This window comes from Akebia trifoliata, chromosome 12, assembly GCF_017979445.1.
Source record: "Akebia trifoliata isolate Shusen 1 chromosome 12, ASM1797944v1, whole genome shotgun sequence".
NCBI lineage: Eukaryota > Viridiplantae > Streptophyta > Magnoliopsida > Ranunculales > Lardizabalaceae > Akebia > Akebia trifoliata.
The window spans coordinates 216,316-498,103 of NC_141386.1; the positions used below are offsets into that span (position 1 = coordinate 216,316).

The 281,788-nt window shown below is 34.2% G+C and overlaps 28 protein-coding genes, 1 non-coding gene and 3 pseudogenes across 36 annotated transcripts in view; 17 read left to right on the forward strand and 15 right to left on the reverse strand.

Moving 5' to 3' along the window:
- Positions 1 to 6,566, forward strand: part of LOC147388404 (P-loop containing nucleoside triphosphate hydrolases superfamily protein) — a 6,791-nt gene extending 225 nt beyond the window's left edge. Inside the window, exons 2-10 of the mRNA XM_086418724.1 lie at positions 300 to 372; positions 460 to 569; positions 2,229 to 2,372; positions 2,763 to 2,871; positions 3,009 to 3,376; positions 3,445 to 3,518; positions 3,603 to 3,907; positions 4,307 to 4,553; positions 5,716 to 6,566. Coding sequence (XP_086274850.1) covers positions 300 to 372; positions 460 to 569; positions 2,229 to 2,372; positions 2,763 to 2,871; positions 3,009 to 3,376; positions 3,445 to 3,518; positions 3,603 to 3,907; positions 4,307 to 4,553; positions 5,716 to 5,964 — 1,679 coding nt within the window. The 3' untranslated portion in view covers positions 5,965 to 6,566. The remainder of the gene's footprint in view (positions 1 to 299; positions 373 to 459; positions 570 to 2,228; positions 2,373 to 2,762; positions 2,872 to 3,008; positions 3,377 to 3,444; positions 3,519 to 3,602; positions 3,908 to 4,306; positions 4,554 to 5,715) is intronic.
- A 3,719-nt stretch (positions 6,567 to 10,285) lies between these two features.
- Positions 10,286 to 19,427, forward strand: LOC147388405 (auxin response factor 19-like). Its single transcript, XM_086418474.1, has 13 exons — positions 10,286 to 10,981; positions 12,169 to 12,278; positions 12,372 to 12,467; positions 12,909 to 12,965; positions 13,059 to 13,214; positions 13,313 to 13,397; positions 14,667 to 14,757; positions 14,849 to 15,013; positions 15,119 to 15,314; positions 15,873 to 16,011; positions 16,544 to 18,069; positions 18,642 to 18,832; positions 18,912 to 19,427. Exons 1-13 carry the CDS (start codon positions 10,939 to 10,941, stop codon positions 19,090 to 19,092), a joined length of 3,036 nt encoding a protein of 1,011 aa, XP_086274600.1. The 5' UTR covers positions 10,286 to 10,938; the 3' UTR covers positions 19,093 to 19,427.
- Positions 19,428 to 19,938: 511 nt separating this feature from the next.
- Positions 19,939 to 22,931, reverse strand: LOC147388406 (20 kDa chaperonin, chloroplastic-like). Of its 2 annotated transcripts, none has more exons than XM_086418476.1 (6): positions 22,772 to 22,931; positions 22,500 to 22,682; positions 20,990 to 21,169; positions 20,742 to 20,897; positions 20,412 to 20,489; positions 19,939 to 20,245 (listed from the first exon to the last, which is right to left on the reverse strand). In XM_086418476.1, the coding sequence occupies exons 2-6, from the start codon at positions 22,674 to 22,676 to the stop codon at positions 20,072 to 20,074; spliced, it is 765 nt and encodes a 254-aa protein (XP_086274602.1). In that variant the 5' UTR covers positions 22,677 to 22,682; positions 22,772 to 22,931; the 3' UTR covers positions 19,939 to 20,071. The 2 variants fall into 2 exon arrangements, with proteins under 2 accessions (XP_086274602.1, XP_086274603.1); XM_086418477.1 differs by having other exon boundaries at positions 22,500 to 22,690; positions 22,772 to 22,919.
- A 2,726-nt stretch (positions 22,932 to 25,657) lies between these two features.
- Positions 25,658 to 31,979, forward strand: LOC147388407 (Ubiquitin carboxyl-terminal hydrolase family protein). The gene is made up of 2 exons (XM_086418475.1): positions 25,658 to 27,522; positions 31,612 to 31,979. The coding sequence occupies exon 1, from the start codon at positions 26,121 to 26,123 to the stop codon at positions 27,519 to 27,521; it is 1,401 nt and encodes a 466-aa protein (XP_086274601.1). The 5' UTR covers positions 25,658 to 26,120; the 3' UTR covers position 27,522; positions 31,612 to 31,979.
- A 1,992-nt stretch (positions 31,980 to 33,971) lies between these two features.
- Positions 33,972 to 39,335, reverse strand: LOC147388408 (beta-galactosidase 15-like; annotated as a pseudogene). Its single transcript, XR_015170583.1, has 18 exons — positions 39,174 to 39,335; positions 38,060 to 38,150; positions 37,741 to 37,852; positions 37,588 to 37,653; positions 37,395 to 37,500; positions 37,157 to 37,300; positions 36,937 to 37,025; positions 36,746 to 36,851; positions 36,506 to 36,593; positions 36,282 to 36,400; positions 36,019 to 36,180; positions 35,704 to 35,900; positions 35,510 to 35,605; positions 35,311 to 35,419; positions 35,009 to 35,221; positions 34,684 to 34,895; positions 34,312 to 34,585; positions 33,972 to 34,209 (listed from the first exon to the last, which is right to left on the reverse strand). The product of XR_015170583.1 is annotated as a beta-galactosidase 15-like (transcript).
- A 2,408-nt stretch (positions 39,336 to 41,743) lies between these two features.
- LOC147388409 (beta-galactosidase 15-like) lies at positions 41,744 to 46,262 on the reverse strand. The gene is made up of 18 exons (XM_086417570.1): positions 46,066 to 46,262; positions 45,883 to 45,978; positions 45,540 to 45,652; positions 45,377 to 45,443; positions 45,195 to 45,287; positions 44,941 to 45,084; positions 44,759 to 44,847; positions 44,569 to 44,674; positions 44,394 to 44,481; positions 44,158 to 44,276; positions 43,909 to 44,070; positions 43,574 to 43,770; positions 43,371 to 43,474; positions 43,179 to 43,288; positions 42,852 to 43,076; positions 42,553 to 42,764; positions 42,141 to 42,432; positions 41,744 to 42,038 (listed from the first exon to the last, which is right to left on the reverse strand). Exons 1-18 carry the CDS (start codon positions 46,225 to 46,227, stop codon positions 41,931 to 41,933), a joined length of 2,487 nt encoding a protein of 828 aa, XP_086273696.1. The 5' UTR covers positions 46,228 to 46,262; the 3' UTR covers positions 41,744 to 41,930.
- A 9,750-nt stretch (positions 46,263 to 56,012) lies between these two features.
- On the forward strand, positions 56,013 to 57,254 carry LOC147388410 (FCS-Like Zinc finger 13-like). Its single transcript, XM_086417486.1, has 2 exons — positions 56,013 to 56,647; positions 56,914 to 57,254. The coding sequence occupies exons 1-2, from the start codon at positions 56,115 to 56,117 to the stop codon at positions 57,077 to 57,079; spliced, it is 699 nt and encodes a 232-aa protein (XP_086273612.1). The 5' UTR covers positions 56,013 to 56,114; the 3' UTR covers positions 57,080 to 57,254.
- Positions 57,255 to 58,673: 1,419 nt separating this feature from the next.
- On the reverse strand, positions 58,674 to 74,065 carry LOC147388411 (oligouridylate-binding protein 1-like). Its single transcript, XM_086417484.1, has 12 exons — positions 73,797 to 74,065; positions 69,853 to 69,914; positions 69,395 to 69,497; positions 69,031 to 69,107; positions 68,829 to 68,890; positions 68,648 to 68,735; positions 68,397 to 68,472; positions 68,261 to 68,291; positions 65,897 to 66,016; positions 65,204 to 65,289; positions 64,678 to 64,851; positions 58,674 to 59,189 (listed from the first exon to the last, which is right to left on the reverse strand). Exons 1-12 carry the CDS (start codon positions 73,902 to 73,904, stop codon positions 58,899 to 58,901), a joined length of 1,278 nt encoding a protein of 425 aa, XP_086273610.1. The 5' UTR covers positions 73,905 to 74,065; the 3' UTR covers positions 58,674 to 58,898.
- Positions 74,066 to 80,161: 6,096 nt separating this feature from the next.
- On the reverse strand, positions 80,162 to 88,405 carry LOC147388412 (sterile alpha motif (SAM) domain-containing protein). Its single transcript, XM_086419406.1, has 10 exons — positions 87,266 to 88,405; positions 86,953 to 87,114; positions 86,290 to 86,643; positions 85,311 to 85,374; positions 84,078 to 84,295; positions 83,861 to 83,974; positions 82,753 to 82,858; positions 82,304 to 82,515; positions 81,970 to 82,073; positions 80,162 to 80,546 (listed from the first exon to the last, which is right to left on the reverse strand). The coding sequence occupies exons 1-10, from the start codon at positions 88,277 to 88,279 to the stop codon at positions 80,402 to 80,404; spliced, it is 2,493 nt and encodes an 830-aa protein (XP_086275532.1). The 5' UTR covers positions 88,280 to 88,405; the 3' UTR covers positions 80,162 to 80,401.
- Positions 88,406 to 103,596: 15,191 nt separating this feature from the next.
- Positions 103,597 to 106,933, forward strand: LOC147388413 (protein TIFY 10B-like). The gene is made up of 5 exons (XM_086419480.1): positions 103,597 to 103,968; positions 104,484 to 104,643; positions 104,781 to 105,040; positions 105,138 to 105,195; positions 106,521 to 106,933. The coding sequence occupies exons 1-5, from the start codon at positions 103,794 to 103,796 to the stop codon at positions 106,636 to 106,638; spliced, it is 771 nt and encodes a 256-aa protein (XP_086275606.1). The 5' UTR covers positions 103,597 to 103,793; the 3' UTR covers positions 106,639 to 106,933.
- Positions 106,934 to 109,371: 2,438 nt separating this feature from the next.
- On the reverse strand, positions 109,372 to 114,683 carry LOC147388414 (putative polygalacturonase). The gene is made up of 5 exons (XM_086418075.1): positions 114,015 to 114,683; positions 112,142 to 112,262; positions 111,172 to 111,420; positions 110,432 to 110,585; positions 109,372 to 110,089 (listed from the first exon to the last, which is right to left on the reverse strand). The coding sequence occupies exons 1-5, from the start codon at positions 114,435 to 114,437 to the stop codon at positions 109,564 to 109,566; spliced, it is 1,473 nt and encodes a 490-aa protein (XP_086274201.1). The 5' UTR covers positions 114,438 to 114,683; the 3' UTR covers positions 109,372 to 109,563.
- A 3,408-nt stretch (positions 114,684 to 118,091) lies between these two features.
- Positions 118,092 to 120,862, forward strand: LOC147388415 (actin-like). Its single transcript, XM_086418076.1, has 4 exons — positions 118,092 to 118,229; positions 118,657 to 119,050; positions 119,798 to 120,411; positions 120,717 to 120,862. The coding sequence occupies exons 1-4, from the start codon at positions 118,170 to 118,172 to the stop codon at positions 120,780 to 120,782; spliced, it is 1,134 nt and encodes a 377-aa protein (XP_086274202.1). The 5' UTR covers positions 118,092 to 118,169; the 3' UTR covers positions 120,783 to 120,862.
- A 600-nt stretch (positions 120,863 to 121,462) lies between these two features.
- On the reverse strand, positions 121,463 to 126,465 carry LOC147388416 (uncharacterized). The gene is made up of 5 exons (XM_086419138.1): positions 126,132 to 126,465; positions 123,364 to 124,282; positions 122,659 to 122,754; positions 122,332 to 122,468; positions 121,463 to 121,856 (listed from the first exon to the last, which is right to left on the reverse strand). Exons 1-5 carry the CDS (start codon positions 126,368 to 126,370, stop codon positions 121,682 to 121,684), a joined length of 1,566 nt encoding a protein of 521 aa, XP_086275264.1. The 5' UTR covers positions 126,371 to 126,465; the 3' UTR covers positions 121,463 to 121,681.
- A 3,640-nt stretch (positions 126,466 to 130,105) lies between these two features.
- LOC147388417 (organic solute transporter ostalpha protein (DUF300)) lies at positions 130,106 to 137,331 on the forward strand. The gene is given in 10 exon segments (XM_086417513.1): positions 130,106 to 130,209; positions 132,629 to 132,832; positions 133,281 to 133,337; positions 133,995 to 134,103; positions 134,470 to 134,654; positions 134,732 to 134,820; positions 135,189 to 135,438; positions 136,301 to 136,531; positions 136,608 to 136,808; positions 136,810 to 137,331. Coding segments are annotated over 9 exon segments (1,323 nt in total). The 5' UTR covers positions 130,106 to 130,209; positions 132,629 to 132,661; the 3' UTR covers positions 136,840 to 137,331.
- Positions 137,332 to 138,202: 871 nt separating this feature from the next.
- LOC147388418 (protein trichome birefringence-like 14) lies at positions 138,203 to 145,074 on the reverse strand. 2 transcript variants are annotated; one of them, XM_086417509.1, is made up of 7 exons: positions 144,917 to 145,044; positions 144,271 to 144,387; positions 142,473 to 142,712; positions 141,976 to 142,194; positions 141,464 to 141,643; positions 140,533 to 140,728; positions 138,203 to 139,680 (listed from the first exon to the last, which is right to left on the reverse strand). In XM_086417509.1, exons 3-7 carry the CDS (start codon positions 142,624 to 142,626, stop codon positions 138,852 to 138,854), a joined length of 1,578 nt encoding a protein of 525 aa, XP_086273635.1. In that variant the 5' UTR covers positions 142,627 to 142,712; positions 144,271 to 144,387; positions 144,917 to 145,044; the 3' UTR covers positions 138,203 to 138,851. The 2 variants fall into 2 exon arrangements, with proteins under 2 accessions (XP_086273635.1, XP_086273634.1); XM_086417508.1 differs by lacking the exon at positions 144,271 to 144,387 and having other exon boundaries at positions 144,917 to 145,074.
- Positions 145,075 to 147,659: 2,585 nt separating this feature from the next.
- LOC147388419 (uncharacterized) lies at positions 147,660 to 153,084 on the reverse strand. Its single transcript, XM_086417512.1, has 5 exons — positions 152,782 to 153,084; positions 152,003 to 152,113; positions 151,403 to 151,898; positions 148,726 to 149,072; positions 147,660 to 148,630 (listed from the first exon to the last, which is right to left on the reverse strand). The coding sequence occupies exons 1-5, from the start codon at positions 152,791 to 152,793 to the stop codon at positions 148,079 to 148,081; spliced, it is 1,518 nt and encodes a 505-aa protein (XP_086273638.1). The 5' UTR covers positions 152,794 to 153,084; the 3' UTR covers positions 147,660 to 148,078.
- Positions 153,085 to 155,911: 2,827 nt separating this feature from the next.
- LOC147388420 (small ribosomal subunit protein uS14z/uS14y/uS14x-like) lies at positions 155,912 to 158,487 on the reverse strand. The gene is made up of 3 exons (XM_086417514.1): positions 158,326 to 158,487; positions 156,940 to 157,039; positions 155,912 to 156,118 (listed from the first exon to the last, which is right to left on the reverse strand). Exons 1-3 carry the CDS (start codon positions 158,481 to 158,483, stop codon positions 156,110 to 156,112), a joined length of 267 nt encoding a protein of 88 aa, XP_086273640.1. The 5' UTR covers positions 158,484 to 158,487; the 3' UTR covers positions 155,912 to 156,109.
- Positions 158,488 to 161,623: 3,136 nt separating this feature from the next.
- On the reverse strand, positions 161,624 to 171,914 carry ALDH7B4 (aldehyde dehydrogenase 7B4). Of its 2 annotated transcripts, none has more exons than XM_086417511.1 (15): positions 171,592 to 171,914; positions 170,478 to 170,564; positions 168,725 to 168,856; positions 167,970 to 168,042; positions 167,693 to 167,715; positions 167,523 to 167,586; positions 166,666 to 166,711; positions 165,069 to 165,249; positions 163,771 to 163,947; positions 163,510 to 163,678; positions 162,919 to 163,055; positions 162,694 to 162,791; positions 162,278 to 162,427; positions 161,993 to 162,061; positions 161,624 to 161,883 (listed from the first exon to the last, which is right to left on the reverse strand). In XM_086417511.1, exons 1-14 carry the CDS (start codon positions 171,724 to 171,726, stop codon positions 162,007 to 162,009), a joined length of 1,527 nt encoding a protein of 508 aa, XP_086273637.1. In that variant the 5' UTR covers positions 171,727 to 171,914; the 3' UTR covers positions 161,624 to 161,883; positions 161,993 to 162,006. The 2 variants fall into 2 exon arrangements, with proteins under 2 accessions (XP_086273637.1, XP_086273636.1); XM_086417510.1 differs by having other exon boundaries at positions 162,919 to 163,059; positions 163,514 to 163,678; positions 171,592 to 171,913.
- A 3,321-nt stretch (positions 171,915 to 175,235) lies between these two features.
- LOC147388422 (cation/calcium exchanger 4 pseudogene) lies at positions 175,236 to 177,732 on the reverse strand (annotated as a pseudogene).
- An 839-nt stretch (positions 177,733 to 178,571) lies between these two features.
- GCR1 (G-protein-coupled receptor 1) lies at positions 178,572 to 189,332 on the reverse strand. Of its 3 annotated transcripts, XM_086418498.1 has the most exons (10): positions 189,093 to 189,217; positions 184,665 to 184,757; positions 181,580 to 181,611; positions 181,217 to 181,386; positions 180,797 to 180,891; positions 179,974 to 180,075; positions 179,762 to 179,818; positions 179,519 to 179,662; positions 179,323 to 179,393; positions 178,572 to 179,091 (listed from the first exon to the last, which is right to left on the reverse strand). In XM_086418498.1, exons 3-10 carry the CDS (start codon positions 181,606 to 181,608, stop codon positions 178,986 to 178,988), a joined length of 774 nt encoding a protein of 257 aa, XP_086274624.1. In that variant the 5' UTR covers positions 181,609 to 181,611; positions 184,665 to 184,757; positions 189,093 to 189,217; the 3' UTR covers positions 178,572 to 178,985. The 3 variants fall into 3 exon arrangements, with proteins under 3 accessions (XP_086274624.1, XP_086274622.1, XP_086274623.1); XM_086418496.1 differs by lacking the exon at positions 184,665 to 184,757 and having other exon boundaries at positions 189,093 to 189,332; XM_086418497.1 differs by lacking the exons at positions 184,665 to 184,757; positions 189,093 to 189,217 and having other exon boundaries at positions 181,546 to 181,592.
- Positions 189,333 to 189,417: 85 nt separating this feature from the next.
- Positions 189,418 to 189,499, forward strand: TRNAS-GCU (transfer RNA serine (anticodon GCU)). The gene has a single exon. It is a non-coding gene; the product is annotated as a tRNA-Ser (tRNA).
- A 955-nt stretch (positions 189,500 to 190,454) lies between these two features.
- On the reverse strand, positions 190,455 to 195,564 carry LOC147388425 (RING-box protein 1a-like; annotated as a pseudogene). The gene is made up of 5 exons (XR_015170811.1): positions 195,312 to 195,564; positions 195,151 to 195,240; positions 195,007 to 195,066; positions 190,860 to 190,931; positions 190,455 to 190,760 (listed from the first exon to the last, which is right to left on the reverse strand). The product of XR_015170811.1 is annotated as an RING-box protein 1a-like (transcript).
- Positions 195,565 to 200,753: 5,189 nt separating this feature from the next.
- LOC147388426 (putative GTP diphosphokinase RSH2, chloroplastic) lies at positions 200,754 to 206,391 on the forward strand. The gene is made up of 6 exons (XM_086417868.1): positions 200,754 to 201,978; positions 202,073 to 202,258; positions 203,576 to 204,036; positions 205,008 to 205,166; positions 205,248 to 205,602; positions 205,768 to 206,391. Exons 1-6 carry the CDS (start codon positions 201,244 to 201,246, stop codon positions 206,077 to 206,079), a joined length of 2,208 nt encoding a protein of 735 aa, XP_086273994.1. The 5' UTR covers positions 200,754 to 201,243; the 3' UTR covers positions 206,080 to 206,391.
- A 4,748-nt stretch (positions 206,392 to 211,139) lies between these two features.
- Positions 211,140 to 215,289, forward strand: LOC147388427 (alpha/beta-Hydrolases superfamily protein). The gene is made up of 4 exons (XM_086419405.1): positions 211,140 to 211,890; positions 214,195 to 214,290; positions 214,445 to 214,512; positions 214,930 to 215,289. Exons 1-4 carry the CDS (start codon positions 211,261 to 211,263, stop codon positions 215,045 to 215,047), a joined length of 912 nt encoding a protein of 303 aa, XP_086275531.1. The 5' UTR covers positions 211,140 to 211,260; the 3' UTR covers positions 215,048 to 215,289.
- Positions 215,290 to 220,395: 5,106 nt separating this feature from the next.
- On the forward strand, positions 220,396 to 228,215 carry FAP2 (Chalcone-flavanone isomerase family protein). Its single transcript, XM_086419124.1, has 11 exons — positions 220,396 to 220,620; positions 221,993 to 222,592; positions 223,418 to 223,640; positions 223,918 to 223,993; positions 224,111 to 224,213; positions 225,719 to 225,787; positions 226,888 to 226,924; positions 227,017 to 227,091; positions 227,192 to 227,243; positions 227,650 to 227,694; positions 227,908 to 228,215. Exons 2-11 carry the CDS (start codon positions 222,090 to 222,092, stop codon positions 228,003 to 228,005), a joined length of 1,281 nt encoding a protein of 426 aa, XP_086275250.1. The 5' UTR covers positions 220,396 to 220,620; positions 221,993 to 222,089; the 3' UTR covers positions 228,006 to 228,215.
- An 815-nt stretch (positions 228,216 to 229,030) lies between these two features.
- Positions 229,031 to 232,028, forward strand: LOC147388429 (protein OXIDATIVE STRESS 3 LIKE 1-like). The gene is made up of 2 exons (XM_086418631.1): positions 229,031 to 229,490; positions 231,271 to 232,028. Exons 1-2 carry the CDS (start codon positions 229,222 to 229,224, stop codon positions 231,782 to 231,784), a joined length of 783 nt encoding a protein of 260 aa, XP_086274757.1. The 5' UTR covers positions 229,031 to 229,221; the 3' UTR covers positions 231,785 to 232,028.
- A 186-nt stretch (positions 232,029 to 232,214) lies between these two features.
- Positions 232,215 to 234,096, reverse strand: LOC147388430 (GRAS family transcription factor). The gene has a single exon (XM_086418630.1). It carries the CDS (start codon positions 233,922 to 233,924, stop codon positions 232,335 to 232,337), a length of 1,590 nt encoding a protein of 529 aa, XP_086274756.1. The 5' UTR covers positions 233,925 to 234,096; the 3' UTR covers positions 232,215 to 232,334.
- Positions 234,097 to 235,540: 1,444 nt separating this feature from the next.
- On the forward strand, positions 235,541 to 240,921 carry LOC147388431 (agamous-like MADS-box protein AGL30). Its single transcript, XM_086419548.1, has 10 exons — positions 235,541 to 235,735; positions 236,492 to 236,551; positions 236,665 to 236,683; positions 236,813 to 236,877; positions 238,232 to 238,247; positions 238,334 to 238,395; positions 238,906 to 239,002; positions 239,384 to 239,431; positions 240,445 to 240,515; positions 240,635 to 240,921. The coding sequence occupies exons 1-10, from the start codon at positions 235,551 to 235,553 to the stop codon at positions 240,762 to 240,764; spliced, it is 753 nt and encodes a 250-aa protein (XP_086275674.1). The 5' UTR covers positions 235,541 to 235,550; the 3' UTR covers positions 240,765 to 240,921.
- A 10,282-nt stretch (positions 240,922 to 251,203) lies between these two features.
- On the forward strand, positions 251,204 to 252,618 carry LOC147388432 (agamous-like MADS-box protein AGL30). The gene is made up of 4 exons (XM_086418235.1): positions 251,204 to 251,394; positions 252,273 to 252,332; positions 252,427 to 252,445; positions 252,550 to 252,618. The coding sequence occupies exons 1-4, from the start codon at positions 251,204 to 251,206 to the stop codon at positions 252,616 to 252,618; spliced, it is 339 nt and encodes a 112-aa protein (XP_086274361.1).
- An 843-nt stretch (positions 252,619 to 253,461) lies between these two features.
- LOC147388433 (uncharacterized) lies at positions 253,462 to 257,015 on the forward strand. Its single transcript, XM_086417574.1, has 6 exons — positions 253,462 to 253,472; positions 253,567 to 253,628; positions 254,742 to 254,838; positions 255,546 to 255,593; positions 256,602 to 256,672; positions 256,753 to 257,015. Exons 1-6 carry the CDS (start codon positions 253,467 to 253,469, stop codon positions 256,880 to 256,882), a joined length of 414 nt encoding a protein of 137 aa, XP_086273700.1. The 5' UTR covers positions 253,462 to 253,466; the 3' UTR covers positions 256,883 to 257,015.
- Positions 257,016 to 264,619: 7,604 nt separating this feature from the next.
- Positions 264,620 to 265,793, forward strand: LOC147388434 (agamous-like MADS-box protein AGL30). The gene is made up of 4 exons (XM_086418236.1): positions 264,620 to 264,804; positions 265,422 to 265,481; positions 265,595 to 265,613; positions 265,725 to 265,793. Exons 1-4 carry the CDS (start codon positions 264,620 to 264,622, stop codon positions 265,791 to 265,793), a joined length of 333 nt encoding a protein of 110 aa, XP_086274362.1.
- Positions 265,794 to 277,386: 11,593 nt separating this feature from the next.
- The window catches only part of LOC147388435 (agamous-like MADS-box protein AGL30), a 6,229-nt gene continuing 1,827 nt past the window's right edge, over positions 277,387 to 281,788 (forward strand). The window contains exons 1-6 of the mRNA XM_086418237.1: positions 277,387 to 277,577; positions 279,652 to 279,711; positions 279,826 to 279,844; positions 279,949 to 280,013; positions 280,823 to 280,838; positions 280,929 to 280,990. Coding sequence (XP_086274363.1) covers positions 277,387 to 277,577; positions 279,652 to 279,711; positions 279,826 to 279,844; positions 279,949 to 280,013; positions 280,823 to 280,838; positions 280,929 to 280,990 — 413 coding nt within the window. The remainder of the gene's footprint in view (positions 277,578 to 279,651; positions 279,712 to 279,825; positions 279,845 to 279,948; positions 280,014 to 280,822; positions 280,839 to 280,928; positions 280,991 to 281,788) is intronic.

Here is a 281,788-nt window from a genome sequence, read left to right on the forward strand (position 1 = left end):
TTTTCTAGGGTTTTGGACTGATTGTATATTCTAATTGAATTGGAACAGAGTTGGGAAAAAAAATCCAAGCGCCTGCTTGGATTTCTAGTTTTGTGCTTAATTGTGTGTGTGTGTGTGTGTGTGTTTGAGGAAAATATAGTGTTTTATGGCAATCCAAACAAGCTAAAAGGGAAATTCTTGCACAAAAAAAAAAAAAAAAAAAAAAAACTTTTTGAGTTAATTTTATATTTGTAATCTTCCACAGAAGCTGATATAGTTTTTTTTTTATTTTTTATAATGTACCGTAAAACTCTCGATAGAGAGATTGGGTTTCGAAGTTCCGACTCTGGTACAGGCTCAAGCAATTCCTGTAGTTATATCTGGACAACATGTGTATCCTTTTTCTCAAATGTTGAGTTGCATTTGTTTTGGGTTATATCCTGGAGAGTATGTGTTGGTTTCTTAATGCCAAATTTGTAGACTTGTTAATGCGGCTACTGGTACTGGAAAGACTATAGCATATCTTGCTCCAATCATTCATCACCTGCAGATGTATGAACCTCGAATTGATCGATCAGGCGGAACTTTTGGTATGTGTAGTTTAAAAAAATATGTTGTTTCTTTGTCTTGTGTAAAATTCACTTATTAGCATATATGATCTTCACTTGGGCTTATATCGGTTAATGTGATGGCAAGGCTTCTAATTAGCTTTGTTACTCTTTTATCCCCCTTTTGTTGGTTATAATTGTCTCATAGATTGACCATTTGTCCTAATTTCTGTTTTGGGCACATTTAACTATAGTGGCAAAGTTTGGATTCGGTAATTATTTGGTGGGGGTATCTTTTCAGGATTTTGCATTCTGATGGGATTCTCTTTGTGATACGTAGTCTTTTTTTATTGTATTGTAATTTTTTTAGTTTCTCTTGTACTGGCTTTCTTTTCATTTCTTCCCTTGTATGGGGGCTATCTCAGCCACCTTTTATTAATAAAATTTTACACTTATAGAAAATATTATTTGGTGGGGGTTTAATTTGGTCAATTCCGAAAAAAATCATACAATAATCGGGGAAATTTCAGGGAGCATACAAATGATGTTTTGGATTTCTTATTGGAACCCATCATCTTCAACATTCCTAAAATTCCCATCTTGTTTTTCACATTTGAATGTTGTAGACAATAAAACTTTGAGGGTGAAGGATAAAAATGTTACCATACTTCACAATCTATATCATAAAACACAACGGTTGTCTTCTTTCGCTGTTTGTTGTCCCCCAATGTTTTCAATTTTGCATGCATCTCGGGGAAAAATTTCAACTTTATTCCCTTTACGTTCCTCCCCTTTCCAAGAATACCCTTTCAATTTTATTGTCTTTTCTCTTCTACCCATTTCCAATAATACCCCTTCAACTTTATTTTTTTTCCCTCTTCAACTTTTTTTTTTTCAATAGTGCCACTCTAACTTTATTGCCTTCATTCTTCTACTCCTTTTCAAATAATACCCCTACAACTTCAGTGTCTCCCCTCTTTTACCCTCTTAACCCCAAAGAGGATGACTGTGCCCTAGGCACAGGCAAACTCTAGTTAACCGATAGATCACCAATTAATTTGTTGATTCACCAATTTAAACTGCTAGTTCCTTACTTGGAGAATTATGTGACTGTATTTAACTTCACTACCCATGGTATTGAATATCCTTTTCATCGTGTGTTTTGTTGGTGCCAAAATAAGATGCATGTTGGTAGAAGGTTGGGCTAGTAATGCTTTCTCTTCCAAAAAGAGATTCCTTTGGGCTATTCTTCCCTCGGCTATTGCTTGGGGGGTGTGGAATGAACGGAACAATAGGGTCTTCAACAATAAGACGAGAAGCGCTCATGGCAGTTTCTTAGAGATTTTGGGCTTGATGTACTTTTGGTCGAAACAGAAATTAGAGTTTAAAGGAACTACTTTTGATGATTTCGTTTTTAGATGGAACTCTTTATGTAATCATTGATGCTTTAATTTTTCTTTGTTTTGTAGCTCTTTGAGAGGCTTCCTCGGCCTCATTGTACTTTGTTTTCTTTTATCAATACATTACACTTATCAAAAAAAATGTATTGACAGTATCATAAGAAAAATTACAATATAAATGCTCCATATGTACATGTAAGGTATATCTTGAAAGCACTTCATTGGATATGATTTTATTTTCTTTATTGCCACAGTACTTACTTGATGATCTAGTGGGCTTAAATTAACAATTTGGTAATAGCGTTGGTGCTTGTACCAACGCATGAGTTATGTATGCAGGTTTATGAAATCCTGCAAAAGTTGCTACATCGTTTCCATTGGATAGTCCCAGGTTATGTAATGGGTGGTGAGAACAGGTCAAAGGAGAAGGCCAGGTTACGCAAAGGTATGTGCTAGTGTACCATTTCAGTTTCAGGTTTTTCTGTTGTATATCTATTTCGTGGGTGCTTTCTAGTTTTCTTTTTTTCTTAAAGCATGTAGGCTACACCTCTACTAATGGATCTGTTAGATCAGTTGTATGTGACATAAGTTCTGGCACTTTTTACCTAGGTAGCATGGAATAGCCTACATTTATATGTGATATCTTTTTACCGCAAAACTTTGTTCATCCAAATTTTGAAAGCAACATGATTTTATATTTGCAAGTTTCTTATATTTATGGTGAGTCATGTTTCAGTACATTCTGGCAAAGGAAGCTGCACACTTATTTGTTATGGAAGCACTCTTGTTTCTGTGTAATTTGAATTTTTTTTACCTCACATTGGTTCATTTCTAGGAATATCTATTCTTGTTGCAACTCCTGGACGTCTTTTGGATCACTTAAAGAATACAGCATCATTCTTGCACACAAACCTGCGCTGGATAATCTTTGATGAAGCAGATAGGTATGACCTAGTGTCCATTGATGCAATTAGTGTTTCACCACTTCATCTGTTGCACAAGATTGCATTATGATGTCATAAAATAACTAGGGTGCATTCACTCTTCTTATTTATGCTTCTTACATCTTTGAATTCCCCAGGATTCTGGAGTTGGGGTTTGGTAAAGAAATAGAGGAGATACTTGATTTTCTGGGTTCAAGGCGAAATGGGTCTGTTAGCAAAGAGAGCGCAGCCTTGAGTCATTCTCAGACCAAAAGGCAGAACTTACTATTATCGGCAACTTTAAATGAAAAAGTAAATCATCTAGCTAAAATCAGTCTAGAAAATCCAGTTATGATTGGTATTGATGAGAAGAAGATATCTGCTGAGCTGCCAAAACCATCAAGTAAACATGTTAGGCTTTCAGGATCAGATGTAAATGATGAACCAGAATACCCCCCCACACTATTAAGCTGTGCAAATGCAGATTATAACCTTCCTGCTCAATTAGTTCAGAGATATGCCAAAGGTACTTCTTTTTTGCTGAATGATTGGTAGCATGGTATAATAATTTTGGCTAATAATTATCTTCTACAGTTCCGTGTGGTTCGCGGCTAGTGGTACTTCTTTCCATTCTTAAAAATCTCTTTGAAAGAGGAACTTCCCAAAAGGTAATTCTGACTTCTCAATTTCTTGAGTAGTTTTTCCTTGATGTTCTATGGGGTATAATTATATGTTTTATATTCTGGAAACAGATTGTCGTGTTCTTCTCAACATGCGATGCGGTGGATTTCCATTATTCGCTCTTAAGTGAATTTAAGTGGTCATCTGATTCGCAAATAGAAATTTACAGGAAGCAGGCCTTGATCAAGTGTCGAACTTTCCGCTTACATGGAAATATGGAACACGAGGGTCGTAGAACCACATTTCAAAGTTTTAAAAAAGAGAAATCAGCTCTTCTTTTGTGCACAGATGTTGCTGCAAGAGGCTTAGATTTTCCGGAAGTTACATGTATTATTCAGTACGATTCACCAGGGGATGCTAGCGAATATGTGCATAGGTATCTATATACTTGTTCTATTTGGATTTTTTTTTATTATTCAAGTATATTTGCTCAATATTCACCCTGCCCCCTGGAAGAGCTCGACGCTCTAACTAATCTTTTTAATGAGTTATGATGCAGTATTTGACCCTCCCTCCCCCAACTTGCATGCCACATCATTTGTGTGGCACTCAAGTGAGGAAGGTTCAATTCATTCAGGTCAACCACCTTTTGGATTAACCTTAACTTGGAAGTCATCCCAATCAAATGATCCTCACTATTAAACAAATGAATTTCTTTTGTGAACCATATGGATGGACGTTCCAGAAAATGATCATTTATGGTGCAACCTCTAAATTTCTTTTTCATGGTGACTTGCTGGTGCAACCTCTAAATTACTGCCACTATATGTTGCAGGGTTGGAAGAACTGCTCGATTAGGAGAAGAAGGAGATGCCTTGTTATTCCTACAGCCAGTTGAAATGGATTATTTGCAAGACCTACAGAAGCATGGTGTCTCACTGAAGGAGTACCCCCTTCTCAAGGTCTTGGACAGTTTTCCCTTATATGGTCTGAAGCATCATATCAAAAAGTTTGTTTCAATAGAGATGCATCCATGGGTGTTATTTCTGCAGAGGGCTCTCGAATCCTTCATCACCGTAGAGGTATGATGAACCTTTTATGTTATTCTTGTTTACTGTGTTGTTGAAGGCACACTTAATCACAAGGTCGATTTAGCATAATTCAAGCTTATTAAAAATGCCACTTTTTCATGGGTAAGCTGGACTTGACCCCATGACTGCAAAGTTGTTTTGCAATGTGTCAAACCGACTGAGCTATGTGTCTAAAAGCCCATACAGGCATGGTCATCAGGTGAGAGCCTAGTCTACCATACAGGTTCAATTCCGGGGCTCTTCTGCGTGTTTTGAGAACGTTGCTTCTTTAATATTATAGTTTGATCTCTTATTGTCTTCTTTTAGGTTGCCATTTATTTGCACAGATATTTGACCTTATTTTCCCAGCTTCCAATTTGATTTAGTCGGTGACAGATCATAAACTGGCTCCTATCATGAATGCAAGTTTTATATTCTTAAGATTTGCCCAAGCTGTGAACCAGTCTTGAGTTGGCTCAACGGATTTAGAGTTCTTTATTTGGTTGACGAACTTTTTGGCAAGTCTTAAATGTTCAAAAATCTAGTTTAAATTTCAAATTCTGCGTCGGATTTCTGAAGTTATAGACTGAATATTTTCAGCTTATGACCAATTTGAGTCAAAGCCTACTTTCAGTGGAAAAGGTTTGACCCAGAGTCAATTACATGGAGTTTCCACTTGTTTCATTTTATTCCTTCTCTATCATAAACTAAAGGGCGTAATTTGGTGCACCCTGTTTCTGATAAATTAATTGCTATTGATATTTTCCACTAAAGGTGAGAAGGGGGATGGCACCCGGTTATGAGTAACACGGGGTGCCCTGACGACTCCCCTATCCAATACTTATACATTGTGTTTAGAAAATAGTGATTTTTTTCCCTCCCCTTTCTGGGGTAAACTTTCTTATTTTATAATAGAAACAAAGAATGAGTTCTGGGTAAAAATTTCACTGAAACCCTTGGTTATCATTTACATTAGAAACAGAGAATGAGTTCTGGGGTAAAATGTTCACTCAACTCTCAAAGGTGAGACCACATTTTGTGATAACTCTTTTATAGATTGTATTATTGTCTAGACAACTCGCCCTCCAGATTCTTCCACTTTCAAAACTTCAACTGTTTCATGTCTTCATTCTATTTTTCAATGTTGACCTGGCTCCTATTCTTGTCGTTTCAGCCAAAATTGAGGAAGCTAGCAAAGGATGCATTTTGTTCTTGGGTCCGAGCTTACACAGCACACCGTGGTGAGTTAAAGAGGATTTTCATGGTGAAGAAACTTCACCTAGGACATGTAGCAAGGAGTTTTGGGCTAAAAGAACAACCCTCTTTGGTTGGGAGATCATTCCAAATGCAAAACAAAAAGAGGAAGAGGGAGCAGAAATCAAAAGGGTTGTCGAAAAGAAGAAAGGTCCCAAGTAAGACATGACTACAGATTATGTGCAGGCAGGTATTATCCATCAGTTTTGTAAAGTAGGCTGGAATCAACTCAAGATTCGATAACATCTGATTGAGCACACTTTGAAGCATAGGCAATTTGTTTGCCTTAGTTGATTGAAATGAAAATGGAAATTGGATCTGAACCACTGAAGTGCTGGCCTGCTTTGGTGTCTCTAGTTGGGCTTTTTTGCGAGGTAACTGGCCTGGAGCGTTATTGTGCCTTGTTTTAGAATTATACAATTATAATTTATCCATTTTTCTCTCTCCCTTTCTTGTTTCAAAGGCTTGTAATGAATTAAGAAAGAGTAGTTTTAAGTTTTTACTACTGTTTTTTTTTTTGGATGGGTAAGCTGGTCTTGAACCCACGACCTCAAGGTTGCCTTGCAATGTGTCAAACCAACCGAGCTATGGTCTATAAGCCCAGTTTTATCTACTGTTATTTTCACTAAAATACACAAACATAGATCGAAGGATTTGTTACCCATACCCTTGGTACACTATGCCCTGAATTTTCTATTTATTGATCCTCTACTTGGGTCAGATTGTTGTAAGAACATTTGGTTTAGTTATGTAATAGTTTTTTTAACGCCAGTTCTTTTGTTGGGCACATGTTTTCTTTTAATATAGTTCCTAGCATTAGAGGTTTGTTGAAATTAGTGTCAAGTCCTCACCTTTGAAGTGATCTCTATCATGTTCAATGGAAGCATAGCTGGGCTTGTCTAGTCTTCTCTAATGGTAAACAAAGACTGCACTGATCACCATCAAAGTACTTTTGTCGCGCTTATGGAAAAATGTTGTTCATATACATTAAACATAAAGTATAGATGTACATTGCATACTTAAATAAAATATTAAAACTATAGCTTATATGCTCCCTTACAATTGTCAGTTCATGTCCCTATTTAGATCACAACATGGTAGATCTAGAACTGACCTGATAAGACATTGGATACATATAAAATATTATCTTATCTCAAAGTTTTGGCCTCATTGATGAGTGATTTATAGCCATTGGAAAGCACCTAATCAAACAGTCGAATATATGAGAGGACGGGAAACCGCATGCCAGCACTTACTCTTGAGTGTCAGCTCGACAAGAGAGACTAATTTATGTATGAATCACTATAATAGTCTCCTTTCCACGTTAGTGCAATAAAATAGGTCCTAAAGAAAAACTGAGAATTATTTTTATATTGCCGACTTCAGGAATGGAGGATGGTGCAAGCTTGGTGGGAGACAAGCAATCATCCTCAGATTCCTTAACAGAGACATATTTAAAAGATGGTTCCCTAGATGCTTCAATAACCTTTCTCTGCTCATGATCATTTGTGAGACCATAACTTTTGTAGTTGAATTAGGTTAATGTACTAGATTCTTCCAGGGTTTTGAATGAATGATCTGGGGTTTTATAAATCATGAATGCAGACAGGCAAGTATGTCACCTCAACTCAATGCTAGTTGCATTAGGGCAGGCATGGTTTGCCCATATTTGTGGTCGGAATATTGTTGCTAAATCTCAAGATACTATTCTTACATGAACAAGATATTAAATCTTCAAAATTTGTGTTATCAAGATACTCATAAATCTCAACCATTGGAGTCAACGGATCCCGATCCAAATGTATATAGTTTTTATTTTTATTTCATGGATAGGCTGAAATTGAAGCTACGACCTTACAGTTGCATTGTATCCTGTCATCGATCATTATTCCGTAAATTCTATTCCTCCATTCTCTCTCTCTCTCTTTGATATTACAGGGTTTTCTCACACCTAAATTCTCCTTCTGTTGTTAATAGGTTAATCATTTTTATCTCTTACTCTCAAATGCAATGACACTATTTACTCTCAAATGCAATGACACTATGGCCATCCACTATTGCAAGATAATGATGATGATGGAACATGTATGAATGAGCCCATCAACCCTTTAAAGATGTGTTCTTTTCTCTCTCTCTCTCTCTCTATATATATATATTTATTACCTCATATTTTGCCTTACGTGTTTTGTCCTACATGGGTTAGAAATTTTGAAATGTGCTGATTTTTGGTGAGGAGGATCTCAATGGTGAGAAGATCATTTACAAAAATCAGCCCATTCCAAAACTTTCATAAAAAATTATTTACAAAAAATGGACGATCCACAATTCTTCAACTTGTAAACATAGGATTAGAAGTTTCGGAATGGACTGATTTTTTGTGAGGATGATTTTCTCATCATAGAGATTATCCTCACAAAAAATTCAGTACATTTCAAAACTTTTAACCCATGTAGGATAAAACACGTAGGATGCCGAACATTTTCCATATATATATATATATATATATATCAAGTGACCTCACACACATTTTTCACTGAGTAAACAAAAATTTTTGGCAAGCAAGCCATGGTGGAGGAGGCATTAGTGCCTTTCTAATATCAAATCTTATAAAGAGAAATAAAACAAGAAATATCTAAAGTTATGCTTGCCACCATTTCTCTGTCACATCTCAATCGTGGGGAATACCAGGGTGGTGGTAGGCATCTCATACATTAATTGTCATAAACATCCCAAGGAAAGTCAACTTTTAGTTGACAACTTTTAGTTGACAACTTTCCTGGCTCCAACAATCAACGGTAGAGATGAGAAGAGACAAAATTTCTAAGCATCAGTAGTGAAATTTCCTAAGGACTACCTTCCCATCTCAGTCATTGGTTGGACATTGGGATACTAACTAACCAATCTTCCTTTTAAAACTTTTATTTTACATTTATAGTGTAATATAAGTACTTCTTAAAAACATGCTTACCGATCAAAAATAAATAAAAAATGTAAGGGTTCTTCGAACTTTCCCTCCATGGAAGATCTCATCTAGACCTTCGGACTACAAATGGATCTTAATCTCTTATATATATTTTGACGATCAAGTTAGTAGGATTTAAATCTTAGATCACAAAGATTTTTTTCTTTGTTGATTAAAGGGTGTGTTCAATTTATAGGATTTTAGACGTCCTTGGACGTCTGTATGACCATATGTTGTGGTTTGTGGAACCTGATAGTACTAATCAACAAAGAGGTACTATAAATCAAACCATGACCATATGTTGTGGTTTGTGGAACCTGATAGTACTAGTCAACAAAGAGGTACTATAAATCAAACCACGCTTTCACACTGATAATAGTTCCAAGGGTATTTTCATAATTTCACTATTATTATGTAAAACCTTAGTCAGATTTCTTGGGATTTTATATTTGAATCTATTTGTGAATTGTTGATTGCAACTCAAGATATTGATCAATATTCTCAGGCTCTGCTCTTATTTGGAACTACTGAAAAACAATATTTTTCAAACCGATAATTTGAAAATAGAGCTGCTATTGCCAAACTTTCACTTATTACACTCCAATTTCTTAAATTATTTATCACACCCCAAAATTAAATATTAAAATACACTATTCAAACATTATAGAGGTTTGACTCAAGCTCTATTCTCAACATTACAAGACATTTAACGCTCGTTCAAAGAATTTCAATAGTTGTTTACACTTATAATTAGGCTCATATAAAATCCTAAGCTCAAAGAAAAATGAGTGAATTTCTATTAGCACCCCAATTTTTACTCATTGTCAATCATTCCCTTATTTTCTTTAGGATGAATCTCCATTTCATGTGTTGAATACGACAGAATTCCGATTTCGGTACACTGTTCATTTTAATTATCAAAACATGTTTTTATAGTGAATTCATCACTTTTATAATTTACGAATTCATTGATAAAATACAAACGATTTTGCCTTATCAACAAATTCGTTGATTATAAAAGTGAAAAATTCACTTTTAAAAAAGAGAGAGCATGTTTTGAGAATTAAAATCATAGTGTGCAGAAACCAGAATTTGGATATAAGTTGCACACGTTTTGGGAAAAATCTATTATCTTTATTTTTAATTAGGGTGTAATAAGCAAAAGTTAGGGTGCCAATAGCAGCATATATCTTTGAAAATGGTATGCAAGAAAACGGTATTGTAAATTAAGTGGGACGTTTGGTGAACTCTAAAGGGGTGACCGTTATTTAGAAGCTTATATAATAACCAATTTTTAAATCAAATGCACCTTAGTGAAGCTTATATAATAACCAATTTTTAAACCAAATGCACCTTAGTCAAGCAAGACTAGAGTACAGTACACTACAGTCCGTCCACATAACATGATCTATAATGTACAGTAATTATAGACAAAAAAAAGTAGAATTTGTGGAATTTTTTTTTTTTTTTTGTCTGTGAGATGCTAAGCAAAGTTTGCTTTTTTAATCAATGAGCTTCGAGTAAGTCTCTTTCATGTCCGCTGTTAAACTAAAAAAAGCTGACTTTTTTTTTTTTTCGTTTTGCGTCGGATTTCTCGTCTACTGTCTCAAATCACACTCGAATTATTGTTTGAAACCAGTCGAGATACTATCGTAGATAGAAATCGATTGTTCTTCTTTCTGTGAAATTGATGATTTCTAGAGGCATTATTCTTCAGAAGTTGAAACGTTTTGGTTTCAGGGTTTGATTTGTTTACTTTGGAAGCTTTTGCGTAAATTGGGATCTGTTTCTTTGCTGCGCTTGACGACAGTTCCGAAGCTTCCGCGAGGCATACAAGAAATTGTCTGAATTTCTTTAGGTTGTTAGAGATTCTGATGAAAATTTGTTTTGAAATTCACGAAATTAAGAGAGATTTTGTCAGAAATCTATCAATTTTCTGATATTTATTGTTTTAATAGCGGATTGAAGTGCTGCAACTAATGGTGAAAGGTTTGAATCTTTTTCTGAGGGTCTGGATTGCATCTGTAGTGGAAAGGAGATGACTTTCTACTTTCTAGATGCAGAAGAAGTTGGTGGAGCCGAACAAATTTTGATTTTTTTTTTCTTTTGGGAACTCCCTCTTTTCAGGAAACAAACATTGATTGATTGATTGGCTTAGATTAGTCCAGAGGATCTAACACCATGAAAGATCCATCAAACATGTTTTCAGCAAATCCAGGGGAAGGTATTGCTTTCTTATTAATGTTTTTCCCCCTTTGTACTTTTATTTTACTTGAAACATGAGTTTTACTACAATTTGTTAAATCAGAAAGTTTTAATAGTTTTTGCTTATCTTAGAATTTTTTTTTTTTTTTGTTGAAAAAAAGCTGAGTAATAGGGTTATTCTCACGTACAAAGAAAATTACATGTAGTTTACAATTGAGTAGTAGAAATTATAAACATGGGTTTTTTATGTGTTCATGTCTTTTTTACTGAATTTTTTGTTCTCGGTCTTAATTTGAAAGTTCTGAAGTGATGACCTAACGGGAAAAGGGTAATCAGATATCGATTGGATGATGAACAATGATCACATAAGAAACAGGTTGTTTTATGTTCCAGTCGCCATCTCACATGTAAAGTATGGTTATTTTTGAAGTTTCAGGGATTTGGAGTTCTTTTACCAATTACCATAGTAATCTTTAAATGACTAATTTAGGCAACTAATCATCTAATTAGTACTTGCAGAACTTCCTTATCATTTTCACTAGGAGCTTGCAGAACTACGAACCATTTAGGATAATATTAAGTAAGGGTATTTTTTAAGTTTTAGGGATTTGGGCTGATTTTTTGTGAGAATGATTTCCTTACCATAGAGATCTCCTCACAAAAAATATCTGCTCCTTTCAAAACTTCTAACCCCATCAAAATTAGTTTACAAGATTATGGTAAAATTGACAGTACATTATTATTCAACTTGTAAACCACTTTTGATGGGGTAAGAATTTTCAGAATTAGCTGATTTTTTGTGAGGATGATCTCCTCACCATACAGAACCTCACAAAAAAATCAACCCATTCCGGAACTTCTAACCCATATAGGACAAATAAGGTTGTCTCCTGATCCAAGCCTATATATATACATGCTGATTTTGGGAACTAGTCTGGAAATAAAGGAATATAAGAGGAACCCATCTGTTTTGTAACTCTGTAATCCCCTTGGAAACACCTGTATACCATCTCCTCAAAATTATGGAAACATGCAAGTCATGTCCATTCTGTTCTCGTTTGGCCAGGTAATTTATCTGAAGTGTAGAGATTCTCAATATTGTTGTTTCTATTTTTATTTATTTTTTGATAAGCATTGCTTCTATTTCATCTTGCATGACCGTATAGGTTTTTTAGCATTAAGGATTTTCACTTGGCACTGAAACAGGAGAAAGGAGCATCCATTCAGAATTATGGCATGCTTGTGCTGGACCACTGGTGTTCTTGCCTCCAGTGGGGAGTCTTGTGGTTTACTTCCCTCAAGGGCACAGCGAACAAGTATGTGTCCTACCTTTCTTTTCAGTTCAATAAGAGTATCTATCTTCAAAATACTGGTTTGTAAAGTACTTTCTTTTACCATGACAATCTCAGGTTGCAGCTTCAATGCAAAGGAATACCGATGGTATACCAAGCTATCCCAACCTGCCTACGAAGTTAATTTGCATGCTTCATCATGCCACTTTACATGTATGACAGCTTCTGCACAACATTTTTTGCAAATTTGATTTTGTATAAAGAAGTGGTTTGAAGGGAAATAAATTTATGACCCTGGACGTGGTCCGCCTTCAAACCTTTCTGTGCTACTCAGTTGGTAGGCCACTTCATGGGTTGACAATATCAGGAAGCCGTGCAATCTGGACAATCCTATAGTTACAGCCTGTTTTAATCTTCTAGAATGTCAAATCACATTTTAAATATCTGACCAAGTTATTACTCAGTTTTCCCAAGAATAGACTGGAAAATAGGTCTGTTGCTCACCCTGGGGAAGCTTATAACTGAACTATCTGGCATGATGCTTAGGCAGGCCACACCTGTCGTATAGCTTGAAAGGAAAATAATGCTTGCGGTGATCAGTGAAAAACAAAATCTAACGCTTTACGGATTGCTCAAATTTTGGTGATCAAACAGGCTGACACTGAAACTGATGAGGTTTATGCACAAATGACTCTTCAACCTGTAAATAAAGTAAGTCCAATGATTTCATTTTTTAATATGTGTTCTGGCTTTTCTTTTCTGTTTTGTATTTATCAAAGAAAACTCAAGACATCTTTCCTATAGTGTGATAAGGAAGCATTACTGGCATCTGATATGGACCTCAAGCAAAGCAAGCAACCATCTGAGTTCTTCTGCAAAACACTAACAGCTAGTGACACTAGTACTCATGGTGGATTTTCTGTACCCCGTCGAGCCGCAGAGAAGATCTTTCCACCTCTAGTGTGTACAATTTCTTCTAATTTATTTTCAGTGTCCCTTCTAAAATTTTAGCATCATAACAAACAATTCCAGTGCTTACTGGGAAAGATGTTTGATAGGATTTTTCAATGCAACCCCCATGTCGGGAGCTAGTAGCAAGAGACTTTCATGATGTTGCATGGACATTCAGACATGTCTATCGTGGTATGTTCCTTTCTTGGACCTTTTTTTTTCGGTTTCTTTCTTTGGTAATGTAGATGATGCTTCCTTTGAGATCCTCCATAACAACTTGGAGTCCTGCATCAGTGATGGTACATCTTGTTTCAATGAATTTTCTTTAGTGAAATTTCATTCTTGTCTTTCGATTTCTTACAACGTTAAATACTTGTTGATCATTTGGATTGTATAAATTTGACATTAGGATGGGATGTTTTTATTTGTTATTTTGCCTGTTTGGTTTTTGTTTTGAGAGAACGCAGAGATTTTTTTTTATATAGGCAAATATAATCTTTATTAATTTGGGGGGGGGGGGGGGTGGGGGGGGGGGATGTACGCTAGGGAGGATGAGCTATCCAACCCGAGGAAAGAAGAAAAAAAGAAAATAAAAGAAACAGCCCTTGCACAAAACAAAGAACAAAAAAATTACTCCTCCTCCAAGTTGCAGACTCTATCCCATCTTACAAGTAAGTCGTCGAAGAACACCCCTTCAAACACCTTGAAAACCTTGCCCAAGTAGAACAAAAGAGTTAAAACTGAGAACACAATGCTTCTGACATCAGTCTCTTTCCCAACAAAGATCCTGCTATTGCGCTCCTTCCAAATTGCTCAACAAATGGTGAACGGAGTGATGCTCTAAAGAATCCTCTTTGCCTTATCAAAAGAGAAACCCCTTTGCATAAGCTACAAAAGTTTGGCATCACCCATCCTCTCCTGGTGAGTAGATCCAAAGTCAGAAGGTGCTCCACAGCTGCAAGCCAGATGAAAGTAGAGATTTTGGCCGGGACATTCGGTCCCCAAATACCTGTGGCTGGAAAGACCTCCTCGGTGGATTGTGTAATAAGCTTATACAAAGACTGTACCGAGAAAGACCCATCCTCCGAAGCTGCCCACAACCTCTTGTCCTCAGAATTTGGATGAGAATGATGATATTCGTCCAAACAAAGAGGTGTCTCCTTATCTGCTTGCTTACACACACTGTAGGAATCATCACACAACTTGGATTTAACATGGGTACAGGGACTTCTCTTACACAATCCCATTCTTCGAGTTGGAAAAAGCTAAAATACAACATTGAGTCAGGGAAGTGGTTTTCGATGATTTTGTGGCTAGAGGGGACTTGGTCTGTAGTATTTCTTATTCTTAGTTTGTTGTCGTATATTTAGTTGGTCTTCTCGACCACTTGTTCAATAAATTTTGTTATCTATAAAAAAAATACAACATTAAATTTAAAACTGCATTTTCTCTTTGATTCAGGTCAACCAAAAAGGCATTTGCTTACGACAGGTTGGAGTGTGTTTGTTAACACAAAAAGACTGTGTGCTGGTGATTCAGTTCTTTTTATAAGGTATGCAAAAGAAAATTGAGACTTAAGGTTTCCATGTTAACATTATATTCTTCCTTGCTTAATAAATTCAGGACAATCTGGTCATGTGTAGAGATGAGAAGGCACAGCTTCTCTTGGGTATAAAGCGTGCAAATAGACAAATATCTGCACTTTCTTCATCAGTCATATCCAGTGATAGCATGCATATTGGAATTCTTGCTGCCGCTGCTCATGCCGCTGCAAACAACAGCCCATTTACTATATTTTACAACCCAAGGTACTAGGACAGGCTCTTTAAATTATCATTCTTATTACTTGTGATCATCGTAATAGTATAGCATTTGGGTTTTACACAAGTAATGAAATTCGTTTGATTTAACAGGACCAGCCCTTCAGAATTTGTGGTTCCTTTAGCCAAGTATTATAAAGCAATGTACAACCAAGTTTCCCTTGGCATGCGATTTAGGATGATGTTCGAGACTGAGGAGTCAGGGGTACGCAGATACATGGGCACGATCACAGGTATCAGTGACCTGGATTCAGTGCGATGGAAAAATTCACAATGGCGAAAACTTCAGGTTGGATTTTATCACTCAAAAAAGGTCATGTAAAAAAATCTAAATTTTGTTAGTTTAAATTGTTTATGTGTGAATGACACTTCTATTTTTCCTGAGGGATTCAAGAAGCTCTGCACATGCATTGCATGTGATGCTCAAGTAATGAACTTTCCTTTTGTCTGTTTGAGATCCACGTTCTACACCCTTTGTTTTTTTTTTACATCAAACAAATATATTTGAATCAAAAAATTATGTTGTTCAATTATGTGTAGGTGAGGTAGTAAGAACAAATATGAAAGGAGATGCCTTGACTGATGGTATAGTTCGTGATTGAGTTAAATGGTGAAATAGGATCCATATTGCCAACCCTGATAATTGGGGAAAGGTGTAGACAATGATGATGATTTAGATTCTACTTTTTTTGGACCAAGTCATCCATGACTTGTGTGATTACCCAATTTGAGATGCTAAAATAGTTGATACTTGACGTGTATTTAAAACTTAAAATAATTGTTATTTCTGAATGGCATTGAGTTTTTATTTTATCTGAGCCATTCTATTAATTTTTATACTTCATAGGTTGGGTGGGATGAGTCAACAGCCGGTGTAAGGCCAAGCCGAGTTTCAATTTGGGAGATTGAGCCCGTCACAACTCCTTTCTATATATGTCCACCTTCATTTTTCAGATCCAATTTCCCCAAACAACCAGGGATGCAAGGTATGGTATGGTTATTGGAATTTGAACACTCTCTGAGCTATTTTTTGGTCACTTGGTAAGGTAACACATCTAAGGTGCCTTTCAAAAAATTGTTCGTGGAAGGCACAATAGTATCCTTCATGTGGTGCTTTATTCACGACCCATTATGATTAGATTTCAACCATTCATTCTGTGGGCCTCCTCTTGAACAGGCGGTATAGAAATCATACAAATTGGAGAATCTGAACTTATTTACTTCCTTTTTTGTTTTATCCTCCAAAGAGGTGACCTATCATTGCCCATCCGAGTTTTGCTTTATACGGTGAGGTCAAGAAAGCTATTTAAGTGGTTTGCAGAATACTTATTGGTCCCATCCAAGAGGTGGCCCATCGACTAAAAAATCATTGATGCACGGGTCAACCATGTTTACAATCCAGGGGCACAACTTTTTGTTCCCGTCACAAACACACGAGTCTCACATTTGCACATATTAGATTCCGCTCTCTCCAATTCTACGATTTCTTACCAGTGGTCTGTAGGAGTTCCTTTGCAGATGAGGAATTGAACATAGACAACACTTTCAAGAGGGCAATGCCCTGGCTTGGAGACGACCTTAGCATCAAAGATGGTCAAAGCCCAATCTTTCCGGGCTTGAGCCTGGTCCAGTGGATGAGCATGCAGCAGAATCCTCAGTTCTCAGCTGCTCAGCCTGGATTCTTCCCTTCCATGGTTTCTTCGGCTGCCGAGCATAATAACCGTAGCACCGATGGCCAGTCTAAGATACTCAACTTCCAATCCCATGCCCTGCCTGCATCTAATTTCCAGTTTGACGTATCCAAAACTAATCAACAAAACCAACAAGAATTCCAGTTTCAACAATCACCCATTGCATGGCCCCAGCAGCACCGCCCGACTCTTATTTATCCACAACAGCAGCAACAACACCCCCAACAGCAACAACAGCAGCAACGACAACAGCTAAGGAAGTCAGCATATAATAATAATGGAGTCGCTCCAACCCAGATCCCAAACCAAAATTTGCAGCAACCAATTGTCTACTCTCAGCTTCATCAAAAGCAATTACTCACACACAACACCCAATTCCAACAAGACCTCCATCTCCCCAACCAGGATTCCCTCCAGCCGGCTTCTTTATCACAAGACTTGCAGTTCCAGCGACAAATAGATCATCAACAGAACCTCACACATCATCAATTTCAACTACAGACGCTGCAGAAGTTGCAGCAACAGTTACTCCCTCAAGTTAGCCCTCAAGTGCAGTCTCAGCTGCCACAGCAACAGCAGGCCCGTCAACAAAATGAGCAATTACAACAGCAGCCTTTGCAGCACCAATTTAGCACCACCACCAACTCTTCTCCACCTCCTCTAAACCAACGACAACAGTTTCCCTCGAATCATATCCTTAACCAACACAAACCACCCATACCAATCAGAGCTAACTCTGGTCCCACTGACAGAGACGCTCCATCATGTTCGACCTCACCTTCTGCTAATAATTGCCAGGTTTCTCCCTCAAGCTTCTTGAACAGAAACCATCAGGGACTGGCACATAATCTGGTTCAAGAGCTTCAAAGTGAACCTGATTTTCAGATAAAACACAAAGTCCCCAAATCAAAAGAACCAGACCAACTTTTATACAGATGTGCCTTTACTGATCCACTGGAAGCATCCCTATCCAACACCTCATACTCTTTGGATGGTGGCAGCCTCCAGAAAAATCTCTTGATACCCAACTTTTGTTTTGATGGGGAGGTTCGAGCAGATCCTCACAATGATCTTCTCATTGGAATTAACATGGATGGTTTGGCAACGGATACAGTTTTGTCAAGGGGGTTCAGTTCTGAGAAGGATCAACAAAACTTGCTTTCGAGTTATGGTGGTACTCAGAAAGACCTTGAAACAGAGTTATCCACTGCAGAAATAGGCTCTCAGTCGTTTGAATTGCCGTATATGTCGTTTAAACCTGGTTTGACAGATGCTGCCATCAATGAAAGTGGGCTTTCGAAAACTGGGTTGTGGGCTAACCAGCCTCCTCAGCACATGCGGACATTCACGAAGGTTTGCTACTTCTTGACTCACTGTATTAGCTGTACAAATTCTGAACTCTATTGAAAAGGACAGATTAATTTTAATCCCAGTAACTTTGCAATGATGATGTATGTTAATAATGTCAAAAATGGATCTGAGGTACAGGACATCTGACCAGGGAACCCAATAGTTCATCACATTTGTAGAATTAATCCATTGATAGTATAATCTACATTCTTAGGAGGATGCCTAGGTTTAGATGCACATCAGACTTTGATATGAGCCATCTTTGAAGAGGACGTGCAGATGGGCAATAACTTCTTTTAGGAGAGCATTTATTGTTACCCGATCCATCATCTTTTAGTTCTTTCTAGCATAGAAAGGACAAGCAAATCCTGAATAACCTACTTGTCTGCTACTATTTAGGAAGATAATTACATAATGCAGAAAGATATATTAATGGTACAAGTGTACAACATTAGTTTATATATCCCAATTTTTATGTTCGTACCGTAATTACGGATAGTTTGATTTGGTGTACTAATACAGCTATGTCGTTCTCTGGCATTGTTGAATGCTTACCTCATGTTCAAACTTTGAAGGTTCAAAAGCGAGGTTCTGTGGGAAGATCTATAGACGTCACACGTTACAAAGGGTATGACGACCTCAGACATGATCTGGCACACATGTTTGGGATTCAAGGGCAGCTCGAAGATCCACATAGTACCGAGTGGAAACTGGTTTATTTGGATCCTGAAAATGACATTCTCCTTGTGGGAGACGACCCTTGGGAGTAAGTTGGATTGCATAATAGTTACAATAAACTTGTTTTTAGTTGGTTTTCACTCAAATCTGTAAATTTCCAAATGCAGGGTGTTTGTAAGTTGCGTCCAGAGCATCAAGATTCTGTCCTCAACTGAAGTTCAGCAGATGAGCTTGAATGGGGATCTAAGGCATGTGCATGCACAAATTCATGTTAACAGTGGGTCCGATGATGGAAATGGGTGGAGAGGACACAATGATGTCAATATAGCTGCCTTATTTGATCAATGAGTTCAGCTGCAGTCAAGTAACTGCTTTGGGCATAACCATTATGACAATGAATTATTTTTTGGTAAAGGTAAATAAAAGATATAGTATAGTTGTGATGGTTCGATATTTTGGTTTCCCACTATCTTCATGACCAACAGACGGAATGTCAAGATCTTTGTAAAATTTGTAAGAATGAGTTGTCAGGGATGACCGACAGATGTAGTGCCAAGATTTTTGTAACATTATAAGAATAGGGGTTATCAGGCATGGATGTCAAATAGAGATGTCTGAGGTCTTAATCTTGGCTCTTTTGACATTTTATTTATATGAATAAATAGCTATTTTGTTCGTTCTAATTCTAAGGTTTTGTAGCATAATTTAATAAATACAACCATTCCTTTAAGTGGGAAGATAGGAAATCCACCATAGTAAATCGCCACCTGGACCATTGGGAGTTTGGCCCCCCATTTTCAGATGGTCCAAGACTTAAATCTTTTAAGTAATATAAGATTAAGAAATAAGAGTTGGAAAATCAATCCAGCATTATTTAGCCACCCGTAATCAATCTATTTTCCTACAATGTGTTACTTGACAAAAAGTCAAAGTAATAAAAACCCAATGTTGTATTTTTCATATTTACAATGGCCGTTATTTAGAGTTCTTAGAATACCATGGTTAATCACTCAATCAACTGTGGTGTATCTTCATGTTATGAGACTCCATAATCTCTCCCCCCACCCCAATTGTCATGAAAGGGCCGGCCCTCAAACTATGAAACTTATACCACAATCAAACGAGAGGTCTATCTGTTGGTTTGCTTAAGATACATCAATTCCATTGTTTGAATTGATTTATAGATTTCCCCAATCAAAAAGTCCGGAATAAATATATCTAATAAAGCCTGTGTTATTTCACTTGAACATCACTTACCTCGGAAAAAAAAAAACCCCTTAAAGCTAACAAATGTAATAAGCTCTTGTTGAGTACAATATTGTTTCTACTAAGACAAAACTGCCATCACATCAGATGCTTTAAGAACTATGTAATCAGAATCATCACTGCCCTTGAACTCATTTCCAGCATATTTGGAATACAAGACCGTGTTCTCCGGGGCGACTGTCAGTGGTTTCCTCTTGCCTTCTTCGTCCAAAGGACCAGGCCCAACAGCAATCACCTGGTACAATACAAAGTGAGAAAAAAACCGTGCATTATTCCCATTTGCCTACGTGACGTAATTACTTGATGCGAAAGCCCAAACACAGACATATTTCTCAATAGCCAAATTTGCAAAACTACTTAAAAACTCTTAACATATATTATATTAAGAAAAACAATCTTACAATTCCAACAGACGGTTTCTCCTTGGAAGCAGCTGTCAGCAACAAGCCCCCAGCAGTTTTTTCCTCAACTTGGGCAACCTGGAATCAAAGAGTAGTCAATTCTGAGGTAAAATATGTTCAAGAACAAGGTAAAGTAGTCATCTAGAATTGCCCCAAAAGGTATAGGCAATCTAAGAAATGCATGCTACAGATTATCCATACATATATAAAAAAAGTATGATTCCAACAAGCGTTCCAGGTTCTAAACCAGAATCAGAGAATAAATGGTAATCCAAAAATCTGGTATCCCTACTTTTAGGGAAAATCAAATGGCTTAAGAAAGAATCAGACCTTGATTAAAATACGATCGTTCAGAGGCTTGAGATCTTTGATATCATCAGTCTCAAGTACACCCACAATGTCATCTTCCTTCAATAAAAGATGATTTGATCCATTAAACTCAACCTCAGTCCCAGCATACTTTGAGTACACTACTTGGGCACCAGTCTACCCCACAAAGAAAAAGAATGCATTAGTCAGACCTAATTAATAAATAATAAGAAACATGGATAGGATAACAATGATGCCTAAAAATTCACCTTAACACTGGGATCCACTTTGTTTTTCCCGACAGTCTTACCCTCTCCAATAGCTACCACCTCACCTCCTTGTGGCTTGGTTTGGGCTGTTGTAGGAAGCAAAATTCCACCTCCAGTTTTCTCCTCTGTAGTCTTAATCTTCACGAGTACCCTGTCACCCAAGGGCTTAATGGAAGTGTACTGCAGAATAGAAGGCAATGGAAATGAACAGGGGAAAAGGAAACTATTGGGTGAACATATCAATCTTCTTCAGGATACATAAAACAGAAGCAGGAGTGTACTACAAAGAACACAATTGTTTTGCATACCAGTTGTTGTAAAATGCAAAAAATGGCAATTTCACAGCTGCAAAGGCTGGAATAGAAAGTATTTAACAATCATCCTTTGTAAGGAGTATAATCTCAAGTATTTTTTGACCTCTAAACATAAGCACTTTAACAAAAATTTGAACAATAAAAAATATTTTCTTGATAGTTATCAAATTGAGTAATTAGTTTCTAAACTCCCCCCTTTTTCCAAATTTAAATACAATACCATTTTTTTTTGATAAGTATAAACTTTTATTAATGAAACAAAGAGAAGGAGGCTGAGGTAGCCCCCAACAAAACAACAAGCGAAACAACAAAAGATCAAATAAATACAATACCATTTTGAAAAAAGAACAAAAGAATGCCTATGAAGCTAATTGTTTTGTGGGCACAAGTGAAGTGTGAAGGTGCTTATGGAGTGCCATGTGATTGACACATCATAATCAAATTAAAAAGAAAATTTATAAGACAACAATAAGACTGAATATGTGGAGCTAAATGTCCAAGATGTTGAATGTTGCTTGTGCAAGTAATAGGCTTGCCTTACAGGTCTGAAACCCAGACAAAAGAGGGGTTGTAACAAACTGTTGTAAAAACCTTAAATGGATCAAACCCGTTGATTTCAACTCCTCTTAAAGCATTTTCTCCAAAAGTATGTGTTACATCATATCCTTGGTGCAATGTTAAGTGACTAAGGGTTGTCTAGAGAGAGGATAGAGCATCCTGTTGAAAGAATGTGCCACGAAGAAGCCGGTTACAACCTCAATTCAAAGTATGTTATAAGTTAAGGATTCTAAAATTGCGTGAAGAAGACATAAAAGAACATGGATTGAGGTGATGTGAACACACTAGAATTAACAGAAGACATGGATTTAGACCAAATTGAATGGTGAAAAAGATTGACTCAACGAAACCCATATTTTTGGAATAGAGCACAATTAGTAAACCACTTCATTTCCAGATTCATAATTTTTAACGGTTTCTCCTAGAGGCCTTCAAACTCAACCCATTAACACAATAATGTCAAGATTTGAACTTTTTAGTTTAAATTCAAATACAGTACATAAAACCAAAGAATCCAGAATTCTTTGATACAAAACAAACTAAATTTTCACTTTTTTAATGTATTATCGAGTATGAAAGAAAACAGAATTCTTCGAACCAAATAAAACCCAGTATTAATTAAAAAATAAAAATGATACCTTTGGCGCAACAGTAGTGGCAGCTTTAACAACGAGCCCTCGGAATGACCTCTGACTCAGCTCTACACGAGAAGATCCGACCAACGAAAACCTAACGTTCGACCGATGAAGTCCTTCGAAAGAGGTAAAACTTCTTGTACCAACAATAGAAGAACTAGTGATCTGTACTGACGCCATGGATTCCTAAAAAGCTACACCAGATAAGAAATCGAATGTTGAAAAAATCGAAAACTTCGGAATTTAAGAGGAAATCTAATAAATAAAAATCAAACCTTTGAATCTGTTTTTCCCGAATGTTCTTGCGATGCAAGCTGTTTAGAGGAACGAAGAAGAGAATAGAACTAGAAAACCCTAGAAAAGAGTGTACACTGTAGAGAGATAATGAGGTTTTGTGGTAGTTTAGTAGTTTCTAGAACGTTGTAGTGTACTATTGTTGTCCGAAACAGTCAAATTAGTCCAAACCAGCGAGAGAAACCTTGGGTTGGTCCAATTTATCTTTTTTTTTCTTCTTAAAATATATATATATATATATATATATATATATATATATATATATATATTTGCAAACGTACAACTCACGATAATATGTTTAAATTTACTTCTTCTTTGATCTCAAACAATTTTATTAATAAGACCTACACAAATGATAATAGACATTGCCAGGTGTGTGTAAGGGGTGGGACTACTAATGATCTGATTGTTATTCGATCCCAAAAAATAGGATTTGGATCAACATTTTTCACTTTCATATTCGACTCTGATTCAGATTATAGATCGGATAAATTTTTTTGGATCCAATCCAATCAAATAAAAATCTAACCCAAACCCTTTCTTATATAGACAACTTGTTTTTATCTCAATAATTACAGTCGTCCCCTATAAGAGCTTTGTTTTGGGGAGCCAAATCTTAGGACTGCAACAAATGCTAACAAGCAATTTGTGAATGTGTTGATAAGAAATATTGTGAAGAACAACCAAAGATAGCTCTTCAATATTTAAAAAAAAAAAAAAAAAAAATTCACAAATAATTAAGTTATGTTATATAATATTGTCTATTTTGTTCAAATTTTAGTATGTGAAAATTTTTCATAATCTTTCAAAGAAGCTTTTCAATGAAGTGATCTACATCGTATTAAATATTTTATTAAGTGATCTGCTTCGGTGATTACCAGAAAATGGTTCATGCAAAAACATATGCTCTGAATAATGTAAACCATAATTGGGGGCTATCTCAGCCTCCTCTTCTCGTTTTCTTCAGTAATATAATTTATATTTATCAAAAAAATAATAATGTAAACCATAACCCACCCCCCTAAAAAAAAATTAAATAAAAAAATAAAAAAAGATGATCGAGATTTATCCTTGGGATAAATATCCTCGAGATACATATGATTAGGATATGCATAAATTCTTACCATTAGATGTTATATTTAGGATCATGTATTTTCTCACAAGTCATGAGAATCCATGCCTTCCTTACTTTTAATTTGATTTTTTTTTTATAGTGATGTAGATTAGGCTTTGAATGATCAAAGATGGAGAAATAATTAATGAGTTGGGCTAGAGTGATTGTGTAGAACACTAAGTTAGACATTGTGTTTATGTGAAGATGTGCATATAACCAAATATGTTTTTCACTCCTATCTCAAGGAAACATATCTTTGGTTTCGTGCATACCTCCACGTCGGTGCAATGTCCAACGCAGTGTCATGCACAATCACTTCAACATTTTGCAAATGATTTGTAATAAATTGACTCAAAAACTACATACTCAACTGATATTAAACCAACATCAAACTGCTAAAAACCCATAAAATTGAAGCCCCTCCTCTCGGACCCGCTTCTTTCTATATAAGTTGAAAACAAAGTAACTTTTTTATTGTGATAAATAATTTTTTTTAAAACTAGTCGGTATCAATGTAGACATCGGACTGGGCTTTGCCTGATCCATAGACCATGATCTTTTTTGAGGACTATTCTCGAGGGCACGTGCAACACCCACACTTCACATGCAATTTTTTTTATATAAAAAATGTGTTGTAATAGAACTGAACCGAAACCGAAGAAAACCAAAATTTCTGGGTTTAATTTGATTTGATTTTATATTTCAAGTAACCGAACATGAAAAAAAAGATTCAATTCGATTCCAAGTTTTCTCGAAGGATAATTATAAAAGCACCCCACAAATTAATAAGGGCAATCGACACATAGTTGAATTATTTTACCTTATTTGTGTTAAAAGTTTCAGAATGAACTACAAGGAGCTTGCCATCTCTCCGATGAGTTCTCTCTCTCTCTCTCTCTCTCTCTCACACACACATACACACAACCTACAAGAGAAGTCATAATGGTATTCAAATATGATTTTTCTTTCAAAAACCCTTGTGAACCCTTGATTTTTCTCATCTTCAAGTTCGATTTTTCTTGGTAAAAACTCCTTTGTGAACCCTTGATTATTTTTAGAAAGAAAGCCTCAATTTTTTTCTTTCATTTATCGCTTGCAAAACCCTTGATTTCTTTGCAAGAAATCTATCATGCTTTTTATAATCTGTAGCTTGTAGATGAACCATTGATTTCTAAGTGGTATTTGAATCTGATTTGCTTTGATTTGAATTGGACATTGTCAGGTATCCGATAAGATAATCGGATTCGAATATAAATATTATTTTAGAATACCAGTCGGATTCGAATTCAAGTTCAGATATTGAATTTTTTTAAAGAGAGATTTACAAAAATTCTTTTATTACAAAAATTCCCTTGGAGTGGATGCTGACCATATTATTTTGTGGCATCCAAAAACACGATCTGATGCACAGGATTTATGAAGGAAAAAGTTATAAAAAATTTCAAAAAAGAATTAAAAAAGAAGAGTTAATTTTCACCGTTGAATTTTGTTTTTAAATCTGGGAATGCAATGGCCATTAATTTCAACATCTACGATCAAGCTCAAAAATATATTTTTCTAAATTCTTTTTTTTTAGAATCTGAGTTTATCCATGAAATTTAGAAGTCTCTGTCGTTGGATTTCTAATTTGACCATCTATGTGGAACCAGAGACCCTTAGTATGATTTGAAATCTTATCAAGTTAGTCATTATAGCAGCCTTCATAAGTAACAAAGAGATAGGTCTGCCAGGAAAATCTCTTTTTTTTATATACCCTTATAAGAACTTTTTTTTTTGAGAAGGTTTATATACCCTTATAAGAACTTACCATCCGCCCTAACGCCATAATCCAGACGCCTGAATCCCTTCAAAATTCTTTATGTCACAAAATTAAATTAAATCTTTGAGTTCGTTTCAGTTTTTTATTTTTAAAGAGCTAAAAGTTCAGTAGTGTGTGAACTATCGGTATTTGATCACTTTGCTTCCTCTGAACCAAACGCAGCCCAACTGTTTGTTGATATTCCCCAATGAAGAGAGAACAGCTAGATGATCTAAACAGAACTTAAGCTTGCGACTTCGAGCCCGAAACCAATCTGGGTAAAGTTTTTTGATTGCTTTCAACTATCTAGGAATGCAATTACAACTTCTTAGTGGCTTTGGATGATCTGGGTTCTTCTAAATGGTTGTAGCATATGGTAATTCGGCGGGATTTTAAGTACCTTATCGAATAACTCACAATGGCAATTAATCGGGTTATCAGAATATCAGATTTTATCCACAAATGTAGTATAAGTAAACACTTCTTCTCTATTTTGATCAATGAATTACCACACAATTCTATTCAAAATGGGTACAAAGAATCGTGTTTTGGGTGGGTTGTCGGCCCCTCGACGAAGCGTTTAATGACCACAAGTAAACGGGTTCAAGACCGGAGTAAGAAGAAGAGGGTGCATGATTTGGAAATAGCAACAGAGAAGTGGAAGATATTGTCGAAGGTGTTGTTTTTGATGGAGGTTTTGAAGAGAGAACCCGAGCAGATTACGCCTCTAAGATCACTTGAGCAGTATAGAAGGCAACTTAACCTGCCGAAACCTCATAAGATCTCAGACTTCATCCGCAAATCACCTAAACTATTTGAATTGTACAAGGACCGAAGGGGAGTAATTTGGTGTGGGATGACCAAGGAAGCTGAGGACTTGATCGAAGAGGAGGCGAGAATCTTGGAGGAGCATGAGGAGACAGCAGTCGAGCATGTTACGAGGTTCTTGATGATGTCAGTGGACAAGCGGCTTCAAATCGATAAAATTGCTCATTTCCGAAGAGACTTTGGCCTACCATATGATTTCCGGACCAATTGGGCCCACAAGTACCCTGAACACTTCAGGGTAGTTAAGTCCGAGGATGATGTCAAGTTCTTGGAACTAGTCTCTTGGAATCCAGCTTGGGCTGTGACCGAGTTAGAGAAGAATGTGATGGGGTTGACTGAGTCAGAACCTCCTACCCCGGGAGTGTTGTCCCTCCCTTTCCCCATGAAGTTCCCTTCAAACTACAAAAAGATTTTTCGATATGGTGGAAAAATTGAACACTTTCAGAAACGGTCTTATCTCTCTCCATATGCCGATGCTCGAGGGCTCAAAGCTGGGTCACAAGAATTTGATAAGAGAGCGATTGCTGTCATGCATGAGCTACTTAGCTTTACTATTGAGAAGAAGCTCGTCACTGACCACCTCACCCACTTTAGACAAGAACTAGTGATGCCTCAGAAGCTGATGAGACTTCTTTTGAAGCATTTTGGAATTTTCTATGTCTCTGAGAGAGGTAAGAGACTCAATGTGTTCTTAACAGAAGCTTATGAAGGTTCTGAGCTGATCATGAAATACCCTTTGGTGCTTTGGAAGGAAAAGGTTCAGAGGCTTATTGGTTATAGGGGAAGAAAACAGAGAATTGAAACCTTTGATGAGTTTTCGGACATAGAGGGAGACAACCTATTTGAGGGGGAGGTCAAAGGTGGAAATGCTTTCAATGAGCTTGAGGATAAGGAGACCATAGGTGGTCTAGGGGATGTCTCCATCACAGATGATTCTGAGATGGAGATCGGAGAAGTCTTCACCGCATACAAGAATACTGAAATTTCTTGAGGTTAGAATTCTTGTCTCAATTACAAATTTGTTTTTCTGAGTTGCATTATCTAGCTTCAAAGGTTATGTTTGCTATGCTCATGGATTTAGAATAAATAAAGGCCACATTATTATAAAAATAATAATAATTGAGATCCATGCACCACTAACATTTGAAGTCACTTCTTACTACGAAGCTCCATATCTGGGTTGCTTATGAATTTTTTTTTTGTGGAATGATAAGAATGGAGGTAGAAAGTATCACTTGGTTAATTGGAAGCTAATTTGTTCCCTTAAGAGAAATGGGGGGTTGGGGATTAGAGGCCTAAGGTTAACTAATAGAGTTCTTTTGAGTAAGTGGTTATGGAGGTTTGACAAATAGAGGGAAAGCTTGTGGAGGAGGGTGGTACATACGAAATATGGTGAAAAAAGGTTTGGTTGGTATAGTGGGGAGGCAAAAGGAACTTATGATTTTTTTTAATAAGTATAAAATATATTGAAGAAATGAGAAGAATAAAATACAAGAAGAGAAGGCTGAGGTAGCCCCCTAAAAAAAAAGCAGAAACGAACAAAAATATTCCAAAACATCAATGATTAAATAAGGAATTCAATCTAAAAACAACATCATCGAAAGTAGTTCCCACAAACTCTATATTTAGATTTGACCAAATGTACAGAAAGCCCAAGATCTCCAACAAAACGTCACGAGAGCTTCCCGTCTTACTTTTGAACACCTTGTTATTTCTCTCGTTCCACAACCCCAAGCAATAGTCGAGGGAAGCATAGTCCAAAGGTATCTTTTTCTGGAGGACATTATTGGCCCACTCTATTAACAACAAAAAAAACTTCCGAGGTAACACTCAATTAATACGAAAAAGCCCAAGGAAAAATGACCAAATATTATGTAAAAAAGAGCAGTGAATTAAAATATGGTCAACCAATTCCCCATCCCTCAAACAAAGGGGACAACAATCTAACCTTGTGCAATCAAATTGTCCATCATAAGAATCCTCCCTAAGGAAGCCAACCAAACAAAAAAAAAGAGATTTTAGAAGGAACTAACTTGGACTAAATGATGGACTCCGAGAAGGATTGTTTAGCGAAAGGGATTAGTCACTTATGGAAAGAGCGGACAAAGAATCTCAGATCCTTCGCCTTCGTCCATTCCCATCTATCCTGAACGTTTTTGTTGAGATGAAAAGAATACAAGAGATTAAGGAAAGATGTCACCTCTGTTTGCTCCCAATCATTTAAGTTTCTCCTAAATCCCAAATCCCAAGTAGAAGTGGAGTCGTTGAGAATCAAATACTGCTGGATCGAGAAGTTTTTCTTCAAAGAACATGCGTACAAGGACGGAAATTGAGTTGCTAGAGATGATGTGTCACACTAAAGAGACTTATGGTTATAGTGTGTGGAGGGGGATTTTGAAGGAGGTTAGAGACTTTGAGAAAGAGATAAGTTTTAAGTGGGTTCAAGGAATAGGATTCGGTTTTGGGAAGATAGGTGGTGTGGGAACTGGACTCTGTTTTCTCAATACCCATCTTTGTATGCTTGTTCACTAAGGAAAAATTGTTCGATTGATCAGTGTCTGATTTGCAATGATAATACTTATTCTTTTGACTTGGATTTTAAGAGGAATTTCAATGATTGAGAGATAACTGAGGAGACATCTCTTCTCAGCCGTCTTAATGAAATCCAACTCAGGGAGAACTATCAAGACAAGAGGGAGTGGATCAAGGCCAAAGACAAGAGATTTACTGTTAGATCTCATTATAAAGTCCTTCTTCCAAGGTCAACTAATTCATACCCAACCTATGTCATTTGGTCATCCTTTTTTTTGACCAAAGTATCATTCTTCATTTGGCTCGCCTCTTTAGGGAGGATTCTCACTTTAGACAATTTGATATCTCGTGGGTGGATCACCCCCAATTTTTGTCTTATGTGTATGAAAGGTGGAAAAACGTAGATCATATTCTTATTCATTGCTCTTTTTCACAAGGTATTTGGTGTTCATTTCTTTCCTTATTTCATATGAATTGGGTTATTCTCAATAGCTTCTTTTCTTTGCTAAAAGGGTGGGGCTATAAAATCTTCTCTTATAAAAAGAGGCATTTGTGATCCATTCTTCTTTCAACCATAGTGTGGGGTTTTTGGAAGGAGAGAAACAACAGGGTGTTCAGAGGCAAAGAGAAAAATGTTCACATGAAATACATGAAGATTCTTGAGCTAATGTTCTTTTGGGCTAAGCTAAACAAGGAGTATGCCGGGGTTTTCTTTGAAGATTTTGTGTTTAGATGGGAAAGCTTGTGTAGCTCTTAGCATTGCTCTTTGCTTGTTGTTGTCATTTGGTTTATGTTTGTGTTTGTGTTTGTGTTTGGATCTTGTTTGTTTTGTCCTTGTTATTTGTTTTTCTGTTTTGGGGGTATCTTGACTTCCCTTGTAATTTTTCTCATTATCCTTATTTATAAAATCCTTATACTTACATATAAACTGGCAGAAAAGAAAGTTGTTTGGGATTGGTGATGTGCCTGATCTTCTTGTGCTAGCAGCCACGTTGGGGTGTCGTAGTGATAGTCTCCCTTCATCTTATTTGGATTTGCCATTAGGGGCTTCTTTTTGCAACTAGAATATTTGGGAAGGGGTTATTGAGAGATTGGAAAAGAAATTGAGTACTTGGAAGGCTAGATATCTTTCCAATGGGGGGAAGGTGACTTTCTTTTCACTTCTAGAACGGTGGACCTTCAATATACTCTCTCTTAAAAAAAGACATCTTTTCACTTCTAGAACAGTGGACCTTCAATATACTCTCTCTTAAAAAAAGACATCTTTTGGTTGTTATTCCTTCGGCCATTTCTCGAGGGCTTTGGAAGGAGAGAAACAACACTCCAAAGTAAGGAAAGTACAACTCAAGAATTGGTATTGGAAAATTTGGGCTTTTTGTACCTTGGTCGAAGTTGAGCAAGGATTTTGAGAGTTTATTTTCAAGATTTTGTTTTTAGATGGGATTCTCTTTGTTGCACTTAGTCTTTTGGGTTTTTGCCGGTGTTTTGACTTGTTCGTTTTTGTTTGTTTTCCTTCTTTTATATTTTGGGGGCTATCTTAGTCTCCTTTTAGTTTTTTCATCGATAATATTTATTACACTTATCAAAAAAAATATCAGTTGGGTCTATATAGATTCAAAATAAACATGAATATGGAAATTTGGGGCGGTTCAAGGGACATAATCGAAAATAGAACCGTGACAAAACATCCTGAACGGTTTTTACTGATAAACCCTTAAAATATTACAACCACCTCCTTCTCCCTTTTAAAATAGAAAATAAATGTGGATTCTCTCTCTCTCTCTCTCTCTCTCTCTTGTCCTGAACCCTTGTCGTCTGAAACCTAGTTCTCTTCACCGAATTGAATCGAATCGAAGAACCCTAAAAAATTGACAAATCAAAGAACCCTAAAGTTCCTTCTCCATTGAGGTTTGTGCTTTCTACCATACTATTTAACCAGAAAGAGTGGATGGAAAGTTATTTATTTATTTTTTTTCTAATTCCACAAGTTTTAAGGAACTACCTAAAGCCGAAGGATGGACCAAAAACATTTCTGCAATGTTTAAGAGACAATATACAGATCCATTAACAATCATCTGGTTGCTCCTAGAGCAGGTGTTCTCTATGCATCGTTTTTAGTAAATTGTATAGTTTTCCCTTGTGGGAAGTTCTAAGCCAACCATTTTATAGACTTTACCACAAGGACTAGTAATGTACTGATTTAATTAACACTGAAACAAAATGAGAAGTATTATGCTTCAAAAATCCATTTCTAATATGCCCATATAGTTTCCTCGGTCATATTATTTAAAGTTTTCACTACACTTGTAGTCATTTTTTCCCCACCAGAAGAGTGAACTTGGTCAGAATTTCATGACCTTTCTAATGGTCAGGACAAGAGCATCTGATTGTGTCATTTTGGTTTGGAAATACTTAGGGGAACACATTGAACAATTATTCTTGACGTAAGACTGATAAGTAATGAAAATGTTAATTTTAGAGTGATTTAATATCGTTCAATTTTAATGTTTTTGTTAATTAATATCTCGTGTTAATGTTGATTTTTTCAGGTGTACTTTTAGAATAGTTAAATCCTGTGTAGTGTTCGTAGGGCGAACGGCGAGAATATTCAAAACGAAAGCCATAAATACAGTCATGATATAGGAGAGCATGTCACAGATCATTTGGTTCGTACAAGGAAGTAGAAAGATATTTTATCCAAGATCAACGTAAATGATATGGAGTTGAACATCACCCCTTGATAATAAAATGAATGGATGCAAGACGCTGCATACCTATGTTTTAAATGTTTCAGTTGTTTTAATCTTCTCTCTATTCTTGAGTAAATATGTATTGTTGACAATAGAAGCAAAATCAAACTTGTGTGTTTTCTTTAGGCTTAAGTGATTAATCTTAATATGTTAGAATTCCCGGTGCATTTGGTGGCTACAGTCACATTTTTTTTTGGTCCCAGTGGCATTAGAAACCATTTTCATGGTAAATATGTTTGTCTTGTTATTGGTGATGCAACACAACGTTCACGTCGTGTGGTAGGTTTGTGAGTTGCAGCACATGGCCTGTCTATCTCTCTATGTATAAATTAATAGAGAGGAGACATCAGTTTAGTGAAGGGCAGACCACATATGGGTGTTTGTTGGAGATTGATGTCATGGAGCAGATACTTTTCAGGCCACATGGTTATCAGATGGGGAGAGAGGTTTAAAAAATAAATTCTTTAAACACTTTGTGTTCCATAAGTTAGAATTAGACAGCAATTTTGATGTGAATATAGTGCGCATCTAGTTTATTCATTTGGATTCCACACACATACATGTTTTGATTGTTAGCTATTGGAATAAATCAAACCCTTGGTTATTATGGCTAATGACATTCTTGTTGAAAAGCCCGTGGTAAAACATATTTTTAGACTGAAATTATTGAAAATGGTTATAATCTGTGAATTTGATTGCGCAAGCTAATATAAGAAACCTGTGGAATTGAATCTGTTTCAATGCATATAATTTTCTCTCAAAGCCATCGAAGGTTGCAGAACCTGAAAGACCAAGTCCTTTAGGGCTTGTGTTATGTTTATGCAAGTCTTATTTAGCAGGTCATCGCCAAATCAGAACCGAACCATTCATCCATGCAATAACTAATACCTAAAGAGTTGGAATCTATAAGAAAATGGTAAGCTATCAATAACTTACAAAAAAAAAAAAAAAATAGTTCAATTCAAGCGGAGACAAAATAATGAGGCCATCCAACATTCATCCCATTGATGTCCCCCTGATAAGTTTTTGATGATAACTAGTAAACCAAATTTGTTACAAACAAAATCAAAAGACTCATCATGTCTCTACTTTTTCTGCCATAGCTGATCAACCACACTGTCAGCGTCTCCCTGCAATACAATCCACATAATCATAACTTTAATAAAATAATAAAATTTTCCTTGAACAAAAATCCAAGCTCTAGCATATTCTTCACCTAGACTGAACAGTTAGTAGCAAACCCAAACATATATAAAAAGCCAATAGAAATTGTAGAAAACACATACCTCTTCAAGCTTTAGGGTTCTTCGATGCAATTCGGTTAAACAATACGTAGTTTCGATTCAGTTCGGTTCTTCGATTCGATTCAGTGAAGAGAACTAGGTTTCAGACGACAAGGGTTTAGATCTATTTTAAAAGGGAGAAGGAGGTGGTTATACTATTTTAAGGGTATATTAGTAAAAACCCGATTTTTTGCTTTTAAGTCGTGTGTCAAGATTGTACAATTGTAAATGTTAGATCTTGATCATCCAATCTTGTAAAATCCAACATTCAAGATGTTGTGTCACGGTTTCTGTTTTTGATCCTGTCCCTCGAACCACCTCCTATGGAAAGATATGCTTCGGGAGAGATTATGATAGACTCAAGAATGAGCAGGATGTAACATATTGGTCTTCATAGACAAGCAATGACCATTATCAAGCATGATCTGACACTTGCGACTATCCATTAGCTTCTTCATGAGATCAAGAGGTAATTTTTAATATAATCAATTGCATAGTGCTTCTCTAATGGACAATGCAATTGTTTGAGGGTCATAGAGATGAGGTGTTTGTATTATAATAATGTACATGAGATACACTATGTCAATGCTATGGTGTATCTTAAGGTAAGGTGTACTCTTACGTATCATTGCAAGGAGTATGGGTTTCAAATTAGAATCCATTGGTGAAAACTGAAAACCCAATACAAAAGTTAATATTGGAACCCTGTAAATTTGATTCTGTCCTGAATTGAATTCTTTGAAGATAACCATAGGGAATCCTCTAAAAGAAACAACAGCATACATACATACATACATATGGAGAGAAAGAGAGAGAGAGAGAGAGATTTATTATTAAATGAAAAAGAAAACTTTCATTAAGCTCAAATCTCTGCCATAGTTCACAAATAATTAAATTCATAGATACTATTTTATTAATTAAGATAAGAATTTTGAAATGGGAACTCTACCAAAATAAATGCCTACATTATTTTATTTTTTATTTTAATAAAGGGGGAAAAAACTTCCTAACAGGCAACCTCCACTGCTAGCCTCCTAGTGATATTGCTGCAATTGGTCGATCCAAGAGTTTTCTCTGAGACATCGATCGAACAACTCGCTTTACCAATACAAGCCTGCAAAATTGGAAATAAATTTATTTGTAGTATTGCACTCTAGTCCTATGATAATAATCATTAAGGATAAAATAATTGAAAATAATTAAGAAGAGAAATTACTTGTTGGATGACCGATAAACTATCGGCAGACTCACAACTGCCTTTCACCATAGATCCACATGAGCCCTGTGGTTCTCCAAAGCTAGCGAATTTAACAGCTGAAATGGTTGAATCCTCACATGAAAACTCCAAGGTGTTACCCTCATAAGCAAGCCCGCACGCCGAGCCAACTGAAATGGTCTGGAAATTCACTAGTGAAGGGTTTCCACCAATCTCCTCGAACAAAACCAATGTGTTCATGTCATCACGAAGAAAAGAGCGTGGCACATGGTACCTAATAATATTTGCATCAATCTTACTTGGTAAATGATTTTTCCAAAGATATTTAAAAAAATCGAAATCAGAAAATAATTGAAAGAAAATATATCATACCATCTTTGAGAAGGCTGACCACAATTGGAAACACATTTGTTATCATAGTATGGACCACGATAATCACACGTTGCATTGCAACCATTCTCATCAGCAAGGAAGGATGGCCAATATCGACCAATGCTCTTCCCATTCACCCAAGCTTTCCCCTTACCCAGACCCAACAAGTCTACCACAACAGGTTCTCGGCCTAGAGGAGCCTTGAATGTCCTCTATAAGCAAAAAAGCATAATGAAATTAAGAATGTCTCAAGTAATTAAACACCGAATGTTGTTTAGGAAATCGATTTAAATTATTAGTTGCACATTTGGAGAATATAGGATACCTTGTACCAAACCATCATCCTCTTAATAGGGACGTTCTCGTCATACCATCTAGTCGTGTGAGGTGATTCAACATTGTAAAGTTGCTTCTCCCCGCCATGCAGACCGACCTTATATGTCCATTTGTACGATGATAAGTCCTTAATACCCTTCTTTCCAATCAACTAAACAGAAGCTAAACCAGCTTTGGCCAAATCAAAAAGTGCACCAGCATTCTGCCCAAACAAAGAACATAGAAAAGGAAAATAGTTAATCTTTTAAATTCAAAAAAAAAAAAAATGTAATTGAAAATTTGAAAGTATACCTGTAGTCCAACGGTGACGCTGAGCAAAGTTATTTGATTACTTCCAAGATTCAATTGAACATTTTGCTCAAAATTATAGTCTCCATTTTGTGCCATTTGAGACCCTACAATAAAATCAAAATGAGAATGAGAATGAATAAAAGAAGAACAAATGAAGTTCAGTATTATTTTCTAAAAATATTTCACAAATTACCTATATGTTTTGCTATTAACAAACGCATGGAGTACATGACCACTGGTATTCACTTGTAGAGTCACATTCTCGCCCAAAATAGGATCATTCTTGGCAAGATCACTCTATAAGAACAACATGAAATTAGTAAAAATAAAATGGAAAACAAGTAATGAAGGAATTGTTGATTTAAGAAACAAAAAATTTAACAAGATAATTACCTTGTCATGTACTACAAGTAATCGCTGGTGTCGTTAGTTACAGCCTTTTGTTCAATAATTTGTTCTGCAGAAAATGGACCCTTACCATTAATTACAGTGTCCTTAACATACTCAGGCTTCCATACCCAATTTAATGCCGATAGTTCGTCTTCTGCTCTACTTGGCTTCTTTACCATCACAGAGGTCTGAGTATTAACCTTTGAAGAATAACAACATAATAAAATGAATTAGTCAAATTAAAATTCCACAAAAAAAGAAGAAGAAGTGAGTTTCATATGAAATTCAACATCTTATTACAATGTGAAAGATCTTTACCTTAGCAGTATTGTAGACTTCATTCTTGCAATCAAGAAGAATACTAACAGACCAAACAGGTACAGTATATTGGTTGCCTAGGAAGGAGATGGTGAAATCCTCAGTCTTGTTTGCATTGCCAGTAAAACAGCTACGAGTTTCATTCGTAGAGTACATCGTCGCCTAATGGTAATAATAAAATCAATTATTATATGTTAAAATTTTGTACTTCAAATATATATGATACAAAAAAAAAAAAAAAATCATAATTTATCAATACTCACAGTTACTGAATTACCAAATTCTGTGGTTGAAATATGGCCGTAGGTGAGCGCCTTCTCCATTGATTTCAGAAGGAGATGAAGTTGCTTAAGATGTCCCCATTTTGGCTGATTTAAGTTGCCTATATGATTCATTATTGGCTAATTAAGTATATAATTTATAAAATATTTTTTTTATTTCATTTTATATAATTAATAACAAAATTTTAAATTAACAGTTTGATTACCATATTCATCAAGAGGTGCATCAAAGTCATAACTTGTAGTGATATAAGGACCTCCCGCTGTTCGGCCGAAATTGGTCCCACCATGGTACTAAAATAATAGCAAATTATCAATAAATCATAATTATCAAAATTTATTAAATACAAAAAACATATATATATATATATATTATATATATATATATATATAATATATATATATATATATAATATATATATATATATAATTTGTTGAATATTAACCATGTAATAATTTTGGAAAGTGCCTCCAAACTGAAAGAAACGAGCAACGGCAAATGCAAGATCTTCAGCAGTTCTGTGTGGATCTTTACCTCCCCATTGCTTAGACCTGAAAAAAAAAACCCATTTTAAAATACCAATTTATTTATGGTAATAATATAACTAAAAATAAATCAAAATAATAATAAACTCACAAGCCAGTCCAATTCTCAGTCCACATCTTTGGACTATTTGGATTATTAGGCTCAAAACCATCACAGTAAAATCCATTGCAAGTGTTGATCTGTTTAGAAATATTAACATAATTTATACAACCTCTATGAGTAAATATAAATATAATTAATTGTGAAAATATGCAAAGAAATGGTAATTAGTGATTATTTAGACTAAAACAAAAATAATAATAATAAGTACAATTGGCTGAGGGGCATCTTCCTGTTGGCACATAATCCATGGGACACCGATGTTGAGGGATTCTGCCATAGTAGCACACCAATCAATGTATAATTTCCCACGATCTCCATAAGCTGGCATTACGTTACCATATTCATTCTCAATCTGTTATATATCAATCCCAAAAAAAAAAAAAAAAATTAATAACTAATCATTTAAAAAATATTGCCATAATAAATATTAGAAAAACATAAAATACCTGAGCAATGATTATAGGACCTCCTTGTGAGGCAAAGAGCTTCTCCTTTTTAGCCATGTCCACTATCAAGGTTGTGAAATTTTGCATCTCATTCTAGATAATCAAACTAAAATAAAAATCAGGAATTTGAAATAAAAAATACTTAAATATTAATTCATTAATTTAATAAATAAAATTGTATAATAATAATAACCTTAAAACGTCATTATCTGTCCTCATTTCAACCCCTGGCAAGTTATGTAACCACACAGGGAATCCCCTAATAGAAAGAGAAAATAAATTAGCAAAGTAATTGATGATATATATATATATATATTCTTAATTACATGTATGAGAAGAAAATTACCCATAATTCCATTCGGCACAAACATAAGGTCCAATACGAAGAACAACATATAATCCAGCATCTTGGATTGTTTTGATAAACCTCACGAGGTTTAAAAAAAAAAAAATTAATGCTGGAATGACCTCAGTGGGGGACACTCAAAGGACATCTTGACATGGTGGCGCATGCCCATAGATGCATTTTCTACAAGATACGAGTAAAACGCATCTATGGACATACGCACGCCACCACATCAAGGTGTCCCCTGCTGAAGTCACAATCAAGAGAAAACAAAAGTATTAAATCTACAATTTATTAATATAATCTAAATATACCTGACGCCGCACAGGCTCGTGGGCATTCCAAAAGACGTATGTCTCGATTGCATCAAGTCCACCTTTCTTTGCTTTTTGTATCAAATCTGGCCACATCTGAAACAAAGTATATAATAAATCAACTTTTATTATTTATATTCATCATACAAATAATAATAATAATAATTGTTTGCAAATAGGGATTTTAGAAACAATAAATAAAATTTGTTTATTGGAAGACAATCTTATTTCATATTTTAAAAGTCTTCTTTTCATAGTGAGTAAAAAACGAGTCAAGCTTATATAGAAATCTGAATTTTATTGAGAATTCTTGGATGAGGATTACATGAATCTTATTAGGGTATTTATAGAGCTTACATCAACCAAGTTATTATAAATTAACCTAATATAGAAATATTAATTATCTAAAATTCCTAATTTAGAATATCTTAATAATATTACTAAATATTTTATTCTCAACCTTCATTTTATTATGAGATACATTGACAATGATACAATGTATCTCATGCATCATAATATGATCATCTCTTATAGTTTACATGTTGAGTCACAAGATTATAATCAAACCAATGGCTGAAATTTGTTTGTGTTAAGCCCTACGAGTCAAATTAGGGTATAGTCACAAGTACAACCAAACAGATTTTAAACAAAGTAAAAATAATCTTAAACTACTAGACCCATTTTTATTACCAAACAGTAACTAATGAATCGATGTATAACATGCTAATAAAAATAAACACACCAACTAGACTTTAACAGTTTTTCAATCATAGAGAAATCAGACTGAGAGAGTACAAAATAATAATAAGAAGAAGAAGAAGAAGAAAGTTATCCACAACCCTTTGAAACCCATTTAATATATGATCGATGTATTATAATATAAGGTATGTGTGGCAATATCGAACATAAACTCAAACTAATAAATCACAGTTAAGTCCTTCATGACATATAAACTTAGAACATATCTCCAAAGTCCAAGCTAAAACTTAGAACATATGTGCAAAGTCTAAACTAATTTATATTTATGTGTAAACTTGAAATCTGAATCTTTAAAATAAAAAAAAAAAAAAAAAAATCAAATCACAAGAAGAAAAAAAAAACTGTAAATAATATTTTTACCTCAGTAGCACTACGAGGATAGTGAATCGAACCAGACAATAGAAGTCGACGTTCCCCATCAATCTTGATGGCTCTCCCATCATAAGAAACATGTATTGCAGAAGAAAAATAACAAGAACACCCAAGAATAACCAAACCCAAAGCAAAGAAAACTAAACCCATTTTTGTTTTCACTTCTAAACTATATTTATAGATAAAGGAGATAATATTAAATTCTCTGCACCCCGGAAGTCCAAAAACTATCGCATGAGATATTCTCACTTTAGCCCCTCTATCTTAATTTCTTTTAAGAACCCTTATAATACTTTTTAACTAAAATAAATGCAACAATTGAGATTTCCCATTAAATCTGATAAGAAAATTATTTTTCATCCAAATTTTTATTTTGAATTTTTTTTATCTTACCTTTTCTAGGAAATCATATTCATTCAAAATAAGTAATCATTCGAATTATTTATTATGTATCTGAGTTTTTCCATAAAATTAGAAGGTTGGGGTGTTGATTGCCAATTGAATCGTGATTTTCTGATGCCCCTTTGACACACCCCATGATGTGGCATGGGCTAGAACCATAGATTTTTTTTCCTTGGGATACACAATTGCACATCTCCATAAATATGTGCAGTTGTAAATCCCAAGGAAAAGAATCTATGATTCTAGCTCAAATCATGTCATGTGGCCTATGTGGGTGTATGTCAGAGGGGGGAATCGAAAAATCATTATTCTTTCGAATTTAGTAATCTATTTGAGTTAAGCAACCCCTGGTAAGATTTGAAATCTTATTAAATTAGTAATGAAAGTGTTTTTCAAAAAATGTGATGTTCAGAAATGACAATGAATTTTTCCATGAAATCATAAAGTTGTGTCGGTGGATTATTAATTTGGGTCAATTACCATTTTGAATTGAAAATGAATTATATACGATTCTGGTTAATTGTTCATTTTAATTATCAAAACATGAATGATCACGTTTTTGTTAAAATCTTTTCAACAGTTTTATAGTCACTTTAAACCTGTGAAATTTGTTATGATTCACGTTTTAGTAATTAAAATGAACAATGAGCAGGAATCGTAAATTTGTCAAAAGTTGATCACTTTATCGTAAATATCACTAGTAATTTGGTACGCCATTTTAACTAACAACCCTCAGTCAGTAAGGTTTGAAATCTTTGTAAACAAACGTTTCTCTAAAGTGTACTGTTCAAGAAAATCACCATGATTGGACTTTCTTTTAATTAGTTAAAAATGTAGGGTATTAAAAATATTGAAAAAAAAGAGGAGTAGTTAAAGTAAAATATCATTGTGTGGCCTCCGTGCGTCAAGAAAATCGTACTATTAAGGAAGTTGACTCGTTGCATTACTTATTTTGACCAAAAACAAAACCTTTGCGTGGTCTGTGCGTCAAAAAATTTATTGGTTTTTGACGAGGACTCCGACTTGTGCGTCGTCTATGCATCAAAGACTTTAGAAGCTGGGGTGACTCGGGATTTACTTTGATTCTCACAATTCTGACGTGGATATGCATACATAACCATAGATGATTTTTACTCATATCGCGAGGAAACACATGCACACATCCCACGTCAGACTCTGGAATCACAGTAAAATCTTTTTGTCATTCCAGCAATTTTCAAGACTTTATTAGTTCTTGTTGGTTGTTGGTGGTGGTCCAAATTGATGGAAAAATGACGCGTTTGTACTCTGTGGTTGGGTGCTCTAAGACGCTCAAATAACTCGGTTCCCAATAATAATAATAAAAGCCTTATTACTAAGACATTTTGCACTGTTCGCATATGAAATTTCGTGGGAAATAGTGAAAACTCTCTTTCAAAAAACTTACCCTTTTAAAAAATCACAAATTTTACCAACATAAAATTTTTGTTAACTAGTTTGGATGATTTACTTGCCTTTGGGTCTGTTTAACCACTACAAAAATAAGTTAATATATTTTGAAGAACAATGATTTTTTGACACCCTCTGATGTGGCATGTATTGGAACTATAATTCTTTTTCTCGGGATACACAATTGCATATATAATTCTAAGAACTTTGAAAAAATCATTTTAGACAAAGTTATTTTTCATTGTTGAATTTTAATTTTAAATTTTGAGAGTTCGGTAGTCATCCATTTTCAACATTCAAAAAAGATGTGATTCAAAACACAGTTTGGATATGATGATCTATTTCGATATGAATAATGATGAATGCACCTAATTGGGTATGCAGTTGACGTGTTTTTTCCTGTGTAACCCAATGAAAATTATCTATGGCTCTGTGTCCTTACCATGTCAGCAAGGACCGCGTGCATTTATCACGACTCATTATATACCACAAACACTTACACACCGGGATAACGTTCTTAATAGATTTGAGTAAAACTGATGGATCATTTCACAAGGAAGGTATACTCTATGGGGTTCAGTCCCATCCCAATACTAAAAATTACAATCCATTGGATTGACGTTGAAACCCTTGTAAACCCGATTCTGTCCTCAATTGGATTCATAGAAGATAAATGTAGGGAACCCTCTAATAGAAAGAAAAACAAACACACATACATATAGAGAGAATTAAATGAAAAAGAAAATTTCTATTCAAACCAAATCTATATTATAGTTGACAAATGGTTAAATTCATGAATATTGTTTCTCTTCCCATATCATTTTCCTAATTAAGATAAACTTCTAGAAATGGTAACTCTACCAAAATAAATGCCTACTTTATTTTATTATTATTTTTTTTAAGCAAACAAGCTTCCTAACAAGTAACCTCCACTGCTAGCCTCCTAGTGATATTGCTGCAATTGGTCGATCCAAGAGTTTTCTCTGAGACATCGATCGAACAACTCTCATTACCAATACAAGCCTGCAAAATTGTAAATAAATATGTCAATAGTGTTCCACTCTAATCCTACTACAATTCATTAAGGACAAAAGAATTGAAGACTCAATTAAGAAGAGAAATTACTTGTTGGATGATCGATAAACTATCGGCAGACTCACAACTTCCTTTCACAAAAGATCCGCCTTTCACAAAAGTTCCACATGAGCCTTGAGGGTCTCCAAAGCTAGCGAATTTAACATCTGAAATGGTTGAACCCTCACATGACAACTCCAAGGTGTTACCCTCATAAGCAAAGCCGCATGCTGAACCAACTGAAATGGTCTGGAAGTTCACTAGTGAAGGGTTTCCACCAATCTCCTCGAACAAAATCAATGTGTTCATGTCATCACGAAGAAAAGAGCGTGGCACATGGTACCTAATAATAATCCCACCAATACCAGTCTTAATTAGTAAATTGTTATTTTACATAGATCATGTTTTATAGCATAAACAAAACAACTAAATCAAAGCATAATTGAATTTTTTTTTATCATACCATCTTTGAGAGGGCTGACCACAATTGTAAACACATTTGTTATTGGTGTATGGACCCCGATAATCACATGTTGCATTACAACCATCCTCATTAGCAATGAAGGATGGCCAATATCGCCCAATGCTCTTCCCATTCACCCAAGCTTCCCCTTTACCCAAACCCAACAAGTCCACCACAACGGCTTCTCGGCCCAAAGGAGCCTTGAATGTCGTCTGTAAGCACACAAAAAAAATGAAAAAAATGATGTTTAGGAAATCGAATTAAAGTATTAGTTGCACATTAGGAGATTAGAGATATACCTTGTACCAAACCATCATCCTCTTAGTGGGAAGGTTCTCTTCATACCATTTAGCAGCATGAGGTGATTCAACGTCGTAAAGGTGCTTCTCCTCGCCATGCAAACCAACCTTATATGTCCATTTGTACGATGAGAAGTCCTTAATAATATACTCATCCCCCTTCTTTGCAACCAATTGAACAGAAGCTAAACCAGCTTCGACCAAATCAAAATATGAACCATAGTTCTGCCCAAACAAAGAACAGAAGAAAAAAATGGTTAATCTTTTAAATTTAAGTGAAAAATGGTTAGGGAAGTTAAAAAAAAAATTTAATTAATTAATGTATACTGCGAGTCCGACGGTGACGCTGAGCAAAGTTATTTGATTGCTTCCTAGTTTCAATTGAACATTTTGCTCAAATACAAAATGATAGACTCCATCTGTGGCCCATTGGGATCCTACAATTCAATCAAAGTGGGGATGAGTAAGATAAGAATAAGTGAAGCTTAATATTAGTTCTAAAAATATTTCACAAATTACCTATATGTTGGCCATTAACAAAGGCATGGAGTACATGACCGCTAGTATTCACTCGTAGAGTCATGTTCTCACCCCAAATAGGATCATTCTCGTCAAGATTGACACTATAAAAACAACATAAAATTAGTGTAAAAAAAAATTGGAAAAACAAGTAATGAAGGAATTGTTGATTTAAGAAACAAAAAATTAAAGAATATTATTACCTAGTCATGTACCACAAGTAATCGGTGGTGTCGTTACTTGCCGCCTTTTGTTCAAGAATTTGTTCAGCAGAAATCGGACCATTACCATGAATTTCAGTGTCCTTAACATACTCAGGCCTCCATACCCAATTTAATGCAGATGGTTCATCTTCAGCTCTACTTGGCTTCTTTACCATCACAGAAGTCTGAGTGTTAACCTGACAAGAAAAAAACAAAATTAAATGAATTTGTCAACCAAAAAACAAAAATGTGAGTTTCATATCAAATTCAAATTCAAAATCTTAAAGTATAAGAAAAGCATAAAACAAAACCAAAACAATGTGAAAGATCTTTACTTTGGCAGTATTGTAGGCTTCCTTCTTGCAGTCGGGAAGAATGCTAACAGACCAAGCAGGAACAGTATATTGGTTGCCTTGGAATGAGATGGTGAAATCGGTAGTCTCGTTAGCATTACCGATAAAACAGCTAGAAGTTCCATTTGCCGAGTACATCGTCGCCTAGAGATAATAATTAAAACAATTATATGTTTGAATTTTGTACATCAAATATATATGATTCAAAAAATCAATATAATCGATACTCACAACTACTGAATTATTAAAATCAGTGGTTGAAATATCGCCATAGGTGAGCGATTTCTCCATTGATTTAAGGAGGAGATGAAGTTGCTTGAGATGTCCCCATTTTGGTTGATTCAAGTTACCTATAAAATTATTTTATGAGCTAAGAATATATAATTTGCAAAATTTAAAAAATAAAATATACATTTTATATAATTAGTAATATTCTTTTTTTTTTTTTTAATTAAAAGGTTGATTACCATATTCATCAAGAGGTGCATCATAGTCATAAGATGTAGAGATATATGGACCGCCCGATGATCGACCGAAGTTGGTCCCACCATGGTACTGAAAAGAATAGCAAATTATCAATAAATCATAATTATAAAAATTTATTAAATAAAAAAACATGTAAAATTTTTATTGATTATTAACCATGTAATAATTCTGGAAAGTCCCTCCAAACTGAAAGAAACGAGCAACAGCATATGCAAGATCTTCAGCAGTTCTATATGGATCTTTGCCACCCCAATTCTTAAACCTGAAAAAATAAAAAATAAACCCATTTTAAAATACCAATTATTTATGGTAATAAAATAAATCAAAATAATAATAATAAACTCACCAGCCAGTCCAATTCTCAGTCCACATTTTAGGACTATTTGGATTGTTAGGTACAAAAGCATCACAGTACCATCCATTGCAGGTATTGATCTGTTTAAAAATAAAAAAAATTAACTACGAAAATATGCAAAGAAATGGTAATTAGTGATTATTTAGACTAAAATAATTAAAATAAATAATTACCATTGGTTGAGGTGCATCTTCTTGTTGGCACATAATCCATGGGACACCAATGTCAAGTGATTCCGCCATTGTAGCACACCAATCAATGTACGATTTCCCAAGATCTCCATAAGGAGACATAACGTTACCATATTCATTCTCAATCTATTATGTATCAACAAATAAATAAAAAATATAAATAACTAAATATTTTAAAAAATTAATAATAATAATAAACTATTTCCATAATAAATATTATGGAAAGTTTAACATACCTGAGCAATGATAATAGGACCACCTTGTGAGGCAAAGAGCTTCTCCTTTTTCGCCATGTCGACTATCAAGGTTGTGAAAATTTGCATCTCATTCTAAGTAATTAAATGAAAATAGTCAGGAATTTGAACTATAAAAAACATTCAAAAATAATAAAAAATAAAAATTGTATAACAATAATAACCTTAAAAACGTCATTATCTGTCCTGATTTCAACACCTGGCATATTGTGTAACCACACTGGAAATCCCCTAATAGAAATAGAAAGAAAATAAAATAATAAATTAGCAAAGTAATCGATGATATAAATATATAGTTATAAATTAATTGTATAAAAACAAAATTACCCATAATTCCATTCAGCACAAACATAAGGTCCAATGCGAAGAACAACATATAATCCAGCATCTTGGATTGTCTTGATAAACCTAATAAGGTCTAGGTTGCCAGTAAAATCATACTGAACAAAGAAATCAAGAGTATTAAAATCTATCTACAATTTATTAATATAATATAATCAAATAAAATAAGACTTTGTTAAGAGATTAAAAAATGAATAATGCTCAAGTAACATTGTGAGGGACATTGGTGTGCATAGAACTATAAATGCTTTCATTGAGATCTCACTCATCTCTCTCTCTCTCTCGATGAAAAATATTTATAGTTCTAACACATCAATGAAAAATATACCTGACGCCGCACAGGTTCGTGGGCATTCCAAAAGACGTAAGTCTCAATTGTATCAAGTCCACCTTCCTTTGCTTTCTGTATCAAATCTGGCCACATCTGGAACCAAAGTACAATAATGAATCAAACATTTGCTTTGAAACAAAAAATATATATATATATATTAACTAGATTTAGATTTTTTACCTCACTTGTACTTCGGGGATAATGGATGGAGCCCGACATTAAAACTCGACGCTCCCCATCAATTTTGATGGCCCTCCCATCATAAGAAACCTCAATTGCCGAAGCAAAATTACAATAATAAGATGAAAGAATCAAACCTATAGCAAAGAAAACTAAGCCCATCTTTCTTTGCTACCCACACAAACACTCCTCCCTATATTTCAAGTAAAGGACTCATATTTATAGATAAATATTTGAAAACTAAATTTTGGCTAAGATAATAGTTTGGATAAGTTCAAATTAATAATCTTTAATGAAATCTCTATCCTCTATCGTATTTTACGGTTTTTAAAATAAAATAAAATAATATTTTTAATTAATTTTTAAATAAAAAATTAGTTCAAAAAATACACGTCTCTCCTTTTTTGTTTTTTTTATTTATATGAGAATCGTATTTGATCATCTTTTTAGTGTTTCTTTTCTGTACTCCTGACAACGTGAAGGCACGTGCAATTTAATTACTAGTTTTGGATAAATGCGAATTAATTTTAATTGGAATTAATATTTTGGATAAGTTTGAATTAATCTTTTTAATGGATCCAAAAAATTTAGAACTACAGAAGCCACGTAGAAATTTAATAGGCTAAATAAATTAGCTGCAATCCCTATTATTACGTAACGTATTCTCAAGATACATCTTTATCCCTACTGTTGAATTTCATAAATACACGGATCCCAACACTTGTTTAATAATCCCGTTTTCTTCGATTTTGTTGACTCATATATTGTTGGCGAACAACAATATTGGAGGATTGCGTGAGATTTTTAATTTTTTTGCTGGAGTCCTCCATCTTAATTTCTTTTACAATCCTTATATTCATTCTTAATTAAATATAAATCCAATTCAATTGAAATAGTGAAACACTTATCTAGTAAGATTTTAAGATATTAAGTGTGGTTTACTCAAATGGATAACCACATCACATTCCTCTAAGTTTCATCGAAAAACTCATATTAAAATGATAAAAATAAAATAAAATTCAAGAAATGATTTGTTTTGAACTTGATCGACCCAATTCAGGACTGAAAATTCTTTTTCAAAGTTCATAAAACTTTTGTCGTTAGCATCAGATCATTTTTTATTTATATTCTTTTATTTTGAGTTTAGGATTTTATATGAATTTTTTTTTAATCATAAAATAAATTATTAAAATTATTTGAAATGAGTGCTATAATGTTATTTAGTAATATTTAAAGAGTGTGTTTTAATCTTTAATTAGGGAGTGTGGCAACTAATTGGGAGGTAATAATTGGAAATCAGGGTTGTTGGATATTTGTTTAATTAAGAAATTATATAATAATAAGAATTTTAAAAGAAATTAAGATAGAAGACTGCCGTAAAAAATGGCACACAATCCTGATGGAGGATTGCGTTGAAACCATTCGTCAACAAAACTTCCCGCGAATTTGCTGTTAAAGAATTATGTGATAAAAGCAAAGCTTATTGGTTGGTGGAAACAAAATTTCTTAGCTGTTAGCAATCGAGAAAATTTCTGAGCGAGTTTGGATTTTTAGTAATTTTAGTTTTTGTAGAGACCGAGTCTCCCTTCCTTCAAATGATTTGATTTCAATAACAAATAGGTCAAAATTCTGTGTTCCCATACAGAGTGCGATTATTGGTGCTCAATCATTAATACTAATTTAAGTTCAACCAATTCAATTAAAAAATCTAATCAATTATTATTTTACAAAAAAATAATATGTGTGTGTGTGTGCATATATATATATATATATATAGAAGAATGGATGCTTCCATCTAGATCTCATTCGTATCTCGATGAAAACATCTATGGTTCTCGCACACATCCACTAAGTTAATAAAAATACATCTAGTGGTATGAGTACAATTTTTTTTTTGAGTATTAAAGTAGCTTGACTGGTTGAGATTTCAGATGAAGGGTTTTAAATTGATTTTCCATTGGTCTATGTAGGAAATGAACTGTGCTCTACATCGCATAGTGTTTAAAATTTTGTAAATCGAGATGTTTGCAATCAATTTATATAATTATTATAGCTAGCACCAAGCCTCCACGGTATACTTATTGTCGAGGTTTGATGATGTGGACATTTTTCATTTACAACAACTTTAATTAGAAAATTTGATTGAGGTTCTACCATAGGTATCATTGAGCCTCGACGCTATCACTAAGTAAATTTTGTGAAGAAAATCGTGAAATTTTCAGGAAATTAATCTTATTTTTGCTACCATTTTTCATTTATATAATTATGGATGAGTAATGTATCAAGATTATAAGAATATGTATCAAGATTATAAGAATACATAAATGATTTTTAAAAAATGAAAGAAATAGTGGAGAAATTGATAATCTTGATGGAAATCTTCAATAGATCTTGGACCGAACACTAGAGTGAGTAGATCTAAAAGGTTCACCATTATTCCTCTAATTTAGAGCCTCTTTAGTGAACTCTAATGACTTTTTGGTAGAGAAATATGATGAATAGATACTACGCTGGCTAACCCTTTCAAATGAATAGTACTCAATTGGTGATCCGTCCAAATGTACCGTAGGAATTGAAAGATGATAGCTCCATCTTTAAAACAGGCACTTTCACCTCTTCTCCCTAGGTATAGTCCAACTTCAATTTACCACATTCCCATCCAGACATTTGAATTGATAACATTCTCTAGGTGCCCCTTATCTTGCTTGTTCCGTGGCTAGAATCGTAAGATTGATTCTTCATAGTGCTATCGTCCTTCCGTATGACTAGCCACGTATGTGTATATATATATATATGGAATAAATGTCGGAATGGAGGAAGTTACAATTTAGAAGATTATTTTTCAAAGGTTTATTAGAGAAATATAGGTGAGGGTATTTCTGTTAAAAAACATAAGTTACTGTAGCAAATAACCCTATTTTGAGTATTAAAAAATGAATTTTTTTTTACCATTACCATGAACCTATGAAATTTTATGCTAAAAATACTCACTTAAATTTCTAGCTTTTTATATTTTTTAATTAGAACTACCAAATTAAATTTTATTTGAAATCTTACTAATTAGGTTAGATTTACTCATAAACTTAAGCAACATGAAGTTGATAACAATCCTCGGATGCATAACGGAGGGAATTGTCAAGACAATCTAAGGTGTTGTCCATATCAAATAAAAGAGTTGTTGCTCACTCGAAAGAAGCCAATGAAGAAAACTAAAAGATGAGAGTGATCAGGATGATAATATGTACAGTTGTGTAACCTGAGGAAGAAATCTATACTTCTATTCACAATGACGCCAAGAGAGTTTGAGGGGAGTTAGAAAATCACAAATCTTAATTTTAAATTAAGAATAATGATTTTCTTATTCTCCCCCACATGCCATACTCTCCCCATGTGACTCCACAGAATCATAGATTTTTCCTCGAGATACATTTTCGAGGTAGGGGGGTTAGAAAATCACGACTATTATATTTAAGGTGCGATAGATACGCTTTGGAAATTGGAATCCAAAGGTAGTTTGGTAAAAATTTATTTTTTAACGGCATTATTTATACAAAATCAAATTTTCAAAGTTTATGACCATTTTATTTAGAATGAATTTTTATTGGAGTCTCATTCATAGTTGATTTACAACGCATTTTGTATTGTATTATAAGTTTCATTGTAATGTTCTCATATATATTTAAGTCATATAGATTCTACTCTTTGTTTCAAAGTCGGTCAAGATGAGTTTCAACAAAAATCTCAAATTTCTTCGATAAATTCTTCTCGTGGGCTCCTTTCTTATCTGTGGCATGTGGACTGAGATGATAATGAATGGAACCCGACAATAGAACTCAACTTTGCCCAACAACCTTGCTGGTGACTTCTAAGTTCTATTGTCTGGGTCGATTTATTATCCTCTATGGCATGTTATAATGTAGTAAACAAATTGATGGCACAACACTCCTATCGGCAAATATCTCTTGTAATAGAAAAATTGATGCCCACCTCTCTCATTAGATGGCCCGACTCTCCCATTAGCCCTCCTATTAAGAAATATCTATTTTAGAAGAAAAATAACATGAAGACAAAAATTGCAAATAAAGTTAAATCTTTTTTTTTTTTTAAGATTTGAATTGAAATATTTTTAAACAAAATGAGCCTCCTATAAAAAAAAAAATAAATAATAATAACATGAAGACAAATGCACAAATAAAACTAAACCCAATTTTTTGAAGATTTGAAAGAAATATGGCAAAGTCACCACGTCTTACCAACTCGCCAAGTGCTAATTTGTACTAAAACTAATAAAAATAAACCTATTATCATTAATTGGTTTTTGGTTCGGATTTCGGTCCTTAGAACGGATTCAGTTCAGTTTTGGAGGGGTAAATATTTATCGATTTCAGATCGGTCTTAACCTGAACTGATTTGGTTCGAGTTTTGGATTCCGGGTAAAATGTACATCTCTATCCCAAGATGTTGAAATCCTGTTCCCTAAATGTTGAAAACCAACTCTTCATAAAAATTCTCATTATTCTCATTATATTAAGTGTTTTTTTTTTCTTTTACATAATTATTAGATTCCTGATAATCTGACTCACTTTTCTATACTTGTTGTATATCCCCAAGCAAAGAATCATTTATTGCCTCAAAAATAAATATCACAAATATTGGTGAATCTTGCAATTAGAAGCCGAAAATGGTGAAACAATGGAAAATTTTAAAATATTACAATAATTAAAGACTCAATCTAAAACCTTCCAAGTAAAAGAAACTTCAATTATCAAAACATATATTCATTACTGAATTACTAATAAATAATAATATTAATTATTAGTGTGCGGTTATAAATAACTAGGGTGGGGAATAGCTATAGCATGATAACACTGATGATACTAATTGAGTTAACTAAAAAGAATGAAAAATAAATAAATAAAATAGTCCGTGAAAATGTACGAGTGAAAATATAATAGCAATGGACAAAAGTGGACTCAATTGTATTTTTCAATACAAAATTTATTGAATAAAATATATTTATTTTCTTAAAATTTATTATTTCTAAATTATTTTTTGCAACAAAGAGTAAGTGGTGATGGAACAAGTACAATGCATATAAAAATAAAATTGATATTTGAGTATATTATTTATATAATGCTCTCGAAATACACTCAACGCCCTAAGATATTTTTGAACTTGACGCTCACTCATTCTTGCTCCTGCACTTCACAACCGTTCAACATACAAAAATAAAATTGATATTTGAGTATATTATTTATATTATGCTCTCAGAGCGTTCTACACTAAGATATTTTTGAACAATCATATATGCACCCTCTCCATGCTCTGGTCACTAAGATTGGGATCCACATGGATTATCAAATTGGCAATCCAACATCACAACTTTGTCGATTTCATGGAAAAACTCTTTTTAAAAATGAAAAATAAAAAAATTCAAAAATAAAAAATAAATAAAAACCCTTTTGAGATGGATCAACGATTTTAAAATTGGATTGCTACCAAACTCCCAAATTTAAAATTAACTAAAATTCAACAGTGAATTTTTTTTTAAAATATTCAAGACTCTTAAAATTTTGTCCTTTATAATCTCATGGCATCGGATCATGTTTTTGGATGCTAAAAGTTGATAAGGTAGTCAGTATCCCATCTAAGGTATGTTAATTAAGAAATTAGCGGGTAACAAACTTGATAAAGTAAGGTTTGGTGTGTAACAAACTTCATTCAATATGGTTCAGTAAAGGGCATTGGTACCAATGCCCAATGGATTAGTCTAGTCTGTCGGATAAGACCCAATGGTGTATGGACTGGGCACAAGCCCAGATTCGATAGTAAGGCCCGGTGTCTTTTAGAATACCATTGTATTAAAATAAAAACAAAAACAAAAGAAAAGTTTCATTGAATATAGTCGCAATGAAAACTTTGGGTGATTTCTACCAAATGAAAATTTTACTTATTAGGGTCTGTAAAAAATTAATAAATTGATCCAAAGAGAAAATCTTTGAGGGATACCTTTTGGAGAGGAATAATATTAGAAATCAGAGCGGCCTAGCATTAACACCCACTTATTGTAAAAAATTAATAGATTCAGATCTGCTATTTTGAAAGTTTTGTGCTGAGTTGGTGAAACCAATGGCACGACCGGCTATGCTTATTGAAAAGTTTCTAAAAATTAAGCACTTAAACTGCTTCAGAATTTTCTCTCCATGACCAATCACTTCTGCTCATTTAACACACATGGTGTTGTCGTGCCATTGGTTCATCATAGCACATAACTTTCGAAACAGCAAATCCCAGTTCTAAAAGAAGTATATTATGATAATTTCAAAAGTTAAGCAACATGATTATAGCGTCATATGTAGCAATTTTTTTATTTTATTTTTACCGAAATGATCCTGATTATGTTAAATTTAAAGGTCTTGTTAATATGTATCGTAAGGGCATATGCCTCAAAAAAAAAAAAAAAATACTCAAGATCCAATATGGTGTCCCGTTCTGATAAAATAGGAACCGTTCAGACTCAAAAAAAATTTACAATATAAAATGGCCTAAAAAATAGTAAAAATTCTTTCAAATTCTTATTTCCAAAGTGTATTTAATGCATCTTAACATGCACCCTCAAGACACACATTAACAAAACTCTAAATTTAAATATAAAAGTAAGTGCCACTCAAATTTTGGGGTTCAACCACTTCCTTCCGCTTTTCTCATTAGGACACGTTAAGATGTATTAAGTACACCATGGAAATAAGCATTTGAGAGTATTTTTTATAGAAACTTATTTGAGGGCATTTTTTATAGGAAAATAAAGTTTAGAGGTGTATTTGACACATCTTAACATAGTTAACAAAACCCCTCTCATTATAATAGTAAAGATAAATCAGATTTATGTCTAGTAAAAAATAATGTCATTATTAATATAGCAAATTTAGCATTGGTATAACCAAAATTTCTAATTCTTTATTTTCTAATTAAAATAATGAAAACATTTTGTAAAAAAAATTGGTGTGACAATAGAAGTTTTTATTAAATTTAGAGAGATTTATCGAGTAGACTTATCTATTGTAATTTTATTTTAAAAAATAGGAAAATAACTTAATGGGTCATGGCGCTAACTTTTTTTTTTGTTAGTACTTGACTTTTAGAGGTGAGTTAAATAGTCCATTTAGTAAATCTCTCTTTTCTAATCACTTTGAACTCCACTCTTGACATTTTTCTCGTTTGAAATGTCAAAATTGCCTTAACCATTCAAAGAGATTTTCACCTAAAAATAAAGTAAAAGAATTGAAAAACTCTAATTTTTTACATACATCTTCAAAATACTTTAAAATAACTTCTTCTTATTTCTTAAATTTCTTTCATCGGAATGAAATCTTCAAAAATCGATATGCTGAAAATTCAAATTTTTATTTGACAGAAATGATGAACTTAAATGATTGGAAAATGTTCAGCACCCTAAGTTTAATTTTACCCTACATTTTAACAAACGTGTTTTGTCCTACATGGGTTAGAAGTTTTGGAATGAGCTGATTTTAGTCCCATGTTTACAAGTTGAAAAATCGTGGACCGTCCATTTTTTGTAAATCATTTTTGATGGGGTTAGAAGTTTTGAAATGGGCTGATTTTTGGTGAGGAGGATCTCTAGAGATCCTCCTCACCAAAAATCAGCCCATTTCAAAACTTCTAACCCATGTAGGACAAAACGCGTTTGTTAAATTGTAGGGTAAAGCTTAGGGTGGGGAACGGGACCCTAAATGATTAGGACAATTTTGATTTTTCAAATGTAAGAAATGTCTAGAGTGAGGTTCAACTTCTGATTAAAAAAAATTACTAAATGAATTATTTAGCTAACCTTCAAAAGTCAATGATTAAATAAATAAATAAAAATTCGTCAGCAATTACATTAAGTAATTTTTCTTAAAAAAATTCTCTCACTATCAAGTTTGTCACTCAACAAGCCTTACTTTATAAAAAAAACAGACTAGTATGACATACTTAGTAAGATTTGAAATCTTACTAAGTGCAGTTGTATCCACATGAATTATCAAATTAGCAATCAAACACCACACAGCCTTCTAAAACTTCAAAGTTAGGTCTCTGCGTCTGCCGAGTAAATAAATCTATCTTAAATTTAAGCAACTTGAAAATAATAATAATCCTCGGGATGCGTAAGAAAAATTGTGAAGACAATCTAACGGTGCCGTCCGCATCACATCAGATGAAAGGAAACGTTGCTCCCTAAAAAGAAACCACAAAAAGACGAGAACGATCGAGACGAAAACGATGGCGTGTCAACTGGTTCTCGTTCGAGCCTCAAAAATTAATTTTATATTATTATATTAAATAGAAAGGTCTTTGACGTCTTGTGACGCAATCGTCATAAACTAGAAAATACACAATTAGTCATAATTTGACACGTGTACCTTCATCTTCAGTATGAAGTATTCGTGTACCTGTGGGCGCTCTGATATTCCGGTTTAGGGGATCCATTGGATATCTTAATTTATATGACAAAAATACCCTTAATCTAATTACAGAAAGACACACTTCTTCCATTTTGATCCAAACTGTACGAATTTACATAGCATCGATCAATTATGTGGGACCCACCAATTTATATGTCCAGATTCAATTCACTGCATTGACATTGAGTGCTTTCATGCACACAAAATTGGGGACCATCAACAAGTGGATTCGATTCGGGCCAGGTTTGATTGAACCCTAATCATGTAATTCATGTAGGCAACAAAACATGGGCCCGTATCTGAGCTTTGTCCAATCCATATGGGTATTGAACTCACGAATTTGATCTTTATTTTTTTTATTTATTGATAAATCTATTTTTAATGAGAGTTTAATCATTTATAAAAAAAATTTAAATTAGGAGGTATTTGTATCATCACCCAAAGACTTTACCAATTAAGTTTGTTCTCAGATTTTTTAATTAAATAAAATGATTAGAATTCAATATTTTAATATAAAAAAATTTTGATTAAAAAATTATCCAATTAAATTTGAAATTAATCTTTTATTTAATTTCTAATTATGATTATAGATAAGAGAAATTTTTCATTTGAAAAACATTCATCTAAACATGTATTACTATCTTGGATATTATTAACAGTCCAAGTAGTCTTACTAAGATAGTAAGGATTCCACCCTTACAAAGGGTCCTTGGAGTTCATCGTGTGGCATTTAAAGAGATGATATGATGTTTTAAAAATTTCTTTTTCATCGATAATTTTAAATTTAAATTAAAGAGTTCCAAGAAAATTCAGTAGTCGTCTCATTTTCAAAATTTTGGATGAAATCTAAGAGAAAAAAAAATTCTTTTAAACATTTTTTTTTTTCGATCCAAGTTTTTTCATAAAATCTTTCTAATGTAATAAGAAAAGTATTTTTCTTTTATTAAACCCTAATCTCAATTGGGTTGATGAGATGAGCATTTTGGGCATAGGTAACACCACCATGTTCACCCATAAAAGTTATTGGATTCCAAGTCATCTTTAATAATCATGTAAGGGGTATTATCGTCATTTAAAGTCAATGATACATCTTTGTTTGTGAGAAATTATAAATGTGAAGGGTAATAAAGTCATTCAGTCATTCACAACCCACGACTAGTCAGATACCTTCGACCGCAGCGCTTTCAGATATTATTATATGGTCCCACGCCAATCAAATCGCACTACTACTTACCGCCACGCGTCACTCGTTGTTACGTCTTAAGTTGCCCGGAATCTTTTTTGTGCGTCAGATACAGGTGAGCGTTCGTCAGATTCCGAGTAAAAGTCTCAATCATTTTTAGTTGGACGTCAGAATCTAATTTTTTGACTGATAGATGACGTTTTATAGAAATCGTCTTGGACTCCGTTTTTAACTATTTTTGTTTTACATTTTTGGTAGTTTTCGTTTATATTTAAAAAAACGCCTCTGATTCCACCAAAATCAATCTGTGGGCTAACAGAATAATCGAATCCTTAATAAATTCAAGAGATTGGAAAACTCACTCACATTTCTATTTTTCTTCAGTTTTTAGATCAAAATCAGTCATGTTGGACAACAAAACCGGACATGTTGTCGGCAAGCTGCCGGACTCGATAATTTCCGGCAGTCGAGTTGGGCCTCCAGATGAAACCACTAGCCCGAAAAGCCCATTAGAGTTGAGGATCTTATCGCCGAGATGTTTGAAGAATTGGGATATCGGGGGAATTGGATTGGGCTTCGTCGCTGCACTTGAAAACTTTGGTAGCGATATCCCGGTGATGGGTGGATTAAATGTGACTAGATCTGCTAAAATTTCTACTAAATGTAAAGGAGATTCTGCTAATTGTGGAGGAGGTTTGGGTTGTTGGGAGAGTTGTACTAGTGTGACTTCTCATGGACCAAACAAGTCCTTCACTAGAGTGTATTTTGATGGGAATGCTGGTTGTGATAGAAGAGATTTTAATAAGAAATTGAGCAACTTAGGTGAATCATCTGCAAGATTCATCAAAGCGAATCGGAATTTTCCAATATCCGATTTTCTAAGTTCATGTTACAAGTGTGGAAAATTGCTACATGGGAGAGATATATACATGTATAGGTACATTTCCTACTTGTCTATTTCTAATGTTCTTAATTAGTATAAAATTTATACAAATCAAATGTTTGAAGAAACCATCTAATATCAATTTAATCTTTGGATTTTGGGGTTGGCTAAATAAATCAATGTTTCTCCATTCAATTTTGTGCAGAGTCACGTCTTCTTTTTATGGAAAGTGTGTTCATATTGACTTTCACTTAAACAACGATACTTCTTTTCCCATGTTTTACTTCTAAAACTAACAATTTATGTTATTTTATCTGTAGAGGAGATAAGGCATTTTGTAGCGTGGAGTGTCGGAGCACACAAATAGTTATAGATGAGCAGCACAAGAACAAATGTGGATCTGATGTTTCAAGATCTGCAGAGGTCTCAGGCAGCTCGCCGTACTCCAGGGACCAGCTCTTTTCTATTGATATTATTGTGTCTTAAGAGTAAATAAAGAAGTGAGATACAAATTCATCCATCTTATCCCAAGGCAATGTAGAGGCATGTTTGGAAAGTATCCAATTGGGTGGGTATTTGAATTTAAAAAATAGGCAGTTCGATGTATTTTTGTACTTGCATAAATCACAAATTAGGCGATGCCCGCTGCTTGTTTTCTGTATTTATTCTTTCTATTAGTGTTTTTAGTAGTATTTACACTAGATTATTGCTTTAACAGTTGAAGTGTTGTGGGTGATTTAGGTCTCAATTCTAAGTTCATACCGAATTACATTCGTGCTACATGATTATGGGAGCTTGGTTGTGAGTGTGACCATTATGATGATAATCATATATTAATGAAAATTTTGATTATATATGTGAGCTTAAAAGCTTTTTGTTGTAATGATAGATACGGATTTTGATTCAATGAACATAATGAGAATCACAATTATTTCTTCAAAAGATTCATCTATCGATTGGAAATCCATTTGTTTGCTGAGGGACGAGTTGCACAGAAGTTGCTAGCCATCACCTGCCTATCAAAGCACCACTTCTATAAATGGATAAAAACTCTTGAGTGACTTGAAGCATCTCAAGAGTATAAATTTGTAGAACACAATTGATCGAAGAGTTTCTCGTAACACTCCTCACTTTCTTGTAACACTCCTCAGAGTGGAAGTTTTTTTTTTTGCCACACAGATCATCCACCGAGGTGAACACAGGTTCTGTTAGTTTTTAAATCTTTTTTTGGAAATACATGAAGTGAAAGCAAATTATATATTTGTCTAATGGCAGAACATTGATCTGATTTTATGCAACATCAATGGTGAACACTTGACATGGAAGATGGAGGGGGGCCAAACACTTGACATGGATGAGTGATTGGTGTTGAGAAACACTCCTCAATAATGAATGAGGTGTTACAAGACCTCTGAACAATAAGGAACCAATTCTAAAAGGTCCTACAGATAATTATAGTTCATAAATTTGAAAGTAGCTGTCCTTTGTTTTCTTTATGATTTCCATCCACCCTTCCAATTCTTCTCATTATCAGCAAAATTTACTACAAGAAGATAGATACCCAACCTAGGTGCCAAGTTGAGGCTTTCAATCACCATAATCGCCAAGCAGACTAAAAAGCACCACAGCCCAATCACAGGTACTCAGGAACCCCCATAAATTTTCTGCCAACGCCACCACCACTCCCAAACCCAGTCTGAATTTCTGCAGGGAAGGCGGTGGGGGTGGGGGGTGGGGGGGCATGGTAACTTCAACAAAATAAGTTCACTTTGGATGATCCCTCAATCTCTCCACAATTTCTCATTTTCTTCCCCTAAATTACAATCTGCATTAAAGAAAGAAAAATAAAAAGAAATAAACATACACAAGTCTGCATTTAAGCCTGAAATCCCACCTTCCACGCCATGTCCAAATAGCTCTTGCCACCGTATTATAAACGAACAAAAGGGACTAACTATTTTTTTTTTTTTGATAGATAGATAGAGAGACTAACTAATATAAGAGAAGCCGCCAAGAGCAAGCACTGGAAGATGATGGGGTTGGAGAGAGAGATAACACAGTACAAACAAATTGTTCACAATTACTATCCCAAGTTTCCCTAATAATCACTCATCCCAATAAATAACATAGAAACTACTACACACAACACATCCATACAAATGGCAAGCACATCACGAGTACAAGTGACAAACTAACCAGTCAAGAAAAAGTGAACCATCAGAAAGCTCTCAAAATACAATAAAACTTCACCCTATAACACAAGGAAAATCAAGGTTTAAGGTATAATGGGACTCAAAACTCATTATCACTGGTAGTACATGACCTGCTGGGCTGCAGCAACATTCTGGAAACCACCATCATAGATAGCCTGACTAGCTCCAGCTGATCCCATTCCCATTCCCATGGGTGTCTGCTTGAGATGGTGTTGACCTTGGTGGCTCATGAGGGCATGGGCCCCTCCCATCTTGGTCATTGCCAGCTGTCGCTCATACGCTGAAAGGTTGGTGGCTGAAAGACCTGGGAATGGTACAGCAGCCGGTGGGGGGAGAGGGGTGGAGGTTGTCCCTGGGGGAGTGGGTTTGCTACCCCATGAACACTGCAACGAACAAACACCAACAAAAAATTCAAATTCAAATTCAAAATCATGAATGTACCAAATTCAAATTCACATAAGTTCTAATGGAATAAACACGGGACCATTACAAATAAAAGAAACCAAGCCTATAAATGATGGATGTAACGGTCCCACCTTGAAAATCAGATAACCTACACAAAATGAGACTATTTTACTCAAGGTAACAATTGGATTTGGACTTCCTTAAGGTACTTAAAAAGGGTATTTCTCATGACCATCCACTAGAATGTCACATTTAGGTGATTTATCTCTCTTTTAATCAGTGTTAGATTTTTTTTTAACCAAGAGATATCCTTGGAAGGGCCTAAGACTGCATGGATACGCCAAGGATTAAATGTGTATAATGTCATCTCCATTATCATCAAAGCCTTATGCCAAATATCTGGGGCCAACTAAACGAATCTTGTTCCTCTAGTTCTATTAAAAACCAAGTGTTTAGTTGATTGAAATGTCTTTGTATCTGCTCTCACCATCCTAGTCTATGCCCATCCCATATATCTGGGATCAGCTAAATGAATCTTGTACCTCCAATTCTTATCTAAAGCGCAGTCTTATGTTAATTTAAGTCTCCATATTGGATTCTACCACCTTAATCCATGCTCTCTAGGGGCTCTTCCACATTACATTCCCTATCATTCATCCATTTTCACCACAAGCAGTTAATGCCACCTCACAATCTCTCTCTTTTTTTTTTTTTGGTAGGTAATCAAGGTGGTCAGTAGTCATCATGAAAGTGGGTTCAAAAGGATCTGAACCTAGGCCATGGGATCAACACTCCACACGTCTTTACCAACTTAGCTAACTTGGCGCCTTCAATGCCACCTCACATTCATAACCTACATCAATATTGGTGTAGGATACTGCTTGGATATTTCTCTGATCCGTTATTTTTAAATTTCAAATTACATAATTGTCTATTTTCTCAACTCTTTATGGTTTCCTTGTTTTGTCAATAAGGAGGTATAAATAGTGTATTCTAACACAATGTAATTCATTTAGTAAACTGTAAAAGCTACACACTAATTTTGCTTGATAAAATATTAAAATATTAAACATAATACTCAGAAAATACTATAATAAAAGATGGTATCAAGATGTTGTCATCTGAGCCCTGGAATTCAGTAAAAAGGACGGTTGTATTCCTGTTTCCCATACCAGCTTCCATATCAATATTTGGATTTGAAGTCTACAACAGGCAATAAAAAACCCTATCCAACAATCATTTTCGATGATTGGGTCATGGGAAAAAAAGATTAATAATAACAAATGAGAGCACTTTGATACAAGATGAAAGTTCTAAAGACACAAAAGGAAGAGCAAAAAATGACATGAATGAAAGAAATGATATGAACATGCCTTGGCTAAAGATATAGATTAGATTTTGGGAGGATAGATGGTGCAGAATTTCATCTCTGTCAACTCAATATCCCTCTTTGTACGCTTGTTCACTATAGGAAATGCTCAGTGAAGCGTTGTCTGATTCGAAATAGTAGCACTCACTCTTGGAATCTGGGATTTAGGAGGAATTTCAATTATTGGAAAATAGCCAAGGTAACATCTCTTCTTGATCTCCTAAATTCGATCCAATTTTCAAAGAATGAGCAAGATAGGTGGGATGGTTCAAGGCGAAAGATATGAGATTTTCAGTTCGTTCTTTTTATAAATGCTTTCTCCCATCTTTTTAAGTCGCTCTCTCGGCTTCCATCATTTGGTCCACCCTTGTTCCTTCCAAATGCCTTTTTTGTGTGGCTTGCCTCCTTAGGGAGGATCCTCACCTTGGACAACTTGATAATCCGGGGATGGACTACCCCTAATTTCTTATTCTTGTGTTTGAGGAATGGGGAATCTACTAACCATAAACATGAGATGTTCATTATTGAACCTCAATACTACGTTGTTTGGAGTTGCCACCATTTTTTTTTTTGGAAATGTATGAATGGGAATCTGAATTAATTTTTTAGGAAAATCATTTTCATGACATTGTAGTGACTCTCATTTATAAAAAAAGTATGGTCTACCTAAGATCTAGATAAGGGGATTCGGTTAGAGAATGGGGAAGGTGTTAGGCACCCCATTCTCTCCACCTAGGGTGGTTACCTTTTTAAACTTACCATTTTGAATAGTTAACAAAACAACAAAAATGCATGAGATGCATGAAGCGGGTGTGTGCACATCGTGGGTATATACCTCTTTGAAAAAGAATTTAATGTTAATGTTGACATGGGGAATATCCTATGGAAGAGGATATCCCATGGAATCATCACCTTTTACATGAGTTGGAATATTGGTTTATGATTTTAGAGAGATTCCATGGATGGAATTCCCTTAGATCCACAAACTTGATGCATGCATGCATGCTTAGCTAAGCTAGAAACTTAGTGTTTCAACCCTACCAAGAGAGTTACACATTTATTCATCATGATCAAGCATGTAGCGTGTGTGTATAGTGTTCATTATGATGCATAAGAGATAAGTCGGTTAAAAAGGACTTCAACATCTATCCTTTCGACCAAACCACCTCAAGCATTCCATGCCCAAGGTTGAAGTTCAACCTACTCGGGATAGAGAGTTCTCCGTTACATCCTGAGGGTTTTCTAAAAAGAAAAACAAAGAGGGATAGAAGAAGAAAATGCAAATGCTTGAAATAAAACTAGTCCTAACCCAACTTGTCCCTCGATAGTCTTGAATTAGATTTTCTTGAGTAGAAGAACTTGAAGTTGAAAGCTTTAGCTAAGAGTTAAAGATAAGAGATGAGTGATGATTTTTGTTTGGGAGCTTGGAGGTTGAACGAAGGTTGGGAGATGGTTTAAGGAGTTGAATAGAGATCTCGGTAGAGTTTAAGGAAATGGGGCTATTTAGAGTTTTGAGAGAACTTTTAGGATAAAGTGGTCCAACCCTAAAAATAAAGAGAATAGACATAAGATTTTGATTGTTTCTTTTAGGATTTTCTATCTTTATGAGGGTAAAGGTGGAATTTGTGAGATGAAACCCTAAAAACATTTTTGGTCTTTGGTTTTTTGGTAAATAGAAGTGAAAGAACAAAAATACTTTTAAGAGAGTGGGTAGAGGAATGACAAGTGTAAAGGTGAAGTGGTAGGTAAAAACAAAACCTTGGTTTAATTGTAAATAACTCATAAAGCAAGGGGTGGATATATATTTTTGAAATAAACTAATGGGAGAGCTCTGTGTATATACTTGAAGATTCCTACATTTTTTAGGGTAGGATTGGAATTTCTCTCATCTTTAGTTTGACCTCACTTTTTGATGAGGGCATTTTTGGGTTTTCTCAAGAGAGTTGACTCTCCAATTAGATTGGAGCATTAGGCATTGGTCATTGGGACTTATAAGAGACCACCATGTGTCCTCTTTTAGGGGGAAGTGTAAGAGAATGGGCTTGGCATTGAATTTTGGTTTTGGACTTAGAATGGACTTGGCTTTGGATTTTGGTTTTGGGCTTGGGTTATAGGTTTAGGATGGTTTAGGTTTGGGTATTTGGACTAGGCCTGAATGTGGACTTGATATTGGGTTAGGATATGGATAATGAATAGATTAATAAATAGTGGGTTTGAATTAGAGAGCGGGTATGAAATTGGATCGGTTCATGGGTTTGGAGTGGGTTAGGGACATGGGTAAGGAATTGGATTGAATTGAGGATAAAATTTGGGCATGCAAAACAATATGAGATGATGCATGTATGCATGGATGCATGAAGAAATGTGCCAAGTAGCAATTATTATGCAACATGGGTCCGTTGAAGGATTTTAGGCCTTTAATCGAATTCAACTTGAGATTTTTGGCAATTCCTAATGGGTTCGTGCAAATTGGGGTGTCTACACTAACCACATTTTAATTCATTGTTCTTTAACTTGGAAAATTTGGTTGTTTTTTCTGACTCGTTTTAAGGTTGAGTGGGTCTTCCCTCATTTTTTTTTCTCTCCTGGAAAGGTGGAATTTTAATATCTTCTCTCTTAGAAAGAGACATCTTTGGACTATCATTCCTTTAGGCATTGCTTGGGGTTTTTGGGAAGAGAAAGAGAAACAACAAGGTATTCCAAAGCAAAGAAAATACGTCCCAATCGATGATTATGGAGATTTTGGGCCTTCTGTATTTTTAGTCGAAGCTGAACAAGGACTTTGTGGGAGTTTCATTCCAGGACTTCGTTGTCAGATGGGATTCCTTGTGTTATAATTAGTTTTTGTGGGAGGTCATTCCGCTTTTTGTTTATTTGTTTTTTATTTTCTTATTTTCCTTGTATAGGGGCCTCCTTAGCCACCTTTTCTTTCAATTAATAAAAAATTTATACTTATCAAAAATAAACATAGATCATGATCGAGTTAAATGCTGAAATAGGATTCATATTTTCAATCCCAATAATTGGGATAAGATTTAAATGATTATGATGATAATGGACTTTTTTCCGACCATAAGATTTTGTTCAACTATCAAATTTATAAATCACACCAATAATGTGGCTCTTCAAACAAAACCCATGTCCGAGGGATATCTATATTTCGTATGAAAACATGTAACAAGGACATGTCACTATTGGGACTTTTGCCATGTCAGACATGTACCAACACATGGACACACTAACACGTCCTAATACTATTGAAAAAAAAAAAGTGTAATCCATCCTATACATATACTAATTAATTCAGTAGCTAAACACAACTATGGCTTGTAGGATAGGGTGTGTACCTAAAACACTGAAACAATCATCCGTTTTTTCAATTAGCTTCCCTCTTATTTTTTTTTAAGCATGTTAATTGTACCACCTGTATGCCTCAACCATATTACCCTAATATGTATTACAACATCAGCATATATGTTAAGAGTACAACCACCAGGTCAACCATACTAATTAAAAAGAAAAGACCATTGCCACCGGGACCCGACTATAACATATAATCATTGGATCTCCTTATTTTAGTTGGATGGTGAAGATTAGATTTAGGGTTTAGAAAACATTATAAATACTTACTTCTTGCTGTAATTTTCTTCAATGATGAATAAAATTGAGATTGAAGCTTTGATATTCTCGTTGATGGTGTGGTGTGAGTCCATTTTGGAGGGAGTCCAATATAACATTATTTTCTTCTAATCTTAATTTTTCTGTTTTCTGTTTTTATTCTTTTATTTTTCTTGATTTTCTTTTAGTTCCTTGTTCTTGATTTCTTGATTCTTGATCCTTGAATCCTTTATTTTTTTTCTCTTGACCTTTAACTATTCTTTAACCCTTTTCTCTATCCTACAATAATAGAAATAAAATTTTCATCTTACCTTTGGGATTTACCCTATCCTAACCCAATCCCCAACCAATTTCCTTAAATCCCCTATTTTGCCTAAATCAAATTTCATTTTCTTATCTCCCCTCATCATCATGCATCAATAACTTCTTTAAAAATAAATCTGTGACACATTGAAGCTACGGATGTTTATGAAGCTTACCTTAATTGGCTTGCCACAGAGAATACGAGCATTGCCCAACCGAATAGCCATAGCTGCTTCTGCATGGGTACTGTACCTCACAAAACCAAAGCCTTTATCTCGTTGCACCCGAACTTCTTCAAGTACTCCAGTGTTAAGGACGTGGAAAAGCCGATGGAGCTCAAGCTGGGTAACCTGTAAATTATTTATTCATCAGAAGACACAAAATCAAAAACAAAACTTAAAATATAGAACTCTGGAACATATAAAATTTCAAAAATTAGGTGCTACCCATGAATGCTTATTTGTGGATAAAACAATAGGAAGGATTAAAAACTACCATCACTTGCATAAAAGATATTCTCCTTCAATTAAAAAGGGAGTTCAAATCACCATCCACAATGTGTCTTTTGCATGTGATGGGAGATCCGACTGCCCTTTTTTCCATGAAGGTGGTTCTAGTATTATTTCAGGTATGAAGCATCAAATACCGCCTTGATAATCATGATTAAAACAAGAAAAGTGGAATAAGGAGATGGTTTCTTGCCTCAGGAGCAAGGTTTCCCACGTAAACAGTAGTACATTGAGGGTTATTCTCTGGAGCATCATCATTCGTCGTCTCATGACCATCTTCTGCACAAGTAGGGAAAGAGTTGGTCAAAACTTGATGTTAGTTCACACACGCACTTGTGTCCACACAGAATATGTGTGCATGTGTATAGTTGCATATGAAGACAAGAAAAAGAAAGGATCCAAGACCACATAATACAAAACCATGCCGATCACAAAGTTCAAAATATGCTGAAACATTGAATACATAACCATTAATGGTTTCGAATGAAACCAGGCTCAAGTTAGGACTAGGAGATCGCATATTTTACACCCCCTGCAATCTAATGTAATGCTATTCTGGTTGGGACTGGCAATGAAGTACCAAGGATTTTTTAAAAAAAAGTTTAGAATTATATAAGAAAGCAAACTGTTGAAAATGAATGATCAAGGAAGGCTACCGAGTTTTTTTGAAGCTAACATGAAATGACCAATACTTCTTGCATCCAGTCCAACAACATAGCCAAACCGTGATTTACCTAATTCAGAGTTTCTATTCTCTAAACTTAGGAACTTTGAATAACTTGGTTTCAGAGAACAAAAAAGGTAACCATGCAATGTTCTCTGGACATCAACCACTGATTGTTCAGCTACCACACCACTTGCACTTCCATTTATAAATTATAGATACCTGATGTTCCGCTCGTCAGCTCCACCACACTTTTGGCATCTGTGTTTTGCTTATCTTCGTTTGCAGCAGCTCCTTTTGTTGCCCAGTTACATCGTATCTGTCTACTCCCAAGCCACTTTCCTGCACAACAAAATCAAATCAAATCAGCACAACTGTCAAACAATAATCAAATAAGATAAACTTGAAAGGAAAAAAAGATAAAGAAAAGGACCACCCCCATGACATTAGTAGATTAGTACAGGGCTAATGATAAATTACATGAACCTATTAACACTAAAAAAGGCAGTGAATTTCGGTATTAAGAATCAAACCAAACACCTCCGCTCTGCTCTGCAACAGCTTTCTTGGGAACAAGTATTCAACAATGTGAGAAAATTGTGTAAAAATCAGTAGCTCGTCAAACCTATACGAACTCACGTTAACCGAGCTCTACCCCATAACTCAATATCAGACTAGGCTATTCTAGATGGCACAGACCAATATATACCTAAACAATTAGATTGACCATTCCAAATAGAAGCATTCTGATTGCATCTCTCCATGGATGATCGGTTATTCTAAATCAAATTGTCAGATTGCTTACTTAAATATAGACACAACTACTCCCAATGGAATGTCTGAGTACCTACCCGGATACCAAGTTAAATGTAGTTGTATAACCATAAGCTAGCACTCTTCATCAGTCTTATAAGTTTAGACAACAAATGTAGTATACAATGAATAAAAAACAATTAATGCGAACATACCAACCGAGTTAGATTTGTCACATAAACTTGGTCTTGGACTATGCCAAACCAACTTATATACAATTGGAATAACCTGAAGAGATGAAGCAAACTCCAGTTATGGCCAATCACAACTGTACATAATAGCAACCATGTTATCCAATAGAGAGGTGGTAACAAGGATTAATATAAACTGACCAAGTCCTAAGGAATAACTGTAAGTAAAGGCCTGTATGTAAAGCGGTTATTCCACATCCCAGGATGTGCACAAACTACAACTGGCAAAAGCAGTTCCCACCCATGTTCTCAGAACACGCACGTGACAGATCCATTGGAAACAGTTAAGCGGGAAAATCTAAAAATGTCATCAACCTCAAAGTAATGATCTTTTTTCTCCAACTCAAAATTATGGAACTAGCAAGAGATTCAACTCGGCTGAATTCAGCATTAGTGTTTTATTCAGGACCAACCACTTGAGAACAAAAAAGTCGAAGGAGAATGAAAGATTTTGATTGGTTCAAGTGTGAGGCTGGAATCTATCCACTGAAGATTTTTGCTTCACAACATATCTCCAAAGAGGTGATGAGTCAAGTTTACTTTAGGCAATCACAATGCAAATAGAAATATGCAAGTTAAAAGCCATGTGGGGTCCGAAGGTTCCTTCAAAGGTATCATTCTTCATGTGGTCAGCATCATTGAATAAAATGATATTGATCAGGTCATGGCTAGGGGAATTACTTTTGTCAACTTTGGCATCCTTGCAAGTCAATGAGTCAACCGATCACCTATTTCATCATCATAGTTTAACAAATGAAAGTTTGGTGGCTCACTTCCTTTCACTTTTTCATGTATCCTGTTGTTTCCCAAACTCAGTATTGTTCCTATTTCATAGCTCAAAAATCAATTCCTGCTGTCAGTACGATACAAGAGATGAACAAGTTGCTTACCACCAGACTACTCTCAGTATTGAATAACTACTAGCATTAATTAGTTTCCTCTATAATCACAACTCGAACTCTGGTTGGTTCTATCTTTCTTGTGAGACGTAAGGATTTGGTGGTCTATCCTCTCATTTGCTATTTGTTGGGGAATCTGGAAGAAAGAAACACTGGAATTTGTTAAGGGAAGGAGCACTTCTTGCAAAGAGATCATAATTCATAACTAGCATTGGAGCCTTAATGTTTTTTTAGCACGTGTTCCTAGACCATAAGGGAGTGTTTTTTCAGGATTTTCTCTTTAGATGGGAGTCTCTATGTTTGCAATAGCATATTCCCTTTTAGTTTATTTTCTGCTTGTAGGTAGGTCTCTCAACCTCCTCTTTTGTTCACTTTTTAATTATCCATAAATAATTCTCTATCTATCCTTCAACAAAAAATAGGGATGAAAAAATAGTGCATCCCTATTTTTTGTACCCCAAAATCAATCTGCATATATGACACTACGGTCACAATAAAAGAGTATGACTGATTGTGTGATTAGATCAATCCAACGAAAATATTCAAGATCAGACCAAATATAAAACCAATGCTCACTTCTTATTCAAGGCAATATATTATAATAGCTGAAATTAAAAAAATAAAATAAAATAGGTACATGAGCTATAATGGAATTGTGTATGTGGACCGTGTCATTTTCTTACCAGTTAAATCATTTATCGCACTTTGGGCTTCCTGGAAAAAATACCAAAATTGCATGATCAAGATAAGAAACAGAACTAGCACACAAAAAATGCCAAGTGCCATCAGAGGAAATAAAAGAAAGGGCATTTCAACCACCTGTGGATTCCTAAAAGAAACAAACCCGAACCCTCTTGAACGCCCAGTTTTTTGATCCCACATAACCCTTGCATCTCTGCAACAACCACAAAGGTCAACCACAGCAGCTTGCTATCAAGTAATAAATGAACATTGTGACAAACTTCACACAATAATAGATTCATCATTGAGTACTTGCAAATCCTGTATTCCAAAGCAAATAAGAGAAATCCAAAAACTGGGAAAAAATTTAAAGGGTTAAAAGAGCTTACGAACAACTTGGATAAACTGAGAAGCATGCAAACAAGGTAGCATCTGTAACCTCTGGGCTGAGATCACCCACAAATATGTTGTGATGAGCTGCATAGCAACATAACAATATCAGAGTCTCGTATCACAAACACAGCACCAAGTAATCAATTTGGGGCGTTTGAATACAAATATATATATAACCTGATGTGTCCTCCCTCTGACTACTGGCATACGCCCAATTAACTTTAATAGGCTGCCCAAACCTGCAAATTACGGAGTAAGATACAAGTTAAACAGTAAATTATAGAATAAGATAAAGTGTATAAAGGGAAAATTACAGAACAAGATACATGATAAAGGGGCAAAACACAAATAGTTGAAAACAAAGACAGATTAAACTTACAGGTGCCTCCCATTAAGACTCAAAATAGCAAGTGCAGCTGATCTGCGATCAAAGTAGTCAACAAAACCATACGAAGACTGCAGAGAGAAGAGTATTGACATCAATAACACAATAAGGGAACCTGGTTTAATGAAGTAAACAAAACTAGAAATTGAGGAATGAAAGTAGCAGTGCACACACCAAAGTCATTTGCTTGATACGAATATTTTTACCTTTTTTTTTTTTTTTTTTTAAACCACATGAGGAAGAATCAGGTCGAATTTCTTATATCATTCAGTAAACGATGCACACAACATCCTGATATATCCAGAAGGTAGATGGCATTTAATAAGTAATACAAGTATCTGGACATTGAAAAACTGACCTTCTCTTTCTTAATGAGCTTGCACCCTTCAAGGGGGCCAGTACTCGAGAAAACCTCTTGAAGAAGTGGTTCTGTAACCTGAGTATGAATATTCCCCACATACCTGATTTTTACATAGGAAAAAGATAAAAAGTTAAAATTAAAATTAAAGATAAAAAAAGCATATTACCCAAATTAGAAAATGAAACACAGTTGTATAAAGACACACCGCATGGATCCTTTTCAAATAAAAAAACATCGATACAAATAAAGGGATGGCTTAGAAATTTTAAAAAATATATATGGAAGAACTAACAAAACACAATAAGCTTAAAGGGTTTGATCAAGAAAGCTGCAAGCATTTCCCCACGTGTGTAGAACGAATGTTTTATGCCGGATGCATGAGCTTCTATGGATGAAAGCATAAACAAAGGGAAAAAAAAATAAGAAGAGAAAAAAAAATGCCCAAAAAAACTCACACACTGCGGCATGCACTCGAATCAAACCCAGGAGGCAGATTTCCGCTTGGGATCGGCTCTATCTGCAAAATGGAAATGTGGAGAAAAATGAAGAAAAAAAAAACACTCTAAAATAAAGAAAATCTACCCCACCCACCCACGTACAAAGGGGATAATTTAAAAATTAAAATACTAATTAAAAGTAAGACCCAGTTCTATTTAACATTAGATAAAAAAGGGGAAAAAATTCTCACTCCCAACCCCCCCCCCCCCCAAAAAAAAAAAAAAAACAAAAAACAAAAATACTATTGGTCCTCCCATTTTTTTATAGATTGAGAGATTTTTACATGAAAGAAAAATTGAAGAAAAGGAGATCAACTGACCTACCTACAAGAATAAACAAAAGATAAACCAAGAGGTACACATTACATCCCAACTAAAGAAGAAATCATCAAAGAAAAAACCCCTCAATTGTGGGAACACCTTGGCCCTAAAAAAGAGGCCCACAATGCTATTGTGTGGGGCCCTAAGGTGCCATCTAAAGTGGCCTTCTTTGTTTGGACAGCAGTGTATGAAAAGATCCTTAAGCTTGATCAGTTGAAGAAAAGAGGCTTTTGTGGTTCAAATTACCGTTGTATGTGCTTCTCGCAAGAGGAATCAGTTAATCATCTTTTAGTGCATTGTGGGGTGGCAAAAGAGTTGTGGGACCATTTCTTACCATTGTTTGGTGTAGTTTGTTGTGCTCTGACATCAGTTAGGAGTTATAGAAAATTGGACACATCTAGGGTTGAGCTTTAGGTTATCGAAGAGGTAGACTAGGAGTCTTACACCGTTTGCAATTAGCTGGGAAATTTGGAAGGAAAGGAGAATTCTAGCCAGGAAATATTCATTTCGGTTCGAGGCCTTTTCTTTTTTTTTGTGCAAAATCTACAAAGAGTTCAAAGGGGTTTTCTTTGAGGACTTCCTAGTCCGTTGGGATAGAGTTTGTAACTTATCGAAGTCTTAGCTCTGCATCTTTGTTGCTTTTTGGGGGGGTTTTTTTTTTTCTCTTTTTCTCTAGTTCCTCCTAGGTTGGTCACCTAAACCTTCCCTTCTTGTTTTTTAGTATTTCCCCTTTATCACTCAAAAAAAATCCCCAACAAACAGAAAATGGGGTAATAGACCAAAGTAACCTTTCCTAATGACTTGAGGATTTAATGAAAGAGAGACAAGATGAAATTAGGAAAGCATCACAACACACGAAAGAGGGATAGAAAGAAAGACAAAATCTCAGTGGCAATATGACAATGGATAAAAGGACGATTTACTAATTTCCTACTACCTTTTACTTCAATCAAGATAATTTCCAACAAATTTTATTAGTTCTAATAAAACTAGAGGAAACTATGGTGCACTATCATACAAGAGGAAGACATTCCTATCAATCATATGGGTGTCTACAAGTGGGCTCCATCTAGAAGATTTACTCCAAAAAAAATCAGCTCAATCTCATGGTCCAACATACAAGAATTCTTAGGGAAGATCATAAATATAGAGTGGCAGCGCAAAGGAGCTCCCTATGGGACTATTTATTGGACATTGAAATCAACTAAGCTTTTTTTAAGGGCAAATAGGCTTGTACAGGTGATCCACTGATTGACAGTCCAAACTCCAAAGTCATAATGATATGGATCATTTGTAAAATAAAGATTAGGTACTAAGGTATTAATGGGATTACATAATGTTTTTTTTTTTCTTGCATCATTTGTAAAATATAAATTTGGTACTAAGGTATTATTGGGATTACATAATTTTTTTCTTTTTAACGTAATCTATTGAGTTTAACTAAATTTACAAAACCATGCAGATGGGATAAAAAAACAGAGCATGAAATCTGTAGAAAACTTAAACGGTGAGTTGCAAGAGGGAGATTGGAACAGTCAAAGAAGGAAAATTGCAGGTACCAAAAATATATATTCTCACAACCGTCCAACCAGAGTATACTGTGCATCGCTTTACAAACTAGGAAAGTTGGCTTTCATTTAAAGCCATTCATGTAGCTATAAAAAAAAATACATTGATTTAAGACTGGTGAGGGATTGATAAAAGGGACATATTGACCATATAGAGGCTCTCTGAAATTGGGGTGGGGTTTGTGGAAGGGGGGGTCTTAAAGAAAGAGGAAACATAGTGGATTTTCTTTGCTGAGTATATTCGACGTAGTCACAAGAAACTCCTCAAGTTTAAGCATGCACAGAAATTATTAAAATATTTTCTAGATTTATTGTGACATTTGGACATTTTCTTTTGCAGATATAATTGGTACCGATATTTCAAAACAGGATGGACAAAAAGAAAAGAACGAACTCTATTTTGATCAGCAGATGTAACCTGTTACATAAGAGGAGCACATGGATTTCTCCGGGGATTGCTACGACTAGATTTCTAATCCTCCCAGTCAAGTAGGAAAAGATAGGTCGGTTTCTTCGGAAAAAAATTTATTTAAAAAATAACCAAAAAAGCTATTTAATTGGCTAAACATCAACCATACCCTCTCTCTCTCTCTCTCTCTCTCTCTCTCTCTCTCTCTCTCTCTCAAAAAGGGTACTGACAATTGTGAGAAGGAATGGGTGCTCACTTCAAAAAAAATTAGGCTTTCTCTACAGAAGGCAGTGAATAGAAGTACCATTAGATGTAGACCTTTTTCCGCAGAATGAGAGGATGAGGAACAATCAATTGAAAATAGAAAGCTCCACAAATTTTTAAGTAAAGTAAATGTTCAGAATAATTTCCAAACCAAGAAACAGCATTAATATCTAGAATATGTACAACACTAGGCATTTCAAAAGTAGGAGACATTAACAATACAAATAAATAAAAATAACGGATCTATATCTCCTAAAAAGGTTCAGCAAAATATTAGCCCAATAGAATCAAGAAACAAAAAATACTGAAGACTCAAAAAACAAGAATGGGTTTCTTTTCAAGAAGAATCTACACAATTCCCAACACTTCAGTCTCATGTTAAGATGTGCAAACAAATGTATCTCCCAAACATCATGCATAATGCAGCGAGTGGGTTTTCATCCCCCACAACATTTTTCGAAGTCACCACCATTCACTGTTATTAAAGGGTGTGAATGGTCATTTGGAAGAAAAAAATCCTGTTTGAGAGTGATTATTTCTACTAAAAGTGATTGGAAAAGGGGGTAGGGGAGGTGTTAGGAACCCCCTCTTCCCTCCTTTCGCCAGTGACCTTAAAGGCTTAAACTTTACTGTCTGTAATTTCTTTCTATAAATTACAACTTGAAAAAACTCAAGAGAGCACTCAGTCCCCTATGACAGCCATGAGGGAATCTGGTTCAAGCTCAATTCCAAGTTCCATAGACTCACACAAGATTCTACTTTCTGGTCCAAAATTTTCAGTCCACTAAAAGTTCTGTATACGAATCTATGAGACCTGAAAACACTAACTGTCGATGTGGAACAGCACGGCCACAGAAACAGCTTTCGGACTCCATCACTCCCACTCAAAGGCATCTGAATCGCTTGATTGCAATTAGCAAGTACTCCTAGTAGAGTTTAGTTCCCCTCGTAAAATTTTCAGCCCAATTCGAATAGCTTACCAAGGGATTCAAACCAGATTCCCCCATGGCTTTCATAGGGGACAGTTGTCAGATCAAAACCCCAACTTTACTTCTTCCCCAGTTCCATCCCAATAACATGTTTTTAGTAGAAATAATCACTCTCAAAAAGAAAACACTTTGGCAATCATTTCACACCCTTTTCAATCCAATAAATGGTGAAGAATCCAAAAATTGGATAAATAAAACAAAATAAAGTCTTTTTTTTATTTTTAAAGAAGAAAACACGAAGAACAAAAGATGGGGAAAAAACCATATCCGTACAACAAACAAACAGAGAAATATGTCCAATAAGAACCAAATGAATCTGAGAAAACGAAGAAGAAATTAAAATTTTAGTACCTGAGGAGGAGCTAACAAGCCAGGATGATAGAGAGGTTGCTGCTGTTGCTGCTGAAGGAGAGCTTGTTGCATCAAGGCCTGTTGTTGCTTCAGCCTCTGTTGCTGCATTTTGAGCAAAATCTCTTCGAAATCGAGAGTAATCGAAGAAGAATAAGTTGCAGAGATTTGGATTAGGGTTCAGAATCGAAGAAAGAAAAAAAAATTAAAAAAAAAATAAAGATAAACCCTCGAAGAGGAGGGAAGTAAAAAATCGAAAGAGAGACAATGCGTGAGAAAGGAGAAGAATGCCTCGGAAAGAGAGAGCTAAACGCCTGAGATTTAGATGTACCCCTCCAGATTTTGGTGAACACTTGGGATACCCCTCATATTTTATAAACTGATGAGACATCCTTGACTTTGGTATTTCTAAGAAAACTAAAGGAAAATTACCTAATTTACAACCTGTAGTCAAAAATCGTTTATTTGTCTCTTAAAATAATCCATTTTTCCCTAAATCCCCAAAAATCCTATGACAATCCCAACACGTCAGATTGTGGTTTAGTATCTTAAAGTGACATGTGTTATCATTTGATGAATGTCAAATCATCCTCGCATAATACTATTAAAATAATCAATTTTAAAGAGAGTTATTATTTATTTATTTTTTGGACAGGGTATTTTTAAGTCTAACGGGTTAATCATAGTTTATTGGGCTTTACCCAACTCCTATGGCAACTTTATTCAGAAGAACTAATCTTTAAGTGCCACTCCCCATCCAACACCCTGTCACGTGATACTATTTAAATAATCACATTGTTGTGGACGGGCATATAAAGACTTAAAGTCAAGACCTGAGGAACATACCCTGTCTCTCCTTACCATCTCAACTATTTGAGTATATTAAAGGAGTACCGTGATTAAATATTATAGAGTTAGAATTTGAGAAAATACGTTGAGAAAAGGTTTTCTCTCAAATAATTGTTTAAAAGATTTCTTCATACATGAATCGAGAGAGATTGAGTGGTTCACAACAATCTTGAAGATAGTGCAAAAATTTGTCCAATTTAAACATGTCCAAGATACTTTTAGATTTTGATTCTTATAATCTCTTTGTTTGCTGGTATAATCCTTAGTGGTGAATCGTATATATCTTATGTGATTGTGTAGACTATGTTTATTTATGTATCTTCTTTATTTTATTGCCTTAATCGTAAATATTTCCATCGATCATTCAAAGAGTACTTTGTGTTTTCAGTTTTGGTGGCTGAGTTTTGGTTATAAGTTGAAGGAAAGGGCATTAAGTCAATTTTTATCAGTCCCTCAGAAAAGATTGAGGTCAAGACATAGGTCATCAATTTGAAAACATAGAGTGGTATCTCAAATATTTAACAAAACTTGGAAGGATACCTCTAAGTAATAATAATAATAATTGATGAAAAGGAAACCTAGGCCATATAATATACCACGTGTCACACCATTATGATCCGCTGACCCATTAACGTTTGGCCCTTGGTTCAGTGGACCTCCACATCAAAAACTGAAAGCTCTTTCACACATTATTTTTTGTTTTTTTCTTAAGCAAAAATTACATAAATAGACTCCAATATAAGATTATAACTTAATAATTGTTTTTTTAATTAAATACCCTCTCACCAACTTTTATATATATATATATATATATTAAGTACCTAATATTATGGGTCGAATCCAGTCAAGAAGCCAATGGGTAACCATTTAATCGAAACCGAACTAGATATAATGATAATGGTTCTACGTTCTTTAAGAATCGAACTGGAAGTGACCCATGGACAACCCTAGATTCCAGTTTGATTCCTAAGAGGTTTAGAATCAAAACCATTATATTTTTTCGATTCCAATTTTAAAATCAGTTGAATTATAATTGTCAAAAACAATGGATATCCATCTGTTCCAATTATCATTAAATGGATACGACCAAAAGTATCTCGAGCTATTTTCATTAAATGTAAATGTTTTTTTAATTATAAAATACAAAAGAATGTCATTTACAAATTATTGAAAAGAAAAAAAAAACTAGGACAATGACAACAAAGACTTATTTTTTGAAAATATATATCAAAAAGTCCCTTTTGAAAAATACTACTCTTTGATACTCTTTTTATCAAATATTAATAGGATTTTTTAAGCAAAAATATTGACACTAAGTTACTCTTTTCAACAATTTTTGAGGTTTAAAGAAATTTATTTATTTGACAATATTTTAGATACTCCTATGTTTTTAAATTAATGACAAGCCCTTTGATTATGGTCATCTCTTACAAAACAATAAATAAATAAAAAAGATATAAATAATAATAAAAATCGTTGTTTTCTCTTCTCAATATTAGTAATCTTTAACTCACATAGATGATGATGATTACAACAAAGATGAACAAAGATGACGATGAAAATGAGTATGGTCATCATCAACATAAAACTAATTTAATATATGTATGTTAGATTTATTACAATATATAAATATTTTTCAATAATTAAAATATAATTTGAAAACTCGACTTGAATGTTCATCGATTTGATTCAACTCAAAAGCTAGCAAATCAACTTAAATGCGTCAAATAAAATTTTATTGAATTTATGAATAGCCTTTAATAAATAAAAATATTTATCTTTTAGTTTTCACAGAAATATTAATAACAAAATAAATTGGTCAAACCACATTGTAAAATTGTTAAAAGGGTATTTCAGATATTTTTCTTAAAAGAATCTTCAACAGATTCTGAATAGGCTAATAAGTGGGACTTAAATGGTCCGTATTGTTTATTAGAGGACTATTCAGTACATATTCTCAATAAAGAGTCATTCGCAGGCATTGTACAAAACAAAATATTTTATCAAGAATACAATACATCATTTGTAAAACATTAATAACATAATTATAAATTTTCATAACAAATTTATGACTTAACATTTTTTCAAAAATTAAAATTCATTTTCTTAACTACTAATAAACTAAATATTTTAAATTAGAATACATAATTTATATGAAAATATTTACATAAATCTATTAACTTTAAAAGGTACAAAAGTATTCAACTATTTCTAATATGAAAAAAAAAAATCGATAAAATAAATCAATTCCGGGTAGAACCAATCTTGTTCTAGTTCTTGTTTAGTTTGGTTCCTTTTGCACCCGACTCTAATCGAGTATTGAAAATAAAGATTCAAAAGTAGGATTTTTGGTTATGGTTACGATTAAATGGGTACTCATTGACACTCCTACCCAAAATTCTTCATCACACGCAAAGGCGTAGCCAGGATTTTTTCTGTAGTGGGGGCAAACTATGGTTAGTTGTATAGTGAAAATGAATGGTTTTAGGGAGAAATTAAGAGGTTTTTAGTTAGAAGATGAAGAAAATGATATTTAAGTCATTTCCAATTAATATTTGAGAAGTCTCGATCAAGAAATAATGTCATCAACAAGAAATCGAAGAGGTGAGGGAGTGGGGATAAATGTCATCAACAAAATCAAATCGAATTAAGATTGGTTCGGTTTGGTTAAATTTGGTTCTATGAATTGCCAATATTCTACAAACTTGCTTCAAAGCAACATATTTTATTTAATAAATAAATAATGAACATGGAATTTTATATAGGGTCACGATCCCTTGAATAACCATATGCATATGATTATAATAAATTATCCAAACTAGGGTTTCTCTATATATGCCCTCAAGAGGATGAGATTATTTCATCATTCCAGGGTTTGGAGTCAAAATCATTAGTCTTTAAGAATTTATTGACAAAATAATACATAAATCTCTTGTTCCTACTTGATAGATGACACATACTATGAATAGGTATATGTGGGAACTACAATCATTAAGACTTATATTACCATAACAACATTTTTTTTATTTATAAACAACTCATTGTATGGTGGCGAAACACAAAAGAATTTTTATCATAGCCGAGTCAACTCAACCAATTGGTTCAAATGTGTATTAATACCAAATTGAACTCCAAATTCAATCCAAGTCTGTCTACTTGAATTTTGTGTCAACTAAACGAGTTATAAATCGTAAATTGAAATAGGAGCAGAGCCAGGATTTTCCTGTAGTGGGGGCAAACTATGGTTAGTTGTATAGTAAAGATGAATTGTTTTTAAGAGAAATTAAGAGGTTTTTAGTTAGAAGTTGAAGAAAATGATATTTAAGTCATTTCCAATTAATATTTGAGACGTCCCGATCAAGGGGCAATGTCCTCAACAAAAAAATAAAGAGGTGAGCGAGTGGGAACAAATAGGGCATGTAATTAGTTGAAAATGTAAGAGTGTCTCAAAGTTCTTTGGGGGCAAAAATTGGAGGGAGGTGAGGGTGTGGGGGCAAATGGGGAGGGAGGTGAGGGAATGGGGACAAATGGGGCATGGAATCATGGTTTTAAAACTCGGTATTTGGTCTCGTCTCGTTCACCTCTGATACCGAGTTGACTCGGACGATACGTCTCGTCTCGTCGAGTCGTCTCGTTCAACATTAAAACAATGGTTTTTAACCATTTAAAAAATCTGAAAAATTCTGAAAAATTCAGGAAAAATTCAGAATTGATTCCTATTAAAAAAATGAACCCCTCAAAAAATATAAAATTAAAAAAAAATTATAATATACCTATCAATCAAATTCAAGGTAATTAAATAAGGGTCCCGTTCAATGGCTAACTTTTTGGCAAAACATTTTTCAAAACATGAGTTAGAAGATTTGGAATGGGCTGATTTTTGGTGAAGATGATCTCTACGGTGAGGAGATTATCATCACCAAAAATCAGCCCAATCCAAAACTTCTAACCCCATAAAAAATAGTTTACAAAAAATGGACGGTCCACGATTTTTCAACTTGTAAACATAGGTTAGAAGTTTTGGAATGGGCTGATTTTTTGTGAGGATGATCTCCTCACCATAGAGATCATCCTCACCAAAAATCAGCCCATTCCAAAATTTCTAACTCATGTTTTGAAAAATGTTTTGCCAAAAAGTTAGTCATTGAATGCTACCCATTAAATAAAACACATGTTTCCTAGAGATTAGTATAAATTTCTAATGAAATTTTCATCAAAAAACTTCTAAAGAAAAAATAAAACAAATTATCAAAAATACATTTAAGTATTTATCACAAGAAAGTAATAATATCACTCAATAGTTATTACTTGTAAAAATAAAATAGAAAATTTCATTTTTAACTTTTTTTTCACAAAACTCGGTTGTCTCGGTTAACTCGGACGAGATTTTGAAAATCTCGTCCGATACAACTCGTTTGTCTCGCGAGTTAATGTAAAATCTGTAATATCTCGGATATCTCGTTTGTCTCGGACGAGTTTTGCGAAAATATCGTCCGAGACGACTCGCATAACTCACGAGACGCGTTCGTCTCATAACTCATTGTGAGTTGGTCTCGTTCACCGCTGATACCGAGTTAACTCGGGTGATACGTCTCGGTCTCGGACGAGTTTTAAAACCATGCATGGAATTAGTTGAAAATATAGGGGTGTCTCAAAGTTCTGTGGGGGCAAAATTTGGAGGGATGAGAGGGCAAATGGAGAGAGAGGTAAGGGAGTGGGGACACATGGGACATGTAATTAGTTGAAAATATAGAGGTGTCTCAAAGTTCTGTTGGGGGCAATTTACTAGGGGGCAATTTACTAGCTCCGCCCGTGATCACACGACCATCTCTTTAGATCAGGTAGTTTTATTTACACGCCTCAAAACTCAAAAAATAAATAAAATAAATTTTTGTTTCTAAGGCATCACAAACTTAACACCCTCTACAAATGTATATGTTGTCTTCTACGGTGAACCAATACGCCAGAAAGTTAAGCATGACATCGAAAAGCTCTTTCTTTCTCTCTCTGTTTTTCTTTTTCTTCTTCTCTTACTCCTCCTCCTACTGGTCGGAATCGTTGGAGAATGAGAGGGGCACCCTTTGACATGGAGTGCCCACAACAATTTTTCAATTTTTAGGGACAGGTTCCCCTAAGAATTGGAAGGTCCTTAGAGTTTTATGACGTGTCAATAAAATTTCCCCTTTAGATTTTCAGAGAGGAACAAATGGTAGACGACAAACAATGGATGATAGTGAAATTTGAAGATAATCGAAAATGTAAGTTATTTATCAAATCTCTTATTAATCATGAATCACTAGCACTGATTTCATTATTAAAAGTGGTGTACTCACACTTTCAGAAATCCAAGTTTTAATTTCGCATTTTCCTGCCAGTTTTCCGATATCTGAAATTGCTATTTTTCATCAATGTTACAGGTTTGAATTTGAACGATTGCTGAAAAACATCGAGATCAAATGCCACAGCAAGTAAAACTAGTAAACAAATCAAATCATATGGATCTCCAAAGCAGCAGATTGGGTCTGATAACAAAAAATAAAAATGAAGACCAGTCTATAATCCATACAAAGTACAACACAACAAATTACAGTTTCTGAATCTCAAGAGAAGGGAAAAAGAGAGAAGATAATTACAGGTTTCAATTCCACTTTTGTGACTTGGAAAGAAACTTCTATTTTTCAGAAGCCAAAAAATACAGATCTTCAGAACATGGAGAGTACTTGAGTTAGTTGTGAAATTCAAGTCCTGCGGTCTATAAATCAAGACATGAGGAGAGCAATCATTGCGTCGGCCGACTCTGGACCATTATTATTCACACTTGGTATAATATTCTCTGGAGATATAAATTGAACAAACTCTTTTAGTTCTGTAAAGCTGCAATGCTCACTGTATGGAACTTCATATCTGGAAGGAAAAAAAAAAATTTTAAGTAGTCAGAATCGCTTGGATGCAGTAACCGGTCATGGAATTCTATTTATTCATTTTAATGTTATTATGGTTGTGTGCAGATTCACAACTAAATTGCATAAATAACAGCTTGTCAATTTTCTTTACCAAAGCCGTTGAACATACATGGATTCACCATGTCTGAAGTGATTACACTGCAAATACCTAGACACTACCACACCCACAACCCAACTCTAGAACTCAATCACATAAATTTTAAACTGATTAATATAAATGGGTGATGCATAAATCTCCTGTTCTAGTGAAATGTGACACCATAGAATTGGTGCCAGGTGGATAAAATAGAAAAGCCCTAAATGGGTGATGTACCAATGTCCTACTTTAGTCAAGATAATCGCCTCAATTTTGGTTTGGAAGTGCTTCCAGATTCCTGTGGGATCTGGGAGCCGAACCAGATGGGTACTATGTGACCGACTTGTACCTAACTAAACTATATTGAAATTCTTACACAAAGAACTGAACCAGAATGTTGGGCAATCATCAATATGTTTATAGAATAAAGTGTAGAGAGATGAGAATTGAGATAGATGAGTTACTAAGAGTAGAAAGTACAAAGTAAGGAATGGTGCATTTAAGGAATTTAGGTAGAACTCCAATATGAGATAAAACAAAGAAAAGTCAATGGTGATGGTTTGGCATGTACAACAAAGACCACTAACAGCACCAGTGAAAAGGAGTATAATGGTGCAACCAGGGGCGGAGCCAGGATTTTGCCCATGTGGGGGTAACCAAGAGTTTAATTTTTTTTTGTGGGGACAACTAGGAGCGGAAAAAAAATATGGTTGTGGGGGCAACTAAGAGTGTAAAAAAAATTGTGGGGGTAATAGTGGCAGATTTTTTTATCTGCCACTAAAATTCGCAATAGCTCACAAATTCATAGACTTCGAAAATTCTTGTGGGGGCAAGTAAACTGCAAATCCGCCCGAGTGCAACTACACGGCCCTAAAAACGAGAGGAAGATCAAAATTGATGGAGATAGAAGTTGAAAGAAATGGTGTGAAAACACATGCCTAGATTGAAGAAATGGCTCGAGACAGTTAGTGAGTGGCGAAAAAGGTACATGTTGCTCACCCAAATATTTGGCATAAGGAACAAATGATTTTTTGTGTAATATAAGGCCATCAATACATGAGAGAAGTTAACATTTAAAATAGAATTCAATATTCACCTCAAGCAGCTTGTGTTTCAATGGATAGAAACATAGTATATATAGGCATTCTATAGAAAAATACTAGATTAGTAGGAGACTTAAAAAACCAAGATTATTTAACAGTTTCAACTTTTGGGCTGGCTCACCATCAAAGCCTTACCCAAATATTAAGGCCAGCTGACAGAAATAATACTAGCTAAGAAACATCACCTGATGATGGTACCCTGCTGCCATCTTCTCCCTGGAGACTTCTTCTTTCCTTTACCAAAAGTCCACCCGGTAGGTGAAAATGCAACAATTAGATTGAATCGACCCTGATCCCACAGGCATACATGTTGCCACCATATCAACCAAGGATACACAGTAAAATAAATAAAGGCATAGGAGAACATTGCGATTCAAGAAAAATGTTGAAACAAAAATTCCTAAGTATTTGGTGGTGTAGAATCTTTAAATTCCATAGAAAGTATTAATATTATCTTTTGCTTAATTAAATTCATGTACAAAAAATGTTGAAATGAAGTAAATATTTTGCATGCCTCACCGAGTATTGATTAGATAGTTGTTTCATTCGTTTGAAGCTCGCAATTGTCCACATGGGCACAACATGAATGTGACTCTCCTGCTCATTCAATGTAAACCACTGCATGTCTTCCTGGGAAATCCCTAAGCATTCTAGAAGACGTAGTTTTGCTGCACCAACATATACCTTTTTACGCAGACATCGAGCAACCTCCAAAAACAGCCTCTCCTTCCCTACATTAGAAAAAGAACAATAAACTTGAATAATGCTTGATTTGCCCATAAAATCATTGAAATAGAAAATTTTGACTAATATCCTTTAAGAGTAGTACAATTAATAGAAAGTCCTTGGATAAAAACAAATAAAGAAGAAATACAGGGCTAACAAATAAATGATAAAATGTCCCGTCATATCTCTACCAGGGAGGGAGGGAGAAGAAAAGACAAGGGTGAGAGAGCATAGAATTTTACCGATTGTGTAGCTACCAATCAGAAAGAGAGTTTTTGGGTTGAAAGCTTCAGCTTGGATGGCCTCAATGACAAACTGTATTACAGCCTCCTGCTTTGGAAAGTCATACTGCATAGCAAGGTAGTTAGAAGTAAGGTGGGGTTTGGGTGGGGCTTAAGCAGTAAGAAAACTAATGTTTCAATTTTTTATATGTAATAAAGGTCATGCAAAAAACATAATATAAATATACCATTACCAAGATAATACCAACTACCAAGAGAGCTGCTAAGATTACACAACTAACACATAAGCAAAATAAAAATCATGTGACTGCCAATATTTAAGTGGTTTAATAATCCCTTCTCAAATGTCTTTTAATTTTAGACGTGCCCCTTCAAGTTTCAGTGAATATTTGAGACACCTCTTGTATTTTAAATTTGATTAAATACCCTTTAGACCGCGGTCTTCCACAAAATATTACATAAAATTATCGTTTTAACCACTTTTTGAAAAGGCTTAAATAGTGCCTGGGTGGTCTAGGCAGCCAAAGTGGGGCCTAGGCGCAATTTTTGTCTACACTGTTGTGTAGAATCATGAATTCAGATCGAACTTTAATAGTGTTTTAACCTTTACATGAAAAGGTCAAGAAGTAATTTAGTAATTTCCAAACCTATGTAGCAAGGACAAACTATTTGGAAAAACCAAATATATATATATATATATATATACGTGCCGAAAATGTCAAACAAAGTCCAATAATCTTGGAAGGGCAAAGCATGATCATTCTTATTTACAAGTATCAATCATGTACCAAATATCTATAGCTTGAATCAAGCAACAGAACAGAATTCATGTTGCTGAAACCAAACATGTGGAAAAACACCTAAACAAATACCAACCGATCTTTATATAAGAATATATCTCCTAATATAAGCCAATATTTCAAAAGGGGGGATTATTAAAAAGCTTGAGGACATGCCATTTACACTTTTTTAATGTCTCGTGACTTGCACCTCATATTCACATTCCAATTTTGTTGTTTATGCTTTTCCCTACCCAACCTTAATTAAACAAACTTTCAAGTCAATTAGGAAAGTGGGTCATTGTGATGAGACAGTTGATTTCACATACCTGAGGATTACAGTAAGTGGTATCAAGGATTAGTGTCTGTATCGAACACGATTGCAAAATAGAAATATTTGTCATTTCCTCACTAAATCGGAAATCCCCTGTGTGTAGAACAGCCTAAATGCAAAAAAAGTAAGCCAGGATCAATATCACAAATGATGATAAAACAGCAATAGAATAGTGGCAACAACTTATCGTATGGAGTCAAGTGGGACCACACCTTACCGTTGGGTGGTTCAAAGAGAATAATTATTGAACCTGGGCAGTGATTTGCATCGAAACATGTAAGATCAACCCCTGCAATGCTGATCTTCTGGTTGAGGGGCAAGACTTGCAATCTCTCCCATGGAATCCCAATCTTCATATTTACAAGCTGTGCTGTGATTGAGGAGCAATAAACCTTTCCTTGACTGAAGGTCCTTGTAAGGCCCTGATAATCTGCATGGGTAATCATTCCATAAGTAGAGAAGATTCTTGGAGTAAAATGTAGTACATAAGGGGAGCGACTAGGCTGCCATCCAAGACCAATGTCTGGGATCATTCTGACAACCTTGGTGGGATCCATCAAATGGTGCCCTAGACCTAGTTACCAGGTCACTTAAATATATCCATTCTATATTCTGAAGGCTTCATGCATCTAACAATGATAACTTAATAATCATTTTTAGGGTTTCAGATTGCCAAAAACAGGCCTGACCGTCCAGCCAACCCTAGATTCCAGAACAGGATCTTCCGTTCCTGTTTTCACAGAGAACAGCAACAAGCAGGCATGGCCATCTGCCCCAGCCCACTGGCTGTCTGACCAAACCTGTCTCCCTGGACAGCAAACAGATGCCCCTATTTAATCTTTTAAAATCCCAAAAACCTAATTTTGGCTTTCCTATGTTCTGATGCTCTCGCACGATATAGTACATAAATGTAATCCATATACCATGTTTGCCATGCTAAACAATTGAAATGCCATACATGTGTGTAGCTCAAACCAATTGGATTGATCCAAAACCAATTAACGAATCTTACTAAATATTGACATTAGTCAGGTGGGACTGGTGCCTAACACCTTCTGGGTCCCATAACCTGACCCCTAGACATAGATCTAGGTTCAAACCTAACTCTAATTCTAAATCCGAAATCAAATATGGTTCCTAAACCGTAAAATTAGGTGCTGAGTCTAGTCTTACCCATAAACCCAAAAAAAGGAGAAAAACAACACCAAAACCACACTCGATGGGGAAAGACCAATCCAACCCAATACGGGCCTGATCCACAAGGCAAGATTCGATCTTGACTGACTCACCCATGGGTAGTTTTCTTATCTAGATGGCAGATGCCATAAAAAAAAATAGCAAAAATTGAAGAAAAGTTTGTTGTAACTGTCCATATATCCTTTCATTAAATTATCAAACCACCAATAAGCTAAATCCTTAATAATAGCAGGGTGTAACGTACTTACGATCAGTATGAAAGTGAGTTAGAAACCAATGGGAACAATCTCCTCTTAAATAGCGGAAAGCATCCTGCAAATGTAGCACTGATATCAATATTGAACTAACAATTAGGTCAATAAATTTTATAGAGAAACCCCAAAGTTGAAGTATTTTCACTCTATGGCATTGATTAAGCATCCAGATAAAAAAAATAGTTAGATAAGTAATTAGATCCATCCATTACTCCTAATATGATGATCATACAATGATATCGTGCAGTAAAAAGTACATAAATTTGTTCTAAGATCAACAGATTTTCCATTGAGTTGAGAATTACAAAAAGGCAGTCAAGTGTGCGCACCTAACAGGAAATGTGTTCATGGAATGAGCATATAGCATGGATGAGGATGTAGAATTGGATGAGAGGTGAAAGACAAAGAAAGGTAAAATCAAGAACAAGAGGAAGTGCAAAAAGGTTGTGGATTGGGGTAAAGATAAGAAGACGGTTGAACTAAAAAAAATCATATATTTAGATAGATTTAATGGAGAAAGATTCAGCTAACCACCAATAGTTGGAAAAGGCTTTGATGATGATGTTAGACAAGTCTAGTCACTTGGAAAATTGTTTCACCAAGGATTCACGTTAATAACCTAGGATTTCTTTCTTCATCTTTTTTTGTTTCCTCCAAAACAAGAAATTAATAGAATATAATAGTAATAGAATATAATCAGGCTAAATCATTATCCTTAAGACGAACTATTGGACATGATTGCCTGGTTCAATTCAAATATAGCTAACCTATTATTATCCTGACCATATGTCCATATTCACAAGTGAAAATGCATTCTTGCACCTCACATATGTGAGAATTGGACACTAATCCAAACATACCAAAAGAAAAGTAAACATTTCATCCAAGCAAATAGAAAATTAAATAAATTTATTTAAGTCTAAAGATATAACAATGAGGGGGAAAAGGTTATTTGAATGAAAGAACATTATACCACTCGAAATGGTGTTCCTGGTATACAACACCATGAAGGAATGTCTCTGACTTTTCTGCTCTTGGCAGGATTTCTCACCATAACCCTTTTACGAGTGGACTTTGTGTTACTCCTTTCTATCCCACACTGTGCTCTTGAGGATGAGCAATCTCGGTTCCCATCAACAACAGGAAAACCCGGAAAATATTCTGTAATCAACTTATTCCCAGCTAACTTCTTGGACTCATCAATACTAACTTTAGAAGCATCTGAATTTCTGCCATCCACAAGCTTGTTGCCTTTCCTAAGCTCATTAAGCACGTGCACAATCTTCTTCCTAGGACCTAGTGCGGTAACTCCAATGCTGAATAGATCCTGCATACACACACATACAATTTCTACCTCCTTTATTTTAAGATAAGTTTTATAGACTAATGGTGTTTATCTATAGATTTCAAAAAAATTAAAAAATTAAAAAAAGATGTTTATCTAAGTTCTCGATCGCATCGTATGCTCTACAAACTGAAGTTTTGTATAATAAAAAATATTTAAATTGAATGTGTATATTTTGTATTATTAAGTTGTTAAATTAGCATGTTCAATACCCCATTTCTGTTTGTGAAACTGGTACACACATCAAAACCATATAGACAAATACAGATCATGGAATGCCATAAAGCAAACCTCTTCTGTGAGCCATTGCAGTGTGTCCCAATCAATCTCTTCTCTAACAAAAGCTTCTTCATATCTTGATAGACCAAGATTTCGTAGCCACTCGAGAACAGGGGAGACATCAACAATCTTCTTAGGAGATCCATGTCTTGCATTCTCAGTTGGAGGAACAACCTGCAAAAAAAAAAAAAGTACCCACCAACTCAATTTTTACCGTCAAAATCTTGACCTGCAGAACTTCCATTGGAGAGTTTGAATAGACAATGCTTATGAAGAAGAAAACAAATAAAACTAACAAAAGTCGAGAGATATAGGCAACTGTGACCTTTTGAATCTCCTCTTTGTCTAGACAGTTGTTGGTATGGATCAGTCGAAGTTCCTCATTCAAATCTGAAATATCAATCTCACATAAAGGACACTTCACCAAACCATAACTTGAAACATTTTCTTCTTGAAAATCAACCCCACTTGAATCTTCTTCATAACCCATCTCCGAACACAATTCCATCAAAACATTAAGCTGGGTACCCGGCTCAAAATCCACAATACTGTCGTGATCAAAGCTACCATCATGACCGCCAGAGCTGTAACTCGTTCTTGACGCTAATAACCTAGATTCAATCGAGTTCGATAAACAACCTGTCTCCAATTTAAATTCCTTTCTCTTCTCATCCTCAACCAAATCATGTTCACTCAAGCAATCATCATCATCTTTAGAAATGCAACTCATGTTCGACTCAAGTAATCGAGATTCAATTGAAGCCAAAGAGTAACTTTTACCTGACTTAAATCCCTTATCCTCACCTTTCTCAGCAGAAACTCCTTCATCAAAACCAAGTTCATTGGAATAACCATTATGAACCCTAGAAAAGCAATCTGTGCTCGAATCTGGTAAACTGGATTCAATCCAATTCGACAAACAGCGTGTCTCTGATTTACATCCGTTTCCCAAATCAAAATCAGTACAAACATCATCCTTAAAACAATCCTTTTCAACCCTAGAACTGCAATTCGTGCTCTCTTGCAATAATGTGGACTCGACTGAAGTCGAAATGTGATCCCTTTTAGAATCAAGGACTGGAGGAACTCTGAAATTCTCCTTCCCCCTACCAATGGAGTGCTTGGGTTTCTTCGATGATCGGACGCCATTAGAAGGTTTCAGAGGTTGTGAGCTAGGGTTTCTATTGGGTTTATCGAAAGATGAAAGAATAAGGTTTTGGGTGAGGGAAACAGCCTGGACAGGGTTCTGAAAATCGTCATCGTCGTCTGACATTGCTAGGGTTAGGGCATCAAATTGGGATGCCCTAGATTTTAAGGTTAAATTCTGCTTTGGAGGCATGTTTTGGGATGAGTTCGTTCCCTAGAAATCTAGGACATGAGAGCTCCTTCGCTGTGTCTACGAAGTTCTTCGGTTTGAATCTTTCAAAAAATCAGAAATGGAGGGAGAGAAGTAAGAGATGGCACTTGCATGGATATCTGGGGGTATTTGTGTCTTTCTATATAGAAATATAAGTGATTTGTTTGGCAATAGCTACAAGTTTATTCTAAATTGGTACAAGGAGATTATTCTTGCCTAATTAGCTTGGGGACAGTAAAAAAAAACATTCGTAAAATTCTCCAAATAACGACCAATCGATTAAATAGGGGAATTGAAGAACTAATCGATGATTAATTTTTTTATTATGACAGGGGTGTCCAAACATACGTCTCACCAGGGGGACCGGAAGAGCCAAAAACGGAGCAAAGATATATGGGACCCTCCCTCGGGCACGTGTAACACCCACATCACGTGCACTGGGTAAGTGAGAGTGTGCCCTTGTGGGTGGCCTCGAGAAAATATTGCTCGTAATGGGTATCGAACTCACAACCTACAGACTCTCACCGTTTATTGGATCTGAAATTGTTATTGAGCCACCCCTTGATTTATCAATTAATCACCATATAGGACAACAATTTTACCCTTCAAGTTCAAAATGTCGTATTCTTCAACATTTAAATCCTAAGAACAACATATGTATTCTGAGGATGTGGAAGACAATGGGTTTTGGGAGGAAACTCAAAAGCATCATTTTATTATCCTGAATTTTTCATGAAACATCTTAGCTGAATTAAACCCCACTCCCTCCTTCGCTCCCTAAATGATTAATTGAATCCAAACTTGTTTGCCATGCACTTGGGTTTATAAGTTTGGTTCCCTTAAACGTATAATTCAAGCATGTAAGGAAGTTGTACGGATAATTATCATGTTAAAAAAATTATAATAATTTATTCATAAATAAATTATATAAAATGGACTAAATTCTTAATTTATATATATATATATATATATATATATATATATATAGGTCCCGTTCGGCACCCTAAGTTTTACCACACACTTTAACAAACGTGTTTTGTCTTACATGGGTTAGAAGTTTCGGAATGAGCTGATTTTTGGTGAGGATGATCTCTATGGTGAGGAGATCATCCTCACCAAAAATCAGCTCATTCCAAAACTTCTAACCCCATCAAAATTGATTTACAAAAAATGGACGGTCCACGATTTTTCAACGTGTAAACATGGGGCTAAACATTTCGGAATGGGCTGATTTTTGGGGAGGATGATCTTCTAATCATAGAGATCATCCTCACCAAAAATCAGCTCATTCCAAAACTTCTAACCCATGTAGGACAAAAAACGTTTGTTAAAATGTGTGGTAAAACTTAGGGTGCTGAACATTTCCCATATATATATATATATATATAATTTCTAACCATTAAGGTCAGCTTAATAATTGGCAAAAAGAAAAAGAGGCCAGCTTAATAGATATGGGTTAGGCTAATGGATTTGGGTTCACCTTAGTCTTAGTTCGATTCCCATAATGAGCATTAATTCCTCAGGGGCCACCCATGAGGGGGCACCCTAAGTGTGGGCATTGCATGTGCTCAAGGACTAGTCCTTGGACAAGACCATGGTTTATGGAGGGGGAAAACCCCAGAAACAAGTCCAGTCCACTGTTTACAGGACATCCTGTTATCCAAAATAAATAAATAAACAAAAAAAAAATAAAAAGTTGGGTTTCGTAGTAGCAACTAGGGTCACGGAAAAAAAAATAAAAAACGAATGGGCTGTAAGTATTATGGAATTGTTGCGTAGTGGACTCATGATGTCTAGGTTCAATTTGGGTAACTGGATTGGGTTTTATTGTCCTCCTCGGGTGGGTGACACCATGAACCTTAGTATTTATGACCCCCACTCATGGAAAGAGGAGCACGATATGGGTGATATTTTCAAAAGCAGTTTCTTTGAGTGGTCATAATATCACTCCCCCACATAGCATACTCAATCGATTCACCTGACATGGGGTAGCATAAACTTTATGCCTCGGGATACACAATTGCACATCCTCATAAATGTGCAATTAAGTATCCCGATAAAAGGAAATCTATGATTCTGGCACCCCCACATCAGGGGAGTGGATTAAGTATGCCGCGTGGGGATGTGGGATTATCACAACTCCTTCTATTTTTCCCAAAAAGATGTCTTCTTCCACGTCAACTGTGATTTTAAAACTAGTCACAATTTGAGATGACTCGAGCAAGTCATTAGATTGTGTGAGATATCAATGGGAATGGTCCATCAAATTGACTTGTCCAATTTCTGAGAGGACTCATCCAATATTTTATAAAATATCGGTTACGTTAATAAAACTCAACATAATTTTTTTTTTTTTTATTATAAGTAAACTCAACATAACCAACTAGATTTTTGTAATTTTTGGATATGAAACAATTAATTTTTTATGATTAAATTGTTTGATATCTTTGTAAAAATGAGATTTTGTGACTAAGTTGTTGAATTTAAATGGAGGAAAAATTAAGAAGATTAGAAGAATGAGAAAATGCTATGAGACACGTAGTTTTCTACGTTGTCTAATAGGCAACAGACGCCCTCCACTTGGTTTTAAATGAATATGTAATTAGATTTTTGGCGAACTCGTCTTCAGGATACAATAGAACTCACTTTAATCACAAATTGTATGTTCTCTCAAAATTTTCACTAACTTTGAAAGAACTTGCCTCTATCGAAGAAAACAAAAATTAGTTTAAAGAAACATAAGAAAACTCAGAAAAAAGGGATTTAATATTCTAATGTTTTTCTTAACAGAATTGATATCTATATATAGAGATCAATCTCAAAAAATCACATCCATTTAAAAATAGACAAAGGAACCCAATGGGATACGTAACACATTGGAAGTATTCTTCAAGTGAAAATCCGTTGGAATGACTTGTGGAAATCACTTTTTACACTGAAATCCAATAGGCACTTTTTGGAACCATTAAGCACTTGTTCGGGTTCAAGAACTTGTTAGGCATCTCATGGGCCCATTCAACATCAGTTGGGCCGGTTTGGAGCCTATTCAAATTTGAAAGTGTTTCTCTCTTTCTTTCTATTTTATATTTAGTATATATTGACGTAACGTAAGTGTATGAATCAATAGATTTGAAGCAATTAAGATTGTGCTCAAGGGAACACACAAAATCAATTTGAATCAATTGATAAACAAACAAATAGTTTTAAGAAGAAAAACAAATTACTAGAAAGTAACTGAAAGATAATTGTATTTATAAAATAAAAAAAATTAAAAAAAAAAAACTACTTTAGATTAGCAAGTAGAATCGTTCTACTGATGATTAGGGGATTAATATTCAAGATTTTAGAAAATCAAAGGAAAAAATTGTGTGATTTTGAAGAAAAAATAAATTATATTGAAAATTATTAAAACTAATAAAAATTTTCAATTTAATAAAATTTTAGTGAGAATGAATCCATCAAAATAACTTAATTACATATAATCCTAATATTCAAATTCTTGACAGATAACTCAAATCAAGAATCTAACGAAGGATCTTAACTCGTAATATTTTTCATTAAAAACCCTTGTAACATAGATCTAATTAATTAGTCAAAATTTTATTTTCTTAAAATATTTTACTGCATAATGATCTTCTATCATGACGAGCATCTGATATAATGATTTTTTTCTAATAGTAACAGATAACACCAAGTATGACGGATAAGGAAAAATAATTGAAAAATACTAAGGATCCAATGTTGTTGAAAAGAAATTTATTAAAATCCTTTAAAAATACATACAAGAACAAAAATACTAAAATTAAACCTAACTAGTTTAATATGACTTCATCAATCTCTTTCGAATGGGAAATTAATCGAGCATAGCCATAGGAATACAATAACAAAAATAAACAAAACACTTGTCTTTTTTATTGATGAACTTCTTGAAATCCTTTTATAAAATCTTCATTGTCTCTCAAAATTACAATAAAAATAAAAATAAAACCTAAAGCTACATGATGATAAGAGAGAGGGATCGAAAAGATAGTCCCCAAAACTAGTAAGTTAAAATATTTTTATAAAGAAAAATTATAATTCATTTGACAATAAATTTGCATCCCCAAAATGTTTAAATTGGCTCTCCTTTGTGAAATAGAAATATTTTTTCCTCTTAATTAGAGTTCCTACACCATTAACCTAATCTTGTTTTAGTAATCAAGTCAAAAGTTACGTTCTAAATGATAAAATATAACAGATTTGAAGTCTATGACTTTTTACGCACTTTTTATCAGTCAAATGTTCAAATTAGTTTTTTTCGTGAATACAAATTTGTTTTCCGCTGAATCAATTTTCTAATCTCATTGACCTTGTATTAATTCAATAAGTAACTTAATTCTGTCAGATTTAGAGTGAATGAAAATTTGATTTTGTCAATCCGGTTTCATTAAATATATTGGACTATATTTTGACTTTGGTAATTTTTCCATTATTGACTTTTCAACTTCATCTGATTTATCTATAAAAAATATAACGCATAATCAGGGTCCGTAAATTTTATGAAATACATGATTTTAATATTAATATCAACGATATAAGTTATAAAACTTATTAAGTGCCTTAGGAAATGATAGAAAAATATAAAATTTTAGGCATTTAACTGATAACTTCATCATAACAACTTAAAACCTTCTAAAATACTGAAAAATAACTTTATAATCTATATATAATATAACATTAACTTTCTAAATACATTATAACTCATTTTGGACACTTCTAATAATTGCCTAAGGAATAAAAATAAAATTAGAAAAAAATAAAAACCTACAAATAAATTAGAGATTAGATAATTAGAGATTAAACAAAACATAAACTTCCTAAATTTGAAATAGAAACTAACTAATCAACTTCTAAAGAACTTAAAACTGGAATAACCTAAAGTCATATGACTAAAATAAAATTTGGGTTGATATGGATCCAATCGGATCAACCCGAACCAGGTTGGTCAAATTAAGTTGACTTTATCAAACTAAGCTGACATTGTTAGATTGAGTCAACTCGACCAGATATGGATAGGTTGATTCGACCATGAAAATTCTATTATCTAGAACAACTTGTTTTACATCATATATATAATACAAAAAAAAATTATTTATTTTTCCCATATAACTAAATATTCACTAGGGGCTCTCAAGAAGAATGTCTTGGATTGAAGGGAGAAGATCATCCTATTTATAGGTTTCAAATCTCTTCCAAAAAGATTTACAAAACCATGAGGGATTTTACAACGTATTTGCAAAAAAAAAAGAGTTAAAACAATTTTTACTATAAAACAAACTCCAACCCATGTGAAACGACAACAACCAATAAAATTGCTCTATTCCACATCACCTACCTTTCACTTTAACAAAAAACATAATGAACTTCATGTAATTTTTAAATTGTCATTCAAAATAAATTAATTTCATTTCATTTTAATTAACACTAAATAGTATAAAACATTCATTGTTACGTGATACAAAGTCTCCATCATTCATTGAGTTAATTAGTATGAATGGACACCTAATTTGATATTATTTTTAAAATTATTTATTTTTTATAGTAAGATGACTCCAGGAGAAGATTCATGAATCTAAGATTCGCACTCGGAAGTTCAGTCGTGATTCAGGAAAGGTGTTAGGCACCCTGACTTACTTGTTCACACAATTATCTATTAAATAACATTTGATTTTTGACTCACATTTATTTTTTATTCATTTTACAATTTAAAACTTATGCATATTATCAAATTCAAATGAATCATACGTAATTGAATTTGGCTCCACTAAATATGTGTGCAAGTGTTGATTTTAAAGTTTATTGAGATTTGGATTTCTCACAATTTTTATAATTTTGAGGGGTGTTATTAGGAGTTTCAAGATTTTTGAATTCTCAAGAAATTTAGCCATTAAAAATAGTTTAGAATTAGAAACATCTTTCAACCCTCAAAACTAATTTGACAATTGGTGATGTGGCACCTAATATTTCCAAAAAAAAACTTTTCTTCACTAATGAGTCACCTCAATAATCAAATAACCATGCAAGTACATTTTTCTCCAAACCGCGAATGAACGAATCAAATGTGGTCATGATGAAATTGACGAGGCAACCCATTGACAAGACACGTGAAATTAAGCTTGACATGACTGAATGAATCAATGTAATAACTTGGTTAGAAATAATGTCAAACATTAGATCAAATTGGTAAATCATATCAAGCAATGTTCACATAATCAATGAGTCAACTCACTATTTTATGATTATGAAAGTATAATTTTCTTCAATGAATTTTCACCACATTAGTGATTTGACTCACTATTTTGATGCTCATGTAGACATAATTTTCTTCATAGAATTTTCAACCCAACAAACATGCAATAATTACTCCATCATGACAATTGATTCAACTCACAATTGAAAGAAACCCTACATTTTTTCCTTATTAAGAAAAAAGACTTAAGAATCTCATCATCAACTTATTGGGGGAAAAATAGGTAATTTATACCCTTGTTTGAATCTCTTGTTTAAAAAAATTGGTGATTTAACCTCGACATTTTGATCGATATTAGAAATACCCCTGTGTTTTCAAACTGGCAGCATGAACTCATTGAGCTCGATCTTCCCAGACTAATGAAAAATGACTTAAGGGCCCTCACCATCACAAAGTCCATATTTTTTTTTAATTATTTGAATGAGATTCAATTCAGATATAAAAAAAAAATATTGTAAAAAAATTGAGAAAATTTTGAGAAATATAAATGAGGCTTTTGAGTTTCTTGTCAAAATCCACCATCTTGAATTCCATAAAAGTCTTATTCTTGTGATTTTAATGTTGAAGAAAATAAAATTTTGAGATGTCAAACTTACTTCAACTTTTTTACAAGTCGTAACATCTATGATTTTAATTAGAATTTTCTATCACTCTTATTGAGATTATTGGCCAACTATTGTTTGTTGTGAAGGGTGTAACATTTGCACAAAAGGAAATCAAGATTATCAATTGACCATCGTTACCACTTAGCCCTCATTGACTAACAATCCTAACTCTGCCCATGGTTTTGATTTGTTCAAGTTGTTTGCCTATGGAATACATGCACAAAAACAATGTTATGAAATGGATTAGGGGTGGGCGTGCTCCGTCGATGGTGGGGATGGAAGAATTCAATAGCAACCTTCATGGTGAGACAATGATAGTGGTAAAGTAGATTGAAAAGGACTGAATTAGGTCATATTTGAGGTATTGAAGGATTTCGTCTTCTTCTGGAGATTGGAGTCAAGTATAAAAAACGATGTGTATACATCTTGAAAAAGTGAAGGGTTAATGAGGTTTGTGCGTGCTTGGCGGACAAAGACAATGCTACCCATCAAAAAGTCAATCACAATAATTAGAATTTGATCAGATGATCAACGGCTTTGATATGATAAAAACATATTCCTATCGACTCTCTTTGTCGATTGATTGCAAGAAACCTACGATGATTTAAATAAAAAACATTAAAAGGGAATCCTTAGATTGAAATTAAATTTATCTAAATTGATTTTGAGTCGTTCCAAATTGAATTTCTTCGACATTACACTCAACACTATGCTGACATGTCATTAAGTAAAGAATCATATATTTTCTCAAGATAAAAGACACAAAATCTATGATTCTTTGCATACTGCCATGTCAATATCGAAAGAGAAATTCCAAATGGCTTCCTTGCATGAATATCAAATGAATCAATTTAAATCAAAGGGAAATACCAAATGAATTTCTTGGACACTGCTCTCAACGGAAAGTTAGGTTTGTACCTTTATGGTTTATGGATTTTGTTAACGTGTACCCTAGGGTACAAGAGGAATAAACACACTTTGAAAATTGGAATCTGAGGATATTTTAATAAAAAGGTCTAAATTTCAATTTTAAAGTGTATTTATTACCCTTTAACGTGTGTCTTACGGCACACGTTGATATTGCTACAGAATCTCTGTGTTATGATCATAATTGATCATTTATTATCGACAGAATACGGTCATCACGCGACAAGATAACTTGACAGTCGAATTTTCAAACGTCAATGGTTCATTTTGTAATTTCCTTACAATTTGAACCTGTTTGAGTAGTAGAGCATCAGAATTGAAGGCGCCAATCAAGTGGTGATGAGGGTAAAACATTTTCAATCACTTGAAGTCAACCACTCGGCAAATTTAAAATCAATTCCTAACCGCCCAACTCACGCTCGCGGAAATAGGTCTCCAGAGGATCTCGGCTGATCTAGATGTACCCTCCCACGTTTAAGTGAATATTTTAGTTCTCCGTTTGTGTTTTAAAACTGATGATATATCCCTTGACTTTGGTCTTTAATCTTAAATGACTTACATACCTTCACCTTAAACATTACGTTTAAAATCACTTAAATTCCATCATCTTCAACCTTATAAGTTCTATTGTAATTTATTTTTAGATATATTCAACCTTAACTCTTTATAAAAAAAATACTTACTTTTTTCTAATAATTTTTTATAATTTTCTACTTTTTCAAAGATTCTATCATGGCATGAGATTTGATGGTTGAAGTAAATAGAATCTTTCAGTCAAAGATAAAAGATTAGGGGTTGAAGATGATTAATTTTGAGAGGAAAAAAAAAGTATTTTTTTGACTATAGGTTCATGAGGGTATCCAGGTCATTTTTACTAGTCTTTGACAAAACATTGAGTTCAAGGGTTATTTCATGAAAATGAAAATATAAAAGAGTATCTCAAATATTCTTCTAAATGTGAGGGGAGGGGGGGTGAATGTTTAAAACACCAAAAGATCTCAACCAGACAAGCACTAAGCAAGTCTAACAATGCGGTACTGGCGGAACGCGTATTCAATCACGTGGTGGAATCTAGTTGTCACATTTTTCTTCTTCTTCTTTACGTGAAACATGAGACGTGAGACGTGAGACTTGGGAGTTTGGGGGACTTGGGAGAACACGTTGTCATTTGTCGCTGTATTGCGCGTGGGGTCCATGAGTCATTCTTTCTTATATGTATACGTGGGCACGTAAAGTACCCAACCTTGACTTACGATAATGCCATTTGCTTGCTTGGTATAATTTTAGACTTTCCCTTTCGGCACACTTAATATTCTATTTTAACTTCTATTATTTATTTCACACACCCAAAGTTCCTAAATCATTTATTTTCTTCCTCTTTTCTTCTAAGAAAGTCCTTCCAATATTATAAATCAAAATAAAATCTCTAAATGTCATAAGTGGATCCACGTGTACAAATTGAGCCCACTGGTTGGTATAAGTCTCTTTAAAGATTGGGTTTTGAATTTTCGCATATAAAACTTGTGGTTCAATTAAATTTGAATGATCTACATTAAATATTGGACTTTACATTCAAATAAATGAGTTTGACCCATCAAAATTTCATAGAATCCTTGAAATTGGAATTTGATGAAATTAACCTTTAAACCAACTAATCAAATCTTTTAAGTTAAGTGTATAGTTGAAAAGTTAATTTAACACAAGTCTATAAATACCAAAGCATTCCTTATTGATCCTGGGATTTTTTTCAGTGCACATAAGTTATTTTTCCAAAGAAGAAAAAGCTGTTAAGGTCTCTGTAGACACCCGAATTTGAGCGGGCCCTCGACGTAAGATGCCCCGAAAATCGAAAAATTGGGATGGGCCCCAAAGTCCAAACCTACAAAACCCATTGCATTTTCCGTCAATAAATGTCTAAGGCTACTCACGTAGCCCATGGACCCAAAAACACGTCACCACTCTCATCCTTAAATCCCACTCAATATAAGTCCGAATCCACCTTTACTCTATACTACCCAACCCAACCTAAATCCATCACCCTAATCCGAATCAACTCAACCCAACACTATTCTATCCAAGCCCACACCCAAACCCAACCTAAGCTAAGCCCATCACATAAAACCCAAACTATTCTCCTAAACCCAATTCAATCCAAAACCCAATCCAACATAAACCCAATTCAATCCAAAACCCAATCCATCATAAACCCAATTCAATCTAAACCCAAGCCCATCACATAAAACCCAAACTACTTTCCTAAACCCAACCCAACCAAAGCCCAACTCACTACCCAAACCCAATCCAAACCATCATCATCACATCAAACCAATCACCAAGAGATGACACATGTCATCATCTCCTCCCACCTCCCTCATCTAATCAACTCAACCCATAACCCTACCCTAACCTAACCTATTCCCCATCCTCTCATCATCAACCACCAACATCATAACCCATAACCCTACCCTAACCTAACCTATTCCTCATCCTCTCATCATCAACCACCAACATCATAACCCATACCCTACCCTAACCTAACCTATTTCCCATCCTCTCATCATCAACCACCAACATCATAACCCATACCCTACATACCCTAACCTATTCCCCATTCTCTAACACTATCAACCACCCACATCACAACCCATATCTATCCATCACTTTCCCTTAAAACACTCCCACAAAATCACCTCAACCCATACCTCCCATACTCTTCTCTCTAATCATCCAACCACCATCACCAATCAACTAATCTCTTCATCCCTACATTTGCCACATGTCATCATCCCTTCAATCCTCTCAAAATCAAACCAATCACTACTCATCTCTCCAAATCAAACATCATACCTCTTCAACCATCTCAACACTCATTCTCCAAACAACTCCCTTACACCACCATTCCTCCCATCAACCATCACTCATCTCACCCCACCAAACACTCTACCCAAATGGATTTGGATAAGATTCAAACCATTTGGATTAAAACACAACCTATTTCCCTCATTACAAAACTACCCTTATTTCTCCCTCAAATTTCATACCCTTCTTCTCACAAACCCATGCCATTATCCATTATTCTCATCCTTCACCCTATTATACCCTTAAAATACCTCCCAACCTCTATAAAAATCCCTCCATTCTCCTCTTACAACAACTAATGAAAATTTAAAAAATAATCCTACAAAAAAAAACTACAACTCTCTACTCTACTCTACTCTCAACACCACTCTCAAATCTCAACCTTCTCTCAAGCAAATCAAAGAAGCAAGTCCAAGTCCACTCAAAAGAAGAACATCAAGAAAAGTCTTGAAGATCAAGATTGAGACAAGGTGGGTTTGAAAAAGGACCATCCCCTCTAACCCCCACTTCTACTCTCCCATCTCTCTACACCTTGCACACACCACAATAATTTGAGTCCTTCAAGGGCCCCTTTTTCAATAAGGGTGCCCTCAATGGACTAAATCAATATCAAAGCCCCTCACACTTGAGGACACACATCAAATTATTTTTCATTTATTTTCTTTTATTTTAAAAATGATCGAATCCGAGGTTACCACATTACGTGGATGGAGTAGGGTGCCTGACACCTTCCCTACTCCATAAATGGACCCCCTTACCTTTGAATCAAGGTTGGACCAAACATGCATTATCCAACGAAAGTCATCAAAAATGTCAAAATGACGTGTTTTTCAAAAGATACGACTTCGGGTGACCATGCACACCCATTTTCGAATTTGAATGGTGGCGACTCCAAAACACCCCAAAGTGGAGGGATGTTTCAAAAATGTTGAAAATCTCATGTCCACAGTCTCATCCAAAGATGAAACAAGGTTCTTCAAGAGAGACTCTGACTTCAATTAAAAATAAAATCAAGTGTAAAAGCCCTTCTCCGAAAGTTAATAAAATTTTCTCAGTTGATCAAATACAAAATTTGGAGAGAAAAAAATCTACAACAAGCTCAAGAGAATATCAAGCTTAAAAATCCTTATTTAGAAGTCAAAAAATCTTTCTCAATTGATCAAACGCAAAGTTTAGAGAGAAAAAAAAATTATAAAAAATCTCAATAGAAGATCAAACACTAAGCTGGTATCTACAAATCAAAAATCACTTTTAAAGTTAATAGATCGTGAAATTCGAAGAGAAGAAAGTCACTATAGAAGATCAAGTTTTTCAAGCAACCGTCCACAAATCCGAATATTGTTGTTAGTCGATCAAGCGTGAAGCCCAGAGAGAATAAATCTATACACTAACATTTTTTTTTCACTATTAATCATAGGATAATACTGAGATCTATATCTACCATTTTTATCAAAACTATTAAAAAATATATATCATTTGTGATCTTATTTCACTGTCTTTAGGTAGGTCTTAAATTTTTTTGTTGGCATCTCTTTCTTTCTCTCACATACATTTCTTCTTTGTATTTTTAAAGATTTCAATGAGAATTTTAAGCTTTAATCTTACTTGTTTTCCTTACCCTAACACTTCCAATCAAGTTGAAGTCGTTCAATAGGTACTTACTGAATTGATTTTGTAATGTTTGGTATAAAGTTTTGTTTAGCAGGAACATATCGAATCTGTTTAGTAATATTCGATAAATACCGAACAAAACTATCAAAAAAATAAAATAAATATTTATAATAATAAAAATTGAGTTGGGACACTTGTGTGAGACACAAACATCCAATCAACTAATCCTCTCATTATCTACAGTTTTGTGGGTTAAACTTTCCATCAAGCTATAATGTCATGGGACCTACTTGATTATTTTTCATCTTTTACCCCTTTAATCTCAATTTTTTTAATACCCCTCCAATTCTATTTTTTTCACTTTTACCCCCTTATCCTGAAAAAGAATGCCCCATCCTCTAACTTTACTATTTTTCTCTTTTACCCTTTTAATTTTAATTTTAATTTTTTAAATAATATCTCTTCTACCAAGCTATAGTTTATTTTGACCCACTTTATTTCATTTTTTCTTCACCTCACCTAACTTTACTATATTTTCCCTTTTACCCATTTAATCTACTCTATTGTCTTTCATCTTTTACCCTTTAATCTCAAATTTTTTATAATAATATCCCTTTAATATTTTTTTTTTCATTTTTACCCCCTTAACTTGAGAGAGGATGCCTATGCCACATGCACGATTGAACTCTAATATACTAATATACTAAAACAAGTTTGATCTGAACATATCGAACAAAAGTGTAAAAAAATCACCAAGTTATTCAATTTATAATCGTCATTTTAAGGTTTTAATGATGATTTTTCATATTTATTGATGATTAAATGTAAAAAAATAAAAATATAAAAAAACAAAAACTTAATCTTTATATTCAACCTCTCACAAAACTTAGAAAGAGATGAATACGAAGAAAACAAAAATGAAAAAGAAGATGAGGGGGAGGAAGGAAGGAAGGAAGAAGAAGAAAATGAGTTTTAGATTTTTGTTCGGTAGGTAGGACTGGCAATGGGTCGGATAATATCCGCTTACCTAACTCATCTTATCTAAGATATTCAGGTATGGGTACAACTTTTTATCCGATTAAGAATTCGGCTATTTTTATCTGAACATTTTTAGGGTCATATATGGATATACATCATATCCAACCGAATAGTTACTTATCCGAGTTTAGTATGGTAAATTCACAACAAAATATATGTTTAACTTAACATTAATTCCATTATCTTTACAGTCGGGTATATATATATATATATCCAACTTGGATATTTGCTTGAACTTTGCGTAATAGTTGGATACGGATATCTTTTTTAAAAAGTGGATATATAATCAGATATGGATATCCTTCGAATAAGTGGGTAAAAAATCGTATATGGATAACCGGATATAAAACTGGATAAGGATATGGAAATAACTTCATTCGACCCACACCCGACCTATTGCCAACCCTATCGATTTGTGATGGTGTATGTAATAAGCCAAAATGAATGGGCGAAATGACAATATTTTTTCTTCACAAATGTCACTTAAGTGGGTGATTTGAGCCATTTCAATGTGTGCAAATAGACCCACCCTTATGATCATAGTCATAAAGTCGGAGTTCGAATTTAAAATGACAAGGGAAAACTTTATAAAAAAAATGTAGAAAACAAAAAAAAATAGAGAGAAAGAAACAGAAAAAATATGAAACATAAAGTATTAAAAATTATGTAAACTGTATATATCTATTAACATTTTGGATTCCGGTAAATAATATATTAGAAAGTATATAAATTATTTTATATATATGTTGAGATATATAAAGTTTACTTAGATTTTATATATAAAATTGGGTTTGAACCAATCCGCTTGTTAATGGATTAGATCTAGATCTTAATATTGAGATATGATAGAAAACGATATGATAAGGGTTCAATACCTATCAAATCAATCCCAAATCCGATCCTTATTGAATCGGTACCAAATCAACCTTAATCTAATCCAAACTTGATCCATTGATAACCCTACTATTTGCAAACTTGTGACATACCCAATTTTTTGACCTTGGTCTACTATGAAATTACAAAATTATACCTTTTTATTGTTTCATCTACAAAATCACCTTAAATTACAAAAACAAAATTCGTATAATATAGTAAACAATAAAATATGATATAAAATTAGATTTTCTTTTAAATTTTTTTAATATAATTATAGAAATTTAAATCATACATAAATCCTAATTTTTGTAATTCATGTGCATTTGCACATGCCACCTACTAATTTTATTTAAAAAATCAAAATAAGATCAGCTTATAAGAATATTTATATGAAAAAAATGGTATTAGAAGTAACACCCAACCCAAGAGAAACTACTGTTATTATAATTACAATTTTATTGCATCAAAAACTGATAAGTGTAATATGCCCTCCCCTCCCTTGATATTGTGATCTCATGTTTTGGAACATACAAACAGTATTTTCATCCGTACAACTAGGGCTGTTAATGGATCGGATTTTGATTAGATCTGGATCGATTAAATGATAAGAAATGGATCAGACCCAAAATTGATCCATCAGCGAATTCTCAACACTAAGATCCAAATCGGATCCAATAAAAATTTGGTCTGGAACGGGATAAATTTGATTTAATATACAAAATCTGAATAAATTCTATATACTTAAAAAATAGGATATATTATACAACATACCTAATTCTTAGCTGTCCGATCCTTATTATAATGAAAATCTTAGATCCAGACCCGATTCATTGGATCGGAATGGACCACTAACAGCCCTAGCCCCTAGGTACAGCACGAGATCATATAAAAATCATAATCGAATCACATTGTAATCCTACGGTGAGAGAAGTAGGGTAATCTTGTAAATATTTTAAATAACAGGATCATTCTCCGAAGGCTTTTTCTTCCCTCGAAAATCGGAATCAAAGCAAAGAAAACGTGGTGGAAAGTTTCAAAACTTATAAAAACCAAAAAGTGAGTGAGAGAGAGAGAAAAAAGCAAGTATTACAAGACCCGGCATACAGAGAACTGCACAAATTTCACGTGCGTTAATGTATGAGAGAAAGAGACATATAGAGACAGAGAGAGAGCATCTCAATTCTCAAGAGAGAGAAAAAAGATAACTCAATACAGAGAACTTCGAACTGGATTTCTTTATTCTCTTTCAATTGATTTGAGAGATTTGTTTCTGATTTTTGCATCGGAAATCATGTCGAATTCGGCGGATTGTTTACAAGCCAGAAGGATTTCAGGTCAGAAATCTGTGAGAACGTTGGATAAATCGAATTTCTCGCAGACATGTAGTTTGTTGAGTCAGTATTTGAAGGTGAATGGAAGTTTTGGAGATCTGAGCTTTGGAATGACTTGCGATCCAGAAAGCAAAGGTAAGAGCTTTGTTTTTCTGTTTGTTTCAGAATTTTAAGTTTTCTTCAAATTTTGTTGTAATTAAGCCTTCTACGGTTTTAATTCGTAGTTTTAGACCTAGATTTGCTTTTTTAAAACATGATTCGTGCTCCTCCATAAATCTGTCTCTGTTTGATGTTTTTCTAAGGAGGAAGACTACGACTTATCGTTTTATTCAACCGTTTTTAATGATTTCTGCTCATATTTGTGATTTTCTCTCGTAATTCCTCTCAATTTTGCCGATTTCGGAGTTGTTTTTTAAAGAAAAATAGTAGTTTTTGAAGTAGATTAGTGTAGATGATGCCTCTGTTGGCCATGTTTGTGTTTATTTATTTTTGTTAAAGATCTCTCTCTTAAATATTTCACATCTTTTTAGTCATTATGTTCTCTGTTAGGCATTTTTGAAATTTGAATCGCTTAGACTATTATCCGAAAATTTAAAAAAGAAAGAACAAGAAAACTGACGTTTCGTTTCCTATTGTGAACCATGATTTAGGGAAATCCGAAACGTTTTGTAAGACACCGAACACGGAAAGATCAGGACAAGTATCGGACCGAAACGATACGGTCTTGAAGGCCATGGATTTGTTTCCTCAAAATTCCAATTTTGATCAATCCATCTCTGTGGAAGACGTCCCAAAGGAGGCTAATTTCAGGTTAGGGCTCCCAAATCCCAATGTCATTCTAGTCATTTGGAAGGGTATTTCAGTCAATTAGTTAATGGGCACCAGTATGGTATTTTGCCATTATACAAGGATGTCATCGTAAATATATAATTTCTTGTGAAATACAGATATGAAACGGATCCAAAATCCACCCAAATGACGATATTTTATGCTGGAAGAGTACTTGTCTTCGACAATTTTTCAGCAGAGAAGGCACAAGAAATTATGCACTTTGCAAGCAATGGAAGCGGCTTTGCTTCAACTTCTGAAAATGAACAACTCAATTCTAGTAATTTTGCTGCTTCGGGTACGAATTTGGCTTCTGATTTCGGAATCAATTCGACCCAAGAGGGTAGCCTTCAAAGGCATCTTGAAGTTAATGTTTCAGGTATTTTAATTATTAATTAATTTGGTAAAAAACTTTACATATTAATTATCTCAAGATCAAGAAGTTAATAATTTTTTATTTATTTATAATATTGCAGATCTTCCAATTGCAAGAAGAGCTTCTCTTCATCGGTTCATGGCGAAGAGAAAAGATAGGTAACTAAGAAGAAAAACCTAGAAAATCTTTTGTTTATATTTGAAGAGAGATAATATATAAATCACCAAAGTATTACACACAGTTGGTGTGGCAATATCAACTCTCATATTTGAATCAGCCATATCTTGCATATGGTTTTAATACTTGGTATTTCGTCTAGTCTTATAATTATGAATTTAATTATAATATGTAAATTTTTTTAATAAAATAAGATGTATTAGAGGATGTTTTGTAATAAGATAATATTTTTATTTTGGTAAAAAATTTAGGGTAAATTACCATTTTGTGACCAATTTTTGACAAATTTACATTTCCAGGTCATTGTTCATTTTAATTACCAAAACGTGATTGTGCGAAATCTCAAGTTTTTCAAGTGATGAGATCATAGGTTTAAAGTAACAAACTCGCTGGTTGGTATAGTAACAATCTCGCTAAAAGTAGCGAAACCTTTGAGATTGTCACTTTAAACCTATGCTATCGTTATCATTTAAGTTTTAGTAATTAAAATGAATAGTGAGCTAGAATTGTAATTTTGTCAAAAGTTGGTCAAATTTTTGTAAATATCTAAAAAATTTGTATCATAACAAAAAAATAGATATTTTTGTATAAAAAGTCTAGTTGACTCAAGATCAAGTATTATTGACTCGACCAATGTTTTCATAATATCAAATGAGCGAATTTGAAGGATAATTCAAATTGAATATGTCCTAATCATTCGAGAACAATACTGGGATGACTCTGGACAATATTCAAAGAGAAAGTTCGGAAATTTTGCGCAATTTTTACAAAAATTTCGATTGCAATATACTATTCACTTTAATTCCCAAAACATGTTTTCAATAAGGTCGTTACTTCTATAACTAGTGATCTCGTAGATAAATTACCAACGAGATCATAGGTAATTTTAAAGTCGAATATCTTTGATATTTTTATCGATGAGATCATAGATATTTTATAAGTGAGATTGTTGATTATAAAAGTGACGGTCTCACTGGAAAACATGTTTTATATTTTTATCAACGAGATTGTAGGCATTTTGTCCGTGAGATCGATATGTTTTGAGAATTAAAATGAATAGTGTACCGAAATAAAAAAAATTTCCATATTCAAAGCATGAATTGGTAATTTACCTATGTTTAGAGCCAGGATCTCATAGTCCAATGATCTGTGTATGTGTTACCCACGATTTATTGATCACCAAATTTTGGATGGTCAGGATTCATACATGTGTTAGGAAGCTTTAAGTTAAGTAAATATATGTATTTTTTTTTTGTTGTTGTTGGTAGCAAATAATCTGAAATTTTTTACTGGCATTTTTTTTCAGGGTTGGTGCAAAAGCACCGTACCAAATAAGCAACTTGGCTTCAGCTCGTGCCAAGCCGGAGGAAAGCAAGACATGGCTTGGCTTGGCTCCTCAGATTTCACTTGATCTCCAAATATAATTATTCAGACGAATGATAGCTCCCCATTTTACCAAGCGAGTCTGCTTCGGCTAACACATTGTCGGCTTCAACGCATAAAGCTTGTATTTGTTTTTGTTTTTGTTTTTTTTTTTTTTTGACCTAATGTTTGTGATGATTATTTATGATTAATTAATCTCATTAATGATTATCATGTAATAATGTTAGATTAGGGATAATCACCAATCCCCATTATTACAATATTATCCGAGAGCAAAGATAATACATTTTCAATTTCTTTCTAGATATATATATATATATAATGGTGTTTAATGTTTATGATTTTCAATCATTTAAATGTTTATTATTTGTGGTCTATCAAAGACAGTCCAAAGTGGTATGCTTTTTAATAATATGTACTACTTTTTAATAATATGGTCGACGTTCAACGATTAAGACTCCTCAAGTCAGCAGCTAACAAATTTGGAAAAAGAGACGAAGGTTCTTAAATTACATTTTTCGTATTATTTAAGATTCATAATATTTTATTCATACATGTAATCGAGAAGCCAAGAATATTCAACATTAGATCTACTGCAATTATTTTTACATTTGAAAGATGCTATAAAAGAGAAGTTTACCCACTCATAGAGTCAAAATATTTACCAAAATCACATTTTTACTGTTATTGTAAGTAATTTAAAAAAAAAAAAAAAATAGTAAGATAATAACAAAATCACTATTTCACCAAATAAATATTATGGTCATTACTACATTTATTAGAAGCCTTTTAATTGTTTCAAAAAGCACAACTTATTTACCAAAAATACATTTTTTACTGATTTTGGTTACTTACCCTATAATAATAGAAGTAACAAAAATTAAAGATATTTTACTATGAGTCATGATCTAGAATGGTGACCTGTTCCTATTGTAACAAATGGTGTCTACGTGGCATTTTTTGGTTGGAGATAAAATGCATTAGGATGCGTGTTATACAGAAAACAACTTTGTTTATGAGCCTAATATGTTTTAAAGTCCAACCAAAACCTACCAAATAGACACTGTTCAGGATCCTGATTCCTTATAAAGTTTTAAAAAATTATTTCCTTATAAACTTTTGGCTAATGAATTTAACTTTAGGCTAGACTAGTGAAATTCAAAAGAATTCCCTTCATATAATCACAAAAAGTAATTAGTTTTTAAATATTGCAAAAGAGTCATGAAGTGCGTGAAAGTGGATAGGAATCATAAATGCTTTTAATTGAGATATGAAAAAACATTTATGATACGACTATGATAAATTTGGGGGTTCAACTCAAAACCCATTGGCAATGAGTGAAGAGGCTCAAGAGCTTATAAGGAAAGAGACAAGGTAATGAGTGTCCGATGTGGGACTAAACTAAACACTCCCCGCATATGTGAGCCGGATTAAACCTAAGCACATAGAGAAGAGAAAGACTTGCTTTGATACCATGATAAGACTTTCAAAATTATTGAATAACTTAGAAAGTTTGTAATAAAGTGAAATTCCTAGATATTTAAATCCCTTGTGATATTTAAATAGATAAAGATTACATGGAATAGTTACATAACCGCATAACCACACCCTAACTACATAAGATAATGGTCCAATGTATCATTATATATCATTGTACGATACAACACAATTTAATCCTCTAATAAGAACCATGGATGCTTTTCATTGAGATACAAGGTAAAAAGCATCTATGGTTCCTATCCACTTTCACGTCATGAAGTGCTTTCAGCATTATTCATTGCGAAATAGGTTTCTCATATACAGTAGTCATTGACTATAATAGGTTAGATGGAATGCCTTCAATTCGTCGAAATTCGATTTGTAGCCTACAATTCAATTCATCAGCCTCATCTCTTGTGAGATATCCCAAGGATCCTTGACCCTTAACAATTTGTTGTCTAGAATGGAATGGTGTCAACAATTTCGATCCTAGACTTCCATTACTAATTCAACTTAAAAAAACTAGAGTCCATAGGGGTTCGTACCTAAGCTTTGAGTCTCAATAATATATCTCAATGAAATCAAATTGATCCAAAAAAAAAAAAAAAAAAACCACATTGAGATCATATATTTTTATATCGTCCTTGACTAAACTGATTTCAATATCATGTTGATTGCACACAAAGTGTTCCTTTGATAAAAAAAAACACAATCTGACTGCTTTAATTTACAAGCACCAAAGCACACTAGTCTTCAACTTGGATATAAATTTAACTCACTCCAAAACCTCAATGATTTGAATTGATTGTGTATTGCAAATCATGCTTAAAACAGAATATAATTAATTATTTACTCTAGTTAACAGTTTCATTTAAGTGTGAATTGAGACCATGATTCTCTTTTAAGGTAAATATATTAATTAGTTTTATAAGCTCTATTGTCTGAATTTTTAGTTGTTTTGGAGGTGATGAAGCTGGCAGAGCCACGGCTGATAGGCAAATTAAAGGGAACTTGAAGGTAAGCCTATTGAGTTAGATCGCTTTGGATAGAAATATATATTTTGAACTTGGTGCTTCCACGCTCCCGCTCCCGCTCCCACTCCAGTGAGTGCTCTGGTATGGAATGAAAATTCTCTAGTAATGACGATCTTGGTATCTTGAACAGTTTTTTTTCAAAAAAATTCACTAAAAAGAAAGTATACGTACATTTATCTTCACATGTATTAGTCGTCTTATACTTCGACATTCATCCATCACCTTTTAATATGATCCATAGTTTTCAGTAAACAGGATGGATGAATATATAAAACAAATGAACATATGGAATGTATCTACAAATACTCAGAAAGAAAGAGGGAAGAAACTAAACAAACAAACAAACAAACAAAACCTCGACCAAAATGCCCCATGCCTCGTGCAGCCAAAATTGTCTAATACTTAACACGATAAAGCCCTCAGTAGTATGAGTCAACACAAGTAGGCCTTTTTTCAAAAAGTATAATCTATGTTTGTAATGTTCTGGCGCTCGGAGCGTGTAATGAGCCGCTCTTGCTCATCATACCGGTCAAGATTCTCACATGGGGTAGGGAAGATGGACCCAATCACACTACCCTGAAGAAAGGCGCACTGGAAGATATGCTTCCTTTTGTAAGTTCTCCCAACTGACATATCTCGAAAGGTGATGTTTCTCACGGGTATCTCTTCACTGCCATTAATTCGGACTGGCACACGGACTCCCTGACCATAGACTCTGTTGAAGCTTATGTTCTCAAGAATTGGAAGGGCCTTGGGATTAAATTTCTCATCAGGGTGTTCGCCGTAGTCTGTCTTGATGATAATCCCCACCCGGAGGTTGTCAAAAGTCAGATTACGGTAAGTTATGTTTCTAACATATCCCCCTCTACCAGGGCTCGTCTTGATCCGCACACCCCGTCTTGAGCTCCACACAAGGAGGTTCTCCACTAAGACATTTGAGACTCCACCAGACATCTCACTGCCTATCGATACTCCAGCACTGGCATAGTTCAAACCAAGGCAGGTTTTAGTTATCTACATGGAGGCTTGGCAATTTACTACTGATTAGGTAATAACACAAAAGCATATTGTTTTTAGCACTACACGATCAGAGTGACAGTGCAGTGGCATCTCTGTCACCGCTAAGTGGTTGGAACATGTCATGGTCTCAACCAACTTACGGTAATAGTGCCCAAAGTTCAGCAATTTTAGTACACAATACTGCTTCCAAAAGTTATTCAGGTAAAATACCAACAAGAAACTTTTCTCACTTTTCTATGCATGGATACATGTGTGTGGAAAACATAAGAGCTTGTTAAGTATGATGAGGAAGAATTCTCACCTCACCATAGAGCGAATGACAACATTTCGGATAATAATGTTTGTAGAAGGCCGTCCATAAGCAATTCCATATTGATCCCAACCACTCTTTATTGCAATCCCATCATCCCCAACACTTATGTAACAGTCCTCTATCAACACGTTCTCACATGAATCTACATAGGGCACACAAAGAACTTAATTTAAGGTCTTAATAATAAAATTGATTATAACTGATGGCAAGACTTGATGACCTTGAACTTCTTGAAAGATAGCAATCATATGAATATAGGCATTTGTATAGAAGTAATTGGCAAATCATTTTGACTCAAAGCCAAATAACATCCAACTCCGCATTCTAATCTTTCCAGGTCTCTCCGGAGAAAACTTTCAAAAATATATATATCTTCAAAAAAAAAAACTGTATTTCATCATATGAGAGAAAAATATGATGAACTTGAGGTTCAACATCCTCCTAGACCCTACATTTGTACATTACACCACCTACCCATCAATCCATTCTTTTTATAGTTCAAATATTAACTCTGGATAGCAAGGAAAACCTTATGTTGGTCTAATTTTTGGGTAATGACCCCTTGATAAGAGTTGTTTGAGCAATAACATAGCTTGGATTGATTATTGAGTATACCATGCATGCATAATGATTTTAGTGCTCATCAAGGATAATGAGCCTCAGTTCATGTATATAAAACAACAAAGGACAAAAAAGCCAGAAGAAGCAGTAGATGAGAGAACGCTTACCGGGATTTATTCCGTCTGTATTTGGGGCTTGGAACACGGGAGCCAATATGGTAACATTTGTAATAGTTACATTCTTGCAGTCAAACAGATGGAGTGTCCAGAAAGGAGAATCACGTAGCGTTATGTTAGAGATCTGGATGTTGCTTGACCACATGATCTGGACAAGTGGACCCCTGGTGTGGTTGAGAAGCTTCTGGCGGAACTTAATCCACCATGATTTACCTTTTCCATTTATGGTCCCATTGTGCCCTGTCCATCAGAACAGAAATCAAAAGTATGAGACATACCCATCAATTAATCACAAGAACTAAACCTTTATGCTAAAGACGGAGACACCATCAATCCATACTAAACAGATGGCTTACCTACCATCTTAACTCTACAATACTTGACGCAACCTACAATTTGTTTTCTATTTGTGTTGACTCGGATCCATATAATCCCAGTCAACCTGGTCTCAACGTCAGACAATCTGAAAATGAGCCCAAATTCTAAAACCATCGTTTACATTGGACAAACGATTGCAAAGTCAATAATTCAACTCAATCAAGCATTGAGCTCATATTGGACGGTTCCGCCTGTCAGAAGTCAGAAATTCAATCTCAATCGAGAAGAACTTCATAGAACTGAAAGAGCTGCAGAGGTTAATAGAAAGAAAGGAAAACCTTATTAAGCTCAGATCAGCTGAACCATGTTCAGATCAAGCCAACTCTACCCAAGGACAATTACATCTCAGTGTTATAGAAGTTTCAGGTGTCCTACACTCAGCTTGGAAACACAAATGTTTTAATGCTGGCGTGGTTCTCATTTACCTGACCCTGAATCTACAATGTCACCCCTTGGTACTTAAGTCAATTAACACTTTTTGATAATTAAAGGACAATTTGTAATTTACTTCAGACAGTTAGTAGTCAAGGCATCACTCACAATGGAAAGAAATTGTCTGCCATAGAGGAGAAATGCATCTAACCTGTTATAATGACATCTGTGAGATTTTGACCATGTATCAGACTCCCATACCGAGGTCCAGGGTGATCCCTCCCAGATCCATAAGACGGTAATGGAGGCATAAGTGGCCATAACTTTTCATCCTATTACAAGGCAAGTTGATTCCATAACTTTAGTAACAACTAAGATGTGCATAGAGTTTCAGGACTTATATTCAATATCTTTGCTTGAAACAAAAAAAAAAAACATCTGATGACCAATTGACATAGAAGACCAACAACAATTTTGATGTAGATGAGATTTTTGTGCAGGCCCAAAATATTCAACGTACTCTAAATCTATCATCTATCAACAAGCACTAAATCCACAAAAGAACATGGAAGACAAAAGGCTATTGCACTTGTCCACTTACGGATTAAAAAAAGTAGAAAAGATTATATGAAATAACTCAATCTATTTATAATAAAATCTTAACTCTATTTATAAATAAACAAAGCTTAAAAAACCCCCCCTCAATTACACTCTTAAACACTAACCAAATCTCGATGTACTTGTTCTCATCACTATTGTACTTGCCTTTTTATAGACCTAAACTGACTTGTAAGACAACTTTTTAATCGAAGGTGCCACCTAGCTTACTTGGTAAAGTCTATGGGCGATGATACCATAGACCAGGGTTCAATTTCCGCATCACGAGTTATTGATCTCATTAAAAATAGGCTTATCCGGTGGCAACACGAAAAATTCTTAAACTAATGAAAGAAAAAAAAAAAAAAAACTACTTTTTAATCCTAATTCAATTAAGAACAAATTAGAAACTCCAAGCTTCTAAATAACTTAGGTACATAGTTTCAATGAAGATATGGTTAAATGGCAAAAAAAGATTCATGTTGTCAACCCTAATAATTGGGTATGATGACGCGCTTCTAAAAAACTCCTAGTTTCTCAATAACTCCCAGATTTTTTTAATTCTACATTCAAGCCAGTTTATCCACCACACTAGAGTCCACTTAGATCCCTTGGCGGTACCATAATACTTTCTTTTAAACTAACTATCCATCCCATGTCCCTAAATGAACCAACTAAACTAATTCTCATCAAATTACAGCATGCAAGTAAGACACTAATCAGCAATCCAATTGAACTAAAATAAAACTCAAATAAACTAACAAATTTTCCATTTAAAGAAATTGGAAAATCAAACTGTTATTACTTATGTGGAATTCTACATTCGTTTTCTTCTTAATAGGACTATTTCTTAATATCTCATTAGCAGAATCTTACAAGAAAAACAGCATCAATTGAATGGAACTTAACAGAGAGTGCCCACTATAAATTCATAATTAGTCATGTCATGATCGACGAATTTATGGGTAAGTTGGACTTGAACCCACAACCTCAAAGTTGCTTTGTAATTGGTCAAATGAACTGAGCTATGGGTCTAAGCCCTATGATCGATGAATTTGATGGACTACACAGTACTTTCTCTTCGGTTGAACAACCTTAGTGTGGGCACCCTAATAAGGGGTCTACTTCTTTATAGTGTAGTTCAGCCAGGGCTGAAGTCGAACAACTTGACACGCATAGGAGGGCCTTGCTAGGGTTTCTTTTTCGAGGATTTTCTCTTTAGGCGGATTTTATTTGTAAGGGGGACTTGTAGTTCAGGAAATGGGATGTCTGTGGGGTGCTTTTTCTTTGAGAACTTCTATTGCCACACCAACTTTTGCTGCTGCCACCCAAGATGAGTGCTAATTCCTTGGTCATTTAGATATGAATTGGGTAGGTTTTCTTAACCATTGTTTTCTTCCTTCCTATAATTTCATATAATATATTAAAAAAAAAAAAAACTTTAAGAAATTAAAGCCGAGCTAATAAGAACAAAATTAACAACTCACGTCCATTCCAATTATAACAGCATCTTCTGCAAGAAACAGAGTAACGTGGCTAGTTAGATTGAATGGGCCAGTGAGCCAATACCCAGCCTGCACGTTAAGCTGTCCACCACCTCTCTTCCCCAATTTCGAAATCAATCCAATTGCCCTCTCAAATGCCTCCGTATTCACTGTAATTCCATCGCCTACACCCCCAAAATCCGTCAAATTATACACAAATGGTCGAAGCTTGGGGATAGACCTCTCTGGATGCCTTCTTAAGTTTATAAACTCGTCAATGATGTTCTTCTGCAATATGAACACCGAAAGGAATCCAACGATCCAAAGAACATTAACAATTAACTTTCGAGATGATAAAAAAGAATTAATCGACCACTTGAAGGATCTGTTGTGGTGAACCCGCCTGAATGCGAAGGTATCCACCATGATTAGATGCAGAAACTAAAAAATCGCCAGAATTCCAATAGAAAAATTCAACCTTTTTTTATTTACAGAACTCTGTAACTCTTACTACAATAGAAGATCTTAATGGGGCGAACTGGATATGGAGCGATGACGGAGATATCTGGCGAAGCAATTAGGGTTTTTAGAAACTAGGGTTTATAAGGTCGAGAGTTCTGTCGCAGTCAGGAAATCCCTGATTCGGAGGACTCGTGAAAATGGTCTGGAAGCTTTAACCGAATAAGATTTCCTGCTTGGGCCTTGAAGAAGGAGACTCTTACATAAATGCCCTTATTATATTGTGGAATTACTCAAACAAACCGTAAGGTAGTTTGGGCCTAAAACTCACCCATGGGCCTTTGTGCTTAAACCCACGTCCAGCGAGTTGACACGAAGCCAACCAGTCAATGGTGACTCAATTGAGTCATCTTCGACTGGGACGAGTCTAATGGAAAATTTATACATATTTTTTGCACATATCCTTGAATACCGAGCCTAGTTGGTTGAGTGTAAGAGGTAGGGCTGCAATTAGGGTAGGCTGGCCCAAGCTCGACCCGGCCTCAACCTGATTTATGGGTGAGCTTGGGTCGAGTTAGATAGAACATGAGTTGAACTCAGATTGAGGTTTGTGCAACCCAGCTCAACCCGAATTAGAGTCTATATAATAATAAATAAACAATTTTATATTAATTATATATTTTTATTAATTTTTTAAAGTATTTTAATTATTTCTTATATAACACTCTACAGTCCTCACGCCTTACCAACTTAGCTAAGTTGGCACTTTCAACCAATGCGTCAAAAAGGACCTAGGTTGGAGGTCACAATATATATGCCCCAAATATAAGCTTTATACATCCTAGGGCTGCAACTTGGGTGGGTTGGAGGTAAACCCAGGCTCAACCCACGTAGTAGAACCCTCAATCCGATTGTAGGGCCTAAGTTCAACAACCCAAGCTCAACGCCCGAGCTTAATATTATAAAATAGGGTTGAATTCGGGTTATTCAAAGTTTAGATAATTTTGGGTGATTTGATCATGTTGGGCAGGTTGGGCTTGTTGAATAACCATAATTTCGTTTTGATTAGTAAATAAATTTAATATTTTAAAAAAGATATACAAAGTAAAAAAACAAAACTACTATTACTAGTAAATAAAATCGTATACGACCTCCAGATCCATCATTGAGAGGATATTTAGACAAACCAAATTAAACTGAAGTTCACATTAATATTAACTAATTGTCCACAAGTCATGGAATAAAAAACTAAATAAAAAGTCTATAATTAATATAAAAATATTTATATATTAGTATATAGCATTGGTTTTGGGTTGAGTCGGGTTGCTTGTACCCTCAACCCGAGCTCAACCCAAATTGAAATTGGGTTGAGATATTCTAGTTCAAGTTCAACTCATTTTCTATCGACCCAGGCTCACCCATCTATTGGGTTGAGCTCGGGCTAACCTTCCCAAGTTGCAGCCTTAATATATTGTAGGGTATCCCCCACACTTTTGGAATGGGACTAGTCCCTACGGTCGCACTCCTTAACCCCATGGAAGTTTCCCAAAGGACAACATGATAAGTTAGGATGAAGCCATCATATTTCGAACACATAACCAAAGAGAGCAAACCCCTGTCACTAGTTTTACCACTAAGGCAACCCGAGAGTGCAAGCTTAGTATTGCTGTTTGAGGTACTTAATATGGATGATAAGGAAATCAACCTAAATTTTTTGAAATAGGCCTTTGATGATGATAAGAGAAAATCGACATATAGCTTTCTTGCTCGTTGTTGCTACTCACTTGTAGGACAAAAATTGGAGCATTCTAATAGCCACGAGTCCTCCACTTGAATAAACTTTAAACATGATTCAGTAGCCACACAATACCTCAACATCAAAAGAAGATTGGATGACCATAATGTATATATATGTGGGGGCTAAAAATCTTCCAACAGCTTGATATAAATGGTGCGAGATTCGAAGCACTTTGGGTCTTCTTTTCTGGTCAGGTCATCCACTTTCATGGGAGGCATGCAAATTACGTTGGGATATTTACGAAAAAGTGGTCAACTTTAGTCGAATTTACGATTCTGGCTCACTGTTCGTTTTAATTATCAAAATGTGAATGATAACGAATTCCACTAGTCACTCCAAACCTTCGAAATAGTCCACTTTAAAACCGCCAAATTCATTACCGTTCTGAATTTTTTTTAACGAAAACGTGATCAGTCACGTTTTGGTAATTAAAATGAACAGTTAGCCGAAATTGTAAATAATTCATTTTCAGCTCACGAAATGGTAATTCACCCAATTACATTTCCAGGCCCAAGTCAAATTTCAATTGTTTTTTGTAGAATATTGCATAATGTCAAAGATAATCACTTAGCGTTGATCTTCTTTTTGTAGGCATTCTGCCATGTGATGTAAAATGCAATTGTTCCAGTATTGTGGGACGACAACTAGTACTTTCTTGAGCCGAAATTTCCATAGAACCCTCTTTGCAACATGACACGTGACTTTTTCTATTTATTTCACATCCCTACTTTTTCATCAATATTTAGGATACCTCCTTGGACACGCCACGTGTAATCCAAAGATGACGGTTCTACCAAAATTTTGAAGCGGGCTGCTCGCTTCAAAGTTTTTTCCTGATCTATATTGTAGTGGACTACTAGCTAGACTTCTACGTACACATGGAAAACCAATTATTGAAATCAATCTCTCAAAATAACAAATAAATTAATTCCAAAAATCGAACCACAAAAATGTGTTAACAATGCAAATGTAAGAAATGATCAAGAAAGAGAAACAATACATAACTGTAATACAAGATAAATGTGGTTCACCCACGGTGGTACTACATCTACGGACAAGTTGAAGAGTAGAAATCAACTAATCAAGAATCAGTTACAAGAAGGAGGACAATAACTTACCTCCCGCACTAGAGTGAAATCCGCCAAACTCTCTAAACCCAATTCTAATAAGAATCCAAGCAACTAATCTTGATCCCACTCCCGTTGTCTATAATCCGTAACAATAATGTGGTGATTTATTCACTAATCCTGATCTTCTAGGTTTTTACAAGAGAAGAACATACATAAAGACTCAATGTTTTCTCACACTTTCTATAAAAGAGAAATACCCCTTTTATGGACCATATCTCTTATCTGTAATCCTCTTTTTGTTTCTTTTAAGCTAATAAAAAAACATTCCCAAAATGCCATTGGAAAAAGTGCTGTGGTTTTCTGACGCCCTTCTGACAGATGCCCCCTGACGTGGCATGTGTTAGAACAATAGATTTTTCTTCGGGATACACAACAATCTATGGTTCTAGCATAGCACATGCATGCCATGTCGGGGGTGTATGTCAGAGGGAGTCGTCATAAAATCATTATTCTTGGAAAAATCCATGACCCTTAAGAAACAAGAGATGTTGGTATTTTTTTTAATTTTATTACGAAACCCACACTAAACATAAAACATTCCCTTTGGCCTTGAGATATGCTGTAGCATACTCTCAAAGCAACCGAAAGGAAGTAATTCTAAGATTCATGCAAAAGCTAAAGCTAATGTTATTCTCTCCTTTTGAGCCTCCTTTTCTGGTAAACTTCTTTATATAGTTGATGACTTGTGCTGTTTAACCTCCATGTTGTTTGCCCTCTCTCTTCACTTCCCCTTCCCTCCTCCCACCCTGAACACATTTTTAATATAATAATATGGATTTCGACAATGAAAATAGAGCGATTGTCTGCGACAATGGGTCTGGTTCGGTGAAGGTCCGTGTCATTCACAACAAGTCAACTTTTTTGCTTATTTATTATTAGAATATTATTGAATTTTTTGGTTAAAACCTGTTATCGTTATATATACATTAAGGGTCTGATTGCATATGCCACATTTAATCGATGTTTCATCATTTTAGTAGAATGCACAGCTGTTTTATTTCATCTCTTTAATCTAATGCAACATGATTTCAAAAATGCTTCCAAACAGCCCTCAAGTTTATAGAAAAGTTTTAGTTTGTATGGGGTTAACCATAGAGTTGTTCTTTTTTCTTTTTTTCCCGAAATTGGAGAAGGCTATGGGTTACCATGCAATGGATCTAGCAAATCATCAGTGCTTGAACTGTGTTGATTTAAGTATGGGTCTACTAAATCTTGACATATTATATAGCATATGACACACATATTTGCATAAGTGTAGGCTGGTTTTGCTGGAGATGATGCTCCATGTGTAGTGTTTCCTAGTGTAATTGGTCGACCACGAAACAAGAATGCCATGGTGGGCATTGGACAGAAGGAAATGTTCTTTGGAGATGAAGCGCAGGCAAGGCGTGGGGTCCTTCAGTTAAGTTATCCCGTTGATCATGGAATAGTGAGAGATTGGGAAACCATGGAGAAGCTTTGGGAGCACACATTCGATAAGGAGCTTAGGGTGATGACTGAAGAACATCCTGTCCTACTAACAGAGGCACCACAGAATCCCAAAGCAAATCGAGAGAAGATGGTAGAGATTATGTTCGAAGCTTTCGACATTCCTGCTACCTATATAGCAATTCAAGCTGTGCTCTCTCTATATGCCAGCGGTCGCACCACAGGTAAATAATAGTTTGGGTGGTTGTACATATATGGGGAATGTGAGCAATCTCAAAAACCATGTTTTTTTTCTCCAAAAAATTCACTAAAAACATTTCTATTTTGCCTTTTTAGTTCTTAAAAGAAAGGGGTTTATTGTCATTGTGCAATGACAGTTCTGAAAAGAATCAGGATCGGGTAAGGTGTCCTGTCCCTGTAGAATAGGAACGGTGTCTATGCAGTGTGTTTGGTTGGAGGTTAAAATACATCGGGCAGCTAACCAAGCCATTTTTTTACATTGCACGCAGCCCGATGCATTTAACCTCCAATTAAAATATGCCATGTAGACTCTGTTTGTTGCTATAGGAATGGGGCACCATTCTGGATTGCGACTTGCTTTTTGCCACTAAAAAATATATGATGGAGGTTGCTAACGTCTCATGCTTGCATTTGAGGTTACGGGGAAAGTGACATCAAATTAGAAAACTACAATTTCAAATTTCTAGATGTCTAAGAAGGGAAGAAATTCCAGACTATAATTTCTTACTTAGAATAGTGATTTGTTCTCATTTCATTGATGGGTGTAGGCACTACTGAACGACATAAATCTTGCATTTTTCTATGTTACTTTATCTTACTTTTTTAGTGCTTTTGTGGTTTGATGTGGGATTTGTTGTTCACCTACACAAATGAGAATTCTCAATTCTCTACGATGAACTTCCTTCAAATCCTCACATACATTAACCCAGTTGTAACCCATACATGTACAGGAATTGTGATGGACTCTGGAGATGGGGTCACACATGTTGTCCCCATCTATGAGGGCTACGCCCTTCCACATGCCATCCAACGACTTGACTTAGCAGGCAAGGATCTAACCGAAACCCTCACCAAGATCCTAACTGAAGAAGGCCATGTATTCACTACATCGGCCGAGAGGGAAGTCGTTAGGGATATGAAAGAGAGACTCACTTACGTGGCAGATGACTTTGAGAAGGAATTGTCAGCATCGAGGGAAAGCTCAGAGGTAGAGAGACAGTACGAATTGCCCGATGGCCAAGTCATAACAATTGGAGCTGGACGGTTCAAGTGTCCTGAAGTCCTGTTTGATCCAAGCAGACTAGGCATGGAGTCTGGTGGGATCCATCAAATGTTATTTAAATCGATCAGAAGCTGTGATATGGACATCAGGAGGGATATGTATGCAAACGTGGTGCTTAGTGGGGGTACAACATTGATACCTGGCTTTCCCGACCGATTAGCAAAGGAGCTCAGCTCATTAGCACCCCCAGCAATCAGAGTGAGAGTTGTTGCCCCTCCTGAGAGGAAGTATAGTGTGTGGATTGGGGGCTCCATCTTGGCATCACTAAGTACCTTTGAACAGGTACTCTTACATGTTCTCTTAGCCAAGCTTTAGAATCTCGTCTCGAGACAATGTTTCGATCAGGAGAAAAATCAAGATTCTCTTGATCGAAACATCTGGAACATTCCAAGACATCTGAAAAACTCCCGAAGCGTTCAACATTTCGGGGTCAATATTTCATTTTTGTCTTGACAGAAACATTTTAAGATAGCATGAAACTTTAAACCATGCTCTTAGCTACTACACATCTACTACTGCTACTTCTAGTACTTCTTGTCTTGGTAATACAGCTTTTAGATTAATTGTTAATGGTTGTGGTGTTGCAGATGTGGATTACCAAAGAGGAGTATATGGAGTCTGGTTCTGCTATTGTACACATGAAGTGCTTCTAACTACATTTTTTTGCTTACTTGTTTGTAAATCAAGTATTCCTTCATTTCTTCTTAAAACTTAATAAATGGGTGAAAGCTATCGACATCTTAGCTGTTTGTTCGACCTCATATTCAGGTGTTACATTGGGAAACAAATGAAGTCTTACATGATTTATGATCACTTTCTGTTTTGACTCTTGAATCTTCAAACTGTCTAGAACCATGAGCACCAATGGTTCTTCTTTATTTCATTTCTTAGCACAGATTGTAACCTATGATCTTAGCAATTTTTTTTTTGCTTATCGTGGGTATCCCCACTCTTCGGGTGAGACTAATCCCATGGTCAAATGCACTGCCCCCTCGGAAAGTCCTACGTGCAATTGGTTGAGTCAAGGGTCAACCAGATCCTGGAGGGTGGCCCCAAGGAATTCATAGCTTCATGGTGTTCGAACACTTGACCTACCCTTCGTGAGGACCTTATCAGGCCAACCCCTTGGGGCTACCTATGATTTTAGCATGAACTTGCTTTGTTTCCTATTGTTGAAAATATAAAACAAAAATAAAATTGAGCAAAGCAGAAAATAACAATTCGTGGTACTTGAACTGTGTCAAAAGTACCAAATGCAAGTACATTACTTATGGTTTAAAATTGGATTGGGCGGTAAATGTCTTGGTTGGGAGAAAAATACTCATGGTTTAAATTTGCCAGATTAATGTCATGACTTGAATAACTCATTATTCAAGTCATTGAATAATGCGCGTAAATTCAATTAAAATAGTCGTGTAATTTACACAGACAACTTTACAAGATTTTAAGAATCCTTATAAAGATTGTTTAAGACTCCAAACAATGATTTTAAGATCCTGACATTCCATGAATCTGATGGCAACATTGAACAACTCCATTATATAGGTCCACCCTACTCTGTCTTGTCTTCTCCTTGATCATCCTTGTTCAATAACTCATTATTGCTCTGTGCCGGTCTGGTTTCTGGTACACTCCAAACATTCTTTGAAGGCACCTGGGAAGGCTTTATGAGTGTCAGAGTATCCTCCTTGTCAAACTCTTCACTTGCATCCTCTGAGTAGGCATACCTATCAAATGCAAATAATATGGAATTATGATCCAGCTGAAAACATGAATGTGGGACATAAACACCTTTTAAGATCTTCTAAACAAAGAATTGTTTCCAAAATGGGCCTACAACCCATAGTTGGTCCCAATAGTTCTCAATAGGAAAATGCTGAAGTACCATTAAAATTGACATTGATTCTCACGTTGCTAATGTGGATGTATGTATGGAACCATAGATACTTTTCATCGGGATACGAGTGAAAAGCATCTATGGCTATGTGTGCACCTCCACATCAGCAATGTGAGAATCGATGTCAATTTTAATGTTACTCCAGCATGACTCTTCTCAAAAACTTCCTACATTTGTGAACAAAAATCGGCATTCTATATTTATGCATAAACAGAATAAAATACTGAGAAGTACAAAAATAGTTGAAGAAAAGGGAGGAAGAAACAAAGGCGCTTGTTTCTGGATCTGGGAGAAAGGGCTTTTACCGTGTAGAGTTCTGAGAAGGAGCCCAGAGAGAGCAGATGACACATAGAAGTGAGAACGATAGTACTTGCCAGAAGGCTGGGATGATCCAAGCACTCTGCCACCGTTCATTGTACACATCATTTGACTTGAAGTAAAGCTGCACCAGGGAATGCGTACAAAAATATGCAATCTACTTCAGTTATGAGCTACTGGAATAAAAAACAAAATGGAGAGAGAGTTTGTAGAAAAAATAGTTCTAGTTTTTTGTTTCTTTCAAAAGATAGAAACAAGCCCATTTGCTTTACTAAATCACACAAGTTGCCATATGATGACCAAATGCACATTACCTCATAACAGATCCAACCCACAGAAACAATAACGGCAACCGCCAATGCATTTGTGAATTTCCTATAAATCTCTAATTTGGCCATCATCCGTCTTGCCTGTTTGCATAACGTAGAATGTGTAAGAAAAAGTAACAAGTATTCATAAAAAAAATTCAGCCTAACAGTTTCATATTCCTCAAGTAAGACATAAAGGCAATTATAATGCAGCGGACCATGACATTCCAAGTCTCTTAAACGATGATGAGAGTCCAATCAGATGATCCGGACTAAATTGACTGTTCTCCAGAATGCTGAATGATCTGTAAAGAAGCCCATTTAAAGGATAATTTCACATGATCATCTAATCTGATTTTCCAGTTCTAGGCAGTACAATTGGTAGCCTACCAAGTAGGTTGAATAGTCTACATGACCACCACAACCCTGACGTCCACAACATGGACACCAAATGAGAAAAGAAACAAAAAGTTTTGTAGTCGACAGCATGAGCAAATACCTAAATCTCTCTTTACTACAAAGTACTAACATGTGGAAAATATCTCTTCTACGACAAAAACAACAAACAAATTTTAAATTTTTTTTTTATAGGTAAAAGATTTTTTAAATCAAGAGGAAAAGAAAAGGTTGGCAAGATGGCCACCAAAGAGATGCACTAGGAAATGATGTTATCAAGGATAAATAATATCAATATTAAAGAACTTTGAGCACCTGAAGCTTATTGAGCGTAGTGGAGAGGGATGTAAATATCCAAAGAATGAAGAAAGCATCCAAGATGGCCACAGGGAGAACCAAAAATAGTCTAGCCTTCCCAGAAAGATCATTAATGGTGCCGGCATTCTCTACCAGTTCAAGCACTTCAGATGCCAAGAAAAATGTTCCTCCTAGCATGATCACCTTCGATGTAAAACCACCTAGAGTAGGCCTCACAACACCATAGCCCATAGAAACCATTAGAATGATTACCCGTGCAATCGTCCGTTTAATAGTACCAAACGTGACGGCCCATACGGTAATCCCAATTGGTCTAATTCCAGTCTTATTGAACTCAGCATATTCAAAGTACCATAACGCCATTTCAAACATACCTAATGCAATCACTAGGGTAATGCAGTTTTGCAATTGAAGAACCTCTTTCCAAAATCTTGCATACTGAGAGAACCAGAAAATTCCAAGTATCACAAAAGCCAGGGACATGAACCAATAGAAGTTCATGAGTGGGGCCATCCTTCCAGGAAGATAACCAGTAGGGTTTTTCCATATAGTCTTCCCCTCTATAACTAAACCCTTGAGATTTGGATCACAATGAATGAAATACACGTTATACATCCCTGTTTCCATAATCTGAATAGATTTCGGTTGCAACGTCGCAACAAGATCATCTCCTTTGAATGAAACACTAAACACTTGAGGCCAGTTAGGATGTTTGGTAGATGGACGGAGGATGACTACTCCTTGTATACAGTTGCCTAATTTTGCAAGATCTGGTGTGCAACAAACAGCTCTTTGGCCCCCATAGGCTGAACCACCAATCATTTCTCGATCTTCTACCTCAAAAATGATGGCTTGAATCAGCCCAGAGCCGGACTGAGTGCTTTCGTTTGACCTTCGGAATGTTATCTTATCAAAACTGGTTTCAGATAAATGAATAAAAGGTCAGATAATGGGTCTCAACACAGCAGCCATTGCAAGAACTAGGATGAGCTTGTAACACCCTTTTGTCCATACTGGGGCTTATAGAACAAGAAATTAAATGTACGATTCAACAAAGATCCACTTTCATTGACTAAATAATTTGCATCACTACAGATATTAAGGGCTTCATTTTAATTAATAGAGAAATAAAACCTAGATACAAACATATAGTTATCTAAACCTAGTGAGCCCTACAGTTGCTTGAAATTATATATGTTTAATGGTAGCAGCTTGTAATTACTCACTACATCAATTACCAAAAATATAATATCAGAAAATGTACATTAACGATGTATCGTTTACAACAAAAAACCCACAAATTGTTTATCCTTCTCTTTTAAAAAAAATCACTTATTATAGTTATCTCACATATGCACACACAAATCTCGCAAGTGATACTAGACCTTAAGATAACATAAGTATATAACAATGAAGGGATAAAATATCACTCCCATCTAGACCAGTCATATGACACCAATCATTGCAAATCTTGATGCAAATATGATCTAGTGCAGATCAAGGAGCATACTACTGTGTATCCCGAGATTTTCACAAGACCCATCTACTGTGTTACGTCGCATGATTTGATCTTTTCAGTTTAAGAAAAGAATCCCAATAAGGATGAGGATTAATTGAGCAGTTACAATCTAGTACGGGTTAGGATATTTTTAGGGTTGGATGTTTATCTATTTATTTAATGAGGGTGATATTATTGTAAAAGGGGCTGGAAATGAAGGCCTGGGGGCCATCATAATGCATCTAAATAACAAAATATAATGTTGGGATTTTATTTTATAAAATCTATTTTTTGATTAAATAAAATTTTCAAGAGGTGCAAATGGTTGGTTATTCATGGAGAGCCATGTCCTTTGGGTTTTTATGAATGGATATGCCTTTTGGTTATTCATGAATAGATATACACCTTGACTTTTCATGAAATGACACAGATTTTGTTCAAGTGTCTCTATGGAGAGACATTTAAGAGTCCCTTCAATCTCTATAAATAGGGTTGGCAATTATGTCAAATCACTTAAGTTTTTGAGAATTTAACTTTGTGTTTTCTAGATTCTAGAATCTAGAATTTAACTAGAGTTTTCCAACAAATTATGGAGTATTTAAGTTTTCTCAAATTATCAAGATTGTCGTTTGCAAATTCTCACAATGGCTTTGTTGTATCCCGGAGGCTATTTTGTCGGTAACCTATCAACAACTTGTCTACGAGTAGGGACAAATAAAGTCTTAAAGAAAGAGATCTTTTCACGCCTCAAAATCCCAAAATTCTGGTTTTCTCTATTTTCCAAGACTCTATTTTCCTATAATAGGTTTTATCTGGTTTATGATGGAATGGTTCTTATGGAACTTGGGGATATAGTTGTTCGATTTGATGAACCCCATAAAAAATCTCATGTTTGTGTAGTTTTTGTGTTTATATGATTGATTGGTGACGAAATCCGGTAAATTGCATCCACAATAACCAAACTGCAGCAATTTTTTATCCCAAAAATCAAATTTAACTAAAAAGAAAGAAGATTACAAATAAGTATTTGTAAATAAATTGATTACTTTTGTTTCTCAAACTCATATCCAGTTATTCTCTCTTTCTCACACACAATGTATCAGAAATCTTCTCAAATTACAACTCAATACCAACTACAAACTAGCAGAGAAACAAAACAACGAGCTTTAATTCACCATTGAAGCTCAAATTTTCCAATAATTATAAAAAATAAAGCAAATTTTCAACATAAACTAAGCGATAAAACAGAAGTGTAGATCGAATTTACCGTATGTAAGCATCTCCATTTCCAAAGTTCGTGCTTCCGTTCCGATTCGGAATAGAAGAGTAAAGTCCCTCGCTACCGCCATGAACAATAAAAGCATTTCCTTTGCTTATGAACTTCTCTCCAGCGTACTCGTGAACCGAAGCTTTAGTCAAGATTAAACACATAAATATAATATATAGAGCTGAAAAGAAGTTGATCGAGGCCATTGTCGCAGATTTGAAGCTCTGAAATAGAAACATTACAAGAAGAAACCCTCCCACAGACACAGTGAGAGAGGTCTGATCTCTGGATCTGCTCGCCTCGCTCAAGTTTCTACTTTCGAGTTTGGACTGACGTGACGTGTGTTGAAATGTTGATCCAGGACGAGATTAATTTAAGAGAATTTTAGAAATACCCCACTATAAAATTGGTGATATTAGGTTTACACCCTTGCAAAATGCAATATTAGAATGAACTCGTCGTTTACTGAAAGTCAACGTTGCGTTTCTTGACGATTTAACGGTGAAATTTTGATTTATTTTCTAAAATACTTTTTAATTATTTAAATAAATTATAGAAAAAAAGAATCATATGACTCAACAGATGGCATACTCAAGTGACTCTCTGACATAGATAAGCTTGAAAAATATAAATTTGTATGTCTTGAGATACACAACTCCTTAGGGGTACACTTATTTTAAATGAAAAAGTGCAATCGTGTATCTTGAGACACAAATTTACGATTCTCGAACTTGTCACGTCAGAAAATCGATTGAATATGCCACCTGACGAGTCATATTATCATGACTCTTATAGGAAATATTAGAATTTCATTATTAAATCATGAAGAAAAAAATGATGTTGATTTACGGTTAAAGGTAAATCTAATCTTGTATTTTATAAGGGGGTAAATCTAATATAATTAATTTTATAATAAGAAGTGTTCTTAAAATACCCTTAAGTTAATTATAGTTAAGTTGTATTGGATTGTGCTTGTAAAGTTGGGGAAATCAGTCCTTTGCCATGAATTTAAAGCAATCTTAAAGGGTGTTCGACTAGCAAAAGCTTTGAAACTGCAACCGCTCATAATGGAAGTTGACTCACTACTAGCTATTCAAATCCTTAATAAGAAATTTCATTACCCTTGGAGAGTCAAGCCCTTAACTAACCAAATTTGGACCCTATGCTCTACGTATGGTAACATTCACTTCAAATTTACTTTTAGAGAAACAAATAGGCTTGCGGACAAACTTGCTTCATTATTAACTACTAAAGACACTAGAATCATTTTCGCTTCTGATTTTTTGTCTGAGATGAATTCCATTGTAAAGGAGGATGCCTCTGGGACCCCTTACGTGAGAGTGTAACTTTTTTTCCCTTATCTATATATTCTAGTCAGGGGGTCTGCTTAAACCCCCGATTACTCTAAAAAAAAAAAAAAAAAAGTTGGAATATACCATATACACATAAAAAAAATAAAATGATTACTTCTTAAATAAAGATTATACAAGTACGTGTGTTAATTTTATCCAAAGATTGCACTCAATGTCAAACTCTTGATCGAGAAGAGCATACTCTTGTCACTATGTCTTTATTGCCAAGACACTCTTCTCAGGTAAATGTTTTAATAGACTCCATCCATAATCATAAAGTTCAACGAACTCTCAGAAAAAATCGTAGAATTGAGGGGTAATCGATTTATTTTGTGTTTAAGCAGGTAAAATATTAGATCGACGCTTTAATTGGTAATTTGAAGATTAATGTAAAATATATAGAATTTTTCGCTCAACCACACTTAATTTATTCCATGTTACTCACGTCATGTCACACAATATAAATTGTAAAGTTAAAAAAGAAAAATTATTTTTAACTCTCACACGCCACACAATATATAAATCTTTCATTGTGCCTCTCTCCCATGAAATTGTTTATTTCTCAATGCCCCTCAACTATCTTTCTTACTAATCTCTCACCCTCACAAAATCAATTCTTTTTAATCCCTTCACATTTTCTAAATGTCATTTTACACCCATGAAAATAAAAATATTTATGCCTTAATTCTCTTACCTTATAAAATGTGCAAACTCAAACGTCGAGATTGGTGATTCAAATAGTTAAAATAAATCATTCAAATGGTCATTACTTGAACTTCTAACACTAATGATCAATACCTTATAATTTATTAATAGAAAAATTATTTTAATTTTAATTATTATGATACTTCATTAATCTAAATTTAATTTGTACTGGATGTTAAAATGTATTTTCATTAAAAAAAATATACATCACAATTATTTTTAATGGATTTTCATGTTCTGAAAGAGTTGAATAAGCACCTTATTGTCAATACAATTATAATTATTTTCTTGGTGTGTATAATCAACAAATTATTTATTCACTTATTTTTCATTTAATCCTTTATTTATAACATGCATGGTAAAAAATGCCTTCTCAACAATGATAATGGAAGCTAGTAAAATTGATATTCCATCACTTGACACACATCTCGAGACATGATCAAGCCACATGGTATTATTAAGATTTGATTCTATCTCATCGAGAAAGAATCCTAATAGAAAAATATTCTTTCTATATGGATAATTTGTATAATTAGATAAATACTATATTTCAAGAAGGGTAAATTGGGCAATTACAATCTATAAAAGATTATAATTCCTTTCAGGGGATTAGAGTTTCTTTTATATAAAAAACAAGGTAAAACCATTTTAAAAAAAGGGAAGAAGGAAGAAGGAAGAAGAGAAAGGAGAAAATTATGTAACATTAAAATAACATTGTAACATGTCTCCTTGAGGGTGAACGTAAGCACCTTCGGCAAATCACATAAAATCTTGTGTTATTCGTCTTCTTTCCCATTTCTTTAATTATTTTAATGTGATTTATTTATTTGTTGGATCTTGATCAAAATCAAGATCTTGAGATAGAGAGCGAAAAATCACTTTTACTATAATATAATAAGTAAGTAAACTAATTAATACACAATGTATATTTTTTTATCTCAAGCATCTTTTTAGCAAGTCAATTAATTTCATTCACTCATAAAACTCTTTTTTTTTTTTTTGATAAGTATACTATATTGATAAAGAGGGAAAATAATTTACAAAGAGGCCGAAAAAATCTCACAAGGGTCTGAAAGGAAAAAAGAAAACTACAGTATTAGTGATTACATAAAAAATTCCATCTAAAAAAAATCATCAAAAATAATTCCTGCGAACTTTATGTTTTATTTAGACTAAAGGTATAAAAAGCTCAAAATCTCAAAGAAACCTGCATGAGAACTTTTAATCTTACTATTAAACACCCTGTTATTTCTCTTGTTCCATATGTCTCAAATAATAGTCGAGGGAAGCATAACCCACATGAACTATTTTTTGGTGTGGAAAGCATTATTGATCCACTTTTCCAATAACAAGGAAATCTTACGAGGAGAGACTCAGTTAATACGCATAAAACTTTTTGTTGAAGTCCATATCAATAATATAAGTATTAATCTCATTGCTAAGTACCACGCGATCAACTTAAAAAAAAAAAAAGAAGAAAAAGTTACTATTGCCACAACAACTTTTGTTAATGCCACACCAATTCCTATGTAAATCTCTAAAGAATTGCACATAGTTGGTGCTGTGTTAACAATAGTTGATGTGGCAATAGCAACTTTATGTTAAAATTGAGCAATGTAGATAAATGTATGCCAATACATTTTTCATTAGACATAAGTGAGATGCAACATCAAGGATTTCAATGGTGATTCTCCTTCATTTTATTTATTTTTCTTTAAAAAAATATATTAATGAAGTGCAAGAGGTAAAAGTTGGGGTGCCAATAGCAGCTCTCTAAAGTTTGGGTACCGTCTGTGCACTTTTGTAACTCCACGCGCCACAAGGATGTAACTCCACGTGGACTGCCACTCAAATCTAAACGTGTCAAGTCTGACAGAAACCTATATAAGACCTGAACTTCATTTCCTTATCGTTCGCTGTTCTGTATTCTAACTGCCTCTCCTCAATCCATTTCCCAGTTTCTGTGATTAGGGTTTCAAATGTGGAAAGTTGCAGAGCTTTAATGGCGGATTCTCTCTCAGGTCAGGGCCTTTTGCCGCTTAAAAGAAATTGAATTGTTCTCAAGTTGACTTGGACAATTCGTTTGTTAGAGACTGGAGTTTTGATTTCTTTCAAATCGGTTTTCAAATTTGTGGTGACAAAGCTCATTAATTAAGATCCAAACTTGATTAGTTTCTAACAGTGGTTGATTCTTGTTGATTTGTAAAACACTAGAGATAAATAATCCAAATTTTGAGATTAGTTAGCCTATATGCAAAATAAATGCCATTTTGATTGTAAATCAAACAGTATGAGAGTCCTCATTTAGGTTATTTGTAACAAGGTTAAGGACAACAATATCATCCGGATTCTTGAGCTGAAGAAGGATAATAAATTTATTGGGATCTGTCGTTCCGAGGTGCTCCCATCAATGTTGGAATCACTAGTACAGATCACTAGATTAGGTATTCATAGGTGAGTGAATAGTTGGTTAGTTTTGGTATTACTAAGAACTTGTGGGTTGGACAAATCGTAGACCATGTCAGATGATCATTCCTGTTGGCTTTAGCACATTTTTTGGATGATGAGGTTCACTAAAACCGATACAAGATATATCTACCATGGGTAGGTCATATGTGGAGAGATTAAACAAAGGTGACTGATTATCTTTGACTTCAGAACATGATTTCTAATCTCGGTTTGACGTCTTGTCTCGCCCATGGACGAGAACGAGTTGTCTTGGACGAGATAAACAATTTTACTCGGTTTATAATTCTTTATTCATATATATACATATATGTATATATGACAATAATAATAATTTTTTTTAATTAAATAAGGTAGATTAGAAGATGTTTTATTATAAAAATCATATTTTATTTAGATAATAAATGTTTAAATTCTAAAAAAGTTAATTATTTTCATTAACATATGCAAATCCTGGTTGTCTCGGATGAGATTTTCAAAATATTATCTGAGTCAACTCGTTTCTCTCACAAGATTCTGCATATTTGAGACACCATTTCTAGCCGTCTCATTCATGGAGGAGCAAAATGACTCGGGTGAGTCATCTCTGTCTCTGACGAAATTTAAAACCATGCTTCAGAATGTAATTTTATTAAGGAAAATGCTGAAATAACATTGAAATTGACATCGTTTCACACATTGCAGACCTTGATATGTGCACAGAACTGTAGACGCTTTTCATTGAGATATGATTGAGAAGCATATATGGTTCTGTGCACACCAATGTGTGCAATGATGTTACTCCAGCACGACTCTTTTATTAATTGTTCTATTTTGTTTCTTTATAGCCTCTCTAGCACCCACCTCTCTCTTTCTCGTTCTTCCCCACTGCAAAAAAAATATAAGATACATCTTCCATCCTGCCAAACTAAGATTTGATCTCCATCTAGTGCTACCCCACTAATAGGATAATGTAGATTGATGAGTTGGTGGACAGATGTGGCCAATTGTTGTTAGCTTTGCACTAACACTCACACATCATCTAGGTGTCTTTTTAATTTCTTCAATTGGTCATTTGAAGTCCTGAAAAGCTTATGGTCCTATGATTTGGTATAAAGTGTTATATTATTGAGGCACCAGATGTTCTCAATTTAGTGATGCATGATTCAAGCTTTGATGCCCCCATCATTTAGGTACTTTGTTTGGTGGTTGATTTTTTTTTTTTAAAACAAGATTTCTTTGGTTTCCATTTTTAGTATTTATTTTTTATAGTTATTTAGATCGATGAATTGGTGGAAAAAATATTCATGAGTCGGTGTACATATTTTGTGAAATGTAGTGAGCTACACATTCAACAGTTATAGCTTAACACATGGTTTCAAATCTCGGTTTGATGTCTCATCTCGTTCATGGACGAGACCGAGTTGTCTGGGATGAGTCAACTCGTCTCTGACGAGATAAACCATTTAACTCAGTATTCAATCATTTATTCATATACATATATAATTCTAATTTTTTTTATTTTTATAAAATAAGATAGCTTAGACAATGTTTAGTGGTAAAATTATATTTTATTAGATAACATGTATTTAAATCCTATAAAAATTAATTATTTTAATTAAAATATTCAAAATCCCTGTTGACTCGGCCAAGTTTTATTGACTCGGACGAGATTTTGAAAATCTCGTCCGAGTCATCTCGTTTATCTTGCGAGATTCCGCACAGTTGAGACGCTGTATCTATCCTTTTCGTTCATGGACGAGTCATGTCGGATGAGATTTGAAGCCATGATTATACATCATCTAGGAGACTTTGTAGTGTTCTCTGTCCTTGTTTCAGTTGAAGTTTGGAAAAGCTTATGGATCTAGAGTCAGTAGCTATGAGTTCTATCATTAAAGCACTTGATGTTTTCAATTGGTATTTGGGCTTTGTTTGTTCCACGAGATCCATTTTGATTTCAGTACTAATATTTGTATTTTATATTATTTATGTCAGGTTCAGTCCACTGATGCATTAGACGTTTGTCAAATGGTGGAAGACGTTCATCAAATGGCCGTTAGTTACGTTTCATACTATCAAGGAACATATAGGGATCTCCAACTACCAGCGCTGATCATTGGAGGAAGCTTCGCCTTGGTTGCATCGGTCCTCTCCATCCTTCTAATTTTCCAACATCTCAGGTCATACAACAATCCTGCGGTCAGTTCTCTATCCATATATTGTTTGCAATGATTTAATTCTTTTTGCATATTTTGTTTCGATAGTTAGAAGAGTTCTCCTAAGCAGAATCCACTAAATAGTGGATCCTACCTCTCTAGGTGGTAGATTTTCGTCTAATAGATCCCCAAGTTGAGACCGTCCAACGGAAGGTTGAAATCTAATTGTGTGCATCTTTTGTACGTTCCAGTTTGGTGAGGCTTAACGTTGAGGTTCATAAACATTTTTTTATTTATGGGTAAGCTGGAGTTGAACCCTTGACCTCAAATTTGCTTTGCAAAACCGAGCTATGGGTCCAAGCCTAGGTTGACATCTTCTTTTTCACGATGCTTGGCATGTAGATTTCAAGCAAAGTATGGGAAAAAGTTATGTTCGTGTCTTCCAATTTTGGTAGGAGTCTAACACAACCTTAAGCTTGATTTCTTTTCAGGAACAAAAATGGATTGTTGCAATTATTTTCATGGTTCCTGTCTATGCTACTGAGTCTGTAAGTGTTTTCTCTCTCCAGAAATATCCTCGTAATTTACCGTCAGATTACCAAGCCAATATGACTTGGCTAATGTCTCTACCATGTCATGGACCTCATGGTCGGGCGGAGCCAGGATTTTCTTTTAGTGGGGACAAACTTATAGTTAATTGGAGGGGGAGGGGGCAAAAATTGGAGGGAGATGAGGAAGTGGGGGCAACAGGGTCAAACGGGGCATATCAGTAGTTCAAAATGCTGAGGTATAAATTCAAGGGTATCTAAAATGCCCAAAAAAGTTGAGTGGGGGCAATTGCCCCCAATGTCTCCTTACTAGCTCCGCCTCTGCTCATGACAATATAACAAGGACGGTTCATTTTTCTGAAGAATTTCTAACTGTAACACAGTGAAAATAAAATGTGGCAAAATCATCAATATAAATGGATACGCCTTAAATGATAAATGCTCGATGTGATAAAATTCCAATTTGTTTTAAAAGTATAAATAATATCCAGAAACAAGAAAAGGAAAAAAAACTAAGATTTACTTATTAAAAAAAAAAAAAAAAAACTAAGATTTAAATAAGAGTGGTTGAATGCTTCTACAGTATGTGTTTGATGCACAGTTTCAGTTTTGGCTAAGAATCATCTAAATTGTCATTTTGTATTTCTTTTTTTCCAGATTATATCTTTGTTGAATGCGAGATTGTCCCTGACATGTGACATTTTAAGGAGTTGCTATGAAGCATTTGCTTTGTATTGTTTTGGAAGATATTTGGTTGCTTGCCTTGGTAAGATTTACACATTTGGCTCTGTTCAACTGTGGAAACAGTTATTTCGCTTATTGGAACATTGATCTTCTTTCTTCAGAAGTTACTTTGTCACCTGCTGTGTATCTATATTTTCCAAGTGAGAGAGCACAGAACTTATTTTGCTCCTCAGAAATCATTGGATTGAGACGTGTCATGGTTTAGTCATCATTAAACTTGTTTTTCTCATTTGAATTTGTCTAAGCATCTTTAGCTTGCTAAAATTCACCAAGCTCATCGAAACTGTATTCCTGATCTGAACAATTATATTGGTAGTTGCTTTGGTCTGCAAATTATATGTTATCGAGGTGTTCCCTCGTGACTCATGTGATAGGACAACTATGGTAGGTGGTGAAGAAAGAGTTGTACAACTACTCGAAAATGAATCAAGAAAACAACTCACAAAGCCATTGCTAGAAGGACAAGAAGAGCAACGGGCATTACAAAAAACATCATTCCTCAACTTTTTCCGCCAACCAAGAGTACTTGGGGAAAACATGTACACAATAGTAAAATTTGGTATTGTGCAGTATGTAAGTTCACAAACACTTAATTGTATGATTTTCTTTAGATCGATCCTGTTGGATTCTAATATCTATGGATGTCACAGATGATTCTAAAGACGGTTTGCGCCTTCTTGGCTTTTTTGTTAGAGCTCTTTGGTGTCTACGGAGATGGAGAATTCAAGTGGTACTATGGGTATGTATCATATACAAATACCTTAGAGAGGGTAGTGTGATCCACCAATCTGGTTCTTTCTTCAAGAGAACTCCCACTCCAAAAATATACCTGATTGGGTGATCATAATCATCTAATCTATTAGTTCTTCCAGAATCTATGAAAGAACGCATGGTCAATGGCTTCAAAATAAGGTTCAATGACTGAATGGTTCCAATCATCAAATTGTGCCATGTTTGAAGTAGGATCCCTCGAATTATCTCCCACCCCCTATTCTATGCCACATGTTTTATAGTCTATGAGATGGGGAGCATACTGTGTATCTCTGTGTTTTATTAGGTTTCCTCTTGTTGGGTATAGCCTGAATCCGCAGTTATTGTCTCTTGCAGGTACCCATACATAGCAGCTGTATTGAACTTCAGTCAGATGTGGGCTCTATATTGTCTTGTGCAGTTCTACAATGTTACTCATCAAAAACTACAACCAATAAGACCACTTGCTAAGTTTATTAGCTTTAAGGCTATTGTGTTTGCGACTTGGTGGCAAGGTGTGGGTATCGAACTACTTTGCGAAATTGGTGTCTTACCAAAGGAGGGGAAATTTCGAAAAGGATTGCAGGATTTCCTCATCTGCATAGAAGTAAGCTGTTTCTTTTCCTATAGTTAAGGAAAATAAAAACCTTATCTGGATTAAACAACTGAAACATTGGTTCTCCTTCATGAATTGAATAACACAGGAAGTTTAAAATCTCGTTTCAAGGCAATGTTTCGTTCAAGAAAAAATAGAAATGTTCTCAACTGAAACATTCAGAGAAAATCCAAAACATTCAATATTTCATTCCTGTCCCAACCGAAGCATTTTGAAATGGAATGAAACTTGAAAAATGATAGTAAATACCCTATTTTACAAGATGCAATATTCCCTGGTATAGTAAATTTAATACATCCTTCTAAACAACCAGAAAGTGGACAAATAGTGGTCTATGTAAAGTCTCACCTCGAGGCAATGTTTCGGTCAGGAGGTAAAACCGTGATGGTCTCAACCCAAGTATTCTGAAACATTCAATGTTTTGGTGTCAATGTTTCGTTCTGATCTCAGCTGAAACCGGAATGTTTCACTAAAATGGAATGAAACCTTATACCATGGCTGTAAATGACGTGGTGGGACAACAAGCCTTTCAGTGAGTGCCACTTGTTAAAATTGTGCCAAAGAAGACACTTCGGTTTTGGGGTGAGTGTGAGCATGTTGTTTTTGGTTTTGATGGCGAGACTAGACTTTCAGAACGCTGGCATGATTTCACTGACATGACAACTAGTTGGTCTCTTGGATGGTGGAAACTGGTTTTGAACTTTTCCCAATTCAAGAGTTGGTTATCAACTTAATTGCTCAAGTTGGAGATGTTTTTCTTCTTTTTTGTATGGTAGACCTATAAAATTTTAATAGCTCATTTGTATGTTGTATAATCTATGATCTTATAGGTTTTGATAATTTTGTTTGACAGATGGCTATTGCTGCAGTTGCCCACATTTTTGTCTTCTCAGCTAAACCATATCATTTCCTGCCAGTTTCTGAGTATGGGAAGGTCAATTCTCAAGCAACCAAAACCACACTGAAGATGGCGGATAGTGAAGAGAAACTGGCTATCGTGGAACAGATGGAAACTTGTGTTGAGGCCCCTGGAACAAGCGTCACTGAGAGTGTTCAGGACATTGTTGTTGGAGGTGGAGAACATGTGAGCTCTCTCTGTCTCTCTTCTATGCAAAAATATAAAAGTTGAGTAAGCCTTCTTAGTTGTCGCTGTTGAATAGGTTGTCAAGGATGTCGTACTCACCATAAACCAAGCTATAGTAGAACCTGTAGAGAAGGGCGTGACAAAAATACAGGAGAAGTTCCATCGTGTCTCAGTAGATTCAGAAAGCACAGAAGGTGCATATTTAGAAGTCGAAGAACATGTTGAGGAAAATGTAATGGACGATGGATCCCACATTGTAAATTCCGAAGAGAACATAGTCACTCACTCATGATGAATCTGATAGGTGAAGAAGAAACAGAATTTCATTGATTTCCTCTTTCTCGTTCTGCATTTGGATTTGTCTTCCAAGGAAAACTAATTGATTTTAAGGTGACTCTTAATAAGCTTATTTTAGTGCTCTCTAATGTTAGCATTTGGGAGTTGTTACGATTGATTTTAATTCTTGCATCTACAGAACTGACTTAATAACAACTGTGCCGCCGCTGTCTGACTTGTTAAGTGACCTTTGGTGGGGAGAAACTGAGGTGCAGTGTGGTTGAAGCACCACAGAACTGATGGAAGTATTGTATATTAAACTTATTTTCAATGGTGGGGATGAGACTAAAATTAGGGCTTTTAAAAACCTGGTGAATTCTTCTTCTCTTTTATATGGTTAGTGGTGAGTTGGTCTATTTGAAATTTGATTTGTGAAGTTAGGTCTTATTTTATTACTTGATTCTCAATGTATTGAACTGTTTGAAGCCATAAATAAATAAATAAAACGAAAGTACTTGCTATCCCTTCAAAGATTCTCAGTGAGGAGAAATTTCTTGATTCCAATTTGATTTGCGAACATTTGCAATTTAGAGATAAATAGCCAATTTTGAAAGAATTTAATAGTCAAATCACTTTCAGATACGAATCTATCCAGAGCCAGAAAGTAAGAACTTGCATCTTTCTTACTCTTAAATGCGAAGAACAATGCTCTGCTAGAAAGAAAAATCTAGTAAAGAGAAAAGAGTCAGTGACTTCCAGACTAAAATTTTTGCTCGGTATGTATTCGCTGATGTGGCAAGGGCATAGAACCATAGATCTTTTTCTTCAGGATACACAAGGAAAATGATCAATGATTTTGTGCCCTTGCCACATCAGCCAAGTGAATTTTCGAGTCAGAAAATCATGGATGGCCCAACCAACTGAGTCTGTCATTTGCAAAAGAGTTGAAAGAATCTAGCTTGCATCCCATTTTTTCCTTTAGATGTGAACATGGTATTTAGAAGAATGACTTTAAACAACTGATTAAGATTAAGAGCTTTAATTGAAGATTGAAGCAGGAAATTAATCACCAATTGGCCTTTCTTTCTCGTTTACGTATCCGATATAGAAGTCCAGAAATGACCACATCTTTCTCAGAAAGAACAAAACTCGTATTCTGGATCTTGCAAATAGTTGAAAACAAGCCTCCCATTAAGGCAAGCTGAAGGAGAATAAAATACCCCGTCCTGACTACATAGCAGAACGGGTGAAGTCTTCTCACAGCCAATACTACCTGGAATGAGTAAACATGGGTCTCCTTCTTCAAGATTGTTTAAAGATCGATCTATTCAATGACCAAAACATCAGGGTCCTGCCTATTCATGCCATACTTTTGAGTTCATCCGAGGCATCAAGTAAAAGCGAATAAGCGATCACTTATATCCTACTTAATATGGATATTCTTACATAAAAAAGCTCTCATACCAGTTACTGTTTTTGGGGTTAAAATCTCATAAAAACAGGTTAACAATAACCCATCCATTAATGAAATATCTAAGAAAACATACCCAATGCTCGAAATTGAGGCAAGAGGCAGTCATATAGCATTACCATGTCTCTGATGATGTGCTACAGTATAAGTAAGAGCTGGTCTTCAGTCTGCAAACCAGATTTTTATAAAGCAATCGATAGCTATTGGCACATATTCTTCTTCATTGATGACGTAAAAGTTGACTCCCCATATCTTTCCCGCAGTTGACAAACAAGAAAGCAGGGTAGTATCAAAGAATGGAGCACAAACTAAGGGAAACCTAAAATACTTGACCTGAATTTTTTTCGACTCGTCTAAGTATCGAAATTTGTAATGGGAAATCTCCTAAGTGGAACTGCTGGAATAATGGGTCCAGACCCACCAGCTTTTGTACCATGTGTAAAGTGTATTCCGGTAGAAGACCATTTCTATAGTCACAATGGGGTAACTGATGAGTGCCTTGGACGCAGGTTTTTTGCCTTCAATTGCCTAGCAGTCTTCATTTGCCCTAGTTTCACCACAAAATGATAAGGGCTATATTTGCCCAAAGAGTACCTCATTCCAAGTATCAGGAATGCCAGGTAGACACCAGTGCAAACAATCCTGCACCCCAGGTGTAGATTTAATGCTGTACCGGGATATGTGACCCTCGTCTCTCAGCTGAGAAAGAGCAGTTATGTCCAAGATCTTAACTCTTGTGCCCTTCACAGCCTCTGAAACAAGAGGGTCGCTAGACTCGTCTTGCAAAACTTCCTTGCCTCCAGCCAATGGAGTGGTATTATCACAGCTTCCCCCTGAATTCCAATCCCCATGAAAGAAATGCCTTGGTGAGATGGTCCTGAAGAAGGCTTTAAGCCGTGGATGTTCCGGAAGCTTTGAATCTAACCATTTGACAATACTATGGGTTGCGAAATTCTTGGCACCTCCAATCTGTGCGATCTTCTTATTGGTGTTGGGCACACCCCCGACATGCATGACCCACCGATTTGCTCTAAACTTCCCTCTGTTCCAATGGTGTCCTGTATTGAGAACCAAAACGTCAAACCTGTAAAGGAACCGACGCAGGAATGCTGGAGGGCGATCAAGGTGCATGGCCCAATCTGTATCTCTATTTGTGCTATTAAGGGGCTCCAAGTCACAAAGGCTTGCAGACCAGTAATAGAGGATGGTGGTGTTGGTGCTTGGGAACCGATAGGCCCAACCATCAGGGCGTATAGCACCATGAGCTTTGACGAGACCATACTCCCTTCCAACATCTTGGACATCTGGCCTCTCTTTACCACCAGTGACCATACACATTAGAGACTGGAATTGCTGCCTTCCCAAGGAATCCCCAACAAGAGCAATAGTCTTGTCCTGCATCCTATAATGCAGCACCATTATCATCAGTATTTGAACACATAATGACATGAAGAATGGAAAAGAACACATCATTATAAGAGGAAAAAAGTAAAAAAAAAGAGAAGGGAGGGATTCATGGTGACCTTTGGGATGACCCTAAATTCGGCCAACCAATGGCATAGTAGCCAGATGTGATGCACAGGCAGGTGAGGATCTATCATTCAATGGGTTCCGCATTGGAAATCTCCTAAGCCAGAATAAAGCCCACACTAAATCCTAGCCATCAGACCTATCAGCATTTTTTAGAGCTGCTATTGGCACCTCAACTTTACTTATTACACCCCAATTAAAAATAAAGAAAAGAAATGAATGGTTGAGAACAAGTAAAAGTTGGTGTGCCAATTGAAGCTCTCTCATTATTTTTTTTGCTAGATTTCTATTTTTAGGGTTTGGGATTTTACATGAGTCTAATCATAATTATAACCAATTATTGAAATTGCTTGAACAAGTGCTATAATGTTGAGATAATAATTTGAGACAAACCTTTGTAATGTTTGAATAGCGTGTTGTAATCTTTACTTGGGGTGTGACAAATAATTTAAGAAATTGAAGTGTAGTAAGTAAAAGTTGGGGTACCAATAGCAGCTCTCTTTTTTTTTTTGAGTGGGGATGGAATTTGCCCCATTTATTTTTTGACCAATCAAACTTGATAGGATGGGATGATTAGCAGTTAACACAATCTCATAGGATCAAAATTCTTGGTGCAGAAGATCCCTAGGAGAGATTGAATTGTATGTCCTAATTCCCCTAATAACTGGCACGTATAAGTGAACCTCATGCCAACTTAGATTTTCTAAAAAGGAAAATATGGTACCTTCTCAAGAATGAAGACCCTTCAAATTCTGCCATCTCACAATTATCCGGCTGCCATCTGAACTGTTCATAGGAAAAATCAGTGCGTTGGGTCAACCTACAAGCCCACATCTCCGAAAGCCATTGCTTACAACCCAACCCAGAATACAACGGTCTCCTATTGTCTTCAACCCATTTACCCTTGCCATAGTTGCAGGCTGCAACAAAAATAAATAGAAGGAAAATTATGCTAACAATAAAACAATAACAAAAGTACAATAAATTAAAAAATGCTTCTACATACAAATTTAATTATTGCAAATGGCACTTGGATCAGTAAAAATGACAGATTTGCGGGTAAATGATGATGAGAACAAACCTTGTCGAATTGTAAAAATTGTCAATACAAGCAATCATGGAAAAAGTGAAACAATTAGAAAACCCAAATTCGTCAGGAAACAAGGATCGATTACAGCCTAGGTTGTGAAAGCCCAATACAACTCCATCAAAAAAGAACAATGAAATCACCCCTAGATCATTGTATTATAGTAGACCAAAGTTTCCTACCATAGACACAGTGAGCAAGCACCTTCCACTTATGATCCCTCTCCTACGTTGGAGCAAACAAATCACTCCCATCAGAAAATTCCAGAAAGTAAGATCAATAAATCTTCCAAGGACAGTTAATTATGAACCTATGACTTTATGGATCATTCAAAAGGGGGTAATTGCTCAAACAATGGTAACGACTTCTACCCGAACTTTTTTCAATCCAAGAATCCCACTAATGGGACCTTCTAAATCAATGAGCATATCGAAAACATGTTTTCTAAAGTGACATGACTCTATTATAGTTTCTCTTCATCTTCATAGGATTGCTGACAAGTGCAAGCACTGCACTTCAGAAGTATCAGAAGCCATAGTTGGAATAGAATGCAAACAAGATAATCTACCTTTCTTCTCCACAAGGACCATGGTTGAGTTATCATCTTTCTCCTTCTTGTAGGAGGTGGTTGTTGCAGAATCAATTGGTGCTAGTCTATCAACACCTTGCTTTGCTGGTTCTGGTCTTGTCTCTCCTCCGAGGTCTTCTTGTGGTTTTTTTCCTTCTTCTGGATAACCTAAGAGAATCTCTGCACCACCACAAGAAAATTAACATCTATAGATTCTGAACCAATAATAGTGGGGCCACTAAAGGCTGAATACAGTGGCTTTGGAAGCCCATTGCATCGAAACACCTATACAACTACAGTTTCATGATCAAATAAGAAAGATGGTTTTCATAAAAATAATAGAAAAGAAAGGAACATGTATTCTTCATACATAGCCCAAAATCATGCCAATTAGATGATTTGGCTATTATAAGTTCAGTAACATCTTCAAGAAATTGGCCAGAACAGAAAACAAGACACTCTGTATGTAAAGAGAAACAAAAGTAAGAAACCAACACACTGAGACACTCTACCTTTCTGCTCGACAGGGGATGCTCTCTTGTCCCCGTCATTTTTACTCTTTTCAGGAATGCTTTTTATTGCAGAAGCGAATGGTGCTACCGCATCAATTTTTTCTTCTTTTTGCTCAATTATTGGTTCTCCTCCTGGAACTGCATTTGATAAATCTTCTTCCACATGAAAATCTGGTTTTGAAGATGTTAAGCTAACAACAGGTGTACCCATGAGAATCTCTGCACCACAACAGGATAATTCAAAACCTTAAGAGGAGCCTAAAATTATTTTTGGCAAACCCTCATACATTTTTTCCCCTCTGTTTTCTATTTTACAAGTTGGTTTGGTTATACTATTAACCTTGGAAATAAAACTAGTTGGCTTGTAATTTACTGCAATTGTTTCATTTACTTAATTTTTTAATTCAAACACTTGTATTGTTCCTTACAAATAATTGCTGAAAATCAAAACAAGCATGTTTATGGTATAGTGGGATGAACCAGTTGAAAAGCCAAACCTGGAGAAGACTTCGATAACTGACTCTCAGGTGGGAGGAAAGTAGCAAGTAGTGGGTTTTCCTCCCATGCCCAAATAAGAATGGTCATGCAAATGAGAGCGATGAGAGTAAGAGATATCTGTTTACCCCTCACTCCAGAAAAACCTCCTTTCATACTTATATATACCCCCTAATCTTAACTTACAGATGCTTGGAATCTCCGAATGTCATCACAGGTAGAAATTTTCTTCGAACTTTTCTCTATAGAAGAAATTAACAATGGTTAAATACATATGCATACATCATTTGCTTTCAAATTTAATTAGTCATTTGTGCATCCAAAAGTCACATAAACAAGAAATCAAAATAACTAGTGCAACTCATATAAGAATAACTAGAAAGAAAATAACATTGTCTTTTCTTGAGTAAAATTTAGGGTGCAAACTAGAGTTATAAGCAATTGCTTCAATATCCGCATTAAGTCCAATAGGTGAGTGTGTGCTATGGGATCAATATGCATTTTTGGGGACTATGGATGGAACATAACAAGATATAGATGGATCGATGTAACCGCTATTTCCTATTTATGAGGTGGAAAAGCTACCAATGTTTTATGAAGCTTTATTTGCACTACTACATTGGTTGTTTATGGTGCACATAAAGCTCGTTCAAAAGAATCTTGTAATTCTACTATGGCTACTATGATTACACCAGAACCACATTACACCAGAACCACATTACACCATTGTTTTAAAAGGTGTTTGAGGCTTACACCTCAAAGGCTCACACTTTGTGCCTTACTCTAACGTGCAAAAGTATGAAAAGCAAACAACTCATCCATTAAGGCTTTGAACAGGAAGATGTAGCATACCTCCTGGATGTTGCATGATCAACACATCTCAATCAAATTAAAATAAATTTTTTATAAGATGGCAGTAAGCTATACTATGTGGAGTTGAATCATAGGCGATCAACAAGCGTATTAATAAATTGGGCATAGCATGGATGAGAATGTTGAGATGGATAAGTAGAAAGATTAATAATGATAAAATTAGAAATGAAAGTATTTGTGAAAATGTAGTGCACCCAATAGGTGGCGATTAAGATGGTTTAGTCTGGTGTAATGAAGGTTGATTATAGATACAGTTACAAGAAAGGTACACATTGAAGATTCTGAAGGAAAACCCAAAAGAATGTGGATTGAGGTAGTGAGAGTGGACGTGAAAACATGTGCCATAACAAAAGACATGTAGTGCAAAAAACAAAATTCATTTAGTAACCCAATTTTGGGAATAATGGTTTGATGATGATGATAAGATGTGGGATGCCCTACACACTTTTTAATGCCTTGTGTTAGAGACGTGCACTTTACATGTATTTGCCAATGGTGTCAGGTTCCAATAGATTAAAAAATTTAAGTTTATTTTTTCTCCCTCTCTAACCATTATTTAAATAATAATAACAAGCACTTCTATGCCAAAATTACTCTTTCCTCACAATGAAATTGATAAATGTTTATATATTTTCCCAAAGTTATCTTTCTTACTAAATTTATCCAACTAATAATATTTATAAGTAGCATTATTTTGAAAAGGACTAAGCCTCATGCTTTAGGCCACTGAAACACCTCACCCCATGCTTCCATTTAAAAAAATTGAATCCTACAAAATCAATCACATATAACTACATCGGTATTAATTCCATTTAGTCCGACACCACCATCCACCAAAGACCATCTAAAAGGGAGTAATAGTAGAAATTTAGTTGGAGCATCTTTCTCATTCTAATGGGATTTCTATAAAAGGAAGTTAATATTTACCAGTGGTGGATTCTTTTAATGCTAATTGTATGGATGGTTTACATCCTTGTTACATGCCATTGCTGTATGCCTGGTCATTCAGAGCCATTGAGTCGGAATATCCGACCCCGGTCCCACCTAGAAAGATCGCGCACGGCATAAATTAACTCGATTTAGATAATCCTAATCAGTCAATCTATCACTTTCTATTAATGATAATGAGACCCAATTACGACTTGTATGGGTAATACCAATTAAAATTAGCTACAATTCCTAAAGAAATTAGGATCAAAGAACACGATATGAACTTAGCTATGATCAAGCCAATTAACCATCAAGAAATCAAGTTTATAGTCAAGATCTCTTCGAAGTTTCAACGAAATTTTCGATCTTGTCATCGTGTGAAACATAATTCGGCATTGAATTCAATAATATTGTGTTATTTGTCGTTTGAATTTAAAAAAGATACAGAATTTAAAAAGCATTAGCAAGGAAAAGCAAGATCAACGTAACAATCTACCAAACAAACAAATAAAAAACACATTATGAAAAAAAAACTCTGTAAGATTTTGATCCAAAAGCAAAGTAAATGATTTAAGACCTAAAGATTGATGCTTTGTTTGAGATAGAGAAAGATATTCAATTACGATGAGATAGAGAAATCTACCTGAATCAATCCACTGTGAGAGACACTCGGATCTCTCCAAGAAAACAAGAAGAGAGAGAGAAAGAGAGAGTACGGATCCGTGAAGGGAAAAGAGCGAAGGATACGGCGATTTTGTCTAAAACTTATAAACAAATACGAAATAATTATTTATTGAAATTAAGAAACTAATAAATCAAATCAACCGTAAAAAAAATTATAGAATTTATATTATTTATTGTATAAAGTCAAAGTCAAATTCTGTGGACTCTCCACTCTCATCATAATCATTTGATGGTTGATTGTTTCATAGTTATAGTTTTAAAATATAAACCACACGATTCCAAGGCATCAAATACCAAAATTACCCCTCTCTGTATCCTCGTGCCAGAGACTTCTGTCGGCATTTTATCATTAATCTTATTTTAATAGCCTTTAAATAAAAATAATGACGCGCCCATCACATATCCTAGATTGCCTCGGGATACATATAACCATAAATCTTTCTTTGTGTATCCCAAGGCAAATGATTTACGGTTATGTGATAGGGGTGTATGTCAGAGGGGGGACCGTCACATTATCACGACTCAATAAGAATAATGATAATTGACACGATAAAACATATGTGGCTGATGTGATTAAAGCACAGAATCGTTGATCTTTTTTTTTGTGTATCCCGAAAAAAAAAGATTTATGATTCTATACCCTTGTCTCGTTAGCTGTGTATAGACTTGAGTTATTGCAAATAAATTAATAAAATAACTCAAATATCCTTCACCTTTAATATCTATAGTAAATTATTTTGGTGTTTGTTCAACCATATATTCAATCGAGTGATTTTTTGTTTTGCTAATAAAATTTCTCGTCACAATGCTCACAGACTTTCTAATGTGTCACGTCAAGACTAACAAGGGTAATTTTGTGAATTGGGGGTTTCGGATAGAAAAAAAATCATCTTCAAACCCTGGTTTTCAAATTATCATTTAAACTAATTTTTTATAAAATCCTAGACCAAAAAATTCTATCATTTTCTATTTTTTTCATAAAATTCTTATTTGATTTTTCACCTCAATCTCTACGGTAAATTTTTTTTTTATGTATATAATCTTATCTTTAATTCATTATTTTTAAATTTTTGTAATCTAAAATTTCATCATATTCTACTTTTGAAAAAAAAGAAAAATTATTGTGCCTTGGGATTTGAACTTGAAAATTGAAATAGACAGAATCCTAAGATTGAAGAAAAGGTAAATTTTACCCGAACATAGTGATTTTGTAAAGAAAAAAAAATGAAGATTTTTAACTAAAAATCATTGAAGATAAGAAGAGTTGACTCAGTTTTTATTAATATATTATAGAAGACTGAGGTCAAGAGTTACATACCATCAATTTGAAAATACAGAAGGTATGTTTAATATTTGAACAAAAGGTGAAGTCTTACATAAATACCTGTCAACAAATCCATCAATGCTGACATAAACCTTCTTTCTATTTTGACTCTATTTACTGACAAGAGTCAGGTTTTTAATAGCTGGTCTTCTAATAGTTGCCCCCATTTAATGGATTCTCAATAGAAAATGACTGGTAAGATTAATAGAAAATGACTTAAATGCCCCACCTTCAACTATCAACTTTGATTTTTTTTCCTAGAAGACTTGTCATTTTCAAGCTCTTGAGCTTATAAGATAAATTATGTCTACCCTATTCAATCTCATTTTTAACCTCTTAAAAAAATCCTTTTATTTTTATATATATTTTTTTATTATCTAAATATGGATATCTTGTACTTCTCAAAAATCTCATCTCATTTTTTTTAATTTTTAAGTTTTATGTTTGGAAGATGAAGTTGGAATCTTTTGATTGAATATTGGTTTTAGGCAGTGTTTTAGAATTTGGACCGAACTGGTAGTCCTCCTGAAACACCACCAATTTAAGTGAATCTTAAGATAATTTAAGAAAATTATATATATATATTTTTAATAAATATAAATTGGTCCAACCAAATTGAACGAAGATTCGGCCAGAGTCCAACCTAGTTGATACATTTCTGATTTAATCATCAGTTCGGTTTAAAAACATTTGTTGGAGAAAATCAAGTGTTTTTAGGTTAGAGAGATGAAGGTATGTATGTAAATCATATTTTCATAGTCGAAATGAGGTCAAGGGTATGTCATGACCAGGAGAGAAATTGGTGCCAAGAAACATAAATGGACATTGCATGTCAACCACACCACATTCTCCCTATCACTAGCTTCGGAAATGCTCGATTCAATTTCCAATTGTAATGAGTGGCCTTTTGGAAATCAGGTCATCCATCTTCAAAGCATACAATGTCACCCACTACAACTTGGAGGAAGGTAACTTTTTGCATCTTAGAACAATTGACTCCAATGTTGTTACCCTCCCTGAACAGCTTCTCCAATTTGTGTGTGTGTGTAGACTCTATTTGGTACACAGCAAGAGTCGTGATAATCTGACTACCCCACTTGCCATACTCAATCGACTCTCCTGAGATGACAAGTTTGGGAACTATCTTGGGATACACTTTTTATGGTGAAGTGCAGTTGTGTATCCCAAGGCATACAGATCTACGGTTCACAAACTTGTCACATCAGGAGAGTAGATTGAGTATGCCAAATGGGGTAGTCAGATTATCACACTTCATACGACAACTCATTTGAATTTGCAAATGATTTACAATGCAGAAAAATTATTCTTGTTAAATAAAAAAATATGAACAATAAAAATTGTTGTACAATGCTAGGTGTAACAAACATGTTACTTACAAAATGAACCTTTGGTACAACGATGGATCCCTTGATCCCACTTTAAAAAACTTCAGTCCTACTTTCTGGAGAAGAAAAAAAAAACAAACAACAAATTCCCTTACATAATGGGTTACATGTATGATCCATTAAATGGATGTACAGGAGAGTGCATTATACATCACAAGACTCAAATCTACACAAGAAATGTCATGAGACTATCATCTACGTACAAAACATAATAAACAAGCAAGCTCGTCACTAAAAATTCAAGACAATGTCAAAGTGATCACACAAGACGCAATGAAATGATAATCCAATCAAAAGTTTAAAACCATCATCAAGACTATTTAACAAATACAAACTAAAATAAAAACTTGATAAAATAGTCCTTAAAAACTCGACTATCAAGATATGCATCCTATACATCTCCTATCTTTTCATATAGTCCTTCCAGAACCATCTTTCTAGATTCTTCATCTCTTGCCAAAAACATTCTTGCTCCCATTACATCTCTCCCAAGTATCTCATAAGCACTCTCGAGATAGTTTTTACTGAATCCATTCATCTTCATTAACTCCAAATATAGTGTGCGGACTAACGTATTAAGGTCTAGTGCTTTTGTCATTTGGTCAATTTTTTCATTCATCCCTTCAATCATTTGTTGTAAAATTTCTATATTCCGTGTCTTCTTACCATGTTGCCTTTTAGATGTTGAAGTCAATGATCTCTTACCGAGACTCGTCGACGACACATTTGCTTCCTCTTCAATGCCATATATGTTTATGTCCGGATCTCCAATTGGCAAGTCATTTTCTTTATGTCCACCTTCAATCTTGTCGACATCAATTGAATCCATCCCACCAATAGCGAAGCTTCCAGGAGCATAATCATTGCCAATGATGATAGACAAATGATCCAAATCCCATTTGGGACCCCTATTACGAAAGCCTTTGTATTTTTCAGAGTCTTTCTGTAACAAAAACAATAGTTTACGATTAGATTCAATAACTACAATAAATAGTTACATTGAATAGAAAGATAATAAAATAAAAACAAATATCATACCTTAAGGAGATTGTCCCACACATCATCGGGTGCAGTAACCATTTTTCTTATTGGATCCCATGTAAAACCATTCATTCCTTCCAACTCTTTGAAGGCTATGTATTCAGTTTTCATTGTTCGTAGTCTGCTTTCAATGTGTCTCCTCTCTACAGTTATGCTGATCTTTTCGAAAAGAACATCACTAACTGATTTCCAAACAGCTTCCTCCCATGTATTACCTTGTTTGTTACCTTTTCTCACTTCTTCCATTAATGTATCAATGAGAATGTTATCCATGGAGGCTTCCCATCTTAATTGTTTCGCCTTTCCTTTTCCTCTACTTGATTGTGATCTGTTACAATCAATTTCTAATGGAAACAAAAAAATTAGATAAATGCCACACAACAAATTGATACTTACAAATCCATGAGACTAGTATAATATCGAAACTCTAAAATAATAAAACAATATACAAGCATAACAATCCATATAATTGAGCTAAAAAAATAAGACCATCCATTCATGATGTCTATAATCGTTATACATCTGTTGTGCCATTTAATCTCTAGATCGAACACATCTAATTTGCTCTACTCTCTGGGTTGGTTGGGTACTAACAATTGTACTAGATACATCCTCTGGACTTGCATCTGCTGCTTGTAGTTCTTAATCAATTTCTGTGAGTAGAAGGGCCAACTTCGCCAAGTGATAAGGCGTGTGGAGAGTTGTTCCCAAGTCCTAGGTTCAAGGGGTTCCCCTTGAACCCAACTTCATTTGCTAACCACTAACCCTATACCTATCCAACAAAAAAAAATCAATTTTTGTGAGTAATGGATCGTTCGGATCAACACCCATGATATGGTTGTAATGCAAAATGTATTACCAAGCATCTGTAAATGGATTTCAGCAAAAAAATGTTCGCATTTGCAGATGATTTGCACAGTACCAAGCAAAGTTGTAGTGATTACTGGCAGCGGAAGCAGTGGCAATTCTTCTCTCTTAGAAAAAGACATCTTTGAGCAATTCTTCCATCGGTCATTGCTTGGGGTCTTTGGAAAGAGAGAAATAACATAGTGTTCTAGGGCAAGGAAAACGTCTCAAGCCGTGTCCATGGAGATTTTGGGTTTGCTTTACCTTTAGCCAAAGATGAGCAAGGATTTCTTTCGAGGATTTTGTGTTTAGATGGGATTCTTTTTGTGATGCATAGTTTCTTCTCTGTGTTTGTGTTGTGCTTCGCCTTTTTTGTTTTTGTCTCTTCTTTGTTTTCCTGCTGGGGGCTACCTTGGCCTCCTTTCTTGCATTCTCCTTTCATTAATATAATTTTTACAGTTATCAAAAAATAAAAATAAATAAATAAGCAGTGGCAATCACTCGAGGAAAAAACAGAAAAAAGACGATGCAGCATACCACCAATTTGTAAAACCATCTTTATTGGTATTCGATGCTACATGGACGAATTTACCGAACAAGACATTTAAAACGATGTCTTCAAATAAGGCTTTGGAAAGATACCTATAGAAGCCTTTCATATTTTCATGGCAGCAGCTTAGGGCTGGTGTTTGAGCCAAACCTTGGTGTTGAAGATGGAGTTTTCTGGTATCACCACTAATATCTCCTTCCTCATCAGACTTCAACAGCTTAACAATCCCTTCAGCTCCTCTCGACTGACTAAGAGAATTGAGGTTGTTATCCTTTACAAGACTTATGATGTGGTTATGGTCAATTTCGGAGAATAGGTTGCTGACATTATCATTGGAAATGCTATTATTGGCATTAAAAGTTGCTCTTTTCATGAATTTTTCCGCCAATGAAATGCTACAATTCGTGCACACAAGGCTAACTTCTTAAACCGAGATTGACACAATGTGAGCTCATTGAATTAGGACATGAATAGGCTCATCGTCTTGGCCAACTTGAAATAAGATGCATTGGTAGTGACATAGCGTATCTCATGCACCTTATTTCAATGCTATCCCAAACAAAAAGAGACTTGGACATGGTTCAATGCGTATAATTTTCTAAGTATAAAGTTACATTATTATTAGTAACTTGTAATCGACACAACAAATATTGTTAGGAACAAACCTTGTTACTAGCATGGAGTGCCTACCACTAGTAGTCTGGTAAAGAGCATTAAAGACATAACATGATTTTGTCAAGAATCACAATCGATCCTCTAAGATCTAATTCCATTGCACTGCGAATGGTTGAATTAATGATGTAGCTGTATGGGCAGAAATTAATTGTGCTTCTTCTTCCTCATCCAACTTTCACTAGAACTTCAATATCATGAACCTCACGGCAGCCACCTTTCTGAATAGACGGATGACCTTTGACTTTATGCCCATTTCTGTTCATGAAAGCGGTTGGGTATACTTCTTCAAGGAACAGAAGGAAATAAAGACATAACAAGGAATCTTAAGCATAACTTATCTGAATTATGACCATCCTGCATCGTGGTCCTTTATAGCAACTTATTGAAAATTTTACAAGCACCATATTTTAAGACAAGATCAAGAAAAAAACATAAAAGAAGATGTTGCTTTGGGGTTTAGTTTTGCGACATTCCTCATCTATGTTCTCTTTCCCACATAAATGTTTGTTAGTGCAATAATGTTACCATGGTGCCTAGAAAAAAAAAGAAGAAACAAATAAAAAGAAACTTCCCAAGACGTGTACAAGAGAATTTAAGTCTTACCAGAAATTTTAGCAACTTTCATGTGATAACGAGCATTGTAAATAGTATGCATAGTAGACACATTGTTCTTATCTCTCCCCTTCAATGCAGCTAAGACCTGTTTTGGTTTTAGACCACTCTTTGACATATCTGCCACCAATGCTCTTTCTTCCTCAGTGAGCTTCCCAGCATAAGAATGACCTTCAGAACATTGCACGAGTGGATGATTATGGAAACCGCAAACTACTTCAACCATCCATTGATCCTCATAAGGCATCTTTATACCTTTCAATGCAAAAGGGCACTCACACCTTTTCGATCCTTTTTTTCGAGATTGTACCTCCTTCTCGGACCCTTTTTTAGACACTCTATGCTTCCCACCCCTCTCGCAACCAAATCTGATTCTAGGGCCCTTCAAACAAGCACTAGAATCTGACTTACTTATAACCAAAATGGTTCCAACGCTTCTCCCAACATCTCGAACCCAATCGACGAGCTCTGCGCGAGTGTTGAAGACCTAAAATTCGAATATAAATATGTTAATATCCTATCTTTAGTTCTTTACTGTCCTATTTGAAATATAAATAATGAAAGAGCACAGATGATAAATAACAAACATACCTTTTTGGTTCTAAAGTTATCCGAAAAATCCAAATTTACTAACGATTGGGAGTCACCAACGGAATCAATTTGAATGTGGTCGTTATTTTTAACATCATCTGTAATGCATTCCTACATTGACCAAAAATATAAATTAGAAAAAGCAATCAAACAAATATAATATGCAAGATCAAAATCATATATATAGACTATCACGCTTTTAGTTTTTTTTTTCTTAAACGATCTCCTGCAATTATAAAAAAAAAAAAAACTCGAATGATCATTGCTTTTGCTCCAAAGAAAGTAAATTGTGAAAATAAAGGGAACCCATAAATCCAAAAATATATATATATATATAAATACAAGAATCTGCCTCAAGCCCAACACAGGACCACTCTTGTACAATTAGTCGAAGAAGGTAATAAAGCGTTTTTTCGAACGCCATTCTTTGTACCATAAAAAATGATATTTTATACACAAAAATTCAAACATATATAAAATATTATTAGAAAAACGCATACATTATCTGGTTCGGAAAATTTGAGTAATTAATTATTAAAAAAAAAATTAGAAAATCACAACACATTAGCAGGTTCGGAAATTTTAGGTAATTGATTATTAAAAACATAAAATAAGTTAATAAAAATAAGCTCCAACGACTGACAAAATGCTTCTAACTATAACAATTTCCCCAAAATCCAATTAATACCCAACAAAGATCAATCCAAAAAGATAAAGGAAACATATAATTGAAACCGAAAAAAATCAAATTTGAGACAGAATTATAAATGGTGTTTCACCTTTGGATTCATATCGGATTCGTAATTGAACTTCAAGTCCAGAATGTCACCACAATAGGAGGAGGATTGAACGAGATTGATGGGGTCGTTGAGACCCCTTCGCCAGTGAAGAACTAAAGCGAAAACTGTGAGGAGAAGAAATGAAGAAGAAGACGAGGAGTGAAAGTCTGGCTCTGCTGAGAGCCCTAAATTCAGTTGCTAGTTTTTGGTTCTTTGGAGAATTGTAGGTGGAGTGGGTGGGAGGGGCAAATAAAATAGGTTTTCTTACAAAATTACTTAATGGACCCCGGAGACTTTTTTTTTTTTTTTTCCCTTGGGGTAATTATAAACGCACCCCACGAATTAATAAGGGCAACCCACACCATAGCATAGTTGTTTTGCCTCATATGGATTAAAATTTTGGGAATAAACTGATTTTTTATGAGGATGGTCATTCAAAACTTCTAAACCCATTAAAACTAATTTACAAATGGGTTTAAAGATTTAGAATAGACTAGTTTTTGGTGAGGATGATCTCCTCATCATAGAGATCATCCTCATAAAAAATAAGCTCATTCCAAAATTAGAATTCCACTATGGGGTGGATTTCCCTTATTAATTCATGGGGTGCTTTTATAATTATCTTTTTATCTTTCCAAATTCTAACTTCTAAACCTTATATTGTATGGGTGACCTATGCATTTACCTCTCTACATTTTGGTGAATATTTGAGATGGCCCGGTGTTTTCTCATGTATAATGACATGCACCCCTTAATCAGGTCATCTTCGATAGGCTAACTAGAGTGTTCTACCTCTTCTTTGGGGTAGGGGTAAAAGAGAAAATGCCATAAACTTAGATGGATTCTATTGGAAAAGAGTAATAAAAATAGAAGACAATAAAATTGGATGAGTATTTTTGAAGGGGAGGTGAAAAAAAAGAAGATATTAAAATTGGAGGAGTGTTATTAGAATGTATTTCTTTAGAATTAACTATTAAGACCGTGAAAGAGGATATATAATAAAATTAGAGAAGTATAATTAAAAAGGAGGAGAAGAAGAAAGACAATATGTAAAGCTATAATAGTATTTTTGTAAAGAAAAGAAAAAAAAAAAAAAAAAAGGTAATAAAAATTAAATTTTTTTATTGAAATACTTTCTTTGTGAAGTATGGAGTGTCTTATTTTATTAGCTATATAGATTTCTTTTTAACTTTTTAACTTTTTAACATCATGTAAATCCTTTCTAAAAAAAATTTCTTGATTTTTTTAATTCAAAATTTCATTATTTTCTACTTCCCAAAATCACATCTTGTCTTTAGTATTGCAAACTACAAATAGATAAAATCTTAGGTTGAAAGTGAGGGTAAAAACTTTTATTGAAGATGACTAATTTTGAGAAGAAAAGGATTTGTTATTAAAGGCGGAGGCTGAGAGCAATAAGTTAATCCTCAACTAGTCTATCAGAGAAGACCAAGCTCAAGGAGACATGTTATGAAAAGAAAAGGGTATCTCAAATATTCATCAACAGGGGGTGATTCGGCAACAAAATTTCTTATTAGAAATTTTGGGTGCTCTCTTAAAATTTCTTACTAGAAATTTTGTGTTGGTCAAAAATACCTCTCTCTCTCTCTCTCTCTCTCTCTCTCTCTCCACACACACACACACACACACACACACACAGTGCAGCCCTTACATACCTTCCGAGGGTGATTCGGCAACAAACCCTTGTACCAAATATTTAGGGTGACCACCCAAGAAGGACTATTATCGAAAGTGAGTACTAATATTGAAAGTGAGTTTATAACCTCCCACTAAATTAGTTTTAAGGGAACCCTTGGGGAGGGACTGCTTTCCCCTAAATTTTCGACCACCTTACAATCACTTTTCTTTTTCCTTTTTTAAATTTACCGTCTTTAGTTTTAGTGTTGAGTTAACAATTTTTACATTATTTACTATCGAATTCAACAATAAAACCATTACAATCGAGTTTATTTACTGTCACAGTAGACAATTTTTATTTTCTAACTCAGCACTATTTACCATCGAGTTTATAAACTGCCACATTAGACAATTTTTATTGTCTATCTCAGCACTATTTACCATGGAGTATATTTATTTACTATTGAGTTTATTTACTCTCAAAGTGACACTCTGAAAACCACCAATTTCAATGCTAAAAAATTTCCAGCTAAACTACATGGAAGGATGGACTAAAAACTTGACATGACTTGTTTAGAAGAGTGCAACACAAAAGAACCATTCTAGACCGATTTTCCTCCAAAAACTTGAAAAAAAAAAAATATTTTGAAAAACCACTAACTTTTTATATACATATTCAAAATGTTTGAAAATACCCTTGAAAATAACTTATTGAGATGTCAAAAATCAATTTTTTTGGAAAAAGATGAGTTTGAACAGTTGGAGCATTCAATCGTGAGAAAAATGTGAGGGATTGAGATCCAGGATTATTAAGAAAAAGGCAATTTACTAAATGGAATATTAAGAGACCACCCAAAACTTAGGGCCTATTTAGAAATAAGTCCCTCCGTGGGAGTCCTTATAAGTAATTTTCCCTAGTTTTAAAGAGGAACTGTAAGCATCACAGAAAACAAAATGTTGAGTTTTGGGCCTATTTAGAAATAAGTCCCTCCGTCAGGGTCCTTATAAGTAATTTTCCCTAGTTTTAAAGAGGAACTGTAAGCATCACAGAAAACAAAATGTTTGTATGAAACCAAGCAATACCACACCTTGTTGCCATGCCAGTCCTACATTTTATCGTCTAAGGAATCTTGTAATTAAAAATCTGTAATCATCATATCATTATTTGTAGGCTAGCTAAGCTCAAGAGCAAACTAAGATGATACGGGAATTAAACATCCTGCAACAAGAAGCACAAGGACTAAATATATAGATATAAATCTCCTCCATGACAGCTAATACATGGTGGATTAACAATTAACAGAGTAGAGAGGGTGAAGTAACACTGAAATTGACTCAAGACATTGCTGACGTGGATGTGTATATAGAACCATAGATGTTTTTCAATAAGATAGCGTGAGAAGCATCTATGGTTCTGTGCACACCAATGTCAATTTCAATGTTACTTCAACCTACTTACTTACTAACTGGCAAATCAGAGGAACAAGATAGCTAAATGGAAACTGAAAAGCCATATTGTACTAATAGCAAACTAATAGGGGTAAAATCCGAACACTATAAAAGCACAATAATACTGGTCTAGTAGAAGACAAAACAATAATAAGTTTTTAAAGTGGTTTCAATAACATATCCTTATCAACTCAATCCACCATTCCGCCTGCTTATCATCGAATACCATCTACCATCTACTTCAACGATACTGCCAAAAAGATCAAAAGTAACTCCAAGTAAGCTTGAGAAATTTAGACAGCAAAACATAAGAAAGCAGTAAAAAAAAAACACCTAAAAATTATTACAACATTGATAGCAAAGCCTTGCCCCAAAAACATTCAGGGTCGGCTAGATGAATCATGTTCTTCCACTCCACTATGTCCAAAACAAAACCTCAAAAATTACCATAATTCAAGATAAAACGGGGAACTACAGCACCCAGGCATGCATTACTTAAAGGAAAATACTGAAGTAACTGCAGAGGACACTGCTGATATGAAGGATTATGTGGAACCATAGATGCTTTTCCTAGAGATACAAGTGAAAAGCATCTATGGTTCTGCGCACACTTCCACATCGGCGCAGTGTCTAATGCAGTGTCCCGCACAGACACTCTAGCACAACTCTTACTGAAAAACCATGATTCCACTACAAACACTAATCACTTACTTTAGCAGAACAAAGAACTTTATATACATTGGATAGTCATTTGTTTCCACTCAGGCTAATTTTGAAACTGGACATTCCCAAACTAGACCCATCAAAAGGTGGTGTCACAGTCCACTTGCACAAGTAACATACAATATACGGCTGTGGAAGCATAAATTACCAACTTAACTGATAGACATTTTAAAATCATCATCGTATACTTAAACCAAAAATTTGGGTGTTTAGACGAAAGAAAGAAAAAAAAATTAAATTAAAAAGGCTTCAAATCATGGGAACACGTTCAATTTTGCTTTCTGAACACAATAAAATGAATAGCCAAAAAATTCAAAAACCTTCTTGACCATAGTCAAAAAGACTGACCTTGATGAAACCAATCTCCTTGGCATTGCTGCGGAAGCATTGCCTACAACACATGAGCCCGTACTTCCTGATGATCCCATGCGGGTTTCCACAAACACGGCTGGCAAAAACATTCAAATGATAAAATTGGTTTCTTAGTAAAACAAAGCAGTGATACAAGAACCAAGATTTAAAATAGAGGCAGTGGAACATATATAACAGCCATTGTATCCAGAAAATAACATGTCCCAAATACAAGATTTTTCCCTATTTATAAATGTTACAAGATCGTCGTTTTCTATATAAGGATTGTTATTTGTGTCAGCAACAGTAATAATGAGTATTGTAATGGGTCATCAGACATTATTCTATTGCATGCTAACAACAACGAAGAAATTGAAGTAAAGAAGAAATTTATATAATCTTTCTTAATTAATAAAATAAAGAAGTATCGATTAAAGAAAAGATAAAAGAAGAAGATTAGATGACAAAATATATTTGGAAAAGAAAAAAAAATTAATGTGAGGTGTAAACCTCAGCCAAAAAGCATACACCTTACACTGAGGCAAATGCCTTTTCTTTTTGGTGAGCCTCTTGGTCTGAGGCATAAGCCTTAACTTCTTTTGTGTTTCAACCTTACGCCTCAAGGAGTTTTTTTACTGAGCTTCATGCCAAAGTGTGCCTCGAGGCTTAAGCCTCACACGCCACTAAAAACATTGATTCCAACCAATGGAACATGATTGGTCAAAGCTGAAACTTATAACTAAGGTTTTAGGTAGAAATAGTCTATAAAACAGTCACAAAATTCTCCGAAAATCTCCCAAAAAAATTTACCCTTCAACATCATAAATTTATTTTCTTCAACCTTCGAATCTCAAGAAGGATACACGGATTTTAGGGGGATTGAATTCCCGAAAAATTCCCATTTTTTTGTTTCAAAGTTTATCCGAAATAACAGAGCTGAAACCCCATCAACTAATTGCCGAATCTGAAGTTGGTTTCTGTGCTTTAAAACAGTTTTCCTATCTATAAGAATTTATAACCACATTCAAGTAGCAAAAAATCAAAAATCAAACAATAATGATGGAACAGGTGAAAGCTGGTTTCCAAACTAAATTAAGAAAAACAACTTTTTTCTAATACGGTACACACGATTCATAATTACAAGACTACTAAATCTTGAGCTGGAAATCTGGACCAAACGAACGAGTTCAATTGATGCAAAAACAACACATATCCCAAAATAAAACTCAAAACCCTAAATATATAATGAAATTGAAACGAAAGAACATGTTCGCATCAAAGTATAAGCTCATTCAACAAGAACCCTAGATGAAAAACAGAAGCAAAAGTACATACATAGAATTAATCGAGATAAAGATCAGAAATTAAATAAAATTGTCTCACCAAGCTCGAGATCCAGGGCCGTAGCTCTTCGGATGAGAATTCCAGATGTTCGAATGACCCATTATCGCAACTTCGCAATCACAAAACCCTAAATCCAGAGGCCGAAACACAAACGAGAGAGTAGCCCTAATTGCCTCAGAAACCCTAATATAAACCATACGAAGGTGTTGAATACCCAAACTACCCCCATCACTAAAAAGATATACCAAGTTTTCTAACTTCCGTATTGGTCACGTTACCCCTTGGACTCGCGTCCAGTATTGGGAAATTTCTAGGGATTCACATGAATGATTGATATCAGGAAACTTGAATTGATCTAATCTCAACCGTACGATCTAATATACTACGTCTTTAGAAAAGTCAAAAAATAATTGCCTTCTTGTTGCACCGACCGCTGTAGGTTATAAAACTTTGATAACTGCACTTCCTTCATTAAGTGCACCTACCTAACAAACGAGGATTTCATGATAAAAAAAAAACAATACCCTTAAAATATGAGTGACTCAATCCATTATAAAAACAGTTTAAAATAAGGACACTCTTTTTTTTTCTTTGATTTTTGTCCATGTCAATAGTCCAATATTGACATTGGCATGTTGCATAGACAAAAATAATTTGTAAAAAAAAAAAAAAAAGGTAGTTTTATTTGTATCAACACAAAATTCACATTTTCTATTAAAAATCAAAATTTTGTATTTATTGAATTTTACATAATTTTATAATTGGAGTGTTTGGTTGTGTTGAATGTAAAATTTTACGTTTGCTTGATTATCAAATAAACGTAAAATAAAAAAACTAAAAAAAAATAATAATAATATTACTTTTTAAAACCTTGCTTAAAGTTAAATAAAAAATGATAAATAGGTACATATCACTTTAAAGCAAATCAAAAAACTTATAGACAAAGCATTTTTATATAGGTCATACAATGTTATTCTCTTTAAACGAAGGTTATAATAGAAATACAAAATCTCTTTAATCAGTTACAATTTACTTTAAAACATCTACCACATGATATTAACTTTCATTTGCTAATTTTTCATTTTGGAAATAAACCCATTGCCCCAAACATGCCAATATTAGCATTGATAGTGCCTAAATGTAATTCACCTAAAACTCATTTTAATACCCTACATCTAATGAAAAAAATATATATTTTTAATTTATAAAAAATAAATATAAATTAACACAAGTATTACTATTATCTCACAATTAATTTTTTTTTTAATTTAAAAAATAAATATAAATTAACAAGGTAGGATTCTATTCCTCGTTTTTCTTATATTAAAAAAACAAAACGCCAATATTTAAAAAATATTTTTTTTTTGTTTTTTGATTTTTTTTGTTTTGTAATTTTAAAATATAAATAGAAACTAGTTCCAAGTAAGATTCTATCCCACGATTTTTTGTTTAAATAATAATTATATTAACGTCACGTAATTTTTAAAAAGTTGGGGAAAACAAAAGAGAACGGAGAGAAAGAGATTTAAGAAGTTAGAGAGAGAGGGAGGAAACTTAACATAACGTAAATTTTTGTGAAAGTATTTTCTCCGCAACACTTTACGGAGATTTCATTGCAATTTTAATTAAATTTTGTGTTGCTTTACGATGGGACCCATCATATTTTAGCATCCAAGCAACCCACATCTTGTAAACAAACGTAAACGTTTCTGTTTGCACTTGTATATGGTGCAAACAAGCAGGGCCTAAAAACAAATCAAACGGTAAAAAAATCTATCTCCGTTAATGTAATCTTCCATAATCTTAAATTTAGGAGTTTTAAAGAGGAGGAATCAATCGAAGAAATGAAACTGTGATTCTTCACTTTGTCTTCTTCACATGAGGTGCAAACGAGGGGGTTAGGACTTCTCTTGAATATGGTTGGTGCACCTATAAAAAATTGGGGGACATATTTGGTATTTTTTTTTTAAATTCGATTAAGGTGGTGCACCTACAACAAAGGTGGGTGCAAATAAAGTGATCCTATTGATTTAGTACATTCATTAGATTTTGAATTCAAATATCAAAAAAAAATTCTTCGGATTTTGATATTCTGGTGTGCTTGATTTGCTCGAACACAAACTTTATATGATTATAATTTTAAAATATTTTTAAACACCTGCCTTTATTTTTTTCTCTCATTCACATTTTAAACTTTAGTTAATTATCATAAACTTTTTCTTTACATTCACTTATAATTTTATGTACGTGGACTTTGAAATATAATGTTACGGCAAATGATTAAATTTTACATATCACCTATCTTTATATAAACCATTATCATTTCCAAATTTTCTTAGTATTAATTAGAACAACAATGCTGAAGTGACCTCTGCTTGGAGCCTCATATTGCACATCTTGACGTGAAAGTGTTTGGGAACCGTAGCCACTTGTCATCGAGATACGAGTGAACAAATACCCATCCACTCTCACGAAAGAAGTGTGATATGAGTTTCCAGCTGGAGGTCACACTAGCACAACTCTAATTAGAAATGAGCCAACCAACTCGCCCAACTTGGGTTGGGCTTGCGTTAAGCGTTTCACGCCACACAGGTTGGTGTGTGTCAAGTGTGGGTTAGGCGTGGGTTGATCCCCAACCCGGTCTAACCTGCTCGATTTGCAGCCCAAGATAGGCCAAGTGGGTGGGGAATGATCTTGTATGATTGCTTCACATAGAATCTTTCTAATCATATTCTGACTCCTAGAAAATTGAGATCAATCGATCCCAATGTTAAAAATGAACACATTTTGAGAAAACTGTAATAACAGCAATAGAAAATAAACTAATTGAAAGTCAAGCACTTGTTCAACAAAGAAGGATCACAATCCTAATTAGCACACCAACTCTTACTCATAACAGACCAATTCATATGTTTGCATTTACTTTCAAAAGGATAGATGTCTTGTAAGTAAAAGTTGGTATGCCAATAGAATCTGTCCATTTTAACGTGTATATTTCAATTCTTTTAAAAAAAATTGGATATTTTCCATAAAACATAAAGCAGGTTTGGGATCGGTCCAGTTTCTGGGTAGGGCAACAGAACTGAACAAACTTGGGTTCTGTTCGGTTAGGTCTGGGTTTTGCCCCATATTTTGGTTTGGGTTGGGGTTGGTTTTGAGAATGGGTTATCCTTTTGTACGACCCTACACCATAGCCAGGTTAAGGCAGACATCAGAGTAATTCAAACCAGTAATGGACTCATGCAGTCCTGCATAAACACACTCACGCGAACACTTGCAAGCTCCTGCATGGTGCCACTTATGGGCATATGCACGTTGCATGAACTTATGGATGACATGGATGAATAGCAGCACATCGAGATGAAATTAATGAACAAAGAAATGATCATCATATGGGGGCAACTATTAGATGTCTTTTTATTCTCCTCCCTCTTATTTTGTTAAGGTAACTGGAATCAAAACCAATCCCAGTACCCAAACCCCAGAAATCTTTGATCAAGTCTCAAATTGACATTTTCTGTCTGGGTAATTGTAGTTTTAAAACACCAAGGGAGGTGGAATCTAAAACCTGCCCACATTGTAGAACAGACGTTAATCCTGCAAGACAATGAGAAAAAAAAATTAACTCAGAAAAAAAAAAAAAAGAGAAAAAAAAACATAAAATGTATTTTAACTATAATAAACTAATAGATAATATGTAATTCACCTCATGTAGAATCATTAGCCGAAATTGATTCCTTGCGCCAGTGGCAATTCATTTCCATAATTGATTGTACTGTTAGAGACATCAATCAGCAAATTAATCTAGAAATCTAAGTAACATAGAATCTGAAATTGGGTGCGAAAAAAGAGGACTTTGAGATATTTCACTAAAAGAATTCTAGGGCATTTTAGAGTGCAAAGCATTCAAACTACATAATGGGATAATTGTCTAAACTATATATATATATATAAACACATCAAGTGAACTCGAAAGTGTAATAAAATTTACCATGTTGAACGTCGCATATATTGCTTCCAAGAGTCGCTTCCTGCTTCACGGCCACCGCCAGTGGCCTTTTCCCCACCAAAAGCACCACCAATTTCAGCACCATTTGTAGGAATATTTACATTCACAATACCGCAGTCACTGCCATGTGGCCTGCATTGTAGTCAAAATACATGAGCGAATTTTAAAGAAATAAATACATTGGAGTACTAGAACTTCGTTGACTACATAGGACTAGCAGAGGGAATAGTTATTTCTTTACAGGAAAATTCGTAGAAAAACGTGTAGATGCCATCTCAAGAATGTGGAAGAAACCAAGAATGAATATTTAAAAATAACGACTTCAGATCAAAGAACGAAAAAAATTAATAACCCATAACCACAACATTTTAATCTCACATGGATGAATGAATGCTCACCCAAGCCATTTGAATATAACTTCAGGTCTGCGTGTGAATATTGAACTACTCAGTCCTTGTGGTACGGAGTTGTTTATCTCAACTGCTTCTTTTAAAGTCTGTACAAAGATTTCATGAAAAAATTAAGTATACAAGATATGACTTTAAAGCGTGACAAAAGGTCAAGCAAATGAAATAAAAAAGGCTGAAACTATGAAGTTAACACCAAATTCATGAACATAATACCTGAAATTTCATAACATATAGGACTGGACCAAATAATTCTTCCTTTACTACAGCAGCATTTGAAGAAATTTCAACTATTGTGGGCTGCACAAAGTTACCCTCAGATTCTATAACAGATCCACCTACGAGAATCTTCCCTCCCTGCAAATGATGCTTAGTTAAGACTACTACTTGTGGATTCACATACTCAATAAAGCAATCAGCTATACAGATTTTCCTTTACATGTAACTGCTAATCTTGACGTTTGACAAAGTCAAAGTTTGGATTTAACCAAAGGATTCAGGAAAAACAAGCCTTTCTTCATACTTGTGATTCATAATATCCAATTAGAAAAAAATTACACAAACTTCAACATAGAATTTTAAGTAAATTAACTAATTGATTTTTTCGATTAAATTACCAAGCATAGGAAAATTCAAAGCTATGTAAATAGACATGGGAAAGTGTATCATTAGACATATTGACCTCCACAAAACAATGTGCATTCATGTCCATACGATGGATTCAATATGTTGAGAGATGTACATTTTCTTACATCCATTAGTTCATGTTAAAGTATTTAATATATTTAGAGCAAAAACAGAAAACACGTGCCTGGGATTTTATGACTTCAATGCCCTTCTCAAAGTTCTCCTTTGAAGCACGAGTATGTAGTGGCCCTAGCAGGGTGCCCTTCTCTGAAGGGTCTCCAATTTTAACTTGTTTGTAAACTCCAATCAGTTGTTCCAGTACATTATGATATATACTTTCATGAAGAAGCTGAATCCAAAATAAAAGATGATAAGCTTTATAGACTTTGACAAGAACATTTAAAGTCGTACATTAAAAAAGGTGAAACAAATTTATATTACCAGCCTACGACATGTTGTGCAGCGCTGACCGGCTGTACCAACAGCAGCAAACAAAACAGATCGAACAGCTAGCTGGATGTTGGCATCATCCATGACAATTATCGCATTGTTCCCACTTAATTCCAGCAAGCATTTACCAAACCTCTGATTAACTGTTTGTTGAACCATTAGACCCACCTGTAGTTGGGATTTGGGAATAAGTGAGACACAGTAACAGGCCATTTAATTAAAGGATTTCAGTTTCCCAGTAAACAAGGACCAGAGAAAGCATGCAATATAAATACAAACAAATGTGCAGAAAAATACAAATTAAGTATGCCAACACATCCTTGTAAATCATTCCTTGAATAAGAAACTGAAATTGAAAGATGAAAGAATATTTTAATTCAGTTGTGAAAATTAATTGGGAAGCGTTGAAAAAATTAGCTTACCTCTGGATAGACTGAATGGTGAAATACGATACAAGTTGCCTACTCTCATGCCTAGGAGTATGGGTAGAAGGTAAAGAGAAAAAATTGGCCGATTGGCAAAAATATTAAATACCTACATAAGTTAGACACGGAAACATGTATAGGTATTACAAACACAAAAGACACATCTGTTCTTCAAACAACTATTGTTAGATAAAAACATTTAATAGAAGTACATGTATGAATTCCCCTAGAACAAAAGATAGTAAAACTATATAAATGGCATATATATAGAGTAGCGTTCAATGGCCAACAGTTTGGCAAACATTTTGGCAAACACATTTTTCAAAACATGGGTTAGAGGTCTTGGAATGGGCTGATTTTTGGTGAGGATGATCTCTATGGTGAGGAGATCATCATCACCAAAAATCAGCCCATTCCAAAACTTCTAACCTCATCAAAAATGGTTTACAAAAAATGGACGGTTCACGATTTTTCAACTTGTAAAATGGGGCTAGAAGTTTTGGAATGAGCTGATTTTTGGTGAGGATGATCTCCTCACCGTAGAGATCATCCTCACCAAAAATCAGCCCATTCCAAGACCTCTAACCCATGTTTTGAAAAAGTGTTTGCCAAAATGTTTGCCAAACTGTTGGCCACGGATAGGGACCCATATATATATATATTTTTTGATATAAATGGCATATGTATATTTTTTGATATAAATGGCGTACTCTGGATCAAGAGTATTGTTTTAATCACTCCAAAGACCAAACCTTTAGTAAGGTCCCATAGGAATAATTAGGGGGAGTATCCGCATTGTGGTAATAAGTAATAGATATTCTCCAAAATCATAATGCTAAATATACAAGCACAAGAAGAGAATACCTTGGTACTTCCAGTGAATGAAACTAGAGGTATACGTGTATCTTTCGCTATTGCCTGACCAATCTCAGCGCCTCCACAAAAAGCAGTGAAAATTGCACCAGGTAAGTTGTTCTTCTCTAGAACCTCTGACACTATCTCTGTCATTGCAATAGTAATCAAAGGAGTAGTTGGAGCACCCTTCCTGTAGTGCATGGCATGTTAAGTGGTAGTTTCCTCGCATAACACTTGTATTTTATAAATTAAAGAAAAAAGAAGAAGAAACAAGTACCACTACGAAATCATCATCATCTAAATCTTATCCCAACAATTTGGGATCAGCAAAATGAATCTTGTTCCTCCATTCAATTCCATATAAGGCCACAGGAGGGAGGTGGCAAAGTTTTTACACTGACTGCCAACCTGACATAACCCTCCTTTGACAAGGTTTTACTCTCGAGTCCACCGATGCAGTGTAAAAAAAGTTTCACTAAGAAGTAGATCACCAAGATAATGTGTCCAACAATAGTAAGTGGATAGTCTTTCAAACGGTATATGTATAATTCGGTGGTATTGACAAGAAATTATGGAACTAGATGGGCCAAGTGTATTTACATTATAAGAAATCAAGATGTCGTTAAAAAACAAAAAAACCTACACATTACCCTTGGAAATTGTCAATAGTAACGAACAACCACCTTTGATCTAGTAAGTAATTGGGAGTGGAAAAAAAATGAAAATTAGAAATGAGAACACCATTACTTTAAGGCTAAATATGGTATTTAAATATAATTCTTTGCAATGAGCAATGTAGGACCTTCATTTCCCTCATTCTGTTTTGGTTAAAAGAGAATTTGGACTTTGAACAACATTCCACAACCGTGAACTGAATGCTTGGTGTTTCTAGAACAATTAAACTATAAAATTCCATGTTAAAAAGCCTTGGCTTTACACAGAATAATGGGGCATTATCTGATCTGTTAAGCCGTAGTTCCCACTAACAAGATATCAGTGCCGTATTTGTAGGGTAGTTTTAGAAAGTATTTTCAGAGTTTGAATGTTTAATTGCACGTGGAAAGCTACCTAAAGTTGGTTCATAATGATGCACTTATGTGTGTGTTACATGAGCAAACACATGAGATCAGCACAAGTGTTCAACAAAATCTAGATATTTAGAGGATTAACCAATTGATGGATAAGGTGGGTTCAACATGTCATGAAAAATGGAATGCAGGAAAGGAATGCTTCTACTTAACATAAATTGTATGCACTTAGAAATTAATAAAAGATTAAGAACAAACATGAACCATGGAATCAAGGGATTATTTTTTGAAGACCTTGTAGTCCGGTGGGAGTTAATTTGTAATTTGGAGGCTTAGCTGTTAAGATGGTAGTTTGCTGTTGCTTCCTCTTTTGATAAGCCCTTGGTACTTTCAGGGTCACGTCAACCCCTTTTTCTAATAAAATTTTAACTTACCAACAAAAAAAAAACCCCACTCTAGACATTATTCCCAATATGAAAAACATTTCTCTCATCATCCTAATAAACTAAACATTTTAATCTCATATTCTTGATTTCAAACTTGATACCTGAGAAAGGAACATATAGTTGCATACTCACCAGACAACACAATTGCCGCACACTAATGCAATACAGGCATTCCATCCTAAAAGCACAGCAAAGTACAAAAGTTACAATATAAAGAGCAGGAGAGGGTTAAAAGCCAAAGATAAGAAATATTTACCAACACCAGCAAAAAGTACATCTGAGTTTCATTATGTATCTACGGTTAAAAATGGTTGGAATAGGCATTTCAAGTACTGTTTCATCATCTATCCCTAGAACTTTATTATAAAGAGAGCTTGATAATGGGCTCACAGGACAGAATTAAAAGATGTTCACTCTTAGTGGAACATCTCAGAAAAAATGTTCACATCCCCATTAAATGACTGTAATTAAAAGACCATCCCTAACCAATGGAAAACAGTATTTCAAACTTCTATGCCTTTAGATGAGGATGCATAAAAACTAAAGTTCTTAAGTAAGATAATTTTGAAATGTTATTGGTGTATCAGGATTTGAGATGAAGCCTATCTTTCCAAATAATTTTCCACAAAAGGATTTGCAAGTTTCTAATAATAAGATGGACAAAACTTATAGTTAACAGAAATAAGAAACAAACAAGATTACTATCTAAGCTTTATGAGCTTCCACGCTTGCCTCGGTGGTATCATATGTTTCTAATAAACTTCAATAGAACAAATATATGACATACACGGCCAAGATGATAGACTTTGCAGTGACAAATATGATTACACATTAGATGTTAGGTTGACATCAACTTCTTAGCTTCCAGTAAATTGTCATATGGGTACTATCTACCATGATCAAAAGCTGCCATGAATTGACTTCATAAAAAGACCTTCCCTGGCTTCTAAGAAACATGCCCATCAACTGAAACAAAGAAAAAAACTCACCAAGAACAGCACATGGGAAGTTGAAAGCTGTGATTACACCAACTATTCCAAGAGGATTCCACATCTGTAAAGCACAAAGCATTCGTTGTTAATGATAACATAATCATATATCACCATTTGATTGTCGTATATTTGATTAACCCATCCCAAAGCACAAGCATGAACCACACCTCCATCATCATATGATTTGGACCTGTTAACAAGATAACACAATAAAAAAATATTCAGATCGTAACTTCCTTGAAAAAGGTTGCAAGACTGAAAAGAAGTTCGAATCTCAACTGCAGGTAGTAACCGCTCTAGGAACATCCAGTTGCAAAAAAAAAAAAAAAAAAAAACAGTAACAGCAGTCCTGGAGCTATCTAGAACAGCAATTAAAAGGATTGTGGAATATTTCTTTCTAAGAAATTTAAGAATATTGGTGAGTAACAGAGTGGTTAAGCTCACGTTCTGAAGGTATGACTGATCCATTCAGCTGTCTACTTAAACCAACAGCATAATCACACATGTCAATGATTTCCTGCATACAAAGTAATGCTTTTGGAGTAAGAAAAAACAAACAAGATATGTGGTTTGAGAAGTTCAGTAAAGGTTGAATTGATAAGACATGAAGCTTAAAGCACTCTAATAAGAGGATATAATAATATCAATAGAATAGACCTAGATTCATAGTACTCTAGATAGATGTGAGTTTAATGGTTAAGGGTTAAGTGCATGCGGCAGACAAGCATAGCAATGCAACAAGTAATACCTAAAAGATAGGTCAACAATCAATTAATTTAGATGAGAGTGCTGTATGTAGGTGCCAGCTAGCTTAGTTGGTAATGTCTTTGGGTGATGATACTATAGACCTGGGTCTGATTCCTGCCAGCACCGAGTTACTGAACTCATTAAAAACATGCTCACCAATCAAAAAAAGAAAAAGGATACTTAGTGTTGTAGAAAAAGGTTTGTAGATTGGTGGTTTGCAATCATCCAATTGGGTTGATTTTTGACCTCTTCGATGGTAGGTTATGGTCCACTGCATGTGCACCAAGTGTCCTCAACCATGCACTTGAGCTCATGCAAAACCGTTTACCATGAAATGGTTTGATATACAAAGAGATTGTAAAAATCGGGCCAATTAAAACTGCATATCAGTAATGTAGCAACTCCAAATGAAAAAGAAAAAAAGAAGTTCATGAATTTGATAAGTATCATACTTGGACCTCCCCGATTCCTTCAGGAAGTATTTTTCCCATCTCTAGTGATACGAGCCGACCAAGATGCTGCAGTTTAGCTCTCAGTGCATCGCCTATCTGTCTAACAATTTCACCTCTCTTTGGTGCAGGAATCTGCAGAACGGAGTAACTGAAGTATTAAAGAACATTATATTAGTAGCATATGTATTGAATGGTGTAATAATACTCAAAAGCATCTAAATTTTATGGACTTCCCCAACAGAATTTTCTGGATACTCTAAAGATGGGGACAGACTCAACCAGAATGAAGTTCCCATTAGCAAAAAAAGAAAAGGATCAAGAGCAAGAATTTAAGATGGTTACTAGAAGCTATGGTGTATAAAGATTCAGGAAAGCTAATAAAATTGAGCTTTTATATCTTGTGTGGAAGCTAATTATAGCCATGTAATCCATCATCTCAGACGAAACAGATCAAATTCTATAACAAAAAAATTTCCCTTAGGGGAACATTAGACCAAAACAGTGAACGAATAAACTATGGAACTTGTTCTACATGTTTTAGATGGCTGAACCATCATAAAGAATAGTGTATCCACCCTGTTACAATGTAGAAAATTAGCATCATACATTCCTCATCTCAAATATTGGGGTCTGTGACATGGACCCAAGTTGCCATCCAACCCCATCTTGAGCCATATCTTTTCAAGGCAAGTGTTTTCATATCCTTTTCAACATACTTCCATCCACATTGTTTCTCACCCTCCTTGTCCTTTTAGATTCTTCAGCTTGCACCGTAGAGCTCCATATTTTTTTGACAAGTAAAGGGCTCATTCGTATTGGAGTTGTTATTGAACTTTATTGTGCAAGACCAAACCATCTCAACAAACTTTCCTTTATTTTATCTCCAATGGAACTAGTTCTAAAGTCTTCCAAAAGCAATCATTCCGATTTTTTTCCGTCCTAATCTTACCACTAATCCATCTCAACATATTCATCCTTGCTATACTCATTCAGTCCCATAAAGCCTTGCAGGTCTTATTGTGTAAAAAAAATTCCTTTTAATGTGATAAGTACATAAACATATAATACTCTAGACCCAACAGTAATTCAATCCTATAAAGATGGTGATAAAAAAAGAGAGGAATGGCCATGCCAAAGAAAGTGCTCATCACATCGAAACCTAGATATAAAACAAATTCTGGAAATAAAGAAACAAATTCAAGTACAACAGACCTAAAGAGAAGATATTTGCTAGCTCAGAACCAAGACTGAACGAACCCATTAAATGAAGGAGCACCAAAAAATCCCATTGACAGCAGCTCAAGCAAAACCAATGGTGTTATTAATTTAAGACAGCCAACCATCAAAACAGAACAACAAAATGAAATACAAGTTTATGGATGGAACAGATCAAATTACGTAAATAAACTTTTTTTCCCATCTAAAATACCATTTTATTTTTCTCAAACAAAAGATCTTGCTAGAACAAACAAAACAAGGAATTGAGAAAGCATGAGTTTTTATTGCCTGTGCCATGCATAAAACTCACTCCGCAAGCATCAAACAAGCATCTATGTTAATAAGCAAAGGAATTTTAACTGTGAGTTTCAAACACATAACCAACAAAAAAAGACCATCTATGCTCATAAGTGAAGGCATAAGCCAAATATAGAAAATATATAACAGTGAGTAAATATTTGAATATGTAAAAATTCACAAAGAAAGCGCAAACAAATAACTCTGAATACAAAAACATAGAGAACAATTATCTCACTTGCATCCATAGCTTTGCTGCTTCACTGCAAGCTTGCATACCATCTTCATAATCTTGTATCGATGCCTCCATGACTTCAGCAATGATCTGAATCAACACAAGGGGAAGATTTAGATTTTAACTAAATATTGACCAATTCATAAACACACTTGAAAGACTACTACCTGAAACAAAGTAAAGTACAAATGTAAAGGCAATATAAATGAAGGCAAAATGTACATTATTTATAATGACACATTTACAGACTACATGAAAACATAGTCGCCAAGTTGGAGTACTGATTTAAAATGGCTAAGGGAAAACAAGGAACATACGATAAAATATAATATATATTATGAAAAAAAATGTTAATTTTTTTAAATATATTAGACATTTATTCTAAGTTTAAAATATGTTTTTGAGTAAAAAAGCAAAATATTGAATATCTATACATGATAATCACTTGTTTATACGTAATATGATGTTAAAAAAAATCTAAGCATCAAAATATCTTTTGAGCGAAGTAACACAGTAATGAAAATTTTAACAACCACAACATCAAGTTATCATCAAATCTCACATTAAACTACGTATATAGAGATGTTCGTGAATCATCAAATCCTATATTATACATCAAATTCCCTATTAAACAACACTATCCGTGCTTAATGATAACTAAATATAAAGATATTCAGTTCTAAACAAACAGAAAAATGATCATCTGTGCCTTAGCGCCCACACACACTGGATCCGTGAGATTAAGTACCTGTTTGGAACGTAAATTCTTTTGCGCTGCTTAAAAATCATTTTTTGGGCACAAAAACCAGTGATCCAAAGAAGCTGCAATTAAATTTGAAAGTTTATCCTATTTGAGGATACTATTTTTTTGGGCACAAAAAAATCATTTTTTTTTAGATTAAATTGCTCTGATCTAAGAATCAATTGTACACTCGCTTCACTTTCATCAATTCTAACTAAAAACTCACAAACTAGAGAACCAAAATTTCAACAAAGATTCAATCTGTACTATTAGCGATTCACAAATCCCAAATTCAAGTACAGATCTCTCAAAAATCCAATCAGATTCGATTCGAGGGCAAAGAATACTACAAAAAAAAAGAAAAAAAAAAAAAACCTGATTGTTAGCAGGATTGACAGAGGAGACAGTCGGACCGCTTCCTCTCCATCCACCATTAACGAAACAGCCAGGATTGCGAGGTCCAAGCCCTAGCTCTTTCAAAAATTCGTACTCTTTCTTCGCGAAACCCATCTTCGATTAGACGAAATATCAAAATAAACAAAACTTCGAATTGGAGAAGAAAATTATGATAAAAAGATTAATCGAATAAGCTTCAAATTGAGATCACAGTAAAAGCCAAATCTATGAATTATTGATTCGAGTGAGGAGAGACGTGTTGGAACTTGGAAGAAAGAAATTACTCTGGCACACTACCGAATGCATTTTAATAGGATAAGTTAAATTATGAAAGTTCAGTTCAGTGTCAGCCTCGCAGGAGATGTGGGATGAGGACCGAAGGACGGAGGGCCCACCTGTAACTGCAAAAAGTATTGCTGGGTCTGATGGGCTTTTTAGCCCATCTTATGTGGGCCTTATTTTTGTTGTATCTACAAGCCCGGGAAAACTACCCAGTATTAATATAGAAAGCTGCTATTGGCACCTCAACTTTTACTTATTACACTCCAATTAAATAATAATAATAATCAGTTAATGTTTGAGAATAAGTAAAAGTTGGGATGCTAATAGAAACTCTCTATTTTTATTTTTATTTTTATTTTAAGATTTCTATTTGTTAGATTTAGTACTTTATATGGACCTAATCCTAATTGTAAATAACTGTTGAATTTATTTCAGTGTTATATAATGCTATGTAATGTCAAAATAATAACTTGAACCAAACTTTTATAATGTTTGAATGATGTGTTTTAATCTTTAATTGAGGTGATATATAGTTTAAGTAATTGGGGTGTAATAAGTATTAGTTGGAGTGCCAATAGCAGGTCTTTAATATAAGGCTGATCACAGTGACCAAATTCGGATTCGGCGGGATTCAATTTGGAAAAAATTTCGTTATAAAATCAGAAATTTTCTTACCAAAACCCATCATCTCTTGTTCTTGAGATTTGAATGTTAAAGAAAATAAATCATCCATTAATCCTTACTAGAAGAATTTTACAAATTTTTAGAAAACTTCTGAGAATTTTAATGTGCTTCTCTTGGATATAAAATCTTCAATTTATATTACTAGGTAAAGGGACTAAGGGGCTTGTTAGTCCCCGCCAAGTAACATTTTTCTCAGAACTCTTTGGTAGCTTTCACTGCTACCCTTATCTGTGACGAGGTTCCATTGACGCGCTCTCGGTGGTCCACTATGTCACTTTCACTCTATCGATCTTCGCTTTGGGTCGAAGCAGCAATTTTCCTAGGCAAGGTTTATACTAGACTCATAAACATTTGACGGGAACCTTTGCAATAAACCTCTTTTGATTGTGTTTCACTTGGTGAAAGACCCCTCGAAATAAGATCCATTTCGACACAAATCCATCAAATGCCTCAAGTGATAAAAATCTGTGGTGGGTTTGAGTGATTGGTTAGTCCTCTTCAAAATGCCTCAGCGATGGAAAATCTGCACGGTTTTGAGTGTAAAATTCATGAGTGGTTGTTGCCTAGTCTTCTTCAATCCCTTACTCAGTTCCTGCAAGAGACAACAATGGCTAGTTAACCAATCAAGAAAACAGCAACATAAAGCAAAACATACCAATGTTGAATGAATATAACAGCTATGACCTAAAATATTAGTCGACCACACGAACCATATCTAGTAACTGAAACTCTACGAGGGTCATATATTCACTCAAGGTATCTATTTTCATGTATTTTCAAACCAACTCCAGCCACATCATTAGTAATGTTAAAGATAATAACAAAGAAAGAACAAGCAATGAAGCACATGATTTGTGTGTGATACAAATTTACGGCCCTCTCTATATATAACCAAAAATGAATCGAACATTTTCAGACTTCCTATAAATTACTAACTGCAAATCCTCAATTTATGTTTGGAACTTTTCAAGTATGCTACACCAGTCTAACACATATAATTGATCGAGAATGCAAGGCCTTAAAAACAAATTACTCAATAAGTCATAATAGCTACCAAGAACAAGGACTAAAACACTCAATCATCATCATCAAAGACTAACACAAATATCTGTAACCAGCTAAGTAAATCCAGTTCTTTGATTCTATTATATTTAATCCAAAATGAAAATGAGAGGGAAATATAACATACCATATTTTATTTCCATTCTCTATTCCCTTCCCTTGGCAACTTTATCGGTGTCTTGAAGGAAAATGGAAATTCAGGTTCGAGTAGAGGCATAAAAAAATTGGGACAAACTTTTGCTTTGAACCGAATGTATCAACATCACAAACATTGGCTCATGGGCACAGAGTAATTCGCATGGATCACATATTCATTTTTGAGTCTGGTAATTTAACAGCCAAGTCCTACGTTATATAGTGCGTAGCCCATCAGAACATGGTAAAGGAAGAACACTCAACTAATTCTATTAAAAAGACTTAAAACTTATAATTCTACTCTAGTTCATCTATGTTGCTTATTGTAAATATTAAGCTGAATTTTCCTTAGAATAAAATTAATAATATATCTGACAACTTGTGAATAGGGTTTTAAGGGTATGTTTGGTAACACTTTTGAAGTCTGAAGTCTAGTTTCTTTTTTCTAAAATTTGGAATCTGAAATCTGGTTATGAAAAAGTTGTTTGTTTGTTTGTCATTTTTATACAAACAGAATTTTAAAACATAATGGTCATTTTGATAATATTACCCTTTTATGATTATAATAAATTGTTAACAGAAAAACATAACATGTTATGCAAAATGAAACCATCCACACATTAAATTTCAATTTCTAATAAATCAAACACCTCAAAAACATAATATGTTATAATACTTACACAATTTCATCATCCATGGAAGATAATGTTGAGCTATTCCTAAAATAGACACTAGTATCCTATGATTTTAAAAATCGTCCAAGACCAAGATGACTATTCTAATGATTTCAATCATTTTTTTTTTGAAACACCCAAATCAATCAAATCTAAATCCCATATATCCAAAAAATTCTAGAGATTTTTAAATTACAAGCATATGATTGAAATTACATATATGAAACATATGATGTTAGAAGAAAAAAAGATGTTCATTAATAAATGAAAATGGTAGATCAAAGATAGAGAGAGATCTTACTGTGTTAATTTCAGAATGAAAAATATAGGATTTTCGAATACAAAATGAGAGAAATGGGAGAGACCTTGACAGCATTATTGTAGAAGAAGGAGAGGTAAAAGAGAAATGAGAGGTAGAAAAGTTAAAAATAAGGGTTTTAGAGTTTGTATAAAGAAAATATAAGTGATAGAAATCAATGTTTTGAGGAGGGTATTTTAAGAATAAAAAATAAATTCAGAATTCAGAAGTTTCATCCAGCGTCCCCCTACCACTGAATCAAAACTTCTGAATTTTGGTTCTTAATTCTGAAATTTGAATCGAAACAAATGACAATAAAGCTTTTAAAGTCTGAATCTTAAAGGTGGACCACCTCCGTTCAGACTTCAGAAGTGTTACCAAACACTCACTTAGATAAAGTTACTCATCAGCTTAAAGTGGCTATTAGAAAAATTAAACAAAGTGAGAAAAAAAAAATTTGAAACATATACAAATTGCAAGCCTTGGTATAAGAAGGAAAGCTGAACACTGAACAAAGTACCAAGTGAATAGAGACTGCAGAGTTAGGTTCACATACAGAAACAATACAAGATTAGGGTGTACAACAGATTTAAACTACCCGATTTATCAAGGAGCATTTCTCCTTTGTTTAAAATATGTACATAAGGCTGGCAGTTACAACATCAGGGCATTCACTTTTATAGTACAATTTGAAGGTTATACCAAAAAAACCATCATAAAATGCCCATTGCGATGCTCACTCGAACAGAAAGAAATATTAAATAGAGGGTTATAAGACCCACTCCTAACATCTTGTTAGGGCGCATATCATTCCGGGTTAAAACAACAAGTGCCCAAATAAGTCCCAAGATAAGAAATCCCAATGTATAATACAAATGACTATCTCGTGGAATTGAGTATGATGTGGGTGTCTCTGCACAGGCTCCGATCAACATTGAGACTCCCAAACCTACAAGTGTATTGAACATGGGCCCAGCATAGCATCCCGATAGAGCAATCTGTACCCCATCCCCACCATTCATCGCCAAAGCAACATTTGACATTAAATCACCCATTGAGTTCCCCCAAGCAAGTACGGTTAATCCAAGGATTGATGGGTTGATCTGTAGAATAACACCTAATGCCACAAGGAGCGCAACAAGTTCATTAGCCACAATATAGAACCATACGATACTCATAAAGAACCCACCAAACACCCACGGAAATAAGAACCTCAGTGGTGGGCGATCAGGTCTGCAGAAGTGAAATGCAAGTATACCAAGTGTAGCACCAATGATGGCACCTATAATGTACGCAAATTTTCCACTTAGAGAAGTCACATTATCTTGGGTGTTCCATAGAAACGCCAAAAGAATGGGCGCCAAAGAAGCACTCGCCACAGCATACCCTTTTGACCATCGTTTCACCTCAACTATAGGAATTGTTAGCCGTCTTGGGAGCGTCAAGGGCATTCCCAGCAATATAATTAACTTAGAACACGAGAACCATGAGTGGTCACTCTCTGTGTGCTCGTCAGTCCAACCCCATAAAGGCCTCTGGCTCTCTCCCTCACTAAACTTCAATGATTGATTGGAATAAATGGCTACATTTGAAGCCCACATCCATTGTGGCAATGTAGAATTGAGATGTGACGGATCATTCAGAGGATCCAGATCAAGTAATGAGCTGAAAATAGATTCATCATTTTCACTTCCATGACAAAAAAGGCTTCCTCTCACAGGAAGCAATGGTGTCACAACATCCAACTTCAACTTTCTTGCCTGTTTTCTCAAAATCTCATTTGCAGCAACTGAAATAGCATAAACAACGTAAATTGAGACAAATGCAAGTGCACCCCCGATACTAACCTTACCGATTATTAAAATTAAAGTAAGGGACACAAGAGTGATGATAAAGAAACTAATATCTCTGATAAAGCATCTACGATCAATCTGAACATTATTCTTCGCTATACAAAGAGAAACAACCCCAACAACAATACAAGTAACAAAAACAGCTCCACCCAGCACACTACTAAGACCCACCTCGCCTGCATTTGTACCCACGAAAGAAGCTATACTTGCAAACACATCAGGAGCTCCATTTCCTAGAGGAAGGAGAGTGACCCCAGCAACTGTTGGAGGCAGTTTCAAGAGAGTGGAAAGCTTTTCCAAAGAACAACAGAAGTAATCCGCGGCAGTGTTGCCTAACAGATAGAACAAAGCCATAAGCCAGATACCCAAGATCACATATCCAAATATATGAGAGTTCTTGCAATTGCAGTAGAAGAATTTTATATAATCGAGGAATCCTCCCGACGTGCAAGATGGATGGGCTTTCAAGTAATCACATTGGCTTAAAAAACCCTTGTGTTCAGATAATCCAGTACAAATTGCAGGGTTTTTTGCTGGAAAATTATTCTCAACTTCAACAATTCGCCTATGAATTACCTCCAAATGACCCGTTCTATCATAAAATCCGTCTCTTGAATTCCATTTAGGAGGAACAACGGAAGGCACGTTCCTCAGGAACGGATTCGTCAAAATTTCTTCTTTGTTGTACAAGAAGAAAAACAGAACCAGAGCAAACAACCCATTGAAAATCCCATGATATCGATGAGGTTTCAATTGATGAAAACCGTTCACTTGTTCCATTAATCCAAAACCCTAAACTTCAGAGAGTGATCACAGTCATGAATTGGAGAATCGGAATTTTGCAGAGATAAAGAGTAGGTTTTCAAAACGACAAAATATGAAGCCCTAGTTTTCAATTTGGGAAAGAAAAAAAAAAACCAATGTAAAGAAATGATATTTCTTTTGCCTATAATCCAAAAAAATTACACGAGAATTCAGGGAAAGCGAGAAATTAGACAAAATGTGAAGAGAAATTGAAAGATGGATTAGGGTTTCGTGAGGTACCTAAGAGGTTAGGTTCGTGAACTACAGACGTTTAACATGTGGATTTTACTCATCGCAGAGCCAAAAGTTGTCATTTTCATCGTTTTGGACTTTGAGGTTTAGGATGGATTTAATAATAGAGCTGCTATTGCCACTCCAACTATTACTTATCATACTCCAATTAAAAATAAAGAAAATAAATTATGGGTGAATCTCCATTTCGTTTGTTGGATATCCCAAATTTTCGATTTCGATACATTGCTCATTTTAATTCTCAAAACATGTTTTTACAATGAATTCGTCACTTTACCATCTATGAATTTATTAATTATAAAAGTGACGAATTCATTGAAAAAACATTTTGAGAATTAAAATGAAAATGTATCAAAATCAGAATTTGAACATAAATTATACACATTTTAGGAAAAGTCTCATTAGTTAATGGTGAAGAATTAGTAAAAATTGGAGTGACAATAGAAGTTTTCTCTTTGTTTTTTAGAATTATATTTGTTAGATTTAAGATTTTATATGAGCCTAATCATAATTGTAAACAACAATTAAAATTATCTGAATGAATTTTATAATGTTGAGATTATAATTTGAACCAAACCATTATAATGTTTGAAGAGTGTTTTAAGCTTTTGATTGAATTAGGATAATAAAATAAAATAAGAAATTAGAGTGTAATAAGGTAGATTATAAAACTTTTTAACAAATAAGGTCGATTAGAATATGATGAGTCCGAAATTTATATTTTTATTTAGATAATAGATAAATATTTGAATTATTGAAAAAAAACTAATTAATTTTATATAAAAAAATATATAATCTAACAGCATTGCATCTATGGAACTCTAAGTCATTTTGGATCAGCAACATGGATCTCATTTCAAAACTACTCAAACAAGAAAAAAAAAATCATAAATAAAAGGGGAAAAAATAAATAAATGAATAAAAGAACCACTTCAACAAAGAATTGCATTACATCATTAGTTAGGATAACAGAGAACCACAGTTCACTACACAAACCTTCACTCTCATACTTCACAAGTAACCAATGACTCATCATCTAGAGTTAAAAGACTACACTTTAAAAATCTTAATCAATTGTGCTTTTCTTTTTTTTTTTGATTGTGAACGATGAGAGCGGCAATAATTATAAAAAGAAATCAAAACCCAAGAAAAGTGTTCACCGAGAGATGTACAACACACATTAGAAAAATTTGAAGCAACTTGGCATGAAAATCAGGGGCAATGTTCCTCTTTGTATTGATGCTTCATCTCAGCTCTCTCGAATTGGATGGAATGGTGAAGAGGATGTTTAGTTAGAAAACAAAAGCTAATAAGCCGTAGAGAAAGTTGTTATTGTTGGTCTAGAACTTCCAATAAGATTAGTTCACTTTCTTGTGGTTGTCCTCTGAGCTTTAAACTACTTGGTAACCATTTTCGTAGTCTCTCTGGGCACCACCTGAGTAAAAAACATAAAATCTATCAAAGGAAGCAATTTTAGGAACTTTAATTCCGAACAAAGACCCAATGCAGAAAAATGAACTCAATTCATTGGATGGTTAGAATTATTCGATTTGGTTGATTATTGGCACAGGAGGACCCCAAGGTGGGACTAGCGGTGGGTCTGAGGAGGTCACGTTAGATATTCTCAAAAGATAATATAATCGGGATTTCCAAGTTCCGAACTTACAGATCCAGTCTTTCATAAATTGCTCGTCGCACCGAAGAGTTGAGGCCATAAGCAATTGAGTTGAAGAGGCCCTAATCAACAGGAATCAAGTTAGTTACTTTGACAAAATTACAGATATAATAGCTCATAAAACTGGTACGTGTTCTAGACACCTAAAACTTGGTTCGATTAAGAGAAAGGTAGTAGAGGAATATACCATAAGTGCAGCCATCCCAACATCAAGAAATGAGAGCCAAAAGATTTTATGGCCTGGTTCGATGAAATCATGTATACGGTTGATCGTGCCAAATGCCCACGATCCTATTAGGATCAATGGATAGTACCCCCACCGGTTTAAAGCCTAGAGAGAGAGAGAGAAAGATGATAAGATGAAACTATAAAATAATAGAAATATTTTAAAAACTTAAGAAGGTTCCCAAAAATTGCCAACACAATGTACCTTCATGTCTGCCCTTGTATTAGTTTGGTGTGACCGGTCTGACATGCCCACTGCCATCTGAAAGTATTCAAGCATTGTGTGAGCATATCTTAAATGGGTATGAAAATGCATAAGGGCGTCCCATCCGATTAAATATTAACTATTTCAGTAAATATTTATGCTGAACAACTACATACACATGTTACCCATAAAATAAAATAAAAATTACTAACACGTGTTGCGTTGTTTAGCATTCGTATAACTTGGAAGTATGTAAATCCATTGAAAAGAATTGCACCCCAGAGCGGAGCATAAAATGTTATGAAATGAACCACCTGTAGCAATAAACACACTCATGTGAACAAAAAGTAAGCCAATGAAATTTGATTCAAAAAAATAAACAAAAATGCTTCTAAGTTTCAGTCTGAAGTGAACACAAAGGTGTTAACCCAAAAAAGAGATTAAATAGATTATAAAATCTGTCTTTCCAATTCATTCATTATCATTTCTCTATCTGCGCTAAGATACAAAACGGTTCTGACATCCATGAATTCTATGATCATTGAAATTACCATCAAAGAAAATTGTAAAAAATTTAAAAAAAAAATGGTTGTTGTGGCACCATAGTTCAGGATTTTAAATTAAAGTTTATTGCTTACAAGGCTACAAACAATCCCTTGCACATTTCAAGTTCTTTAAAATTCTATTTTGCAGCTATGACATGTAGAACCACAGAACCTCACATAATGACTAGAGAATCATGAATCTACGAAGCATATCTTCACAAAATCATGCGCTTCCTAATAAAATTATGCTCTTATTGAAATAAATTTTGAAGGATGATCATCAAGAAGACTAAAAAGAAAAAAAAAATAGTGTGATATTATAGCTAACAAAAATAGCAGGGTTAAGGTATTAAGATGAACTGTCTAATTCATCACGATCAGAGGAATTGAAAATTCTTCAAAGAAATACTTTTTTTTGGAAGTTTCAGAAGAAAAAAACTAACTAGTCATAAAGCAAGCATGTCAGCTGCTACAACTACTCTACACGTGCCTTTCCTGTGCGTCCCGTTTGTGTCCAACACCAGACACCTGAGCGTCCAGGCTCGTTACCTATTGAACGGATGACAGTCATAACAAGTGAAGTTCCTGCAAAAAGGAATATTGATATAATTATCTTTATAACAGAACCACATATAATTGCACAAATCTAGAAAACGAGGACACGTTGAAAGAAAAATTCATAAGACGATAGCCCAGCCATAGTACTAGCTTTCGAAAGTAAGGTAATAACAGGAAAACTAGTTCAAAGCAAGGGTTGACAAGAGGATCCATTTCAAATAAGCAACCGTGAAGTAGCTTCTTTGTCAACAATTAACATCTCTGATTAGTAAATGTATAAAGAACCTGATATTCATAAACGAAATAAGCTTATTGGTGAAATTGATCAATTAACAAGTGAACATAAGCATACCCCAAACATACAAGTGAAAAATGGGCTCCAAATCTTCAACATCTGTTTTGTGTCTAACAACAGTGCGATGGAGAGTGAATGCAATTGTTGTAGTCCAGAGGAAAGAAGCCACGCAGAAGAAATGTGTGCTGTAGCCCTGGGCAAAACAAAAGAATCCTTGCGATGGATCCCTGAATCAACAACAGGGAAATAATGCCAGTTACAGGTGTCAGTAATAAATAGGACTTTAAAAAGATAGATTTCACTTAGTTACTGTAAATAACTTTATCAAAAGTTGTAATCTTTGACAAAGAGAGTGTGTTTATAGAAATAGTTTTAGAGTGCTCAACACACAAAAACGCGACCCAGCTTCAAGAAGCATACCCAACTATGTTGAAGAAGCTACAAAGCATGTCCTGCACCAGAAAAAGAAAAAATTATCAGAAAAAGATGTTAGCATACATGAGATCGTAAATACTAAAAACATTTAATGAGAAACGACAGAAAAAGAAATGAGAGGAGAGGAAAATTCTAGCAATGGTAATGAAGCAGATCTACAATGTAAGGCAGCATTTGTCCTGTTCCATCTCAGATAGTTAGATCATATAAGCTAGTTTGAAACATACTGAAAAAGTAACAAATAGAAGGGGTTCTAATAAATCTGAAAATTTGGGTGGGGGATGAGGGTGGCAACCAAAAAATAAAACCGTGGGGGTGGGGCAAACCCACATATATCAAACTTTTCAATAGGGCTATGCAAGTTTTAAAAATCTTGTGGGGGCAAGTGCCCCCACTATAAATCCTCCCCCATTCATGAGAGCTCTTGTAAAGGGCTTGGAAGCTTGCACACTTTAAGTGGCAAACAGTAGCATCCCCCACTAAGACATCTTGTTTCTTTCAATAACTTAGAGGATGTTTCTACAAGCTTATTTAAAAGACAAAAAACAAGAAAAAGGAAAAGAGAACTCTATGATACTTAACCATACATTGTAAGGGAACATTTTCAGAGTCCAACCAACATATAAGTTGCCCGTACTAGGATAACCAGTTGGTTTATTTTTTGGATGTCATTCATCTATGAGTAGCCAACCAAGTAAAAGGTCTCAAGTGATGAAGATACAGATGTATATATAATATCTATGGTGGATGTCACAGTCATAAGGTTCAGCCCATCTAGCATACATGGGCACGATATCTGAGACACAAACTGGAAATAACTCTAATAATGATTGAAATGGTTATCACAATTCACAATTAGCATTTATAAAAATGGCAATCAAAATATATCACGCCCTAGTTCCTTGAGATCTGTAACTCGATCCAAGATCTATGACTAGAGTCCAACTCCCAAATCCAAAGGTGTGAAAATAAAAGAAAAAATTTTAAAAATCTGACATTGTCGGTGAGAAAAATATCTCGTAGGTTTGAACCGCTAAACTTTAGCTCTTTTTTGGATTGATAACTCTGGATTTTCCTAACTTCTCAATTATCTTATTAGGTTGCCCTTTCTTTAAGAATCGGCCAAAATAATTGAAAGTTTGATAAAGATCATTTAATGGAGTTTTGCAGGAGGTCTAACAAAGAAAAGAAGAATAGATGATTTTAGTAAATAAAACAAGTTTTTTTTAATGCTCTTGTGAGATCTCTAATGACTCCAATTTTCTTGGGCTATATACCATGATCTTAGATCATGGAATGACATACGACACAAAACAATTAAATAGTTTTATTCTTTTATTTAATCTTGACCGTTGATTATTTCTTTTAATCACAACCATTAGATTTTAGAACAATCTTCCGGTTCTTTTAGCCATGTCTTCAAAAAATAACAAATAAAACAAAGACGTGTCAACACTGAGATAGAAAAGAAATGCAATTGATAAGGAACCAATAATAAACATACAATGTGGCAACATGACATGTAAACAATTTAAAAAAAAAAAATTTAATAGGCAATCTTTTTAAATTTTAAAATTCTTTAGATAGTAGGTGAGATGACAAAATTACCTCACCAAAGAAAATGATACGTACCATTTTTTCTCTCTACTCTTAGTTGTAATTTTAAGTTGATAATACTAACCCTAATCACTTAACCGTACTTTTATACTTATTTACAATCCATGCCCTACTCAAATTAAATATTTATCTTTTAGCATAATTACCATTACCTAGTCGTTTTATTACAAATTGGACCTAGGGATCCTATATGCATGATTTATCACATTCAAACATATAATAAAATTTTAAACATAGTTTAATTTTTATTTGTTTATTTTTTATAATATTCTTTTAGGGTATTACAACCCGGCCCTTAGAAAAAATTTTGACCTCGAAATTTAGGACGAACCATAATTAAACAATTCAGGATATTTTCGACGAATCTCCTACTCGAAGTCCCAAGTCACCTCCTCTATACTATGATCTTGCCACAACACTTTAACCAAAAGTATGGTCTTGGTACATAGTATAGCTCCTTGGTGTCCATAATGTGTGTCGGCCTCATCTCGATTGTTGCATCCTCCCAAATTTGTATATCCTCCCACTAAATAATGTGCGATAGGTATGGTATATACTTTTGAAGCATAAATACGTGAAAAAATAACAGATCCATCTCTAGTTGATATCCTTGTTCGAATCTCTACTAGCTCCTGGTCTCCCTATTGCGCATCAATCACTCATTGAAAAATAGTTGGTTGTACTGTAATATGGTATATAAGGGCCTGGTGTCCTGTCTTCCAGTCTAAAAGTCAAATTCTTCCATTGTTCCATGCATTTGTCAACGTCTCAGAGTTAGATTGACCATAAGACACCTACTCAACACATTTGCTACCACGTTAGCTTTTTCTTGATGATAATGTAATGAAAAATAATTGTCTTTCAAGAACTCCATCCATCGTCTCTACCTTAAATTCAACTCCTACTGGGTGAAAATATACTTTAAACTCTTATGGTTTAGGTATACCTTGAACTGTTCATCATATAAATAGTGTCGTCATAATTTCAATGCAAAGGCCATCACTGCTAGCTCTATATATCATGTGTTGGATAGTTAATTCTATAGACGTCAATAATTCACGAAATTTTGTGGAGACCTTAACTCATAGTATAACTCCCAACACATAATATAGAGCTAGCAATGATGGCCTTTGCAAGTACAATAAATATCAAATTTTAGGTATACAATAATTCTTTTTTTTTTTTTTCACCAATCTTATTGCAGAATTCTTCCTCCAGGGCTTTCGGGTCTTTCACCCAAAGTCCCACGCCCTACTTGCTAGTTTAGGGATTTTCTCAAGGGAAATGCGACCCTTTAAATTTCGTTTTCACATACAAACAAATTATAATTAATTGATCATTATACAATATCACAAGAAAGCACTCATCATACAATATCACAAGAAAGTACTCATCATACAAATATCACAGGAAACATTCTATTCCCCAAACATTTCTAGTAAAATTGACTTACCTAAAGTTGAACCGTTCAACTTTAGACTTTTTTTTTGTTGATTGGTAATTCCGGATTTTCTAACACTTCAATTCTCCAACTAGATCACATATCCTTCAAGAATCGACTAAATTAATCAAAAGTGTGATAAATCTCATCCAATGGGATTTTACAGTAGGTATCTCCAAGAAAGGAAGAAAATATTGTTTTTTTGTAAATAAAACTAGTTTATGTTGTTTTATTTTAATTAATCAATTTATTATTTTTTTATGCTCCCACAAGACTTCTAACGACCCCAAAAAATTTTGGGCTTTTATCCCATGATTTTAGATCACAGAATGACATATGGCACAAAACAATTAACTTGATTTTCTCTCTTATTTAATATTGACCGTTGATTATTTATTTTAAGGACAACCATTAGATTTTTTAATAATCATCCGGATTTTTTACTCATACCTTTAAAAATTGATAAATAGAAAAGAGACACCAATATAGAAAAGAAATATAATTAATAAAGAACCAATAGTAACAGTACATGTGGAAATATAAAGTGTTAACCATTTTTAAATTTTAAACCTCTTTAGATAGTAGGTGAGGTGGCAAGATTTTTCTCACCAAATAAGTAGGTACGTACCCATTTTTTCTCCACCCTTAGTTGTAATTTTAAATAAATAAAGCTAAACTAAATCATTTAACCTTACTTTTGTACTTATTTACAATACATGCCTACTCAAATTAATGGTCTATCTTTTGGCATGATTACCCTTACCTAATCAACTTATTACCAATTGGACCAAGAGATCCTATATGCATGATCTATCATTCAACATATAATAAATAAATAAATAAAATTAACATACTTTAATTTTTTATTTTTTTTAATAATATTTTTTTCAGGGTACTACACACACTCCTTTGACCAAACAAACTATACCCCTTTTCTATCAGGTGAGTCATTAGTGTAGCCAACTTAGAAAAGGTTTCTACAAACCTTCGATAATGGCCAACCAGTCCAAGAAAGCTACGAATCTCAAACACATTCTTTGATCTCTCCCAGTTCGTCATTGGTTCCATCTATGTTGGATATACCGAGATAACCTCTTCTAAAAAGACGTAACCAAAGAACTGAAGTTTAGACATCCAAAACTCACACTTATCTTGGCATACAATTTATGCTCACTCAAGGTTTGGAGTGTAATTTGCAAATGATCTGCATGTTCCTCTTCGCTCTCTAAATAAATTAAAATATCATCCACAAACACGACAATGAACTGGTCTAAATATTGTCGAAAAACTCAGTTTTTTAAATCCATAAAAGATGAACCCAATAAGTATGACTAAAAACTCATAATACCAATACCTGGTGTGAAAACCCGTCTTATGAGTATCCTCCTCCCTTACTCTCAATTGATGGTTCTCCGATCCAAGGTCATCTTCAAGAAAAATTAAGATCACCTCAATTGATCAAAAAGATCATCAATCAACAGTAGAGGATATTGGTTCTTCACTGTCACCTTATTCAATTGTCAATAATTGATACATAGATGCAATACCCATCTTTCTTCTTCACAAATAACACGGTGCTCGCCATGGCGAGGTACTTAGCCAAAAGAACCCCAAATTTTGGAGTTCTTGAAGTTGATATTTTAACTCATGGAATTTAGTTGCTGCCATGTGATACAACGCAAGGCGATACCTTGCTCACAAACTCTAACTCCTTTGGGAATACATCAGGAAAATCTTGGACTACTCAAACTTCTTTTGCCGGTGATACTAAACTATCCTCCCCAGTTACATGAGCTAGTAAGCTCGAGTAATCATGCCAAAAAATAGATATTTAATTTGAGTAGGGCATGGATTGTAAATAAACATAACAGTGATTGGGGTTAGTTTTATCAACTTAAAATTACAACTAAGAGTAGAAAGAAAAAGGGGCTACGTACTAATTTCCTTGGTGAGGTAATTTTGACACCTCACCCACTATCTAACGAATTTTAAATTTTAAAAATTGATAATAATTCATGTTGTCACATGTATTTATATTATTGGTCCCTTATCAATTATATTTATTTTCTATCTTACACATGTCTTTCTTTTATTTATTATTTTTTTAAAACAAAAATTAAAAAATCGGATGGTTGTTCAAAAATCTAATGGTTATGATTAAAAGAAATAATCGACAATCAAGATCAAATAAGAGAAGAAAACAAATTTAATCGTTTTGTGTCATGTGTCATTCCATAATCTAAGATCATGGGACGGAGCCTCAGAAAATTGGGGTCGTTGGAGGTTTTACGAGGGCATTGAAATAAAATAAACTTATTTTATTTACTAAAATCACATATTCTTCTTCTTCCTTTATTCGTTATACCTCCTGCAAAACTCCAATAAACGATCTTTATCAAACCTTTGATGATTTAGGCCAATTCGTAAAGAAAAGGCAACCTAATTGGAAAATTGAGGAGTTAGGAGAATCCAGAATTATCAATCCAGAAAAGAGCTAAAGTTTAGCAATTCAACTTTAGGTAAGTCGATTTAACTGGAATTGTTTGGGGAAAGGAATGTTTTCTTGTGATATTTGTGTGATGAGTGAGTAATTATAATTTGTTTATATATGGAAAAAATGTAAGGGTCAAGTTTCCCTTGAACAAATCCCTAAATTAGCAAGTAGGGCGTAGGCCCTTAGGTGAAAGACTCGAAAACCCTTGAAGAAGAATCCTAGAATGGGATTGGTGAAAGATATGAGTTATTGTATGTACCTTAAAAGTTGAGATTTAATTTACTAGTTATATGTTGAATATCTCTCATGTGTATATATATATATATATATACATGAGGTCTTCTTGACATGAAGCATGTTTAATAAATGGAAACTTGAGATATATTTTTCTTGCCGACAATGTGAGCATATATTTTTTTTAATTTTATTTTCACACCTTTGGATCCAGGATTTGGACTCGACTCATAGATCGTGGATCGAGTTACAGATTTCAAGGAACTAGGGCGTGACATAATTTGAGCGAATTACCCGAGTCTCAGCAACCGGGCAAGATATTCAATGCGTCCATCATACTGACTAATTCAATATTTTGAAAGGATCAATTATCGAGTAAACTGGGTATTGTTTCTTTGGATATAAAATAATTAATTTTAATGAAAAAATATTTGTTATCTATATAAAAATAAGTTTGCAACTGAGTATTTACTTATCCATTCCCACCATAAAAATATTTAGCAACGATTCAAATTTCCAAATTAAGAAACCCTAGCTCTTTAAAACCAACTCATCATTCTTTTCTACTCACTCTTGATTCCTATTCGAATACACTCAAGGACCCTAGTTCCATATGTAAAATCTGAACAATTTATCACCATACATCAACGAACAAGAAACCAAGATCATTAATCCTTCCCTAATTTTTTTCGGATGTGGTGACAAATCTAAACGTAATAGTTACCCAATCCCGAGAAGAAAATATTTGATGCCAAGACCCCCCTGCCAAGTTCCTAGTCCCGAATCCAAAGACTACCTTGGTTCCAAGTCCATAGATGCTCAACCTCCAAGCTAAAAAAACCATCCCTCCCCCTCAGAGTTTGAAGATTGCTTAGTCAAAGACGGAAGTGCTCCTGATCCAAGAGTACCTCGTAGGCCACATCACCCCTAAGAAGTGCCACTTAGCTAAGTGATAAGACTTGTGGAGGTTGTTCCTAGATCATAGATTCAAACCCCTTGAACCCATACTTCTTATGTTAACTATTAACAATTAACAATATTCTTATACTAACCAAGCAATTAATATAACCAACGGCATGATTAGGCAAAGTGGCAGCTCACCAATTAAAGCAATCCACCAACTCCTCGATTTGACCGTTTACTTGTGAAAGATGATGTAAAGATACGTCTAATTTGACTTACCCTACCTTCCTCTTGTGTTATAAAAGGAGACTGCGTCTCACATTTATAACGGACGCTTTGGATGTAATGGAAAGAGATATAGTAAAATGCCTTAACAAGCTCGAGGACCTAGCCTATGATTTCGGGATGAACTCGTAAAACTTCTTCTTCTCTTTCTATCTCAATATTTCCATTAATTTTCATTAGTCTATATCTTCATCAGTCGAGTTATTTAGCACACTATACAACAAAAGCACAAGCACATTAAAGATCATTAAAGCTCTCAAACAACAAAAAATTGAAGACTACAACGAAAACATAGATCTAACTCTAGCAGAATCAAATAAGAAATTTTCTTCAGTTAAAGTCGAATCCATTAACCTAACATTACATTAGTAGAACATAACTAATTAACTAAATCTTCATTCCTAAAGGGAAAAACTGAACAATTATCTTCAAATTTAAGCAAAAATAGGTTGGATCTTAGGAGAAATCTAGAGAAATTGTTTGGTTTCGAGAGAATTTGAGATGAGGAGAGAAAAAAAGCTTACAGAAAGAGCGAGAAAGAAAACCAGCTTGAAAGAGAACTTGCGAAGCTCCTTGAAGAGAACGTAACAAAGCACGATGAAAGTAGAACCAACGAAAGACAGAGTTGACGCTCCGGCGTTCACTGCTGTCAGAATCTGGCGATCATCTACTGTTAGATTTCTGATCATCTTTACGGTCGACATCGCCGAGTCAGAACACAGTTTTTATTTTAGCGAAGCGTGGCCGCGTGGCGTGGGACTATCAGACCATGGGAGAGACGAATAAATTAGAAGGAAAAGCTAGGAAAGAAAGAATAAATAAATTAAAAGCACGCCATCCACCAATCTCGTCGCTTTGGCCGAGTGGTTAAGGCGTGTGCCTGCTAAGTACATGGGGTTTCCCCGCGAGAGTTCGAATCTCTCAGGCGACGATTATGTTTTTATTCCTTTTTATTTTATTTTATTTTTTAATTATTTATTGATATTTTCTGAATCCTCTAATCCAAAGCCGTTGTCATTAACTCATTAACCTCCTCATTGCGGGAACAAAACTAATATTAAGCTATATTTGAAAAATTAAAGCACTTGTCTTATTGCCTTGCCAATATATATATATATATATATATATATATATATTAACACTAATGATTTTTTTACTCGAAAATTTCCACTTGGTCTATTGTCTTGGACCATCAGTAACAATTTTTCTTTTTCTTTGAAGTTCAACCATTTGATCGAACCACTTACTTCTATTATGTCAATATTAATCACTATTGTGAGAATAATGATTTTTATTTATAGTGATAACTATATGACTGATGATCAAGGATATTTGAGATTTTTTACTTATGAATTTTTCCACGTTGAGATTAGTTATTACTTCTAATTTGATACAAATTCATATTTTTGGGGAATTAGTTGGAATGCAAAAAATAAGAATCACTTTTATGTGCCGAAGGTAACAGATTTTTTGTTCCTTTTTTGTGTGTGGCGGAATCAAAGGAGCGCTGAGAGGTGGAAGATAAGGGTATTTCTGTCATTTCCTCATAGTCTCTCCTGAAAGACCATGATGAAGATCATTCTTAAAAGGCATCTCAAATTTTCACTAAAACCCAAAGAGATGGGTCTAAATTACCAATCAATTTTTTGTTGGCAAAGAACTCCAAGAGTAACAAAACAAAGGCACACAAAAAAATAAAAATGAATGAGAGACTGAATTAGGCGTCTTTGATGGGTTGGGAGTCCCGTGTCGCTATCTGCTCTCTATTAATAATAATCAATGGAAGCATGTTGGAGGATGATAATGCAAATTGGGGTGGCAAAATAAAGAATGGATAAGATCATTGGAAGCATGTCCTTTCCTTCCAATTTCCATGGTCATATAAGTTGATCACAAAAACAGCTCTCTTGTAAGGCAGATTTCATTTAACAGAAATGTCTTGTAAACATAAAGCAAATCTTCGTCTTCATCATATGCTAAACAAGAGCCAAGGCCACGTTGCATGTATATTGCACACACCTCAAGAATTAAAAACCAATAGTTATAGTTGTTATACATATATATAAAAAAAGAGAAAAACAAGACGCATTCAGGTTTGGGTATTTAATTGAGTAATCATGAAGGAACAAAGGACTTGACTCCCCGGTGCCAATTTTAGTGCCCATACTTCTGAAATTCCCACTCGCTGTTATCTGCACGACACAAAATCACACAAAAAGTTGGGATTTCATAAGCTTTTGTCGGAATGGAGATAGAAATATGAGATAAGAGAGTGAAGAAAGAGAACATACCCAGCGGACACACTTGACGGGTCTTGAGCCAACGGCTGATGCAGTGGAAGTGGAAAGCATGATTGCATACACCTACAAAAATTTCAAACCCAAATGTAAACGTTAGAGACCAAAACTCAAGAACCACACAAGACATGCACCACTGTGCCAAGAACGACTCTACTTCAGTTTGCTTTTACATTACGTCAAACCAAATAATCCCAAACCCAATCCAAGTAAAACGAAGATGAAAGTTTAACTACATTATGAACACATCTGCAAATAATTTCATCTGGAAATTGATCAGAGAATGAAGGAATTACACACCTCACGGAAAATAATGCCTCTCACAAACCTAATTTTTTTTTAATAGATGTAATGCAGTTATTAATGAAAGAGAAGTATGTAGAGACAGGAGGGGCGGATTTACAGTGGGGGCACTTGCCCCCACAAGAATTTTCAAAATCCATGGATTAGTGAGCTATTGCGACAGATTTTAGCAGCGGATAAAAAAATCTGCCACTATTGCCCCCACAACTATTTTTTTTCATTATTAGTTGTTCTCATAAAAAAAATTTCTACGCTTGGTTGCCCCCACATGGGCACAATCCTGGCTCCGCCCGTGTAGAGAAGGCTACCTAAAACACAAGTTACGCATAAAACCTTCCACACAAGGTCCCACCTAAACAAGAAGTCCTCGAGTGAAAAAAAAATGGAAAAAAAAAAAAAAACTCCCTTAAATTTATAAAATAGCTTGAACCAGAAAAACAAAAATTCTAAAAGACTAATAGTGATGTCTTGGAGATAAATCCCCTTCCTCTCAAAGATTCTACTGTTTCCTTCCTTCCAGATTCCTCAAATCCTCTAGTGATGCAAGAGAAAGTTGTGGAAGCTTCCCAAAGAATTATAGAGTTACGGAAGAAAAAAAGAGAGCGTTAGAAACTCTTAAATGCACTCAATCTCCTAAAACAGAAATAAAAATCTACAGAGAGTTTAGAACCTTGAATCTTAAACATAATTTTCCTAGAACCACTATACAAGCATTATATGATCATGTTACACACAACTAAAACTCAAATTTAGAAACTAAACAAAACGCAAATTATTTTTTCTATTGATGATGAGAATTACTACAATTTTATTTCGCCAATGGCAAAATATTCCCAGTCAATGAGAATTGATGGGGGCATCAAATATTGAAGAGTAGATTTTAATTTTAATTTTTATTGAATTTTCTATTTTAGGATTTTAATTTTATGTTTTTTGAGCTTATTTTGATGTTTTATTAGCCTATGATGTTCGTATAGATGTTAGGAGGCAATTTTGTAACTTTATACTGATTTTTTAATGAATTTTCATAGATTGAAAATTATGTTTATTTAAGTTGTTTTTAAGTTCATTTACAACCATTGGATCTCCTTATTTTATATTGATTTTTTAATAAATTTTCATAAACTGAAAATTCAAGGGAAATAAAATTACAAGATTGGGACATAGATGATATTTCTACTTTTATTTTATTTAAGTTGTTTTACGTTTATTTACAACCATTGAATCTCCTTATTTTAGTTGGATGATTGAGATTAGATTTAAGGTTTAGAGAACATTATAAATATTTACGGTAATTTTCTTCAATAATGAATAAAAATTGAGATTGAAGTTTTGATACTCCCATTAATGATGTAATGTGAGGCCATTTTGGATTGAGTCCAATATAACATTATTTTCTTTTAATCTTTATTTTTTTATTCTTGTATTTTTCCTGATTTTCTTTTAGTTCCTTGTTCTTGATTTTTTGTATTCTTGAAACCTCTTTTTTGATTCTTGAATCATTTATTTTTTCCATTAACTTTTAACCCTTTTCTCTATCCTACAATAATTGTAATAAAATTTTCATCATGCCTTTAAAGTTTACCCTATCCTAACCCAGATCCTTAACCCAATCCCTAACCAGATTTGCCTAAATCAACTATTTTGCCTAAATTAAATTCCATTTTCTTATCTCTCATCGCTATCCTGCATCAACAAGTCTCATCTACATGGGTTCACTCCATGAATGCGACTTCACTAAGTCCATATCCTTTGTTAAAGCATGTTTCTTTCAAACCATAGAGATACAAGAATTTTGTATTATACTTACTCTGTTGCACGTTGGGGAACTTTTGTGGGGTCAGGACATGCGACCATAGGAACTAGTCTCATCCTGAAGGGTGGTAAGGATACCATGTGATATAAAGAAAAAATAAATTTTTTTGCCACTAATTGATGCGAGACGGCGATAGGAGATAAGAAAATGAAATTTGATTTAGGCAAAATAGGGGATTTAGGGAAATCTGATTGGGGATTAGGTTAAAGATTTGGTCAAGATAAGGTAAACCCAAAAGGTAAGATGAAAATTTTATTTCAATTATGGTAAAATAGAGAAAAGGGTTAAGGAATGATCAAAGGTTAATAGAAAAGATAAAGGATTCAAGAATGAAGAAAGGGATTTTAAGAATCAAGAAAATCAAGAACAAAGAACTAAAATAAAATTAAGAAAAATAAAAAAATAAAATAAAGATTAAAAGAAAATTATGTTATATTGGACTCACTCCAAAATGGCCTCACACCACACCATTAATGGGAATATCAAAACTTCAATCTCAATTTTTATTCATCGTTGAAGAAAATTACAGCAAGTATTTATAATGTTCTCTAAACCGTAAATCTAATGTCAATCATCCAACTAAAATAAGGAGATCCAATGATTGTAAATAAACTTAAAACTTAAATAAAATAAAAGCAAAAATACCATCTATGTCCCAATCCCGTAACTTTATTTCTCTTGATCCAACTAAAATAAGAAGATCCAATAATTGTAAATATACTTAAAACAACTTAAATAAAACAAAAAAAGAAATACCATCTATGTCCTAATCCCGTAATTTTATTTTCCTTGAATTTTCAACCTATGAAAACTCATTAAAAAAACCAATATGAAGTTACTAAATTGCCCCCTAACACCTATGCTAACATCATATACTAATAAAACATTAAAAAAAAGCTCAAAAAACATAAAATTAAAATCCTAAAATAGAAAATTAAATATAAATTTAAATATACTCTTCAATATTTGATGTCCCCGTCAATTCTCCTCAACTGGGAATATTTCACTATTAGCGAAATAAAATTGTAGTAATTCTCATCATCAGTTGAGTTCCAACTAAGTAACACTAAGGTATTTTTGGTGGATTGATTGGGTTCATTTCATTTTGTATTAGAGCCAGCATGTCTTTGATTCACAGCTTAGGAGGAGCAACTTGGCAAAGGGTTGTCTGGAGTCCAAAAAGAAGTGTACCAAGGTGAAAGCCACCACAAAATGGGCACCAAGGGTGTTAGTGGAAAGGGCAACCTAGGGAAAGGGTACCTGAGGGCCCAAAAGGAAGGGTACCATATAGAAAGACACTACAAGGTGGGCGCCATAGACATCAGCTGCAGAGAGTTGTGGTATATTATGAAACTAAAGGAATATGGGTTTAATTTTCTACATCACTACAACCTAGGTATTTTTGGTGTATTGGTCGTATTTGTGTCATATATGCTACCAATATGGACAAAATTATATTTAGACAAAGGTATGCTCAATTAAAAATACATGAACGTTCGTCCAAGTATAATCTAAGACACAAAAACCCTAACCCTCATAAATAAAATGACACCAAAAGCATGGCACAGAGTTAGGGTTTATAAGACCAAATACATACCAAAGAAATATGGGCTTACTTTTCCGCACCACTAACACCTTCGTATTTTTGGTGTATTGGTTGGTTTGTGTAACATATGCTAATAATATGGACAAAAATATATTGAGACAAAGATATGCTCAACTAAATAGTGTAAGGTCGAGCCATGGTTTTAAAAATTGTTTTGACATCTCGTCTCGTCTCGTCCACAAGACCAAGTCGTCTCGGGCGAGATTTTAAAAAATGCCTTAGAATTAGATCAAACCATGTCTTTGAGACGTTGGTGGACGATGCCGAGATGGACCGACTGCAATTTGATCTTACTTCTACTATATATATATATATATGAACGTTCGTCCAAGTATCATCTAAGACCAAAAAAAAAACCCTAACCCTAATACACAAAATGACACTAAAAGCATGGCACAGAGTTAGGGTTTACATACCCCAAGCGACTGTGCACTCCTCGCTCGTCGCACTAGCTTGATTAGCTTGGCACTCGATGCCTAATCAAACCAATAAAAAACGAAATTATTAAAATCCCATTAAAAAAATTCAGAAATAACGAGGAAAAAAACAAAATCACTTACAGAGATCCATGATATGGTTCCTGCAAATTGCACAGTTGTCCACACGATGTCTGTTTTTATCAAATATCATAACACATCAGATTTTGAACACTAAAAAATCTGAAACCCTAACCCTAGTAAGAAGCAAGAACCTCATGAAAGCATATAGAGTTTTTCAAAACTAAAGAATCAAACAGAAAAATAGGGTTAGGGTTTGTGTAACATACCCCAAGCCCAAAGAGCTACAGCGTTCCACTTCTTGATCTCAAATCTCTTCGGTTTCTTCGAAGACGATGAAGGTCCTGCAACACTCGAACCTTCGCCTGCTGGAATCATGTTAATGTCCGTATCCAATGAAGCCATGGCCGATACAGAGAGAGAATAGTTTCTACAGAGGGATTTGTTAATTGTGAGGGCAATTTATATCCGACTGGGAAGACTAGTTTCTCTCTGAGTCCAATTAAAGAGAGCTGATATTGGCACCCCAATGTTTACTTGTTACACCCCCGGGAAGACTTGTTTCTCTCTGATTCTAAATAAAGAGAGCTGATATTGGCACTCCAATTTTTACTTATTACACCTCCAAATTCTTAAGTTGTTTATCACGCCTCAATTAAAGATTAAAACACACTCTTCTAACATTGTCAAGGTTTAATTTAGATTATAATCTCAACATTACAAAACATTATAATAATGGTTTAAACAATTTCAATAGTTATTTATGTGGACGGTGTTTTAGGCTTTTCACTCCTCAAGATGTACCTTGATGGTGCTAATGTCAATCAAGAAGTTTTACTTCAGAATTTCTTTAGTTTCTTAGATGGCAGTGAGTTGAAAGAAGAAAGAATGAAGCCCCAATACGATACTTGCTAATTATCCTCCGAATATTTTGTTACTAACGAAAATACTTAGTGAAAATATAGTAGAAAAGTGGAGAAGGAGACGAACAATTGTAATGCTAAAAGGTCTTTTTCTCTAGTTCTCAATTTTTTCTACCCACCCCCACCCCCACCCCCAAGTCTTCTGATTATTATTTTATATCCAAGATTTCAGGACAAGTGTCACTACACAACTAATCCAATTTATGTCACCTACGAAATAGATGGAGGTTGTCCAACTGACTTTCTTTAGGAGTCGTGCTCATATCATCGTGATTAATGTTCCCATCAAGTGTGATTAACAGTGTCTCAGCCTTCATTAATGCTAAGTTGGTGAGATTTCACCATTTGGTATCTTAATAAATACTTTGGGATCTTGTATTTAATGAAGGGATTTTTGCAAGGAAAGGCTAGATCACATTAATTCTTTGTTTTATTAGAGTGTGGACTTTGGGTTCGAGTTGATGTCTTACCAACGTGGTTAACTCTCTAAACTAAGAAAGCTTACTCCCCGTACTCATGCAAGCTTTAGGGGTTAGGTTCAGACCCCACTCGTTGGCACTACCTTTACTATGATGTTGCATCATACATTTTTAGCCTCCACCTCTCCTTCTCAGTTTGTGTCAATCAAGTAACGCTATCAACTCTCCTCAGTACAAGAGCACTAGTCAATTGTTCTCCCATAGCATTCAAAGAAGATAGTGACCAAGCCCAAGGCGCTCGGCTCATACTGTACTTCGTGCTTTCATGTCAAGAGAGTGCTTCCTTACCTCTTTCTTGTTGTCGTTGCTCAGCTCAGAGCAAAGAGCTCAATCATTTTCTACTCACTAATTTGACTGAACTTTGACCCATCGATTCTTAGTGGATCCTACCATTCTTTTATGACACGTGTTCCCATCACGTGACATGACTAAAATGGTCCCCATGGTTTACAATTATGATTAGGATCATATAAATTCCTAAACCCAAAAGCTAGAAATCTAGCGAGTGAGAGAGAGAGATTTGGATCAGGAGCATGAATGGGTACCTATTTAATCGAAATTGAACCGAATCAAAAACCATGTGTTCGATTTCATTGTTTATTCGAACATATTCAAGTCGGGTCTAATATGGAACTGAACCCATTGGAAAACCCAATGGATTCCCATGACCATTCCGAACTAATTTATTTTTATACCATACATGATTTAAGATTTTCCTATTTCAAACTTAATATATTATATATAAAAATTTAATTTTTCATATAAATTATGCATTGAAACTTAAAAATGTGTCAACTCTTCTAAAAGTTTTTTTTTCTAACAATGATGTTATGAAAGAAAAGAAAAAAAACATTAACTCATATCTTTATCCAAAAAAAATATTATAATTAAGTTGATACTTTGTAGATAATATATAAATATTTAAAAATTTGATTCTTAGAAAACATGATCGACAAGTATCCGTGATTCTTGGCCTGGTTCCACTTATGTTAGAATCGACAAGAATAATATATATATATATATATATATATATATATATATAATGATTTTTGTTATGGGAATCTTAGGAATTGAAACAGACCTGACCTATTGACACCCCTAGATTGGATGTCATGGAGAGAGTGAATTGTGCATAACAACGAATTTTTATAGTGAGGGCATCAAAATTTTATGTTAACGAAACAACAACTTTGTACTCAAACAAATTTAAATTGACTCGCTAAATCAACATTTTTCCAAATTTGGTACTGGATCACCTTCCATTAACCATCTTCTATGAGGCACTAATAAAAATTAATGAAAAATACCCTTGCTTCAATTTGTATTTTGGACCGTTGATTTCCTTACTTCCCAAAATATATTTATATCTTTACTATTATAATAAGAGAAGGCATAGTAGAAGTGCTTTGACACCAAAATACGAGTGATCATGGTGTAAAACAAAGATAGTTGTAACCCACGACTGTGTAATAACGTTTCTTAATTTTCAAAATCATAAAATTATCCTCTTTTTTTTACTATGTAATCTTCAAGAAACCCTTTTATCAATATTCTAATTATAAATAAGCCCCTTTCATACATGTGCGTTTGCACATGCCACCTTTTTATATATACATAGGGAACAAAACACTTCCCCCAATGTGTATCTCCTATAAAAAGTTGTTTAGATTCGATCTTGCACTCATTAAGATCTCATTTCCTTCAAACCTCAAGAATAAAGTGTATCTTAAGGTGAAATTTTCCCAAAAAATCTGAGAGGTAGAAAAATGAAAAAATAAAATAGAAGGTTTGGACATACGTTGAAGGTGAAGGTATTTAGGTCATTTTATTGGTAATATATCCAATCGTATCTCAAATATTCCCAAAACATCGAGTGGTGATTTCAATGGATGATGTGGCGCACATGTGTGCCTTCTCATCAAATTCAGGCGTATTATCTAATATCTAGTGTTTTCAAAACGTGTTAACGTCAAGATTGCATTTAACACGATATTTGATTTACACCAATGATTTTCTAACTTGAAATTTTCGCTCGATTTGTAAGTGACTAACATGGCAAGAGCATAGAACCATTGATCGTTTTCCTTGTGTAACACGAAGAAAAAGATTTATAGTTTTGTGCTCTTGCCACATCAGCTGTGTACATATCGGATGAAATTTTTCGAGTTAGAAAATCACCAATCTTTGATTTAACACAATATGTTGGTGGCTAGATGTCTAATTTAAAATAAAAAAATTGAAAATCAAATGAGACTCTTTACTATTATTGGCTTTTAAGGTATAATAAACAGGGTTGTTTTTAATAATTTTCTGACGCCCCTCTCTGACATAGACTCTCTTATGCCCCCCATCATAAAATCATATATAATTAGCATCGGGATACGTAAAATCATAAATTTTTTTCTTATTTATCCCGAGGCAAATGATCTACGGTGATGGGGATGTATGTTAGAGAGGGGCGTTAGATTATCACGATTCTTTTTTAAATTATCTATCGCTATTGTAAAGTTATTACTTTAAAATTTTATTTCAGAAAATTCAACAAAAATAGAGTGGATATTTCAAAGTATGGAAAAATTCCAATTTCAAGCCAGCAATCAAGTTTACACTTTAGAGTAAGAAAAAGAAAATATCTATATATATATATATATATATATATATATATAATATATATATATATATATATAAATAAAAGTATGGAGCCCACTTGTCCAGCTTTAATAATACGCAAAAGACAATAATGGATACAATGAACATATAGCCAAGCTTTCCCATCATTTTGACATTAAGATTTATCCGAATGTAAGATTATATTCTACATTTGTTTAAGTACTTATCCGAATAAAGCATGATTAAATTAATATTTAATAATTTAATGAATGAGGTAGGCATTCCTCTTTATATTTTATGTTCCCAAACTAATGGCATACAGACTTGACCTTGGTCTTCTTTGAGAGATAAGTAAAATGACCTAAATACCATCATCTTTAACATCAAAGAAAGATTTCTTGAATTTTTTTTATGGGAATTCTTACAACTTTTTATCAAAATTTCATGGCTTTCAACTATCCCAAAAATCCTCTCTTACACTTGAGGTGAAGAAAAGGGCAATTTTACTTAGAGTTGGAGATGATCATGATAGTGTTTCGAAGAAAATTAAATTAAATTTTTAGAGAAGAGGTTGAAGATGACGGTATTTACGTCATTTTCTCTCAGTCTCTTGGGAGATACAGAGGTCAAGGGTATGTTTTCCACTCAAATACATCAAAATCTAGAAGAGTTTGTTCAAAATCATCCTTTATGTTAAATATAAAATAAAATCCTTCTAACTTAAGGATACATTTTCTATTATAATAATTATTAATAAGTGAAACGTGAGAAATGATAGTTCCCATCACAGAATCGTAGTTCATTTACCTCGGGATATACAATAAAATTTTATGGATATGTGTATCCTGAGGCAAATGATCAGTGGTTCTGTGACAAAGGCGTGTGTCAGAATGGGGTGTTAGTAAGTCATTACACGAAATAATAATTTCCGTGTCGGGAAAGCATCAATTCTAGTGATTTGGACATGTGTCTTCCAAATGTTTTATTGAATATTTGAGGTAGTCTATCGTATTTTCAAATTTATAACATGACTCCCTCGACCATAGTCTTCTAACTTTGACCAAGCTAAATGATTTATCTTGCCATATGAGGTTTGAAGGTTGAAATTTACAAATTTAAGATTGTCAATGGATCAGATCATACCCAAAATCCAATCCGTTTTGATCCTATAACTTTGGGTTTGGAATAGTGATTTAGATTTTAAGAAGGATCCGATTTGATAAGATTCCATTCTAACTATTGTAACGGATCTGTATCGATCATGTCCCGATTCGATAAAATATTAAAAAATATATTATATATTTATTTAAATATATGATGTTTATTTATATTTTGTACATCAAATTGATCCGAACTCTATTCAAGTATTATCGGATTGATACCTAATCGACATTGATTCAAGTATTATCGGATTGATACCTAATCGACATTGATTCGAACATGATCCATTGACAGCTCTAAGTAGACTCTAGGATTTGAAGATGAGGGTATTTATGTCATTTTATTTGTAAAGTAGAGTGAGTTCATGTCATTATTACGAATGCTGGATGGATTTGTCAAATATTCTCGAAGATCTGAAGAGTAGTACAAATTCCAAAATAAAGGATAGTTTTGTAATTTTACTTGTGATTTGTCTGGTAAATAAGGAAGACAGAGAAGAGCAGAGAAGAGAGGTTCAATTGCAAAGACAAAGAAAGAAAAAGCAACGAAAGCTGTCTCTTAAGGTTCGATCGCAGAGACAGAAAACAAAATGATAGCGAAATTCTTCTCTCAAGCTTTCTTGGACCTCTTTTGACCCTCTTTCTGACAATTAGGGTTAGGGTTTTTTCTATTCTTTCTTCAAAGCTTTTATCTTTCTCAGAAGTTAGGGTTTTGTTTTGTACCGCAACAAGATCCAATCTTTAGTTTTGATTTCTGTAAATCTGTAAATAGCTTATTAGGTTTCTTCCCTTTTTTCATTTCTCTGTAATTATATATATTTTGGGTATATTTGAAAATATTGTTGATTCGTTTGGGGTTCTTTGGCATTAAATTAGGGTTTTTAATTTTTTTTTCGAATTCTAGTGTTCATGAACACCTGATCTGTAATTCGATCTGCAAAGAACCTGTAAAAGAGGAACAATTGTGAATTTGAAGTGTCGGCCATGCCAGTTCAATTGATGGCGATCTACGCGAGCCCACCCAGTAGCGTCTGCTCGACTCCTCATCCTTGCCAGATCAATTCTCACGCGTCGTCTACCGACTTCGAATTGAACCCTCGTCCTCCGTCGTCTTCATCGTCCTCATCTGCATCGTCGTCTCAAAAACCAATAATTGGCGGTCTTTCATGCTTGTTCTCTTCTCCATCAGTAAAGCACGCTTCGTCATCGAGCTTCACTGGTGGGGGCGATGAGTTGGGATCTCTCTGGCATGATAGAGGCGAGGAATTGAGTAGCTCCTTCGGCTACTCTTCGCACAAAGGTAGAGACCAAAGCCCTGTGTCGGTTTTCCAAGGACCTGTTTCTTGCAGTAGTGTTGGTTCTTCAAGAAGCCCACCCATGAGAATACCCTATGAGCGAAACAGGGATTTATCGAGTTCTTTTAGGGTTGGCGGAGATCGGTTGTTTAATGGTTTCGTACGAAATTCTCTGGGTTCTTGTCTTGACTATGATTCGCCAAGTTTTCCGATGCCAGGTTCTGGGATTGATGTAGATTCATCCATTAGAGACACAGCTCTTGTTGATGAATTTACCTTTGAGATGGAAGATAAGTTAATGGAGACGAATTGCGAGCAGAATGCCAAAGAATTGCTTTTGGGTGCCCAATTGAGGCATAAAATCTTCTATGAAGAATTCGTTGTTAAAGCGTTTTATGAAGCTGAGAAAGCTCATAGAGGGCAGGTATAATTCTAGTTTTGATTGGTGAAATTATCGATGTGGGAATTCTGGTTTGTTGGTTTGAGAAGTTTTTATTATTATTTTGCTTTTGTTGTAGATGCGGGTGAGTGGGGATATGTATCTGCACCATTGTGTGGAAACAGCGGTTTTGCTCGCAAACATTGGTGCTAATTCTACAGTAGTCGCGGCAGGTCTGCTGCATGACACACTTGACGATTCTTTTACGAGTTGTGATTATATTGGCAGAACGTTTGGGTCTGGAGTTGCGGATTTAGTTGAAGGGGTATGTGTGTTTGCATCTACTTGATACCATTATTTTATATTGTACGGCTGTTTTTGTTAATGTTGCACAGTTTTAAATCCAGCTTGATAGAGAGCTTGTTTTCTCTATGAAAAAAAGATATTGGTATTCAATTGTTTGCCTCACAACTGTTATTGGGATGAATAGGTAGATAACTTGTATGAACATGGAGCTTTTGTACTGGACCGATCTGCTATGAACAAAGTATCATTCTATTCTTTCTAATTTAAGAGTGGACCACCAACAAATATATGCCCTGAAAGTTCCTTACTATTAATAGTCGCTACAGCACTCCTCCTTGAGCGGACACACCCCCACCACACACACTCACACTCACACATAGACCCACACACAATTTTGTGTTAAGATCTTTATGACTTTTTCATCGGTTGATTAAGATGATCTGTGATGTCTTCTTGACAGAAGGCATCTTTTGTTTCATAGATGCCACTTTCATGTCTACGCTTTAGCTGTTCGTGGATTTGGTGAAGAGTTTACGGTGCATTAGTTGGGGAAGTGCTTGCACTATTGCATACATGACAACAACATATAGTGGATTTTCTTATAATTTAGGACATATGAATGAATTGAAGAGTTCTAATTTTTCTCATATTTTCAATTTTTTTATTATTATTATATCACAGGGTATTCCCATACCCTTTGGGATGGGACCAGTCCCCGTGTGCGACAATAGGGACTATTCGAAGTTCCAACCCAACGGAAGAAGAGGAGAAGAATGATGTTAGTTTGGGCCAAACCTACCTTGTTGTGCGCTATCATTTACAAAATTTATTGAGTCTTTACACCTTGATCCCAGAATATTCCTCCTCGGGTATTCTGAAGATCCCTTAGTTTAAGATTTTATAGAAAACTCAATATTTTTCTTCCCTGCTTCAGGTATCCTTAAATAAGCTTGTATAGTGTCAGCCTTTCGGATGGGTGCATGAATAAAATTTTTCTTGCCATTTTCCCTCCTATTTCAGTATTTCTACATTCAGAATAAATAGAAACAACGAACATTGCATACCTAGTAGGGTGTTTTGATATCAAGAGGTATTTGAAGTTGTGCTACTAGAAACACCTAGTGAGAATCAAGGCTTATAGTGATGGGTAGGGCTATTGATTATTTCAGATGAGGGTGGCTTTTGAGAAGGAAATTGCAGGTCTCTCAAACCTAGAAACTAGTTTTTAAAGGGTTAGATATGACAGACCTTTAAGTTTGACAGTATTATTTTGGATAGTGGTTTTGACCACATGGTTCAAGGGTTTAAGTTTCAATAATGTCTGATATTTATGTAGGTATCAAAGCTAAGCCAGTTGAGCAAGCTTGCTCGCGAGAACAATACTGCAGACAAAACTGTTGAGGCAGATCGCATGCACACCATGTTCCTTGCAATGGCAGATGCCAGAGCTGTTCTCATAAAACTGGCAGACCGACTGCATAACATGCTGACACTCGAGGCTTTGCCATTGGCCAAGCAGCAGAGATTTGCAAAGGAAACTTTGGAGATATTTGCTCCCTTGGCTAATCGTCTTGGAATTTATAGTTGGAAGGAACAGCTAGAAAACCTTTGCTTCAAGCACCTCAACCCAGTGTTGCACGAAGAACTTTCCTCCAGGCTTGTGAAGTGCTTTGACGAGGCAATGATCACTTCTGCTGTAGAGAAATTGGAGGGAGTTCTCAAGGATGGATCAATTTCTTATCATGTCCTATCTGGACGGCACAAGAGCTTGTACAGCATTTACTGCAAAATGTTAAAGTATGCCACATCTTCCCTTCAGTGTGAATGTTGATACTTCTTTTTGACTAATACAATGTCATTGATGACATGTTTCTAAGTAATGTATCTATCACCCATAAAGTTTGGCAATTAATATTAATTGCAAGCTTATGACCTTTTTATTGATGTGTTTGACATGAATGAAAGAAACCTTTTAAAAGTATGATATAAATATCTTTACCATAGTTGTCAAAAGCGGGGCCTAGGCGCCGAAGCGGCCGCCTAGCCTACTTGGGTGCCCAATGCTTAAAGCAGGATTTTTAAACAAAATCTTTTTCTCTTTAGTCTTTTAAAAAAGACCATGGTCTAGGATGTCTTATTAGATTTTTTAAAACAGAGGGATGTCTAAAATATTCACCAAAACTTTGAGGGCTTTATAAAAAAATCTTTTTAGTATTTATACTTCTAAGACTTCTCAAAGTTGAAAGCTAGGGCTCACTTTCAAGTGGAGGAGGGAGACGACGATGATGATGGTGGTGACAATCCCCCCCAGTCAATTGGAGGGATGAGAACATTGTTGACTTCAGATTAGAAGATTTTTGTTAAGTTAGTTGATATCTATGAAAACAAAACTGAAGATACTCTATTTACATGTTTTTCTTAATCGTTATCTTGATGGATTTTAAATTGCAAATGGTAGGTTGACTTGTTGGATTATGGGTTTTAATTGATTATTGACTTGCAAGTTTGCTAATTAGTTGATGTTACCTTGGCAATTGCACATTTGTCACTATTTTTTTCCTATTTCTTATTTTTTTTGCATTATTTTTAATAAATCTAAAAAAAAAAAGAGAATTTTTTTTGTCTCCTAGGCCCCATCTAGACCCCAAGGGGGTCTACTGTCTAGGCCCCGCTTAGTGCTTTTAACAACCTTGGTCTTTACTTGTTTACAATAAAATATAATGTAATTTATTTCATAATTAGGGAGATGATAGTTGACAATTTTGCAGAAAGAAGCTAACGATGGATGAAATTCATGACATCCATGGCCTACGATTGATAGTTGAGAATGAGGAAGACTGTTATGCAGCACTGAGAATTGTCCATCATCTATGGCCTGAAGTACCTGGAAAGTTCAAGGACTACATAACCCATCCCAAATTCAACGGGTATGTCATGTACAACCTTCAGGATGAATGATGGTGCTTGCCATGTCCTCTCTTCCTCTGACTCTTGAGCTCTATGAACAGGTACCAATCGCTTCACACAGTGGTGATGGGAGAAGACATGGTTCCATTGGAAGTGCAGATACGAACAAAGAAGATGCATTCACAGGCTGAATTTGGATTTGCCGCTCACTGGAGATACAAGGAAGGTGACTGTAAGCACTCCTCCTTTGTGCTTCAGATGGTGGAGTGGGCTCGTTGGATACTCACTTGGCACTGCGAGATAATGGGCAAAGACCATTGCTTATCCCTTGGTAATGCTGATTTCATTAGGCCTCCCTGCCCGTTCCCTTCACATTCAGACGATTGCCCCTACTTGTACACACCTCAGTGTGACCAAGATGGGCCTGTTTTCATCATCATGATGGAGAACGAGAAGGTGTGTGCTGTCTTTCTTTTCTTTCACATGCTCCCATTATCTGTATCTTTTCTGGTCTTGTACAAGGACATTTTGTTCATAATTGGCACCTGTCACTGTGATTTATTCATTTGACTAATAATAATTCAAATCTAAAGAAGTGAGCATCCATGGGTGGTGTTGCAGATGTCTGTGCAGGAGTTTCCAGCGAGTTCAACTGTGATGGATCTGCTGGAAAGAGCTGGGCGTGGGAACTTGAGAGGTGGGTCCCCTTACAAGTTCCCAGTGAAGGAAGATTTGAGGCCAAGGTTGAACCACGAGCCGGTGAATGACCTTAAACGTAAGCTAAAGATGGGTGACGTGGTGGAGCTGACTCCGACAATACCCGACAAGTCCTTGACGGAGTACAGGGAGGAGATTCAGCGGATGTACGACCGTGGCCTGACTGTGCCCAGCAGCAGCGGGGTTGCTAGTAGGGGGGCTGGCTCGAGAAGTTAATCCCGTCCCTATCCATATTATTCATCATCTATCCTTCTCTAGATGTCTTAGGAAAGTATTATTAGGTAATTGTTTCCTGTATCTGTATGTATATATTTAAAAATGGATGTTCTACACAGAATGACAATTATCATCTTCTTGGGGGTGTGAAAAAGGTACGACCAACTGGAATCGAAAGGGTCAGGAGGCGACTTATTTTCCCCTCTTCGTCGGTCCATCCATCCAAGTAAGCCCTGTCGTCTGTAATTCATTCATAAATGTAACTGTTTACTGTTTTAGTGTCTATAGTCCAAAACTGCTTAACTTGATTTATAGGATGGGTTATGATTCTGGAAAAAGATCCTAAGGACTTCAAAAAGTATTGATGCATAACCCCACAGGTTGGATGGAACCTGACACTGGAGGGGTATAAGTGATGTAAAATTTCTAGAATAAGGGACTAGTTGATTAAATTGTCAAATCAACAAATTAATTGCCAAACAACAGGATAATAATTTTACCATTAAACCTCAACATTTAGCTACTAAAACCTTCAAATCTCAAGATTAAGATATATATATATATATATTTTTAATGAATAAATTTGTTGAAGAATCGGCTAATCTTTTGAACTTGGTTAGGTTAATGTCATCACATGAGCACCTCTGAGCTTCGTAATGTGAAGTCGATAATTTTGGTAGTGAAATCTATAGGGCAATACCGAGTGTTCGATTGCCAATTTGGTAATCCATGTTACATGACATTTTCTATGAATGGAACACAACAGTGTACAACTTGATCTACACTTTAGGATCCAATTTGACTGATGAGTCGTGGTTTTCTGATTTGGAAAATTTTCACTCTGTACTCGATTGATGTGGCAAGGGATCATAATCATAAATCTTTTTCTTCGGGATAGGAAAGGATTACCTGAGTGAAAATTTTCAAGTAAAAACTTTTTACCTTTGATTTTAAGGGTATCCTATGAATTAATCCCTCTTTGCATTCATTCTTCTTCATTTACAGTATATTGTCTTTTTCGTAAAAAATTTCAGAACTCAACATTAGTAATCGGGCTGAAATCTTATCGGAAAATTCTCTATGTTTCAAAAATATGAAAAATATTGGTAAATCCTTAATGGTAAATCCCTGAAATGAGATAGAATGTTAGTATTTGGTGATTATAAAGTCAATGAATACAATTCATTTATTTATTTAATTTTTGTTTTTTCTTTATATAAAAAAATTGAATGTAAACACCACGTATGGATGCAATCTAATGTTGTATATTTACTTCATCATTAATCTGCGTAAGATGTACACTATTGACATGGGATTTACAATGTGAGATGTGAGCCTTGACATAACTTTAAGCATGTAAGATGTCCATTCTTGACACAAGGATCTTTGCCATTAGCCCATTAGTCTCAAATATTAGCAAGTAAATCTCAAATTGAAAGAAATTACTTATTATCATGAATGATTTATACAAGACTTTGATGATTATCTTCATTGTGAATGAAATTTGACAATTTTTATGCTCAAAAGAAGAATCTGTGAGCAGAAACATTAAGATTCTCACATTTTTTTGTTGTAAATTTGTTCAATTAAATGTGTAGATATTTTTATAAAAAAAACAATGGATCGGTTTTTGATCGTGTAGAGGGTTTTGAAAATCTATAAAAACACGATAGATTTGATTCTAATCGAAATCGTTGGATTCAATGGAGTTAGAAGCACAAAAATCATCGGAATTATTTCAAATAAGAAGATGCCAGCAGTTCCCGCTTGTAATTTTAAAAGTAAATGGAGGAGCCCTAAATTTTTTTCTCATTTTTAGAGATGTCTTAAAGAGTATTTTGACGTGTCAATATTTTCCAATTGATTAAAGGCACGGAGGGGGGGGGGGGGGGGTACCAACCCATTGTTGACAATTTGACTACCGAACTAAAAGTCAATATCAAACCACAACTCAAGATCCCATATAGTATTCCGTGGTTCCAATTGAAACAGTAACTTCGGTTGGCTGGCATTAAGGTCATTTGTACAACAATTTAGTAGCATCTACACAAGTGTCACTCTGTCAAGTTAGGTAGAGATGAGAAAAGGACTTCAAATTTCATACATCAACTTTTACTTATGGCACGCCAGTGATGGATGCAAAATATGTATGACGGATCAAGGGACATATGAAAAAACATATGTAAAAATAATATAACATTAATAAATTTTCAAAATATGGGTTAGAAGTTTTGGATTGAACTGATTTTTTGTGAGAAAGATCTCTATGATGGGAAGTTCATCTGAAAAAAAAATAAAAAATCAGTCCAATCTAAAATTTCTAACCCCATTAAAAGTGATTTAGAATGTGCATCGTTGATTTTTTACTAATTTTTATCAATAATTTATAAATCACTTTTGATGGATTTAGAAATTTCAAATTGAGTTAATTTTTTGTGAGGATTATCTTCTCATCATAGTGACCATCCTCGTAAGAAATCAGTTCAATCCAAAACTTCTAACCCATATTTTGAAAAACCTTTGTTATTATATATATAGCCCATGAACTACCCCCTATATATGTATGTCAGGGTCAGTTTGCGCACACCAAATAATCCCTCCTTCCCAAACAAGACTTTTGACCTTACGGTCTGTGATCATAAATATTAGCAATCAGAGAGACTCGAACTTGAGATCACAGGGATAACTAACCTCTTAACCCCGAAGTGCTACCACTCGGCCATCCATCGATGGTTGCAAAATAAAACTTTAATTTTAAGTTGCCACCCTACATTTATTTGAGTATTAAATATCAACACATGCATTATGTCCTCTCGCTTTCCAATTCAAAGAAGCCTTCTCTTGCACATGAAACACCAACATCATATTTAATTTCATTATTTTGAAGTGTTAAAATTAAATATTGGTGTGGCATTATAATCTCTATGAGAAGTCCGTCCTTAATCGTCCTCCATGACACATGGCTTTCAGATATCAAATGGAGTAAAGGGCAAACTTGTCAATATTCATACAAAGAAGACTGATCGTTATTATATATTATTAAAAAGAGAGTTTGGTGGTGGTGGAGGAGAGCAGTGGGTCATCCACACAAAGGAACCAACCCAACAATCCCACACGGCTAATTTACTTCCACAAGAATCTATTTGAAATAGAAAACACCTCTCACCTCTCACCTCTCACCTCCTTAACTAATTTGTCCCTCCTTAACTAATATTTAATTGCTGAGAAACGCTACCCAAAAATATTAATTTAATACCCACCCATGGGTTCCTAAATGGTAAGCGCGAGCACATGAAGTGTGGGTTAGGCACACATCACGGTTCGATTCCCCTTTTGAGTTTTCTCATAATTTAAATTAGGGACCATAACGATGGGTTGATGTGATAGTCCTCCCTGGGATAAGTTCTGGTGCGCACAAATTGATCCGAACACTCGGCTAGTAAAAAAAAAATAATTTAATAATTTTTTTAATTTTTTAATTTTTCGAGAATAATTCAGATTAATAATCCAAAGGTCTTGTTTACATGTGACCAAAAAGCAAACCTTAAACTGCAATAAATACACTTTGGAAATTGGATTTTGTGTTGAAAATGACCTTGATTTTTTTCCCCCGATCAAAATACACTCAAAATCCAATTTTCAAAGTGTATTTATTACAATTTAACGTGTGTGCCCTACGCTAACAAAATTGATAATCAAATGACTTATTTGTAATTTAAAATAAGAAAATGTTGAAATGACACAAACGAGATACAAAGGTGAAAAAAATGATGTGGTTGCGTGCACATAACTGTAGATGCTTTTTAGTTGTATCTTGCAGAAAAACATCTACGGTAATGTGCACGACACCACACATTTTTGTCACCCTTGTGTCATTCTAGCATGACTCTTTAAAATATTAATTAAAGATTTTTTTTTTCTTTTTGAAAAATGCTAAGGTAGCATTGAAATTGACATTGTTTCACACGTTATTGACAGGTGTGAAAATCATTTATAGTTATGTGCACACTAATGTGTGAAACAATGTCAATTTCAATGTTAACTGTCTTATATATATAGATTAAATAGTAAAAACAAGATTTTTTATTTATTTTGAAAACTAAACAACGTAATTTTAAGATCATGGGTTATGATTTTATGTTATTTTGACTAAATTAACCATGATTATAATAAGTTTAAATATAAGTGAAGGGAATTTATGATCACTCAAATTTTATTTATTTATTTATTTTTTGTGTCAAACCACTTCTACTCGGTCTTCTCTTTTTATAATAGAGGTCTTGTTAATATGTGCACCTTGGAAATAAGCTTCTCGGGTTATTTTGGTAAAAAATGATTTCTTTTAGGGTACCTTAAAATAAAATTCAATTTTGAGATGTATTTATTGCATCATAATGTGTTCTCTTAGGGCACATGTTAACAAAATCCAATATAAATTTCTCCATCACATCAAAAGTCATTTGTAGACTTTGAATTCCATGGCTGTGCCTTATGAGATCATATGACTCCACATCTTAATAAAGGTCCTCTGTATTTATCAGGTCCAAACAAAATCATCTTTGATTGATAATTTATTAAAATCCTCTTTGAAAATGTCCTAAATTTACGGTCTCAACTCCCAATCATGAAAGCATGATTATTATATCTGTTTTTGGTGGGTCCGCTCTTGTGAGGAGATCATAAGTATTATTACATGTCAAAGTCTGACCCAACAATACATTGACCTTTGAATTAGATTACCATGACTAACTTAGTTAAGCTCCCAATCATACTAAGGCTTGTGGGCCCATGTGAAACTCCTCTAGAATTCATCTTATTTAAAAAAATAAATAGACAATGACCTTTTAATTAGTTATGTTATCTTGGAATCCGTTTTATTGGGAAATATTAAGGAACATATTTCCATCTCAACCGTTCGTTTGATCGAGAACCAAAATACAGAGATTATAAACGGACCAGTGACCACCGTTCGATGAATCCCACCTGGCCAAATGGTAATCTCGTAATTTCTTTCAAAATCAGTGGCAAATGAAGACAGACTCGCCTTAAATACAAACCGTCCGAAAAAATTAAACAGGACAAACCAAAATCACTCAAAAACCGAAAACCGGTTCGTCTCTCGGCTTCTGAATCAAAACCTCTCCATCTATCTCTCATGGCGGATTGTCTCCACCAATAAGAATGGGAGTCTCCTGTCTCAGCTTGATATCCTTCTATGGAGGTTACCTTAACCGTATTTTCACCTCCGCTGGACTCATCTCTAGATCCATCGACATCGATACCGAAACCACTATCCACTTTTGGAGCCCAAACCCTAGTATTCCATCCAACGGAAAACCATCATTGATCCTAATTCACGGTTTCGGTCCAATCTCAATCTGGCAATGGTGTCCACAAGTCAAAGCTCTCTCTCCTTACTTCAATCTCTACATCCCAGATCTCATCTTCTTCGGAGAATCCACCACCAAATCTTCGGAAAGATCGGAGGTTTTTCAAGCGGTTTCGGTTGGAAAACTTCTTGAGCAGTTAGGGGTAAAGCGGTATTCAGTTATGGGAACGAGTTATGGTGGTTTTGTCTCATATCATATGGGAAAGATGTGGCCAGAGAGGGTTGAGAAGGTGATTATAGCTAGCTCTGCCGTTAATATGAAACGGAAAGATAACGGAGAGTTGATAGAGAGGGCGAATGTGGAGAATATAGAAGATTTGATGTTGCCGAAGACGGTGGAGCAGCTACGGAATTTGTTTCGGCTCGCGGTGTTCAAAAAGCCGTCCATCTTGCCTGGTTTTTTGCTCAAGGACTTTCTCAACGTAAGTATTTTCATGAGTAGTTCTAATCTGGACTTTACGAATCTCGAGGTACTTTTGACGGTGAATGAGGCTTAATTCTAAGATTTCAGACTCTTATTATTAGATACAATTTAAAAAATGGGAAAATTCTAAGGAGACTTTGTTTTTCACTTCGTTGATGTGATAGTCATAGATGCATTTCCTCGAGATACAAGTTAAAGCATATACGGTTATGTCATATGTGAGCACCTCCACGTACTATCACGTCAGCGTAGTGTTAAACGCAGTGTCCAACGAATTCCATTAAGTATTTTTTATTTTAATTTTTTAAGAGAGCTTCTATTGCCACACCAACTTTACTAACGTCACTCCGAGATGTTTGCTGATCCTTGCAAATTTTTTTAGAACGTTTGCAACTTATGTCTAATCTCCGAGTTTGTTGTTGAATTTAATTCCTAAAACATGCAATTTGAGTGAATTTCTCACTTTTATATTTGATAAATGAATTCGTTGGGTATATTTTCGAATGTAGATATTAAGGCTGTGTTTGGATTAAGAGAAATAAAGAAAAGAGAAAGGAATTTGAGAGAAAAAAAATATGAATTTTCTTTCTCACCAAAAATGGAGAGAAACTCTTTTAAAATATTTTATAATGCCAAATGTATTCCTAAATCTCTTTTAAGATATTTTAAAATTTAAGAGTTGTCCCAAGTTCTCTTCTGTCAATCCAAATATGATAGAGAGAAATTGAGTTTCTCTTCTTTTTTCTACATTCAAGCACAACCTAAAAGTGATTGTAGGTTATAAAAATGATGAATTTATGATTTGGGAATTAAAATGAACAGTGTACCAGTCTCGGAATATCTTCATATTCAGTGCGTGAAATGGAGATTCACTCTTAATTCTCTGGTGATTTACATATGAATGGGGGTGGTGTAAGTAAAAGTTAGTGTGGCAATATAATCTTTTGTTTTTAATTCACCGGTGGATTAAAAAAAAAAAAAAAAATCTAAAATGAGTTGGTTTGACAATGTTAGTCAAACTGTGAATTAAGAAAAAGTTTGACTACATTGCTGTCCACCTTTCGTATTGAGAGAATCAACAAATTTCCTTATCTGTGTTTTTACTTTTCTAACCTCAGCTAGATCTGCGGACCAACCACCTTACCAGATACCAACCAAACAAATATCAATTATGATGAACTAGAAGAGTTCGATTAAAAAATCAAGAAAATTTTGGTTTAAAATTATATGTTTATATTTTTTTTTCTTACCAAATCTATTATCTTCAACCTCCTTAAATGAGTATAGCTTACGCACAATATAATAGTGGGCCAAAGCATGGTTTTAAAACTTGTTTTCTTGGATGAATTTTCTGATTTGTTTGAGTCATCTAGTTCAACAATGAGAAAAATGAATTGTGATTTTATATTTTTATATATTGTCTGATACATTTGACTTGTCTATCCATCTTGGTGGTGGACAATACTAAGATATATTGAATGAGTCGTCCTGATCTAGGACTGGATTTAAAACCATGGGCCAAAGTCGATATTGGTTTGGTTTTATTACCTCCTAACCCGACCATTCTCCTTTTACGAGTTCAAAATTGAAGTCTCAAATCTTGCTATTTTCTTTTTTCTTTTTTTTTTCTAAATAATGATTTTTAGATGTAAGCGGATCCTCTGTTGCACACGGTTCTTGTAGCACAGATCCAATGGATGAGATAAAGCTCTCTTGAAAAAACAACTAACATTCCAGCTTCTTGTGATCATGATTTAGATCTAATTAAAAAGTATAAAAATAATAATAAAAAAAACAATTTTTCCTCGAGATCCATGTCTTTAAAAATGAACGGTTACTGAAGATCCAATATTTTAAGTGTGGGATCTAAGTATATGGCTGATGTGGTGCTCTTTCAATCATTGGATCTGTGCTACAGCCAGGAACCATGTGTTATAGAGGATCCGCTTCCATTTTAGACACCCCCCTCTGACATACTCTCTCGTACACTCCTAACTTGGCTTGTGCTAGAACCACATATATATTTTTTCCTTAGGATACACAACTGCACAATTATGTATCCCGAGGAAAATCTATGGTTCTAGCCCATGTCACGTTGGGGAGTGTATGTCAGAGGGGGTGTCAGAAATTCACGAGTCTTTTGTTTTTTGTTGGTCTGGGTGTAATTAGCGGGCCTAGTCGACAGCCCTGCTTGGCTTCCTATGGTGGCTTTCCCTTCCATATATCAACTTTATTAAGTTAACTAATTGATATGTTCTTAACCAACATATTCAACAAGATGGTCATTGTTATGTGGTTGCAGAATTTGTACTCTGAGAACAGGGAGGAAAAGAAGGAACTTCTCGGTGGATTAACCCTTGGCCGTGATGACACAGTACAGCTTTCTCCTCTTCAACAGGTATAATGTGTTTCATCACCCCCCACATCACACATGGTTCGCGATCTAATGGTCCTGATTGATGCATAAGTGGGCCATGCTACGGTGTGGGGGCAATTACTTACAATTTCTTTTTCTTGTTTTGAAATGTGCTGTTGTTGCCTTTATTTTGCAGGAAGTCTTGGTAGTGTGGGGAGAGCACGACCAAATATTTCCCTTGAAGAAGGCTATGGAGCTCAAGGAGTACGTATATTAATAACACCCATTTTTTTTCACTCAACCTAGGACATGAAATGATCAATTCAAACCCAACCCAAGTTGGTTTGGTTCATTTCTCATTAATACTAGATAATTTAATAACGATAAGGACTTATATAAAAATAAGTGCTATGTAAAAAATTATAAAATTCATAATTATTTATCCTTAAAAATGTATTTCAAACCTTAAATATATGAAATTATAAGCAAATTAAAGAAAAAAATTGTCGATGATTAACTAAAGTTTGAAATGTGAAATGTAAATGAGAAAAATATAAAAACAAAGATATAAGATAATATTTTTATATTATAATCATATTAACTTCAAGTCCTATTGAAGTCTTGGGTGGAATCCCTTAATCGAGTGTTGTTGCTTTACATTTTTGATGATTTTAATCTCAGGATTGTTGGAGATAAGGTTAAACTTGAAGTTATAGAGAGCACATCACATGTTCCTCAAGTTGAAGAGCCAAAGAAGTTCAACGACATCGTCCTAAAATTCTTGTCTGGGTCTTCCTGACTCTTAACTCGTATTTAATTCGAAATCTTAATGAGTTATGAGTTTCATCTGCTCATCTGGTTGTATAATTTATTAGTCTTCATTATGAGCAATTTTAGTTTTAATAAACACATTGATATGCAATTAAAATTTTGGTTTTACCTAAATTAATAGGTAAATTGTATTTTAATTTTAAAAACAAGCAAAGGTCCTTCTACACTAACACCACAATTCTATTATGATAATTAATTGATCACTTTCAATGTTACAAATCCCTTACCATTTACTATGGTGGACTGTTGGGGTAACGAGGAAGTTTTCCACAAGTGGCATAAAATTGTGGTGTTAGTGCACCACCTTTATGCACAGTGCACCCACTTTCATCTATACAACCCACCCCAAAATGTGATTTAAGTCTCTGAATGGAGGGATGTCAAGTTTTGGGGATAATTTTTTTTTGAATTATTAATAAAAGTTATTTATTTTAAAAAAGTAATATGTAATTTATTAAAAATAGGTGGATAAGTAGAAAAATAATAGTGAAAAGTACAAAAATTGGGAAAATACTTTTTTAGAAAAATATATAAAAAACAGTATATATTCGATTTCATATTTATTTATTTTTATCAAAGTGGGTAAGAGGACATAAAACTAAGTGTTGATACCATTTGTCAAAATATCATCCACATAAAGTATCGACGCAATAACTTTACATTTTTCATACTGTTAAATGTATTTTTACTAATGATAGTGGTCGTTTTTAGTTATTTATTTCATAATGATAGGTTAGAGTATTCATCATAAGATTTATTTATTTTTAAATTTATTTGGAATCCCACACCATGTAGATGCCTATGTGATCAAGAGAGTGAAAAGGAGACAAATATCCATTTCTTGGAAAACAGATTTCTTTGAAAAATGAAGAATGAGTTTTTTAAGAAGTGCCAATTTGAGAATGCATTTTGGGAATCAACATTCAAATAAGTTTATCTTACCTTCCTTAATACCTATTAAATGGTTTTTATCATCAATGAGTGTGGGTTTGTTTTTCTTTATTTAAAACTTTAAGTGTGGATACTGCATCGCTTTCGGTAGAAAAGAACTTTCTGTGTTGATAGTCTTTCAAAAGCTTTTTCAAATTAAAATTATTAATTTGTAAATGCTTCGATAGAGATGTCCTCTCTCATTTTCTTGAGGGAAAAAAATTATGTTAAAAAAGGTGGTTTATGGGACTGTCATCAACAAATTTCACGATCTACCTCATGATAAGTGAAATAATATCGTAAATGATTTTATTGATTTTGATGAAATTTGAGATATATACTTTAGTATTATCCCTTGATTACAGTCAAGTACAAAAATAAAGATGGTGGCGTATATGTAGCTTTCTTATCTCCGAACTTCGTATTTGATTGGTTGAGAATGTTGCTTTGATAGTAGTTTTGTTGTACTTGATTTTTTGTGGAGGTTTTTCATAGTTTTTTTTTTTTTTTTTTTTTTTCTGACTTTGCTTTTAATCGACTAAGAATGATTTCTTGACTTCCAAAAAATGGTTTTAAGCTTGATCTTCTTTTTTATCAGAGTTTGAATCTCTTGAAGAATTTTACTTCGTCTTTAGAGAAGGTTTTGAGAGTATTTTCTTCTTTAGAGGAAGGGCTTCTGTTTTCTGAGAAAAAATGATGTAGGTTCCTTTCAAATGAGGGAGACTTAGGTATGTATAGACTTATGATAACTTAGCTTTTCAACTATGTCTTTATTTAATGAGTTTTGATTGATTCGTCTAAATGTTAAATTCGTTCAAATCAAATTTTAAGGATTGTTGATGGGTTAAACTCATTTTTTTAAATGTAAGGTCTGATACTTAATATGTAGATCACTTGACTTTATTTATATCATGGGCTTTATCTGCAAAAATTCAAATTCAAATCATATGAGATCCATCTCAAGCAATGGATCGTAATTTCAATGTATAGGCTACAAGTCTGATTTTAAAGATTTTTCCATAATTTAATGAGTTGCAAGGTCTTTTAAAATTTTTGACGTATACAACAAGGAGTGGATGAGCCCTAATTTTTGGTTATATATGTATGTTATTGGGAATTTATAAAATACGATGAATAATATTCACATCTAAACCTTAAAAAAATTATGGATAATTTTTCCTAATTTCTTAATTGGGTAAACAAAACATACCAAATCGAAATAATTAAGGTGGAATGAGTTGGATAAGTGGATAGAAGGATTTTTTTTTGTACAGCCACACCAACATTTTCTTTGTCTATTTTATTAATAAAACTAGATGAATTTCAATATGTGGGACAATCTTTATAAAATTTTTATTACAACACCACATTCTCTCTCTTTCCAAGTAAAATAATGGAGTTAGAAGATTTCATACGTAACACATGATCCCAAATTCCTAACCAATAATTTCATCTCCATAAGTCTTAGAAGGATGAATGAGTGAAATTCTTGGTGTGTTATTAAAAGAATTAATGATGAATGCATGCAGTTGGATACGAAAGTGATGTGGCAAAGACACAAAATCGCACATCTTTTTATTGTGTATCCCTATAAAATGATCTATGATTCTGTGTCCTTGCCATGTCAGCCATGTACCCAACCGCATAAGAAGACCACGTGCATTCATCACTACTCTTTTAAAAAAAGGGCTGAAGTGGCAATAAAAAATATCTATTTGACATGGTTCCTTCAACTACTTGAAGATTTGCCAAATAAATAATACCATCAATGATTGAGATTGGTGTGGGCCCATTAGGCACGTGATGTGCCAAATTTCACACCATAATGTGTTGTGTTTGTTGTACCATATGTTAGGTAATCATGTAAGTTGCAATATGGAATGTAGGCCTAAGTTCATCATATAAAACTTTAGTGAGGCAGAGCATGTGCCCAAAGACTAGTCCATTATGTCTAATTAATGGATCACACCCATGGTTTTAAATCTAGTTTTGACATCTCGTTTCGTCCACGAACAAGATCGAGTCATCTCAGATGAATTTTCTGATATGTTTGAGGTATTTCATTCAACAATGAGAAAATGAGCTATGATTTTAAATCTCGTCCAATATGTTTGACTTGCCTATTCGTCTCATTTGTGGACGATACCGACACACATCGGATGAGATTTAAAATCATGATCACACCTCCATCATGCTCATGTAATGTAATCCAATTGACATATATTTTAAATTTCTATTGTCCAATAATTATCAACTTTAGGGGGAATTTTTATCTTCTGAACAATTTATATAGTATAACGGACTTGTTTTAGTGTTTTTAGATTGAAAAATTACCAGGATCCCATCATCATCATCATTTGTGGATATGGACAATTTTGCAATCATGTAAAGTCTATATCTTGATCTTTTTATTTTTTATTGTCACTTCTCAGCATGGTTTTTAAACTCGTCCGAGATCGAGACGTATCGCCCGAGTTAACTCGGTATCAAAGTTGAACGAGACCAACTCACAAAGTCAATTTTGGACCGAGTTTTACGTCTGACAGTGTAATTTTTTGAGTTATCTCACGAGACATCTCAAACGTATCGGAAAACTCGTCCGAGACAACTCGGTATCGGAACTGAATGAGACGAGACGCGATACCGAGTTTAAAAACCATGCTTCTCACACTTATTATTTTACATTGTCAATATGATTGAGATAAGAAATGTGAGTCGTGTTGAATGCATGCAGTAAATCATACACTATCTATACGTGGTTGACATGGCAAGGGTGTATAACCATAGGTCTTTTTCTTCAGGATACACAAAAAAAGATCTACATCATGAAGAAAAAGATTTACGATTATGTGCCCTTGTCACGTCAACCGCATACACGAATGATTTATCGTGTGCATGTATCATTATTCAAAAAAATATTATCGTTCACGCGATGATGTATCAAGGTACATAGATGCATACATCCCATCCATGAGAAAGTTTTCGCTCACAATTCTCACTCTCCACTATGTGACACGTGCAGCCTATCGAGGATAGTTTTGAAAACTCAAGGATGCCCTTAAAAGACGCGAGCTATTGTGATTGATTGATCTAAGACCCTGTGAGTGCTGTAAGGAAAAATTTTGTGAGCAAAAAATTCTCACCTTCCATCCGACATGGAACAGTGACACTAGAAGTATAATAAATTAGACTTGGAAAGACGTGTGCCTTATATCTGTGGACGTTGGTCCGTATTTGACCTAAACACAGAAAACGTCTACATGTTAGGTTTAATTGATGATCATGTACTCTAGGGAGTTGTGTTGCAACACACTCCCAATCTCCCTTGCATGCCAAGTGGCAAGTTTTTTTTTGTTTTTTTTTTGTTTTCTCTTGCCGATATCTCAATATTGTATTCATTTACAAGAAAAATAAAAAAAAATTACATTTTCATTATATTGAAAGAAAACTACTTAAATACATTTGTATCGTTGGAAATCAACAAGTCGGCTTTTATTACAATCACATGAAATGCATTCGGATGACATCTTTATTGATTAGGGACGACTTCGATCATTCCCATAATCTAACAATTAGTTAATCGCAAACACATTTTAATTAACAAGCGATCACATTGGAGATATGTTTAGTTATTGTTGTCAATCCCAAAATATTATTACAATATGAGGTGAAATCTCTAATTAAAAATTATCTTGATTTTTACTGTGTTTGTATCTGGGCTATGCCCAATCCATAGACCATCGTCTTGTGCAAGGACTAGTCCTAGGACACTTGCAATGCCTGCACTCATGAGTGACCTTTGAAGAATTAATTACTCATATTGGATATTGAATTCATGACTTACAAACATTATCCACTTATCGGTCCAAAGTTGCCATTGAGCCAACCCCTCAGAGTTAAAGAAAATTATCTTGGTTCATCATCTCATAATGAAAAAACTCAAGTTAATGATGAGAAATCATTAATCAAGAAGATTTTTGGTATGTAATAAGTGTACAATGAACCTCAATGAAAGGCTATAAGATGTGAGTTTGATACTTAGTATGAGCAATATTTTCTCGGAGTCACGTGAGAGGGCGCACCATCACTTACCCAAAGCATGTGACGTGTGGGAGTTGCATGTGCCCCAGGAAGGGACCCATATGCCTTGGCTCTTCCGGTCCTCATAGTTGGTCGTAAGTACGGACACCCCGTCATAAAAAAAAAAAAAAAAAAAAAATGAAAGAAAAGAAGTGTACAATGAAGTGGGACTAACCTTGTAAGCTGGTCCTGATAGTATAGAATTTGGACTGCATATAATAAGTATATTATATCTGTCCATTCTGAAATATGTAAGGGCATTTAATGTCCAATAAAAAGGCCAAAAAGGCATTTATTTAACGAGTCCCCGCCAACGAAGAACCTGAAAGAGACGCAAAGATCTTGTCTGAAAGAAAGTATATTCGTTTCTCTTCGCCTTCTCGCATTCTTTCTACCCAAAATAGGGGAAAAAAAACTAAACTTTTGAAAAAAACCGACTAGAACCCTAATTTTTTCCCCTTTTCTTTACTTCATTTTCTACCTGAAAGGCTCTCACTGACTCCCATGGAGGTCTGTTAAATGTTGTTTCAGGTTTGTTTTCTTTTCCTTCTATTTAAAAATGAGGTCTTTTTTTTATAGTTGATTTGAATGTTTATAGAAGAAAGAAAATCTTGTTGGTAGGTTGATTGTTTTGAAGTTGTTTAAGCTCTGTTTAGTTATTGAGAATTTGAGATGTTTGATTTCTTCATTTATTTTGCTAGTTTTTGTTGAATTGTTGATTTTTTTGAGTTATGTTGCATTTGGTTTTTTTTTTTTTTTTTGGGAGCATTTATTAGCAATGTAATGGGGTTTTTTTTTTCGGTTATGAGGAGTGGAGTTTAAGTTGTTCTTGCAAAACCCTTTCTTGATCTAGTTGTAGGTGTCAGTTTTGATCGCCATTTCTTCGCCGAAGAATCTAAAAAAAAAAAAAACTGTTTTTTGCACAAAAATGTCAATCCAAACAGTCCCTTATGAGAGGATTCTATATCAGAGTGTTAATTAATTACTTTTCCCCCAGGGGCGGAGCCAGGATTTTCTTGTAGTGGGGGCAAACTATGGTTAGTTGTATAGTTGAAGAACTTGAAGATGAATGATTTTAGGGAGAAATTCAGAGGTTTTTGGTTAGAAGTTGAAGAAAAGGATATTTAAGTCATTTCCAATTAGTATAGGAGAAGGCCCAGTCAAGAGGCAATGTCATCAACAAAAAATCGAATGGGGGGGGGGGTGAATTGGAAGGAGGTGAGGGTGTGGGGGCAAATGGGGAGAGAGGTGAGGGAGTGGGGACAAATGGGCCATGTAATTAGTTGAAAATATAGGGGGGCCTCAAACTTTTGTGTGGGGCAATTGCCCCCACCAGCTCCTTACTAGCTCTGCCCCTGTTTCCCCCCCTATTTTTGGAGGTGGTGCAGTATGAAACAAGGGTGTGTCTATTTGATTGCAGGGAAAATATTATAATGAAAATAAATTTTCCCAGGAAAACAGTCTTAGGAGATTGAATTCCTTTACAAAATTTTTGTCCTTGTTAAATTGTATCAAGGAAGATGTTCAAAATAGAGTTAGTGTTTTAGTTTTGTGAGAGAAGACATTGGGATTTTCTTAGCGTGATGAGAAAATCTTCTTCTTTTTTAATTATTTTTTTCTTGTAACTTTTAATTCATTTTTGGAGGTAATGCAGTATGAAAAAATAAAAATCAAGTGATCCCAATTGTTTGGGACATGACCAGTCCAAGTGTTGACCCACGGTTTGAGTGGTCTGGTCATTGGATATTGATCAAAGTTGGGTTTGGTGCGCAAACCTGAAATTTCACATTTTTTGTTGTCTATTTATTTTGTATTGGGTGAAGATGCATGGAATCTTAGGCATGCTATATTTCCTTTTCTCTGCTTCATAGACTTTACTATTTCTTTAATTTTTAATGCTCAGGAATTCAATCTCAATTTTGGATTTCTATTGCACACTTCGTTCCTATGCCAAGACTTCATAGCATCAGAATTGTGCGTTAAACAACACATAACATAGTATGAGGAATAGTTGGTTCTTTTTTATGGATTTGGATGGAGGATCTCCATACATCTTCCCCATGGATCCTATTCTCTCGCACAGTTTCAGGGGTCATTTTTTGTCCCAAATTGGTTCATTTGTCGAAAATTCTCTCCATCAGTCCGGACGTTTCTATTTCCCTGGAAGTTTAGCCCTTGACGAAGCTTGTAATTGCATTTCAAAGTTTGCTGGAGCTTTACTTATCTGGTTTGCTACCGGGTCAAGTTCAAACTTACATTACAAATTATCGGGTCATCCACATAGCTCAAAACCTGGAAAGTTTCAATCTTGTTCACAAGTTAAGCATGTTAACTCTTGTGACCATAAGCTTGCGGGGTTGTACTCTGCATCAAGCTCAAGAGCAGAATCTGCTGCCCGGGTGATTTTTGGTGCGTTTGGACATATATTGAAGGAAGTTGATCAGCTTCAATCGCTTCCGGTGCTCTCATTAGCTGCAGCATTGGTACCACCTTTTGACAATTTGTAAGTCTCTTGATATCAATGTCTCTTGTTACCAATGAATTCATGAGCCCATCCTGTTTTTCTTTCTAAGTTAGACATTGTGCTCACAGTGTAGTAATCTTGCTCTATTTGTTTTAGAGTAGGGTATTTTTCTTTTTTTATAGGCAAAAATTTAATTATTAAAAAGGAAGCCGGAGGTTGAGATAACCAGCGAAATTGCAATAAGAAAGAAGAAAAAAACCTTAGACCAAAACAAAGCTTCCCATCTAAAAACAAACTCCTAAAAAAACATCCCTTTAAAATCCGGGTCTAATTTGCTCCTAAAGAAAATCAACCCTAAAATTTCCAGAGCAATGCCGAGCCTACTCACATTGTTACGAGAAAGTATTGGTGTGGATGTGCATGAGTGAGTGTGTGTGTGTTTGGGGGGGGGGGGGGGTTGATAATTTACATGGGGTATCATGATTACTTAGAATCTGTATTGTCCCTGCTCACAAGGACGTGTCAACTGACACAGGTTCAAATAGACTTAGCATTACTCTAGCTGTTAACATGGTCGGTACTTTATATGGGAGTTGTCCTTATAAGATTACCGAAATGTGCGCACATGGATACAACAACAAAGAGGGCTCAATAGGTGTAGCATTCCTATAGTTCCGAACATGATCCTGCACTTTGATCCAAGCCCTAATATCTTCACATTTATCCTTGTCTATCATAAATCAATAATTGGATTCTAATGAAATGAGTATATGTCGAAGTGTGATGATGTATTTGTCATTTATTTTTCTAGTTTCCAGTCTCATTTTCTTACGCTTAATTTGTTTCCTTGTTGATGGGCATAAGATCCTCGAAGGTATTATCTGTACCGCTGGAGAATACAGATGTACAAATCAATGGACACATGGACCAAACGACCTGTGTGAGTGAGCTTCGAGGATCTGCTGATCTTTCTTTTCCAGAAATAAACTGGACGAGACATACAGTTGAGCCATTAACAGGCATCAAATTTCCTGCTGTTTTAGACAACATTCTAGCTGGAGAAAATAACTCCACTTTGACTTCAGAGGTACCATCACTAGACTTTCAATGAGTTCTCTTGTTCACGTTCAACTAGTCTCCCTGCAAAGGATCATAAGCAATGCCGAGTATGCACTTTGATCTGTAGTTCTAGTCATAGTTATCAAATCAAGTGCTTCTATAGACACCAATTCCATTTTGTTCTCATTGAAAGCTCCTTGAGTTATATCTTTATTTGCTATCTGTTGATTTTCCAAATCAATTTCCTTTCACTATCTCCCCAAAAAAAAAATGTTGAAATAAAACAATTTTCTTTTGTGTTTCAGGTCCTTGTTGGAACTGGTTCCAGAAGTATGACAATTATAAAAATTAAAACTCTTAGAATCTATGCATTTGGTTTGTGTGAGTATCATGGCCTTTAGCATGTTAAATTTTAATCTCTCTAAAAGAATTAAAGCTGATCTGTTATGACATGTACTTCCCATTAATCCAATTATTCTCACTTGTCTTTCCTTATAGATGTTCACCCTGGTTCTATATGTGAGAAATTGGGTCCAAAATATGCTTCTGTTCCTGTCGGTGAATTGAACAAGCGAACAGATTTTTTCGAGGATCTTCTCAGGTATACTTCACTTTGATACCCCAGAACTATCCTTGAACAGAATTCTCTTTGTTGTTACTTGAACCTGGACCAATTATACTATTATTTTATGTATTATTTCTGCATTCCTAGGAATTATAACTTGAGTTACTGTCATGTAACAAGGACATTTCACCTTCAGAAATTTCATGTGCTAACATATTGCATGATTGGCAGCAAAAAGTGTTTGATCAAATTTTTTATTATTCATCCTATAGAAGGATCTTCCATGTTTGTTTTTGATAATTTAGAAATAATTTGTTAAGAATTTTTCATTAAAGTTGAAGGTTCTAAAAGAGTCAGAGGAATACCCAAAGATTGTGGATTGAGATAGTGAAAGCGGATATGAAAGCTTTAAATAACCAAAGGCATGACTTTGGACACAATTAAACAGAGGAATAGGATTCGTTAAGCCGACCACAAATCTTTAGGATAAGGCTTCGATAATGATGAAAATAATTTATTGAGAAAGAGGAACATAAAAATGTTACCATGGAAGAGCACCTTGAATGCACAAAGTTGCTTATTTATGCATCGTTGGCTAATGAGTGGGCCTTCTTGCTTCTTTTAGAAGTATGGCTGGAGAAAACTTTCTAGCTCCTCACTAACCATTTAGATCATAGATGTGAGCTGATAAGATCATGTTATTGTCTAAGTTTTGGAGTAATCTACAAGACCCCCTTTATTGGTCTTTATGCTCACGAAATGACATTGAAGGAGTTTCCTTGAACCTCAAATGGATCTGAGTGAAAAGTATAAACTGCTTTATAAATGAGCATGTGCTTCCCTTTTGTTATAACTTTCCATCCAAATTTCCCAAGAAAACCTTCAAAATTGAGCATTTGTTTCCATTCTGAAGTTGAGTGGCTTCCATAGATATATACTACCACACCTGAATTTGACATGCCATTCTGTGTTCTACATGGAAATCTTGATACAAGAGAATAATTTCTAGACACATAACAATGTGTCATGGGATGGGACTTTTAGTGTGGATGGTTTCCTTACCATGGAGACTACCCTCTTACAAATTGGCCCATTTTTATGAGGCCCGGATACCCAAGGTATTAAAAAAAGGATTTGAAAGAAAATCCTTGATAGGATTAACAATCTCAGAAATGGACTGATTTTATCATGATGATCTTCTTGTCATCCTTCTCCAAAACGCTGAATCTTATTGATCTGTTTTTTTTTTTTTTTCAGTACAAGAAATGTTGGAGCCCCTTAGATACAATATTATATTTAATTTATGCCAATTTCTTGTAGTTATATTTTTTGGGATACACTGAGTGATATTGAGTTTTCTGTTGATGCAAGTCTGCCAATTTACTTGCTGGTATGCTGGAGATTGCTTTTAGCTTGGTGTAGTCTTAAGTTTCCAGAGTTGAACCCTATTCATGAAGTTTTTTGGTTTCTATTATGATTTTTCTTCTTCTAGGATTAGCTTGTATTTTTCCCTTGACAAGCTTTTTGTAAGGGTGTGACAGGGAGGATATTCACATGACTGTGAGGCTCGTGGTTAGTTGCAGTGGTCTGAAAGTCAATACTGTGCGAGAGTAAGTTATATTTCTTCTTTGGACTTTCTTTCAAAACATTATACCTTTCTGATTAACTTCTTTATGATGTACTGCTTGGTTGGAATTGTAATTGTAGTTGTTTTCCTTCTCCCCTGAAGCTTAAATACAGCAATGGATGAAGATGGACTTCATTCTAGTTGTCTTAATAGGGAATAAAATAGAGGAAGTTTAGGCATGAAGGGTTCCAAAATGGTGGATGAAGGCTTAAAATGACTTGTATTGAGGTGATAAGAAAATGTGAAGGCACTCAACATAAGATGCAACTTTAGATAGGATTTTTTTTTTTTATTTTTGGATAGATGAGAAAGAAAGAAACAAAAGCAGGCTGGTCGAGATGAAAGCACACACTTTAAGTTCCCAAATCTTTATACAAAGGCTGATTGCAAAATGGGGAATTTTTTATAATGATAGTAGCGTCAGTTTGTAATTGTGCCCCCGGTTGTATTTTTTTTCTTCCATTTCTGTATAAAGTAGGTCCTTTCAACCTCCTTTCTTTTGATAATATAATACATCTTCACTCATCAAAAAATGGAAGAAGAGCCCATATATTTGACAATGTTAAATTAAAGTTTGTTATACAAACTTTCATATAACATTGTCACCAGCCAGCTTGCTTTGTTATGGCCAACCATTAACATGGTTCCAAGGTATCTCCATGGTCAATACTTACCAAACTCCTCCCAAACTTAGCCTATTCTGATATTTTTAGCCATATTAATAGTGGCTTAAAAATATGGATCATGTAGAATACCATGAGTGAAACTATAATTGGTAGGTTTGGTATATTAATGACATTAAGGGCGTACTTATTTTATCACAAACTCAGGAATCAAAGAAGGGTAGGGAAAGGTCTTTGTAAATACTCAAATTGGGTTATACGATTCAATGCACCCACTGAAACAATGTAGTGTAGGTTCCTGACTTCTATTCAGTTTCATTTACTAGGACCCTTTTGATGCAATTTACTATGCTGTGTATCTGACCTGCTGGCAGATGCATAAATCATGAACATGTATGGAGAAAATGATAAAATCTTGCTCTCTCGTACAATTTTTTTATTTTAATTTTTTCCGTTGCAGTGCTTTTGAGAAATCTCTTCGAAACCGGTTACTGAAGGTCAGTCTTATAGCAAATAAAAGTTTGACAATCTCCTTCATAATCTCTTAAAATGATCTCTTGCTGACAACTATGTCTTGTTTCCTAATAAGATGAACCCCAACACTGATTTTCACTGCCTGAGATCGTTCGGTTCATGTTTCACTCGAGATATCCCATTACCTGTGGTAAAAATCATTTTCCATGTCTCATTTTCCCCTCATCATTGAGGTATGGACTCATCATTGAGGTATGGAGTTGTGTTTGACTTTAATGATAAATTTGTAGGGTACAAGGATTGATTTCCGAAGAACAGCTGATGGGCAGCTAATTACAGAAGGTGAGTAGTTGCCGAAGGAAGAACCTAAGGTTTCCATCTTATGGATTGTTATGGCCAATAAATAGCATGGCCATGTGAATGCCAAAACTGGTCCAATTCTATGATGGGTACCATCTGATTCATCACATCTCTTGGAGAAAGAATATGGCTAAGGAGGGTCTAGATTGAATGGAGTTTAGTTTCTATGGTTATGATCATCCAGTCTGATCGAATTTCTGCTTAGATTTTCCAAGTGTGAATCATTAAATGGCATGTCTTCACCTTGTTAACCACATTTACCACTGTTCCGAGTATAAACTAGATTTTATCATCTATAGGATTGGACCTTGGGTCATCATCCTATATTACTTCACAATATTCAGGCATTTATATCGCGTAACTTACATTGAAATGTTTATACATGCAGTTGGGGGCGAACAGATTGGAGCAGTCCATAGCAAGGATTTATGCAGTAAGTAAACCCTTTTTTCCCCCTCCTCTTGAGAAATTCTATTGCCACACCAACTTTTACTAGCAACATACCAATTCTTTTGAAATTAAGGAGCTGTTTTACATATATCGATTGGTGTGTTATTGGTAAAAGTTGGCGTGGTTATCTTTTTTCGAGCTTAGGTAGTAGGAGGAAGGGGTGGAAGGTTGTAAACGTGTTCGTGTTCACGTGCAGGGGCTTTCTTTGACATGTACATAGGAGATGTTCCAGTATCAGTGCAGGCAAAGGAAGAGATTGCTAGAAATGTGGGTTGTATCATGAGGAGATGCTAAAACTAATATAGGGCATCCTTCGCTTCATTTTCTTTCTTTTACCAGATTTGATCAGAGAAGCTAATTGTGTAAATGTAGGGCACAGCATGTTTCATGATGCTTTGTAATAATAATTGAATTTGATTACTGTTCCTGCAATGCTTTTAAAACCTTGATCCAGTCAGTGTAGTTGATTTTGATTGTTAAAAAAAAAAAAAAAAAAAAAAAAAAAAAAACACCATATATTCTCATTAATTCATCAGGGTGTTTGGTAACAAAATTAGCGTGGTTTACTTATCCCTCACCAGGATAACTTAAATTCTTGAATTCCCACATTCACTGTATTTGGATTGGCAATTTGGTAATCCATAAGAGCTCAAACACTCTTAGTGAGATCTTACCAAATTAGTAAGGTTAGTGTTTCTCTATAAAATTGGCTTTTGATAACTTCTATTTAAATCTGAAATGTTTCAGAGGCAGAATCCAATTATGTGAGTCATAATCTGAAATCAGATACAAAATAATTCCACAATAATAAGTCAATGAAATATTGGTAGAATTTAGGCTCGAGATACGATTTCATTAATAGAAATAGAAATAGAAATTAATTAATTAATTAATAAATTCGATATCAATCTTTTCGTATTATTAAATAACAATAATACAGCAAAGCAAATCCATCGTTTACTACGTGTCATCATGTTTCGCGTAACTTCTCATAATCGCATCTCGCATGAAACTGGGATCTTTCCTAACCAATATTTCCACGTGTCACCATGTTGACCCATCTGCCCCATCATGAACTAAAAAACGTGTCGACATCTTAGATGTCCTAAACGATACGTCTAATTCAAGAAACGGGCAGCTGTCTCGGTCAATCAGTTTTTTTTTTTTTGGGTAATTTAATTCTTGAAAAATGGTATCTTTTTTTTTTTTATAGTATATCAAAATCTTATCACTTAAACGGCCTTGATTGAACAATAAAATATTTATTTATTTTTGCTATTTTTAACGATTTAGTGGATGAGGATAAGGTCTTGTCTCCTCATATATGTACTATTTTCATTTTCTAATTCTCATCATAGTTGTCTTAGAGATCAGTTTCCTCAATTGATTTTTATTTTTTTTTTCTTTCATAAAAGTCCAATTTTTCGATCTCAAAATAAAAACCCACTTCGCAGTTTATGTAATTTCGCGTTATTTTTTCTGAGTTTCTCAGATTTTTTGTTTGAAAATTATGTCGATCGCTTTGGAGAGAAGTAATAACAGGGTCGAAGGTTCAGGATTCATGAGTGGGTTGTCTTGTAATTTCGATTTTGAAGGGAAGAAAGTGGTTGAAAAACGAGAAGAAGAGTTGGATTCTTGTAGTTCTTCGATTGGGAAGAACAGTGATTTGTCAGAGAGATCATCGATTGAATCAGATGGAGAAGATGAGACAGAGGTGCAGAGCTCGTATAAGGGGGCCTTGGATTCTTTGGATGCGTTGGAGGAAGTTTTGCCCATCAGGTTTTGATTTCTTCGATCCCTGTTTTTTTTGGGTTCTTCTTGAATTCGCTCGAAAATTCCTCACAGAAAATCTCTTAAAAGTTACCGTTTTTTAGTAAAAATGGTGAAATAAACAAGTACTCGGCGAATTAACGAAGTCTCTCTCTGTACTTTAAAATAGGGATTTTTTGGTCTATTTGTTTGGTGGGATGTGTTTAATTTATAAGGAAATTTAGGAAGAAAATCTAGGATTAGAGACGATAATAATTTTTTATTTTTTTTTACTTTTATTTATTCTGAAATTCCGAATCTTTTACGGGTATTAATAGAAATCATCTTAAAGTGTAAAAATTTTCTTGACCACTTAAACGCGGGGAACAAAACTAGAGAGAAGAATATCAAAATTCACTGATCTTTAATGCACTTAACATTTGTGGCTTTGATCCAGAAACAAACAATGCTCTGTTTTGGAGAAGATGAACACCACTTTGGAAATCAAGTTGGTTCTTTTTTGAAAATGGTGGGGAGGAGGTTGAAAGTTGAAACACACAATTTGTTGAACTCGGTGGGATTTATGGCTCTAATTGATTTCCTTCTCTGTTTTGGTACAATTGAAATAACCCATTTTATGAAATAAAATTAAATTATGCAACTTGAAGACTTAAAGACTTCTTCTTTCCTAAACTTGATTGGTTTTTTGATTGATTTATGGAATTTAAGTTTGAAAGGTAAAAAACCCTTATGAACAATTGGAAGATATCAAACCTCCCGAAAAGATGTAGGTGTTAGTGGTACAGAAAGTTAAGCCCATATCTTTGGATTCTAAATATAACATTACTCTCCGTAGTTGATGTACGTGGTGGCCCACTTTGTGGTGGTTTTCAACTTCAGGGTTCGGAGGTAGCCCTTTCCGAGATTGTTCCTTTTACATAATGCCCTCGGTGCCAACTTTATGGTGGAAGCAAAATTTTTAAGGAGCCCTCTCCATTGGGTTACACATGTCATTTCCAAGGAGTTGTTTCAAATTTTGGCGGAAATGTAGGGGTGTGAAATAAATTCAAAACGCCATGTGTCTTGTAACGAGGAGGGTTCCTTCAAAATTTCAAGCGGGCTGCCTGCTTCAAAGTTGGACTCCTTTATGGTGGCTTTCACCCGGGTTCCCTTCCTTTTTTTGCTTCCCTAGTTGCCATTTACGAGGTCTGAATCCTAGACATTGTGTTGCTTTGATACCAAATGATATGGACCAGACCGATACATGAAAAAAATACCAAGGGATTAGTAGTGGTGGGAAGTTAAGCCCATATTTACACCAAACCTCAACTGTAATTTTGTGTCTTTTCCTATAATCCTGAAATGAGCCCGTCTGTTCTACATTGCTCTAGACTGATTAAACCGGTATTTTATATAGTAAAGTTGCTTCATTTTCAGTACTATGAGATGGTATTGAAATACCTCCTTTTTCAAATTTCCCGGGCTACTTGAGATTATGAGAGACCCGATCATGTGAAATTGATTTGTGTTCATTTCGATTCAAGTTAAAAGGCTGTTTTTTTCCACTCTATGTGCTAATCATTATCAAGAGAACCCATTTTCTAAAAATTGATTTGGGTTTGTTTAAAAATAAACCATTTCCCTTCCCACATGATTTAGGAATTAGGATAACCCATTTTCTGAAATTGTATTTTACTCATTGAAACTTGTTATATAATTGGAACTAATTTTCTGTATATTCAGTCAAAGTTCTATTTGAATTTGGGTGAAGTTTGTATGACTTCAATTAGTTGATTCTGAGTGTTTGCAGGAGAGGAATTTCGAAATTCTATTGTGGCAAATCGAAGTCCTTCACAAGTCTAGCGGACGTTTCCTCCTCTTCATCCATTAAAGACCTTGCCAAACCAGGTAATGCCTACACAAGGAAACGAAAAAACCTGATCGCTTGCAGTATTATATGGGACAAGAATCGAAATAGCCCACCTCCAAGAAGTAATGTTGGAGGGATATCGAAGAGACCCACAAACTCCTGTCGAAGCACGATCACTGTATCTGGTTCCACTAGCAGCTTTGAAAGCAACAACAATACAGATAGGAATTCAAATTCGACATCTTCATTAACATCTCGACTGCTTCCTCCTCTGCACCCACAACCAAAACCATTGGTCATCAATGGATCATCTTCTTCATCGCCACCTTCTCGACCAAACTTTTCTCCTTGGCGATCGTTTTCATTAGCAGATTTACAATGTGCCACTACTACAACTAACAATACAGATAGTTCTTCTGCTGGTAACAAAGACGAGCATGAGAAGCTCCATTAACGCTGAAGCTTGTTGTCTTCTTTTTCTTTATATGGTTATCTGAACTATGTTGGTCGTCATGTTTGTATAAATAGTGTGCTTGAGAGGTCTGTTTACTTGTTTGTAGTTTGTAGTTTGTACTGTAGTTGAGCGTCTTCGTAATATAATCCACATTTATAAATGTGTGTTTTATCAAAGATGTAAATTATCTGACACTTATCTAAATGGCAAAGTTAATCTAGAACCGATCTGATGATTTATCAAATTGGATTCTTATTGGATCAAGATCTTTTTCAGAACTCAAACCCTCGATTTGAATCCAGATTTGAATCCAAAGTTGTTGCATCGCAACAGGTGGAAGGATAAGCCACAAGGGTTTCCTCTTTGGGTGCAAATTTTGTGGCCATTGTAGTCCAATTGAAGCTACAAAAATTATTACAATTTTCCCAAACAAAACTATTAAAAGAGCAAGAACTACAACACATAAACTAAAAATAGGCGTTTACACACACTCCTTAATAGACCAAAGAGGATACTTAATGCAGAAAAAAGAAACTAGAAAAAACCGTTTTTAACTGTCATTTACACTACTACCCAAAGTCCACAGAGAACAGAACGATACAGACTGACCCTTCCACCACAAGCACACACACCCATCTCTTTCACCTACTCTCATTTCCCAGTTAGGGTCATATTTCCTCAACAGAGCTCGAGCTCCATCGATGGCGTCCTCTCCAAATGTCTTACCCACAAATCCAACTCCTTTCATCTTCTCACACCAACCCTCCTTTCCTTCATTCATCTCAGCCCTGTTCATCAACGCCATCGCTGCCTCTCCTTCCATCACCCGTCTCTCCTCGCATTCTCTCCCTTTAAACGCAGAACTCGTCGAATCCAAGAACCTCCATAAGTACTCCACTCGTTTTGAAAACCCACTCGCGAAGTCCCCACAATTGTTGCAGCTACATTCCATGTCGTTTTCACAAAGTATTACGCCTTTGGGCTCGAGATTTTTAAGTACTTTCAAGAATTCGGTTCGGTCATCTGGATTTGTGTGGTTCAAGTGGTGGAGTCTGAATTGGGCACAAACGATTAAGATTTCGTCGGGGGATGTGTTAATGATTTGGGGATTTAGTGTTTGTAAAGGGTGGTTGTTGAGTAGGTTAATTTGGAGATTGAGATTGATTGATTTGGCGTATCGGAGGAGACGAGATGGGAAATCATCACCCGGTGGACCCATGGAGAAAGGGGCAACAGTAGCACTATGAATATTTTGCAAAATCGTGAGCCGAAGAAGAGGAGGCGGCCCACCAGATCGACAGCTCAAAGCCTCAAGCAATGTTGGCCATTGGAGTCCATGAGAGACCCCGATGTCGAGAATGTGAAGGGTTTGTTTAGAATCGGGTTCTTGGGATAGAACTTGGAGAATCGAAGCATTAGCAACCGTGTTGGTGAAGGTGAACCATGGACTTATCTCGTAGAATTTGAGTAGAGATCGTTGGAACAATCGTGGCTCGGTTGTAGTGAAAGTGTTAGGTGGTGGGTCAGACGACGATGTACTACTTGTGGAGAGGTGGTGGGTCAGATTCCGGAGGCCATGATCAGCAAGTCGATGGTTGGTGTCACCGGAAGGGGACGCGAGTTCATGGAGAACATAAAGGAGGTGTTGCACTCGAGTTAGATTTCCAGTGTTGATAGCCAAAGCACAAGGATTGAGTAGCTGTTCTGCCCATCTTCCTTCCTTGTTATTACCGTTATTACAGTTATTCCCTGTAGACTTGGCTGAAGATTTCTTAGTACCAACTGTTCTTTTCACCCCCACTCCATCCCCCCCATCCATTTCGTTGACTCGACGACGCTGAAGATGATTTTGAATTGTTTTGGGATTTGGGGTGTCGGGTGATTTTCGTTTCTTGGATGGTTCGGGTGTTGGGGTTGTATCGGTGACGTCTGGAGTAGCGGTGGTGACTGTGGTTATACAACTAATAGGACTGATGAAATCTTGTTCTTGAAGTTGACCTTCATCCCACCATTGATCATTGTTGATCTCCGAAGTGTTGTAAGGATTGTCGAGGATCGATGGGAAGAAAGAGATCGATTCTTCTAACCAATCGAGGATGTGATCGGAGATTGGATTCTGATCTGGTCCATCAATGGTCATGATGATGGATGAAGATAGAGAGGGATGAAGGGAGGAGGAGAAGAGAGAATGGTGATTTGAACATTGACTTTCAAGGGAGAGGAAAGAGAGTTTTGGAATTATAGTGTTTTAGGAGTTAAAATAATTAGATAGGCAGTGATGTATTGAGGAGGAAAGGACGGTGAAGAGTATATTAGTTGGTTGGTGTGTTGTTTGCTTGGAAGGTGTGGTGTTTGTTTATTGAGGTTTGTTCAGACAAAACTGTTTTCTTTTGTTTGGTAGTTAATATGAACGTCATGGTGTTTTGAGATCCAAATTGGGATTGGAGAACAAATTTGAGAGAGAGTAAGGGAAAGTGATGGGTGGGTTTGAAACTTTCTACTTACAAGAGAGACGGCAAACTCTAAACAACTAATTAGTAGACTCATATGTTGTATTATTTGCCTTAAGATTACATGAGATGGATGAAAGATCCATCCAACACAAGGGATCAACAGCCGTCCATCCACCAAATTATTCAGATTTAAGATGTGGGACTAGAGTTGCAAATTGATCCAATTTGATCATATTGGAACTAAGTCGTCACGAATCCGATAAGATATTCAATTATTAGATTTGGACCCAACATGATGAACCTTTCTGATCCCAAAACACAATTTTTTGAAACAAAATTAATCCAATCCAAAGGACCATGTACAACTTGACCGAGGTCATCATTTGGGTGTCATGTGGACTAATACATTGATACATTAATTGTCCCAAATAATATCTCATCACTTCAGGATTCATGATTTAAATTAGATTAGAAAAAAAAATCATTTTTTGAATCTAAATATAGGTTTTGAAAATGGACTGCCACTAAAATTTCAAATTTAAAATGCATTTATCAAAATTGTTTTAAAGTTTTTAGAATTTTGAACTTTACGTTAGCGGGATACTGGATTATGTTTTTAGTGTACATCGATTATTAGGATTCTTTTATGAAGGCAAACATTTTAAAGTCTCCTATTGCGTATATTGAATTAAGAAGCTAGTTTCATGAATACAACCTAAATTTTGCATATTGAACTAAACTAAAAACCCACCCATGACGAGAAATACTCAAATTCGAATAGCTATAAATCATCAATCAAGATTATTTTTGGTGTGTAGGCCCATCAATGCAGCCAATTATGAGATTCTTATCCTAATTTTAAGAAATCCATAATTTATATTATGTTACCAAATTTGGCTACTCTCCAAATATGGAAGGTTTAAATAGTTTCATAAATATGCCCAAAATTTTGTATATTGATCTAAGCTAAATATCCGTCTGTGATGAGACATAGTCAAATCAAATGGCTATTAAATCACCGATCACTCTTATTTTTGTTTGGGCCCACCAAAGGGTACGATGAATATTCATGCATCAATGCACCCAATGAAACTGAACCTAATATATGAGCTTCAATTCATAAATTCGGCTATTGGACTTTGTGAACAAATGAAATAAAATCTTCCATCTATATACTTGTGGTCTTCTGCCATAAATTGTCCTTGTTGGATTGGATAACACCAACTTTAAGACAAATTTGTAAATTCCAGTCTATAAATCATTCTTTTTGAAAATGCAAATATTTGTTTCTTGAGATCAAAGGAGTCTGAGAAATGGTGAGAGGCAAGGTAAGAATAGAGAGGTTTGACACAGAACTCGGCAGGAGGAAGAGTTACTCTAGGAGAAAGGCAGGTCTAATGAAAAAGGCCAGTGAACTCGCTACACTATGCGACGTCGAACTTGCTGTCTTAGCTTTCTCACCAAATGGTCAACCTTCTCTTTGTGTCGGCGGAAAGAGGTGACCATCCTTACTTTTCTCTTTGTTTTGTATCAATTTATTTATTTATTTATTTTTTTAAAATTTCTTTTTAATGAAGTAGTTAATAAATTGAGCGTAGGAGAGATGAGGATGTTGAGACTTGAGATTAACGAGTTGAAAGATTAGAAAAGATAAAATTAGAAACACACATACTGGGAAAAATTTAAGAGTAACTCGTATAAACGACAAACTGAGAGAAAGCTGTTATAGAGGGTTTGAGTAAGTTCAATGAAGACCCATTAGTCCAAGTTAGAAGAAATATTCAAGTTGAAGGTCATAAAAGAACGAGAGGCACTGCTGGAAAACTGGAAAATTCGACAGGCTAAGGCCCAAGAATTTTAGAAATCGAATTTCGACGGCCCAGAGTCATTGAAAATTTTGAAATTCGACGCCTTGGTCTGTCGAATTTTATGAAATTTGACGATCTAGAGCTGTTTAATATGAGTTTTTTTCACGTAGTGAGGATGACCTGAAACCTGAAGGTGAACAATGAAAGAAGATATGGACTTGCTCTCAATGACATAAGACTTAATTAGCTTTGGCTTAAGGGAAATTGAGGGACAGGATTCATTCGATCAACTCCAAAAGGATAGGGCTTTCTTGTAAATTTTTTTTGGAAAAATATATAAATAGTTAGAATTTTTTTGCTTGATTAGTCTTATTTTGTTCTTGCTAATTAAGATTGCTTGCTTGGTTACAAGGTTTAGTTTATACTTTATTCATTTTGTGATTCAGTGATTTAGCTTCCCTGGTTGAGAAAGTTTCCAAAATGACTCTACAAGAACGATCATATTGGTGTGTAGTTAATATTTCGTGAAGAAATCAAGTTTAATTTATTCAATTACAAATTTACAATTGAAATGGATTTTTTTTTTTAACTGAAACATTTTCATCTTTCTTGTCTACAGGAAATGTATGACTCTCAATGTAAGATCTAGCTTAAATTTTAACTCTTTTTAAATTTTTTTTTTTTTTAATAAAAAAAAAAAAAGATTGAATTAGAGAGGAATTGTTGTTTTCGATTGTAATTGATTCTCTTCTATTTGTTGATGGCAGTCATTGCAAAAGTCATACAAACATTACGATCATGAAATTGATCAAAAAAAGTTCACCGACAACGGGTAGAATTCTGATCCTTAATATATCATCAATTTGATTCCAAATGTACACTAAATTAAAATAAATTTACAAAAGCAATTGAGAAAGATGGATAAATTATCACACCAGTTAAGTTCTCAAAATATGTATCAAAAATTCAAAATGGGGTCTTATCCATTTTGGTGAAAAACTTGATCTTTGGAAAAAGTAAATTTTGTGGGGTAGCTAATATTTAATTTTCTTCCATACCCATGTTAATAAAGAGTAACATATGATCAATATTTTTTTTCATAATTACCAAAATACCTAAAACATATAAAAGCAACCTTCTCACAAAAATTAGAAAAATTACGATTACTCTTCCATCGTGCACTATGCAACCTTTTCTCCTTGTTTTCAATCAATCTTTATTTTCTCGATGTCATAGTGAAAGGTTTTTGGACGATCTTCACTTTCGGGGGTTCTTGATCTTTGATTTCAAATTTCTCTCGATCCATATTGTTTGATGCTGTTGTAAAGAACTCCCACAACAATAATATAAAAGATGTCTCAAGAACAATAGTAAGCAAAATATGTTTGAAAGAAATTAATCAGGTAAGAGAAAATTAGGAAAAACAACTACAACATAAAGAGTTACGTGATTTACCTAATAAGGACAACATCCATGAGCAATCTGGCAAGGAAATTATCACTATCAATTTTGGAGAAAATTATAAGTAGACTTTGTAAAGAACACCTTACAATGGAGAGAAAATCACCAAGAACCTCCCATACCAACACATGCCATCAAACCCATCTACTTTCTTGCTCAAACTTCAAACTTTGTTTCCACAAACTTGTAAATCAAAACCCTTTGAAAGAGTTCTGACAATGACCATGTATTTAAGACAAAGAAAAAAATCCCAATCAAGAAAACCCTCTTTCACTCTAAAACCATTTCTAAGAAAACTCTCTCACAAAATACACTTTTGAGATCAAACCCATAAAATGCCCTATCTAGAGAAATTACAAAAAAACCAAAATACCATTAAGAAGAGTGATTTTTTGATCACTATCCCAACAAATGCATTTGTGATATTTACAGCTATACTCAACTCTCCCAACACCTTTTGAAAGATCTCTTCCACTTTTTTTGACAAAAAATATTTCCATTTACATGTTTTCATATGAAAAAGATATTTAAAAAAGAAACTATAGAAAACTTATATTTCGAAAAAATAAGTTGATTACCAAAACGGTTAAAAAACATTTTTGATAAATCTTTTGAAAACCTGGCTGGTAATGTAACTTACCCATATATCTTTCTCTACCTTTTCGATAAAATAATCTAAAAAAAAAACTAAATTCTTATGTTGGCTCCATGTTTGATCTCTGTAGGAATGAAAGAGTGGAGGTATGCATCCCTTGACATGGTTGTATTTATTTATTTATATTTACAAGTTGAATAGATTTCATTATCACTTCTAATAATTTGTGTAGAAGCTGCATTATGAATTGAAGCAACTGCAGCAGAAACTTATTGAGGAGAGCAATAAATTGAGGTATCCAATCATTATTTTCTACAATATTTTGTTATCCTGAATCGAATTCCAATTTTGTTACAATACTTTATTTTGTTAAATTTTTAGGGTGTTTTACATATATGGCTAAAACTTTTTATCCTATCACCTAACGGATTCTGATTTAAAATTTTTTTCTACTTCTGTGTAAAACCATTTTTGTACCAAATTTCTCTTTATACTCCTGTTGTTTTTCAAAAATTATATCACGATGAGTCCAAGGGGTACAAAGATAAATTCACTATGAAACTAGCCCACTAAGGCTTTTCAGTCTCTATATTGCAATTTTTTTAAGCTACTGTCTAGGCTTAAAAACTTTATAATAGTGCAAAATTAATTTATAATTACTTTTACCTCAATTTTTTTTTTTTTTCATTTTGCCATAAACTAACCTAGGCCTAAAACCTTTATATTAGTACAACATTAATTCACAATCACTTTATGAACATTCTAAGCTTTCTGATAGTTATAGTGTTTTTTTCCCTATTTCAGTGCATGGATGAACCCAGATAAAATCAATGACATGGCTCAGATCAAATCAATGGAAAAAATTCTGATGGATTCCCTTAATAATCTTCAAAGACAAAAGGTACTTTTATTGTCAAATTCTCCGTAAGACAAACTTATTTTAACTTTTTAATAGAAATTCAGGATATTATGTCTTGAAGTATATCTGCAATATCAAAATTGTTTTTTTTTTTGGGCTGCTTTATCAAATTGGGTGAGTGAGGAGTCAACAATATTGTACCTCCATAAGACGTTTTAAAAATATTTAGCAGATGGCAATAGAATTCTTTACCAGACAAGTTATCTATTGTTCTGGCATTGTTAAAATTCACTTTAGCACTCTCTTTTAAACTTCAAATAAATGCTTATGAAAAGGATAATTTACCAAGTTTATGACTCATTAATAGAAATGCTTTGATGTAAAGAACTGTGTAATTATATGAATAACTTACAATTTTTATAGGATGATTGGATCAAGCAACGTTCGCTTGAATCTTCGTCTGCTTCAAAGGTATGTATGTGACTTTAGACCTCAACAATCATAATTCTTTTAAAATGTACCTCTTAAAAATATATTTAATTTTGTCTTTTAATGCAAAAAAAGCAAGAGGAGTTTTATTGTCATTATTAATGACTTCTGTGAATACTATTTTGAGGGTTTGTAGTATTTATGAAAGAGTCGTGATGAATGCACACGATCTTGGTACACAGCTGAATTGGCAAGGGCGCAGAACCATAGATTGTTTTCATTGGGATACACAGGAAAAAAGATGTGTGGTCCTGTGCCCTTGTCATGACAGCTGCGTACCCAGCCACGTACCAAGACCACATGCATTCATCATTATTTTTTATGAAATTGTTATAAAACTATGTTTTAACGATATTTATGGAGAATCTATATATATGTATATTGCAAGGAAAGGAGGAGACTTGAGGAGGAATATTGGCAATTATTTATCGTAATTGTATAATAAAATTTTCATCAATAATTTTTTGAGCTTTTGTATTATTTATTTAGATCCATCGTACAAAAGAAACTTGCTTTTTTTCTGTTAGGGTGGATATAGGGCAAACATTCATTGTCATTGTATAATAAATATTTCAATTAAGAGCCTTACTATAATGACTTGAAACAACACTGAAACTAGCACTTTGTGCAAAGAACCATCAATTTTCCTCGAGAATATAACCCTCGTATCTCGAAAAAAAACATATATGGTTTCCTACGCACTCAAGTGGGAGGTTGTGAATTCAACCAAAGTATTCGGGTGAATTCAACCTAAACATACAATACATCATGTCAACCTTAGTTAATAGGTTGGGAGGTTGTATGTACATAGACATGCATGCACACGCATGTATTTTATTGTATAACACACATGCATGTGCACAAATACATACATGTACACTTCCTCGAAGTTCAGCACATGTGCATGCGTGTGTATGTGCATGTGCATATGCGCATGCACGGAGATACTACTTTCATTTAGATAAAAGATGTGAGAATCGATTACATTTTTAAAGGTACATCGTGTCAACTGGATTCCTACATTGGAACTCTCTGGGAAAGCCACTGTTGGATCCTCTAACCAGAGGTACGTAACTTGTATTGCTCCGCAACCTAAAAAGTGTATATGTGATATGTTCTTTTTATTCTTGTGTACACTACTGCAGCCAATTTCTTTTTTTTTTCTTTTTTTTTTTTTTAAATCAGAAACTTGGCAAGTCATGCAAATACCAATGAACAAAATGAGAATGTCGGTGAAAGTGTCGAATCAATCCCAATGAAGATAGCAATAACAGCGGAGAGTAACCAGTCGAATTCAGAAGTTGCAATGGCATGATATTTATCTTCTCCCCTAATGGAGAACCTGATGATGAATCCTTTAGAATTCCTTTTTTTTTTTTTAAAATAGGAAATAAACAGTTAAATTTAAGAACAAACCATTACTATCCTGCTTAGAATTTTTTCTCTATTGTTTAGATTTTAAGTTAGATTGATCTTGAATAATGCTTGAACCATAGTACTGGGTTTTAATTATATTTGGTATAAGACTGCTTTTAAGTATTATTGTTGAGTAACTTCTGAAAAGAAACTGTTTTGGTAGAAGTTGTATTTTTCAATATTAAAAAAGTTGTTTGGTAATTTCATCAATTCACAGAAATACTTGAGTACCTACAAGAAGAAAGTGATCTTGTGAGAGCTATGGTTGTCAATGGGCGGCTTTGGATCGAGCTTGGATGAGCCCTAACCCGGCCCTAAACCCCCATATGGCCTAAATCAGCAAAGTCCATGCCTGGACTAATGAGTTTGGATTGATTTTCACGTTTTATATGATATTAAATTTATGAAAACTTAGAAGTCGTTTGGTGTTATCTTTCATCAAAATAGGGATCCAATCTCCCTCCTAATTTAAAAACATTAATTAGAGATCATGAGAGAAAACTTGTTCTTTAATTGATGTTATTCAACCTTTTTCGCCTACTCCAAGTTTAAAAATCTTGAAAGGTTTTTGGTTCAAGCCTAAACTAGGTTGGTTCAAACTCAACATCGGGAAATCCAGGTACTTTAGGAGTCTGTTGCATAATAAGAGACGATCATGGTCAAATGGTTATTGCGTCTAGCTTCTTTGTGGGTTTGGGTACCAATAATAGAGTAGAATTTTAAGCTCTCTTCCATGGATTAAAGCTTATATCTTTTGGGGGCAAAAGCTTGGAGATTGAATAAGACTCAAAGTTTCTTGTTGACATGTCGAAGAGTGATGAAGGTCCTTGGTCTTTGGAGCTAATGCAGGCGAAGAACGATCTTTCAATTAGTTCGTTGATTCTCAAAAGAATATCAAACAATTGGACATAAAAAACTTATTGATTCACATAGAACATTAAGCAATTGGAAACGAAAGAGAAAAGTCTTTAAAAATATAAATTTTATCAATCAAAATTTTGTCTCCCATAGTGGAGTTACACTACTCTTAATAGAAAAGAATCTTACTCCTTGAAAACCACAAAAATGGTAAAAAAATAGAAAAAATACTAAAAAGTAAAAAAGAAGTAGGGGTGCAACTTGGTTTGGTTTGATGTCAAATTGGAACTGAAATGATATAGGTAGGTTCCACTAAATTAGAACCAAAATTGAATCAAATTTCATTGGAACCAAACCAACCCAAACCAAACTAAAGTCGGTTGGGTTTGGTTTGATTCTATGGGTTGCAGATATTCTATAAATTGTAAGTAACATTTTTTTAATGAAAAAATAAACATAAAATTTCATGTAATAAACCATTATTCTATCTATAAAAAGTCACTAATTTATCCCTAAAAGATTATTAATCTATGTCCTAACACCTAAAAGAATTCATAATATATATATATATATATATATATATATTGCTAAAGAGTTCGGTTCTATACAAACTTGATCCGAGAACCAAACCAAATTGATCGGTTCTCCACTGTAATCCAGATTCGAATTGTGACTTGTTCCAAACATTAACCAAACCACCTCAAAGCTATCGATTCGGTTCAGTTTGAACCAGACCAAGTTGCACTCCTAAAAATAACCTAAGTATGGAAATAGATACTACTTAATCTTAGAAGTAAGGCGGAATTGATGGTACGTTATTCTGACTTCTATAATATAGTTATTAACAAAACAAAACATTCCTAAATAGCGAAAACTTTTAAAAAATAAGGTAAACGAATGAATCTAACTTAAAAATAAAAAGTCAATAGCTATGGATTTGAAGATCTCAACGTTTCCATTTAAGAATGGGTCTCCTCAAATTATTCTAACTTTATTGTCCGTTTAGGTCTGTGGCCCTACTTGCATGACATCAGGAATCCATTTGGTTAGAAGCTAAAAACATCTTGAAAAATTTATAGTGGGAAATTAGACATGTCTTCAGGGAAAGTCAATGAAGTTGAAGATGCACTGACAAATCATGCATCCATCTGTTTGACCTCTTTCATTTTTTGATTCTTATGTGTCTCTTCCACTTGTAGCTGGGAAATTTTTTAGAGGAGGTCTTTTGGGTTTTCCAAACTTACGTTTCTTGTAATAGGGTTCTTCCATTTTTAATTAATATAGCTCCGCTTATTGAGCAAATATATATACAATTTAATAATTGGATTATGTTCTTGTGTACACGTAGACATAACATTCCCGATTTGCCATCTTTGAATCATGCTCCTACATCGATTATAGGATTCTTTTATGAAGGCAGACATTTTTCCCTTTCATATTGCGAATATTGAATTAAGATGCTAGTTTCTTGAACACAACCTGAATTTTGTATATTGAATGAAACTAAAAAACGTCCATGACGAGAAACACTCAAATTGAATGGCTATAAATCATCAATCAAGCTTGTTTATGTTGCGTAGGTCCATCAATGCAGCCAATGAGATTCTTAATCTAATTTTAAGAAGTCCATAATTCAAATTTTGTTACCAAATTTGGCAATTCTCCCCTGGTTTCCCAGAAAATGCAACAAAAATTGGAAAGTTCAACTTGTAACATAACTACACCAAAAATTTAGTACATTGATCAAAACTAAAATTCCGCCCAAGATGAGACATTCTAAAATCAAATGGCTATAAATCACTGATCACACTTATTTTTGGTGCAGGCCCACCCAAGGGCATGATAAACATTCATGCATCAATGCACCCAATGAATCTTAACCTAAATTCTGTTATTGGACTTTGTGAACAAATAAAAATAAAAAAATCTTCCAGCTATAAATTTCTGGTTTCCTTCCATAAATTTTCCTTGTTGGATTGATAACACCAACATTAAGACAATTTTAAATTCACTGTCTATAAATTAATCATTCTTTTTGAAATGAAAATATTTGATTCTTGAGATCAAAGAAGTCTGAGAAATGTAGAGCGTCGAGCTAAGAATTGATAGGTTAGTCAAAGCAATATGGAAGCATATGTATTACTCTAAGAGAAAGGCACGTGTACTGAAAAAGGCGAGTGAACTCGCTACACTATGCGACATTGAACTTGCTGTCTTAGTATTCTCATCGGCTGGTAAACCTTCTCTTTGTGTCAGCGGAAAGAGGTGACTATATCCCTTCCTTTTCTCTTTGTCTTTTGTATAAGTTCATCCTCTTCTTAATGAAGTAGTTAATACATTTCATGTAGAAGGGATGAGGATGTTGAGATACGTCCATAGATTACACCGATTCCACTATGAAAAGAAAACCCACAGTTTAGAAGATATGAGAAAATAATTTTCTCTCAGAAATTTTCTCACAATACGTGCTCACAAAAATCTTTGATCCACCAATCACATGAGTCTGTGTGAATATAATGCATCCCTAATTTAAAAGACCATCCTTGTGACGTTTGACATGGCGTCAGCACTGTGATGGGATTCTGAGTAAAAAATCACTCGAAAACATAACTAGCGTTTTACCTAACAAACCATAACGGGTATGAACTTGCTTTCAATAACATAAGACTTAGCTTTGGATTGAGTAAAACTGAGGGACTGGACTCGTTTGGCCGACACCAAATGTTTAAGGCTTTGTTGTTGTTTTGTTATAATTTTTTTTGGCAAAATGTATAAATGGCTGTCAGAATTCTTGCTAGATTAGTCTTAGTTGTCTTTCCTTGTTAAGATTGCTTGCTAGGTTACCAGGTTTAGTTTACACTTCATTCATTTTGTCCTTCAATGATTTAGCTTCCATGGTTGAGAAGGTTTCCAAAATGACACTTTAAGAAAAATCAAATAGGTGTGTAGTTAATATTTCCTGAAGAAACCAGTTTAATTTATTCAATTACTAATTTACAATTGAAATAGATTTTTTTTTAATAACTGAAATATTTTCAACTTTCTTGTCTACAGGAAACGTGAGATTCTTAATGTAAGATATAGCTTTAATTTTACTTAAATGAAAAAAAAATTAGATATATCGAATTACATAGGAATTGCTGTTTTCTGTCATAATTGATTTTCTTCTATTTATTAATGGCAGACATTGCAGAAGACTCACAAACTTTTCGATCACGTAATTGGTCCAATGAAGTTTTCCATTGGTGGGTAGAATTCTGATCCTTTATATATGATCATCAATTTGATTCCAGATGCACATTAAATAATAATAAATTTACCAAAATGGTAAGGAAACACAGATAAATTATCACACCAGTTAAGTTCTCAATATATGTATTAAAAATCCATTTCGGTGAATTACCTATTTTTTGATCAATTTTGTGGGGGTAGCTAATGGTTAATTTTCTTCTATACCCATGTCATAAGACCATAAAAAATGACAAGGAATTTGTTTTTGATTACCAAAATAAACAAATTTATTCGATTACACACAAAACGGTATTGTGCATGTTTTACTCTCTCAATTCCATATTGAAAGCTTTTTGGTTGATCTTCATTCTCGGGGGGTTCTCTGGTGTCAAACTTCTCTAGATTCAAGTCTTCTGATGCCTCTTGGAAAATTTTTAGAGCTACACTCAACTCTCTCAATGCCTTTTTGATGATCTCTTGAGTTTAGTCCCACATTGGACACTCATTGCCTTGTCTCTCTCTTTATAACCTCTTGGGCCTTTCCACTCATTGCCAATTGGTTTTGAGTTCAACGCCCAAATTTATCAATTTATGTGCTTTCTCATATAAAAAGATATTTAGAAAAGAAACTATAGAGAACTTAAATTTTGCAAACAAAAATAAGTTGATTACCAAAACGGTTAAAAAACATTTTTGATAAAGCTTTTGAAAACCTGACTGGTAATGTATCTTATCCATGTTTCTCTACCATTTTGAAAAATAATATCTAAATAAAACAAAATGTTTATGTTGGCTCCATGTTTGGTTTCTGCAGGAAAGAAAGAGAGAAGGTATGCATCCTTGACATAGTTGTGTTTATTTATTTATTTTTACTAATAGAATAGTAATAAACTGAGGTATCCAATCATTTTTTGCTTAATCCCGAATTTAAATCACATTTTATTACAATATTTGATTTTGTTAAATTTTGATCCTATCACATAATGGTTTTATGGATTTCAAATATTTAGAACTACTTCTGTGTAAAAAAATATTATTTAATTTAATTTTAAATCCCTTTTGTTTTACAAAAATTATATTATAAATCAAAGGGACAAAAAGATAAATTATGTACGAAAGTAATTACATAGGTGAATAAATTTATCAAGATACCTGAATACTTCAAAATCGTATACTATTAAATAATTGGACTAAAAGTTTTATTTGTTAACACATTACATGCTCGAGATGGGTCTTGTAATTTGATGCATTATTGTTTTTCAAAGTTCGTTTATTGAGGATGGGAGCATGGGGAAAGTTTGCTACTGGCGCACTACATAGTGACAATTTATGGTTATAGCTAATTCTCTAATTTTTGTAACGACCTAAAGTTGGCTCTAAAAGTCCATTATTATCAACTATTTTGATAAGTTTCAGTGGTAACTTCATATATTTAGTGATAATAACTTTTTAAATTACATAAATGAATAAATTTATCGAGATACGTGAATACTTCAAAATCATATACTAGTAAATAATTGGACCAAAAGTTTTATCTGTTTAACATATTACATGCTCGAGATGGGTCTTGTAATTTGATGCATTATCGTTTTTCAAAGTTCGTTTGCTGATGATGGGAGCGTGGGGGAAGTTTGTTATTGACGCACTGCATAGCAACAATTTATAGTTGTGGCTAACTCTCTAATTTTTGTAACGACCTAAAGTTGGCTTTAAAAGTCCATTATTATCAATTTTTTTGAAAGTTTCAATGGTAACTTCATATATTTAGTGACAATAACCTTTTAAATTAGTGGGAATATAAAATTGGGTGGATTTACATATAATATATTTTATTATATTTTTAGTGATGATTTGTTTCTCATAGCTAAAGGTATAATTTTTATTGTTAATTTTTAAAAGATGCAAGTAAAATATTTAATCACAGGACTTTTAGTTGCGATAAAAATATTGACACTAAAACCTTTAGTGGCAGCTTTTGAATATTTACCCACCCATGGGTTGCCTAAGTGATAAGGTCGAGCACGTGAAGTGTGGGTTAGGCACACATCACGGGTTCGATTCCCCTGTTGGGTTTTTTCATGATTTAACTGGGGGATCATGGTAGTGAGTTGTTGTGGTAGTCCTCCCCGAGATTAGTCGTGGTGCGCACAAGCTGGCCCGGATACTCAGTTAGCAAAAAAATAAAAATAAATAAATAAATAAAAAATAAAATAAAATAAAATAAAAACTTTTGAAGATTTTGTAACGAAAAATATTACGGCTAAATATCAAGTTTCTTGTAATGTATGGCTTTTCAATTACTAGTTGCAATATTTTTTCTTTCTTATAATCTATTATCTAGGCTTAAAAACTTTATAAAGTGCAAAATTAATTGTTTTTTTTTTTTTTTCACTTTCTTTTAAGCTACCTTCAAGGCTTAATTCCTTTATATTAGTACAAAATTAATTCATAATCACTTTTATGAACATTTTAAGCTTTCTGATAGTTTTAGGGGTACTTCTAGTTTCCTTAATCATCTTCAAAGAGAAAAGGTACTTCTAGTTTCCTTATGGATATATACTGGAATATACATGTTTCACTATGATCAGTTACTTTAATTGGCAAAATGATCTCCCAAGACAAACTTATTAGTAACTTTAATTGAAATTTCATGATATATGCATGTCTTGAAGTATATTTGTGATATTATTTTTATTTTGCATTTTTTACCAAATGGGTGAGTGAGAAGTCATCAACAGTATTGAACCTACTATACCTGTTATTAAAATATTTAGCAAATAAGAAATATCCCCTATTCGGCAATCAAGGTTTTACCAAAATGGTTATCTGTTTTTATTGCATTTAAAAAAAAAAAAATTTATCAACTTATTTCTAACTTCAAATAAATGTCTATGTTAAGCGAGACTCACTTAAATCTTCGTCAGAATCAGAGGTATGCGTGTGACTTCAGACCTCAACAATCATATAACTTATAAAGATATCTCTTAAAAAATATTTTTATATTGAATATTTGTCATCATTGCATAGTAACATTTTCTTCAATAACTTTTTGAGATTTTGTACTATTTATTTATATTTCATTGTACAAAAAGAGATTGTTTTTAACCATCTAGGTTAACTAGAAGGTGGCACGTGCAAGCACGCATGTATGAAAAGGGTTTACCTGTAATTTCCGTTAGTAACTTTTTTCAGATTTTGCATTATTAATGTATATTTTCGTTGTAAAAAAAAGGAAAAACAATTGCATTTTTTGCTTAGGAGAAAAAGAAGAGATTGTTTTCAAAGATTTTTATATAAAAAATTTAGTTAGCATTCAATGCTTTATATATATATCCACCCACAGGTACAAATTTTAGAAATTCTTGTGAGGGTTATAGCGGCAGATTTTTTTCCAACCGTTGTTATCAATTGGAGTAGCATAAAAATCTTGACAGGGGGACTGAAGTTCCCCAGTCCACCCAAGTGGAAGGTTGTGAATTCAACCTAAACATACGATATATCATGTCAACGTAACAAGTTAGTAGGTTTGGAGGTTAGGTTATATATGCATAGGCACCGATGCTCACACGCGTATCTATCGTATAATATGCAAGCATATGCAGATGTACATACACCCTCGAAGTCCAGCACGTGTGCATTTGTCTGTACATACATATGTAAGGAGAGTTTCCTCTAGAGAATAAGTAGTGAGAATTGATTATGTTTTTAAAGGTACATCATGTCAGCGGGATTCCTACAATGAAACTCTTCGGGAAATCCATAGTTGCTGGATCCTCTCACCAGAGGTACATAACTTGTATTAGATTCATAATCTAAAGAGCGTTTAATAAGTTCTTTTTTATGCTTGTGTACACTATTGAAACCATAATTTTTGTTGCAGAAACTTGGCATGTCTTGGAAAGACCAGCAGACAAAATGAGAATGGCGGTGAAAGGGTGAAAGAGTCGAATCAATCCCATTGGAAACGACAATAGTAGCAGAGAGTGACCAGTCGAATTCAGGAGTGGACATGGCATGATATTTGTCTTCTCCCCTAATAGAGAGCTTGCATGAAGAATCCTTTAGGATTCCCATTTTTTTTTTTTTAAGAAATAAAACCATTAGATTTAAGAAAAACCATTACTATCCTGCTTAGAATATTTTCTCTATTGTTTAGATTATATGTTAAATTGGTCTTATTGACTAATGCTTGAACCATAGTACTGGATTTTAATTATACCTGGTATGAGACTGCTTTTAGATATTATCTTTGAGTAACTTTTGCGAAGTATTTTTTGCAATATTGCTTTTCCTAACCCAGTCCTAAACCATCATTGGGCCTAAATCAGTTAATTCCACAGACCATTCAAATGAGTGCAGCATATTTTCAAGCTTTATAAAATATTAAATTTATGTATTTTTGGAATTCGTTTGGTTTTATTTATCTTTCATCAAACTAGAGGTAATCTTTATCCTAGTTGAAAAAGATTTAGAGATGAGAGTATACTTGTTCTTTTATGATGTAAAACCATAAATCTAATTATATATTACAAATGTACAATATAATAACGGACCTGGTCAAGCTGGATTCGACATTTTAGAACCTAAGCCTAAACTGAATGAATGGGTTAAAAGCTTCTGAACTTGACCCTACCTTTACAGGTTCAATATCAAAGCTCTAGACCTTGTTTTTTCAGACAAACCAGACCTGGTTCTAGCGCGTCAACATGCTAAACTAGCAGGTGTAGTGAGAACCCACGACATAATAATAATAATAATAATAGTAGTATCTTCAAGGTAATTGGATTTCAAATCTAGAAATAATTTTAAAACAAACCTACTTCTTTCACATCCCCATCGACCTTTTCGAACCACAAATCCCTGAGATACCACTTGTTAATCCATGATGTAGTCATGTTAACACCCATATAGTAGATTATAATACACAGACAATTAGAAGTATAAAGTGTTCTCATAGAATCTGTATGGAATGAAAAGAAAATTAAAATCAATAAGACGATGACGAAACAAAGTTACAAACCCAACAAATACATAACAACAACTAGGTATTAATGGTGTGGAAAATTAAGTTCATATCTCTTTGAGGTCATACAAATGATCAAGTAACAGGTTGGTTCCGAAAAAATTGTTTTCTTTTGTTTGTTAGTTGTTTTGAACGTCATGATGTTTTGAGAGCCAAAAACAACAAATTAGTAGATGTGTATGTTGTTTTTGTTTGCCTTTATTAAGATTAAATGAGATGGATGAAGATCCATCCAACATAAGCTTTGATCCACTACGGTTGGCAATTGAGCAGATTTGATCAGATTAGTCTAAGTTGGTACCAATCCAATAAGTTCTTTAATTATTAGATTTGGACCCAATATAATGAACCTATTGGAACAAAAGCAAATCAATATTTTAAAACAAAATTAATCGAACCCAAAGGACCATGTGGAACCTTACCCAATATAAGTTGTTTTTGTTTTTTTTTTTAAGTTCTTAGATTTTTTTCCTCTACATTGGCGGGACATTGGATCATGTTTTTGTGTACACGTAAACACGACATTCCTGATTTACCATCTTTGGATACTGCTCCTACATTGATTATTGGATTCTTATATGAAAACAGACAATTTTCCGTCTCCTATTGTGTATATTGAATTAAGATGCTAGTTTCATGAATACAACCTAAATTAATTTCATATATTGAATTAAACTAATACCCGCCCGTGACAAGAAATAATCAAATCACATCAAATGGCTATAAATCAGAAATCAAGTTTATTTGTGTTGTGTAGGCCCATCAATGCAGCCAATGAGATTTTTAATCTAATCTTTTAAGAAATCCATGATTCAAATTTTGTTACCACATTTGGTTTTCCCGGAAAATGAAGCAAATTTGGAAAGTTTAACACTAAAAATTCCATAAATACACCTAAAATTCTGAACGTTGATTGACGAGACATACTCAAATCCAATGGCTATAAATCAGCCTTATTTTTTGTGTAGGCCCACAGAAGGGAAGGATAAACATTCATGTGAAGTTCATTTTAAGTAATCCAGCACTACATGAGCTTCAATCCATAAATTCTTTTATTGGACTTTGTGAACAAATGAAATAAAATCTTACATCTCTATATTTCTTATCTTTTGTCATAAATTGTCCTTACTGGATTTATAACACCAACATTAAGACAGTCTTAAATTCTTAGCTCATAGAGGTCTATAAATCATTATTTGTTTCTTGAGATCAAAGGAGTCTGAGAAATGGGGGGAGTCAGGGTCAAAGTAAGAATAGAGAGGTTAGATACTCCTATTCGCAGGCAGAAAACTTACGCTAAGAGAAAGGCAGGTGTAATGAAGAAGGCGAGTGAACTTGCTACACTATGTGATGTTGAACTTGCCGTCTTAACTTTCTCATCAACTGGTAAACCTTCTCTATGTGTTGGCGGAAAGAGGTGATTATCCTTCTTTTTTTCCTTGGTTTTTTTGTATAATTTCTTCCTCTCTCTCTCTCTCTCTCTCTCTTTTTTTTTTTTAATGAATTAGTTAATAAATTGAGTGTAGAAGAGATGATGATGTTGAGATTAATAAGTCGAAAGACTAGAAAAGATAAAATTAGAAACAAACATATTTGGAAAATTTTTAAGATTTATAAACGATAAACTAAGATAAAGTCATTAGAAATAGTTGAAGGGTCAAAAATCAAGGATATTCAATGAAGACCCATCAAAATCCAAGTTAGAAGAAATATTCAAGTTGAAGGGCAAAATAAAATGAGAGCAGGCATTTTTAAGAAAAACAAAAGCAACGAAGGACTAGAAGAAAAAAATAAGATGAAATCACATAATGATTTTACGTGGATCCCTCAAGATTGAGGTACGTTCAAGGATCACACCAATTCCATTACAAAGGGAAAACTTGCAATTACGGATTGATCATTTCACAAAAAAGAGAAATATATATCCTAACCCTAGGAAAATATAATTAGGATTTTACATAATATTAGTAAAATTACAAAAATACCCTTGATGAGTATTATGTTAAATGATAATCAATAATCCATCCTGACCACTAGCGTAAGGGTCCACAAACTATAACAAATATGAACAAACTCTCAATAATATAAGACTTAGCTCTGGACTAATTAAATAAAAGGAGAGACAAGACTCGGGTCCATCTCCGAATGGATGAAGCATTGTTGTTTTGTTGTAAAGCATATTCAAAAAATATATAAATTGTCAAAAACTTGCTTGATTAGTCTTATTTTTTTCTTGTTGAGATTGCTTGCTTGGTTACAACGTTTAGTTGACACTTCATACATTTTTTGGTTCAGTGATTTAGCTTCCATGGTTGAGAAGATGTCCAAAATGACACTACAAGAAAGATCATATTGGTGTGTAGTTCATATATTTCCTGAGGAAATCAATTTAATTTATTCATATAGGTGTGTAGTCTAACTGAAACCTTTTTCTTCTTTCTTGTGACAGTAAACGTAAGACTGTTCAGGTAAGTGCTAGCTTTTATTTTTTTTAAACAATTAATAGATCGAATTAGATAGGAATTGTTGTTTTCTGTCATAATTTATTCTTTTCTATCTGTTGATATGGCAGACATTGCAAAAATCCTACAAACATTTCGATCATGAAGTTGATCCAAGAAACTTTTCCGAGAATGGGTAGAATTCTTATCCTTTATATATCCTCAAATTGATTCCAAATGTACACTAAATAAAAATAAATTTACCAAAACGTTCGAGAAAGATGGGTAAATTATCACACTAGTCAAGTTCTCCAAATATGTATCAAAAATTCAAAATGGGTTCTTATCCATTTTGGTGAAACACTTATTTTATGAACAAATTAAATTTTCCGGGGGTGGTTCATAGTTATATAATTCCCCTTTGTATATTAAAAATCTTCTATACCCATGTCATAAGAGTTTAACAAATGACCAAGGTTTTGTTCATAATAACCAAAAGACCTACAATATATAAAAGCAAACTTCTCACATAAATCAGAAAGTTTTGGATTACTCTTCCTAATGGCACTATGTACTTTTTTCTCCTCTTTTTCGATTGATCTTTACTCTCTCTATGCCATAGTGAAAGTTCTTGGTAATCTTCACTCATGGGAGTTCTCTGATGTCGAATTTCTGTAGATCCATGTCGTCTCATGCCTTTGCGGAGAATTTTTAGAGCTACACTCAACTCTCCCAATGCCTTTTCGATGATCTCTTCCACTTTTTTGACTACAAATATTGCTATTTACATGTTTTCATATTTAAGATTAGCAAAAAAAAACATGTTTTCATATATAAAAAGATATTGAAAAAGGAAACTATAGAGAACTTATATTTCGAAAAAAATAAGTTGATTACCAAAACGGTTAAAAAACAATTTTGATAAATCTTCTGAAAACCTGACTGGTAATATATCTTACCCATCTTTCTCTACAGTTTCAATGAAATACTATGAATAAAACTAAATTCTTATGTTGGCTTCATGTTTGATCTCTGTAGGATAGGAAGAATGGAGGTATGCATCTCTGGACATGGTTGTATTATATAATAATTATTATTATTTAACAAATAGAACGGATTTTCATTATCGCTTCAAGTTATTTTTGTAGGAGCTTCAGCGTGAATTGAAGCAATTGCAGCTAAAACTTCTTGAGAAGCGCATTACACTGAGGTATCCAATCTTTTGCTTTATCCGGAATCAAAGTCCAATTTTGTTCAGTATTTGATTTTCTTATAATTTTACGGTGTTCATGAATGGATAAAACTTTTGATCAGGATACGGATTTGAAATATTTACATACTTTTATATAAATAAATTTTGTATTGAATTTACCTTTATACTCTTTTTGTTTTTCAAGACTTATATAAAAAATCAAATGGGTATAAATATAAATACACTTCGAAGGTATTTACACAGATAAATAAATTTATCAAGTAATGTAAATTTTTGAAAATCATATGGCATTACATAATTGGACAAAAATATTAGCTCTTTCCATATTTTTCACTAAATTATTTTTAGAATAATAATTTTCTGACGCCCCCTATGCCCTCGTCACAGAATCGTAGATCATTTGCCTTGAGATACACAGAACCATAAATCTTTTTCTTGTGTATCCCAAGGCAAATGATCTACGATTCTATGATGGTGGCATATGTCAAAGAGGGGGCACTAGATTATCACGACTCTTTTTTTTTTTATCTATCTTTAGAAAATTTAATTTACTAATACACAAATGGAAGCCAAGCAAGCCCCAACACCCCCATCCCTCCCTCCTTGAGCAAAACAACATTACCTCTCAAGAGCCGTCTTGTTATTGGTGCATTATGGGAAGGTGGGGTCGGGGTCGGGGTGGGGGGAGTCTATGTTTGCAATTCTTTTTACTGTCTTACAAGAAACTTTGGAGACTTAAACTATTTATAATTGTATAAAATTAATTAATAATTACTTTTTAATGTTTTTTTAATAACTTTCTTATTAGCTACTTTCTATGCTTGAAACCTTTATATGGATTTTTTAACGTGTGCCCACGTTAAAATGCAATAACTCCACTTTGAGAATTGGATTTTGTTTGGAAAATGCCCTTAAAAAATTAGTTTTGACCAAAATACGCTTAGATTCCAATTTCCAAAGAGTTGTACACAGTTGGTGTGGCGTTAGTAAAAGTTGGTGTGGCAATAGTAAATATCAAAATTAATTCATAGTCACTTTTATGAACATTCTAAACTTTCTAGTAGTTTCAGTTTTTTTTTTTTTTTTTTTCTGATATTTTTCCTCTTTCAGTGCATGGATGAACCCAGAAAAGATCAATGACCTGGCTCAGCTCAAAGCAATGGAAAAAACTATAATGGGTTCCCTTAGTCTTCTTAAAAGAGAAAAGGTACTTCTAGTTTCTCTATAGATACTGAAATATACATGTTTCACTGTGATTAGTTTCTTTAATTGGCAAAATGATCTCCCTAAGACAAACTAATAAGTAACTTTAATGGAAATTTCATGATATATAAGTATATCTGTGATATCAATTTTTGGGTTGTTTTACCAAAGAATAATTATTTTCTGATTCCCCCCTCTGACATACGGTCCCTCATCACAGAACCATATATCATTTGCCGCGGGATATGCATAATCATAAATCTTTTTCTTGTGTATCCCAAGGCAAATGATCTACGACTATGTGATGGGTGCGTCAGATTATCATGACTCTTTACTAAATTGGATGAGTGAGAAGTCAAAAATACTGTACCTACCATACGCATTTTTAAAATATTTAGCAGATAAAGAGAAATCCCCTATTTGGCAATAGAATATTTTACCAAACAAGTTATCTAGTTGTTATTGCATTTTTTATTTTAACTCCCTTTTTCAAACTTCAAATAAATGCCTATGAAAAGTTTAAAAATAAATTTAAATTTGTTTTACTTCAGTTTACCTTTACTATCACTTTGTTTGATCATCCATGACGACACTTCCATTTATTTGTTAGATCTAAAGGGTCTTGCTAATTACCAAGCTTATCTTTCATTACTAAAAATGCTTTGAAGTAATAAAATGGGCTTTTATATGAATAACCTTCTGTCTTTATAGGAGGATTTGATCCACCGCGGCTCTTTGAAGTCTTTGTCTGTTTCAAAGGTATGTACGTGCTTTTATACCTAAACAATCATAATTTCTTTTAAAGATATCCCTTAAAAATAGACTAATGTACATTCCCTGATGTGACAGTGATAGAATTATAGATCTTTTAACTTGTGTATTACGAAGAAAAAGATCTATGGTTCTGTCACTGCCACATCAAGGAGCATATAAAGAGCTTCAGATTATCAGGACTCTTAAAAATATTTTTATTAGTCTTTTAATAATGTATTTAAAAAAACAAAATCAAGATGAGTTTTGTTGTCATTATTAGTGATTATTTTGTCAATATTATATTGATGTAACAATGACAACAACAACACTATGTTCAGTGACATGGTGGTGTGCATGGATGCAGAGATGTTTTTCACTCATATATTGAGGAAAATCATCACATCCATCTTTCTTATATACATTTCATTGTACAAAAAATGCTTGCCTTTTGCCATTAGGGTGAATATAGGCAAACATTTATCATCATTGTATAAGAAATATTTCCGTTGAGAGCCTTGCTATAAATGACTCAAAATACCACTCGAAGTAGTGTATGTATCCAGAGAACCATCTATTTTCCTTGACTATATAACACTTGTACCTAGAGAAAAAGTATCTACGGTTTCTTGCACACTCAAGTACACTCTCAGTGCTACTTCGAGTGTTATTTCTAGTTACGTTAGCATTTTTTGTCCATCAATAAGTTTTTTGAGGTTTTGTATTATTAATACATACTTCATTCTACATTAACCCCCCCCCCCCCCCCCCCCCAAAAAAAAAAAAAAAAAAAAAAAAAACAAAGATTGCTTTTTATATTTTGGAGAAAATAATTATGAATTTCAAAGATTTTTATAATTAGTATCGATTTTTTGCATGTCTCCACCAAAGTGGGAGGTTGTGAATTCAATATACAGTCAAGCACGTGTGCATTTACGTGTATGCATGTGCATGTGCACGTGAAGGTAGAGACTTTCCTCTAGATAAAAGTAGTGAGAATTGATTTTGATTTTAAAGGTACATCATGTCAACTTGACTCCTACATTGAAACGCTCCGGGAAATCCACAGTTGGATCCTCTCAGCCAAGGTACGTAACTTGTATTGGCTCGGTAACATAAAGAATGTATAATAATTTTTATTTTCTTACGCCCATAATTTTTGTTGCAGAAACTTGGCATCTCTTGCAAATACCAACATGCAAAATGAGAATGGCGGTGAAAGTGTCGAATCAATCCTATTGGAGACAACAAAAACAACAGGGAGTAATGAATTGAACTCAGCAATCTCCATGGAATGATATTTATCTTTTTTAGGATTAAAACCAGACCATGACTGTCCTATTAAGTATTTTTCTTTGTTGGTTTGATTATATTTTGAATTTATCTATATTGGCTCATTCTTGAACCATAATATTGGATTTTGTCATATTTGATATAAGACTGCATTTTTAGATATTATCTTTTTGAGTTAAATTTGGAAGTTGTTTGGTGTGATCTTTCATCAAAGTAGGATCCCAATCTCCATCTTAGTTAAAAAATATTTAGACATAGGAGTGAATTGTTCTTTTATGGTGTGATTTTAGATTTTTTTAAATATTTGCTTTGTAAAACATATACAAGTTGTGCTGGAGTGACCTCATAGCGCACTTTTTGAATAGAAAGTGGATAGGAATCATTGGTATTTTTCACTCGTATCTTGATGATAAGCATCTATGGTTTCCATACACTTCTCACGTCAAGAAGTGCGAAATGAGTTTCCAGCCTAAGGTTACTTCAGCATTATTCTATGAATCGTGATAATCTAACTGTCCCACGTGGCAAACTCAATTGACTACCCTGATGTGACAAGTTTGGAATGATAGATCTATGCTCCTTGGGACACATGATTCCCAAAGAGCACAGATGTACGGTCCCGAACTTTTCACATCAGGTAGTCGATTGACCATGCTCGTAGTTTAGTCAGATTATCTCGACTCTCTATGAATAACAAAAGCAAAACCACGTGGCAGCAAAAGGGAGCTATGAAATATCTAAACATTATCTTTGGCACCAACGATAAACAAACCATCTTCACCGTTTAACCCTCTTTGAGCCTAAAAACCAAACTAAAGCACACATGGCTTCTCCTTCTCGTTCTTCTTCTTTATCTGATTCAACTCAGACGACAAAGTGTGCTGTCAAGTTCGTCTCCAATTGTGCGGGATTATACTTATCTTCTCTCCTAATGGAGAACCTGATGATGAATCCTTTAGAATCCCCTTTTTTAAAGGAAATAAACAGTTAAATTTAAGAACAAACCATTACCATCGTGCTTAGAATTTTTTTTCTCTATTGTTTAGATTTTAAGTTAAATTGATCTTGAATAATGCTTAAACCATAGTACTGGGTTTTAATTATATTTGGTATAAGACTGCTTTTAAGTATTATCTTTGAGTAACTTCTGAAAAAAAACTGTTTTGGTAGAAGTTATACTTTGCAATTATAAAGAAGTTGTTTGGTAATCTCATCAATTCGATCACAGAAGTACTTGAGTACTGAAAAGAAGAAAGTGATCTTGTGAGAGCTATGGTTGTCAATGGACGGCTTTGAACCGAGCTTGGATGAGCCCTAACCCAGTCCTAAACCCCCATATGGCCTAAATCAGCAAAGTCCACGCCTGAACAAATGAGTTTGGATTGATTTTCACGTTTTATTTGATATTAAATTTATGAAAACTTAGAAGTCGTTTGGTGTTATCTTTCATCAAAATAGGGACCCAATCTCCCTCCTAGTTGAAAAACATTAATTAGAGATCATGAGAGAAAACTTGTTCTTTAATTGATGTTATTCAACCTTTTTCGCTTACTCCAAGTTTAAAAATCTTGAAAGGTTTTTGGTTCAAGCCTAAACTGGGTTGGTTCAAACTCAACATCGGGAAATCCAGGTAATTCAGGAGTTGATTGCTAAATAAGAGACAATCATGGTCAACTGTTTATTCCGTCTAGCTTCACTATGTGAAAACTGGAAAATTCTACAGAAAAAATTGACAGGCCAAGGCCCACAAATTTAAGCAACCGAATTTTGACGGTCTAGGACCGTTGAAATTCTTGATGTTCCCAGAATTGACGGCTTGGAGCTGTCAAATTTCTCTCATCCTTCATTAATTTGATAGATTCGGCCCGTCAAAAAGAAAATTTTGACAATGAAAAATTCGACACCAATTCGACCTCTTGGTTCGTCGAATTTTATGAAATTTGACGGCCCAAGGCCATCAAACTTGGGTTTTTTTCACATTGTGCTTCTTAGTGGGTTGGGTACCAATAATAGAGTAGAATTTTAAGCTCTCTTCCATGGAATAAAGCTTATATCTTTTGGGGGCAAAAGCTTGGAGATTGAATTAGACTCAAAGTTTCTTGTTGACACGTCGAAGAGTGACGAAGGTTCTTGGTCTTTGGAATTGATGCAGGCGAAGAATAATCTTTTAATTAGTTCGTTGATTCTCAAAAGAATTTCGAACAATTAGGCATAAAAAACTCGTTGATTCACACAGAATATTAAATAATTGGAAAAGTAAGAGAAAACTCTCTAAAATCATAAATTTTATCAATCAAAATTTTGTCTCCCATAGTGGAGTTATAATACTCTTAATAAAAAAGAATCTTACTCCTTGAAAACCACAAAAATGGTGAAAAAAAAAAAAAAAAAATACCAAAATGTAAAAATAACTAGGGATGCAACTTGGTTTGGTTTGAGGTCAAATTGGAACCGAACCGACTAGAACTGAACCAAATTCCATTGGAACCAAACCACCCAAATCAAACTAAAGTTGGTTTGGTTCTATGGGTTGCCAATATTCTATAAATTATAAGTACCATTTTTTAATGAAAAAATAAACATAAAAATTCATACAATAAATCATTATTTTATCTATAAAAAGTCATTAATTTATCCCTAAAAGATCATTAATCTATGTCCTAACACCTAAAATAATTCATAATAATAATTATATACATAAATAATTATTTATTGCATAAGGGTTCGGTTCTATACAAGCTTGATCCGAGAACAAAATTAAATTAATTGGTTCTCCATTTACGTAATCCGAAACCAAATCGTGACTTGTTCCAAACTGAAACCAAACCACCTCCAAAGCTATCGATTTGGTTCGGTTCTCGGTTTGAACTGGACCAAGTTGTACCCCTAAAAATAACCGAAGTATGGAAATAGATACTACTTAATCCTAGAAGTAAGGCAAAATTTACGGTACGTGATTTTGACTTCTATAATATAGTTATTAACAAAACAAAGCATTCCTAAAATAGCGAAAACTTTAAAAAATAGGGTAAACGAATGAATCAAGCTTAAAAATAAAAAGCCAATACCTATGGATCTTGAAGATCACAACTTTTCTATTCATGAATGGGTCTCAAACCAATAGTGTTCATTCAGTGTCCAACATCAAAATCCTTCTTGATGATTTTTTCAACATGTCTGGCCTTCAAACCAATGTTGATAAAAGTTACTTATTCTTTAGTAGCTCATGTACTAACAATGATTTTAATCTTCATACTCTATCTTTTAGAGAAGGAAAATTTTCAATTCGGTACTTAGGTCTTCCTTTGTTTTTATCTCGGTTGACTTCTTCCATGTGTTATCCTTTGATTGAGAAAATTTAGAAGTGAATAGAGAGATGGAAATCTTATTTCTTATCTTTTGCGGGTAGGCTTAAGCTTATTAAATAAGTTCTTTCTTCTTTTCAAATTTATTGGTCTACTTGTTTCTCTTTGCCAAAAGGGGTTATTAACAAAATTGAGTCTTTGTTAAATTATTTTCTTTGAAGTGATTTCTATTCTAGAAGGTCTTTTCATCCAATTAGTTGGTCCAAAGTTTGTCAACCTTTTAAAGAAGGTAGACTTGGAATTAGAAGGATTAAAGATTGGAATACCATTGGACTTATGAAAATTAGAAGGATTAAAGATTGGAATAGTAGTTTGTGGAGCGATTGGATGAGAAAGAAGTATGTTAAAAATGGGAGCATTTGGAGATGTACCCCTCCAAATGATTCCTCTTGGGCTTGGAGAGGGATTCTAAAAGTCTGAGAGGTTTCTAAAAATCATATTAGATTTTAGTGGGGGATGGAACCTCAGTTCAGTTTTAGAATGACCTGTAGTTAGAGGGTGGTACATTGATTGATCAATTTGAGAGAAGATCCGTGGTTCGTATGAATAGTACTATTAATGCGTTGGTTTCTGATTTTGCAGGGAGTAATGGATATGAGGGGCTAGTTAGAGATGAGCTTCAATTAATTGAGATTGCAAATCTAGTTGAAAATCATCATCCTCCTTGATCGAATGAAAAAGATAAGATAGTATGGAAGGAAACTTCAAATGGAAGCTTCACTTTAAAATCAGTGTGGGATTCAATTCGAAGACATGAGGTAGAGAGCAATTAGCATAAAGTGGTTTGGAATAAGCTAAAGATTCCACGCCATTCCTTTATTGTTTGGCTTGCGATAAATAAAAGTCTATTGACAGTAGAGAATTCCATTTTATAAAAAATCATCAAAACATGAATACAATGATAATAATAAAAAAAAAATAGCAAAAATCTTGGTTCACAAAATGTTGTAATCTTTTCATTGATTGATATGTAAATGTATGAACGTTTGCTGAAGACGAAGACAGTCAATTACAAATAACATTGATTTGGACATAGTGTAATGGAGAAATAAGATTCATTGTTGTCGATGAGTTTTGATATGAAATTCAGAAGTAAGATTCCTTATTCGTTTAGTGATTTAATGAAGATGAACAACAACAATAACAACAAATTGTAAGTAAATGTCCTCTTTAATTTTTACTTTCCATTTACTTTAAGTTCTTTAATAAAATTAAGGTTTTACCCCCCATTTCGGAACAATGGGAATGGTTTCAAGATCCAAATCTCAAAGGATCAAAATCCAAATTTTGGTTTCAAGAACAAACCATATTTTTCGACGTTTTCGGCAAGTTTTCAAAATGTAATAACTTTCGTATAACTTTGAATTAGATTACAAAAACTATATGGTGTCGAATCTCGTGATTGAGACTTTCATTTCGAAAAATCCATTTTCAATTTCGAGAACTTTGAAAATTTGAGTTTCCGACACTTAGCCAAATTTTCACCAGCTTTCCTTGATTTTAACAGCTTTGGTCCCGTGCATCGTCGGAACCTTATTTTTTAATAAACTTTGATGATTTTCAATGGAAAGACCAAAAGAATGACTAAAAGATTGGAAATTGATGGTTGATTTGAAAAGATGAAAAGTGAGAATGTCGAGAGAATGAAAAAAGTGAATGAACGGTAAAATGTCAGAATCACACCCGAGGGGTGATGTCTGCATTTTACATTGTATGTTGTATGTAGGTTGGTGAAAGGATATCCAGATTATTAAATAAAGGTTTGTATGTTTATTTCCGATTATGTTAGCGTGTGTGGTGAATACTGTTATTTATTTTTAGGCCGGGTGGCCACAGTTGCATGGTAGGAACTGGATATCCTTTCTCAACCCTGTTTTGTTAATTTCTCTTTTGTTTTAAATGAAAAATCATATATATACGTAGTTATTTTGTGAGCTGTTAAAGGGTTTGTGAATGCCTGAAGGAATAGTGCGTCACATCATCCAGAGGGGTGCACTATCTTGGGATGTACGGTAAGGACCACCAAACTCATACGTGGTATGGGACGCGTATGAGAGTGGAGTCACAACTGGAATCCGGGTTCATTCCTTTCTTATCTTTACCAGTGACTGTGTATACAAGTGGAGTGTCATTGGGAATCACATGCACGCCTGATAGACATAGACGAAGATGATTGGTCAGTGATCACTAACAATCTAGTAGTAGTCGAACGTTCTGACACATCGAAAAGAGACCCATTGCTTACGGTCACGTCAAACGACCAGCCTGAGCCGGATAAATGGTCCCGCAAGCGTGGTAAACAACGACCAGTCACAAAATCAGGAACTATGATGTTATTGAGGAATATCATGTCCTGACTGAGAGCGATCCAGTCGTAAATCCCAACTCTTTAATTCCAATACTCCACCACTTGTATTATGTATCTGTTGTTATATTTCGAATTATAAACTGAAAAGCATGTCTATTATTTCAATGTTGTCAATAACTGTATTTGCATCAAATAGAAAATGTATACTTAGTATGGATGATTGATGATATGCGAAACTTTAAAATTGTTTAGTTGCTCATCCCTGGCTATATGTACCAGTTGATCGTATTTTATTCTGTAAAACCTTGCATGTGTTAAAATGTTCAGTATGCTTTATTCGATCATGTTTAGGGAGGGTTATTAATAGGAATTGGTAGTGGACTTACTGGGTAGCCATTGTTACTCATCCTTTCCTTCCTATTTTTTTTTAGTTTCAGCACTTGCAATTACCGAGACGGGCGTAGAGTCAGTAATTGAGGAGTATCCGGTCGATCAGATCGACGATCAGAGTTTATTGCCTGGTGAGCACTAGAGTTACATCCGTTAGTGTTGTCAGTTTCATCCAGGATGTATGTAATTTTTGGATTGAGAGTTTAGGCCTAGGTTAGAGTGAGGGTATTTTTGATAAGCCTGTATATTGATAATCTTCCGCTCTCTGATCTAATTACATGTTAGAGGTAATTAGTCTTCCGCTGTTATTCCTGTATCTACATCTTTATATTCAGGTTTTGTTATATATTGGTTTATCAGGTTTGAGTTCCGTGAAACGCTAACATAAACAGAGGAGACCATGCCGAAATTTCGAGGTGCCACCTAGTACCTTGAGATTTAGCAGTGGGATTTGTGTTAGCATTTGGTGGGCCGCCACACATACAAGCACAAATACAGAGAGAGAGAGAGAGACACCTCCAACTCTTCCTATCTATATTTAAATCTACAAATCCAATGCCAGAAAGTTTTTCTCGGATTTTCATCTTTCGGGTTGTAAAAAATAATTGTTGAATCTTGAGGAAGAGTTGTTCCTCTCACAAGGGTCGGATTTCTTCAATATTTCTTCTTTGATATGGATTCAGGAGAGTTTCTTAGCATCGAACCTCAAGAAGCAGATAGAGACAGACCTAGAGAGTCGACAAGAGATAGAGAATGAGAGAGGGAGAGATAGAAAAAAAATGTACGAGATTTGATCCAGTGTAAAACATATTCACAACTTAAGGCTAAAAACTATCACAATTAACAACGACCTTTAGCAGTCGCTTTTAGCGCAATAGTGGAGTCACTAAAGATGCTTTATGACGTAGTGACAACTCCACTTATTTAGCAAATATATATACAATTTAATAATTGGATCATGTTCTTGTGTACACGTAGACATAACATTCCCTATTTGCCATCTTTGGATCATGCTTCTACGTCCATTATAGGATTCTTTTATGAAGGCAGACATTTTTCTCTCTCATATTGCGAATATTGAATTAAGATGCTAGTTTCTTGAATACAACCTGAATTTCGTATATTGAATGAAACTAAAACGGGACCCATGACGAGAAATACTCAAATTGAATGGCTATAAATCATCAAACAAGCTTGTTTATGGTGTGTAGGCCCATCAATGCAGTCAATGAGATTCTTAATCTAATTTTAAGAAACCCATAGTTCAAATTTTATCACCAAATTTGGCAATTCTCCCCTGGTTTCCCAGAAAATGCAACAAAATTGGAAAGTTCAACTTGTACCATAACTACACCAAAAATTTAGTACATTGATCAAAACTAAAAATCCGCCCAAGATGAGACATTCTAAAATCAAATGGCTATAAATCACTGATCACAATTATTTTTGGTGCAGGCCCACCCAAGGGCATGATAAACATTCATGCATCAATGCACCCAATGAATCTTAACCTAAATTCTGTTATTGGACATCGTGAACAAATAAAAAAAATCTTCCAGCTATAAATTTCTGGTTTCCTTCCATAAATTTTCCTTGTTGGATTGAATTCATTGTCTATAAATTAATCGTTCTTTTTGAAAAGCAAATATTTGATTCTTGAGATCAAAGGAGTCTGAGAAATGGAGAGTGTCGAGCTAAGAATTGATAGGTTAGTCACAGCAATATGCAAGCAGATGTATTACTCTAAGAGAAAGGCACGTGTACTGAAAAAGGCTAGTGAACTCGCTACTCTATGCGACATCGAACTTGCTGTCTTAGTATTCTCATCGGCTGGTAAACCTTCTCTTTGTGTTGGCAGAAAGAGGTGACTATATCCCTTCCTGTTCTCTTTGGTTTTTGTATAAGTTCATCCTCTTCTTAACGAAGTAGTTAATACATTTCGTGTAGAAAGGATGAGGATGTTGAGATATGTCCATAGATCACACCGATTCCACTATGAAACGAAAACCCACAGCTAGGAAGATACGAGAAAATAATTTGCTCTCAGAATTTTTGTCACAATAGGTGCTCACAAAAATCTTTGATCCACCAATCACATGAGTCTTTGTGAATATAATGCATCCCTAATTTAAAAAACTACCCTTGTGATGTTTAACGTGGCATCATCACTATGATGGGAAATTCTGAGTAAAAAATCACTCAAAAACATTACTAGGGTTTTACATAACAAACCATAATGGGTATAAACTCGCTCTCAATAATATAAGACTTAGCTTTGGATTGAGTACAACTGAGGGACTGGACTCGTTTGGCTGACACCAAATGTTTAAGGCTTTGTTGTTGTTTTGTTATAAATTTTTTGGCAAAATGTATAAATGGCGGTCAGAATTCTTGCTTGATTAGTCTTAGCTGTCTTTCCTTGTTAAGATTGCTTGCTAGGTTACAAGGTTTAGTTTACACTTCATTCATTTTGTGGTTCAGTGATTTAGCTTCCATGGTTGAGAAGGCTTCCAAAATGACACTTCAAGAAAGATCAAATAGGTGTGTAGTTAATATTTACTGAAGAAACCAGTTTACTTTATTCAATTACTAATTTACAATTGAAATAGATTTTTTTTTAATAACTGAAATATTTTCAACTTTCTTGTCTACAGGAAACGTGAGATTCTTAATGTAAGATATAGCTTTAATTTTACTTAAATGAAAAAAAAATTAGATATATCGAATTACATAGGAATTGCTGTTTTCTGTCATAATTGATTTTCTTCTATTTATTAATGGCAGACATTGCAGAAGACTCACAAACTTTTCGATCACGTAATTGGTCCAATGAAGTTTTCCATTGATGGGTAGAATTCTGATCCTTTATATATGATCATCAATTTGATTCCAGATGCACATTAAATAATAATAAATTTACCAAAATGGTAAGGAAACACAGATAAATTATTATCACACCAGTTAAGTTCTCAATATATGTATTAAAAATCCATTTCGGTGAATTACCTATTTTTTGATCAATTTTGTGGGGGTAGCTAATGGTTAATTTTCTTCTATACCCATGTCATAAGACCATAAAAAATGACAAGGAATTTGTTTATGATTACAAAAATAAACAATTTCATTCGATTACATACAAAACAGCATTGTGCATGTTTTTCTCCTCATTTTCAATCGATCTTTACTCTCTCAATTCCATATTGAATGCTTTTTGGCCGATCTTCACTCTCGGGGGGTTCTCTGGTGTCAAATTTCTCTAGATTTATGTCTTCTGATGCCTCTGAAAATTTTTAGAGCTACGCTCAACGTCTTTTCAATGATCTATCTTGAGTTTAGTCCCACATCGGACACTCATTATTTCCTTGTCTCTCTCCTTATAAGCTCTTGGGCCTTTCCACTCATTGCCAATTGGTTTTGAGTTTGACCCCCTAATTTATCAATTTATGTGTTTTCTCATATAAAAAGATATTTAGAAAATAGACTATAGAGAACTTATATTTTGCAAACAAAAATTAGTAGATTACCAAAACGGTTAAAAAACATTTTTGATAAAGCTTTTGAAAACCTGACTGGTAATGTATCTTACCCATCTTTCTCTACCGTTTGGCTCCATGTTTGGTTTCTGCAAGGAAGAAAGAGAGGAGGTATGCATCCTTGACATGGTTGTGTTTGTTTATTTATTTTTACTAATAGAATAGATTCCATTATCACATCTAATTATTTGTAGGAGCTGCGAAGTGAATTGAAGAACCTACAGGAGAAACTTATTGTGAAGAGAAATAAACTGAGGTATACAATCATTTTTTGCTTTATCCCGAATTTAAATCACATTTTGTTGCAATATTTGATTTTGTTAAATTTTTAGGGTGTTTTACATAAACGGATAACACTTTTGATCCTACCACATAACGGATTTATGGATTTCAAATATTTTGACCTACTTCTGTGTAAAAAAAGACTTACTTATTCATCTATGTAAAAAAAGACTTATTTACAAAAATTATATTATAAATCAATGGGACAAAAAGATAAATTCAGTATGAAAGTAATCACATAGATGAATAAATTTTGATACATGAATACTTCAAAATCATATACTATTAAATAATTGGACCAAAAGTTGTATATGCTTAACACATTACATGCTCGAGATAGGTCTTGTAATTTGATGCATTATTGTTTTTCAAAGTTTGTTTGTTGAGGATGGGAGCGTGGGGGAAGTTTGCTATTGGTGCACTACATAGTGATAATTTATTGTTGTGGCTAATTCTCTAATTTTTGTAACGACTTAAAGTTGGCTCTAAAAGTCCATTATTATCAATTATATTCATAAATTTCTGTGGTAACTGTTGGGCTTTGTGGAGCCTAGTTATGTTTGATCCGGTTGACGACCCGACCTAACCCGAATAATGTTTGCGTGTTATTTTGGTGGGATATTTTCTGTACGTAGTTTGGTATTTTGGTTATTGTCTTTGAGATTTGAGCCACACTTTGTAATTCTTCTCGAAAATAGTGAAATCTCTGCAATTCCGTGGACGTAGGCAAATTGCCGAACCACGTAAATACTGTCTCGTGCGTGTGATTGTTTTTTTTTCGACTTGTGTTTTTCTTTATTTTTATTTCTCACAGGTTGGGAATTTTGGGTTGAATTCCTTATAGTAACTTCATATAATTAGTGTTAATTTTGAGAAGATGCAATTAAATATTTAACCAGGGGACTTTTAGCCGCGGCGTAGTCCCAATAAAAATGTTGCCACTAAAATCTTTAGTGAAGCTAAATATCAAATTTCTTGTAGTGTATGGCTTTTCAATTACAATTTGCAATATTTTTACTTTCTTATAATCTAGTGTCACTTTATAAAGTGCAATATTAATTGTTTTTATTTATTTATTTTTTCACTTTCTTTTAAGCTACCTTCAATGCTTAATTCCTTTATATTAGTACAAAATTAATTCATAATCACTTTTATGAACATTTTAAGTTTTCTGATAGTTTTAGGGTTTTCCCCCCTTTCAGTACATGGATGAACCCAGATAGTATCAATGACCTGGATCAGATCAAAGCTATGGAAAAAAGTCTAATGGATTCCCTTAGTCATCTTCAAAGAGAAAAGGTACTTCTAGTTTCCTTATGGATATATACTGAAATATACATGTTTCACTATGATCAGTTACTTCAATTGGCAAAATGATCTCCCAGGACAAACTTATTATTAACTTTAATTGAAATTTCATGATAGATGCATGTCTTGAAGAATATTTGTGATATTATTTTTATTTTGCATTTTTTTCACCAAATTGGGTGAGTGAGAAGTCATCCACAGTATTGAACCTACTATATGCGTTATTAAATATTAGCAAATAAGTGATATCCCCTGTTTGGCAATCAAAGTTTTACCAAACAAGATATCTGTTTTTATTGCATTTAAAAAAAAAAATTATCAACTTTTTTCTAACTTCAAATAAATGTCTATGTTAAGGACAAAAAAAATTTACTTCAGTTTACATTTTTTTTTATCACATGGTTTAGTCATGCATGACGATGCTTCTGTTTATTTGTTAGATCTAATGGGTCCTGCTCACCAAGCTTACATTTCATTAATAGAAATGCTTTGAACTAATGAAATGGGTATTTATATGATAGGCAGATCTGATCAAACGAGACTCGCTTAAATCTTCATCAGAATCAGAGGTATGTGTGTGACTCCAGACCTCAACAATCATATAACTTATAAAGATATCTCTTAAAAAATGTTTTTATTTTGAATATTTATCATCATTGCATAATAACATTTTCTTCAATAACTTTTTGAGATTTTGTACTATTTATTCATATTTCATTGTAGAAAAAAAGATTACCATTTAGGTTAACTAGAAGGTGGCATGTGCAAACACGCATGTATGAAAATGGTTTACCTGTAATTTCCGTTAGTAACTTTTTTCAGGTTTTGCAATATTAATGTATATTTCGTTACAAAAAAAAGAAAAAACAATTGCATTTTTTGCTTAGGAGAAAAAGAAGAGATTGTTTTCAAAGATTTTTATATAAAAAATTTAGTTAGCATTCAATGCTTTATATATATATCCACCCACAGGTACAAATTTTAGAAATTCTTGTGAGGGTTATAGCGGCAGATTTTTTTCCAACCGTTGTTATCAATTGGAGTAGCATAAAAATCTTGACAGGGGGACTGAAGTTCCCCAGTCCACCCAAGTGGAAGGTTGTGAATTTAACCTAAACATACGTTACATCATGCCAACATAATAAGTTAGTAGGTTTGGAGGTTATATATATGCATAGACACCCATGCACACACGCGTATCTATCGTAAAATATGCACGCATGTGGACATGTACATGCACACACCCTCGAAGACCAGCACGTGTGCACTTGTCTGTTCGTTCATATGTAAGGAGAGACTTTCCTCTAGAGAATATGTAGTGAGAATTGATTATGTTTTTAAAGGTACATCATGTCAGCGGGATTCCTACAATGAAACTCTTTGGGAAATCCATAGTTGCTGGATCCTCTCACCAGAGGTACGTAACTTGTATTAGCTTCATAACCTAAAGAGCCTTTAATAAGTTCTTTTTTATGTTTGTGTACACTATTGAAACCACAATTTTTGTTGCAGAAACTTGGCATGTCTTGGAAAGACCAGCAGACAAAATGAGAATGGTGGTGAAAGAGTGGAATCAATCCCATTGGAGACAACAATAATAGCAGAGAGTGACCGGTCAAATTAAGCAGTGGACATGGCATGATATTTGTCTTCTCCCCTAATAGAGAGCTTGCCTGAAGAATCCTTCAGGATTCCCTTTTTTTTTTTTTAAGAAATAAAACCATTAGATTTAAGAAAAACCATTACTATCCTGCTTAGAATATTTTCTCTATTGTTTAGATTATATGTTAAATTGGTCTTATTGACTAATGCTTGAACCATAGTACTGGATTTTAATTATACCTGGTATGAGACTGCTTTTAGATATTATCTTTGAGTAACTTTTGCGAAGTATTTTTTGCAATATTGCTTTTCCTAACCCAGTCCTAAACCATCATTGGGCCTAAATCAGTTAATTTCACAGACGGTCCTAATGAGTGCAGCATATTTTCAAGCTTTATAAAATATTAAATTTATGTACCTTTGGAATTCGTTTGGTTTTAGTTATCTTTCATCAAACTAGAGGTAATCTTTATCCTAGTTGAAAAAGATTTAGAGATGAGAGTATACTTGTTCTTTTATGATATAAAACCATGAATAATAACGGGCCTGGTCAAGCTGGATTCGACATTTTAGAACCTAAGCCTAAACTGATTGAATGGGTTAAAAATTTCTGAACTTGACCCTACCTTTACAGGTTCAATATCAAAGCTCTAGACCTTGTTGTTTCAGACAAACCAGACCTGGTTCTAGCGAGTCAACATGCCAAACTAGCAGATCTAGTGAGAACCCACGACATAATAATAATAATAATAATAGTAGTATCTTTATGGTAATTGGATTTCAAATCTATAAATAATTTTAAAACAAACCTACTTTTACATCCCCATCAATCTTTTTGAACCACCAATCCCTGAGATACCACTTGTTAAACCATGATGTAATCATGTTAACACCCATATAGTAGATTATAATACACAGACAATTAGAAGTATAAAGTGTTCTCATAGAATCTATATGGAATGAAAAGAAAATTAAAATCAATAAGACGACGACGAAACAAAGTTACAAACCCAACAAATACATAACAACAGCTAGGTATTAATGGTGTGGAAAATTAAGTTCATATCTCTTTGAGGTCGTTACAAATTATCAAGAAACAGGTTGGTTCCCTAAAAGTTGTTTTCTTTTGTTTGTTCATCGTTTTGAACGTCATGATGTTTTGAGAGCCAAAAACAACAAATTAGTATACTTATATGTTGTTTTTGTTTGCCTTAATTAAGCTTAAATGAGATGGATGAAGATCCATCCAACATAAGGGCTGATCCGCTGTCCATCCACCAATTTATTCAGATTTAAGTTATGGAACAAGGGTTAGTGAAGGAGCAAATTTGATCAGATTAGTACTAAGTTGGTACCAATCCAATAAGTTCTTTAATTATTAGATTTGGACCCAATATAATGAATCTATTGGAACAAAAGAAAATCAACACACTACAACATTTTTTATCTACAGCGACTGTTTATAATAGTGTATAATTTTATCCACGTCTATTGATATATTTATTGCAGTGGATAATTTCATCCGTATCTATAAATAGAATTTGTTGTAGTGGATAATTGTAGCTGCTGCTATAGGGATCCCTCCATACCCCCCCCCCCCCCCTATACTTACTCAGTCCATATAGCAGTGGAAACATATGTCCATCACTAAAAATCATTTTTTAAAATTGAATATAGCAGCGGATTAGACTATCCGCCACTAAAATAATCAAAATTTTTTTTTTTTTTAAATTGAACATAGCAGCGGATTAATCTATCTGCTACTACAAAAATAATTTATTTTTTGTGGGTTTAGTGAGTTCTTTTTAGGGAAAATTATTAGAAAAAATCTAATACAACAATTATTTAACAAAAAGAATGCAATTTATTAAAAATTACAAAAACTTTAACATACCGACCATTCAATGGCCAATTTTTCTCTCTCCTCTTTTTCTCTCTCTTTTTAATTTTGTAAATAAAAAATTAATTTAAAAAAAAAAAAATGAAATGGCCATTCAATGTTCGGTTTTTTCTCTCGAATTTTTTTTTAAAAAAATCGGCCATTCAATGTCCGATTTTTTCTCTCTCATCTTCTTCTCATATAATTATTCGTAAGTGATACGTTAAGAAACAAAATTATCTACTTTAATGTTGTTCGTGTTGAAAAGAGAATTTCAAGAAAAAAATCACACAAAAAAAAAAAATTGAAGAAAAGTATTTTTATGCGTGGTGTGCTGTTACAGAAAAAGATTTTTTTTATTTTCATTTTCTTCTCATATAATTATTTGTAAGTGATACGCTAAAAAATAAAAAAAACATTATCTTTTTTAATGTTGTTCGTGATGAAGAGAAAATTCCAAGAAAAAAATCGCAAAAAAAAAAGTATTTTTATACGTGGTGTGTCGTTAGCAAAAAATAATTTTTTTATTTTCATCTTCTTCTCATAAATTATTTGTAAGTGATATGCTAAGAATCAAAAAAAAATTCTTTTTTAATGTTGTTCGTGATAAGAAGATAATTCCAAGAAAAAAATATCAATTTTTTTTAAAAAAAAGTATTTTTATGTGTGGTGTGCCATTAGCAGAAAATGATTTTTTTTAATTTTCATCTTCTGCTTATATAATTATTTGTAAGTGATACGTTAAGAAACAAAAAAAAATTCTTTTTTAATGTTGTTCATGATGAGGAGAGAATTCCAAGAAAAAAATCGTAAAAAAAAAAAAGTATTTTTATGTGTGGTGTGCCGTTAGTAGAAAACGATTTTTTTTATTTTCATCTTCTTCTCATATAATTATTTGTAAGTGATACGCTAAGAAACTAAAATTTTTTTTTTTTTTAATGTTGTTCGTGATGAGGAGAGAATTCCAAGAAAAAAATCGTAAAAAAAAAAAAAAAAATTATTTAACAAAAAATAAAAAGAAATATGTTCTTGGATAGATTTTATAAGAAAATTGTCCATTGATTAGCAAATCCAATGGTTAGCCATTGAATAACCAGTTTGTTATCGTTTTTGTAATTTTTAATAAATTGAATTCTTTTTGTTAAATAATTGTTGTATTAGATTTTTTCTAATAATTTTCCCTTCTTTTTATCTATTTTGTTACAATTAAATGTAGTAGCGGAGTATTGTGTCCACCATTAAAATATCTTTTATAAAATTAAATATAGCAGCAGATTATTGTATCCGTCACTATAAAAATTCAATTTTTTTAAATAAAAACTTCTATTTAGTGAGGAGTTCTGTCTATCAATTTTTTTTAAAATTGTAATATAGCAATAGATTATTTTATCCGCCCCTATAAACATTTAATTTTTTTTAATAGAAATTTTGATTTAAAATTGAATGTAGCAGTGGATAATTTTATCCGCCACTATAAAGATCCCGTGCATATTTACATTCAGTGCACTTCTGTTTATCAAATTTTTTTTTAAATTGAATGTAGTAGCGGATTAGTTTATCCACCACTAAAAAATGATTTTTTTTTATATAAGGTCAGTTAAGTGAGTTGTTCAATTTATCAATTTTTTTTAAATTGACTATAGCATCGGATGAATATATCCGCTACTAAAAATCAATTTATTTATATAAAAACTCGGTTTAATAAGTTCTGTATATCAATTTTGTTAAATTTAATATAGCAGCGAAATATGTTTTTCGCAGCTACAGGGTCATTTTAGAGGCGGATTATACTTTCCGCAGCTGTAGATAGAATATTTCCTATTTAGTACATCGATTTATAACAGCAGATTATACTTTCTGCAGCTGTAGATAGAATATTTCCTATTTAGTACATCGATTTATAACAACGGATTATACTTTCAGCAGCTGTAGATACAACTTCCTATTTAGTACATCGATTTATAACAGCGGATTATACTTTCCGCAGCTGTAGATACAACTTCCTCTCCACAATTTGGTGACTACTTGAGATGCCGCTTATGTGTTGAAATTAATTACGTGCTCCTTTACCTAAACTCTCCACATACGAACATACCATAAGCTCAACATTTGCTTTTAGTTTTCAGAATTCCTTCTTTTTTAGTTAACCATAACCCTTTGGTATTATGGTTAAAAAGATACGAAATACTTATTATGTCTCCTAAACCAGGATTTCAGAATGTTGAATATCAACAACACAAATACTTAAGTGCTTTTGTTGGTGAAAAGAAACTGAGTGCTTTTGTTGCTTTCCATCTTTACTTGTTTTGTACTGATATTTAATCGTCCTTTGTTTTGTGATGATATTCAGGTAATTAACTCGGGATATTTCAACAGTGCATCTGAATTTCCTTTATATTATGAAATGTCAAACACCATGTTTTTTCTTGCTAAACTAGAACAACAGAGTTAGATAGACAGCCCAAATAGTTTGGATAAAGCTTTTTGGGTTGGTCATTTGATTATCTTGTTTTGTGCATCTATGTATGCATATCAAAGCCTCCTGAAATCTGTTGGTTGATTGTTCTATGCCTAATCTATTAAGAAGCTTGTTGTTCACTACTCTTTTGAGTAACTAATCTGCTCATGTCTTGCATCTGAGTGTTATATCAAATTACTTTATTTACATGTGATTTCATCTCTGTATGTGATATAGCCACATTTTGCATAAAACAAACATGAGGTTCATCAATGCCTATGGCCTCTGATTCCCCTAACATTCCATCCATCCATGTAGCTGACCTACTCAGCAATGCTACTATTTAGGCAAAAAATCTGAAGACCGGTAGTGATATCTAGGAAATCTGTATATTTCTCTCATCTAAGTAGTATGTCTGATGGAGAAGCTCAAACATCGTTTGTTAGAAACCAATTATCGTTACCTCACATTGTGCATTTCTTAGTCCATGACTCTCACTGGTTTCTATGTTCTTTTGAGTTATTTGTTTCTATGAGGCATTTATTTCTGCTTGTCTTTGTTGGCCAATAGCTAAAATTTGTGTTTTCTTATGCATTATTTGTCACTGAGATAAAATCTTCTTGATAAATTATTTTTTCATGATTTTTGACTGTCTCAAGATCCTTTGATAAGTAATGTCATTTCTGTCTAAAAGAAGTTGGATAATTGCATATAGATGGATGTGTGAACCTGAGTTTTAGACAATTAAGACTATTAAATTCTTTCCTGGTAATGAAGTATAGTGTAAATATATGCTAGTTATGACTTGAAATGTTATTAAAATTATAATGAAAATGTAGAAGTGGTTATCTTAACATAATTTGTCTCCTTTTGCAGGGTCATAGTGTTTTCATTTAGCATACTAGCTTGTCATATTGTAGCAAACACATTGGTCAACTAAGTAGTGTTCAAAATTTCAGATGTCCATCACATTAAATTGCTTTTGCTATTACTTAAGCTCTAACAATCTTAAGTTGTTATGTTTCTCAAAAGATTTAATAGTGAAAGAGTCAGACAGTCATGGATTGACTTGTTCTGTTAATGTAGAGTAGTTCTTCATCCTAATATGATAATAAGACCTAAAAGACAAACTATATCTTTAACTTCTACATCATTTTCTCCTTTCAGTAACTCCACGTTAGCATTTTAGTTTATTTAATGATTAACCAGTATATGAACTAAGACTATTCAAATTCATATTTTACTAATAAAATTTTTCTCTACTACTTTCCATATTATGTGTTGTATGTATCTTCCCTTAGTGATATTATCTTCCTTGTAAAATTTTGTGCTGCCATACTTCTGTTCATTTTTTCTCATGCTTGTGCTTACTGTGTTAGCTTTCTTTGCAGAAGTACCTACTTGTATTGTTGGCTCAGTTATAAGGGATGGAGCTATGATTGTCAACCATGTCACATTACTGACTGTTGTAAACTCGGTATGGATCGACAACTACCTTCTCCTTTTATTTATGAAATTTATATTTTTCTAATGCTTGTGAGATCATAGTTGCAAATTTGCCTTACACTTAGCAATTCAGAATAGAATAATTAGTACTTCTGTATAAACATGTTCACATCCTTTATGTTTTAATTAGTTGGATATATTATTAACTTATTTATATATTAAAAATAAAAAATAAAAGATACAACTAGAATGTAGTACTTCATAATTTCTTCATGCAGAATGTTAATATTTTTCATTTTCACTTCTGCTCATAAGAAATAGAACGTTGCTAATATTCATTTTCACGTTCTATATGGTATTGTTTATTGTATATTTGTTTTCAATGTATGCAAGTTGGAGGACATAGGGTAAATGTAATATATATATATAGATATATATATTTAAAAAAAATGACATATTGCAGTGGATGTTAATATCCACTGCTATACACGTTATATATATATTTTTTTTAAATGATCTATTGCAACGGATATTAATATCCGCCGCTATACATGTTGTATTTTATTTTTTATTTTAATAATCTATTGCAGCAGATTTTAATATCCGCCACTATATATATTTAAATATCTATTGCAGTGGATATTAATATATGCCGCTATATGTGTTATATTTTATATTTTTTTTAAATGAACTATAGCAACGGATAATAATATCCGCTGCTATGTGCTATATATATATATATATATATATATATATTTTAATAACCTATTGCAGCGGATATTACTATACGCCGCTATAGGTATTACCTATAACAGCGGAACATCGCATCCGCTGCTACATTTAACAACCGAGGCAACACCTACGGATCTCTTTTCCGCTGCTCATCACCGCAAACAATTTTTACCGACGAAAATCTATTCTGTAGCAGCGAAAAAATCCGCCGCTATACATCAAAAATGTTGTAGTGACATTTTAAAACAAAATTAATCCAACCCAAAGGACCATGTGGAACCGGACCGACGTCTTCATAATGACAGATTAGGTTTCTTGATTCAGATTAGATTGAAAAAAAAAATTATTGTTCGTTTAATCTAATTGTAGTCTTTGAAAATTGGCTGCCACTAAATTCCCAAACTTAAAATGTATTTCTCAAAGTTGAAAACATCTTCTTTTACTTTTTTTTTTTTTTTTAAGTTCTTAGATTGTTTTCCTCTACATTCACTAGACATTGGAGCATGTTTTTGTGTACACATAAACACGACATTCCTGATTTACCATCTTTGGACACTGCTCCTACATTGATTATTGGATTCTTAAATAAAAACAGACATTTTTCCGTCTCCTATTGCGTATATTGAATTATACTAATACCAGCCTGTAACAAGAAATACTCAAAACACATCGAATGGCTATAAATCAGAAATCAAGCTTATTTGTGTTGTGTGGGCCCATCAATGCAGCTGATGTGATTCTTAATCTAATCTTTTAAGAAATCCATGATTCAAATTTTGTTATCATATTTGGCTGTCCCAGAAAATGAAGCAAATTTGGAAAGTTTTAACACTAAAAATTCTATAAATACACGTAAAATTACGTACATTGATTGACGAGACATACTCAAATCCAGTGGCTAGAAATCAGCCTTATGTTTTGTGCAGGCCCACAGAGGGGAAGGATAAACATTCATGCATCAATGCACCCAATGAATGTGAAGCTCATTTTAAGTAATTCAACACTACATGAGCTTCAATCCATAAATTCTTTTATTGGACTTTGTGAACAAATGAAATAAAATCTTCCATCTCTATATTTCTTGTCTCCTGTCATAAATTGTCCTTGTTGGATTTATAACACCAACATTAAGACATTCTTAAATCCTTAGCTCATAGAGGTCTATAAATAATTTATTTGTTTCTTTAGATCAAAGAAGTCTGAGAAATGGGGGGAGTCAAGGTCAAAGTAAGAATAGAGAGGTTAGATACTCCTATTCGCAGGCAGATAACTTACGCTAAGAGAAAGGCAGGTCTAATGAAGAAGGCGAGTGAACTCGCTACACTATGCGATGTCGAACTTGCTGTCTTAACTTTCTCATCAACTGGTAAACCTTCTCTATGTGTCGGCAAAAAGAGGTGACTATCCTTATTTTTCTCCTTTTTTTTTAAATTATAATTTCTTCCTCTCTTTTTTTTGTTTAAATGAATTAGTTAATAAATTGAGTGACGAAGAGATGTGGATGTTGAGATTAATAAGTCGAAAGATTAGAAGAGATAAAATTAAAAACAAACATATTTGAAAAAATTTAAGATTTATAAACGATAAACTAAGATAAAGTCATTAGAGATAGTTGAAGGGTCAAAAATTGAGAATATTCAACGAAGACCCATCACAATCCAAGTTAGAAGAAATATTCAAATTGAAGTAAAAAAAAAAAAATTGAGAGCAGACATTTTTAAGAAAAACAAAAGCAACGAAGAATTTGAAGAAAAAAATAAGATAAAATCACACAAAGATTTACATGGTTCCCTTAAGATTGAGGTATGTTCACGAATCACACCAATTCCATTACAAAGGGATAACTCGCAATTACAGATTGACCCTTTCATGAAAAAAAAGAAATATATATCCTAACCCTAGGAAAATATAATTAGAATTTTACATAATATTAATAAAATTACAAAAATGCCCTTGATGTGTACTATGTTAAATGATGAACCATAATCCATCCTGACCACTAACATAAGGGTCCACAAACCATAACAAGTATGAACATACTCTCAATAATATAAGACTTAAGCAGTGTTTGTTTATGCTATTTATCAACACTTATTGCTATAAAAATATAAATTCAACACTTTTTGTCAAAATAACGTGTTTGTTTACTCTATATTTTCAACGCTTATTGTTGAAAATAAGTGAAAAAAATTCACCACTATTTTGATGTTAAAAAAAAGTGCTGAAGTAATTAGCATTTCACTTTTTTCAACACGGACAAGTATGCCCTTCATTTTTTTGAGCACGGACAAATATGCCCTTATACTTAAAATGATATTACCTCTTATATCCCATGGATAAGTATATAAGCACCCCACAAATTAATAAACCCACACCATGACTAAATTATTTTGTCTTATATGGGTTAAAAATTTTGAATTGACTTGATTTTTGGTGAGGATGATCTCCTCATTAATATATAAGCACTCATAAATTAATAAATCCACACCATGGCTAAATTATTTTGTCTTATATGGGTTAAAAGTTTTGGAATAAGTTGATTTTTGATGATGATGATATCTACAATGAGGAGATCATCCTCACCAAAAATCAACCCATCCTGAAACTTCTAACCCTATCAAAACAAGTTCAAGAACCGTAAATCATCCTTAAAAAAAAAAAAAAAAAACTATTTTTGACGGGTTAGAAGTTTCAAAATGGACTGATTTTCTGTGAGGATGATCTCTAGACCATCCTCACTAAAAATGTGCTCATTCCAAAAACTTTAACCCATATGAAACAAAAAAAATTGTCTATGGTGTGGGTTGCCCTTATTAATTCGTATCGTGCTTTTATAATTACACATCCTTCATTTCCATTGAAAATTATTCATCCAAAATTAAGTTCTTTTAATGTTGATTTCAAATTTTGGTGACTTGTATGACATTATTATTTTTAATTTGAAATTTGTGGGCTTTTATAAATAGAAATTATTATTTATAAATTGAAGATTTGAGTATTATTTATTACTTAAAAATAAATTATATTTTAATTTTATAAGAAATAATATATTTGATTGTGTTTGATAAGAAATAGGCATTTGAAACATGCAAACAATATATAATATGATTGTAAAGGTAACAAAGACAATTTACCAGCTTAAGTAATGTGCAACAAACATGATTCAACATCTAAACAAACAACTTTTCAGCACTTAAATTCAGCGCTTATAAGTTTAAGCACTTAATGCTATTCAACACTTTTTTTTTCAGTTTAACAAACAGCACCTTAGCTTTGGACTAATTAAATAAAAGGAGAGACAAGACTTGGGCCGGACTCCAATTGGATGAGGCATTGTTGTTTTTTCGTAAAACATATTCAAAAAATCTATAAATTGTCAAAAACTTGTTTGATTAGTCTTATTTTTTTCTTGTTTAGATTGCTTGCTTGGTTACAACGTTTAGTTTACACTTCATACATTTTTTGGTTCAGTGATTTAGCTTCCATAGTTGGGAAGATGTCCAACATGACACTACAAGAAAGATCATATAGGTGTGTAGTTAATATTTCCTGAAGAAATCAATTTAATTTATTCAATTATAAACTTACCATTGAAATGGATGGTTTTTTTTAAGCTGAAACCTTTTTCTTCGTTCTTGTGTACAGTAAATGTGCGACTGTTCGGGTAAGTGCTAGCACTTATTTTTTTAAAACAATTAATAGATCGAATTAGATAGAAATTGTTGTTTTCTGTCATAATTTATTCTTTTCTATCTGTTGATATGGCAGACATTGCAAAAGTCTTACAAACATTTCGATCATGAAGTTGATCCAAGAAAGTTTTCTGACAATGGGTAGAATTCTTATCCTTTATGTATCATCAAATTGATTCCAAATGTACACTAAATAAAAATAAATTAACCAAAACGTTAGAGAAAGACGGGTAAATTATCACACTAGTCAAGTTCTCAAAATATGTATCTAAAATTCAAAATGGGTTTTTATCCATTTTGATAAAAACTTGTTTTATGAACAAATTATATCTTCCGGTTATATAATTCCCCTTTGTATATTAAAAATCTTCTATACCCATGTTATAAGAGTTTAACAAATGACCAAGGTTTTGTTCATAATAACCAAAATACCTACAATATATAAAAGTAAATTTCTCACATAAATCAGAAAGTTTTGGATTAATCTTCCAAATGGCACTATGTACTTTTTTCTCCTCTTTTGGATTGATCTTTACTTTCTCGATGCCATAGGGAAAGTTCTTGATCGATCTTCACTCTTGGGAGTTCTCTGATGTCAAATTTCTGTAGATCCATGTCGTCTCATGCCTTTGTGGAGACTTTTAGAGCTACACTCAACTCTCCCAACGCCTTTTGGATGATCTCTTCCACTTTTTTTCTACTACAAATATTGCTATTTATATGTTTCCATGTATAAGATTAGCATATATAAAAAGATATTGAAAAAGGAAACTATAGAGAACTTATATTTCAAAAAAATAAGTTGATTACCAAAACGGTTAAAAAACTGTTTTGATAAATCTTCTGAAAACCTGACTGGTGATATATCTTACCCCATCTCTCTACCGTTTCGATGAAATACTATGAATAAAACTAAATTCTTATGTTGGCTTCATGTTTGATCTCTGTAGGAAAGAAAGAATGGAGGTATGCATCCCTTGACATGGTTGTATTATATTATTTTTATTATTTAACATATAGAATGGATTTCATTATCGCTTTGAGTTATTTTTATAGGTGCTTCAAAGTGAATTGAAGCAATTACAGCAAAAACTTGTTGAGAAGTGCATTACACTGAGGTATCCAATCTTTTATTTTTGGTTTTGATCAGGATATGGATAGGAAATATTTACATACTTCTATGTAAATAAATTTTGTATTGAATTTACCTTTATTAATTCTCTTTTTGTTTTTCATGACTAATCAAATGGGAATAAATATAAATACACTTTGAAGGTATTTACACAGATAAATAAATTTATCAAGTATCGTAAAATTTTCAAAATCATATGGCATTACATAATTGGACAAAAATATTATCTATTTCCAAATTTTTCACTAAATTATTCTTAGAATAATAATTTTCTGATGCCCTCTGCACCCTTATCACAGAATCATAGATCATTTGCCTTGGGATACGCAGAATCATAAATCTTTTTCTTGTGTATCTCAAGGTAAATGATCTACGATTCTGTGATGGGGGTGGATGTCAAAGGGGGGGCATCAGATTATCATGACTCTTATTTTTTTTTATCCATCTTTAGAGTTAGCTACTAATATAACGCACTAAGGCTTTTCAATCTCTGTTTGCTATTTTTTTTAACTTTCTTACAAGAAACTTTGGAGGCTTAAAATATTTATAGTTATATAAAATTAATTAATAATGACTTTTTAAAGGTTTTTTTTTATAACTTTCTTATAAGCTACTTTCCATGCTTGAAACCTTTATATGGATTTTGTTAACGTGTGCCCACGTTAAAATGCAATAACTACACTTTGAGAATTGAATGTTGTTTGGAAAATGCCCTTAAAAAAATTGATTTTTATCAAAATACCCTTAAATTTCAATTTTCAAAGAATTGCACACAGTTGGTGTG

Coding starts and splice junctions, on each gene's coding strand:
- LOC147388405 (XM_086418474.1), top strand. CDS start 10,939: ATGAAAGATCCATCAAACATGTTTTCAGCAAATCCAGGGGAAG. Junction 10,982..12,168: donor TTCAGCAAATCCAGGGGAAG/GTATTGCTTTCT, acceptor GCACTGAAACAG/GAGAAAGGAGCATCCATTCA. Junction 12,468..12,908: donor TTCATCATGCCACTTTACAT/GTATGACAGCTT, acceptor GTGATCAAACAG/GCTGACACTGAAACTGATGA.
- LOC147388406 (XM_086418476.1), bottom strand. CDS start 22,676: ATGGCGTCAGTACAGATCACTAGTTCTTCTATTGTTGGTACAAGAAGT. Junction 21,170..22,499: donor CCACTACTGTTGCGCCAAAG/GTATCATTTTTA, acceptor TCTATTCTGCAG/TACACTTCCATTAAGCCCTT. Junction 20,246..20,411: donor AGAAACCGTCTGTTGGAATT/GTAAGATTGTTT, acceptor GTATTGTACCAG/GTGATTGCTGTTGGGCCTGG.
- LOC147388407 (XM_086418475.1), top strand. CDS start 26,121: ATGGCAATTAATCGGGTTATCAGAATATCAGATTTTATCCACAAATGT.
- LOC147388409 (XM_086417570.1), bottom strand. CDS start 46,227: ATGGGCTTAGTTTTCTTTGCTATAGGTTTGATTCTTTCATCTTATTAT. Junction 44,675..44,758: donor ACTGAGAATTGGACTGGCTG/GTGAGTTTATTA, acceptor TTATTTTTTCAG/GTTTAAGAATTGGGGTGGCA. Junction 43,077..43,178: donor GCGTCACCGTCGGACTCGCA/GTATACATTAAT, acceptor TTGTTTGGGCAG/AACTATGGTTCATATTTTGA.
- LOC147388410 (XM_086417486.1), top strand. CDS start 56,115: ATGTTGGACAACAAAACCGGACATGTTGTCGGCAAGCTGCCGGACTCG. Junction 56,648..56,913: donor AGAGATATATACATGTATAG/GTACATTTCCTA, acceptor TTTTATCTGTAG/AGGAGATAAGGCATTTTGTA.
- LOC147388411 (XM_086417484.1), bottom strand. CDS start 73,904: ATGCAGCAACAGAGGCTGAAGCAACAACAGGCCTTGATGCAACAAGCT. Junction 66,017..68,260: donor TGCGATAAATGATTTAACTG/GTAAGAAAATGA, acceptor TTTGTTGTGCAG/GAAAGTGGCTTGGGAGTAGA. Junction 64,852..65,203: donor TGGGAAACCTTGCTCCTGAG/GCAAGAAACCAT, acceptor AATAATTTACAG/GTTACCCAGCTTGAGCTCCA.
- LOC147388412 (XM_086419406.1), bottom strand. CDS start 88,279: ATGCCTCCAAAGCAGAATTTAACCTTAAAATCTAGGGCATCCCAATTT. Junction 86,644..86,952: donor TGCAATGGCTCACAGAAGAG/GTTTGCTTTATG, acceptor GTGTGTATGCAG/GATCTATTCAGCATTGGAGT. Junction 82,516..82,752: donor GATTGGTAGCTACACAATCG/GTAAAATTCTAT, acceptor TTTCTAATGTAG/GGAAGGAGAGGCTGTTTTTG.
- LOC147388413 (XM_086419480.1), top strand. CDS start 103,794: ATGTCGAATTCGGCGGATTGTTTACAAGCCAGAAGGATTTCAGGTCAG. Junction 103,969..104,483: donor TTGCGATCCAGAAAGCAAAG/GTAAGAGCTTTG, acceptor ACCATGATTTAG/GGAAATCCGAAACGTTTTGT. Junction 105,196..106,520: donor ATGGCGAAGAGAAAAGATAG/GTAACTAAGAAG, acceptor ATTTTTTTTCAG/GGTTGGTGCAAAAGCACCGT.
- LOC147388414 (XM_086418075.1), bottom strand. CDS start 114,437: ATGGTGGATACCTTCGCATTCAGGCGGGTTCACCACAACAGATCCTTC. Junction 111,421..112,141: donor CACAGATGTCATTATAACAG/GTTAGATGCATT, acceptor TCTGATGGACAG/GGCACAATGGGACCATAAAT. Junction 110,090..110,431: donor GTCATTCGCTCTATGGTGAG/GTGAGAATTCTT, acceptor GAACTATGCCAG/TGCTGGAGTATCGATAGGCA.
- LOC147388415 (XM_086418076.1), top strand. CDS start 118,170: ATGGATTTCGACAATGAAAATAGAGCGATTGTCTGCGACAATGGGTCT. Junction 118,230..118,656: donor ATGGGTCTGGTTCGGTGAAG/GTCCGTGTCATT, acceptor GCATAAGTGTAG/GCTGGTTTTGCTGGAGATGA. Junction 120,412..120,716: donor CACTAAGTACCTTTGAACAG/GTACTCTTACAT, acceptor GTGGTGTTGCAG/ATGTGGATTACCAAAGAGGA.
- LOC147388416 (XM_086419138.1), bottom strand. CDS start 126,370: ATGTTTCTATTTCAGAGCTTCAAATCTGCGACAATGGCCTCGATCAAC. Junction 122,469..122,658: donor TGGGTTGGATCTGTTATGAG/GTAATGTGCATT, acceptor TCCCTGGTGCAG/CTTTACTTCAAGTCAAATGA. Junction 121,857..122,331: donor CCTTCTCAGAACTCTACACG/GTAAAAGCCCTT, acceptor TGCATTTGATAG/GTATGCCTACTCAGAGGATG.
- LOC147388418 (XM_086417508.1), bottom strand. CDS start 142,626: ATGAAAGGAGGTTTTTCTGGAGTGAGGGGTAAACAGATATCTCTTACT. Junction 142,195..142,472: donor GTTATCGAAGTCTTCTCCAG/GTTTGGCTTTTC, acceptor GTTGTGGTGCAG/AGATTCTCATGGGTACACCT. Junction 140,729..141,463: donor GGTCCTTGTGGAGAAGAAAG/GTAGATTATCTT, acceptor TTTTTGTTGCAG/CCTGCAACTATGGCAAGGGT.
- LOC147388419 (XM_086417512.1), bottom strand. Junction 151,899..152,002: donor ATAACTTTAGAACCAAAAAG/GTATGTTTGTTA, acceptor TTCGAATTTTAG/GTCTTCAACACTCGCGCAGA. Junction 149,073..151,402: donor GAAAGTTGCTAAAATTTCTG/GTAAGACTTAAA, acceptor TGTTTCCATTAG/AAATTGATTGTAACAGATCA.
- LOC147388420 (XM_086417514.1), bottom strand. CDS start 158,483: ATGGTTTATATTAGGGTTTCTGAGGCAATTAGGGCTACTCTCTCGTTT. Junction 157,040..158,325: donor GGCCCTGGATCTCGAGCTTG/GTGAGACAATTT, acceptor TGTTTTTGCCAG/CCGTGTTTGTGGAAACCCGC.
- ALDH7B4 (XM_086417511.1), bottom strand. CDS start 171,726: ATGGGTTTCGCGAAGAAAGAGTACGAATTTTTGAAAGAGCTAGGGCTT. Junction 168,857..170,477: donor CAGCAAAGCTATGGATGCAA/GTGAGATAATTG, acceptor TCCGTTCTGCAG/ATTCCTGCACCAAAGAGAGG. Junction 167,716..167,969: donor ATCAGTCATACCTTCAGAAC/GTGAGCTTAACC, acceptor TCTTGTTAACAG/GTCCAAATCATATGATGATG.
- GCR1 (XM_086418496.1), bottom strand. CDS start 189,272: ATGTCGACCGTAAAGATGATCAGAAATCTAACAGTAGATGATCGCCAG. Junction 181,387..181,579: donor AGCTTCTTCAACATAGTTGG/GTATGCTTCTTG, acceptor TTGTTGATTCAG/GGATCCATCGCAAGGATTCT. Junction 179,663..179,761: donor ATACAAGGGCAGACATGAAG/GTACATTGTGTT, acceptor CTCTCTCTCTAG/GCTTTAAACCGGTGGGGGTA.
- LOC147388426 (XM_086417868.1), top strand. CDS start 201,244: ATGCCAGTTCAATTGATGGCGATCTACGCGAGCCCACCCAGTAGCGTC. Junction 204,037..205,007: donor ATTTACTGCAAAATGTTAAA/GTATGCCACATC, acceptor ACAATTTTGCAG/AAAGAAGCTAACGATGGATG. Junction 205,603..205,767: donor TCATGATGGAGAACGAGAAG/GTGTGTGCTGTC, acceptor GTGGTGTTGCAG/ATGTCTGTGCAGGAGTTTCC.
- LOC147388427 (XM_086419405.1), top strand. CDS start 211,261: ATGGGAGTCTCCTGTCTCAGCTTGATATCCTTCTATGGAGGTTACCTT. Junction 211,891..214,194: donor TGCTCAAGGACTTTCTCAAC/GTAAGTATTTTC, acceptor ATGTGGTTGCAG/AATTTGTACTCTGAGAACAG. Junction 214,291..214,444: donor AGCTTTCTCCTCTTCAACAG/GTATAATGTGTT, acceptor TTTATTTTGCAG/GAAGTCTTGGTAGTGTGGGG.
- FAP2 (XM_086419124.1), top strand. CDS start 222,090: ATGAGGAATAGTTGGTTCTTTTTTATGGATTTGGATGGAGGATCTCCA. Junction 223,641..223,917: donor ACTCCACTTTGACTTCAGAG/GTACCATCACTA, acceptor TTTGTGTTTCAG/GTCCTTGTTGGAACTGGTTC. Junction 223,994..224,110: donor AATCTATGCATTTGGTTTGT/GTGAGTATCATG, acceptor CTTTCCTTATAG/ATGTTCACCCTGGTTCTATA.
- LOC147388429 (XM_086418631.1), top strand. CDS start 229,222: ATGTCGATCGCTTTGGAGAGAAGTAATAACAGGGTCGAAGGTTCAGGA. Junction 229,491..231,270: donor GAGGAAGTTTTGCCCATCAG/GTTTTGATTTCT, acceptor GAGTGTTTGCAG/GAGAGGAATTTCGAAATTCT.
- LOC147388430 (XM_086418630.1), bottom strand. CDS start 233,924: ATGACCATTGATGGACCAGATCAGAATCCAATCTCCGATCACATCCTC.
- LOC147388431 (XM_086419548.1), top strand. CDS start 235,551: ATGGTGAGAGGCAAGGTAAGAATAGAGAGGTTTGACACAGAACTCGGC. Junction 235,736..236,491: donor CTTTGTGTCGGCGGAAAGAG/GTGACCATCCTT, acceptor TTTGTGATTCAG/TGATTTAGCTTCCCTGGTTG. Junction 239,432..240,444: donor AATCTTCGTCTGCTTCAAAG/GTATGTATGTGA, acceptor ACATTTTTAAAG/GTACATCGTGTCAACTGGAT.
- LOC147388432 (XM_086418235.1), top strand. CDS start 251,204: ATGGGGGGAGTCAGGGTCAAAGTAAGAATAGAGAGGTTAGATACTCCT. Junction 251,395..252,272: donor CTATGTGTTGGCGGAAAGAG/GTGATTATCCTT, acceptor TTTTTGGTTCAG/TGATTTAGCTTCCATGGTTG.
- LOC147388433 (XM_086417574.1), top strand. Junction 253,629..254,741: donor GAGAAGCGCATTACACTGAG/GTATCCAATCTT, acceptor TTCCTCTTTCAG/TGCATGGATGAACCCAGAAA. Junction 256,673..256,752: donor GTTGGATCCTCTCAGCCAAG/GTACGTAACTTG, acceptor TTTTTGTTGCAG/AAACTTGGCATCTCTTGCAA.
- LOC147388434 (XM_086418236.1), top strand. CDS start 264,620: ATGGAGAGTGTCGAGCTAAGAATTGATAGGTTAGTCACAGCAATATGC. Junction 264,805..265,421: donor CTTTGTGTTGGCAGAAAGAG/GTGACTATATCC, acceptor TTTGTGGTTCAG/TGATTTAGCTTCCATGGTTG.